This window comes from Lonchura striata, chromosome 5 (assembly GCF_046129695.1).
Source record: "Lonchura striata isolate bLonStr1 chromosome 5, bLonStr1.mat, whole genome shotgun sequence".
In the NCBI taxonomy this organism is placed as follows: domain Eukaryota; kingdom Metazoa; phylum Chordata; class Aves; order Passeriformes; family Estrildidae; genus Lonchura; species Lonchura striata.
In genome coordinates this window covers 19,755,849-19,993,618 of record NC_134607.1, presented here as the reverse complement: position 1 = coordinate 19,993,618, position 237,770 = coordinate 19,755,849, and the positions used below count along the sequence as shown (strand labels likewise).

Here is a 237,770-nt window from a genome sequence, read left to right as displayed (position 1 = left end):
TGTAAGAGGGTTCATGGGTTGAGATAGAGTCTGGGAGAGATCATTCACCAAATGCCATCATAAGCAAAACAGACTTTAATTGGGAATGTTAACTGAATGTATTACTAAAAAAAACCCAGCAGGATAATGAAAAGTAAAATGAATCTTAAAAAACCTTTCCCCAGTCCTCCCTCTTTCCCAGTTCCACCTCCTCTCCCCCAGCAGCACAAGTAGACAGAGAATGGAGGTTATGATCGGTTCATCCCAGGGAGAAGAGTATCCTGTACCAGCATGGGGTCCCTCCCATGGGAGACAGTTCTCCATGAACTGCTGCAATGCGAGTCACTCTTCCACAGGGTGCAGTCCTTCAGGCACAGCCCGCTGCAGCCTGGGTCCCTCACAGGACCACAACTGCTACCCACAACTGCTACCAGAATCCTGTTCCAGTATGGAGCCCTCTCCCCACAGATTTGCAGGTCCTGCCTGGAGCCTGATCCAGCAGAGGTTTTCCAAGTGTTCACAGCCCTGTCTGGGGCACCTGCTCCAGTGTGAGTCTCTGTCATGGCCTGCAGGTGGATCTTTGCATCCCCATGGACCTCCATGTGTTGCAGGGGGACAGCCTGTTTCACCATGGGCTGCATCACAGCCTGCAGGGAATCTCAGCTCCTGCCCCGGCAGCACCTCCTCCCCCTCCTTCTCTACTGACCTTACAGTCTCCATATTCTTACTCCTCTTTCCTCTGTCTGCAATTACATCTGTACAATAATTTTTTTCCCCTTCTTAGAGGGAAAGCTCCTGGCATTTTCTCACAGAGGCCATCCTTGTAACCTCCCACTGCCAAAATTCAGCCACACAAACCCAACAAAACACTTCATGTGGAAAGAGACGTGTAACATTACATTAAACAAGACAATTTATCTGGTCAGTATTCTTGCTTACTGCAAACACTTGCATTTGCCTGAAAGGTTTTAAAATTATGCAAACCCAACCATTGATGGTTTTGTTGGTGGGTCTTCTTTTCAATTGAACTGATTGACTGCTGAGTTCTGTGGCTGAGTGAGCGTGAAGGATGCTGTGGCACCAACAAACGACAGTGAAATGAATGTTGTAGATCCAGGAACTCTTAGTCTTAGTGACCACTGTGTTGTTATGTTGCCCTGCATAAGTCCTAAGTGTTCCCCAGTGTACAATGTGTCATGTCTGCTTCAGTACTCTGCCACAAAAGGAATAATGAGCGGCCACAAAGGATCAAAAGAAAGGGAAGCAAGAGAATAGGATAATAACTTTGAGTCTTGATGTTTAAGAAGCATTGCCTCCCCATCCCCAGGTTTTTGCTCAGAGGACTTCAGCAGTGCCTATTTGTATTCCTGCATTACTCTTTTACTCTGCAATGATCTATCCAGTGCCAGCTGGGGTTTCAAACACAGAAAAAAATGCCTAAACTTAAGACTGTTAAGTGGAAACAAATCTCTGAACTTATGAGAATGACCACTGTGATTTTAGAAGTTATGTCTTCAATATAGCTATCTGTAACAGCAAAAATTATTATGATAATGAAGATAATAATTGTTGCAGGCATTCATGGATTATTATGGCTTCAGAAATACAGTTATTAAACTAATTTGCTGAACAAGCTTAGGGAAGCTTATTCTACCAAACCCATCTCAATATTTTCATTACATGAGGACTACCAGCTGGCAATTCAGCCAATTTGAGAAAAATTAAATTTTAAAAACCACCTTGCAGCTCTGTTATTCGTTCACAGTTTTTAATTTTGGTTATTCTTTTGCAATTATCTTTTAATCACATTTCCTTTCATTAAGAAAAAGGTCTTACATTGCTGCAGTGAAGATCCACTGAAGTAATGGAAAAAATTAAGTTCTACTCTTGAGATGTTTCATAAAACCAGTGCACATAAAAATCAGAATTACCCAGTGTCACTTATAATCAAGGAGTCTCACTGTAGAGCAATGGTGTGTTCACCACCTCTACAAATCACCAAGTTTATGTTAAATTAATACCAGTTCCTCTAACCTCCAGAAAACCTGCAATGTGTCATCTCTTACAGTCTATGACTCAGTATGGTTTACTTACAACTTTACTCAAAAAGCTTGAGAATCAAATATTTTAAGGACATTACAAACACAAGGATATGTCATTTTTAATCATATACCAATATGTGACCTGTAAAACCTAACTAAGACACGGGACATTTCCTTTGATAATTTTAAATCTGTTTGGAAAGTGGTAACTTCAAAAGCAGTTGTATACCTCACTAAACACAAAATTACTCTTACAGCTGTGGGGTGTGTTACACACTGGTATTCCCCTCATGGCACTTTAAAATATATTATTTTTAAACAGAAAGAAAGGGAAATGCCTGGTACTGTCAATACCCTAAATCACTTGGCACTATTAGAAGGATTTTATATATTTAAAGATATGAAGAGTTGAAGATTTTATCTATTTAAGGATATGGAACACAAACCTGAACTGAGACAGACGGTTTCTCCTGTTTGCTGGTTTTCCCATGGTTCTAAAGTTGAAATGTTTCCTGTTTGTAGAGTTAAGTTGTAGGTTTGTAACTTCCAAGTAATAAGCCTGCGGCATACCATTTTGAGAACTTCTATTGTTGGTAATTCTGCCTGACAGTTCCTGGGAATTAATGTGACAACTTCAACCATTTATAGGATGTATCACTGGTTGGGAGAGGCTAGGTGTGTCGAGTTGGGTGAAATCACCGGTGTCATCATGATGCCTTGTGAAGGCTGACCTAGAACAGAGGCTAGATGGGTTAAAGAATAAAGTAGGTGCTCATTAGAAGGACTCAATGGATACACCTTGGGCAGCACAAGAGCCCGGCCAGGGCTACACCCAAGATGAACCCAAAATGGTCACAAAATGGACAACCGGTCATGAGGTCTCTCATTTTTATAAGTTCTGGTTCATTAGCATATTGGAGTTAATTGTCCAGTTATAGCTTTAGCCCATGAAGTCCCATCCTTCTTGTTTTTCTCTCTTCAGTCCACCATTGTTTATGCTCTTGGGCGTGAAACTTGGATCGGTTGTCCTTGGTCCCCACCTAGAAAAGGAATTGTTTTGTCTAGCTACTCTCTGAAGAGAGCTTACCATCCCTTAATATGAAGCTCAGAACTACACACTAAAGCATCACAGAATCTGAAAAATATAGAAACTAAAACCTAAGGCATCAATCATGCTGTCTTGTCATCCTCTCTGCAAGGCGTCTGCAGAAGGATGACAAAGAACACTTTGCATTTTTTTAAAACAGCAAGGGGCAACTGTGACAGCTATTGCTGGTCTATAGCTGCCCAGATAATTTGGCATAGGGGACACCAACTCAACCAACCTGGTTCATCAGAGAGTGGAACTAAACAAGCCCCCAGGTGCAGTTCTGACAGGTCAGATTCCAGTTTGAACTGGAATCTGAACCACAAATGGAATGCATCCATATCATTGGCCAATGGAAATTTGAAGCCCCTATAAAAGGCAGCCAACAATAAAATCCAGCTATTGCTGCATGATCTCAGTGTGTTCTTGTTACATTTCTGTCTCCATCATCAGTAACTAATATTAATGTAATTGAAATACCACAGGTCATTTTTGCAAGCTTAGATTCATTTTCTTACCTCAAGATCTCACCTCAAAGTTTTGCCTCTTGTGTAAACTCTGGATCTAAGCTTCTTCTGCAGCCAACAGAGAAACACAGGTATGTCCAGGTGTTGACCCATTCTTCTGAAGAAAGGCATTTCTAAAGAGTGCCCCTATCTATAGTCCTTAGTCTGGACAAGTTCAAGAGAAAAGAATTTCAGCTTTCATGCTTAAATTGACAGAAGTAATCTATGTCTCTGCCAACACTGCAAATGCAATGGTGTCAGTCAGTATGTTAGTGACAGTTCAGGGGCATGGCTAAGATGCTCCCTGTGTCACTGAGTGTAAGAGAACAGTTTTATTTTCATCATGCTGCTGACAGAATGGTAATGTACACAAGCCTTTGAAGCAGTGCAGTTTAGGGTCCCATATCCACAAGAAGGAAACTAAACTACAAATAATGACAAATGCCATAGCCTCTGGAAATCTCTGATACTTGTAGGAAAGTCTTGAATTTCTCCATTCATGCTGAGTTTGGCTGAGAATGAGTTTGTTTTTTTCCCTACTATCTGGCACAGTGTTTGTTTTAGATTTAGTATGAGAATAATGTTGATAATGTATTGATGTTTTAGTTGTTACTAAGTTGTGTTTACTCTAAATCAAGGACTTTTTGTCTTCCCAAGCTCTGCCAGTTAGCAGGAGTACAAGAAGCTGGGGGAAGCACATAGCTGGGACAACTGCCCTGAGCTTGCCAAAGGGATAATCCATACCACAGAATGTCATGTTTAGTATATAAACTATGGGTCCAGAAGCTGCTGATGACTGCTTGGGGTCAGGCTGGGACTGGTCAGTGGGTGGTGTGCAACTCTGTTGTGCATCACTTGTTCCTCTGGAGTTTTACTCCTCTCTCTCCTTTTCTTTACTACTACTACTAGTAGGACCATAGCATTTTATTTTAATCAATAAATTGTTCTGCTCTCAATCCATGAGGTTTACTTTTTTGTTCATATTCCCCTCCCAGCTGAGGAGAGAGGGACTGAGTGAACAACTGTGTGGAACTTGCTGACTGGGGTTAAACCTTGGCACACGCCAAGAACACCAGGTGATCGAACCTGTTAAGAGTTGCACAATTCAACCACATGGACACAATTAGAAAACATCGGCTTTATGTAAGTAAATTTTCATGATCCAGAGAAAAACTTATTTCTGTAGCCCACCAGAGCTCCTGCTCTGTAAATCCACTGTCAATACTGACAGTTTCAGGGTTTTCATAACTGTAACTTTGTCATCAGAACTGGACTGGGCAAAAGTCTACATTTCCTCACTTCCTATCTTCATCTGTGCCTTCTGTACTCCCTCTGCAGTACCCAAAACAGAGCTCTAATGGAACCCAGCTTCCCCACCCCTGGGAGATGTAGGATTTCACTGCATATCCATTAAGCAGCTGCTTGTCCTCTTGCAGACTGGAATTAAATAAGATATCTTTCACTATTCTTGTACCTTCAATCCCACATGTAGCTGGTAATAGGGAGAAAATCCAAAACATAACCACAGAATGCAGCTGAATGCTAGTGATATCAAACAAATCCATGTGAATGACCTTTGCAAATGTGTAAAAAATTTAGTTATGAAAAATTAAATTGAAGTTTTACCAGAGCTACTTAGCTTTTCCATTTTATACTTTATATTACTTGTCATAAGGTTTGAAAAAGCTAAATTACTTCAACCTTTGCTATTTAAAATGAGCATTGATTTTTTCCTCTTCTGTGTTTTGAGAAGAGACAAAACCAATGCTAATGGTTTTATCCAGGAGGTTGTAATGGCACAGTTGAAAAGCAAACTCTTCTCAGATTGCATTGGAAAACGGTGTTGTTCCTTTTTTGAAAACAAAGCAGAGGAGATATTATTACAGTTTCACCTCCACCTGTTGCTGTATGACTCGTGGGCAAGTTAGAAGCTTCTGCCAAGATCTCTTCTAGTCCTTCAAGTGCTTCTGTCTTGCATGTGTACTTTGAAGTTCCTATTGCTCATGTAAAATATCTATACTAGATGTTTTAGACATGTCTTAACATATAAACTACCTGATTACAAGTCAGTTCTCTTCCAGCTACCTTTCAAAGGGATTGCTGCCAGCCACATTTAACCCCACTGAGTTGAGATTAACTAGCAAACCTAAACTTCAACCTGTATCTTTTCATCTATTTGCTTGACTACCCATTCCAGTGAAAACAGTAAGTTGTTTTTTCTTTTCTCTAAAGGAAGAAGATTTAGATATTAGGTACTGCATATCTGTCTCAGCTCCCCCAATAAATTTTGAAATGTTAGTAAATTTTAATAAAATTTACTTAGTGGAATATGTCTCAACATGCTACATTTCTGTGCCTCCTGTGAAAGAAAGGCAGTTGAGCAGTAGTGAGGAAAAGGCTCAAAAACGAGTCCAGCTCTCCTTAGGGATTGGCATACAGCAGCTTGGTCTCAAGAAGCCTTCAAAAAATAGTTTCACTTGTCATTCCTTACCTCTGGTACTCCTATCTCTCCTGCTTTCCCAGTATCTGAGCCATTCACAGTTCAGCTCAAGATAGGAAATGACACTGCTACTGATTTAGCAGATGGGGAATTTAGGCACAATATGATTAAAATTGACTTTCACAGGCATTTATGCATGTCTCAATTGAAATCTGATGGCTTGGATTTACAGTAATTTGCCCAAAGTCATACAAGAAGCATACAATAGGCCTGGGAATTATATCCAAGCTTGCACTTTGCTCTTTGGACCATATTTCCTAAATGGGATGTAGTAATTTCAGAATTGCACCTTCCCAGTCCCCTCTTTGTGGGGGGATACCAGTCTACTGTGAATAAACAAATCCTTTGGCCCTCACAGCACGAGCAACAAAGCTAGCTACTCTTCTAGATCTGCCTCTCAGGTGCAGTGGCAGTGCAGATGCTTTACATGTCTCCCCTTCAGAACTGTGGGATGACATAGCACAAAGGCCACCTGAGCACACAGCTACTTCCAAGTGTAGCAGAAATTTTACTGTTAAAGGGGGAATACTATCTAAAAGGAAGGCATGCCTAATTAGCTGAAGATTTTTTCAACACAGCAGTGAGCTACTGATCCTTAGAAAAATAAAAATGCCTTGAACTTTGTTTAATTCCACTTGGTCTCATCCCACTCTGATTTGGTTAATTACCTGTAGATAATTTCTTCGGGATTTCCACATTTCATCTTTTTCAGATAGCATTGCTTAGCTCTGTAGCTTCAAGTATCTTTTATTTAGGATTGTCGAATACAAATAAGAATGCTCTGACCTACAAAAATAAATAAGATAATGAAAATTTTTAGAAAAAATTACTATAAAGAATGAATACCAGTTCCTGATGCCCCATGGAGTTCACTGTTTGATGATAAATCTATTTCCAGTCTATTACACTAAGAACTTCACAGTTTTGAGAACTCTGGAGATAGTTAGATTAACAACTCACCCACCCTACATCCAGTGCTATTTCTACAAAAATCAGAATTTCTTATTTCAAGCACTTATTTTTCCAGATGACAGAGTCCACAGCAGAAGTAAGGCACATTCTGGAAAAAGCTGAATATATCTGTTCTGGTATAAAGATATATACATGCTCACCGTAGCTAACACTTACTAAATAGAACAGAAGATATCTGAAGATTTTGATTTCCTCACTGAAAATTTTAGGCACAAAATGAAAATTTCAGGAAGTAGATTACAGCCTTACAAAATATGGAGCTTGAGAATATACTTAGCATAGGAATAAAATAACGAACCAATTGAAGACTGAGTTACAAGTGTGTGATAGAAATTGTTACTAATGGAAGAACACAAAATAAAATGTGTGCAAATGGGAATGCTGGCTTGAAATCCCTGGCTCCAGCTGACTGACAAGTTTAAGCACTGAGAGCTGTTCTGTCACCAGTAACAGTGAACACTTGTTCCCACTATGTTGTCCTAAAGAAAAGTGCTGAGTAGAAGTGGATAAGTAGTTTTTCCATCAACACAAAATTGATAAGTATCAGAACAAAAACCACAAGAGAAACAACATTTTCATTTCAAGTTTGAAAAAAAATGCAGTAGAAAAATTTGAGGGCTGTGTTTTCAAGAAGATTCAAAACTAGCTACTATCAGCTCAAAAAAGGCCACTATCTGCTCTGTGTCCTGAAAAACCTGCAGACTGGTCAGCGTTCATCTTTCTAATAACTTGTGAAATTCTGGGCTGACATAACAAAATCTACCCAAAGATCTTAAGAGTGCAGATTAATAGTTTATTGTCACAGCATTGTACTTAGTGAATACAAGTTATAAAATAGATAAAGGGAAAAATGCATCCCCTAAGGTCCCAAACTTAGTGAGTATTCTTGCCTTAACATCCTCTGGGCACTAAAAAAAAATATTACTAATTACTGCTCATAGTGCCCATGAGGCAGCATTTAGCTGCATATAGCATTTACAGTAAAAACCCATGGCCACACAAAATTCTTCTTGCTTGAGTTTCACTTTAAACTCAAAACAATCCAAATACATGCACATTTTGAATTAATCTAAATCTTTATGATATAACAAAGAACATGAAACTAATGGTGTTACGTGAAACCATGTGGAAATGTGTAGGGTTTATTGAGGTTTGCTTTATGTAGATCACAGTACTAGAAGAGAGTTAGGAGAGGAGATATTAACCAGAAGAGAATGCTAGCAAAAGCTATTGTGAAATGTGAGCTTCATACTAGTTTAGTTAAAATAGTTAAGACCCTCAAATAATGAAGAATTACTACAGGTTATTCGGAATTAAGAACAAACCAAAAATATTCTTATTACCTCTGTTGAGAGATTGCATGCATACACATGTTGGTGGCAGATGTGTAGAATGTCTTTGGCTGCTCTCTGGCCCTTTCTGATTCTAATTAATGAAGGGACTCGTGGATTATGAAGTGTTTCATATAAATGCTTCATAAGAGAGGTTTATAAATCTCAGCAGAGAAGTCAGTCCAACTAATATCTTCACTCAGCAGCCCGTATTTCTTCAGAACAAAGCCTAAAAATGGAAGAAAAATGTTCTCTTTAAGTCCTGTTTCACCACGGGGAAATGATCCTTTCTGGTTTGTAGTGAAATTTGACTTTTTTCGGGGAAAGGTGAAAGTAATGCAGACCCACAGATCCCCTCACCCAAGGTTCTATTCCACCAAATGGTTGGTTGGACCTGGGTTCCATGAGCCATCCTGCTTTTTCTCAGGCTGTGCAAAATGTAGGAAGTGGCTGGGGATATAACCTGCTCTTCTCTCAGCCGATGAATCTTGATGCAGGTGTTGGATAGATTGGAATAGATCTAAGGAACCTTCACAATAAAAATGGTGCCTGCCTTGCTGACAACAGGCACCAGCTGGTAAGGCAACAGGGTGTGTGGCCAGGGACAAGGCCAGTGGGACACAGCTGGCCACTCTTCCTCCCAGGATAATGAGGACAATTGGGGGATTGGAGCATCTCTCTGATGAGGAAAGGCTGGAGGAGCTGGGCCTGTTCAGCCTAAAGAAGAGATGATTGAGAGGGGACCTCATCAATGTCCATCAGTATCTGGAGGGATGGCATCACAGGAAGAAGCTGGGCATTTTTGGTGGTGCCAAGCAATAGGACAAGAGACAACGGGCAGAAACTGATGCGCAGAACACCTGAACATGAGGAAGACGCCCTTTACTGTCTGGTGACCACGCACTGGAACAGGTAGCCCAGAGGCCGGAGTCTCCCTCACCGGAGATATTCCAGAACGGCCTGGATGCAATCCTGTGCTTGTGCTCTAGGATGGCCCTGCCTGAGCAGGGAGGCTGGACCAGATGTCACCCTGTGGTGCCTTTCAACCTGACCCATTTGTGATTCTGTGAGACCGAGGCCGCAGGGAAGGGCTGGTCAGAGGCCTCGCTACACGATCGGCGGCGGCAGCCCTGCGGGACGGAGCCGTGCGGCAGGGACAGCGGTGCTGCAGGGACAGCAGCGGCAGGGACAGCAGCGGCAGGGACAGACGTGTGGCAGGGACAGCAGCGGCAGGGACAGCAGCGGCAGGGACAGCAGCGGCAGGGACAGACGTGTGGCAGGGACAGCCGTGTGGCAGGGAGAGCAGCAGCAGGGACAGCGGTGCTGCAGGGACAGCAGCGGCAGGGACAGACGTGTGGCAGGGACAGCGGTGCTGCAGGGACAGCAGCGGCAGGGACAGCCGTGTGGCAGGGACAGCCGTGTGGCAGGGAGAGCAGCAGCAGGGACAGCCGTGTGGCAGGGACAGCAGCGGCAGGGACAGCCGTGTGGCAGGGACAGCCGTGTGGCAGGGACAGCAGCGGCAGGGACAGCAGCGGCAGGGACAGCCGTGTGGCAGGGACAGCCCTCGGCCGCAGCCCCGGGCGGGGGGGGCGGGCCCGGCGCCCCCGGCCCGGCCGCTCCATAAAGGAGGCGGGCAGGGCCGGTCCGGCGGGAGGGCGCGCGCTGAGGGAAGAGCCGACACGAGTGGCGGGGAGGCGGCGCGGAGGGAGGGCAGCCCGGCTGCGGGAAGCGGGGCTCCGCGCTGGGACTGGTTCCTTCGCAGCCATTTTCCGTCCAACCAAACAGCCGATTTGCGGAGGGAGCCAACCAGGGCCGCACTGGAGGTTTGTGCCTGGCTCCGGCCAATGATTGGTAACCGGTTCCACTGCAGGCTCGAATGAAATGTCCGTCTCCCTCCCCGGGCCCCGGCGCTGCCGCCGCGCCGCCGCCGCGGGCACCAGGAAGTGCGGGGCTGCCGCCCCGGGCCCCGCACCGGCCGCGCGTCGCTTTGTGCGGCCGGAGCCGCGGGGGCCGCGCGGCCCGGGAGCCGAGCGGGGCGGGCGGGTGGGGAGAGGAGCGGAGCGGGCGGGCAGGCAGGGAGGGAGGGAGGCGGCAGCGAGGGGGGTGTCGGCAGGGGCGGCGGGGCGGCTGCCCCCGCCGCTGTCCCGCTCTCTCCGCGGGGCCCTCCCCGCTCCGGCTCCATTTTGCGGCCTAGGCAGGGGTGGGGGCAGCAGGCGGGGCTGCCCCGCGGCCGGCCGGCACCCCTCACCCCGGCCGAGGAGCGGCGGGCGCTCGCACGGCCTCCCGCCATCGCTCCGTCCCCGCGCCGGCCGCGCTCGGCGCGTCCCGGGGCCGCGGCTCTGCGGCGGCCGCGCCGGGCGGAGGGGCTCCGCGCTCTTTGTGTCCGCGGCAGCGAGCGGCCGGGACCCCCACCACGCCCACGGCCCCTGCCGCGCCGCAGCCGGGTAGCGGCGCCGCGGAGGCCCGGGCTCTCCTCCCGGAGCTCCCCACGCCGTTGTCGGGACCTTTCCTGGGAGGTTTGGCGGTATTTTGCAGGGATGAGGAGCGTAGGGCGAGTCCCCGGGATGCGGTGCCAGCACCCGGCTGGCCATGCGGGCGGGAGTGCGAGGCCTTGGTGGCTGCGCGGGGGCCGGGCAGAGCGGCCCCCGGCCCCGGGCAGGTGCGGGCAGCGCGGGAGTCACAGCCAGGGTGACCAACAATAAAGTTGCTGATTAACCGAGGACTCGTCGTCTTGTGCCATTTGTAAACAAGGGGTCACGATAGACGAGCTAAGCTCTCGAACAGATGTGAGCTGAGTGCCAGGAAGGCTCGGAGGCTGTTGGTGTAAGTAGGAAGGTGTCCCCTGCCCCAGCTAGCTGCGTTTGCATCATTGAAGGGCATGGAATCGGGAGATGGGATCGATCGGCTCGCAGTGGCACAGAGGCAGCTGGGAGGCATCAGCACTTGTCCTGTCACACACATGACAGATGGGAGAGAGACAGGACCCTGCCATTATCGATGTCTGCACAACTTTTCGGTCTGTGGCAGGTGTTCTTGGGCAGGCCTCGGTGTACTAGCCACTGTTCTGCCTCCAGAAATTATGTAGTTGGTGATCCTGAAGAGTACTGTTGAGGTTATTCACAGGTAATACTATTGGAAAATGACAAAAAAATTCATGTGTTTTAGTAACGTTTCTGTGGCTATGTTATATATTCTGCAGTACAGCAGCAGTAGAAAATCAACTTCTAGCTTTACCAATTTCTTTGAGGTTTAACCAAAAAGATTTTGTTCTGAAAGAGCTGTCAGGTAGAAGCTACCTAGTGTGCTTGGGTTGCTTTTGGGATGGAAAAATTACTGATAACAATTATCTGAACATTTTTAGGCAATGAGGAGCATAGAAATCTGGATTTCAGCCCATTCATCGACTCTGTTACATGTAGTAACCTTTCCTTGGCATCTTGGTAGGTGGCAGTTATTGTCAATTAAAAAATTCAGCTTTCTTAAAAGAAGCTCTGGCAAAATGGTTAGAAAAAGGAAGATGGCAGGCGCCACTTTGGGCACTATTCAGAGTCTGGCTTTAATTGGCTTGCAGGAATGGAGAAATGGTGTCTATATATAATTATTAGCATACTGTTCCTAAACAATAAGCTAGCGGTTACTTTCTTTGTTTCTTTGCTTATGTGGCCTGTGGCGTGACAGCTACAATATAAAGGCAAGATCCATCTGCAGTTCTTTCAGATACCCGAGATGGATCAGTCTGAACTGTTCTGAGGCCTCTGTGAATTGCCTTCTTGCTGTGCATTGAGCGGGTGGTTATACTTGGTCTTGGCTGCTGCCATTTACAGCTATGGCATTATATGGGGAGAAGTTAGGAGCTCTGGGTGTTACTCTTTAGACTTCAGGATTTGACAGTCACAGCAGTTCAAAGCTTAACTCTTATTTGTGGTAATAATTACATGAAGGGAGGCAATGTTCAGAAATGGAATTAAAAAGAATGTTTAAGATAATTTCAAGATATGAAACATTAAACCCTGAAACTTTTAAAGTCCGCTACCTTATTTTGTCAACATTTAAAAAAGGTTTACAAGGTTCTTCCTTTAGTGCTTTCAAATATAAATCTAATGTTGCTCCACCTTTAAAATTTTGCTTAGAAAGAAACTTGGCTTAGGTACTGAGTTTTGCAGTAGTGTTTTGAAGAAACTTAGTATTTGGAAATTGATGTTTTAGTGGCAGGATGCTTGTAAAAAGAGCAAAACATGACTATATACGTGCATACTAAATAATATGGGTAAATAACATTGGTAGAATAAAAGCAAGTGTCAGCAAATTCAACAGTTTTGGCCAAAAATAGTCTGTTCTGAAGCTAGTTCAGTCTGGCCTGAACTAGTTTCGTAAAACTCTTACTTACCCTGTTGCATGAGAGGAAAAAAACTGCTTGGCATACTTGAGCTACTACCTCAACAAAGGAAAAATAGCCTACTTAAAAATGTTATCAAATGTCTAAAAGGAAAGAGACAGGATTGATGGATTGCTGCTTTAATAAACAGATAAGCTTAGTTTTTTACCAAAAATGCTAGAAAAGTATCAAAAACTTACTATTGAAAGGTAATATGGGGATTTCTGTCAGGTTGCTGAAGGAACACACTGTGATGGTGCAGTGTGTTCGGCACTGCTTTTCTCTTCCAGCTTCTGGAAAAACAGCTAAACTGCCTCCATTCCTCTGCTCATCTTGCTTATTTTCCCCTCCAGCTTCTCTCTTCTACTGCCAAAAAAGAGAAAGCGTGGAAACTCGATTTCTCCTGCTTGCTCTGTATCACTGACCCACTCCTTGATGTGAAAATGCATGAGGTTTTAGTCCAGCCATATATATTGGAGTTAGCAGTGCTTGTGGATATTAGCCTGCCTGGGAAGGAGCCACCAGCTGCTGCAGCAGAGCTGGATCCACGTGGAGGGGGCCTGTGGTCAGTGGCATGTGGGCTTGTAAGATAAGACATAAAGCTGATAGACTGTTACATGGAGTGGAAAGGTGTAAAGGTGGCAATGCCCTCTTTGGATTCCATAAGGGAAAGTTTCCTCCCCGTGGGCCAGCAGAAGGATTCTGGTACAGCCCAGATGCTAATGAGCCTTGGTGACACTGTCTGGTCCTCGCAGCATCAGTCTGCTTTTCCCAGTGTTATTCTGCTGTAGGGGAAAACACTGAATGTAAGGGATTAGAGAAGCCCGAGATGGAGAGAGAGTGCAGCATCTGGTTTTGTTCTAGCTATGTGCTAAGGGGTTTAGTGTTATATTTTTGTGTGGTTGCTGGAGTAATGTCCTGTGAATGCATTCACCAGTTGGTATTTCTTATAAACCTGAAGATGAGAGTTCACTGGGAAATTAGGATTCCCGGAAGTCACTGAAAAATAAAAGGAAATTGAAAGTGTATTTTCAATTGAAAAATCTTTGTGCTTTACAGGAGAGGGTGCAGAAAGCTCAAATAAAATTTTGTGTCTGCTGTTATGTACTGATTCACAGCTTTACATCTCTTGTGACTGCGTATGGATTTAGTTATTATTTCTGTCCTGTTTCTTTGGCAGACATGACTGCATGGATTGTGTACCAAGTCCTTCAGTTCATTGCATATCATTTTCTACTGTCCCTTTTATAGGGTAGCAATTTTGAGAGACAGGGTGAATAAATCCTGCATGAAATACTTAGATCACAAGAGGCCTTTGGTTTCCCTTCAAGAGGGCAGTTTGTAAATCATTGCCAGATAACTTCCTTGTTCTGAAAACAAAAATCTTGTTTCTTCAATTTTTTTTTTCTTCTTTGTTTTTCCTTTTATACTGATCTAAGCTTTAGTCCCTTATTCTCAGTGCTAGCAGGCTTGGGCTTTTATTCTTCTTTAGTTATCATTTAGCTGAGCCACTGATACTGACTGCGCTCTTAAGAGGGCTTATAAGATTAAACAGGATGCAAGATTTACTTTGAGATGCTGATGTTTTATTAGTTTAGTATAGACATATTATAGGAACAGTGGGCAGGTGACAGGAGCAAATTTTTTAAGCATCCTCCAGAATACTTACACCAAATGTCATTGTAAACCTTTGTGTTCATTCATGTGCATCTTATCACTGAACCTTCTTTGATGCCTTTGAAATGTTTATCTTTTAATATATTTCTTTGGTTAATTTCCATGCATCAAGTAGTTTGTATATCCCTAGTAATATTCTTTTTTTTTTTATTAGAGATGGAAAAAGCAAACAGAAAACCACTAACAGAAAGCATTGTGCTGCTGCTCTGGATTCAAATTTTTGTTTTGCAGTGTAGTGCTGAATGTTTCTGTTGTGTACTTGTTTACTCTCCCTGGTTGCTGATAAAATCAGATAGTGGCATAGTCATTTTAGAGACTGACATGTCACTTCTGATATGCTTAGCTCTCAGTCTTGATTCAGTCCGTGTGTTAGCATGGAGGAGCTTCAGTGTCTCCTAGCCCTGGAGGCTGAGGGTAATGTACAACCTGTAGTAATTGCTTCCTGCAGTTGTACACAGCACTTGCTGCTGGAAGACTGAGGTGTTGGAAGCCCTCTTTGTGCAATTTGGCAGCCACACAGAGGCAGGAGATGCTCTTGTATTAAAAGGCATTGCAGTGTTTGCATGCTGAAACTGCCATGCAAATGTGAGGTATAATCTGCAAATGGCTACTTCTCTATGAAGCAAGTTGTAACAACTGGGCTGTCTAAAGCAAAATCTGAGAGCATTCTTGCCCACCTGAACTTTTTTGGATTAGATCTCCCAGGATTTTTTCTGTTTTAGCATTTACTTCCATCTAAACTAGTAGCTCTTCCTACTAAATGGGCCAATATAAAAACTGTTGGCCTTTTATTCTCTCCCAGTGACTGCAGTTAGTGTAGGCAAGGTGTTGTTTCTATGCTATGTTGGACTGCTGCATTTCCAGAGCAACTTCAGGGACACAGAATTTAGTTTGTGTCATGGTTTTGGAGGGGTTTTGTTGGTTGTTTGGGGTTTTTATTTGTTTGTTTAAAGGAGGGGGATTAATTAGCAACAGTGTAGTGAGAAGAGTGTTTTCTCCTTTTCTGAACATTGCTTTATGTCTTACAGATCTTGTGGTGAGCTTGACAGATAATGTGGTGATTGACTAGAGTTTTGAACCTCTGAAATGAAAACTGTAATGTGTGAGCATGTAACTGCTTGTTATGAGATGACTGGGATAGCAGTGGCCAAATTTTCCTGCAAGGTCATGTTTGTCATCTATCGGGCTCAAAGAAATACTAGTAGGGTGACTTGGATGGCATATTAATTACAGTTGCTATATTCAGATGCCTGGATCTGGATTTGAATTGAATGACAACTCTGGCTGAAGTTCTTCCATCAACTTACATGGATTGAAGTAGTGTGCTGAGATCCACTCCCTCGGTCACGGTGTGGTCAGCAGGGGTGTGGAAGAAGCTCATGGGGCAGCTGGGCCAGCTCTGTCTGTGGTGGCCTTCAAGATGTGGCTGGAGAAATTCCTGAGTGGTCTGCTCTCAGCTTGGAGCTGACCCTGCTTTTAGCAGGGGTTCAAGTAGAGACCTCCCATGGCCACTTCCAATGTGAATTATCCTGTGGGCCTGGATCAGGACCTGGTTATGCTGAGCATTATGCAGAAAGGTGTTAGCCCTATCCCTAAGCTCCTGTGCCAATGTTGTCCTGGCAGCTAAAAATCTTTCTTCAAGTGATACCCACAGAAGTAATTTCATGTTAATGAAATCTGATGTTAAGCTGTCAGTGGCTGTTTTCTTTATCCGAGTCAGATCTGTCTTTTCCTGTTGCAAGCCTTTTCCTATCAGTTTTGCTAATCACTGTTTTAGATTCACAGTGCTGATAAACGTCCACACAAATTCCCACTAATGGTGAAATAATACATCCTGTAAGTAGCTCTGGAAATGTGCACACAGAAAATAATAGAAGCAAAGGTATTACCTTGAGGATGCATTAATCTTATAGGATCAGAATGTCTGTAGATGCAGCAGAAGTTTGAAAGAGATTCAAGCAGGAATTGTCTTTTGAAGGCAAATTGAGCTAATGAAAGCAAGGTGATTTCTTAGTGTTGCTGGGTCTTGGCAATAAAGATTCAGATGGAGTAGCCTGAAGGAGAGGTGAGTGGAAACCAGGTCATTATCACATCATGGCAGAAATTGAAGAATATTGCAAGGTATTTAAAATACCTTGTACTGGGGCTGAGTAAAGATTGAGATCCTGAATTAAATTCTAGTAGGGATCAGAGAGCTGAAACTGAGAAGAAGACTATCAGAAAGCTGTAAGTTAATTTTGGAGGAATCTTTTGGGATTTACCAGACTTCATTTCTAGTTGTTTCAAAGTGCAGAAGTAAGAGAGAGGCACAATTCTCTTAATGATGTGTGATGTCAGTTTTGGTGATCATGACATGCGGGATTGTGATATCCTTGCATTGTCATTACAGTAAGCTGAGTGAGCAAACTGCAGACCCTTTGGGAGGTTGAAAAGCAAAGTTACATCTCCCAACAAAGAGCCTGCGAAATGTGGACAGAGTGAATTTATGTGAAGGTTGGCACATGGAAGGTTAATGCCTAAAACACTGCCCTTCCTTTGAGTAGAGCTGCTGTGTAAGAAGTGAAGATAGTTTACAGAAGCCCAGCAAAAGGGACCTGAAGTTCTTTATAAAAGCATGTGTGATGTTCTGTACAGTGAAGAAGGGCTGGAAGAGTCTGTTTCTCTTGAGCAGCTCCTAAGGCTCTGTCCAGCTGTTGTTGGAATGCGAGCAGCGCTCGCGTTATTTGTGCATCTGTGGCCAAGGGTAACGCCGGACATTGCTTGAAGGTTTCAAAGTCAAACAGCCCTGTGGCCACAAGCAAAGTGCAGATTAGTGAGAGGTTAAATGCTCGTATTTCTGGGTAGGTGTAAAAATAGCACAATATTGCTTTTCCTTCTTCATGGGTGTGCAAAAAAATGAGCTCTATGGTCTCACTGGCAACAGCCATGGGATCTTTCAAAGACACCAGGGTACCCACACACCCTGGGTGTGGGGTCAGTGAGTGAAATCAGCTGGGCTCTGCCTCTCCAGGGGCTGTGTGTGTAGCTTGTCAGTAAGAAGGAGGGAAGCACAGGCTCTTTTGGCATCCCTTTTTCTCCTGGCATTTAAGTTACCTGTTAAACTGTGAGTGCCCCCATCTCCAAACCCTCATGATGAAGTCTTCTTGTTGGCCCCCACATCAGAAGCTTGAGAGAAGAGCACCTAAGGATGCCCAGAGAGTGAGGCAGGGCAGGACCAGGGAATGCTAAAACATGACTCACAAGACATATAGGAGTAACTGGTGTCTTAGGGAGGATGAGGATGCAGAGCTGGTCCCACGGTCTGGCTAGAAGTTTGTCAGTGGCTTGACAAACCAACGTGGAAGGTAAAGGTGAGTGAAGGATGCACTCTGTGTAGTAGTACGCAAAACATTCAGTGAATGGGGGGCTGGTGTAGGATTTGAGGGTTGTTCAGAGACACCTTGCATGTTCTGGTCAGACTTTCATGGAAGCTGTATTATACATAAACCAAATTATTCTGTGCATGGCCTGTACCTCTGGCTGAGGTTTTTGGAAAGCCTCACAAAACACTTGAACTATTTCCCGTGTCAGTAAAACTCGTTAATGACAGTGGGGTTGCTGTTCTCCAATAGCAAAATATTTATGCTTTGTATAAATTGATCTCACAGTTTGTACTGGGTTTGGGTAGTAGGTGCACTTAGTGATGTAACAATCACACCTGAAAGGTTTCCTTTTTCTGATTGTAGATGGATGGTGACAGCTCCACAACAGATGCTTCTCAGTTAGGAATTGCTGGAGATTACATTGGTGGCAGTCACTATGTCATACAGCCTCATGATGGTAAGAAGTGAGAGAGTAAATGCTACTATCTCTCTGTATATGTGTGTATACATATATTTTATTCCAGTTCTTGTATCATTCTCTGCTATCTTCTGTCAGGCTAAGAATTTTCCATTGTTTTCATAATGCCTCACTATATAAAGCATTTTTTTCTGCAGTCTGAAGGGGGGAGGTTGGATTTTTTTATGTTGGCGCAGAAACCTTGAGGGGATGACCAAAAAATTAACATTCTAGGAAGCAGTTTGTATTTTGACATGGCATTAATAATGATTGTTGATCAGCAGCCATGTATGATTCTGTGCATAATGTGATAAAATGCTGTCTTTGTAAAGGCACCCTGATGTTGCATCTATTTTTAAAATTATGTCTATGATGTTAACACACTGTGCTTTCAAAGGTCTTCATCCTTCAGTGTAGGATTTTAAACTGAATTATTGCCTGCTGTCTATTCTATGTAATTTCTGTTAACTTTTCTTCATTTCATTAGACACAGAAGACAGCATGAATGATCATGAAGATACAAATGGCTCAAAAGAGAGTTTTAGAGAACAAGATATATATCTTCCAATTGCAAATGTGGCAAGGATAATGAAAAATGCCATACCCCAAACAGGAAAGGTAATACTGTTGTCTGGTAAAGAAAGTGTGTTAATGAGTTTTACTCCTTCCTCTCAGTGAAGTTGATCTGATTAGAACAACATATTTTTCCAAATGATGCTGGTTTATTGAAGAAAAGTGTTACAAAAGGAAAGGGAAAAAAGCCCTAGGAACAGGATGTTGAGACCAAGACCATTTTTTGTAGATTTCTGAAAGCTTTTAGTTAGAGTGTCCAGAACTGTTCTCCATAGGGCTTTCAAGAGCGTTCTTTTTCTAAGATGTGTTCTCTGAAATTGTCGTAAAGGATCAGACTTGATGACAATCACTAAGAATATTTTCTATGCAATTCTCTTGAGATATTTAGTCTGCTTTCTTTGAGGTGCATAAAATTTGGAATAAGTGAATCATTTTGGCTGAAATAGAAATCCAGTGCTCATCCTGAAGGAAAGAGAATGGCTAGCCTTGCATGACCCGAATATTCACATACCCAAATGCCAAAGTGACCTAAGAAGTCTGCTTTATATTGTGGAGCAGATAAGGCCAGATATTGAAAGCCTTATTTATTTCTTACTTCTAAGAATAGACTTTTTAATCCATTCTGCTGAGCTGGTGGTTGTATAAGTACTTCATCATTCTACTGGTTTATCTTAAACCTTTGCAGGGCTCTTATGATTTGCTGTTTCTCTATTGTATTCCAATACAATTCCAGCCACAGTAACATTTCCTCCACCTAAAACTGATCTCTCTTTTTGGAAATCATTCTAAATAGAAGGAAGACATAATTTACTTGCATCTGCTTGTATTTTTATAGTGTTCAGGGCTTGCTGGAGATCTGGATGTTACATTTATAACTTTGCTGTGAAAAACTCTACCCTAGTCCATATTGTCATAAATTTTTAGTGATCAGGATGAGATTTTTCTTGAGAATTTAGCATATGGTATGTAGAACTATCTTGAAAAGTCAGGATGTTTTTTTTGTAAAAAAACTGCAAGGGAAGCTGCTGACTGATGACTTCTGAAAATCTCACCCTATGTGTCTGAAAATACCAGAGGAGCTAGTGAAGACCCTGCACACAGTTTACTGCTTCAATTTTTTAGGTTCTTTTCATGTGAAGAATAAGAATCTTAATTATTATAATCTTCTTGTTGACTCCTGTCAGCTTCCCAAGTAATCATGAGTAATACTTAAGTTGGGTAAGTTACTTTTGTCCGGCTGAAAACTGTAATCAAATTTACTTACTTCATTCTTGCCAGGGACATATGTTGCTTCATTTGAATTCTTATTTGGTAAATTTATACTGGAATACTAAAGCATTAGAAAGGCTTGCTGCTAAGTGTATATTCTAGTCCTTGAATCTATGCAGGATAAAAATACTTGTCATTGCTGAATTTGTGGGAATATACTGCAGTGGGGTTGCAGTTACCAGCTCTCTTAAAAGAAGAGGAAGTAGGCTGTGACATTGTAATGAGCAGGTTTGAAGAGCCATAGGTAAGCGAAACAAGAAGCATCTGTGTGTAAAAGCTTGTATAGAATTTAGGACTTCAGTTGATCCTGGCAGTTGGCTGTGCTGCTTGAAATAGTAAAACATGGGTAAAATCACATTGCAGCTGGTCTTACATAGAGCAGTGAGGACATCCAGTGGTTTGCTGTGCAGGTGTTGCCTAAATGAGTATTGTCATTGGGTTTTGGAATGTTTCCTCAATTATCTGGTGTATTCTTTGTGGGGTTTGTGGTGGGTTTTTTTTAAGTCTTGTGTCTTCATTAATGATTTTATGATACCTTTCTCCTTACTAGATTGCTAAGGATGCAAAGGAATGTGTACAAGAGTGTGTAAGTGAATTCATCAGCTTTATAACATCAGAAGCAAGTGAGAGGTGTCACCAAGAGAAAAGAAAGACCATCAATGGAGAGGATATTCTTTTTGCCATGTCTACCTTGGGGTTTGATAGCTATGTTGAACCTTTGAAGTTATACCTCCAAAAATTCAGAGAGGTTGGTATATATGGGTATTTGCTCATTTATTTAACCTGGTTGTGTTTTTATCCTTAGCTCTCTGTTGTTGTAACTGTATAATGCCTAACTTGCCCAGTATCTCACCTCTTGGTCAGGGAGTAATGTAATGTTTAAAAGCATTCCAGAGGATATCAAGAGAAGGAGGAAGTAAGCATTTTGATTAGACTTGCTGATTCAGAGTAGTTAAAGCTTTCAACTGAATAAATTATCTAATATATTGGTGGTAGTAAATTGCTCTGCTCTTTAAAGGTGCCTATTAAGAATGTTTAATTGGATTTTTGGGTTCAGTCAGTATGTACTGGCTGCATCTTCTGAGGTACTGGCCTAATGCCTGTTGTTTGTCTGGACTTCAAGTCTGCAAAAGAAAAAAAACTGTTTTTCTCTTGTTGGAATAATGATTCACATGGGAAACTATCTGCTTCAGTGGGGTTTTTTAAATTATTTTTTTAGCCTGTCCCTCAGTTTGCTTTTCATACATAGTACAGCTAGATGTGATCCAAACAGTTAATTTAATTTATCCCTTCTCTAGCAGAAAGTGACTTTCTTCCTTTCAGCAATTTAGACCATTTCAAAAAAGGAAGTTGCTTCTGCTTGGGTTTTTTGTTTCTGTCTGCCTCCCCCTTTCTAAATTGGCAGAACAGTAGATAAGGATGCTCTTCTGAGTTTCTTTGTTTTGTAAACCTAAGATTTCTTTAGGTCAGACTTGCTAACGATACTTGTTTTGCTGACATCACTTGAAGCTTCCCCTTCCCAGAAGGTCATTTGCTGGATAACTGAGTAACAGGAGGTGTAATATCGAGTTGGAGTAGTGCTGTGTGCTGTCTTTTTCCAGTTCTCTATAGCAGTTGCACATACTGTGATAGTGCTGTATGTGCTTTTGAAGAGACAAGTATTGCCTGACTACCAAATAAGTATCAAGTGGGTCTGTGCTACTTTCATTCTTAATTGACCATTTTTGCAGATTATAGATGCTGTGGTAGCAGAGTAGTTGCATTGGGTTTTAATTGCATGGATGGGTTAAGTAGCTTTGCTCATCAGTTTTAAATCTCCATTTCAGCAAGGGTGTCTTCAGGGTGAAGTACTTCCGTTTTGTAACTGAGTATTTTGTCTGCAGCAAGCAGTTGCAGAGAATCTTTTTTTATGCCCATATTATTTTTCTAGATGTTCTTATGTAATAGTATAGAGTATCAAACTTGTAAAACTGCATGCAGATGACTGGGGGCCTTGGCTTTCTGTGCTGATATCATTTCTGGCTGTAGTCCTTGATGTGGGAGAAGAAATTCCACATCTTGGTTTTAAATGTCAGATTTTAGTTTATGGTGATGGTGCTTGTGTGTGGTTGGTAAGCAAATGTTGCACATTCTTGGTAGGTGAGATTTTGTGATTTCTTGTAAATACTCCTTCTGGAGTACCACAGATTTTGAACTTTCTGCAGAAGGTGAAAAGCCTTTCTTAGAACCACACAGTCCTAGTTCGCCAAGTTTTTGTTTCAGGAGCATGACTAAGATGAAAAACACTCATGTAATATGCACATTCTCAAATCCCATAGTTTTACAGGTCTTGGGATTTCAAGCTCCAGCTGTTGCACTGTGACTTTTCTGCAAGTTTCAAACCTTGGCTAGAGCTCCTGGGGCTTTGAAAAAAAATCTCAAGCTTTTTTTCTGCTGTTTTGTGCTCTCTTCTTAGGCAATGAAAGGAGAAAAGGGAATTGGGGGAACAGTTACAACTGCAGATGGTCTAAGTGAGGAGCTCACAGAAGAAGCATTTAGTGAGTAATAATTTTTAATTTAATATGTTACTGCTACAGCTTTTATAAAAATTTCATCAGGCCATCAGCATTCTTTCTTGAGGAATATATCCTGGACTAGTAATAGCTCATGTTAATTGTGGAAAATTTATAAATGCATATATTAGTGCTAGTATACACTTAAACACAGGTTGTAATGAAAGGTGCAAACATTTTTTTTCTCTTTTCCCTACAGTAGCTACATATTTAGGTCCCATTCATTCTACTTGCAAGACTGTTGGGGGAAAAGAGTAAAATGAACCCCTCTTGATTACTTGAGGAGCTCATCATTGAGAAATGAGGCAGAGAAGAAAATAATCTTTGTCTAATCTAAAGAAGTTAATATTTCTTACATTCAAAAGAAGTCACAGATTGGAAGCTAGGAGGTGTAGGGTGAGGAGTATCATGTGCATTCAGTGTAGTTTTTCTTCCATTTACTGTGGATTGAAGCCTGACAGTTTTTTGGGATTTGCACTGGTTTTGGTAGTGCTGATTCTTGCTTGTAGTCTCCACTTTGGCTTTTAAATGTTATGGGCTGGTAATGTTGAACCTGATATTAGAGGAATTAGGAAGCAGAGCTCTAGTCATATCTACTGACAAGATTTAGTTTTCTAAGTATGTGATAAAATCGCCAGTAAACTACTGAATTAGCAAAAATTCAAAGCCTGATGACTAAAATGACCTATTCAGGGTTGGAAATACACTTTGCTCTCAGTTTGACTTTGGTTGCATAAAAGAGTGCAGACTTGTTGGGTCTCTTCTAGCCTGGAAGAGTAGCTTATAAAACTGGCTGGAAATTAAGAATCTAAATCTAAATATTATAATAATTTTATATACAAAACTTGTAATACTTAGGTTTGGATTCTTAATTTCCAGACCTAGGAGACTCGGAGTGCTCTATGAAAAAGCTTCATGTTGCTGTGACTTGAAAAGAGCAATTTTAGAAATGTCCTGGCAGGATTAAGGATGCAAAGGAGATGTTGCAGTATTAGAAGAAAGTAAAAAAAATAAAATTATGTTAAATAACTGATCATGTCAATTGCTGCAGGTATTTCTTTCCACAGGGGCAGCTATAGATCTGTCTGGAGTGAATGGTGGTGTCACTGCAGCAGTAGCAGTGATAGCTGTGCTTCTGTGGCATAACCCTCAGCTCTTGGTGGTGGCCTCATGTCAGGCCTGGGTCAGGGACTCTTCAATAAGCTGTGTTGGATGTGGAATGTGCACATTGAAGGGCAGTGAATTTTGGACCTGCCAGAGCCACTCTCAGTAATCTTAATGCATCTCTTAGCCTGCAACTAAAGCAATTAAAAATTTGTTCAATGAAGGAGAAAGGAAAAACAAAAATAAAAACAACCCCAACCAACCAAAAATCTAATTAAAAAACCCTCAAGCATCAGCTTTCAAATGAAAGCTGTTAGGATTATGCTGTGCTTTCAGAATTTTGTATTGGTTATATATCTTGTTTATATTTAGTAACTACATGAACAAAGCCTCATTAGTTGTGTCCTAGGGGAAAATGTGCTACAGTGACAACCTACAGTTTGAGTTGTGTTGCTGTGCTTCCAAATAGCAGCTGTTAGGCACTTATTCTAAGTGTGAGAGCTCAACATACATGTTGTGAAGGTTACCTTGGAGCATCACTCCCTGTGTTTTCTCTATCTCTGAAGTACTTTTTACTCCTTTTGTTGGCCACCTCTTTCCTCTGTGAAATCAGAGCTCTTCTCTGTACCCTGAAGGACGTGCTGAAGTCAACCAGTGCAGTGTCAGGCTCTAGCAGTGCCTTTTAGTTTTCGCCTGTTCCTGTTCTTCTCTTCTGCCTTCCATGGGGCTTCTGTATTATGGAGTCCCTGATGGATCCCAATTTATAAAGCAGCACAATGATTTAATCTAGTTCCTCCCCTGTGGCTATGCTCAAGTGCTAACAAAGCTAACTGAATTCTCCAGGTTTCTTGGGTTACTGAACACTGGAGATGGCCTTTTCAGTGGTCAGGGTGGTGAGCTCCACTCCATTTGCCTGTGTACAGGTTTGGACATTCTGCTTACTCTCAGAGCAAAATCAAGTTGGATTTTATCTGTTTTTTCTGAATGGGAATAAACTTGTTCACTTGTAACACTTGGTAACAAGTGTGACTCTACCAGTGTAGGATTGTAACTCAGGCAATTAATGGCTCTGTAGTCCTGGAGTGGACCACAATTATGTAATGGTGACAGACACATCAAACAAGGCTCTGTATGTCAGGCAGTTCCTGCCTAACATTTTTAAAATGCTCTTTCTTTCAGCTAACCAGTTGCCAGCAGGCTTAATAACCACAGACGGCCAACAGCAGAATGTTATGGTCTACACAACATCATATCAACAGGTATGATCCTGTATCCTGTCCCCTACTCTTCCTTCTGCTGCTAAAATCCAAGCACTAGTTCAGCTGCTGTGTTCTGAAAGATGAGAATTAATTTTATTTAGTCCTTTGGTGGTGGCTGTCATGCCATTCCAACACTGAGAATTCATGCTGCTTGCTGTGAACTGCTCTGCAGCTTCAGAAAAGGTGCAGTGGAAAGTAAGCTTGCATTTTCTTTCTCTAGATCTCTGGTGTTCAGCAAATTCAGTTCTCATGATTTTGAAGAAAACTTTCCATCTGGGAACACAAGACGGAAAACCTGTGCAACTCTAACCAAGAGGCAGTTTTAATGACTGGTGAAGAGATTTATCTCTTTGTACATTAAATAGCTGTAATGTAGCTACCAGAAGCTTGACTAATTGAGGTGTGAGTTCTGACTCAAATCTTTTTCATGATGATTTTAAAGAAATAATTGGATTTTAAAGGTATTAAAGTATTTTTGTTTTGTACAAGAGTTTGTTGCTCTGTATAACTCCTGTATGCATTGTATATTGCAATTTATTACTGTCAGAGATTTGTAGACAGTTTCTTATTTTCATATTGAATCATGTTACTTTTGTAATTCAGGTAAACAGCTGGGTTAATTCATGTTTACCCTTTGAATAAAATGGTAAGGGTATAGTTCATTTTTGAATGCAAGTTGCCTTTATTATAACGATTGAGTTAGTCTTAGTTATGTAACTTGTCTTGCATGACAACCTCAACTAACTTTACATGTCAGCTTATTTATTGAGATTTTGAAAGGGACTTTTTCCTCATGAAACTAGCAGCTCAAAAGAATTGCTACAATTGTTTTTTTTCTAATGTATCTTCTGAATTAAAGGTTAATCAAAACCAATTAATGTTCTACTACATTTAGAGGTTTAGAGCTTATCAGCAGTGTTAATGAAAGCACTGACTGTGCGATGCAGGTTTTCTTTTTTAAATTTTCTTTTCAGTTGCATTAACTCTCCTTAGACTTACTTTGATACTTTTAAGGTAGACTTTCTGCTATTAAAATAACTCTTCCTTTTTATGTATGGCTTTTAGAATCCCAAACTTAGAAATTCAAAGGTGGGGGGGATTTTATAGTCCTTGTGGTAAAAGATCTCATTTTAACTTTTTACTGAAATGTTTTAACGTTTCTTGTGAGCCTGTGGGAACTCAAAAGTGGTAGTGACTTTCTGTGTCTGGGCTGTGTGTTGTGTGTGTGTGTGAGTACGTGTGTGTGAGTGGCTGACAGCTGAACAAGTGATACAAATCTGAAATGGAAGACAGACTTCAGGTTTGCTGTCTCTTTCCTGGTTTTGCAATAAACTCTACCTAGGTAATGTAGTTATGTATATTTAGTGAGCTGTTCTTGATAACATTGCTGTTTTTTTAATAATTGGGTGGGTAATTTTATTGCCATGTCTTAGCCTATTAGGGTAGGGGTGGGGTTTTAGTAGTATTTTTACTGTTTCCAGTGGACTGAAATGTAATATGTTAATTATCTTTCCACATACCTGTTACTAATTTAAGCAAACCACACCTTGACACTGTTGCCATATGATTTCTTGCTGGTTTTTGTCTTAAAAAAAAAAGGTAACAGTTCAGTATTGGGAAATGAGAATAACCTAAGATATCCCAGAAGCCTGAAATAGGCAGCTCTTTAGCTAAACAAAAACTTCATGTGCAGATTTGAGCAGTGTCTCCTACCAGTCAGCATTCTGCTGGCAGAGCCTCTGGAGGCAATCCAGTGTATTCTGGGGCAGTCTGCATGGATGTTCCGGGCTCTGTGGCAGCCTGTCGTTCTGCAGCAGCTATCAACAAATGGAGTGTCTCATTAAATGTAAAACTGAATAACACAATCCCTACACGAGCCCCTTCTATTTGTATTCCATTTATTTCAGGCCAGCATAGCATGTTCTTGCTGTTCCCAGATTTGCAATGGAAAAAAGCTGTGATACCAAGTAAGGAGAAGCTAGGGAAGATTTGGCATTTTGATGTGTAGAAAGCAGGTTGAGGTGATCCCACATGCTTGAAACAAGCAACATTTTTCAGGCTCCCCTCTCTGCTGTGAGTTTATGTTAAAGTGTGTTACGTTTGTGGTTTATACTCCATCATGTGAGCAATGAAGCTGATACTTTACTTTCTCTTTCTTCTCCCCTCACCCTCTGAGGGCCAGGGACAAAACTGCATAACTTCTCATTCTCTTCCTGAAACTACAGCAGTAAAAGTAGCAGTACAACAGTTTGTTCCATGTCTCTCTGAATCCATTCTCCTAATAAAAGTTTGCAGGGTACTGTAGCCATGGTACACCAAATAAAACAAATGTGGTCTGAAGAAATACTTGCCTAATTTTATTAGCAGCAGCACAACCAGTGCATTCTTTACATTTGTTCAACAACTCTATGTTGTCATTTTGTTCTTTTTGAGTGTTTAAAGTTTAGAAGTAGCTAAGACCCAAACCAAGAATGACCATTCTTGCTACATCTCATCTGCTTCTACAAAACACTTGTCTTTGGTCCTCTGAATGTTTTTTTTCAACTAAGATACCCCCAAACTTGAGACAGCTCGAGCTGTAGCAGAGTATGCTAAGACTTGGAGAAAGGTTGCTTGAAATAGCAGTGATGTTCAAAGATCTTTTTCTAAGAACAGTGGCTCTTAAAAGTGCCTTTTCACAACACAAGCAAGTTTTACCACAGTAATTTTTTGACAAATGCATTTTTGTGTAACTTAATCCTTCTGATATTTGTTTATAGGGTGTTTTTGTTATCTTGAAAAGCACAGAAACACTGTTATCTCTAGTCAAAGTGCAGTTATGAGAAAAGTTAATTTAGATGGTGTTCTTCTACATCTCATTTTCATTATAGTTAAAATGGAAACTGAAGCTCTGCCTTTCCCAGTCTTGTTGATGTACACTTGCATTGTTAACTATTTTATTTATTTCTCCCTTCTGATCTCTACTGAATGTTAAAATATGTGGCTAGATGGTGTAGCCAGAACACAGATGGAGTTCTAGCATGAGGTGGTATGTCCTAAATACCTACTGCCCCATGCTTATCTGCCTGTAGCTAAAAATCAGCCTGAATTATATGGGCTATTCTCTAAAGAGCTGCCTTCCTTGAACTGCACTCTGGATCACTGAATGCTGTGGGATGATTCCTATTGCAGAGTTTGAGGATGATGCTCATGAACATGTTGTAGGCATGGATAGGTGATTTCTCTCTAGCCTTTGGCAGGAGAGGAAGCATATGGGCAGCTGCACACACAGAAGAGATGGCTCAGTGCAAAGCAAGGGGCAGAGCCAAGGGATAGTTTTCCCCAGCACCTCGCTATCATGATAAGGGTTGGCAGCAGCTTTGCTTACAGCTATAATATTCCTCATTTTGCAGAGCTCTGAATGCGATTAATGTTCCAGTTAAGTCACGGAGACTTGCTGCCTCAGTTATATTTGCAGCAGTGAGACAACTTGCCTTTAAGTCACTGTATTACCAATGCTGCAGGCTTGATGGTTTTGGGGTTTGGTTTGTACCAAGTAGAAGAAAGGATGCTTTTCACTGAAACTAGTAGTGAATTTTCTTGTGTCTGTAGATGAAAAAACCTCCAAAGCTGGATGTAGATTCTAAGACAAGTAACGCTATAAACAAACTATATATGCAGTCCTATAGAAATAAGTTTGATAATGTTAACTCTAATGGTTCCTCTTATTTTCTTCCCCTGTTGCACTGGTTTGGTGAAAAGAGCAGTAGTGGGAGGATGCCTTTTGGATGTGGTACACTGTAAGACATGGACCTAGTTGAAAAGACCAACCAATTTTTCCTCTTTGAAAATTAGATATGCTGTTGTGGCAAAGTAATTCACACTTTCACCCTTTCAAAGGCTGAAAAAGACATTTAAGCAACCAAATATTGATCTGTTTACCTATTGATTTGTGAAATTGGTATGGTAATGGTCTGCAGTGTCACCTCTGACCCTCAGGATGTAAAAGTTTAATGGGAAGCTCCCTGGAAACTGCCAGTTCAGCTTGGAGTGACATTCAAGGCCACGTGCTCTTGGGAGGGAGGGTAGTTTGCTGCTATGCACAATAGTCTCCAAATCGGTGCCAGCTGCACTGAGTTTATTAAATCCAAGTCCCCAAGGATGGCTGTGGAGGCAGGGCCAGAATGATGCAGTGCACAGCAGGTCTGAGGGAGTTGGGTACCGTGCTTTAAGAAATCTTCCAGGCAAATTTCCAGGCTCATTTCCTGGAATATTTTACTGCAGCATGCCAGGCCAGAGGAGCCATTTATCAGAGCAGTGGCACCTGATTTGCTTATGTGTGAAAGAAAACTATTGAGGGTTTAAATCTGCTGGGCAGAGGAGCAGCCTTGGGGCTGCTAATTTAATGTGTGTGTGCCTGATACTTACCCAGCCTGTACAACAACATGAACAGCAAATGAAACCACCTCCAACAGCACAACCAAGACTCAGTTCATGTGCAAGGGCCATGTCACTCGAAACGTAGCTGCAGCTAGAACATTTGCAGCAGCACATTAGGAGCAGTATATACCATTTCTACTCTCTGTACCCTGGGGAAGACCGTCCAGCACAGGAGAGCCCATGTCCCAACACTGTCGGGAGCAGCGTGACACAAATAAAGGATGCTGGGATGCACAGGTTTGTTTTTGCACTGTCCAACTCCTCCTTGGCCCCAGCCAGGAAATCCAAACCCACCAGACACCTGAGCTCTCTGCGCAGTGTAACATCCTGGGAAAAGCAACCTGGTGAACAGGAGCCAGCTGACAGGAAAAGCTAAGCACTGAGGGAGAAGGATCTGACATCTCACCTCCAGCCAGCTGGAGAGCATTTCTGCTACAAGGAAGCAGGCTTCGGCACTGTGGGATGAGAATGTGGAGACTGCAGAGCCTGAGGAGGGCTGTAGCAGAGGACAAGTCTGCTCTCACTCTATCCAAAACCACAAGCAACAGCCATGTTTTACAAGCCAAGCAGCTGAAACTCATCCAAAATATTTCTGGAGTATATGCAGTGGGATCAAGTTCTGTACACACAAGAAGAAGAAATATTGACAAAAACTGGCCATTTTGTGTTGTCTGACTTGACAGCTCTCATGTTGCTTCAGATGTCTGAAATGTAAGTAGCTGAAACCTCAAGCTGTTAGATTGGTATGTCAGGTTTTCTTTTTCACAACAGTAATTTCAAAGAGTTGCTCCCAGACTCAAAACACTTTCCTTCTGGAGCAGGCAGCATTTAAAGTCAACATATAAAGTCTCTTTCCTACTCAGGCAAAATACAGTGAGGAAATAATTAGGAAACTGCTTCTAAAAAGAAAAGTTTGGGTTATTTGTTAATACTGCTCAAAGTTACAAGGTAACTGCTTGTACCTAATAACTTTTTGTTAAAAGACTTACCAGCACTGCATGCAAGAACGATGGTTACTCTAAAAGGCAGTTAAGAATCCCTGGCAATAAACATATAGATGAGTGAATGGAAACAAAAACAACAACAAAAAAGGATGCAAAGTAAACCAACATTTTGGACCTTCTAAAAGGTTTTTAACCTTCTAAAATGGCATTTAGCCAGAGTGCCTCTTTTAAGAATTGCTTTGAAATAACTGTATATGATAACTTCCATATGTGGGTAACAGTATTTTATAATTTCAACAGATACAGAAATAACTCTCTGAATGCTAGGATACACTGAAATGCTTAGTCTCTTTTTTCTTCGAAGATACCACATCCAAGCGTAAGTTTTCATTTAAAGGAGCTGCTGTACCAACTTAGCAATTACATCAGATATTAAAAGCAGATGCTAAACCCACAAAACTCAAAAAACAATGACAGCAAGCCATGCCCAGTCCCAGTGTGAGAGATATTTATTTTTGTTGTTTCTATTAGGACTGTAAACCCAACAAATACATTAAGTACTTCAGGCTTTTGAAGGTTTAGGGAACTGATCCAGTTGAAATTGATCACATTTATAGATGCCAGATTTTCACCACCTAGCATGAGGCACGTATAAGGAGGGAGTAAAAACAAGAGGCTGAGTAGCTCACACTGATCTCGTGGGCCTTCCTGCCATCCTAACTCCCTTTCCAGGGGCTGCAGGTGCTAGACATTCTCTGGCTGAGCCCCAGCACCATTCATTTATGCTGGCATCCAGCTGGGTGCCCACCCTACCCACACCTGCCCCACATCACGGGCATTTCCTCTCTGGGGGAAGTGCTGGAGGTGCAGTATCCTAAAGACTTTATGGATCAAGAGGATTTATTTTAAGCTCATCTTCCTGACACTTTTAGCTGACTTGTTGAAATTCTAATAAAAGGGATCTCCACTTCCAGACCAATGGCAAACACCTCAAAATGAAGGTTTCACTATGATTAACAGAAGGAAGAACACCTTGCCATTGCCCAGACAGTGCCAGCAGTCAGTGTTCCACCCCTGTCCTGGGAATCTCGAAATGCTTCAGTGTCAGAACTAGAAGCCACAGAATAAAAGCCCTGATGTTTAGCTCACTAGAAATATTACAAAATGCCCTAGGGACCAGATAATGCTATAAAGAAAAAAAAAATAAATCTGAGTTGTTTTTAAGATAAATTCATACAGCAAATTCAAATTTGCCTTCAAGAGAAAATAACTCCTACTCTTAAGATCTTATTAACAGAAAGAAAACAGCATGAGAGGATTCTGCACGGTTGTTTTAGGCTTTCCCATTTGTTTTCCACTAATGAAAGTATCACAAATAACAAGACAACAGCCATTATTACAATAGCTAGGAACACAAAGAAGGAATCAATCTGGGGCAGACAGCTTTTTAACATTTTGTGAAGTCTCTTAAGGAGGTCTAGAAACAATCCAGTAGACCTTTCAGTTCACTTGCTCCTCTCTGCTCCCCTGCTTCTTGCAACACATACTGCTTATTCCCACAAGTTCCCCATAGTCAGCTGCCATAAAAGATGGTGTCATTTTGAGCAGAGCTGGACGTGGACACAATTCAAATCCTTAGTAGGAGCCTTCTGAGCAGACTAAGTGCTCACACATCTTTTTAACAAACTGCAACAAAGCAACACCACACTCTTTGGCACTCATTATCAACAACAGCAACATGACCCCTGTATAGACAGGGGAAGTAATGTCAAAATTCAGTTCAGAGGCCACAGCCTGCAAGGCACAAATGCATGGAAGGAGGCGTTGTGAGTGCACAGCAACTGCAGAAGGTGGGGCAGGGATATTGGAGAACCTCAACAAGGGAAAAAGCTCATGAAGTAACTAAGAATTAACTTAGGAGACAGTATTTATGGAAGAGTAATAGTATTATGACAGTGCTTATCATTAAACCCTCTTCCCCAATTTGAGAAATTTACTCTCTGCATCAGAAATTCCAAGTTTGTACATGTATACCTCTGAAAAAACAGACACACTTCAGTATTTACAATGCATTTGATAGGACAACCACTTTATTACAAAGAACAAACAATGCTTCAAAATAAGACTAATCAACTTGTATTGTACAAAATGTCAGTTTCCTTGTAGAGGTCATAAAGTAACAGGCTGTAAGATTAAGTTCACGTCAAATTGGCTATCCTGAAATAATCAGATAACAACAGTAATACTTACTATATCTCTATATCTTCAGAGTTTATGGCATGATCATGTGCTCTACTCCAAACTACATTCAAAAGATATTGCTATAATTACTTTGAAAACACAAAGTGTAGGTTATTGTTCACTTCATTTCCACTTTCACAAGAACATTCTGAAGATGAAGCTGTAGCAGTGGCTGCCATAACTGGCACGACTGTCCTATGCTTACACAGTCACAACCTCCCTAAAGAGTTCAGTAAAACTAGACATTTCTACAATATGGATATGGTAATCTGCTAGATTTCAGCTTCTGTTACATGTCCTTTAGCAGTATCTGAAATAAATGGATAACATGGAGTTTCAAAGAGCTGGTGTCAACAGTCTTCTAAACTTTAAAATCAAACAATCAATATTTGTCTGATATCTAGTTGATAGGCAAACAGGTGGGATTTAGACATTATAAATACAGTTCTAAAAACAGACCACAAAGTGTATTTTACAGTGTGTACCACAATTTCAGTTTAAAGTAAAACTGTGAGCAACTGAAGAGTTGCATATGATCACTATTCAACGTTACCCAGCTTGGACAAAAAAGAGAAAGTGACATCTTATGTCAAGTCAGCTGAAGAAAGCACACTCACAAGGAAATTATACTTTCATTGAAAACGCCACAGTTTTACCCTTTGGTAGTTGTGACACACTCACTGAAAAAAGAAATTGTGCAAAGCATGTGAAACCAAGTGCAAAAAAACTCCACCCAGACACACCCAACAGGTTTTTTTTTAAATAACTCTACAATCACAGCTATCAACCAACAAAATCAAAGCCACAAGTGTTTTCTCTAAAGGCTTCTTTCACAGTACTAATAAGAAAAACCAAGTTCTATTCTTCTAGTTGACAGTTCATGTGTATGGTTCTTTAGTTATCAGACGGTATTGGTAGTGAGATCCTACCTGACAAAATGGACCATTAAAACACAAACATCTTAAAGCCAGTTAACTTCAGGAAAAGTCCTATACATTCATACTATAAACACTGTTTAAAGTGAAACTGGGATATCTGTCATTGTCATAAAAACATGATTCTTCTCTGGAATCAAACCACGTGTAACTCCTGTGCCACAATTAACACTATTATAGCCATTTATGGTCCCCAGCACTTTCTAGATGCTATTGGAGCATGTGATGCATTGCAACAATTAAGGCTGTACCAGCACTTTGTTATAACCCCGACTCTCAGGGTAGCCAAGACTTGGCTGTTAAATCTGCTCTGGGAGACTCGAGCTGCTAAATCTCTACTATTTTAGTGATACTTCTCCCACCAAACCAGGCACATCATTGATTTTAGTTTATATATTTACAAATGCTCTTAAGACAAATTTTACTGGAAGAGGCAAGAAATTCTACCTTGATGTATAATCTTTTGGCATTTGGGGCAAAATTAAAGTGCAAAGTATAAACTTCATTGCACAGTAAATAATTTAGATTTTATTTTAAAATAAATCTTATTTAGGTGCCTCAATCTATTTACCTAGTGACCTTGTCCAACTCAGCCATTTTCCTCTACACTTTGGCAAACATAGTTTTATATATAGGTACATAAATAGCATTTAAAATGTTTACCTTTATTTCACTACTGTGAACAATTTTTTTCTTTTCGCATAGGAATGGATCAACCTATTCCTAGAAATAATGCTTGTTGATTTTATCAGCTAGCTAGTTAATGTAAAATGATGCATAGTAAAAGGGAGATACTGAACTTGATTGGTAGAATATATTGGTAAAGCAAACAAGCACTTAAGAAGATTAACTGGAATAAATATGTTGAAAGTTGCCATATAATATGTGCAAAATTGCTTACCATGTATTCTAAACTTTGGTTAAAATTTTCAGATTGAAGTTTTACAGAAACATTATGGAAGCAACACAAGTGATTACTAACACAGGAATGAGGTAAGTTATTATTAGTGCAAAAAGCAAGCATATGCTAAAAGCAAAGCATATGGATTTAAAAAAAAAAAAAAAAGAGAATGAATCTCATGGAAGTTTTAATACAAGACCAGGAAGGTCTCTTGTAAACATTGGTATTTACAAGTTTAAGATTTGTACAACTACAAAAGGATAATTTTAAGTAATAGTAGTGCATTTACAATGAATTTACGTTTTTTGTAATAAGAGCAATGGATAAGTTTATCTTTTTCCTTTTAAATTTTCAGGGGCTATCTTTCAAGATTAAGGTATTTGTTACAAATAGTAGAAAAAATCATTTCTTTACAAAAAAAGTATATATTAAAATATTTATACATTTTAAGTTACTATATAATAACTGGAAATTTTTGCCTTGTACTCAGGCACCACAATGAGGAATGTGGCATAGAGAACCAAAACCAAACAGAATTTGCTCATATCCCAAATCTTATAAATTATCTATGCAAGATCTGTAGCAATCCCGGGGACTCTACCTCAAATACTACTACTTGTGCCAATTCTTTTATTAATTTTTGATTTGAAACTCTGTGTTCTTTACATTTTAACTCATCACTACCAAAAAGAGCTGCTGGATAGAGTGTGATCCTCCACCCCGCCATCTCTGATATATTTTCTATATGATACTCATACCTGAGCAAGGCTCTACAACATTGATGTGTCAAACGTAAAAAAAGTTATATATTTTTAAGATAAAAACAATGCAAAAATAAAATATTTGTAGCATTTACAAATAGTACAAGAGTTACATTAAACACTACATTCGAAACTTGAGATTTAAGTTGTTTCTACTTTGAGCCTGATGCTTTCATATCTGAAAAACAAAGGAGATATTGTTAAATGTTTCATAATTTCACATTTGTGCGTACACACTCAAACATTTTCAAACAAACACTGTTTCAGAGTTCTAGTTCATGGTCAAAATCCCTGCTAATTAAAGGGTTAAAACAGCATTGAAATACTTAACACCACATCACAGAAGACAATTTCTTTGTTGTAACTCCCCATCTTAGAAAACCACATGTTAGAAACCAAGCAGTGGAGCATTCAACAGGTGGGTCCCAGCCCAGCATGAGGTCAGCTACCCCCACACCACAGTTCCCTGCTGCCCAAAGTGGTTGGCACTCTGCCCTTCCCACCTTCCTCTGTGCCCACAGCACCTCTTGCTCAGCAAAGCCAGCTCCCACCAAAGCTAAGTCAGAAACGGGAAGGAGCAGGATGAGAATCTGGCAAAACTTGAGACCCTAGATTGGCTTACTTGCAAGGCAAGCCAGAACTGACCAGGTTAACACTAGTATTATTTTCAGTGGATCTATTCCCATCCCCAAATCTTCACATGTACAAATTCAAGCCCAGGGACAAGATGACAAAACCTCTTCTGGCTGTAACACAGGTTTTATAGTGTATATGCATCACAAAAATGCACCTTATATCATCTGATGGTATTTTTTTTCCATTTAGGAGGGTGAAAAGACTAAAAAATGCCCTGATTACACTGTATGTCATCTACATCAGGCACATAACTGGATCACTTATTGGACTGAAAAACTTCTGAGCTGAAGTGAATTCTAGAGAAGTCAGAAGCAACAAAACTAGAATTGCATAAAACTCCCATAAGGAACAAACCAACATTTCAAGAAGTTCCCATGCAGTGCTGCGTTGGTTCTGGAAGAAATGCACAGCTCCTGCTTTGCTCAAAGGCAGTGTGTGACAGTGACTTTACCTTGGAGCCACCGAACCTGTGTGGCTGGGCCGTAGCCTCTCTCGTTCTTGGCCGAAATCCTGAACACTATGGCAGGCCTGGAAGTGTAATCCACGTGGGCATTGGAAAGCTGGGCAGCAGTCACTATGCAGGAGGTTTTAAGACCACAGTATATCCTCATAAATACAAGCTGACTTGGATTTTCCTGTAATTGCGTGGAACGGATGGCTAAGTAGGCAGAATATTCTAAAATATTTCCAGAGGGTGAAGCAGGAGGCTCCCAAGAAAGATGAATACAGTCTACACTCTGAAGAAAGAGAGAAAAATATGATAGTATGTAGCTAACCAGAAATATATAAACAATATTAAAAACCTCCAAGTTCTAAAGATTATCTGAAAATTCTAACCTATCATCACCATTCTGGAGATAAGGATCTCTTCTGACTTTTTTTTAAGTGTGGAAAAACCCTATAGATTTAATGATGCAAGACTAGAAAATCATGGGGAAACTATCATTAACTCTTAAAATAATTCTTTTTAGCAAATTTCTTAAAGAATATTATATTGAGCAGAGTTAACCAAGTAAGCATTGGACACTATTTTATATACAATTTTAACTTAAAAATAGGGCCAACTAGAACGAAGAGTTCTGAGATTATATTGGTGACCATACTTTTACACATCAGAGCCAGGATTACCTATATTTCTCACCTTGGTAATTTTGACTGTTGAAGGAGCTCCAGGAAAACCTGGAATGCATGTCTTGAATTCACTGATTTTACTGAAAGGCCCAACGCCACAGCCATTAATTGCAGCAACTCTGAATCTGTACACTGTGCCTGGAAACAGATCCTGTTTCTTAAGTAATCTGTAGTCTGGTACATCTTCACCTTCCGTCTGAAAATAAAGCAACATTTGTGGTAATTTTTAAAATATTATAAACCCAATTAGCCAAAAAATATTATAAATACAATTAGCCTAGTTAGGCTGAGATATATTAAGTTTAATTGAAGCTGAAATCTATTTAATACTGTTGTACTTACATCAGAATTTATGAAGAGGTTCTGACTGACACAGTATCTCACCTCAAAACAGCTGATCTAAGATGCAGTGTGAGACTACATCTCTAGACCAAAAGATATCCCATTTTCTCAGTCATTTATATTAAACTGTACCTTGTGGTTATTTTTACTTGGGAAAGTTCAAACCAAGTAGCATTTACAACTACATAAGTTATGATTTAATTAACATAATCTTCTGTCCTAAAAAATATTTTTATTTCAAAAGCAGTTATTCCTAACATTAGGAGCAGCAGTTTGGCAATCAAAATGTTTTTAAGGAAAACCACAGCAAGTAAGTGACAAATAGCTTTCTGAAACATTATGTGCTATCATACTTCCACAAGTAAAATATGCATTGATGCATCACTCATCCTTTCAGTGGAACTATCTTCCTACTGAATAATGTGAAAAAATCACAATCAATGTAAACACTGTACAATGTACTGTGCTCTTTAAAACTAAGACATAGACTACTTATAGTGAAGTGCTTTCAAAGGTTTAAGAAATTGTGGAGTTTTCAGTTTTTAAGAATTTTACTGGCTTGAAGAATGATTAGTTTAAAATTGTTTTCTAAGGCAAGAAATAAGAAAATAATTAGCAATAGCAAAATAAGGTATTTTGTATTATCACACATAAACAAAAAAAGAAAATTCACCTAGTTTAGGAACTAGTAAAAAAGAGGTGAGAAAAATACATGAGGAACTACTCGTCATAAAATAGAAAACTCCTACAAGCACCAGATTCTACTGCAATATCAGAAAATCCCACATTTTGTTGTGAGCTATATAAGCAACAGACTCTGAAACAGGAATGTGCAAGTTACATCAGAGAAGCAGCAGCTACCTTGCTGTTGATGTTCAGTGTTTCCTCTGGCAGCAAGTAGAACTGGCTCACCACAGCACTGTTGTTCTTAAAAATTCCCACATCATACCACCGGCGGTCCCTGGTTTTCACCGGCGGCCTCTGGGCAGCTCTCTAGTGTTTGAAGAACACATCATGTAGATTACCCACACGTGAATGGCCACGGAAAAAAATGTCAAGGCTCTAGTATATGTAAGAGACAACCCCCTTTTACACCAGTGTTACTTTCTTATGCTTCAAAGGAATATGCATGTATTATTAAAATACTGTGCAAAACCAACTGGTTCTTATACATTTACTCAGACAGTCTGTCATTTAAAGCAACAGCTGGGATGTCACATCTGCTATTCTGAACGGGGCGGGGAAGAAGCTTAAAGCTGTAGGTGTCTGTAGCAGCATGTAGTTGTGAGTTCATTTCTCTCAGAGGTCAAGTTTCCCAAGGTGGTCCAACATCAGCAGCTCCCCCTGGGGCTCAGCTGTACCTCAGCCCCACACGTGCTCTTTGTCAGGCACTGTGGAGCTCGCCTGCAGCTAAGAACAGCCCTCTGCTATGGCATGGGCCATGGGCATGGAGGGCGTGCACACTGCTCCTGACTGACCCACAAACACACACTGGCTTTCTTGCTGGTCTCCAGGCACCAGGAGGGCACTTGCACAGTCAGGTGCCCAGCACAGACAGGCCATGATCCTGCTAGCATGGAAATGGGGCAGGAGCTGCAGCTGCTCTTGGCAAAAGCACCCAACCCTTTGGTAGCAGCTGCTTCTCCCCATCCTTAGTTGCTCGGTTTTGGTGGCAACAGTGGGTTTGTGTATTAAGTTGTAAGCAGGTGAAATAGGAAGCATTTACTTTTTCAGGCAGTATTTACAGCTTGCATAGTCAGTCCCCATCTCCTCTAGGGAAAAACATCAAGATGTCAGTTAAGTTATGTTTCAAATCTATAGAATCAGCAGCTAACACTAGTCTGATCTAATACATACTTCATTTAAAATTCAGTTGTGCATATAGAAAAACATTTTACATTTGCACATCATGCAGCAGAGACCATTCCACTGTGCCAGTTGATAAAAAGAATTAAACAGCTGAAACATGTACTTGGATCTCCTCCCAACTACGCAACTGCTACTTAGACTCACATCTAAACCACACAATGCAATTAGTTTTACAACAGAAATGTTTACACCTGTATTATTAACTCCAAGCTCAAAAAAACCCCTGCTTTTCTTTCAAAAATACAATTAAAGAAAAACAAAAGAGCCCTTACAACTAATCAACAGAACAATAGGTAAAGCAATTTGATAATACTTTTTCAGACTTACAGAAGAGTGTGAATCATTTGTCTGTCCAGTATTGACCCTTGCTGAAGGCATGACATAAGCAGTTTCAGCAGCTAAAAACAAAACATTAAATTTTAAAAATGTAAGCAAAAATGTAAGAAAAAAAATTAAGACAAAACCCACAGAGTATGAAAGTTGACCTCAATAGCCATTTACAAGTATTTGTTGCCCAAGAATGTCTCAGACTTCTTTTGCATGCAGTTCTATTTATAACACAAACTAATTTTGGCTTCTATCGAATTCACAGAACAATTCTAAGAGTCTGGCATTGGAGCCTGCTACAAATAATACAAACAGAAGGCAGGACTCAGAAAATCCTAAAATGTGACAGTATTATGAAATCAATATAAAATATTTGTGAACAAATAATCTAAATACCAGACTGAGGCACATACTGGGGACATTGAATAGTCTAAGTGTGAATTCTTAATTCGATTGCATTGTTTCTGACATCAATATAGTCTGAATTCTGAACATAAGCAGTTAAACTGTAAACAACCTTAACAAATGGGAACAGAGCATTCATTAAATTTAAAATGGAATCTTAAAAGAAAAAAAGAGATTAAGCACATGAATAACACATGGGAGTATTAGTATTCTATGCTTGTGTTCCTGGGTTTTGCTTTTAAAATACAATATTGATTGGTAAAAATCACACTATAGACACAACATCAATATGAGAATACGGTTCCTTAGTTAACACTCAAAACAATAGCAAGCACAGCCTGTTGATATTTGTTAAAAACAAAACTTGAAAAACTACCAGTTTATGTTCTGCATTGCTGCTTATTTTGGGTATTTCCAGCAGATTGTGAAGAGGCCAGCACATTAGACCAGCAGTGAGCTGGCCACATTAACTGGCCATATTTATTACAGAGGTCAGTTGTTTAAAATCCAAATCATCCAAGGTTACTATTTTAGACTTCTGCTGACTAAATAGACAAGCACCAAATGAAAGCACATGTGCAACGAGCAGCAAAACAGGCTACCACTGATATTTAAGAAAATGGACCTCTGCACAAATGAAGATTTTTCACTTCCAGGAAACATGGCGATTTAAAAATGCATAGAAGGAATAACCTGATTTTAAAATCCTAGCAGAGATCATCCAGGCTGCACAAGGTCTTCAAAGCCCAAAGCCCTATCTACAACCCAGGTACTACTCAAGAAGGGAATCCCACCACACTAGAGGAACTCTGATGGCCTTAGAAATATATGGCTCAAAATACAGTATGTGAAACACATTTCAAACCTTCAGATTTTGAATTGAATGTTGTTAGTGAAGTTTCATCTTTAACAACTGCCCCATTTGTACTTGATGATTCAGTTTTAACAGCCTGCTGGGTTACCATAGTTTGTGCGCTGGAGACAGTACTGGATACAGAAGCATCAGGATTTACACTTTGTTTGTCCAAGGCATGTAATTCACCTACATTTGCTGATGTCTGAGCACCTTAAAAAATAAGAAAATATTAGCAAGAATTCAATATTGGTAACAACCAAATCTCAACTTGGTCTAATGAATTTAGTTTCATACAAAGCCCGAGTTTAGCTCCCAATTTTGTTAGAAGGAGCTCTGATTATATTGATTGCTAATGCTTACTTCAGGTTTATAACTGAACAGGAGTCTGTCTCCACATTCATAAATAGGTGTATGTAAACAGTTATTTTAAGCTTGCTGTTTTTCACGTATTTGGTCACAAAAAAATAATTTGGGGAAAAAACCGTACTAAAAGAAGCATCCACACAAATCAGTATCACAGATTTGTAACAATATATTTAAGATTAACCCCTGTAGAAGTCTGTTTGTCACTTAGCAATAAGAACCAAAATTTCCACATCTAATTAAATTACACATGAAGAAAATAAAAATTCAACTATCTATAAAATACATTGAGATCAAATATAAACAGATCAGGTGATTAAGCCTGGATTCACTACACTGAACTTAAGGCACTTCAGTGAAATGCATAAATCAGAGCCTTGTCATCTTTTACTTCCTCTCCAGTCACAGAGAAACACGCTTGTCTCAACATTGCCTGAAATTTTACATCAGCCAATAGCTTTTCACTGCTAACAGACAGACACTGCATCAGTTTGGAGTTACTATCACCATAATGTTGTAAAATGTCATCTGTCCCTTTTTACTTCATGCTAAAAATGGCTATTTTTGTTTAAATAGACAGATTTTCCATCATAATAATGAATATATTGAGAATTTCATCTACCTTACAACACTTCAAACAAGTTAAGATTTCAATTTTCTTTGTATCTAATAAAAATACGTTCAGTAATAACTAACACAAGTTAGCTTTTTTAAACTACAAAGGACCATTAAATAATTTTAAACTACAGGACAGAACAATATTATTTTATGTCTTTGAGATGAATTTTAACTCTCACTTTTTTTTCCTCTATTTTTTTTTCTATAGTCATCTTACTTGAAGTACAAACAGGCAAAACGGAAGGGGCATTTGATTCTTTGAATCCTGTAGCATCTGAGTGGTTTTTCAGAGTCTCCTGTGTAACCTTGTTTTCAGGTGCTGCAACCTTTTCTTTTCCTTCTACTTTTGAACTGGATGAAAGGGCAACTTGGACCTAACCAAAACAACACATTTGTTAATGTTAAACAGCAAAGTTCAGAAATTTCAATTGCAAACATGGCATGAAAATGCTTGCTCAAAAACAACAATATAAACACCTCCAACAATTCCCCCTGGTACTTTAAATTAGACCAAGAAATCAATCTTTCAATCCTTTCCTTAGTCATTATAAAACAAAGACTCAAACATTGAGTTGACTTAGAAGAGTCATACTAAATTTTATCACTACATGGCATTTCATTACTGTGTATATTTAGTGTACTGGGGGGATTTTGGGTGATGGGGAAAATCATACTTACAGAGGCTTTCAGCCTTTGCTTTCCTGACATGTACTTGAGATATTTCTACTCTTAGTGAAATTTATGGTATTTCTATATGTGTTTCCTCCAGGAACACATTATGGATCCCATACAGATCTCAGACTTTACACAACAAAGAAATAGTCCAGAGTTCTAAAAATGGGATCCTTTACCCTGAGTTTGTCCTCACTACTTCTGTTAAATTGGTGAAACAGAGGAACATGTACAACTGCACACCAGAGATAATAAATGGATTTAACCTATTGTAGGAACTTACAAATAAGCAGACAAGCATAAGAATAAATTAGACTAACAAACAAGGAATACGCCTTATTCGTTTTGCTTCCCACATTAATGACACCAACATTCTGAACATGAATAGTATTCCAATTGGTGTCAGGCTCCCAGTTGGCATTGTGGAAGACAAGTTACAATTCCCTCCTGCATTAACAGGAAGAGGACTTGAAAGATTGTGTCTCCATCATAAAATGAAAAAGTACATAAGAAAACAGACAACTACTTCAGCAGGTTTCTTTTTGTTTGTGTTTTTTTTTATAAGACCTAAAAAGTATGCAGGGAGTTTTAAAACTGAGAAATGTTCTGCCAGTTCACTACCTTGACACACTGTTTTGACACTGCAGCATTTTTCAGCCTACACTTACGTTATTAGGAATGAGATTATTTGCTTGGCTGGGATGATCCACCTTCATTTCTGGATAAGGGACACTAGACAATGATTGTGGACTCTGATGGAGAGAGCAGCCACCTTGCAAGTAAACAAAAGCAAATTCCCATCAGTTATGTAATATTATGATGGTTTTAACCTATTTCAGTAAGAAAGAGGGAGGCCAAAGTTGCCTGAAGGAAAACTTCATTCTAAGTCTGAAATGAAACTGCATGGCCAAGCAGACAGATAAAATCCCTTCCCCACTGTTTCCTTTCTCAATTTGTGCCCAGCATTCTGCAAATGTCTTCATAATTCAGATAGCTGGCCAAAAACAACAGAAACAAGTGGGAGTTTTCCATAATTATAATGCAGGCATTTGGGGGTTTCTTTCTCTCACAGAATGGTTCTTTAAAAAACAAGCTCATATTTATTAGCTATGCAACCCTCCAGTCTGCCTGTGCACAAACACTGGTGTAATGTGATCTGACTGCTACCTTGTGAACTCAGCACTGCTGTCTCAGGAACGCCAGTACCAGGAATTCCAGCCACCGGTGGCACTGGTGAGTCAGCATGTAATTGAAGAAGATATCCTTCAACTGTAGGTACTTCATCCCACTTCAACTGAAAAGAGTTGGTTGTAGCTCTGATCAGCTGTACCTGTGATGGTGCTAGAGGTCTCTCTACAGGCAACCAATAAAACACAGATAGCACGTTAGAAATCGCCCTCCCTTACCAGTTTATTAAATATTGCAAGTAAAATCAGTCACTCCTTTTTCACTGATGTAGAATATACCAGATTCAACAAGAAACCACTGCCAAAGGGGGCAAGTTAAGTCAGAGAATTACAGTGTCTTTCAAAGTGTTCAAAAATGCTCCAGTTTTGATGCTTTGTTTTTAATGGTTCTTCTGCTGCCAGTAGGCCTTTGGGTGGTAGCTACATCACTGTAAGGATTACAGAGGCAGGAGATCCTTGTGCTTTCCTGAAATGCTACATGTAGCTCTTTGGCACTTAAAGATTTACATATTCCTCTAATTCACAATTATTCCTCTTCCTTTTTGCTTGCTCTGTGTAGCTGAAGTGAGCTTTTGCTCTAACTTCTGCCCAGGCTGCAGCCTGAACATGACTAATGCCAAAGGCTTGCTTTTCTCACGTGCCTCTATGCCTGACCAGGCTGCAATCTTAAGCACACCCCTCCCCTGCTACTCCTTTTCATTTTCTGAGGGAAAACTGAAACAGGGGAAAAAAGGTTATATTCTAATTCCCTCTCTCCCAATACCATCTCAGTGTCCGGCTATCAATGCAGCTACTAATGAGTGTTTAGTCTCCAGAATTCCCTTCATCCCTAGGAACAATTTGGTCCTTTCTTAGTTTGAAGAGTATCTTTTTGCAGTCCAAGAGATGAGGAAGCAGAACCAGCAGCAATGATCCCAACAGTAGAAGGGATCTGGTGCAAAAACTAAGTAGTAGCAGATAAGATCACTATAAAGAGAGGACAGGAACCCTGAGTTTAGCAAAGTAGCCTTTAGCATCTTGTATCTACTGGCTATGGCACACAGGGCACAATTTAGCACAAAGTCCTTTCAGAGGCTTTAAACAAGCCCTCCTAATTTTTTTCATTTTAAGTAATAGCATTTAAACAACCAGCAGTGAAGCATAATTCAAAAACAATTTTTAAAATGTAAATACTTTTTGAGTTCACTTCAGCTTTAATGTTCTAATCATCAATCATACAAGCTTTCCACATGTTAATGAAACACAGAACATAGTAGAAGTCTCTTATTTATTTCTGACTCACCAGTATCAAGGTACCAAAGATCTTTGCAGCAAACTTGATTGTTCCAAGCTTTTCTGTAGCCATCTCTACCACTCCAGATATACAGACGAGTGCCAACAGCTACAGCACAGTGTCCTGCTCTTGGCCCTGGTAACAAGTTACTTTTGTCTTCCTGGCAATCTGAGATCAGACCTATCCATTCTGTGGTATCTAGTAAATGAAACTCAAAGGATTTAGTTTCTAGATGTTTTCCACAACAATAAATAAAGATGTTAACACACTTAACTACTCAGAAAAAAAAAAATAAATCACCTCTCTTTTTATAGACAACTGCATTTAAAATGGAAATATTATGAAGAGAAGGTCACTTTCCAATTAGTGTGCAAGATAAAATCAAATCATACAGGCTGAATTTTCTGACCTCTGGTTCTCTCTCTCAGGTAAATAGATCAGAAGTTGAGAATTCAGGGATAGTACTACCATGCTTAGAAAAACCTCATTTCAGAATCTGTTTCCTGTGTTCTTCTACAAATGAAAAAGGAGTATTTACATTACTTAACATTAAAGTTGTATTAACAAAGATTTGAAGAAGCGAACCTGAATCTTCAAAGAAAAATAATAACTAAAAAATTACTTTTCAAGTAACATGCAAAAAAACTGGCAACTTCTTTAGTCAGCTAGGATTACAACTATGTATCCAAAACTTTACTCAAGGTCTTAAAAATAGTGTACTCTGCTCTGTTAAGAAAATACTAATTCAAAACACCCACTCCCAGAAAGGCAGAAACACTAACCCAAATTAAGGTAAGAAAAGGAACCGGTGCATTTCCATTCACCATCAGGAGCAGAGATTTCACCTCCTGCTGACTGTGGAACCCATCCACCAAAAACATACATTCTGAAATACAGGAAAAGAGGGAAGAGGGAAAAAGAAAAGAAACACCAATTTACACCTAGATGTGCTGCATGTGCTCTCTCAAACTAGGACAAAAAAGAAAATTTCAAGTGTGTTACAGTTTCGGTTCACAGCAAATTTTATTTGTATCTACTGTCTTCATGAAGTACTGTTGCAGATTTCTACTTTCTGAAATTTTTGAGTAAACTGACTGATTGAAAAGCCCAACCACAGAAAAAAGTCCCAGAAATTCCTCAACTTCCTAGAAACAGCAGTTAATACTGTAACATTTAGCAAACCATCAAACTGCTAATGCTCTCCAAAAATTGCACATGTACAACAGAATTTCTACAATCCTTTACTGCAGAGACCTCAGTAATTCATGCGAAAATAAGATGACTGGCATCTAACTCAGATATCAAATTTTAAAAATATAACACAGGCTTCAAACAACTAACATTTTAAGTAAATAATAAAAAGCTAAGCTGTTGGATCAGAAGATATAAAGCTTTCATACATACTTCTTTACTCCCTTGCCTCTTTGTCCTCATGCCAGCTTGCAAATTGATACAAAATGGACTGAAATCCATGTTTAAAAATCCATTTTATCAATGCTACCTGCCAAAACAAACCATATTGGCAAGAAGCAGTGTAATGAGGGTCAGACTGCAGAAAAAGTGAGGAATAGTTTTGCCTGGAATTAGTTTTACCCTTTGATTAGTTTCTTTGCATAGCTACCTCATCTGTGTCACACACAGAGAGGCACTGAAGCTCACTCCTGACAGAGCTCAGGCTCAGATGAGGCGGCCCCAGAATGCACTGAGGTGCTCCAAGAAGCCCAGAAAGGTGCTGGTGGCTTGGGCAGATTGTCCTGCTGGATGAAAACACTGACAGCTTGCTACCCTAGAGTTAACATGGCACTGAAATAGCAGCAGAAAACTATTCTACAGGGCTGCTGTTTATACTGAGCAGTAGTGGATAAGCATCATCATTCTCCTACTAGGTGTACCTTTCTAGAGTTGAGCTTTTAACAACAGACATACTTGTTTCCTATTACATTGGCCGTATGGAGACTGCGAGGAAGTGGTACTGTCCCTTTGGTTTCTGGTCTTGACCAGGTCATGGTTTCTAAAAGAAAGAAAATAAAGTCCTCAAACAACAAAAAATATATCTTGTTGCTATGTATTTCACTATCTGGATTTTAGGAGGGAATACACCTCTAATATTCAGGAAAGCTAAATTTCACCTTTTTAAAATGGCGACTTTTAGAAAAAGGGTGCAATAACAAGAACTTGGAAGTTCTTTAAAAAAAATCACAGGAAATACTGACAAACTAAGTGTTTGTCAAAAACATAAATTATGGTTTCATTATGGTTAGTCAGCTTTGTTTCTTTAGAGTGCTTTAATGACTATGATACCTGTCTCATAGAGTACCTATAATCAGTGAGGATAATATATGCAAACAATACTGTATCTATTTAATTCCAAATATTACAAAAGGTTAACACTATGGTGTCAGTCTCAGTAATATCTGCACTACAGCATGCCATTAACCTTTCTATATTGTAATACTTCCCCCCTCAGCCAGTAAGCACTGACTTCTGCTGGCAAACCAACTCACCTATGTCAAGTTCCCAGAGATCATTAAGCCGACAGCCACACATGCCTCCAAAAATATACATCTTCGGGCTTCCCACATCTTTTCTGCAGTACACTATGGCTGTGTGAGATTCTCGGGGAGATGGCAAGATTCCTTTGGTCACAGGAATACTCCAGCCGACCACGCCAGACCCATGTTGCAGCTCCAGTTCATAGAAATCATTTAAATATCTAGAGTATTATTGTCAAAGCATGAAAAACTCACTTATAAGCATGACGACATATGTACTTTAAACCCTGACCCCTTCCAGGTATTATAGACTTCTGTCTTGGGAGGTCTTAAAACATTTGATGTATTGTGGGCAGTACCAAATCTGGATTTAAAATGGATTTCAAACAAAAAAAAAAAATAACAGTTATAACTTGTTGCCTCTGAGAAAACATGCTCTCTTATTTGCTACAGTGTATTACATGAAAGAAACATGAAAACAACATTTCTTGCAAACATTGCTACATACAGACACACAAACTGCAAAGCTGTGGGAAATACATGATGACAAGAGGTATTAGAGAAATTTCTGCAACTCTTAAGGCAACCAAGGTGACAAGAAGCTGTTTGTTTCCTTGTGTCTTCAGGCTGGCCAATGCACAATTAGCCATTTGTTGCTGAATCTATAAGCAAGTTATTTTTAGATAATGGTCTTTGAATCTTGGCATTCACACCAGATACCTTTTGTTTACTGAGCTTGAAATTGCCAGTTTATAGTTCAGTGGCTATAAGTGCTCTGAACTGCAGGTGAATGTGGATATAAAACTTCAGCATTATAGCACAGTTTGCTGACAATAACAGCGACTTCAGCTGTTATTGTAAAAATTTCCAGATGAATTGATAACTGTTTTTCACAGCAATACAGAAAAACCATCCATCATGAATTCCCTGATGACTCATGAGACTCTGCTGATTGAAGTAATTCCAACAAACAAGCCATTCTTAAAAACACCACCCAAAATACCAGGAGAAATACAAAAGCCTACTCAGGTTTCCCTACAAAACTGTCAGAGCTGTCACTCAATGTTCCATATTGTGGGATTAGCAGAAGGAATACCTCATCTTCGTCACCATGTAACCTCTTCACTGCACAAATAATCCAACTTTGAGCACTTGGTGTGCAGGACAGCCTGCCTAGAATGTTCCTTTTCAAAGCTGTCAAATCAAGTAATTTGTTTATAAGTCATTAAAAACAAAGACAAATAAGCATACCTGGGAACATTATTATTTGAATCTTCACTTTCATTTGCCAGGCCACCAAATAAATAGCACTTGTTACCATACAAAGAAAAGCTGTGGCCAAGCCGAGGACAGGGTGGTGATCCATTTGAAGGAGCTTGAGGTTTTACTTTTTTCCAGAGCCATCGACTTGCCTTGAAGACAAGAAAAAATTATTTAGAAATAATTTCATTGATAGTCTGTCATAACAAATAGAATTCATATAATATTAACATTTGTATATTTTCTGAGTTACTTTTAAGGGAATGCTGAGCTTTTCTTAGGACATTCATTAAAAGGGATATGTAAGAGCTAACCTTAATAAAATATTAAATATATTATACTGCATTTAGACTAGGTGAAAGTCTCTATTTCAAAGTTATTTAGAATAAACTTCAGATTCTTAAGATGGAAAAAATCTTCTGAAGAAGAGCAAAGATCATCTAACTTTTCTCTGCAGTTGGTAAAATAAAATGTGTTTCTTCATAAACAGATAAATAAAGTAGTCCTGAAAATCAAAACATATTCATATATCTCCTACCTGTAATTCATATAAATCATTGCTATATCTTCCATATTCAACCATTCCTCCAAAAACTAATATTCTGGTACCATCACAAACAAATCCATGTGCTGCACAGCCTGGAGGAATATCTCCCCTTACAGCAGGAAGGAACCATTGATTCGTAACTATAGTAGGAAATAAAAAACCAAAACCCAGAAAAATAGATTAGAAAAATATTTCAAACACTGAAACATGTATTTTTAAACACCTTTGCTTTCTAAAGAATTACCTTTGCAGATAACTATGACTATTTGCTTCACACTATGTTTTAAATGAATTCTTATTTTCTTTAGTAACAAGAAAAGCAAACACTTCTATCAAACCAATATTACTCAGTATATGAATGAGCCCATGAGGTCACTGTAACTAAGTCAGTCATGAAGGGTCATCCAGCAATTTAACAGACTTGCCAAGAATAGAGGCTAATGAGGAACACAAGTGCAGTTCCACACAAAAGAGATAACCACGCTAACTCAGAGGGAGCTAGCCCTAGAAACAGAATTATTAGAGCTACAGCAGCATGGCACTGTGCCTGGACTTAATAGCCCTATTCAAAAACTAATTACACTGTTCTGGGACGCATTTTAATATCCACAGAGTGGGAGAGGAGAGGCACAGAGTCAAGAAAAAGCAACTGAGACTGTCTGATCCAGCAGCATAGTGATGCCTAAACTGTTCTGGAATTTAAGAATTACAGGGGACAACGTCTTATTTTTCCTACACTTTTGTATGAGTACAAAGAGGAGAAGTAGGAAATTAGAAGCTTCCAGTGAGAGTTGCTGCAGGGGATTAAGATGCTCTCACTGTGTGCCAGCTCCTCAAAAATCATCACATGCATAGCAAGGGCCATGGATGACATCCCACACTCAGGCAGCAAAGGTCATAACCCTGCATCTTAAACCCCAGAATAAAATAGGTCAGTTTAGGCCAAGCACTCATCCAGAAACTGGAACAACTAAGTCACGATGCTTTTTGTCACTGCTGCAAAGGGGAAACAACTTGAGCAGAAAGTCTGGGAAGAAAAGAACCAAGTCATGATAAGATTCACTCAAAAGGAACCTGTCAGAACCTCTGTTCTGATGGCATAACTATGTTAACAGTTTTCTTTGGATTACTTGTCAGAACAGAAAGGTTAAGAGATTTTTGTTTCCTTCTCCCCTCAGGAATGTGATTTAAGCAAAGTAGATCTTTAAGCTATCCAAGAAAAATCTGCCCGGAAAAACCTCAAGCAGCCAACACTGCACAGATCAGTCACTGAACTCCCTCGTCTCGGCCCAAGCCCTGAAATCACACCCAAGTTTTCCAGCCCCATCCAGCATTTCGTACAGTAACCATTTAGGCGTCTGATCCTTCACACATAAAATCGGTCTTGGGCAGCTTCCTGTTTGGAAAGGCTCCCGATGCCAACATGTTGGCTTTTCCAAACAAGCTTCCCATTGCAGCGCCTTCTCCTCTCGTGAGCGGCCGCCACCAGAGGGAAGGCGGGGATCCGGACACTCGCGGGGACTAATCCCGCCCGCCGCCATTCAGCCGCGACCTGCCGGGGGGGAGAGGCTCCGCCGGGACAGCACAGCAGCCGCGACACGCTCCGGGCGCTGCTGCCAGCACGGAGCACCGAGCCCGCAGCAGAGCGCAGACCCCATGCCCAGCCGTATTTCCCGCCCCGCCATTTCGGCTCCGGGCAGCCCCTCAGCCCGCCCGCCGCCCCTCGGCCGAGCCCCCCGCGGGCAGTGCCGGGGGAGGGCGGGAGGCCCGGGGGATCCCCGGCGGAGCCCGGTGCCAGCGGCGGTGGCGGACGGGACGGCCCCGCCGCTGTCCCCCCCGCCCCGCGGCGCGGCCCCGCCCCGCGCACCCGTGTTGTAGACGTGCAGCTCGTCGGCGATGCCCTCGTTGCCGCCGCCGAAGATGATGAGCAGCTCTCGGATGGCGACCGCGCGGTGCCCGTGGCGGGAGCGCGGCACCGGCCCCGTGAAGGAGGACACCCGCCTCCAGCTCAGCCCGGCGGCGGCCGCCGCCATCTCAGCGCCGCTCCCACAACGCACCGCGCGGCCGGGGCAGCCCGCCGGGGAAGGGGGAGCGCTGACGTGAGGGCGGCGGGTCCGTGTCCCGCCCGTGTCCCGCCCCGCGGCCGCCTCCGCCGCAGCCCCGGCTCGGCGCGGCCCCTCCGCTCCGCGGCGCCCCGGGCCCGGCCGCGCTCCGTGCCTGCAGCGCCCGCCGCCCGAGGGGCGCTCGGCACCGCGGAGGCGGCGTGGGCTCCTCTGCTGGGGGCAGCGCTCTGCCGCCGAGCCCTCAGAACGTGTAGCACATTCCCTTTTTTTTTTTTTTTTTTTAAACTGGCTATCGGTAGGCGAGGCAATGCTGCTGCCTGCGATGCGTGCGGCGAGAAAGAAATGAGTTGCTGCCGTTTAAACACTGCAGGCTGAGATTAGCGACCGAGGTTTCGGTTCTGCAGCTGGCAGCTGTAGAAACGGGGTGATCTGAGTGAATTCGAAGGTTTCGCCCTGCAGGAGAGAAGCTGCTCTTTCCTGTGTGAGGGGGGTGTTGTGTGAGAAGATAAACCCGTGAGGCTGAGGGGGAACCAGAAAAAAACTGTATCTGGTGCTAAAAGTCTCTTCTCGTTGAGTTCCACAAGGTAAATGATGATGCTGAGACGTGTAATTCAGGCTGGACGTTAGGAGGAATTCCTTCATAGTAAAAGGTGATTAGACATTGGAATGGGCTGCCCAGGGATGTGGTGGAGGTGTTTAAGGAAAAACTGGATGTGGCACCTACCGCCATGGTCTGGTTTGACAAAGTGGTGCTTGGTTACAGGTTGGACTCGATGCTTTCAGAGTGCTTTTCCAACCTGGTTCTGTGAAGGTGTTACTGCATCGCCAGTTCCCGAGGGTTCTGCCGAGTGAAGGAGCCAGTCCCAGTCCTGCAGGCTCATATGACTGCATGCTGCTTAGATCTGTTCAGATTCACATAGAAATGGAAGTGAAGGTGAAAAAAACATGGGTGGGTATGATGAACATCAGCTTAATACAACTTAAATATCATAGCACAGCAAAATACTAATAGTTGTGGCCATCTGCGCAAAGCATATAACTGTATGTATAACTCTCTTAAAAAATTTTTGTTCAAGCAAAAGATGGATTCCTCTACAAAATCAGACATACATAGTACAGTTTGGGCATGTTTGAGGCACATAGTTGAAATCCCACGTTTTTGGCTCCTGCAATGGAACAATCTTCATTTAAACAATTTAAAACAATTAAGATTTTTAAGACTGTTATTGACTAGTACTCATAAATTTGGCACTGCTTCATGATAAAAATACAAAAAATAGTTTAGAGTTTAAGATGTTTATTTTTATTTTAGTACTCATGAAAATCTTGTGACAAAACAGTGGTTTAGAAACATTTAGAGAGTTCATTCCTAGAAGAGAGGGATGGAATTCAAATAAAAGAAGTGCTTTAGAAAGAAAACTGCAAAAGCATTCCAGAAGAGCTTAGGAGGCAGGGTATCACCATGTGCTGGTTACCTTGATCCAAGATCCTTTTGAATCCAAACCAAACCTGTGGATTAAATGCTCAAAGATTAGGAAATGAGATTATTCAAGTCAAAATGCATGTTCAGAGTTGACTTTTGCAAGTTTCCCTTAGCTTTTGACTCTCGAGAGCTCTGCCAGCAGACTCTGGAAAAACTTTGGCTTTCTCTTAGACTTTGGCATGTTACAGTCTGGCTCTTGCACACTAGTTATCTGTTCACATTTACCATAAATAATGACTAAAAACATAACTTGCAGCTAGATTTTGGAAGTAACTTCTGGAAGGGTTTGTTTCCTTCTCTTTCCCCCACCCCTTTAAGACTTTTTGTCTTATGGGATTTGTTTGCACTCTGCTAGCTGAAGCTCTGAGGCAAGTTTGCCATATCTGGGGCTGCATCATCCCTCTGCACATCTGGAAGTGGTTTATGTGCTCTCATTCCTCCAGCTCAGCGTCTGGGCTCTGCACTATTCCTCAGCAGCAGAGAAAGGAAAGAAAACCAGCACAACTCCAAAGTAAACTTTGAAGAGTTCGAAAAAGGAATTGAATCATAAAACTGTTACTGTGCCCTGTAAGGCCCTTGTGTGGGTGACTTCAAAGGAGGATGGTGGTCAAGGACTCTTTGGCAAGAGTGCTTACAGCTGTGGTCTATCTAGGATCCAAGTAAATAGCTCCACAGCACTTCAGGAGAGAAGAGCCCCGAGTACTGTGCTACTTTGAAGAGGTAAAAAGACTAATTAAGCAGGAAATATCTGAGCAGTAATGTCACTGTTTTTGAGCTTTCCCTTCTGCAGCCCCTCGTTTTGTTACAGGATTTGGCAGCTGAGTTAGGAATTGCCAGGTTCCAGGAAATAATGTCTACAGTAAATGAGTAAATATTTGCAGGGGAATAAATATACTTCTTTCCTTAAAAATCAGTAGGTAATCAATTGGCGTTTAAGAGGCTTAGCAAGGCTGTAGTTGTAGAACTCGGACTTGTGTGAGAGTCTGTCTTTGGATTTTAAAGTTTAAAACATGATTCAGTTAATGTGGATTTAATAATTTCTGGAGAGAGCATGAAGCTGTGGCTGTGCAGCTTTCATCTTGCAATGATCATCAGGGCTGTTTGTGGCTATTATTACAAAGGCTAATTCAAAGATAATGGGCAGTTCTGTGGAAATCAGGGGAAGATTGTGATCAGCTAAAGTGGGGTTAGAAAATTAGTTCAAGAGTGTAGCGGGTTCTATTGTCTCTCTGCTTACCTAAATGACTAAAGTTTTTAAGTGTAAAAGAAAGTAGTAAATCTGTGTAATGTATGAGAGAAAGGCTTTCTCAGCTATGGTTTTTTCCAACAGATAAGCTTGATTTCCTCTGTGTAAATTAATGCCACATGAAGAGAATGGTCTGCTGGAATGTAAATAAGTAGTCCAGATGTGGAAGAACTTCCAGAGTACTCCTTTCTCACTGCAATTTACTCATTAGCTGGGACTTAAATACATTTGAATATAAGTGGTGTGTAAATAATGCCACATCTTAGATTTTGTATATATATTTTTGTTGTTGTTGTCATTTAACTTTTTGGTCAATGTAGAGACTAATATAGTATTCTGCCTGAACTTGAGCACTAACCAATGAGAAGTGGTCAGTTTTGTGACTCAGATTTCAAGAATTCTTGCTGTCTGTCTGATTTGTCAAGGAGCTGGAACAAACTTCATTTTTTTGTGTGCACAGATCCCATCTTATATCTTTATCTGTGCTGTAACGTGTCCATATCTATAGATGCAGAAGTAGGAACAATTGTTTTCTACGTAGTATAAAGGTTAGATCACACAGTTGGATTTTTCTCTCCCCTCCAACTTCTGGTGCTGTTTTTTATTGTTGGTTGTTGTTGTTTTGGTTATGTGGTTTGTGTTTTCTTTCATAGACAGTTGTTTTGGATCTAGAATTCAAATGAATGTTGTATTTCTCATAATCCTGTACATGTCCTCTCAGACATGGCTCCTCTCTAGTCCAGGTCTAGAAGCACAGTTTTAGGGAAAGCTACCTCCTTTTCTTCAGCATCACAAAAAATGTTCATTAATACAAGCCACACTACACCCATTGGAAGAAAATGGGTGTAAGAAAGTATTTTAACTATTGCTTTGAAATTTTTTGAAGGTCTAGAGTACACTGTCCTGGTATAAGATTCCCATATATTTGGGAATGCATATTCCAGCAAGACATTAGTATTTGCTATGGTTACTATGTTTGAGGTGAAATCAGAGATAATTATATTTATAAATTGCATTTGTGGATGTTTTAATACTTCTTTGCACTGTATCTTCAAATGTACTAAAAATCTCCTACTCATGTAAATGATCAGATAGGATTTATGAAAATGTTTTTCACAACCTATTAGTTGCTTAAATTATTAATAAAAATATTTCAAACCCATAATATTAGTATTTGTTCAAAAACGAAAAGGTATTTACAGAGATTAATTGCATTTTTACCAGTTCAGCAGTAAAATTTGATAATCCAAAACCTAGACCTTTATATAACTAACTAAATTCACTTCAGGCATTAACGATATTTCTCTTTTATTTATTTTTCTTTTAATTATTTTTTATTTTAGTTTACAGATTGCAGTTACAGATTACATTTCTCATCCAACAGGACACATGGCTCTTTTAAAGAAAAGTAAGAGAGATTAAAAACATTTGAAAGATGTATTTTCTAAAAGAGGACAGAAATGTCAAATCCAATTTCTTATGCAACTGTTGTCACACTTGTGCACAAATTTATAGTTCTAGTGTTGCTAAATTATGCTTAACTTTAAGTATGCAAATTAGTATTTTCCTGTTAACCGTATCAGATAAGTACCACATTAATTTAAAATTACTCACTACTTTACTTCATGAGACTGGAGATTGTGAAATTTCTCACCAATACTGCAAGTAGCTGCTCTTTTCATATGAATGGTGCCCAGGGCACTGAAGCTGAATTTTACAGATGTCTGCACATTAATGCTTTCATACTCAATATTGAGGTGTAGCCCCAGGAATTTAGGGGCTCTTATCAGCTATAAGGGTCAATGACTGAAAATGGGCTTATTTACTTATGTAAATGTAAAAGCCCAAAATGTCTAAGAATTCAATAGGTGTTTTCCTCAGCTGTTTTAAATTAGTGCAGGTTTGGTTTACCAATTTCAATCTAGTCTCATGTCCAGTTGTGGCCAGTTGGCCATTTTGATTAAAGTAGATCAAAACTCTGTTCACTTTGCTCTTTTGAACTCTTAAGTACATTTTATGGTGGTGCAAAAGTAACAAAATAGTCTGAAATAAAGAACACCCATGTTGATGAGGGCAATATATTCCTTCCCTCTTGTGCTTGGTGAACTATCCCAACACCTGCACATGCTTGGTTTGTGTTGAATGACTTCAATTTGTACAAGACAGTCTTCTAGGAATTATGCATCAGAATATACAGTCAGGTCTTTGCCTTGCTTTGATTTTACGGATTTAAGTTACCCTGTTGAAATAAGTATTTTCAAATATTTTGAAACATTCCTGGTTTCAGTAGCATGGTGGGTTTGGTTTTTTAGAATTTTTAGGGTCTTGCTCAGATCCTTCAGGATCTGAACACTGAAATAGATTTAAAAATTCTCCTGTGTCTGAAGTTTCATCAGGGAAGCATAACAGAATGGAAGAGCTATATAAAAATAATTAAGTGAGTGTAAACAGAAAACAGACTAGCCAGGAAAAAACCCACCAAACTTTCCAAGCTCCTGGTAAAAATCAGAAATATGTGAATTTTCTAGGGAATCTTACGATATAGTGAGAAAATCAACAATGAAAATCAAATAGTCGGGGATTACTTTAATAAGGAAGAGTTATAGATGCGTTTCTAATGGAAGATGTTTTGCTTGATCAAATAACATGAGAAAAGCACAACAGATACAGGTTATCAAATTCTTCTATCACCTGTACTGGTTGCAAATTGGAGTTTTTTTCTTAATCAGATACTTGGGAATTAGCTGTTATATTGATTGTTAACACATTCTCCCTCTTGTTTCAGTTAACCAGATCTTACTGTTACTACTTGTCTTAACTGTGTGTGCTATTCTGTATAACAAAGTTCACCAAGTGCCCTTGGCATTGAGAAATGAAACAGGTAAGTGACTCTCACTTCAGTTTCATTTATGTTCCTGTTTTGTATTCCTCGTGTCTTAACTTGAACAGCACTTTTCACCTTACTGAATGTCCTGCAGTAGATGAGCTACTCTCACTGGTGCATATAGTCTGGGATGAAAAGCATTTTGCTTCTGAATTACTTGAATAAAATTATAGGAGATTGATAGTGATGACTAAGAGTTGTAATTCTGATTAAGTTTTTATCCAGATGTCACTGATGTAGATGGATGCTAGAATATATCCTTACTTGAGCTGAATAGATTGGAGTTGTCAAGTGGTAATAAACTTTGATCACGACCTGCCTCCTTGGGAATGTTCTTGGCTTGATCATTCATTTCAGATAGATCATCAAATCTTCATATTTACAGCAGAAGTTTTAGCTGGAATTTTTGTAGTGATAGAAACCTGCTATGGTTAATAAGGTTGAACTAGTATTAAATGTCTATATAAATAGCCTACTCACTGCTACCAAGGTAAACAAACTCTGCCTTGATATAAATAATTTATTTTCAGTGTATTTTTGTTGGGGTTGTTATGACTGTAATTGTTATGTTTTAACCATATAGTTATATCTGTTTAAGTTATGTAAGTTAATCTGTACTAATCAGGGATAAAAATCTTTAGCAGGAGTGTGACCTGATTCAGTGTAGTTTAGGATTTTTTTTCCCTTCAATCATAGGAACTTCCTGCTGATATAAAATTTTGCACTTTTCTTTTCAAGCCAGCTTACCAAAGAAGTAGAGCTCATGCAATTGCACTGTCTCTTTCACTTACCTCCTTCCTTTGATAATTTTGGAATATATTGTGCAATTTGTACTAAATATAACTGAGAAGTAGAAGTCTCAAAGGTGTTCAAGCCTCTCCAGATTTCATATGAATAAGCAGCTTCATGAAGGACAGGCTGAATTGTGCCCCTGCAGAATAGAAGATATTGAGAACTCTCTTATTTATGCTGTTTGGAGGCATCCAACAGTCCAGTCAATCTGCAAGTGGTTCTGGATTAGCAACAGCTCAAATTGTGTGCCTTGCGATATGGGGATGTGTGTAGGACGTAGTAAGGAAAAATGGAGTGCTGATAAAATGATTCCACTGCTTATGGTAGTTCTTACTCGTTTTCGTGACCCCAGGTCTGATGTAAAATGGGTTTGTTCCTTGTAGTGGATTTGGAGAGCCCTGAGGAAGTGGAGGAAGAAATCCCAGTGGTGATCTGTGCTGCTGCAGGCAGGATGGGCGCAGCTGTGGCAGCGATCAGCAGCATCTACAGCAATACAGAGGCCAGTGTTTTGTTCTACATCATCGGGCTGAAGACAACCATCCCACACATTCGGTACACGCCAGCCTTGCTTTGTTCTGGGCTGTAGTTAGAGCCACGTTGTTGTTTCCCCTAGCACAGGCATAACCACTTCTGGACTTCAGATGACTTCTCAGGGAAATGTAGTGGTGTTGGGAACAAACCCATGGCTTCTGTACATGATGTCGTCCACAAGGCACTGACTCCTGCAAAGGGGTGTGAGATAGCCAGGCCATGCCATACCCGTTCTTAGGTTTTTGTAGATAGGCTGCAGAAGAGTCTGTAGTAAGGTGAGAATACACTGCCTGCTTGTCACAATCCTACTTTGTGGCACTGCACTTACCTCTCTTCTGTGCTGGGTCTTCAGCTTCAGAGTAGAAAAATCTTACTGTTTAAAGCTAATTGCAGTTGATGATGTATTAAGTTTATAAAGAGAGGCCCAAAAGATATTGTGATGACTTTCCTTTCTTTCCATTTCACTTTGTTCCCTAATTTCTTATTTCCTATTATGAAATGAGAATCCTTTGTTTCATGACAGGAAATGAAATCTCATGATTTCAATGAATATTCATCTCATTACATTTCAGTTCCTTTCACAGCACTTCATTCTATTCAATTTAATTGTTTTCACTTCATTTCAGAAGTTTTTTCTTCTCAATTTCACTGCATTGTATTTTCCTTTCTTTTCTATCCTTTTTGCTTTAATCCTTCATTTCTCATTTTATTTCTGTTCCTGAAACGAAAATTCCTCATTCATGAAAAGGAAATGAAATCTCAAGATTTCAATGAATATAATTTCTTGAGGTTTCATCTCAGTTCAATGCACTTAATTTCATTCTGTTCCCTTTCTCTTGTTTCACTTCATTACATAGTTTTATCTTTTTTTTATTTCATTTTATTTCATGTCTCTTCATTTCACTTCATTCCTTCATTTGTTATTTAATTTCCTTTCATGAAATGAGAATTCTTAATTTAATTAAAGGAAATTATATCCTGATATTTCAATGAATGTAATTTCATGACTATTCAATTCATTATAGTTCAGTGTTCAAATTTGCAAACATTGTCTTGAAGAGGACCAAATTGTGAATGCAAACTAAAACATTTCTTAGCTGTTCTCACCTCTGGCCACTTCACTTCTCTAGCCTTTGTACCTGCAATTTGTGTCAGGAGAGAAAATAAACAGCAGTGATAAGAAATCTGACAAAAGTATGAAAAGAAGATCAGCTTAGTCTAAAGAAAACATAATTAGGAGGGGATGTAGAAGTCATCTGGAAGAATATAAAGCTTTGAAAGGGAGAAGACTAACCTCAGATTTAAAAGTACTGTAGATAGAGTAAGAAATAATAATACTTGGTTATAGCAGAAAACTTAGAATATAGTTTATTGGAAGTAATGGTGAAATATTAGTTGTTTGGGCTGCACACGGAGTCTCTGGTTTTGTGAGTGGTGCGGTGTGTTTGTTTTACTGAGGTTTTGTGGGGGAATTTTTGTATTTTAGGAATAAGTTTAACAAAGGTCTGTGTACAATAGCTATAGACATAAGTGGTTCTGTCTTGGGATAGCATAGATCAACTGAGCTTTCAAGGTCTCTTATTATTCTCCTAAGTGTCTGTGAATTTCATGCTGGAAGTACTTGCCACACACTTGATATTTCTTTTATCACTTCTTTTCTTTGCATCACAGAAAATGGATTGAAAATTCTAAACTGAAAGAAATAAAGTTTAAGACTGTGGAATTCAATCCTATGGTACTAAAAGGAAAAATCAGACAAGATGCATCACGTCCTGAGCTACTGCAGCCTGTGAGTCAATTAAGACCACATAACAAATTATTGAAGTTTTTAATACTTATTATGGGCTTTAAAATGTCCTAGATCTGTTCCATTTCATGCAGGGTATGTGTGTATATGTCTCTTCCAATGCATGAGCCAATGACCATGAGATGAAGTTAGTCAGAGTGACAGCAAAAAAAAGAGATGTTGTACACTTTTCATACAATGAGTACTGCACCTCTAGAATTCCTTGCTGAAAGGTTTTGTGGATGAAAAAATGTACAGGGGTTCAGTTAGGATCAAAGTTCATATTTAGATCCCTCTAGATCAGAAAATCCCTTGAGCTGAAAATAGCTGAAAGCTAGGAGAATACATGGAGCAACTGTTCTGGATGCTTGCTCTATTTTTATTTTTCACTGAGCATCTGGTTAGGACCACTCTGAAGGCAGGGGCTGGGTAAAATAGTCTGAATTCTTCCAGTTGTTTTTACATTGTCAGTCCCTCTTTTCTCTGCTCTGTTCTTCATTGCTGTTGTAGAAATTGTCCGATGTCATCAGTCAAATAATTCCTTTAGAGTGGATTGATGATACTATTGCATATTGAAATGTTTAGTGTGATGTATGCTGGAAGAGCATTGGCAGCAGGTCCAGAAAGGTGCTCCTTCTTCTCAGATCTGCTCTGCACCTGAAGTGCTGTGCCCAGTTCTCAGCCCACCAGTAAAAGAAAGATAAGGGCTTACTGGGGCAAGTCCAACATGGGCTGCAAAAATTATGAAGAGGCTGAACCATCTTTTATATGAGAGGCTGAAGCATCTTTCTTGAGAGGCTGTTGAGGCTGTTTCAGTCTGGAGAAGACAAGATTCAGGAGGATCTTATCAATGTATGTAAATGCTTGAGGGGATCAACAAGAGACAAGGGGAACAAATAACATGAAATTCCCTCTGAGCTAAAGAAAAGGCTTTTTAAAGCACGAGTTTAAAAGTCTTAGGTTGCCCAGAGAGACTGTTGGGTCTCCATCTGTGGATGTATTCAGAACACAACTGGGCATGGTCCCTGTCAGTCTGCTCAAGTGGACTCTGCTACACCTGGGGGATTGAACAAGAGGATCTCAAAAGGCCCCTTACACCCTAAAGGATTCTGTGAGGAAGCAGCAGATTTGGGCTGCATGGTTAGGGTCATAGTGGATAAATAAGAACAGCAATATTAGTAATAATACTGGATTTGAGATAGTAGTAAAGCTGTGGGGGAGAAAGTGAATGGTCACTGATTAGTGCTCAATAAAGAGAGCAATTCTGACTGACAAAATTGAGACAGAAGCCTGAGACTGCTGCATTAAACAGTCTTTGCCTTTTCTTTCTCTTTAATAGCTGAACTTCGTTCGATTTTATCTTCCTTTGCTTATCCAGAAACATGAGAAAGTAATATATTTGGATGATGATGTCATTGTTCAAGGTAAGCTGTTGTCTAAAAAGCAGTTTCTAACAGATTTACAGTCCAAGTTATTGCAGCTTTTAGAGCCATTTGGAAATAAGAGATAGAAATTGAGGCAGCTGCTAAGTGTTGAATTTAGGGAAACTACAAATAATCTGTTTAAATGAAAGTTTGAGGAAGAACTTACCTGCATTTATTTTGAATAATTGTGATCATAATTTTATGTAGGTTAATTTAAATTGATTCTGGTCAATTTCTGAAAGATACCATGGATTTCACTCATATACTGCAATGTTTATCAAGTGTGTGATACACATTTCCTGCTAGTATTTGAATTCCCACAAGTGCTACCAATTCCTTATCCAAAATTGCTGTTCTTGAGAGCAAAAGGAATTTACTCAAATAATAGGATGGAAGCTCCAAACACTCAAAATAAGGTTTTGAGCACCTCCAACTCAGAATGCAAAGCAATTTGCAGAATCATGAAGATTTTGGAGTTCCTAGTCAAGTGGGAGCTCTTAGAAGACATTCAAATCCTGAAAAAATTTTTTTTTTCTTATCATCCAAGTGATCTCTTTTGAAGATCAATTATTTTTTAATGATCAATTTCTTGTGAATTTTTTCTGTTCTGTTTCCAAGTTGTTGGGGTTCTTTTCTCTGTAGAGCTGTTGTCTTCATATTTGTTTTATCATATTTTCTTGTTACTTTAAAGCACTTTTTAGGAAGAGTGTTGTGCTTTAACCCTAGTGGGCAACTAAGAAAAATTTCCTTTGGAAAGACTGAGTATAACTACAATAAATTTTTTTGCCTAAATTAGTCTTTGTTATAAGAACATTAAGACCAGTAAATTTGCACATGACAAAAGCACAATTCTCCACTGCTTTTCTGCTCCTTTTTTCAGTTTTGTCTCTACAGAGGCAGATTTCAGACCAGCTGCACTTAAAGGGGTCACTATTTGCTGCTTTGTAAAAGACAACTAATCTGTTCTGTCTCACTTTAATTTGCCATAGACTTCCTATCACAGTTCTCCAACATGGGTGTTTCTAATGGCAATCGCTGCTTTTTGTTTTTGTTGTTCTGTCATCAATGTGCAGCAGCAATGTTTAACTCTTTGGAAAGTTCTAGGTCTTCATTTAGACTCCAATTTTGCGAGCAGCTCAAGCTGAGCCGTCCCCCGTCACCCCTCCCTGCACCTGTGTTCACCAGCACTCTTCGCCTGGGGGTGTTGGCTGATGGTGATTGTGGAGCTGCAGGATAAAGGTGCAGTTTCACATCGCCCCTCATGGTGGGCTGCTGCTGATCAAGTGGCCTCTCCTGTCCCCAGGCAGCTCCTCTTACGTGTGTAAGCTGCAGCTGTGCAGCTGCAGAAGCAGCTGGTTCAGCAGTCTGACCTGGCAGAAGACCGGCAGTACACGAAGTAAAAGAGACTAAAGCAAAAGAAAAACTGGAAGCTGTAAGGGGTTGGGATGCAGGCTCACTTAATTGCTGTGGAAGTGCTCTGTTTCCCACTGTTCTGAAATTGTTCTGGCATATCTTGGGTACCTGATAGTCAGGTGATGAGTGAGGTGACAGGCATTGCAATGTTTCTCTCCACCAAGAAGGAGCTGAGTGGGCTGTGAAGCCAGCAGGGATGGTGAAATGACAGGCAAATTTCAATCAGCCATTGCTGAGAATCCAGGTATCTTCCTAGGAGATAAACATGCCATAACAACAGAAAAAACCTCATCTGTGCAAGACATTGAAGTGGGACTTCTGTGGGACTTGAAGAGGCTCAGAAAAATAACCTGTGCCTTCCCTCTCCATAGACAAGCTCTATGACTGCACAAGTTTGTAACCAGGGTTTTTAAAAGTCCTATCGACTTCTGCTGTGGTTGATTTTGGACAACCAATGAATATGAATGTATTGAATACCAGTGATAATATCTAAATATAGGTCTTAGGCATCCAGGTGCAAATTTGAAAATGGTTCCATATTACAAAATTCAATAGGAGCTATCCTCCAAAACTGGTATGTTTATAAGTAAGACATGAGAGCTGACATCATCCTGTCAGCTCTGTAGCAGTGCAGTAGGCGTTGTCTGATGCTTGTGACCTTTTCTGTAATCAGGTGACATCCAGGAACTCTATGACACTAAGTTAGCTCCTGGACATGCAGCAGCTTTTTCAGATGATTGTGATCTGCCTTCTACACATGAAATGGTTAGAAGTGTAGGGATGCAGGTAAGATGCCATTCTGGAATTCTAATAATGAATGTGTTTGCACATAAGTGTAAGATGATTTTATGTGTTTTCCACAAGGTGAAAGTTTTATGTATGTGTGTGTATATATATGGCTTTGTAATAGTTGTACAGGTAATTAAGGACTTTTTGTGGCAGTACAATTGTGGTGCTACCAAAAGACAAACATAGTGAAGGAAAAGCCTTATCAAACTTCCATGGTACAATATTGTGGAAAAAGTAATTTAATATCTGGAGGTATCCTGCCTTACAGCTTTGTCATACAGAACTCATGACAGGTAACCACCATCTAGAAACTCATCTTTGGGAGAGCATATTTAGTCTCCTTCTCAGTGACAGTGACATGCATTTACATATATCTTTACAGAGATTCATAGGGGATGAACATATTTTTTTTTATTTCTTAGAACACATACATGGGATTCCTGGACTACAGAAAGCAAGCCATTAGAGATCTTGGCATCAGCCCCAGCACCTGCTCCTTTAATCCTGGAGTAATTGTTGCTAACATGACTGAATGGAAACATCAGCGGATTACAAAGCAGTTGGAAAAGTGGATGCAAAGAAATGTAGAGTATGTGTAGAAATCTAACTTTGCACTTTACTTTTAATACTTGTTTTACAGTTTTACTTTCTGTTTAAAAGCTCTTACGGGTTTTTTCTTTTTTTAACTCCAAGCTGTCTCTCTTTTGTGATCTTGTCAGGTAATATAACTCATATTCTAGTATTTCCATCTGTTTAAATCTGACCAATTCTGAATCAGGAAATGGCCACTTGGAATTTTAGTCTTGTGCTCAATCACAAACCACACTTAATCCTGTGGGACATTGAGAACATGTGGTTCTCATTTTGGGTGACCAACTTAGCCTAGGATGAAGCCACTGAATGATCTTCCCTTCCTGAGGCTAGCTTAAAGAAGGAGGAGTATTTCTTTCTTGCCAGATACTTATTACAAAAGGCAGAAGATTAAAAATAAAGATCCCTTGGGTTTTGAACATATCCTTTTATTTTTCCTTTTGCAGGGAAAACCTCTATAGCAGCACCCTTGGGGGAGGTGTGGCAACCTCCCCAATGCTGATTGTATTTCATGGAAAATATTCCTCTATTAATCCTATGTGGCACATAAGGCATCTTGGTAAGTTTAATTTCTCACAGTTTGTGAGTTGGAATTAAGGTGAGCTTGTGAGATTCCACTGCAAGATCTTAGATGACTTTACCTCATGTACCACTTACATGGAAAGAATATATGAAATATCTGAATATAGTGAGAGTCTGAAAAAAAATCAGTCTCTTTCTAGGTGCAGTGGAATAAAAGGGAAGGTCTGGCAGTGTTTCTTGTCAACATTTTGGAGGATGTAGTTACTTTCACCTGGGAGTGATGAATTATCCTAGGAAAAACATAAAGAGATTGTCAAGATGTTAAAGTGTTGAGAGAGGAAACTTGCCGAGATTTTTTGCCGATGCAGCATAAGAGGCATCAAGCTGAAAAAATCTACTGTATCATACAACTAGTTGTAGATTAGCATGAAAGCATACAAATCAGATTTCTGAAAAAAGTCACCTGAATTTAACTCACTCTACAGTGTCTTCCATTATCAAAACCTGCATTTTTCAGATTATTTTTTAAATCTACCCACGCAGGTTGGAGTCCTGATGCCCGTTACTCAGAGCAATTTCTTCAAGAAGCTAAATTACTTCACTGGAATGGGAGATACAAACCTTGGGACTACCCCAGTGTCCACACTGATCTGTGGGAAAACTGGTTTATTCCTGACCCTTCAGGGAAGTTCAAATTAACCCGTCCTGACAGCTGATACTGAAATACTGCATAATGTAGTGTATGGGATGCATTTATAGTTTGAGATGCAACATGCTGTATGATTAACTGATTTTAGAAAACAAAGTATTTGTTAAAAATGTGAATAACTGACCATCAGTTTTGTGTGTATAATGGCAGGTGAGGGAGGCTGGAGTGACCAGTACACAGTTCAGATTATACTGACTTTCATGTAAGGTGAGGAAACAAGTTTACTTGACAGTGAAGTATTTTCATTACACACTTACAGCGGTGAAATTCAGTGCCAGACAGAGTGCTTTAAGTTAGGGTGTCTCTACGTAAGATTCCAATGTCTTCTGGTAGGGAAAAATCTTCACAGGAGATAGATGCAGTGCTATGTACAAGAAGTGTTTAGTTATCTAACCCACATTAAACATCCTGAATTGAAAACCTGGGCCCATGTTACTGAGTTCTGTTGTGTGGTGAGTATTTTGTGGCATCTCTGTGTATAACACATCTGGTAGTGCACTTAGCAAGATGCAAAATACATTCCAATACACTGCAATACAATTCCTGATTTTATTGTGAAACATTGATAGATTTAAGACAGATTAAGAACTTCTGTATCACTGTAACAAAAAGAGCACCAGTTTTGAGGGAGGACACAGAATTGCAGTATTTAGTGGAATGGTCATTGTACAGTCCACTGTATTTTATATTCAGATAACCAAGGGAGTGATTCCATTAAGGAAGAGACCTTTCCCTTCCAATCAAACAGGATAGCCTTTCAGGAGTAACATCCTACTGTGCTACATACTCAGCAGTGCTAATTTCATGCTTCTAATTTTGTTGAAAATAAAACTGAATTGTAACAAATCCCTGATGCAAGATACTTTGAGCACCTGCAGAAAAAACATACATGTAAACAGCAATACATGATACAGTACACTTTAAATAACAGACAAGTCCTATACCTTTCTGACAATATGTGGAACAGCTTTATGCTGCAGCTAATAAACACAATCAGAATCATAATGCACACTCACTCAGTTAAGCCACAAAATTTGGGAAGAAACTGTAAACATCACACCTGCCTCACAACAGGTTGACAGTGTGTGATCATTGTAAGAGGTGTTACAGCAGGATTAGAACCTACACTGACCAGTTACACACAACTGACAACTGTCACTAGCTGTGAAGAGGATAAATCACACTGGTACAGGAATCTCTGAACAGCATAGAGCGTGGAGATACTGTTTGTGTCTGTTTTCAAGTATGTGAAGCACCAAATGTCATAAGATCATCAAATTTTTAGTGTTTTGATCAGCTTATTGCTTTTACTTCATCTTTTCCTCACATGATGAAAGAGGGAAAGATTAGGCACCAGGATGAAATTATTTTTTTTACTCAGTCACTAATATTGGCCAGAAATGCGTATCATTTAGGCAAGTTCCTCAGAAGAGAGTACTAGTTTCTACAGACAACTTCTTATTAATAAAACAGCTGTCCCTGTATTCAACTCAGTGTTTTTAACTTTTAAGTGGAATAAAGGGAACACCCTCTAAGGTACTACAGATTAAAAAGAGTTTAATGTTAAAAACTACTAAACTGCAAATCTACTTCACCCTGTGCTAACTGTACATGATATAAATAAGATTGCTGTATGTGACTTTTAAAGAGAATGCAGTCTTTCAATTCTCTGTCTCATTCAAAGGGGTTATCTCCTGCTAAAGGTCAGGTGAAGGGACTAACTTCATTTAAATTATGAAGTTTAAATACCACAGCATTCAAGAACTACCACTGCTGTTTGTTTTTGCTTTTTTTAAAAGCAATTCCAGTTCCTTATGTTGGAATTTAAGGGGTAAAGAGATTAAGTGGGAGAGAAACCTTATCCTAAGAGAGCTCAGCTAGAATATTTAGGCCCTGTCCTGTGTGACACAAGTTTTCCTCCCATGTTGATGTGAGATGATGTCTTCACTCTCTTTATGCTCAATTATGTTACACTCACTGAACAGACAGCTTTCTCGTCCCACCCAGAAGACAGCACTCACAGCTGCAGAACACAACTTTCTAGACTTTTTAAGACAGTGAAAGGCAGATTTAAAAAGCACCATTTTCCTAACTGTGCATGATTAAAAACACCGCTTCACACAAGGTAAGGGTACATTTTCCTTTTTCCCCTCTGGATATAAAAGTATTAAGAGATATCCAAATATTGAGGCATCAGTAAAAAGTATACTGCTGCTGTTCCAACCACATTGCCATTTATGGAATAAAATTAACATCCCAAAGAAATCTTCACGAATGAGAAAGCAATTTGTCAAAAACTGCAAGAAATGGTATACATTAAATATAAAACTCATATACAAAAAAGGGCTAACTTTTTTTTAAAAAGTTTGGACAGTTCCTTAAAATTACCTAGTTCATTGATTTCAGCCTACCACACACTTATTTTGGACTATAATAAAATAACTAGGGGAGATAAAATACTATTCAGATGCTTCAGTTGGAGAACTGAGGTACCAATCTTGATCACTGCATTAAAACTGCAGCATGTGTGCATAGCCGAGAAGGAGCAGCTCCTACATGCTGCTCCCCTCCTCTTCCCGTGTCATGCCAGCATTGAACTCTGGAATCTGGTCTGCAAAGGACTGTGTCATCCACTGTCCGTTAGGAACCTCACCAAAGGACGAGCCTTCGCAGTGCTGAGGATTGCTTCCTGCCGAACAAACAGAAATCACACTGTTTTTAAAGGCACTTGACACCCCGGGCTCTTTGTCCCCCAGCCCTGGCTGCAGAATGAATGCCCCAAGCACTTTACCAGTTCCATTTGAAGACAAGCTGCACTGGTCAGTGTCATATGATGCGCGGTCACAGTAAGCTCCTCCATATGCTGCTTCATAGCCTGGGTCATACTTTTCTTCTTTGACAGCCATCTTTTTAGCATCCTCTGCAGAAACAGAACAGCTCAAGCATTAGTATTTAGAATAAAAATTATCAAAGAGCACTTTTATCAGAAAAAATTTGAAAAATGGCCACAAATTCTAGAAGATAATCCCTGCTCCCCTTTAAAAATTCAGGCTGTACTTAAGAGAATGGAATCTGTAATTCTATACCACACAGTTTAGAGAATCACATCTCCTCCTCTCCCATTAAAAAATTCTTTATTTCCTTCTGCTTGGGAAACTGCTAGTATTGTACACGACATTACATTTTAATGAAGTGTTAACAAAATAACAATACCTTGTGCAAGTTGCAAGTCAAACGTGTACTGCACCTCCTGGACCTCTGTGTTGGGTGCAATGCCTTTCAGTTGATCCCTTAAGTCTTTCAGCTTAATGTAATAATGAACTTTATCTTGTGCCCGAGGAAACTGAGCACATCTTGCACTGGATGATGGCATAACATAGCAGAGCTTGAGATAAAGAACAAGAGAAATTGCATTACTGATCTCCGAGCTATGAGTTAATACTCAGGGCATTCAGAACAACTTAACAGTTAAGCTCACTGTTTTAACTGTTTGTACAAACTTCAACTAATGCCACAGGTGGTTGTGGAATGGGTTAAAACGAGTTTTCATTTTTCTTGGCCAGCCATCTGTCTTGCCCTGAAGAGAGGAGCTGATTGCCAGCTGCTAAGTGAGCACAATTTTCACCAGTTATTTATGTGCTGCAGAAGAAGCAGTACCCATGTGTGTTACAAGAGAGCAGAGCGCACTCCAGAGCTCCCTGAACAAGCAGAGCTCTGAGCCAGGGCATAGAGTACGTGACAGCATGCAAATAGCCCAAACCAGTGAGGGAGGCAGCACAGGTTAATTAGCCTGGCTTATTGGCCAAGTGCATCTGCATGACGCATGCCAGGCTCTGAAACTGTTGTTAGTGTAGCTGCAGCCAGCTTCAATGTTTCTATATTTGTTAACAGCCCTAACTAAACATATCAAGTTAGTTCAGGAAAAACAAACTGTATTCAATACTTCTATTAGCATGCAGTCTTTATGAACAAGTAACAGTAAAGAGAATTATTTTTCTTATAAACACATTTACTATAGAAGTCCTTAAGAGCTACCTAAGGAGCAAATACTTTATCCAATGATTCTTCAGGCTCTAATGGCAACACTTCCACCTTTAGAGAAAGGCAACTGAAACTTGCAACACTAGTAATTGAGGATAGAAATAAGAAGAAAAACAATCCAAACTTTTGAACTGACAAGGTAATGAAGCTTTAGAATAAGCTACCTTGGAAAGTAGCGTAATTGTCTTTGCTTTAACTTGTTTATAAGAACACATTAAACAAATCAATTTCTAATGATACATAGCTGGTCTCTTGAGATATTTTCCAGCACTAGAGTTCTATGACTAATGCACTCTTCATCAAATTGCTTGTTTTATCTTAAGCATCCAATTTAACTTCAAATTGCAGATCAGCTTAAGGAGACTCAGTCTGACGGAAGTACTGGGGCAAGCCCAGATCCAGCAATGCTGAAGGGTCGTGTGCACTGGCACAAGGATGGACTTGCTGTTCTTTCTCCCCCACTGTGGCATTGCATGGTCATGGTCAGTATCAAATTCCAGTAATACAAATACCCAGGGAATTGGACACAGGGGATCAGATGAAAATTATCACAAAAGTAGGCATGTGTTACTTCTATTTTATGTAGTCCTCAGAGAATGCACCAACCTGCTAACCATAACATACCATTTCTCAAAAGAGGTCTGCAAGTCTGAAGAAGCTGCATTAAAGATGTGCCCAAAAACTGTGCTAATCCCCTTTCTCTATCTAAGTAGAAACCTTTCACACCTCTTGTACTCCAGTCAAACTGGTGTTATCCTACATGTGTGTAAGGCCTGAGATTTCATTAGTTTTTAAATAATCAAAATGGACTGCCCTAGTTTTGTTTCTCCATCTCAATACTTACAGTTTCTGTATCCGGTACTTTGTGTGGCTGCAGCCCAAATTCCAAGTTCTTAACTTTAATTCCAAAAACTTCTTTACTGAAAATTTCATAAATACCTAAAATGAAGATATAGGGTAAGTGGAAAAAAAAAGCTACTGGCAGAAAAAAATTCATTTTAAAGTAAAAGTTCTCACATTTTCCATTAAAAGCTGCTATACGAGGTTTATACTTTTGTAGCTTCTGCATCAGAATTCGCCCTCCTTCCCGAAACTCTTTGCTAGAAGATAAAGCACTTACAATTATAATCACAACTATTAATTCATTAACAAGCCTGATATTTCCCTTTATTGTCCTACCTGGAGAGGTCTTTGCTTCCAGGTGTTGTCCTTTCAACCATGTTTGTAAATCCAATCCCATATTTATGTGGCAAGGTGTGGTCATCCATGTGGTTCAGCTGTTCATTACTTAGACCAGACATGAACAGACATTTCCCTGTGAAGTTGGAAGACAGATATGCATTTGCCTTTTTCCAAGGGAAAGAAAACAGAACCAAAAAATTCCACTCAACTACTGGAGTACTGGAATGCTAAAGGAAGAATCTATTTTAACAAAGTATCAGTCAGTTTGGGAAGACTCCTGCCCTATCCAGAAAGTTTAAAAATATCCAATATTACTTTACCTCCTCCAAGAGGGCACAAAGGCCATAGTGAACAGGAATTCCTTATCATAATCCTGCAAACTAGTCTTTTATTCTAAAAGTTCAGTACAGACCTTTAGATTTTGTGATTAATTTAAGTAGTGATCAATATGGATTTGGGAGGAAAGACTGTGGCAAATACAATGTGTCAGCTTTTTTTGACAATCTTGCCATTGCATCTCCTTACACTGGGCCTCTCTGACAGAACCTGCTATCTTGAACTCATATTTAGCATATAAAAATCCCTCTCTGAAAAAAAACTGTAAATGCTAAAGAAGAAAGGAAAACAAAAACGTACAAAAATGGTTTCCAGGTCCCGGGTAATGATGTCCTTTGTAAGCTGCCATCAGGCCAGGGTTTATGCCAATCTACAAAGATACCAGTCCATTTTAACAATGACAACACGGCTTGCTAGTCAAGAATTTAATCAAGTTATAGTAAGAATGCTTATTCAATTCTCTCTAAGTTACTGTTAATAAACAAAAATGTATTAACGGCACCTTCCATCATTATATTAAAAAAAACTGACAATTTTGCAGCAGTGCCTCATTTAGATGTGCGAAATCAAAAGAGCAGCTCAGAGGGTGCAGAGCTTCCAGGAAATAAAGCACTGAGTCATGGGCTCTCATGAATCTGTACTAAACATGAGCCTTAGCTTTCTCAGAAATTAGGACTAAATTACTATGGCTTTAACAGAAAATGCAAAGCAGCTCTACACACAGGAAAGAGTTGATGTACTTTATCTTGCAAGATCTTGCCATATAAGCAATATAGGTGAGTAAGCAGAAAGAATCATAACAAGTAATACAAGACTTTTCTACCTAATCTTGTAACTTGAATTACTCACTATCACAATGTCCAGATCAAAGGTCAAAATATCAGGCAAAGTCTTGGTCAGAAGTTCAGCTTCAGATACACCATTAAAACGGTCCACTTTTCTTTTGACTTTAAAAGTATCTGTGATCTTTTCTTGTTTGCCTTTTGACTTGGCTGGTTTTTCTTTTTTAGCAGCAGGCTTTTTGGGTTGCTTTGGCTCAGTTGCTTTGGCTTTTCTTTTCCTTCCCCCTTTTTTAACTTCTGAAACACACAACAAATACTATTTTCGTACATTTCCAATGTTGCAGTGTGAATATTCAAATACATTCAGCTAAATGTGTGGACATAGAGAGAAATCAAAGAGGTAAATTTACCTTTAAAATTCATTAATTTAAGCAACACACCTGAAGCTTCCTCATCTTCTGGCTCTTAAAAGTTTAGAGATTCAAGCAGCACAGGCACTGGCCATGAAATGACCACCCAGAGATTGCTCTCTCTCTCTCTCTATGTTCATTAGTAACGTTGAGCTGTAGAACAGTGTCACTTTCCAACCGTTAGTATTTGTTTAAATAAGCCACACTAAACAAAATAATTTTTAGTAACCAGTTCCCTAATTGCGAGTACTATAAAAACTAGGAAACCATTCAAACAAAAATATTCCAAATAAATTATATTGTACTTCTCTTGCAGAAAGTTAAAACAATTAGGTATTTTGAAGCCAGAATCTTAAAAAAAACTTTCTCTAACACAATATTAAAACCCATGACTTCAACTAAAATATTGTATTTACTTATTGAAAAAAAAATCTGCTTTTCTTGGAACAAGATAATCGTATGAGACTGAACAATGTGCATACATTCACATGAGTTTACTTCTTGTCTTTTTGTCTGTTAGAATACGTTTCTTAAAGAATACAATTAATCGATACTCCTGCAGTGAGCATCAAGAAAAGGAAATCCAATAGGTCCAAGGAAGCAGTTTAAGAGCAGTATTTTTTCCCCAGTTAATCACTCTCACTTCAGCTCACTAGCACAGCCCAGTCGAGCTACCTTTTGGAGGCTCCTGAGCAATGTTTGGCTCTGGAATGCCCTCTAGAGTCGGCTGCTCAGTCATCATTTCCATGCTGGGCACCGCAGTCATCATCTGATGGAATGGAAATGAGTAAAACGCTTGAGCTTGCTGAAGATATGCGTAGTATCTTAGAGACAGAAAAAGAGAGAAGTAATTTATCAACAGTTTAGAAATTTACCGATGTACCAAACAGAATGTCAACATCAAATTTTATCAAGGCTGGCATGTACTGCACTTACATTCTCTGATGACTCTGTTAACAAGACACTAAATTATCCGCACCTTTGAAGCAGTCTGGCTGCTTAGCTGGTATCATTTAACCCCAACATTAACAGCACAGTTCTCTTGTGATGGCCATGATGCAAAATTAACACAGTATTTGTAAGGGAAGAGTAGAGTTTTTATATACATATATATATATATTTTTTTTGTAAAATCAGTGTAGCACACTTTTCCAAAGCAAACTGTCTATCAGACCAACAATTTACAATGCATGTTGAGCTAAAGCTCTCTGTCTCTGGACTTCCACAAGTTTCCTAAATTTTAGATCTTTTTTATGTGGTGTCAGTTGCTTGATCTGGTAAGATACAGAAAGGATCAATCATTCAGGGCTATAAAGCATTAAGAATACACATAGCATTTGCTACTGTGCAGACTATTAAATAGCTTTAACGAACTGTGCAGCAGATGTTGTCCTGCTATCACACACCGGATCCCAACACAAGTATTGCGCTTATTCTACATGGAAGTGTACCCACACACAGAGATCCTATGCATAAAGACATTTTTCCATAGACAGCTCTCTCTCTCCACACATTAATTAGTCATATACAGCCCTCACACCCATTTCTGCTTCATTCTGTCACTCCCTTCTACCTACCCAGCCACCTTCTTGCCCATAGCTTCTACTGCCTCACAAATACATAGCAAGGACTTGGTGAACAGCAGATTTTCAGGAAATAATTTTATCATCTCAGAGCTATAATTAAAAACACAATAGAGATATTTGTCCAAGAAGGCCAATGGCATCCTGTATTAGCAATAGTGTGGCCAGCAGGTCCAGGGCAGGGATTGTCCCCTGGACTTTGCACTGCTGAGGCCACATCTTGAGCCCTGTGTTCAGTTTTGGGCCTTTTACTACAGGAAGGTGCTGGAGCATGTCCAGAGAAGGGCAACAGATCTGGGGAAAGCTCTGGAGCAGCTGAGGGAGCTGGGGGTGTTTACCCTGGAAAAAAGGAAGCTCAGGGGTAACTTTATCACTCTACAACCACCTGAAAAGAGGTTGAAGCTGATCTTGTCACTCAAGCAACAAGTGACAACACAAGGGGAAATGACCTCATGTTGTGCCAAAGGAGGTTTATATTGGATATTAGGACAAATTTTTTCATGGATAGGGCTTTTAACTATTGGAATAAATTGCCCAGGGAACTGCCGAAATCACCACACTGGAGATATTTAAAAGATGTTATATATGTGTAAATTTATAGGCAGGGTTTAGTGGTGGGCTGGGCAGTGCTGGGTTAATAGCTGGATTCGATGACCTTAGAGGTCTTATGCAACCTAAATGATTCAAAAGAAGAGAGCATTCTCTACTACAACTGGGTTTTTAAGAAACCCACTGTAAATCAGTCTTATGCAAGAAGAACCCACAGTCTTGTAATCAAGACACTATTTTTAACCCAAATATCTATCCTGAAACAAGGAGAATAAATATGAACATAGGTCTGTCAGGTTCCCAGGGAAGTTGCCTAGGAAAGCTATAGGAGATTTTCTGAGTACAGGGAATACCTTAAACCCTCTACTGGAAGAGTTCCACTTATATAAAATACTTGTGTAGTTAATGAACCAAAAAAAACTGATTTTCAGATTTGTATTGAGAAACTGAGACATGCAGAATCTAGTTCATAGTGTAATAAAAGCTTAATCATACAGACCAGAACAGAGTGAGTAAGAAAAATGTGAAAGCATCTAAGACCAAATATCTTTTTGTAATACAGACCTTCTTATTTTATGTGTACATAAAGTCTCCTTCTAGCAAAAGGAATAAAATTCCTCTTGAACAGAGAAAAAAAATTGCACCATACCACAAACAAGTTCTCTAACCACTTGCTAATGAGATGAAAGTGAAGTTTTACCTCTACCTCTATTTTAGGCCAGATTTCTTGCGTGGGTTCAGAAATACTTCTTTTTTATTTTTGTTATTGATGTATATATATTATAGAACATTAAATAAGTACTTTCAGTATCACAAGGAAAAGGTAGCGATTTGTTCCTCTCCCCTCCCTTCAGTTCATTATTTTTTCCTCTCCCCACCCCCTCTCCCCATCCGTTCATGCTAAAAACAAAGGGGGAAAAAAAAGAAAAAGGTAAATAAAAATACATGTTCACTGGAACAAAAGCAGGTATTACGTAATTTTCAAATCCCCTCTGCAGTGACAGAGACGCCATCGCGCCGACGCTGCCCAGGGCAGCCGCGGGCCCGGGAGCCCCGGGAGCGCCTTCCCTCCCTCTTTGTGCCCGGGGGAAGGGGACGGAGGCGGCCGCCACAGCGCGGCCCCGGCTTCCCGCGGGATGCGGGGAAGGAGGAGAAGGACAAGGGGCGATCCCGGGGCGATCCCGGGGCGATCCGCAGCGCGGCCGCGGGCGGTACCTGCCCAGCTCCGGGCCGTCCATGCCGGCGCCGCCGCTCCCGCACCGCCGGCCCCGCGCCCCCACCGCCCCCGCTCACGTGACCGCGCCGGCCAATGGGGGCGCAGGGCGGGGCCGCGGCCGCCCCGGGCGGGTCCGTGAGGGGCGGCCGGGCCGGGCCGCGGCCGCCGCGGCGCGACTCACCGCCTGGCGCGACGCTCCCCGCTGCGGCCGGGCCTCCGCTCCGCTGCCCGCTTCCCTCTTCCCTGTTCCCTTCCCCCTCCCCCTGCCGGCGGCGGCGGGGATGACGCACGTCCGGCGCGGGGTCCGCCCCCAGCCATGCCCGCCGGCGTGTCGTGGCCCACCTACCTGCGGGCGCTGGCGGCCAGCATGCTGGCCATGCTCGCGGGGGCCGAGGTCGTGCACAGGTACTACAGGCCTGACCTTGTAAGTGCTCGGGGGTCCCGTCGCTGGTAGCGTGTGTGCGGGTTGGAGGGTCTGTGCCTCGGAAAGGTCTCTGGCCTGGCGGCGGACGCAGATCAGCCTCTACAGAGGCATTGGCCAGGACTTCACTGTGGCCAGTGCTCGGCTCCTCAGCGCAAGAAAGTCAAGGAGCTGCTGGAGCGGCTCCAGGGAAGGGTCATGAAGACCCTGCGTCTCTTGGGAGAGAAGACTGAGACTGGATCTCATTAATGCTTATAAATACCTTAGAGGTGGGTGCAAAGAGAATGGCGCCAGACTATTTTCAGTGGCGCCCCCCGACAGGATGAGGAGCAAAGGCCATGAACTAAACCACAAGAAGTTTCACCTTAATATGAGGAAGAACTTCTTTCCACTGAGGACGGCAGAGCACTGGAACAGTCTGCCCGGGGAGGTCATGGAGTCTCCCTCTCTGGACACATTCCAACCCACCTGTGTGATCTGCTCTAGGTGACCCTGCTTAAACGGGGGCTTGGGCTGGAGGTCCCCTCCAGCTCTTACAATTCTGTGATTCCTCTGGGGAGTCACCTGCACTCTGGACATAGTACCATGTGTCGAGAAGGGTTGTCTGCTGTGGGAAGCTGGGTTTTGGAAAGAGTGTCCAAAAGTGGCAAGAAGGGGCTATACTAGATTTAAATAGACTATTTCCTCCAGTGATGGAAATGAAGGTGACCAAAAGTTGACATTAGAAATTATGACAGACAAGGCTGTCAAGATTACAGTCACAGAACTAAACTCTAAATGAGACTATCCACTAGGGATAATAATGGTTTGGTTTAGCCTCTTGGAGGTCTGACTTGGAAGCTTTCTCTCAACCTCCTGCTTGTGTATAGTTCTTGGGTTTTTTAATTTTCTGGGATACAAGTTTTAAAAAATTACCATTGCTTTAGCTGTCAGCTCAAAATTTAAGCAATGATGCTTCAATCATTGATAAATACATTAGAATTTATGTGTTTTAGTAGTCTTGACTGTAGTCTTCATTACAGGTAAATTGACATATTTATTCAGAGTGCTCAAATGCTATATATCTCTTAAGTAGCATGAATTTTGAGGAGGTGCAGTTCTTGAAATGTCATGTTATCTGGTACCTTTTAAAAATTTTATCTCCAGTTTCAATGCCTTATTTCTACATCAGAGCAGTAGAAGCATTGAAACATTTTCTTCTATCACCAAGAGTATGTGTGGAAACTTCAGCTGTGCTAGAACATCTCCACAAAACTCACTTTAATGGCAAAAAGAAGCTTTACTCCTTGAAAACAAACTGTTCTTCCTTTCATCTTGAGGTTTTTTTTTTTTTTTGCAAATTGTATTTTGCTACTTTAAAATTAGTCAAATTACAAAAAGGTAATAATTCTTAAGGTGTTTTGCATGTAGGAATTATATTCTGCTCAGAAAAGAGGGTGGTAAAATCACAGTTTAGCCCTCATGCTCTTCCAGAGTAAGCTCATTTACTGTTTTGGGGGTTTAGTTTTTCCTCTGTCACAACACTGATGTCTTTCTCTGTTTTTAATAGAGCATACCTGAAATACCTCCTAAGCCTGGAGAACTGAGAACAGAGCTGTTGGGTCTAAAAGAAAGATCAAGCGAAGTTCAGACTTCACAACAGTGACCAGAGTTTATTTTCATTGTGAAAATTAAAACTGATAAAATATTTGTCCAACTGTTTAAGTTGCAGAAATACATATGTGAAATACTGTGCTCCTGTAATGTGTCTTTGCTTTCCTTTGAGCAGAGTTGCAGGCAGCATTAAAAACAAATATACAGTGAATGCTGTTGGTAAAACTCCCATCAGTTCTGTGCCAAAATGCTTGTGAATTTTTAAATCTGGATTACATTTTAAGTATCCTTCAGAATAAGGCATCAAACCATGACACGGATTTATCACTGACAGGAAATCTGCTTCGGTCCACTGTAAGGCTGGAATCTTACAGCTTTCTCATTTCAGTAAAAATGGGACAAATATGTACAGATTACACTGAAATCAGATTTGTTTGTGGTCCATTTGGGCATCTGCATCTGTCTATGGTTGCTTTTGATAGCTGTAAATAGTCAAAACTCTGAAATAAGAAGTGTAGGTTTACCTTTCAGTCTGCAAATAGAATCAGCACAACACTCTTGCACCAGGAACTTGAAGATTCAGTCACCATCCTATGAAGGTGGCTCAACAACCCAGTTTTGAATGGTACAGTATAGAGCTTGGGAAGGTTGGGATTGTTTTACTTGAGAAAGATGCCAGGACAAAGCACAGGCTTCATCCTCAGTTGTCACTTGATTGAACTTGTAAAAACACTCTAACACATTACCCAGTAAGGAAACAAAAAGCTCCCCAATTCCTACTGCCAAAGTACTTGGAAGCCTTTTAAGAGCAGAGGTATCCAGAAATGATCACAGTAAGTGCTACATTTACATCAGTTCTGGCTATGAAGCTATTATTTTATTTATGCCTACCTATGCTGGAGTGGTTTTCCTAGGAAGAAAGGTTTATAGTTCTTAGGCATGTGTATGTGTGTTCTCTCACCAAGTTTTACAGCTGTTGGTGGGATGAACTCCTCTCCTGCTCTTGTTTGCCCATGTGTGCACGTTTTATATAACTAGATCACATCCTCTCTCTCAGGCACCTTTGTTAATGACAGCAAGCAGGCAGTGAGAGAGAGGCCCTGGTAAAACACAGATGTTAAGCCCAAACAAAATCTATCAATGAAAAAGTCTTAATAGATTGACTTCCGGTGAAAAGACTTTTTCCTTTACTGCACCTAAACAAAGCTGAGATTGGCAATCTTCTACTTCAGCAGAAGATAAAGTTTATTGAGGCAAAAATGGGACAGTTCAGCAGTATTTTGTTTCTGTTGTAACTGGGGCATAAACAGCAGTTTTTTGATGATCCCTTTAACAAGCCAGCATTCACCAGCCCTGGCACTGTTACTCACACTTTGTCAGATTATCACCTCTTATGTTGTTGATTTCTGACATGAAAGATGCATTTCTCTCTATTTTCTAAAGGCTGCAGAGGGAAGTTTCTACTAATTAGGCTTAGATTTCTAAGTGTATCCTGCTGCTACTGGAAACCGAGCGACAGGGAGCTCTGCCTTTTCTAGCCCTGAGGGAAATACACTCATTAGTGCCCATCCAGGAATAGCAAAGCTGACAATGCACCGAGTTTTAACAGCAGAGGTGACAGCCCCAGAGTCAGCATCACTGAAAGAAACAGTGCTGACTGAGGGACACTTCCACTACTGACACCATTTTGCTTCAGAGCTGACAAAAAAAAGTTAACTTAAAAGTGCATTTTGTGCTAATAGCAAACATTTGTTACAGCAGTGTAGAGAAAGCAGCTGGACCACAGCCGTGTTGCACATGATACTCTCAGCTGAAGTGTATGAAGAAGCACAAAGCATAACTCTCAAGTATGTTCTTTATTATTTCTGAAATTTAATCAGTTTTGTCACCCTCAAAGCAACCTAAGCAACGAGAACTTCACCTATACAACAGAACTAAGTTTGCTTAAATCCACAAGTAACTTTCAGATTAAGAATACTGGAGGAGGGCACCCTTCCCCTTTAGTTAGGCAAACAAATTTTGCTTCCAAACCATACAGGGGTGGGAGCAACCTTCGCTACTCAGAGGTCAAAGAGAGAGGTGTGGATAGTAATGATACATTTCTGAGTGTATCACTGAAAAAATGTGATACTTCAGGAGGTTGATTGCTACAGAGCACCGAGTCTCACTGCTATAGTAAGGGTACACCCTTTCTGCTCTGTTCAGTAACTTAGTGCCAAAGGCTGCTGCTTCTAAAGCTGACAGTGCTGGCTGCTGAGACTCGTGTTAGACCACTCGGCCTGGGCCAATAACAAAAGGCTCTTCTCTAGGCTACCACTGCAGTGAGCAGAAATCAGAGCCCCCCACCAGACTCCCTCGAGAACCCCCCACACTAAGCTTCCTTTCCTTGACATCTCAGACTTCAAACTCTAAACCCCTAACACAACAACCACACTCGTACATGGCAAAGTTTGGGCAATATAGAAGCCTGGTAAATGAAAAGCAAGTTCTTCTGGTCGGTGTTAAGTGCTCTCACCTAATAAAGCTTATTTTGCTTCAGACTGCAGAAACTTGTAACTTCACAGAAGTTTTGTTAATAAAATAGAAAATATTGGTTCTACTTCCTATGTCCTTCCTCCACAGGGGAAGGCAAAAAAAAAAAATCCCCCAAGTCCTCACTGTAAATATTTCCTACCAAGTCTGTGAAGATGTTTTCAAGTGGAGACACTAGTGAGAAAATGTAGTGCTTCATCCAATTACTACATAAAGCTAACATAATGAATGGAAGCTCAACATGTCTAAAACTAACCAGGTTTAACTTCAGTCACATTAACTAGCCACAGCGCTTTGCCATAAGGGACCTAAAACAAGAGTGAAAACATTTAGGAGTAACAGCATTAAGTACATATGAAAAGAACTTCCACCTTTAAAAAAGGTGTAGAAAACAGAACTGCTGTAGGTACACAAGTCAAAGGCAGGGTTTCCAAGCACCATGGAAGATGGTAATAAAGACAGTTCTGGTGGTAGTTGTCCACATAGTGAAAGGAAATGTTTTTTTCCCCCTCATCTATGAAGCTTCTGCTGCCTGTCCTATAGAGTGAAATCACAGGGTCTAGAGCACAAGCTGTTGGATTCACTTCCAATGCCATTTTTAAATGCCCCATATCTCCTCTTAGGCTTGCAGAAGATACCTAACTCAGTCTTATTTCAATTAGCAAGTTCAGTATGCCTCTCAGCTACCAGGTGCATTTGGCTAAGCAGGACAGCAGGTTTTTAAATGTAAATCCCAGCCACAGGTAGATGCTGCAAGGAGGTGTGGGCTGCGCCAGCATGGGAAGGCACAAGGATTGCCAACAAAGAGCCTGTTGCACAGTGCACCTGAATACCCAGAACCATACCTTCCGTTTCTTTCTGCCAGCCCACAAGATGAACTTGCTGTGTATAAATTTAGAGTTGGTGGTGTTTGGGAACATTTTATTTTGTACATGACAAGATTTTACACCAAGTCAGTTAAATAATACAAATTTACATTCATGAGGAATGTTTTTAGAAAAGTGAACTTAAAAAAAAAACTCCTTTACCCTTAAAACCCCAAACCAACCCTCAACATTTTACAGTGGAAAAAAACAAAACAATCTAATTCACATTCCCTCTTAACCCCCCAATGCAGGACAGTAGTTGAGTGCAGTTTACAGTTCATCTTTCACATCTGTGGATTCCTGTGAAGGCAAAAAGAGAATCAGAATATTACTTTTGGGAAGTGGAAAAAGGTTACAAGAACTGTCCCAGAAGAACAGAAATTTGTATTACTGTCATTGCATGTTATATTAGACTGCTGTGCAAACATAATAGCAGTGGCATCAAAATTAAGTAGGTATAGTATAATAAATACCATTTATCAAATCTATTCTTACCTAATCTGACATTTAACAGTAGGAAATTACATTGCTATAAGCTATGTATCTGCACTAGTCACAGGATATCATCTTGCAGGTCTCTTCCAAAAGCAACCTAAAAAAGCAGGCCCAGCTGGGACCTCACAACAACTTTACAAGTTAGTATTATAAAGAAGTTATGCTATTACAAGAGTTCAGCATATCCATCAAGACACAAACTGCAGACATGAGCTAAGTGAAGGCTGACAGCAAATGGCAGGTGAACTGTTCAGAAGCAATGGTGTTGTCTGGAGTGTTATTCCAAACATGTATCGTAAGCATTTAAAATTAGACAATTACAAGTAATTGCTCATGTTTTTGTCCACAAGCTGTGGAAATACCATGAATAATTCTCTTCACTAGAGGATTTGCTGCCATTTTCTTGCCACAGGGCACTATTACAATCTCTAAAGCTTAACTCAGCTCCAGCTTTCAATGTACCTCAGTGTCATCTTTTCACAATACAGTTTAATAAATTTGTACTGCAGTTCTTCCCCCCCTCCAAGAAAATCCTGGAACACCTGACACTAAAATCTAGTGTCATGAAAGGCAAAGTGAACTTTATTGCCAGGTAGCACCCACAGATGACGTTGCACAAAGGACAAGAAAGCATCAAACTTGAGACCTTACCTTCTGTGTTTCACTATCCTCTGCATCAGCATCCACTTCCTCTTCATCCTGTTCTGCCTCCTCAGCTGCATCTTCAGGCTCTTCAGGTTCCTCATCCACCTGTACACAGAGGTCACAAGCAATTTGCTTTACTTGCCAAGGTTGTTTAACTAGTTGTGCACTAGCACAATACAGGCTATAGAAGTATTCACTGTTATTTCCTAACATTTGCCACCAGTTACCTGAAGGAAGAAAGCAAAATCTGTCTATCACTAACACATTCCAGCACGACAGCCAGCAGTTCTTGCACAGCATTATGAGAACCTCTATTACTTGTACCCACTTAGGAATTTTTCCATTAGAGACAGGGGCCAAAGGCCTGTGTGCCCAGTTTACTCCTGTAGAGCCAGCACTTTGTTAAGGACAGGAATAGACTTCAGAAGCATAATGAAATAGAATCTCAAGCAACTATAAAGAAGAGCAAGGAAGAGGGAACGTGAGTATTAAGTACAGACTCATGGCTGGACTTTAGGTAGCTCACTTAAGTGCAGAAAGTTGGATACACTTCATTTTATGCAAGTGAATGAAGCAGCTGTGCTTTTTAAGATTGAGCAATAGTACATCAATTATCAGCCCAAGTGGAAGACAAACTAACCTTTGCATCCAGGTCAATGTTTAAACTCAAACGAAGCATCCTTTCTATTCTGTCTCCGTATTCCTTAGTGTCTGGCAACATATATCCTGATCTCAGAGTTGCAGTTTCAAACAATACCACTGCAAGATCTGAAACAGTTTTGTCGTCTTCATTCTCCTAACATGAAAGAACACCAGAAAATGAAGAGAGACCTGTTAAAGCAGGTTGTATGCAGCCAAGTCAGTCAATGTTTCACTACCGTTATTTATTTACCTTGACTCTCCTCAGCATGTCCTTGATCAGTGGATGCCTGGGGTTAATTTCAAATGTCTTCTTTTGGCTGGCATAGTAACTGAGAAGAGAAATTACAGCACTAAGTTTCGAAGTACAGGACCCTTTAAATCTATACACTGGTTACAGTCACAGTAGCAAGTGTAATTCCCCTCCTTTAATACTGGTGCAACTATAAAAAGCACTCAAGTTACTAAGCTCATCTTCTTTTGCCAACAAACAACAGATACTAAAAGCCATTGACGAGTCTTGCTCACCAGGCAGTTTTACATATTGGGCTTGAAATAATAAATTATTTAAGGCTATATTGGAGACTAACTTGGTTGTAAAATGACCTTAAAATACCCAGGATCATCTGAACCAGGTGGAAGCTTGTTATGGGGCACACCAAGCAAGGGAGGCTGTCAACTGCTTTTTATGTCTGCTGCTACAGAACTGGAAGCTTACTTTGTAGATATATCCTTCCCAGTCTGGTAAGCTTGAGCCTTCATGATTCTTTCCATGTTACCAGACCATCCATACTGACTAGCCACAAGAGCACATGGAGATTGGGTTAAACGCTGAGATAGCACAGCTTTCTCAATCTGTAGGAAAAAAAACACAAACGCAAACACCCTAATGTTAGTTCAGAGAGCTAACAGCTTAATAAAGTAAATAACTCTGCACTTCCCTGTCAATACAAGAATCTCTGAAAAATGTCTAAGATGACATTCTAACTCATTATCTTCCTGAATAAAGATGTTATCCATAAAAGTTCACCCATGAGGACACAGAAGCTACTGTCAAGCCTGTGCTCAAATAATCTGCAAGGTATGCTGTAGCAAGTATGACAAATAAAAATAATCACTACATATAACACAGTATTTTACCTTGTCTTTGAGAGCTTTGTCTTTCATCCAGTTTAAGAGGGGCTCAAATTCTTTTTCCAAGGCTTCCCGACTCTCTTTAGACTTTTCACTTTCTTCAAACTTAACTCCTTCTTTTGCTACATTTTGAAACCTCTTGCCATCGAACTCTGGCAAAGCCTGAATGCAGTATTCATCTACAGGTTCAGTCAGGTAGATCACTTCATAGCCCTTTTTCAGCAAACGCTCAACAAATGGTGAGGACTCAGCCTAGGATGAAAACATTTAAGATGTCAGTTTAATTGCATTTGTAGCAGCAGCTACCAAAACCTGTACACCTATGTGGCAAATACTGGTACCAGAAAAACTGAACTGCAGTAGTAACATAAGCATGGAGTCTCCACGTTTACAGTAAATATGCAATTCACAACATCTATGACACTAAACCTACAAGCTATAACATACTGTACACTCCTTCCCCCTTTCTTGCACTCTTAACACACCTCCTTTCTGCTGGCACCAGCCATGAAATAGATTTTATCTTGCTTCTCTTTCATTCTTTCCACATACTGATCAAGGCTTGTGAGGTTACTTTCATGATGAGAAGACTGGAAGCGCAGAAGTTTAGCGAGCCGGGTACGATTGGAGTGATCCTCAATGACACCAAGCTTCACATTAGTACCAAACTCTTTCCAGAATGTGTCATTGTATTTTTCCTCTGCAATTTTCTTGATCATATCAAGAGTTTTGCGGACAAGTTTCTTTCTGATCACCTAAAAAACAGCAGCAATACTGAGTTACAACAATAAATATTTTGAATAACCCTCAATGCAACCTCACCTCAAGACAAATTCCACTTTGTATCCCTGATCTGAAGTAGACAAGTAATCTAGAAACAGCAATAACTGAGTTTCCTTTACATTAATTTCAGAGTCATGTAACAAAATTCATCATGCTATTAAGTCTCTTAAACCTTGTTGCTGTTGTGTGCTTACAATGAAGGAATTTAAAACCAATTAGCTTACCTTTAACAATTTGTGCTGCTGAAGTGTTTCACGGGATACATTCAAAGGAAGATCATCAGAATCCACCTAATTGGGAAAAAAAGTTTTAAGTCTATCTGGCAGTATTTGAAGCTCAAAAATAAATTAAAGTAATATTTATAATACTCACAACACCCTTAACGAAGTTAAGATACTTGGGCATCATGTCATGGAAGTCATCAGTGATGAACACTCTTCGAACGTACAGCTGAATTTCAAGAGCAGAGAGCACCCAAGTTACTTTAGGGTATTTTTTCTTTTCCACAAAACCATACCCACACACTTTTCTGTCCTACCTTAATGAAGTCACTTTTTTTGGATCCATATTCATCAAACAGTCCACGTGGAGCAGAATTAGGAACAAACAAGATGGATTTGAAAGTTACTTCCCCTTCAGCAGTGAAGTGGATGTATGCCATCGGGTCATCGTGTTCCTGTGAAGAGAGAACACTTTCAATTGACATGGGGAAAATACCAACGAGTTTGGCAAGTAAGTGCGATTATTTTACAACTAATCCACGTAGCCATGCTTTGCTAGAGTCTATCCTGGAGACGAAACTTAAACTTTCACCAGCAGAGTTACTCATATAAAAATAACTTTCCTAAGTAACCTTCCTGGAGACCTCCCAAGTTTTTCTGGATTTTTACAAGCCAGTCACTAAACAGTTACCAACAGGACAATAACCAATAGAGTTATCATCACACCACAGTTAAGATACTTTTGAGTAACACATTACACTGTACTGATACAAAGAACACTTCTAGGAAACTGTCTCCCTCTTCCTTCCACCATGTGCAACAAACACCACAGCCCTGACTAAATACAAATTTCCCTTTATCATTTAAACACATCAGTAAGTTTCACATGAGCTGCAACATAGTACTTTCCAAATCTAGAGTAATTAACACTTGGGATGGCACTACCCTCTCTCTGGAAAAAATATTAATTTCTGACTGAGATTTTCTACCTTCCAGGCTCTCTGCAGTTCCATCTACTGACAACAATTAATTAATTCTTCTGAAATAGCCCATCCTATAAGCATTCAGTTTTATTTACATAGCAAGAGATACTACAGCAAGTCTCTTGCTTTGGAATTACCTTGAGGCCCAGAGCTTACCTTGGAAAAGGTTTTGTAAAAAGCTTTGTATTCATCTTCTTCAACTTCTTTAGATGGTCTCTGCCAGATTGGTTTTATATCATTCATGAGCTCCCAGTCCCAGACAGTCTTTTCAACCTAAGTAAATAAACAAAATAGTATAGAAAAGACTCATTCTTTACTTCAGGTTAGGCTAATTAAAGGCCCTCCACTGAAGCCAAAACATAAAATACCACGTCAAAATCCCAAACATGCTCTCATTTACAAAATTATACAATGACCTGGATGTTCTCATTTTAAGTATACACACTAGTGGAACACAAGGGAATAAAACTTTCGTCTACTACAATGTAGTGTGTTCCATGTACATTTAACGCATCCACTAAGCACCAGTATTTCTGTTCTAATCCCACTTTGGAAAAATCTTCCCAGCAGAGTATATTAAATTTAAACTCATCAACAGGGTCAGATTACAGAATTCCGCTACCATTTCAAGTGGTTCATGCAAGTACTTATAATTAGCTGTGACCACAGCTTCACGAGGCTACTGCCAATCATCTGCCTGACTTCTACCTAGTCTGTTTGATTTAAAATCTCTCCTACCATCTTCTTTAAATGAATTTGCTTCTTGAAAGCACACACTACTGAAATGCACCTCTGCAAGACTACCTAGGAAAATTGTTATCTGACACAAGTTACAGGACCCCAAGACTAACAAAGCTCACCTTCTTAGTTTTGGGTTTCTTTTCTTCCTCCTCTTCTTCAACTGCTGCTTCATCATCTGTTTCTTCTTCTTTCTCCTTTGCTTCCTCCTCTTCAATGGGTTCTTCAACAGTCTCTGTCTAAACAGACAGCCACAGGTGGGGATTTGAACACCTACACTTTCTACCAGGTATGTGTAGTATTCTCTCAAACAGTTAAATCTTTCACAGCACTGACTTCTGCTATTTGTCCGTTGCAAACATCTCTATGGATGGTATTTTTCAGTTACTTTTTCATTAATAAATACTTTCCTTCCTACACTGGCAGATCACCACACTAAAGTTTAAGTTTTTCAATTTTTTACACATAATGCTTATTAGAGACTTGATGGATTTTAAGTTAGTGCTACACCAAGAAAATATCACAAACAGACCTAAAATCTAAGACACTGCCCTGTTTCTTTTAGAAGGGTATCTAGCCACAGCTCTGCTTGAACACTTAACAGAGCTTTCATCTAGCAAAGCCAGCAAAACAAAGATCCTTATTAGTAATTAGCAGTGTTTTTCTTTGGTAAAGTTCTTTGAATCAGAATAAAACCAAGATCCTTTAAAGTTTGGGATTTTAGCAACAGACCAGCATTCAGGAAAAAAAAACCAAACCAAAACAAAACAAAAAAACCACTACTAAAATAGCAGCCAAAAGAGCCAGGAAAGAAGAATTTTAGAAATTAGACAAGAAGGAGCTCTATGGCAGGCCCTCAGTCTTCATGAAAGGCCAGACAGCCATCATAACCAAAGCTTATACTGGACAACACTCAGTTAAATACACTTACCTTGCTGCTCCATACATATATGGGGAAGTTTATGAACTGGGAGTATTTCTTCACTAGATTTTTAACAGTGTCCAGCTCAAGGTAATCAGATGCTTCCTCCTTCAAGACAAGGCTAAAGAAAAAAAAAAAATCCCAAACCAAACTTTTTTATGTGCTGGACAAGTATTTGGCAGTTTAATAGCAGAATATATATTTCTTATGCCTCTGAGACCAACTGAGCCAGAGCATGGTGCTAATAACCAAGAGTGAGCGTTGATCCACATATGGGATCATTCACTTAAGAGCTGGCTTGATGATCTTTGTGGGTCCCAACTCAGAACAACCTGTAATTTTTGCTTCAGCCATAGCAATTCAGATTTATGCAAGTGAGCTTTTTTATTAGTTCAGCTCCAAGTATCTCTGAAAAAATAAAATTCTTACTCAACCAGCAATTGTTTTCACTGGCTGAGGGAGAACACAACATTCAAAAGTTTAAATGAAAACATCGAATCGTACTGGTACTTAGCAGGATCTTGATGAACCCTCATGGGCTTCACTTCAAACTAAAACATCAAGATCAACTTTTTTACACTGAGTCCTTCCTCCAGAAAGACCTCCTCTAAATCCAGACCAAATAAATTTACCTTCTCATTAAAGCAATGAGAATAGGACTAGCAAATTACCTCCAGTCTGAAATTTGCACCAGACCAGCCTCACTGATATATGAACAGCAGCCAGATTCCAAGCAAAGCTCTACAGCCCCTGTATAGGTTTTGACAGGCCAGAATTGCGTTGAGTGACTGAATGAGCCTGAAGGCAGCTGAACTGTCTGGAATTACTTGCTGACAGTTGTCAAGACATTCATAGTTTTGTTAGCTCATCTAACAGAACATGAACTACATTTCTTTTTGGATGCAGTTTGTGTTTTGCATGTTTCTATTAAACTGAATAATGCTGTATTAAAAGTAGTAAATTGGTCACGAAGCTAAAGTCACTCACATATTCCAATAAGCAAGGCGTACCCATCCAACCTTTTTCATTTTAAGACTAAAGAAACTTCATACTTACGTTATGGTTGTGCCACGTCCTAAGGTGTTCCCTCTTGGGTCACTGATCACAGAAAATTCATTTGAATCTGACTCCCAAATATGCTGAGTATCATTGTTGTGTTTTGATGTGACAATAACTCTGTCTGCTACTAAGAAAGCAGAATAAAAGCCAACACCAAACTGGCCAATTAACTCAGATGTTGACTGGCTATCATCCTGCATTTCAGTCATCTTGTTTAAAAATTCACTTGTACCAGACTTTGCAATGGTACCCAAGTTTTTAACTAACTCCTCCTTTGTCATGCCAATACCCGTGTCTGTAACATGAAGCATGTTCTTCTCTTTATCACACTGAAAAAAAATAAAGACAAAAATGCAGTCTGACTTCACCGTGAATCTTCATACACGAAGAAAAGTGGTACATAGTAGCTATTCAAATTCAAACATGCTTAGCAACAATAAACTGAAGACCTTCCTTCAAAGTAGTCCAACACTTTAGTTGCTCTTTATAAAAACAGAAATATATTCTTACCATTAAAAGAGAAAGTCTTTGATAGAAATCATTGCAAGGGTCCTCATGTGGTCCTAACTTGTATTTACATCAGCATTAAGCCAAAAATAGAAATTTAATGATGGAGTGTATTTTTACATTCCTCCACCACTTCTTCGAAAGATACGCATCTAATCCTTCTTACCTTGATTTTGACTGTAAGTTCCTCGTTGCCAGCAAGAGCATTTTCATCAGTTAATGATATCAACCGTATCTTATCTAAAGCATCTGACGCATTTGAAATAAGTTCCCGCAGGAAAATCTGAAACCAGCAGTAGAAAATAGAAACCAGTAGTCAGGAATGCCAGGAGAGAAACAGACACACCTCCCAAAATTCTAACATGATATGCAGATGAAGGCACTAACCTCTTTATTTTTATATAAAGAATTGATAATTAGCTTCATCATTCTGTTCACTTCTGCTTGAAATGCAAACTTCTCAGATTTTTCTCTGATTTCTTTGATCTGGGATGCATTTAGGCCATCTAGTTGGATAGCTTCTTCCTCTCTATTAGGACAGTGAAAACCCATCAAGGAGTCTCATCCACAAACAGCAAGACTAATTAAATTTTATCACAAAGCAGCAGCAATAACACTAAAACAGTGATGCAGCACAAAATGATCACGAGTCAAGTGCAAGAGCAGCAATCCTCAACTACGTTACCATAATCCAAAAACTCGAGTGAAAAGTCATGCTTGCAAGCAAGAGTTTTTAAATAAAAAATTCAGGCAATAATACAGGTAGTCTTAAAGGTACTGCAATTCTCAGCATGTGGTGCATCTCACAGGGGTGAGGCATTTCATAGGCATAGAGCTATTTCACCCACAAGCACTAAACTGACAACATTTATGCACGAGAAAACCCAAATCAATAGTCATCGATACTCGATAAACACAAGTTTGACTTTTCTGAATCCAAGTTCTCAAGCTCATTTTTATTTAGAAGGAATCAGTCTTCTACAGGAATGTTTTATTTCCCCCAGCTGACTGGACCTCTCTTTTGAGCAGCATTCCCCCCTTACTTCTGAGGCGCTACTGATGCTCAAATTAACCCTTCCAAAAGCAGAGCGCCGCAGGTACCAACCTCTGAACAACTTCATCATCCGTCCGAGACCCTTCTCTGCTTTTGCCCAAGTCATCTTCCACGGTCCCATCTACATCCACCTCATCGGCTCTGACCGACACTGGGAAAACAAGGAAAGCAGCGCTCTGAGCCCGATCCCCGCACTACGCGCTGCCCAACTTCTTCCCTTAGCCCTCCCCACGCCCTGAGGCCCAGCGCGGCCCCTCGAGCCCCCCAGCCCAGGGGAGCTCAGCCCAAGCGGGGACGCGGGGGCCGGGCAGGGGAGGCCCCTCCCGCCCTCCGCCCAGCGGCGACGGCGCAGGAGCCGCGCTCCCCGCCCCCATCCCCGGAGAGGGCCAGGCCCGGGCAGGGCAGCCGAGGGCCCCGGCACCGCTTCCCCTCCCCGCGGGGCAGACTGGGGGGTCCCGCCGCAGACCGCACCTCCCCGGGGCGGCCTCCGTTCCCCCCACCCCGGCACACGGCGGGGGAAGGCGGGTGGGCGGGGGCCTGCTGACCGGGACCCTGACACCCCTCCGCCAGAACCTTCCAGAAACCCGCAGGCACTCACCGGCCAGAAGCAGCACACACGCTAGAGCGAGCCCCCAGGCCGACTTCATGGCGGCCGCAGAGACAAGAGAAGAGCCCCCGGCGCCGCCGCCCCGCGCTCCCGAGCCCGTCCCGCGCCGCCGCCGACCCCACTGGAGCGGCCGCGGCCCTCCCCCTCCGGCTTATCAACCCCAGGGTGGGGGGGCCCGCGCCGCTCGGCCCAATAGCAGCGCACCACGCCAAACACGCAGCCAATAGAGAGCTCGGGAAGGCGGGGCGTGCAGCCGTCGCCGCCAATCGTGACTTTCCATGTGCGGTTTCCTGCGGTCGGAGCGTGGCCGGCGCCCATTGGCGGGCGGAGCGGCGCTCGGCCAATGGCGTGCGCGGGGGGGCGTGGCCAGCGCGGCCCCGCGCGGCGCTGCAATGAATGATGCGCGGTGTTTAACGGCGGCACCACGTGGGGCGCGGCCGCGGGAGCGATGGGGACCATCTCCGCACGGAACACCGGCTCCGTCCGCTTCCGGGGACACCCGGGATGCTCATCGGGGAGACGAGGTGCTACGGCAACGTGCACTTCCGGCTCGGCGGCACTCCCGAGTTCTGAGAAGAGCGAAAAGTCATGATTAGAGCCATGTCCAGCTGGGCCGAGCGGCGGGAGCAGCACCGAGCCTGGGCCGCCGTAGCTGCCGGCAGGGGCAGCGCGGCGCTGGCGGTTCCGCTGTCCGCCCCAGCGAGTGGGGGCCGAAACGCAGGGGCTGCGTGCGCCGTTCTGCGCGTTGCATGCCGGGAGCTGTAGTTCGCGCCGTCGGTGCCCGTGGCGCCTCCGCCATGGCTGGGCGGACATGGCAGGGCGACCATTCTCCCGGGAGCTCGTTAGCGCTCCTCAGCCTGCCTGGGGCCTTTGTTATCCACCCGCAGCCCTCCCTGCCCCGGGGAGGGCGGCTCCAGCGGCTGCCGCCGGCGGGAGGGGACACGGGCACGGGCACGGACCTGCCGCCGCGGTGCCGCCCTGGCGGGCAGCGGCAGCGTGAGGCAGCTGCGGTCCGCGGCACTGCTGCTCCCGAAACGAGACCTTTTCCGTGCATTTCCAGTGTCCCTGGCAGGGCACCGCTGTTAACAGCGTATGCTAATAAGCTACTTGAAATAACTTATAACCCCATGCTGAAAAAGTCTGCCCAGGCTCGCATGTGCCAGTCACCTGTTTCATATTACACCTTTAACTCTAGACTTCATGGGGAAGTGGGGAAAAAACGCACCGAATAAAAAACAAACAAACAAAAACCCCAAACCAAAAAACCCCAAACTTGCAAACAATAATTTAGTGGACTTTGTACTTGGAGAGCAATATATTTGAAAGAAATTAATCGTCGATGTTCAACACAAAAATAAAAGCCCTCACTGTGTTTGCAATTTCACAAACACAGAGCTTAGTCTGTCAGTAGCTGAAAGTCTTGGCAAAAATATGTTTATCATCTTTAGCTATACATTGGGCCGGATAGATTTTTTTTTTAAAACTTTTAAACTCTGTGTTGTATCTTTCTGTCCTTCTGATAACTAATATTTATGGAACTGAAGGAGCCTTTGTATTGGAGTAAAGAATGGTTATCTTTGGGTTCTTCTTAATGAAGTGTTGTGCTTTAACCCCACCTGGCAAGAAAGCCCTATGCAGCCGCTTCCTAACTCCTCCCCTTGGGCTGGGGGAGAGAATCAGGAGAGTAAAAGTGGGAAAACTCGTGGGCTGAGAGAAAGACAATTTAATAGGAAAGCAAAAGCCATGCACACAAGCAAAGCAGAACAGAGCGTTAATTCACCCTTTCCCATGGGCCCGCAGGTGTTCACCATCCCCAGGACAGCAGGGCCCCAGCACACAGCAGTGCCTTGGGAAGACAAACACCATCACTGCCAACACTCTCCCCTTCCTCCTCCTTCCCCAGCTCTGTACACGGAGCATGGCACCCTGTGCCATGGAATGTTCTTGGGTCAGCTGGGCTCAGCTGTCCTGGCTGTGCCCCCTCCCAGCTTCTTGTGCACCTCCAGCCTCCCTGATGCTGGGCTGGTGTGAGGGGCAGAAAAGGCCTTGACTCTGTGCAAGCACTGCTCAGCAATAACCAAAACATCCCTGAGTTATCAACACGGTTTCCATCCCAAATCCACAACAGAGCTCTGTGCCAGCTACTGTGAAGAAAATTAACTCTAGCCCAGCCAATACCAGTACAAGAAGGCAAAATTCAATTGTGATGTCTTTAAAGGACTCATGAAGCTTTTCTGTATGATTAGCAGTTTTAATAGATGTTCCTCACAGGTCACAAATTATGCAAGAAATGAAAAGAATGGTTACTCTTCTAACACATATGTGAGAATGGCTATGAAAAATAAATATGAGAGGTCAGTGTCAGGGTTGTAAGTAAAAAAAAAATCTGTCAGTTTTTTGTGAAGATTTGTGTGAAGAATTATTTTCTGAAGAATAGTCTTCCTTATTTGAAAACACATTTTCATTATTCAGGAGTCTAAGCACAGAAAGTTTATCTTTTTCTAAGACTCACCTATAAGCAGTTCAGGATTTGATTTCCTAATTGTGCCTCTATGATTCCCAGAGTGAGATATGTTGCTTTATGACTGTGAATAGGCATTTGAAGGACACACAGATAAACAGAGTAGTTATCTCTGTCTTGTAGAATTCTTGCATTAGGAGATTTTTCTGGCATTTCTGCTTTAGCAGTCATTTTGGTGGCAGCAGGAACATGTAATGCTTTGTGACAATAATTTTGAATGTTGGTAGCAGGAGTAGTAAGAATGCAAACCCATTCTGTTATTGATTGTGCTAAACCAACACAGATTTTAGATTCAGTTTCGTGGAATTCAAATTTTATTGGTTACTTTGCCCTTATGATTATACAGTGTAGAATGTTGCTTTTGAAGGAAATAAAAAACCAGATAAATCTGTGTTTGTCTGTTGAATTGAAAGGTTAGACTAGTAGGAACTGTAATGAGTTTACCAGCATTGATTGCTTGATGTAGATTATGCTGTTTGCTTTCATGAATGCCAATTTGGATTACCCAGGACAAATCTGATAGGCAAGAATGAGGAAGCTGAGTATTTATGCTCTCAGAAATAAAGTTTATTCTCTCTACAAGGAGGCTGTAAATTGGATAAAGTTTCAGCTTTATTCCTGCTTAAAAAACTTAAGGGAACTTTAAGCTCTTAGTTGCACTGACTACTGCTGCCATTCAAAAGAAGCGTGAGTATCACCCTTTATCAATTAATACCAAGGGGGAGATGTAACTTTCAAGTGGTGGTAGTTCTTCAGCAATTTAGCTGCATTACAGAGGTCTATAAAGCAATTAGATACGTTTTGATAATTGTGTGCATAACAATTTAAATAGTCTATTTTAGCATTGTGCTTTTCTGTTAAGTAAAAATTCAGGGTCATGTGGTGATAAGAGGAATGGAATACAGGCAGCGTCTCCTCCCATGCAAACAGCAGAGCCAGCCCCTTGCCAGTCTGCTGAGTGCAACTTTATCAGGTCATCCCCATGTCAATGTGGAAGTCACCTCTCTGAAGCAGGCCACGGGATTCCAACTCGATGTTGGAACTAGCAAGAAGCATAACCTTGACAGAAATAGCTATGGAGGTAAACTGAGAGGAATTCATAAGACCTGACTGTGGGTACTGGACTTAACCAGCTAAATTAGCCAGCTAATCTTCCTGGGCTCCATCTGTAACAGTGAGCCAGTCCTTTCACTGCCCTGCTTTGGCTCTGTCAGATTTTTCCTGAGTTGATTTAGCTCTCTAGCCCAGCAAAATACTGGTAGTTAAATCATCTTATATCAGGTGCAGGTTGAACCAGACACAGTAAAGAGCAGGACTTTGTGGCTAAGAGAAGGTGATAGTCTAGTTTTCATGGTGGTGAGCTGAACCTGGGTTGTGAATTACATGGAACAAAGATATTGTACATAGGTGCAAACATAAGGAAGCCAAAAACTAAACAATGAGTTTGCAATGTCAGAATATCACCTCTGTTAGTACACAGATAAATTTAAATCTGCAGCTAATGCAAGTTACATTTTTGTTAATGGGTAATTAAAATTCTTTAATTCGTGTCACTGCTAACCAGCCGTTTATGACCATACTGTATTTAAAAAATATATGTAAGTGATTTTATGTGAGAATAATTAATACAGTCTGAAGTTTGTACCACCAAATTGAGCCCTGTCTTTCTTACATGATAATGCATTGGAAATGTGAAGAACTACTTATCTGCGTTCTCTGTGATTAAAACTTCAGTAGTATCTTTTAAAATAATACATTGAGAGTTTATATTCCCTCCCTCTGCAGTGTCTGCATCAGGGACTAAATATTGTGTGTACAGCATGAACTGAAGACATAGCCACTTACATAAGATCTTCTGCAACATCTGGGACTGTGTGAATATGAAACAAAACAAAACAAAAAAAAACCCCAACAACAACAAGAAAAAGCCACCAGTAGCCGATTATCCAAATATTAGAAAATTTTAACAGTGACTACATACAAGCAGGATTAAAATACTAATGTTTGAAGTTTGGAGGAAAGTGTTTGTTCTTCAGGTATAATATGGCTTTTGGTTGTCTTTATCCCATTTCTCTGGAGGCTATGGTTACACTGTTGAAAAGACTGTAATCGGTGGTGTGTCTACCTCATCAAATATTTTTGAAATTTCCAAGGTGTTTGAAGTTGAATTTTAATACTCTGTATCTTTATAGTAGAAGAATTCACAGAAGAAGAGAATGGATTTTAAGGAGCCTACCATTAAAGGAAAAATTAGTTAAGGTGAATATTTGTATCTAGAAGAATCTTTGTACAGATAAAACAACCAATTTTCGATCATTATAAAACCCTCTTTGAGTCTTCAAATACTGAAACCTCTGTAAGTTTCAGTATCACTAGAACAGTGATCCCTAGAACTGCATCTGCAGCAACATATTTCTGTGGCTAATACCATTTCTGCCCACTGGCACTGGTTTTGCTCAAGAACAGAGGCATGAAGGCATGAAAGGTTTCGAAGAGAAGACGTTAAGCTTTAAAAAGCGTGTTTTCTTTTTTGCCCTCCCCTGCCTGACAGCCGGGAGGAGGGACGAACCAGAGCGGTGGAGCTGCAGGGCTGGGGCTGGATTTGCTGGGCGAGAGCTCGCCCTGGTGGCCTGTCGAAAGATCAGCCTTGCCAGGGCGCACGGCTGCGTTGGATTTGTTCTTCCTCCTCCTTATAGGAAATATTTCATCATCGTATTCTCCTTTTGGCACTGCCTTTATATGTTTATCCCCTTATAGAGACATTACGCCCGGAAATAAGCATTTCTCAAATACTTCAGCTATTCTTTGCACATATGTATGTACGCATGTATTTAAAATATTTCTCTTTTTAATAGGGAGAATATTTTTTTTGTGGTTACACAAACTGCCATCTTCTTGAAAATCATGATTTCTCTCTTCTTGTGTCCCAGAAAGGCTCTTTGCAGTACTTCTAGAGAAAGTTAATAGACAACCTTTCAGCAGCACCCATTTATGTCAGGAAAAAACAGCCTTTATTCCTCTATTCAGAGGAGTTAACTGCAGTAGCCTGGGAACTCTAGACCTGTTAACTGTACAGAAAGGGGTGCCAGGATCTCTGTGAATAGCTGGAGGTGTTCTTTAGTTATGTCTGGGTTTTGTTGCTTATATATTAGGTCAAATGTAATGTACCTGGAAAACCTAATCAACTAAAAGATTGTTGATTAGGGAAAAAAAATCTAAATAATTTTGTGAAATACATTTTTATATCAATGAAAAACCTGAGTGCTTGTTTTATGTCCAAACTTACTTAAAAAGAAGGTTGAACTTAATTTTGGGATTGTGAAATGAATATTAAGAATAACGCCACCATTTTTTTCCGTACTAGACTAGTCTATATTGACCAGGTGCAGATGAGTCTAGCCAGGACATCACCTTGACCAAGCCAGGTATACCTAGAGCAGAGTCCAGAAACAAACTAAGGCCCAATCCTGAGCTTAACTGCAGCTTGGGAAGCAAAGCGCAGGAGGTGAGTGGGTGAAGCACAAACAAGGCACTCCCAGCTGTTCTCACAGGACCCTGCTCCAGGTGACACAGCTGTGCTGCATCAGAGCATGGATTGAACACTGCCAGCTGAAGCCTCAGGGGAGGGAGGGAGGATGATGATGACTACAAAAGTTTTGTAGGGAAGAAGGGTTTCAGGCTCCTCAAAGTAGTTGCAGCTATTTTGTTGGCCTGGGATTTTGGTTCTAAAATATTTTCTTTTTTTTAGTTAAGGGATAGGGTGATACATTGGCTGAGGTGCTCCAGCTCTGCAGGCAAGTATGAAATATCTCTTCTTACTGCTACCCTGGGGTGAGTTTAGGAAACTCCAGTGACCCCATGCACTTTCATCACTGTAAAAGCACCAGGTAGCATGAGCAGCTTGGTAAGTGAGCTACTGGATAATACATTGAAAAAGAAATTAAATATTTATTGATCAGGACAAAACTATTTTTTCTCTAGGATATGTTACTCTTTTCCACTGGACTTGGTTTCCTGGTTCTGGAATATACTAGTTGCAAAACTCCTTTTTAGGTCTTCTCTGTTGTCATTAGACCATCCTTTCTGTTCCTGGACCAAGTGATTTAATTATTTCATGTGAAGTGGAGCAGCTTTAACAAGGATGAGTGACAATATCTGTTTTAGAATACTCAGGATTTCCTGTCTAGCTACTTTTCTCATGTGCTTTTAGCTTGGTATTTCTTAATCATTGTAAGAGCTGATTGATTTGACTCTGTTCTGTCTCTTGGTGTAGAAGTGTTTAATCCACAGTTGCCTTGCTACCCTCTTGTATTGGGTGTTTCCTCACCTATGTTGTGTATTCTGAATTATAATATGGATTTGGAGGGCTGAATATAAAGAAGCAATTTTGCGGATTTTTTTGAGAATTCATTCTGTTTGTAGCCAAAAGGTTTTAAAAAAAATGCCTATAAGAATGATTATATAACAAAAGCAGACAATAATAAAATTTAAGCTAGAGAAACAGACTTTGGCTCTGACAAGATGCTGTGTCAGATGAAATGATGTCATGGCTCATTAAATCTACAGGGAAAGAAGGGGGAGTGAATCTTCTGTATTTTCCCAAAAGACAGAAACAAGCAAAAAATAGTCATGCTGAAATCTGCTCTAATAGCTTTGTAACAAGTGATTCACCAGTTAGTTCTCTTGCTACAAGATATAGATACTTATGAGGAATAAATGCTTCTTGCTGTGAGTTTTTATTAATACTATGTTAATGTGCATTCTTTTAAAGAAGAAGCAGAATGCAGTGGATGGTGTGGTGAAAATATCAATCTGAGTAAACTAATGAAGCATTTCAAAGGATTTGCAGTAGATTTTTAAGAACAAAAGCATCTATGGTTTCAGATTTTCTGGTTAAATTGTATTTTAAGAATGTGTTACTGGATTTTAATAGATTTAGTTGTATTTCTTGAAACAGAATTTCAAAGACCTCCATTATCTAAATTTAGATCTATCACTAGGTATCCAGATTTTAAAAAGATATAAGGCTCAACAGGACATGAGAATCAAATCTTAATCAAGACTTCAAACTCGGTCTGTACTCAACAATTCTGTATTATTAATGCTATTAAGTGAGAGCTGATTAGCATTTAACAGCTCTGGAAACATTGCCTATAGTAATTAACTCTTGGTTCAGTCCCAAGGAAACAGAGGCAAAACTTCTGTTGGTTTCAGATGTGCATGATCAAGTCTTATAATACAGCCATTTAACCATGTGTGTTGCACTGCAATGAGAGATCTGTCATAATTTAATGTGTTGTTCTGTGTTATCATGTTGATACTGAGTTTTTCTGAGCTCTCAAGTGCATGAGAAGTTTTGTTTGTCTTCCAATTTTTATAAGGTTGAGCTAGAGAAGACACAAAGATACCTTCAGTTATTTGCCAAATATGGATTTCTGTAAGAACTCCTTGAATTGTATGCACTATAAACTAAGGGTAGATTAGAAAGTAAGGTTCTTCATGTGGGATGAATTGTCATTGATTTAAGAGTGATGCTGTTTCCTGAGAGGCTCATTAAAAATGTTTGTAGCGTTTAATTCATGCAAGATAGACACCAGGACCTTGCCAGGTGGCACAGTGCCACACCGGATGGCTATAATGTTACTTTTCTTCTGTGTACAATTCTTATCAGTAGAAAGTTGCCAGAATAAACAGGATGATTAACTTTATGGTACTCAGTTCTTTAGAATATTGAGACTTACTGGATGGGCATCTGCTGCTTAAAATATCAAAAATAAAGGACAAAAGCAAAAATGGATTTAATTTTGTATCAAAATGTAGAGAACATGAAAACTGCTATAAATTAACTATTTACTCTATATGAAATGAAATAGTTTGAGCCTTTCTTCTGATAAAACTAATTACAGGGTTCAGAAATTACTCAAGACTGAAGACTGAAGCAGTACCAAATTTATCAGAGACCTCACTGTAATTGCAGTAGTGAAGTGCCTGCAAATTTGTGTTGCTTAGTAACATTATGGACAAAGTTATGGGGATGGAGCCATCCTTTTACAGGCTTCTCTGTTGGAATGTCATTCACAACTTGCACATCACTATTTTAGCATTATGCCCTGGCAAGACACAGTTTGTGAGTCCTGTGTTCTTGGAGCTTGTGCCTATGAAGACCCACCTCAGAGAATGACTGTGCAGTGAGGAGCCAAAACTTAAAGGAGATTCCTAAGTCACATGTATTCATAAATCTTTGCAGGCTTCAGACATGGTGTAATTATGCTAAACTTAGTTACAACCATGGTAGAATGGAATGGGTTTTTAGTAATTTTCTAGTTATTAATTTCTTGTCATATTTTTATTTTTTAAAATTACATTATTTTATCTTCACATTTTTTGGGGTGAAGGATATTCCCCTTTTTGCTTCTATTCAAGCTAAATTTTGCATAGCAGGATGAATCCTTTATTTGGAGGTCGAGTACAGCTGGCAGAGTTCTCAAGTCATCCCAAGAAAAGTCAGGGCTATATATAAAGTATTGAGTAATAAGTGACATATTATATTATCACATCACCTAAATTTGTTTGTAAAGAAAATGATGGGTTTTGATACATTTGAAACCTTAATCTGTGACCTAGTATAAATGCTGAATTCCATAAGTTGGTTTTTTTTTCCATTTTGCCTTGCAGGGGATGAATTGTTGGACACATACTGAACCTGTGGCTAGAAAACTCTCTGTTCTGGAGTAGGCATGATGAAATTGTGTCGTGACTCCTATGAATGTGATACCTACATTTTGGGACTGCCTTGGCCAAGTCAGGGGTATATCTACATTTGGCCTGGTGCTTGATGTGCTAACAAAAAATTTGAATTTCATGCAGTTAACAGTGCCTGGTGGACTTGGTTTAGTCCAGGACATTTTTTATGATGGTTGAATAAGCTTGTACAAAAGCTAATAGGAATGGTTGAGGGTGCTGACAGATGTTTAGGATGTGCTCCATCTTCCAGACAGTGTGATGGTCTCTGTAATGTCTTTGCATTTCCTGTCCACTGTGAATCTAAGTAAAGACACACATGACTGTGCCTGCTTTGCCAGCATTTTTGTTTTGAGATTTGGTGTAACATAATTCAGGGTTGCTTATTTTTCACCTTGCAGACTCAGACTCTCCTTTGGACCAGATGCTAACTAAGTGCTCACCTGTCACGTAACAGGTAGCCTGTTCTGTACTGGATGGTATTAACAGAGAATAATGATGGGCTTCTAACTCTTCTGCTAAATTTGCTTCTAAGTGAATCTATAGTTTAAAGCATCTCTCATGAAAAGAAAGGTGGTGTGTTTTGTTTGGTTTTTAATTGCCATTTAATCTTCTCAATACACTCTTAGGCTGCAAAGTTAGGAAGTTGGGCAAAAGCAGTTACAAAACTTGCATCCCTATTTAGGACTCTTTGATATTGGTCCCTTCATGGTCCCTTCACTTAAGAGCTGGATTTGATGATCCTTTTTGAGTACCCTTCAACACCGATTATTCTGTGTTATTACTGGATCTGTCTATTGGTTGTGGTTTGTTTTTTGGGTGGTTTGTGTTTTGGTTTTTTTTTTTTTTTTTTTTTAAGTCTGTACAAGCTGTGTGCTATTTGAAATATATTGAGTGTTTTGACAAATTTTTAGGAATTCTGGTGTAGTGCATGGAATAATGTACAAGAATTCACGATCCAGGGTGCCTGGGCAGAAAAATTGTGCCACTTCAGTTACCAGGAAATCTCATAACTTGTTTGGATTACTCATTTTCTTCTGGGAGGAGGGACAGCTGACAAATGTTCACTGGGCAGGACTAAATAGCTGGAATTCTCTCTACCCAGCTGTGTTGTGGAAGTATAACACTGCAAGTATTCAGATCTGCTTTATACTGAAGTTTTTGAAGAACAGTGCAGGCATTAATGTTTCTGATTTCAGTTGCTTTATTTCTCTGCTCTCATTTAAACCATGTATTAATATGCTTGGCTAGTGTGCACTTACAGTCTCTCTTCCACATCAGATGCAGCAAATTAATTTCAAATGGTGTCTTATTACTGAAATAGAAGCAAGTAACTAGCTCAGCCAAAAAAGGTTTTTTCTCTAAAGAGCTAGATGCTTTTGCCAAATAGGTGCACATAAACATTATTCCACTTATTTTTAAGTATCGATAGCAAAATAAAAAGTATATCAGGATAAAAACACAGGCAAAAATTTCCATATGAAAACATTTGTTAGTGGGAGAGGTACTCTGGCTAAAGGGACTATAAAAGGGTATGGTTTCCAAAAAGACTTGGGTCAATAGCATCTGATGATTCTGTAAAAAAACAAAATAATTTTTGCAAACACATTTAGGGAAACTTACATAAGCAGGAAATATAATAAAATAAGGAAATAACATTCCTCAGAATCTTTTAAGGTGGTAAGAGTCTGTTCTTTCTTTCTTCTTTCACAGGAGGTTGTTTCTGTGCTGCCTTTGCCCATTCTCTGTCAGTCCAAGGTCATTCACCTCTGTGATAAACAACTTGTCTGACAGAATCTGTCAAGTGGTTTTATTGCTTACGAAGCCATTCTATTTGGAACGCTGCTCCACTGAAGCTGCAGTAAGACATTGTCAGCCTTCCTAGCACTGCATTTTAATTTCATTTAATGGTGCTTTAATGAATTGCAGTATCTCTTAGCCTGGTTAGAGGCTTTAGGTGGAAGCTGATTAGAAACACATCCCTCGGTGACTTAAGCACAGGAGTGTCTTTATTGGCCACAGGGTTTCTGAGGTGTTGAGTGCTCTCAGTGATCTCGGATGTCGGAAGGAGATGACAGGGCTGAGCAGGCTGCAAGGAGGTTTGTGTTTTCCCTGTGTCGACAAAACTTTCAAACCTGAGAAATTAGATGTGGTGGTTGACCTGTCGCCTGTAATATACACAAAACACTTGACAGGTTCTCAGGGTGTTTTATGTGTGCACATGGAGAGATCACATGCCCTGAGCCTCAGCAGTGCTAAAAGAGCTGGTGTTTGTGAATGAGGATACTGTGTAGCCTCTCTCTGAATTACTCCTGGTCACAAATCAGTCAAAAGTGAAACAGTCCCTAAGTATTCTCTTTAGCTTGAAAGAACCAAGTCCTGGTTAATTCCACAGGCCAAAAATAATAGTGGGATGCCAGATATAATTCAGCTTACGTGGTATGTACATAATAAAACTCATGCAGTTTTCATTTTAGGCCTATGTTCTTGTTCTGTAAGACAGCCCTCTGAGGTTCTTCTTTGGAGGATAATTCTTCTGTGAAAATCTTTAAGCTAGGTATGGGGTTTTCTTTCTTTCTTTTTTTTTTAATTGTCAGCGATACCTAAATGCCTTTCAGTTTGCATCAAGTATCACAGGTGTGGTCAATGCTGGTAATAAAATGAAGGAAAGTCTGAGTTCTTTTGTGCATTGTCATCACAGTCATCTCTAGGATCACTTAGACTGATCTGATTAAGAGGTATTTAATGTAACATTAGCCTGGAGGATCATATTTCATGTTAAGTGACATTTTAGAAAAAATTCTTGAAGTTGACATCCTCTACTTCTGCAGGTTCTCTACTGCTTAAATAAAAGCTAATTTAAATATTGGAAGAAGGGATGTGGACTCCAAATAAAGACAAATTAATTTCCATGCGTGCTTCTTCATACCAGTTTATATTATCACATATTTTCCAATATCTGAGTCATTACTTGGAGACCAGCAGACACAGGAAAGAACAGAGTTGTCTGAAGTTGAGTTGTTTAACAACTTATTTTTAAACACCATTACCTCATGTTTTAGTTGTGTCTCTAGTCTCACTGCTAACACTTAGGGATTAGTTTGATTTGTGAGAATAATTTGCTGGCCAAACACCCCATGGATGTTGTCTTATGTAACAGAACAACATATAGAAAACAACTTTTTTCTCTATTTGTATTGTATACATCAAGCATTAGAAAACCATGTTGTCTGATATGTAGGGAGAATGATCTTTTTATTGGCTAGTCCTAGTTATCTGGGGGACCTAAACTGTCTGCAGCAAAGATGGGATTTCTACCACCAATAATAGTTTGCAGATCCAAGGTTCTGTCTTGCAGGTGCTTGCAGAAGAAATAGAAGTATTAACATCCTATTTTGATAATATAAAAAAAAAATTTATGTGAATATTTAAAACCTTGAGGTTTTGAAGAATGACTGAGTGCTACAGAACACTGTACTATATTTTTCCAGATTTCTATTGGACTTTTCCAACCTTAATGCTGGTGTCACAGTGAGAGAACATAAATCCCTGTCTCTCCAGTATTCTCTTACTGCTTATGGCACAACAAACAACACCTGTGTCAACACACTGACTGCTGGAAATATCTTCTTCATTACTGCTACTACTTGTATTATTCAGAGGAGTTATTGTAATTCTTCCTTGAGAATGCCTCACCTACCAAAGTGGTTATTGTTCACAATGTTTGTAGTTTTGGGACTTGAAGCACAGGCTAAGCTGTGCTCAGGAGAACAATGAGACTTTTTCTATTAATTTTAACTGAATTCCTTGTGAGATTAATTAGCACATAGGCTGGATTAAAAAAGATGTGCAGTTGTTATACATTTTTGTTTTGTTGAAGGTAATGAAGAGTTGGGCTGACAAGAAAACCTACAATACTCTAGAACTATGTCATAAATTCAAAATTACTTTTACCAAGTCTTGTAATTTCATAGATGACTTAATTTTTTTGTAGTTGTACATGGAAAATCTGATGCTGAAAGTTACATGGAAGTTTTTATTTTGTCTATTGCAGGGTTCTGTAAAAATATTCTCAGACTAGGAACATCAAAGAAGGCAAGTACCAGATTAGTAATTCTCTAGAATATTGTTTTTCATCTCACCTTCTCTGTTTTCTAAATATTGACGGTCTTGTTCTCTCCTTATTCCCAGAATTTATTGTGATGGATTTGTAGTGATGTTTGCCAGAATCACATACTGAAATGACAACGCAATTAACATAAAGGATAATGTAGGAACTTTGAAAGCTGTGTCTGGTCTCCACCCATAACTGAGTCTGGGAAATCCTTAGCATATCAGACTTCTGGCAGTCTCAATTGTAATAATTGTACTGTCAGTCAAGAACTCAGCCTTGGCTGAAAGAACAGAACACATAGCTACTGACAGACACTTTGAAATCCAAAGTTGATTATTTTTCTTTCAGTTTGTTGTGGTTTTGCCTGTAAAAACAAGGTGAGAGTAATTATTATTTTTTTTTTTTTAAGAGTAGCTTTTTGTCTGAAATCCTTCAGTTTTGTATATTGTATAGGATTGCTTTTTTTTTTTTTTTTTTTTTTTTTTTGAGATGGATGGGGATAACGGCTGAGTAACTTCCAGACATAAGTAAGTGATGGTGTGTAATGTAGATCTCCTTGAAATAAGAACAAGTTGTATTCCATGTTTACTGTACTGGAAAAAGGGTATGTTCCTTTTGTTATAAAAAGTTTCTAAGCACATCAGGACTGCTGTGTGTGGAGTTGTAACCAGTTCTCTGTGGCAGTGGTCTGCTACAGAGATCCAAGCATCGTTTTCTTTTTCTCCAAGTACAATAGATATGGCTCAGATTCTTAGACTGACAGGGTCTAAAGCTATCAGTGGCTAGCGCTTCACAGGGACATGAGGGCCTCAAAACAGAAGTAGAACGTCTGTATATTTTACTTGCAGCTTGTGTTTTGAGCTTGTTCTGTTACAGACGTAAGCAGGTGCATATAGAACTTCGGAAGTGCAAGCGGGCTGGAGAAGCAAACACTTGTTTATGGTGAAAGAATCCCAGGCAGCTGCGAGCACAGGAGAGCCCTGCGGAGCAGCAGAGGCACGATGTCGGGGTGTGTTCCCCGGGTGACCCGGCGGTGGGCGGCGGGCGCCGCTTTCCCCGCTCGGGAAGGCGGACGGGCGAGCCGGGGCCCGGCCGCACGGGCTGAGCCGCGCCCGCCCAGCCCAGGGCCCGGCCCCGCGCTGCTCCCCGCCGCTACCTGCGGGGCCGGGCCCGCCTCCGGGCCGGGGCGGGGCCCGAGGAAGTGACTTCAGGCGGCGAGCGGCGCGGAGCGGAGCGGAGCATGGCAGCGGCGGCGGCGCGGGCGCTGCTGGCGGCGGGCAGGGCGGGCAGGGCGGGCGGGCGGCGGGGCCGCGTCCTGCCCGCCGCGGGCGCCGCTCCGCTCTGCACCGTGGCCCCGCAGCAGCAGCAGCGGCCGCCGCCCGACATGAAGAGCTACCTGTGGTCGCGCTACAAGGAGGCCAAGAGGGTGACCAAGGGTGAGCGGCTCCCCTCGGCGGGCCGGGGCGCTGCCGCTCCGCGGGGAGCGGAGCGAGGGCGAAGGGGCGGGTGCGTCCCGCTGCCGTGTCCGTGTGCTCCGCGGGGTGCCGGGGACACCGGCGGTGGGGCGGCCGTGCCCTCATCCGCCCCTCGCAGCGGGGCTGAGCCCCTCGCAGCATCGCCCTCCGCGGCCGGCCGGAGCGCCTCTGCTGCAGCGCAGCTTGGGCCGGGCACAGCGGCAGCTCTGGGGGGAGTGTTGCGTGTAGAAAAGCCAAGTGTAGAAAGAAAATCCAGAAGTTGGTCATGTCATCTCATTGATGGCTGTTGTATATATGCATACAACTATTCTGAAATAGGCTGCTCTTCCAAAAAGTTAAGATGCGGTGAAGTTTTGGTTGGCTGTTTTTATTTTGCGTACGGTTCCATCATGCCATACTGTGTGAGGCATTATAAAATGCTCTCGGTACATACGTGACCCTGGGAAGCTCTGTTCTTTAGCCCAGCCAGGCAAAAAGCTAAGAGAGAAATGCATGCTTCTGCCCTTGCTCTGATGGGAAGAGAATTACCAAGATAATAATTGTTTGAAAGCGTGGTCTTTTCTGAGAGCTGGAAGAAAAAGAGGCAGAGTGTGTTCTATAATGCTGTGGGGAAGAGCATGTCCTGTGGTGGCAATGGATAATGCTTTAGCTTGCATGTTCTGCCTATAAATAAAGAAATTGTGTTTTCCTGCACTTGGGAGTCTTGAATGTGAACTGGGACTTCACAGCACTAGGTGCAAGCAAAGCATTTGTGAATGTAAAATGCATCAGCATTTCAGAAGTGAAATTAAAACCCATATTATGTGCATTTCAGAAGTGATCTCAAGAGGGGTCTGTGGGCTTTGGAGGGTGAGATAAGGGATAGGAAGTGCATTTAATTTTGAATCTATTTTTTCTTTTCCTGTTTTTGGAATTGGCTTTCTCTTGTTCTAAACCACAGCCATATAATACTTAAGAGCTGAGGTAGGGTAATGTTGTGAGAAAATAAGTTGGTCAGTGGGTGTGAGTTGGCGAAATATGAGGCAACTGCTTCTAGAATATTTCAGGCTATTATATTTCAACTAAGTCACCCAATGGCTTCAAGTATATGATATTTCAATTAATTATGATGCTGAGATGACAAGGCTACAAGGCTCTCCTGTTTTTTGACCCAAGGTTTGTAGCACTTGTGATGCTGTCTGCTGGCCAGATTGTCTAATAGCTGCCAACTGTTTATACTGTCTCTTTTCAGACAGCCACCAGTCAAGCTAGTTTTCAGCTGAACTATCTTTTTATCTATATATAGCTACATAAATATCTTTATTTTTAAAACAAGTGTTGACTCACTAAGCTGCATAATTGGCATTTGAAAAAAAATACTTGATAATACAGAAATGAGTGTTGTAACATGATTTTGGAAGTTGATTAAAAACTCTGCTTATGACTTCAAGTTAATTGAATGCTCCATGGCCCTTTCTGTAGAGTAGGAATATTTGCCTTAATTGTAGCATGTCAAATTGCATTTGATTTGATTGCTGGGCTTTATTTGAAGTTTGGAATTAAACCCAGTGGATTTGCTTTTTTCCCCCTCTCTTAAAAAATTAGAAGACTTGGAAGTCTGCATCTGAAGTCCCTACACCTACCTGCCTTGAGATGTCTTCAGTGGTGGAGCATGTAGGGGTCTGTCCCCAGAGCTGAAGGTTTTGCAAGAAGCTTGGTTAATTCCTTTTAAACCTATATGGAGAATAACCAAGCAAAGCACATTCCCTTTAAACTCACCTTTACAAGCAGCAATTTGAGATGAATGTTCCCTGTTTTAGTCCACTGCTAGGGAAGTCTGGAGTATAAAGGCAGTGTGTGAGGAAGGAAGGAAAACATGCTCAGTTTTTATGCTGTCGGGAGAGTAGCGTTTAACCTACTAATGTTGCTCTTTCAAGTTTTGTAAACAAGAAATATAAACACCCTCAATGTTTAATACTGACATTGATGTTGGTCCTAAAGTTATTTATTATATCACGGTTTTAGTTTCTCAGTTGGTGTAATTTTTCCATCAAATATCAACAGAAACATACCCTTAAAAATGGAAGTGATTTGCACACTCTGTGTGTGTAGAATATAAGCAGAATATTTTTGGTTTTCTGATTCTCTAGGAGGTTAATAAGCATAACAATGTCTATGTAATAGTTTTTATTTACACAGTCCCATATAATTTATTAGTGTGAGCTGAAATTGATGTGATAATCTTGAAATGATGAAACAAAAATTAAAGCAATATCAAATTAGAACAATGTCAGTTCTGCTTCAGGGGCAGGAGCTGGACCAAGTAATGGGAGGAGAAGACAAGGCTCTTAGACTAGCAGTAATAATAATATAATAATATTCTTCAACTCTAAATTAATTTTCAAAAACATTAATAAATGTGTTAATGGAGTTAGCAAAAAATTGTCTGGTGTTCTCTGATAAGCAAGATGCCAAAATACATTTTTTTCTTCAAACTTGGACTGCAGAGTACTTGGAATGCACATGTACTTGGAATAAAAACTACAGATCACCAAGACAAATTGGGGACAGCATATTCAATAGCATCATATTGTTAATGATTAGCTGGTTAGTGTGAATTAGTTTGATAATTTCTATCATCATTTATCTATATTTAGCCATTGCTAATAGAATTCTATGTCTTTATTTAAATAAAGCTACAAGGCTTTTATAACTTTTTTTCCTCTCCCCTGTTCACAGAGTTGGTTCCTTCAATTATGAGTAACATGCTGAATCCAGATGCTATTTTTTCAAACAATGAAATGAGCCTGTCAGACATTGAAATTTATGGGTTTGATTATGACTACACCTTGGTCTTTTATTCAAAACATCTGCACACGCTCATATTCAATGCTGCTCGAGATCTTCTTATTAATGAGCATCGGGTAAGTAAAATTAATGGAATAACAATACGCTTATGAATAAAGGGTATAATAAATAATTTTTGACTGAGAGGCATAAATCATCTTTTCATGCCTCAGTCCTAGCTTGGCTTCCTTATAGCACATTTTGTACAGCAGCTACATATGCACAACAGAAGCCCTGTTTTATTCTCAGCTGCAGTTTTGAGCAGAGAACAGTCTGTTAAGGAATACAGTTATATTTGTCGTATCTTTTAATGTGGGCATGTGGTTTGTTGTTTGTTCCCGATTGTCCTTTATTGGAGTCACATTAATAAATAAGAAGCTTAAAAGTTACCATTACTGTGTTTCATCCCTTGCTGTGAGTGCAGTGATTAATTTCCTTACGAAATATTTTTAGCTGGACTGCACAGCAGGGCTCTGATGGCACTGAGCACTTGCGAGGTGCTCTGTGTGTACCTGGCATTTCGGCTGCTTTGGCTGAAGGGGCAGTGTGTGCAGTGATCAGAGCCTGGGTACAGGGAAGTGTTCAGCTCAGAGTTCTGCCCTCCTGCTTCTCCAAGCAGTGTTCTCCCATCGGTGACCACTTGACCTCCAGGCAGTTTGGAGCTGCTTGTTGTCTAGCTTGGGGATGGGAAAAGTGTGTCAGGAAGTGGAGGGGGAGATGGGTGGTTTGAGAAACTGAAGGTACTTTTGGGATAAAGGCTGAAAAAACTGTGGACTAAAAGAAGCAAAATCAATTGAACTGTTGGACTTGTAGGAAAGGAAAAGACAAAAAGTCCATGGAGTATGTTAAAAAAGCTGCTTGTGTATTTTTATACAACTGAAATCTGAATGCGTGGTGTTATTCTACTTTCGTATTTGAATCTAAAGGTTAGGAGCTATTTATAAACACCTATAAATATCCTGGGAAGAGCAAACAAAACTTCATGGGTGCTACAAGCATACACAGCTTTATCCCTCTGCAATTTTAGCATGTCTTGATAGCAATTTCTGTGGGATGTGTAAATATACTTTACTAAAGCTACTTGGTTCTTGGGAAAAACCCATGTTACCGTAGGAGTCAAAATTAATTATTGTAGACAAAATTCTGCCTTCTGTTCTGCCTTTACCATTTGAATGGATTTGGGTAGCAATATCTTTACAGTTTGTCTTACTTAAAATCTCCTAAGTTCTACTAAACAAAGCTTTAATTACTTTTTCAGACAGCTTATTGAAATTGTCTCCTTTTGGAATTTATCTGCTTATACTGTTAGTATGTTTTTGCCTTTACCATTAGAAAAAGACCTTCTAGATTGTGTCCATTATGACTGTCACAGTCAACCCAAAAGATGATGAATTTTGCTTATGGCAGTGAGAGGTAATACATAAAAGATTTCAAAATGCAGTGTAGGAAGCAAGGAATTGTCCAAGAGAATAAACATCAATTTAATGCTGATCATGGAGGTGGCAGCAGTTGTTCCATGAAAGGTCTTGTTCCTGGGTTCATTTATTTCCTGATGCACAGGTCTTGTGCTTTTTTATCAGGACTGCTGTTTTAGTCCAGTTCTATTTGTCCCTACCAAAAGTGGGGTCAGCAGACAATACCATTTTTATGATTTCTTTCTTTGGTTTGCTAGGAAGCTTTCAATTATATGCCTGGGTAAGCTCATACATATTGGCATGTATCTGAAAAGACAACTTTCTAGTAGAATAAATTAAAACAGTAAGTCAAGTATGTGGAAATTTGATAAAATCAGAAATAAATGATTGTACATTTATTGTACATTGTACATGCTTGATTTGGGGCATGTGCAGTGCATGGTAGTTTTTAGTTGATCACATTCTGTATTGTCCCCTGATGATTTCCCTTGTGTCTCTCCTTTGTGTTCCCTGACCAAACCTACACCTTTTCCAAGCTGTCTGTAGGCTTTTGATGCTTTCTTCATTCAGATCAGTATCCTGCCCCACATTTGCTGGAAGTGCTAGTGTAGGGATGATAGGACTGTTTTCTTAAACTGTAGATCCTTGTATTCAGTAAAAATGCGATCTATAGCAGTTGCAGAGCAAGTCCTCTTCAGCAAGGTAAGAGCTTTGTGGGGAAAGGACTATTTCTTATAAAGTAGCTAAAGGCTCTGTTGAAGCTGCATAATACACTTTTCCCCCTGAAGGCTTGTAAATTAGCCATATATGTATGGAGATTGTTGTAGAGAAATAATGTCAGGTTCTAAGGCTGCTGTAACCTGTGGGAGGAAAGTGAAAGATTGCCTTTCAGTGTTTTAATCAAATAAATTAGTTTTCTCATGCCTTGTTGAAACTACTGAAGTATTTCAGCCTTTTAAAACAAGTGAACAAAACCCTTAGCCCAACACGTGCACCTAATATTTCTTTTCATGGCAACCTGTGTTTAAAGCAGGACAAAATTACGGTTGACTGATAATGGGCTTGTACTGAAAAATGTTAGATTACACTATATATGAAGAACCTGGGGGAAGAGTACATGATAGACATTCAGTTCATGTGCATCTCTAAATGAAAATTTTTTAATGTATGAAGAATGTATTAATAATACATTAAATTAACTTTTTTGAACGAGAGGCTAATGTTCAAAGGTAATCACTACAAACTACCTGGATGTCCAACTTCAGGTACCAGGATGCCCTTAGATTTAAAGCAATGACCTTGGATTTTGAAAAATATTTGACTTATCTTGCAGACATGTTCGTGCAAATCTCACCAGCCTGTGAAAAATTCTCCTAAATTATTACAGCAAATGAGAAGCACAGAAAATGTAGACTTTTAAAATTCTGCAGAAACAATTTTTATTGTTTTGATTATGTTTTTAAAATAAAATCATTGCTCTCTTTTCTTAGTATCCTGCAGAAATAAGAAAATATGATTATGATCCCAATTTTGCCATCAGAGGTCTTCATTATGATGTGCACCGGGTATGTATAAATAACTTTGTGATGAGTTATATAGTGCTGAGAACATAGCCAAAGAAAGTAAAGAGAGTTTTTAAACGTCTCAACTTTTCACTCTTAATTGCTGTGCAAGGATTTTGTTTCATGTTTTTCTCTATTACTATTATGGTTATTATTACCATCATCAATAAGAATAATAATATTTTTAAAAATGGCTCTTAATTAGAACGTGTTATGGGCATTTTGTCCTTATGGTGGGTGGGGCAAGCCAATTTAAGGTGCAACAGGATAAAACTAGGTAAAAGTCATTGATAAAAGTATTTTGGAAGCTGTGAAATAAGTTTCAAGGAGAGTGCTTAGGTATTCTTGAGGCAGAAATGTTGTAGATAAAATTGCTTTGACTTTTGTAATTTCATGTCAAATAGTTGAAGTGATAAAAACTGTTCTTTTTTTTTGACTTGCAAGGCATTATTAATGAAGATCGATGCTTTTCATTACATTCAGCTGGGAACAGTTTACAGGTAGGTAAAATTATTTTTTTTCTTTATAATAACAATGCATCCTTTTACTTTTTGTGTCTTTCAATAGCATTTATTAGTGTACAGCTTGGATTCTTACCAGGACCTGTGCCCTGGTGACCAGAAACACGAATGAGCATTGCAGCCTTGCTGGAAGGGATTTTCTTTGCATCTTTGTGTGTACAAACAGATGTGTACATGTCCATTGCCTGATCCAGCACAGCTGATTCCCCACATCAGCCCTGGGAGAATTGGCAAGCTGGTTGATCACATAGTGCTGACTCACTTTGTTTCCGGCTGTTAAATTGTGCTGAAAGACATCTAAAAATACCCTGATGACTTCTCTGCTGCTGCTTTCTATGTAAATAATTGTCACAGGGTACCTGATAGCATGACTTTGGTGTGGTTATGGAGACACTTCAGAGGTCCTGCTGTGTTTGCATAGAGCTTTTAAGTTTGGACACATCAACCAAATCAAATTTGCACCACACTAGGTACCAGACTTTGAATTAGACAAAAAGCCAGGCTACCTTTCCTAAAGTCATTGGAGAAAAAGACTTTTGCCCAGGTTTATTCTGTTGCACTCTTAGTTGTGTTCCCCCAACCACCATGAGGACAAAACACCCAGATTTGGGTCCAAAAGAGGATGTGACCTGGAAATGATGGTTTGCATCAGACCTTCATGCTGTTTCCTCAAACACCTGTACAGGGATGAGGAGGGGAAAAGAGAGGCTGAAGGCTGTGAGAGCTGATGTCAAGATGATGTATGGTTATACACCTGCACTGTGAACTGTGTCAGGACTGTGAGGCTTGTAGTAAAAGTAATGTACAGCTTTGCCCAGGCAGTCATCTCCCCACTGTGGTTTTCACATTGTCCTCTGTTGATCTGTACTTAAGGAGCTGCTGATGCACAAGTGTTTTCTCTGGTAGTATTCAAATAGCACCTGGTATAGCTGTCTGCAGACCAGAAGCTACCTCCTCAATTCTGATGGTGTTACTTGGTATCTGGTTTATATTTTGGTTGCATTTCTTTGTGCTTGTTGCTGTGGAGGGGGTGATGCTGAATTCTGTATGTTACAAACCCCAAGTATTATCTGCACTGTTGGTGCACAAGACTGACTTGAATGCTGGAGGAGTTCTGCCAGCAACAGCTCAGAGTTGTGTCCCAATTGGAGTGTGGACAGAAGTGCAGTAAAGGAGCTGGTTAATGTAGGATTCTGCCACCACAGAAACCCTGAGGAAGTTAATGTATCATGTCTTTCCACTGCAAAGCTGGTTTGGACTCTAAGCATTAGGCATGTGAATTAATTTATTTTTATTTTAATGCCTGGCAATTCTTCTTGGTCAGACCAAGGAAGGGAGGCACTGAAAAGGAGACCAGCTGATCTGTTTTGCATTAGTGTTTTTTTAAATCCTGAGTAAAATATCAATACTTCTGTGGCGTCTGGTGAGGATGTTTGCATACCTGCAGTCTTTTAGATGCTTTAGTGCAAGATGCTGGATGCTGTAAACATTCAAAACCAAACTAAAGCCTGTGCTCTCTTAATAGCTGATAAAACATTCAAATAAAACAACAAGGAGATAACATTTCCCCAGAGTTTAATTATCAACCGTCCTTCAAGTAGTTTTAAATTTTGGGAAACTGAACTGTTCATAGAGTTAAAAAGAAATTCTGATTTAGTTTGTGTATATTTTTCACTCTCTTAAATGTCAAGGTCATGCTACAGAATAATCTGATTTAGCACTATCATATAATCAGTGCTGTATAAAAGAAAAGGCAGCATGAGGAGTTACTTTGTGTTAAGAAACTGGAAGTTCTAACCACTTCTTAAAAAAAACCCTTGAGGCATAACTTTAATGGACACTAATTAGCTCTTTTCCCATAAGAAAGTAGAAAGGACTTAAAATTGGAATGCGTTTTATGTGCATGAGCTTGTTAAAATGTTACTTGTTTGGTAAGGAAAGATGCTGTTATAACTTAAAAATGTTCCTGTGACATTATTAGGGTTTTAATAAGATTCAGATCTAAGTGTTAATCTGTCAGGGTTTGGTGATTACTTGAAAATTTTAATCTGACTTTGGAACTAAAGCTAGTATTTTTTTCCAGAGGCCTCAGTGTTGTCCCAGATGAAGAAGTCATTGCAATGTATGATGGTTCCCATGTCCCTTTAGAACAGATGAGTGACTTTTATGGAAAGGTAAAATCACAAATCAGTCTTTAAAATTGGATGAGGTTTTTTTGGCATGAGGGTAGTAGTTAAATTTTGTTCTCATTATATAACTAGCAGTTTTATTTCCTCAATATATGATTGACTTTAGTTTAATGCTATATGTGAAGTTTGCCATCTAAAGTGACAAATTACTTTTCTCTCTCCTGCTCGATGTGGTTTATTCTCTGACTGTTCCCTTACCAAGGCATACAGAGTGGTGGAACACAGAAAATCAAATTACTTGCTCAGTGTTACACACAGAATCTGATAAAGGCTGGCAAATGAACCATATCTAGTTCATGTACTTTACTTTTTCTTGGTGGTCTGATGGCTTAGCTGGTATAGCAGCAAGTAAATGTATGGTGGCAACTCCTGCATGCCAACTAGCAGAGTCAAAGTAAGAGGATTGACAAAAGATGAGTGGTAAAAGATGAAACGTCTGTTAAATCCTAAACTTTGCCAATAAAGTTGATTTTTCCCTCTGGTGGGTTGTTTCCACCTTCCCAAATGAAGGATGAAGCTGACTGCTAAAAAGCCAAGTTTATTTCACCCCTTTTAATGTACAGGTGTTAATTTCATGTTGACATGTAAAGCCCTTCTTTGTGATATGGAACATTTTATTGTTCCTGTACTAGTTCTTATTTTAAGGAGCTGAATTTAGAATTCCTGAATCTAGTCTCTGCAGCAGTTGTGAATATCACTCTGGCATTCCCAGTGGGATGCCTTGATCTGTTTAGGTTTAGACTTTGTTTGCTCTTGCAAAGGACAGTAGCAGGACAAGAGGCAAGGGACACAGCTTGAAACGCAGGAGGTTTCCTCTGACCATGAGGAAATGCTTCCTTTGCTGTGAGGCTGACCTAGCAGTGGCACAGGCCCAGGGGCTGTGGAGTGTCTGTTGTTGGATATTCAGGAGCCATCTGGACAAGGTCCTGGGCAGCTGGCTCCAAGTGGCCCTGCTTCAGCAGGGGGCTTGGACAAGATGATTTCCAGCAGTCCTCTGCAACCTCTGCTCTTTGTTACTCTGATCCTGAGATTCCTGCTTTACCTCCCTTCTTATATACTGAGAGGTATTTGGGCTGTATTTGCTGTTGTATAATGAGGTTCTCTACATCTGTGAAACATGATTATTGTTATAGCTTTTGCAGACTAGAAATCTCTTCCTCTGTTACTGTGCTAGTTATTGTAGATCCTTACATCTTTTTATGATCTCATTTCAAGGAGGTAAATTGTTTTGCAATCCTATTTAGTATTCCACTTACTAAAAAACTCACTAAACTAAGAAAACTTCCATCCCTCATCCATCAGTGCCTCTTGTTTGCAGAAGTGCATACTTCTAGTGAGGCCTTCTCTTGACTTTTAACTGAGTACTGTCTTGTTTTTATGAGTTAAAATACCACTCTTAAGACTAATGATTTGGATTTATTTGAATAATTAATCACAACACTTTTGTTGGAGATAACTTTATTGAAGGTCTTAGTTGAAAAACAATCTTTAGCCATGCGAAGAGGGATGGTAAAAGCTGAATATCTGCAACTAAACTGAAGTGTTTATACTGAACAAATGAAAGTGTTCTAATCCGGGAAATGCCTTTGTTTTTTCTTTCCTTTTCATCACTGTAGAGCTCACAAGGAAATACAATGAAGCAATTCATGGATATATTTTCCTTGCCAGAAATGACACTCCTTTCTTGTGTGAATGAATATTTTCTGAAAAACAACATAGACTATGAACCTGTTCATCTGTACAAAGATGTCAAGGTAGATGTCAAGCTTTGAAGATTTAGATAAACTTGTATATTTGTGTGTGTCTTCTCTGTGAGCACTTCAGGAAGCTTTCATCTGTTGTGCTAGCCTCAGTCAAATACCTCACTTTAGGATTTTTATGGAGTAATTATGGGTATACAACTGTAAAAACATAAATAAAATTAAGGTAGAGCTTGGAAAAGAATAAACTGAAATTGGTTGGAAGCTGACATTCTAGGACTTTAGCTTTTTTCTAGGTTTGAGGGGTGAGTAGGGGGAAAGTGAAAATCATCTTGTAAGGTGATAAAAGTTCTTCTGATTGTTGTTGAATGTATCTTTTTTTCTCACTATCAGGTGTTTGCTATGTTATGGGGAATGTAAGAGGCTATAGGGAATTCCACTTTAGAGCTTTCATTTTGGCTAGTGTACAATCATTTGCTATCTCATACTTTTGAACTATCTATTTGCCCTGTTTACCTCTCTTCCTCCTTCGGATTAGCTCTAGTACTAGCCTAGAGTAATTTGACCCTCTTGATTCCTCAGCATGTGCCCTGCAGAAGAGATAATTATATGTCATGGTTATGTAACATAGAGAAGACCAGTTCTTGTGGTTTCTCTAAGGCACGTAGAGAAATTTCTGTACTATTCAGCATTACAAGCATTTTGGAAATGCTGTAGTGGTAGTTTTTGAGGATTTTGAAGACATACCCTGTGTAAGCATCAAAATGGCACTACCACTGTTCTAAACAAAGTTCTCTGGTGTAGAGCTGGCTCAGGAGAGCAGTTAAATGCCTCCAGAGTGCCTTATAAGTACTTTGTTCAAACATTTAACTTCTTTCATCTGTTCATAAATTTCTTATGTAAATACTCAGGGCATTTGTGAGTGATTGTAATCTAAAATCTGTCAGATGTACAACTTTTTTGGTTTTTTGTAAGGGGAAAGGAATGTGCTCTGCTCCAAAGGTCACTGGAAATCTGTGATGTCTCTGCTTCTGCAGAGGGCTTTCACCCCACTTCACCCTCCTGAGCAACCTTTCACAGTTATGTAAAAGAGCCTCTCTGCTATGTAGTTTTGTACTTGCCAAAATTATGAAGTTAATTTTTCAGAATACAAGCTTAGTCTTTATCTAGTGATGGCATCATATATATACACATACATATATATAATTATATTGAACATTACAGGCATTTCTGTAAAATTGGAAGTGTTAAGAAAGGAGCTATTTTAGAAACAAATTACTACTGTTATTTGGTGAATACTTGAAAGGATGAAGTTCTTTACTGCTCATTGCTTTCCTCACAGGATTCAATCAGGGATGTTCATATCAAAGGAATAATGTACAGAGCAATTGAAGCAGATATTGGTAAGTACTAATGGTGTAATCTATCAACGCTTTTCTTACTGATAGTATATGATTTTTCTGGCTTCCATATTTAAAGATTACAAATTCAAATTTTTTAAAGTTTGAAAGACATTCCCACTTGTCAAAGTAGAATTTAAGTATAACCTTGTGTTCTGAACTCTTGGTTGAATACATACAAAGTTTTTCATGAGAGTTTTCTCAATTAATACTGTGTTTTCCCCAATCCTCACAGAGAAATACATCTGCTATGCTGAACAAACTCGTGCAGTGTTAGCAAAGCTGGCTGATCATGGCAAGAAGATGTTTCTTATCACAAACAGTCCCAGCAGCTTTGTGTAAGTGAGCAGTTGTTTGCTGTTCAACTGTGCATACTTAAAGGATGGGGAAGATGAGGTTCTCTAGTACAATACATTTTATTGCAGAGGCAACTGCACTTTGCTACACTTCATTATTAATAACCCTCTGTCCTTTTTAGGGACAAAGGCATGAAGTTCATCGTTGGCAAGGACTGGAGGGATCTCTTTGATGTGGTCATTGTCCAGGCTGAAAAACCAAACTTTTTCAATGATAAGCGAAGGTGAGTGTTTAGTCAGTAAAGAATGATTCAAGCAGCTCTTCCATATAAGGCTATAGAGTGTGTTAGGAAATGTTTTAGTTTGGCTGCAATGTTAAATGAAATAATATTTGATGAAATCCTGGGTAAGGCCATTACAAAATACAGCAACACCCAATGCTGAAGTCTAAATATTTACCCTTTCTTGCCTAAAAGTTCTAGGAGCTGTCACAGGTGTACTGGAGCAACTTTGGGACACAGAAACTGTTTTTAACTTCTTATTTGCACATTGGTGAAGTGTGCTTCTTTCTTAATAAACCTGTGAAATCTTGATGCCTTTCAAATCAGACCCTTATCTGGAAATGTCTTCCATTCCTTCTGGGTTTGTTTTTTTTCATCACACATGGTATTTAAAAGACATCTGGTTGTCTGACAGACTGGAACATTTGGACTAGTTGTGATTGAGTAAACACATCTCTAATGTGTATGTCCTACTTTTACCCTTGAAAAAGACCTGTTCCTGTATGTGTGCTTGTGATTTGAAAGTGCAATAGAAGGAGGTGGGATTCTTTTCCCTTTATTTTTTGCATTTAATTTTAAAAAGATCTTTGGTGTGTCTTGGCCCCAGTCTTATGTTCTCTCATCTTCAGTTGACCAGATGTGCAAACTGAGGGATTGAGCAAGATTCTTACACATCTGTTTTTTTCTGTTCTCTCCTCCTTAGTGGCAGACAACTCATACTGTTTCTTCCCTTCTGCCTGGAGTTCCTGCCTTACTTCTCAGCAGTTGTTCTCAAATTGTGTTTATAAATGTCATAGGTATACTGGAGAGTTACATTTCTTTTCATTGGTTAAAGTAGAAATTTTGGAGTTTTGCTTTTTCTCTTACAAAATTCAGAAGCTAGAGATATTTTTGTTTCCTTTTGAGAGATTAATATTTTTAATGATAATACTTTAATTTCCTAAGGAGTGTCAGGATTCCTACAGCAACATAACAATTGCATGTCTATTCTAGACCATTTCGGAAGGTGAATGAAAGGGGAGTCTTGCTCTGGGACAAGATTCACAAGCTGCAGAAAGGCCAGATTTACAAACAGGTATGCTTTCAATAGACTTTTCTGTTGAAATTTTGTACCTATTTCCTAGAATTCCAAGCTTCTTTGGATATAAAGGTTTCTAAAATGGAGATGCATTCTTTAAGAGAGTTATTTTAATGTCTGAAGTTGTACAAATTCATTGTTGATATTGTATGTTCTTGTCTCTTGAAGTGCTACTATCATTGAAATCACCTGTAAAATTTGGGATTCATAGTGTATAAACTGAGGACAAGATTCATTATATAAAGTATCTTTAGTGGTGTACTAAGTTCCTTTCTTGTGCCTGTGAAGGTGCAAGTCACATGCTGCTAGAATGTCCATGTCTTTATTTCTGCAGGGTAACTTGTATGAATTTTTGAAGCTTACTGGCTGGAGGGGCTCTAAGGTTCTCTACTTTGGTGACCACATATACAGCGACTTGGCAGTAAGTAGTTTGCTTTCCCAAAATCAGAGAGAAAGATGAGGATTTCTGTTAGCTTTCATCTCTTCCTCCCCAATTAGTCAGTGTAACACACTTTCATTTGAGATTTTAAAGTACAACAAGATTTGTAGTTAAGCCATATTGCGCTATTTTTTTTTTTTTTCAGCAAAGAGCCTTGGTGCTGTAAAATGACGACCATATTTTCCACTGGACTTGTAGCATTTAAGTTGTTTACTAACTGTGGTCAGGAATGTGTGAGGTTATATTCCTGATCCAGATACTGATTGTGTCAGATGTACTAGAGAGTAAACACAGATACCCAAATGTACAGGATATGCCTAACTTGGATGACAGCTGAATGAACTTCTGTTTTGAATGCAGGAGGCAATCTTCCTGTCACGAATTGTGAATGCTCTTCCCAAGATCTTGCTCTGATTTGTATCCCCACTCTCCAGGCATTTTTTTTGCCACCTTATGAACAAATGCTCTGTTAATTGTTACTTTAGGGTAGGTGACCACCAGTTGGCTCTTTTATAATTGATTCCTTATGAATGCCTGGATATGACTTTTCCACTACAGATTTTTGTAACTTGTTTCAGCAGCACCAGATGTTAACATTTTTCCTTCAGTCTGCTTTTAAAAAGACCAGTAACATAGAGTGCTTCAGAAGACTGAGGGCCAAGAGGAGGATGGAGCTCTGTTCCACTGTGGCACAATGGAAAGGAGAGCACAGGTGGCAGCTGCCTTGTGTTGTACCTGTCAGGAGCAGCTTGAATAGCTGGGGCTCCTGGTTGTAGCCTTCTGTCAGCTGGGCCTGTGGATAAACAGTACAAACCTCAAATGCCTCTACAGAGGCATTTCCTGCTGTTGGTTTAAACCAAATGAATTAGTGTTTATTTGCAAGTGCTTCTGTGTTCTTTGTCTCTCTTCAAAAATGTAGGATTTGATGCTTAATCTAAATTCTGTTGTCCATTGGCACAGTATGTCCCACTGTTTCATTGGTACATACACCAATTAAATTAGTGCCACTTTGGGATAAACAATAGTCAGATTCTTTTCTTTCAAGTAGTTCTTTTTAAGACTAATATCTGTATTTTGTAATTCTTGGTAAATAGGACTTGACCCTGAAGCATGGCTGGCGCACTGGTGCGATTATTCCAGAGTTACGATCGGAGATTAGAATCATGAACACAGAGAAGTACATTCAAACCATGACCTGGCTGCAAACCTTGACAGGATTATTGGAACACATGCAGGTTTGTGCTCTGTGTGTGTAATCAGCTCTGGAGAGCCAGAGGGATCCAGCCAAGTTTCCAAAGGCTGGACATTGATTTTGTAAGTGCTTTCAGTCTTGCTGAGGTGTTGGACTGCAGATAAATGCAATTATGTGTGTGGTTTGTTAACAGGAGTTTTCTCATCTTGTCCTCTGTCTCTATTGGTCAGCTTGGATCAATTCCTGCTTTTGGTTGTTTAAAATACACGTGAATAAGTTCTATATACTGATCTCTGAATTATTGTTCATGTCCTGTTAGCTGATAAGGGTTTATTAATAGAAAGGTTTATTTACAGAGTTATCCTTAGTTAAAAGTTATCCATACTTTGTTTCAGGTTCACCGTGATCCTGATTCCCAAATGATTTTAGAAGAATGGAAGAAAGAAAGAAAGGAAATGAGGTAAGACACAGGGGATGAAGAATTTGCAGTATGTTTTGCTAGCCAAGGGTTCTAAGCAATATATTCCACAGATTTCTTCGCAATTTCTTTGCATCTCTGGTTTATATTCCCTAGTAGTTACAGATATTATAAAATATTTTGGAGCAATATTCTACCTGTCTCTTGTGCAGCTCTTCTCCCCTGTGACACTTTGTACATAAGGACCCTTTTGCCTGTTCCCTGTCTTTAGAACAGATGTAACTTTTCTGTGTGGAAAAGTAACATTACATCAAATCTATTTCCCTCTCATTTTGATTCTTCTGTCCCTCTGTGTTCAGCTGTCACTGTTGATTACACAGCTTCTGCATGAATAAAAACTGTATTTCTTAGTGACCTAAGGCTTAGGTTTCCAGGTTTTTTATGTGATTTCTGCAGATTGTGTGTAATACATCTTAGAGTACATAGAAACTGAGCTCTGTGCTAGGTTGGATTTAGCATGGATTTATCACAAAGTTAGGTAATAGGGCTAGAAGTCCTAATAATCTGTTATCATGAAGGAGAAATCCCTGAATGTGTGGGGTGTGAAGTGCACAGTTTTCAAGGCCAGTAGCTGTACCATCAGCAGCCTTCTCCAGAAATGTGGGAATAAATGAAATGGGAATGATCATGGGCAGTGACTATTTCCCAGAACTTCATTCCAAGATGTGTTTAAGCTTTTTGTGTGCATTAAGCCAAATCTTTGCCTTTTCTTAAGAAGTATTTTATCTTTGTAACATTTGATGTCATTAATATTTAGATAAAGGCAAAAATCTTCTTTCACAATTCCTAGAAAAGAAGGCTTGAGATGTCATGTTACTCTGATGTCAGAAGCAACTTATCTCTAGTGAGAGATGTGTGAAGCTCTTCAGAGCTGTGATTTCTAGACTTGGGTTTTATATGTGCAAGAGGTGAAAAACTTCTGTGGCACATTTTAGTGCTTTGGAGAACAATGGCAAGAGAATAATGCAAAGAACAGGTTTTAGGATCTGCTTGCTTCACTTTATGGATGCCAGCTGGTGAAGAGATGTGTACAGGTCTGTTCACTTTGTTGTCTTTGTTTTCTCTTTTTGGGGGACAGGGAGATGAACAGGAATTTCTTCAATGCACAGTTTGGAAGCATATTCAGAACTGATGAGAATCCAACTTACTTCCTGAGACGTCTCTCTAGATTTGCAGATATCTACATGGCATCACTGAGCTGTCTCTTGAACTACGAACTTGATTACACATTTTATCCAAGAAGGACTCCTTTGCAGCATGAACTTCCTGGCTGGTCAGACCAGCTGTGCACTGGTACATTCAGAATACCTTTCCTACAAGAGACAGTACAGATCAAATAAACACTTGGTGGTTCCTCTCTAATATGGACAAATATCTGTTGGTTTTCTTGAATGTACCTGTATTTTATTTAAGTCACTTAAATCTGTTATCTTGGTTTATATGTATTTCATACTTTATTCTCATAAACTTGGTATCTGTTTTTCTCCTCTCCTGCTCAGACATGTGAAAACTCCTTTTACACACAGAAGAGACTGTCAAACTAGTAGTAGGCCAGGAGGGAGGGCACATCCGAGGGGGAGGACTGCTGCTGTTCTAGGGTGGTTGTTTTATCTTGTTAATTGAAAACTTTGATCTGCAGCCTTGTGGTTTACAAAGAAAAATACCAGGACTCTCTCTTCTGGCCCTTTTCAGCACTCCAGCTGAAGCCTGTAATGGATTCTTGGCATGGAATACCTTATATCCAGTATTAGTAATTCAGTGATAGAAGTTAGTAACCAGCTTAGGGTGAGATTGAGAGGGATGGTCACACTTTTTACCCTTGCTTGCTGCTACAGACGGAGCCTTACCTGTGAGGGGCCAAGGGCTGGAGTGTCCTGGCTCTGCTGCACTGGGCTCAGGCTCCCAGGCTCTTTCTCCTGTCTGTGCAGTTTCTGTTCTTGTCATGTCTGTGCTTAGCTGCAGGTGGACCTGAACCTAAAACTGAAACTTGCAGTACCTTGGGCTGCTCCAGCTTCCTTCTCTTAATTTTAGGTACCTTTTTTTTGAGTTTCAGAACATTTCAAGTATCCACTCTCCAATAATAGTAGTTTCAAGGGGTTTTGCATTTCAAAGTGCAGACAGACGTCTATCAAGCTTTAGTTTGATCCTAAATGCTGCTTTTAAAGATTTTAAGTGTCTTATTCCAGTGGTATGCAACGTGGCTTTGCTGTTCCCTAGGAGTGAATGTATTTCATATAGCCTTCAGCAATGGACTTCTAGAGTCAAAGTAAACACGCACAATGGGAAAAGGACTTCGAGGAAGAATTAAGAAATGAGAAGCCCAGAGTTTTCTGATTATGTGTTTTTAGCTCAAGCCCTGAAACTAAATTAGGAGTGGTACACATTTTAAATGAAGAAAAATAGTTTTTGTATAGATTAGAAGTTTTATTGAATTACTGATATTGAAGGTAATGCATGAACACAAACTCTGGGTAGCATATGTGTTTCAAAGATTTGAGCTGAAAAATGTCTATTTTGCACAAGGAAAACATCTCTTGATGTATTTCCTCAAAGAGGCACTTTATAGGACTGCTATATAGTTGTTTTTAAATAAGAATTGTTTCCTTTCTCTGAATCCAAAGGAAATATTTGTTTTTTAATGTGGTGCTTCCCACCCCAGCCATTTTAGAAACATAATATAATTAATAATTTCAAATTTTAGTTATTAAAGGCTTAGTTTTTAAAAGCATGTGATTAACAAAACATGGCATTTGATATTCATTTTGGGATATCACTTGCTTTCTATTATGATTGCAGGCAAACAAACTTTTGTTGACCAAAAGTTTTCTGGTTTGGTTGGTTTGTTTGTTTGTTTTTTAACCTGTCTGTATGTGCAAATACCTGGATTGAATTTCATATACAGTATATTTCATGTTTTTAAAAGCATGTTTGCAAAGTAAAGAATGTACTGTAATTTAGCCTGCACAATTTTCTAAGTAGTTTTCCTGTATGCTTGAAATCAGTACGAAGTTCTCAGAGGTGGTTTAGATTTTATGATTTTCCTATACTCCTATTTCAAACTTGACTGAAGTGTGTGATTTAAACACCCTTGTGTTTAAACAGATGAATATACTTGAAATGAGTAAGTTCATCTAACTGTCCTGATGGTTTTGCTGGAATTAAAAGATAACATGTTGCAGGAAGTTAGTTTGACTGCATCAGGAGTTGAGTTTGTGGGGCTGTGCAAGAAATATTTAGCATAAATTGTTAATGAAATATGAAGATGGAAATACCCTGATTTGCCTTCAGTTCTTTATCCTGATGCTCAGCTTGAACTGAACTTGGTGTTGTGTGTGTGTAGCAACTCTCATGCTCCAGAGATTTCAATGTGCTCTTTATCAAAAAAAAGACTCACCCAAACCACTGTACTTTCATCCTCTGTGAAGCAGGAACAGTTTAATTGGCTTGCATGGTTATATTATGCACATTATGCATGTTTTGTTTCAAAATTTTCTACTCTCACCCTTCCTTTCTCTTAAGTTAGAAATCAAACTTCCCTACCAAGCTATGTTGCAACAGCCAGCAGAAGTAAAATATTGTTTATGTTGCATGACTTGTTGAAATAAACAATGTTGCATGGAAAAAGTTAGTTATTGAAGGATTGTATTTCTTTAAAATATCTCAACTATATATAATATAAATTTAAGTGAGAATATTCAAATGTATTATTTATTTTTCAGTGCTAAAGTGCTGCTTTGTGACTTTTAAAAATGTCTTGCATTTTTGAAATTATTTCACCTTGACACTCTCTGCATTGCTCATTTTAACCTTATGCTACTGATTTCAAAGAGAATTTTAGGCATGTTTAATGGGCAGTGTCTCTGTACTAATTTTGGGAGTATGGTTCATTTGAACACCAAAGCAAAAAAAGGTTTTTGTTCTGGTCTATCAAAAACATGCTCAAATAGCCTGTCAATAAAAAAATGAGATTAATGAATTATGGAGCTTTTTTTTTTTTGTGAAAAAAATATTTGATGATTATTACAAAAAATAAATGCTTGGACTTTATCTTCTGGTCTCTATGAGCCTTAATATTTTGATTGACTGGGGAGAAGGAAAGAACATGAGTTGTATGGATTGGAAAATTTTGTGGGGAAAACTCCTAAATGTGTGTGTTTAAGTGTCTTAGTGTTCTAAATTTTCTGAAGTCTGTGAAAATAGCAGGCTTGTGTAGGGGGACAGGGGAAGCAGTTGGGGAAATTGACTGTCTGTTTCACCCACATGAAAAATAGACATCCAGATGTGTATTAACATGTTATATTCCCTTCATTGTTCTTGATAACTTCATCAACAACACTGAATCTTCCCCCTGCCTTATTTTGAGGGAATGCCTCTTGGAGTAATTCACAGAGGTAACTAAAGCTTTTCTGGGCTTCCCTCCTGCCACTATAGGCTGGGGAGATGTTACTGCTGCCAGAAAGAAAACCTTTCTTTTCTTGCTGTTTAGTGGTTTCTTTCATGTTCTCATATTGTCATTATGATATTTTAATATTTTGATGGAAGGAGGTGACACAATCAAACTCAAGTTTGATCCATCTCTAATGGTGTGTGGTGACGGTGGCAGCTGTTGCTGCTGTGCTTGGTAAAAACACAGTGTGTCAAGGGGTAGCTGCTGCTGCTCCTCCCAGACCTGAAGAACTGAATGTAGAGATTGCATGGCAGGGGGATGTTCACAGTCCACTTTTCCCCAAAATGGTTCATTTGGATGCTTTCATGTCACCTGCATTTCTTACTAAAGCTGCCTCAGTTACTGCTTCCCCTTGCAGAGTGAGGTGAGATGTAAAACAAACACCAAGCCAAGGTTGAGGAAAGACAGAGAAGCTAGAGGAGGCAAGGGGGACAGTCAGGATGGCTGTTTCCTGCTGCTGACTATCTAACAGGAAAGTATACCAGCCAAAAAATCCCCTCAGTTTAAAAATAGAAGTTTATCACATGTTCTGTTTCACACTTGCCTGTTCTAATTGTAACTGAGCCAAAATGAAAGCAAAGGCCTGGAGTAGTAGAAAATTTAGGATATTTGCCAAGTTAGCAGTTGTGTGTGTTTGTAGCCATTTTAGTCTGTGAAGAAAAAGAAAAGCAGTTAAATAGCAGGTGAGTGAAAATCAGCTGCTTTTTATAGAGAGGTGTCTGCTTCTGGGTAGGTTAGTCGAGACTCAATTTTGATTTTAGCACTCATAGTTGGTACTGCTCAGATTCAGCCAACACTTCTGAAGCTGGTATCTCTGTGAGCTATATGGAAAGCATCTTAAATAAAGCTGTGCTCTTTTAGTTTTTAATTGGCAACAAGATTTTATTCCCTGTAATGTAGGTGGTCTTCTTTTCACAGTAAGTGTAAATAAAAATGTGTTTATTAGATGACTAATACCAAATTCAGTTTTTAATTCTGATCATAAGGACCACTCATCACAAGCTGCTGGTCATCTGAATCCTATAAAATAGAACAAAAAGAAAATCAGGCTTGAACACTGCATTAAGAAACACAAGTAACGTTTTGGCAAATTTGTCCATACAGATGGCAGAGTTGACATCTGACATTTTTGCACCAAACAAGTCCTTTTACTGGATGCAAAATGGTGCATTTTGATTTTAGACTCTGCACGCACATAAGGGTGCAATCTTTCCTTCCCTGGATTCCCAGCCCCATCCCTGCTGAGTTTCAGATTCTTTGGAGTGCTAGCGTAGCTCTCAGCTTTGTTTGTAGCAAGGAGACATGAAAACAAAATTAGAAGGCTTTTAAAGTTTTTATGGGTGTGTCACTGTCATCCAGTGTCAATTGAAGTCCAGTTTAATTCAGCTGTTTTTGAAGATGGCCTTGAGATGCAGCTTTTGACCACAGCTTCAATTTTACTGCAGGTGAGGCAAACCAATTTAGAGCAGAGGGGAGACAGGGAAGCCAGGAACTTAAATGCTGGTTTCTTGAATTCATTTTTCTTTTCCAACTTGAAATTTTTCTTTTATAAAGTAATTCCCTTTTACAATTATATTAGTAGTGTCTCAATCTCAAATCAAAATTAACACTTACTGAGAAAAGATCATAAGCAGGTTCTGGTGAAGGCAGTGTTGAAGAACTTTCATATGAGGGGTTGGTGATATTTGAAGGCTGTGACTTGTCCAGTGACGTTGTGTCAGTGTCATCTTTTGACTGCACAAAAGCATACAAACTTGCTTAAATTTCATCCTCTTCCCCCAGTGCATTAAGTGGGACACTTGAGCCTCTCTACCAGCTGGTGCAGTGTTGTGATTCAACTGGCTTTATTGTCTAAATCTATCTCTGGGCATGAACTCTGGTTTTGGTTGTTGTTTTATCTCTGGTTATTTAGCACTGGTATCTCTTTTCCTCTCCGTTTTTATTTTTAAGCCTCAGCAAAGAATGGGAGAGGAAGAGTGGCCCTGAAATAGTGCTTACCCCTGATATAGGGGTAAAAAGTACTTGGTTAGTCCTGAGGGCTCTCTTTGAAACTGTTTGAAAATACAAGTGTTTCCTCTGGCTCTTGGCTACTGTGTTTTGTTTCTACAAGATTATTGGTATTATATAGAAGGACTAGAACAGGAAGGGACTTCGCTTCTAGGTAGACTTTCTTTCGGGTATGTTTTTGTGTATCTTGTAACATTTTTTTCATCATCCCTCATCTCTGTAGCTTAGCTGTTGCTGACTGGTTTTGCATCTATGTGTTGCTAGCAATATTAGTTAAAAGAAGTCAAGCATGAAAGTGCATCAGTATAAAAACCTGCACTTTTCAATCCTACAGGCATTTCAGTTTGTTTGTCTGTTGGATCTGGCCTTTTTCCTATGAAATGTTTCAACCTCCAGAACAACAAAATTGATAGGAATGGAAGAGAACAGGTGCCCTTTCAGTGGTTGTAATTCCTTGCTTCCCTAAGGGTGAGCTTCCTGGGGAGGCAAGGACTTCTGCACTGCTGTGGTGCAATTAAATCAGCTTTGGGCCAGTCCTCAGCGTTGGAAGTGTCTGTGTGAGCAGCCACTCAGGTGGAGAGGTCTGGGGCAAATGTAAACTCGTGTCCAAGGCAAGCATGTGAGCCTTCCCCACTTTGTCTGTGTCTCAGTGTGAACAGCTCAAGTGTGAAGTGATCAGGAATGTTTCTAGCTTAACCAAATGTATGGAGAAACTGAAAGTTATGAATTTGGAAAGTGCAGTTGTCCCCCCCTGCTTCGTGTTCCCACCTGCAACCTACCTTGAAGTGCTGGAAGCCGATGTTTTTCTTCCTGAACCTGAGGTAAGAATATCCAACAAGAGCCACAATTCCAGTAACTAGACAGATGCCAAAGAATATTCCTGTCCCAGCACTGGCATGGAGAGGAGCCTGGAAGCAAGGGAGAGGGTGAGTGAGCTATGGGTGGGCACTGGTCAGCTTACAGCACCTAAGCACATGCATTGTCCCTTTGAGATGTGCTCTGGTCCTGAGCTGTTCTTGTGCTTGGGTTTCCTGGTAAGTGTTCCCTAGAGACATTTGAATGTGGCCTTTTGATATGATCATTGAACAGTTTATGTTGAAATAGATGATTGAGTCCTGCTGTTCACCCAGCACTGCCAAGCCCACTACCAAACCTTGTGGACCAAGGAGACAGCTGGATAACTGGGAAATTTGCAGGAATTTGTGCAGGCAAATGGTATCTGTTTTCAAAACATTGTTTTGGATAGGAATGAATGCCAAGGCAAGAGTAAACAAGGTTCCTTAAAAGCTTGAAAATGGAAGAACTAAAATGGAGCTTTAAAAAATCTCTGTTATGTACATGAGCTCTGTTATTTTATATAAAGAAAACACATATATAACTGTGGGAAGAAATCACTCAGACAAATTTTTGGTATCACTGGTATCTTGTTTTCAACTTATAATTCTCTTTGAAAGTAACCTTTTAAGCTGAAAGCTGTATATATGTCAGGGAAACTGGGAATATACGAACATCAGCAATGAGTTTAGGGTAAAATAGGAGAATTACCTCTCACCACCCCAAAAACCTGAATCACTATGCACTTACAGGTTCCGATGGAGCCTTTAAAGGCTCTGAAATGATGTGGATTATTCCGTTGGAAGCAATTATATCCCACTCAACAATAGCACTTCTGTCCACATACCGGATCTCACTCTGCCAGGAAAAGAAGCAACGAGAGCTGAGCTTTGACCCTTCTCCCTTTGGTACTGAAATTGGCAATAAGATTATTTCCCCACCTCACTTGCTGACACCCAGAGAGAAAAAACACATGGCAAAACACATGGAAAGTTACGCTGCTGCCTCCCTGGACATCAGTCTGGGATGGCCCCTGGCTGGTCATGGTTCTCCTGTGCATGGAGAAGCCACCATCATTACCTGCATGTTGCCTTCATGTTGCTCTGTCCTTCTTTTTTTTTTTTTTTTCCTTTCTTTCTAACTGAAGGGTTTTGTGATCTTTGTGAAGTTTCAAAGCTCTGCCTAGAAGTACAGTCATTCCTGAGTGCCAGGCAGCCACTTTCTCTGTAGAGGATGCCACTTGCCACTTGGGTTTGCTGGCTGGACTTTGCTTACTGTGAGCAAGGCTCTGTTGGTGGCTCCTGCCTCTCACAGAAAGTAACCCTTAAAAATGCCAACAATCTTTTATTAATTATAAGCTGCTGCTTTCATCTCTTCACCTATCATACAGGCATCTCCCATAATCCTACCAAGCAGAGAGGAGAGCAAAATGAAGCCCATATCCCCATTTTTCCATTCCTGAAAGCCACTTCAACAGCTTCCTTTGAGTTTTGCTTGTAAGAGATGTCCATTTGCAAGCTGGTAAATTTGCAGTTTGCCAGCTGCTGTCCTGCAGTCTCTGGACAGGAAAGAGCCTTCTGAACTCAGTCTCTCATTGCTGCCCACTCTAACCTTATCAAAATGCTCTCCAGATCAGTGTGGCACTTGATTGCAGGGTATAGCATAAGAAGAGGAAAAGCACGAAGATGGGAAATTTATTAGAGAGGTACCTGGTCAGCAGTGGGGATTTGATGTTCCTGGCCCCCAGTGTTTGTAATGAGGAGTTTTTTCCCTAGACGAGTGAGAAGGGTGGTTCCATTGGTCAAGTCCTCATAAAACATTATATTGGCATTAGATAAATGGTACTCGATGTCTCTCCCAGAAAGTGTCTGCAAATGAGGGCAAAACACAAGGACTGGTTATGGATCTCATTAATCATTTGCATTTACTAGTAAGCTATGTGCCTGTGACCTTTTTTCTCTGCTATTAAGGTTAGTAGAGGTTATTGGGAAATCTGCATGGGAACAGTGGGACATTCTGTCCCTGCTGGCCTCTGATGGCAGGACCTTAATTCCAGCGGGACAAAGGATTTTCCTCCTCTGTAGGATGGCCTGAAATGATGAAACTCAGAGATATTCCAAACAGCTTGAAGATGTGAGCCAATGTATAAACCCTTGTGAATTGTTTGAAACAGTGTTTGATTGAAGGAAGGAAAGAAATAATAAAAAGGGGAAAGCATAGAAATGGAGTTAGAAATGGATGCTTTTAATCTATTTGCGGGAAATAGCAAAGCTGTATGCTGCTTTCTTCAAATAACTGTGCTCCATGCTAATGAATCAGAACAGACTTCATTTCAGGCAGATTTCTTCATACCAGAGTAACTAAAATCCCTGATGGAAAAGTCTCTGTAGTGACTTGAACACTCAATCACCTTACACCCCTAACCATGGAAGGGAAATGGAAGCAATGAATTCATGTATTTTATGAGCACAGTTTAAATTCTATAGGGTTAAGCAGAAGTCCCATCATACTGAGATTATTTTTCTAAGCTTAAGTTTCAATGGGATGTAGAAACACATAATAGCTGCTTAAGAAGTGTTATTAGAACAAGGAAGGGAAAAAAGAAAAAAATCCCGACCTCATTTTCCTTTAACCCACTATCGTTGGGAGCAAAGAGGGTGGCATGCACTGACAGGTCTGTGAGGTACTGCAGGAACTCTCTCCCCTTCCTGGAGGTGTTTGAGTAAGCCATGATGTCCTAGGCAGAAACAAAATCCAGCTTTACTAGACAGCAATTGTAATGTGGAGAGCAGAAAAGATGACACTGTACAAATGGCAACAAAGGAACTCTGTTTTTAGCCATGAAGCAGCTCTGGAGTGTCTTTCCAAAGGAAGTTTGTATTCAAAACCCAGCTCCAGCTGCTAATTTGATGAGTACTTATTAAACTGATTTACAGATGTTGAGCCTCTGTTGTCTTTGGGGCCATTGATCCATATAGTGCCTTTCTGAGTAGTGACAAGAAAAGAACTCTTAACATTTTGTCTTTTCCCAGTAGCAGCTCAATGAAATTCCAAAGCACAGTGCTCTTGAAGTTGTGCAGAGAGTCTCCTTTAAGCTAAAGCTGCACCAACTGAATTTTAGAACCCAGAAATCTCTTTGGAGCAAGTAATTAAAAAAGTAGTTACTAAGTTCTGGTTTGGATTTAGATCAGAGAGGTGCAGATTTAGACTACTCTGACTTGCTTCACTGGTGTGTTTGCTGGGTACAACACTGGATACAACACTTAGGGCCTGCTTTGCTCCACTCCCACCCCAGCCTTTGTTCCTACCGAGAGGAAGTTCGTCAGCGTTGGGAAGGACATCAGCACTTGCAGCAAGTTTCCACTACAGGAGATGCCATCCCCCACGTAGCCTGGCTTGCAGGTGCAGTTCACCTCTGAAAGGTACAAACAGGGAGAGCTGTATGGGCAAACACCCTTTCCAAGAAAGCTTTAGGCTGCTCTGTGCCTGAAAAGCAACAGGTTAGGGCTTTTAAGTTAAAAAAGTGGCAGAGTCTCTTGCAGTGTTATCTACCACCCTGTGGCTGATGGAAGGAACCAAAATCTGGGCTGCTGCTCTCATTTTCACAGAGGGATGAGGCAAAGGCCTCTTACCTTTCTCCCTGTAGCAGAAAGCATCCCAGGTTTCGCTCAGGTTGACTCTTCTCCCGTAGTCCACGATGCCGACGTGTCCGGAGCCGCAGTTTGGGGAGGAGAAGGCGGTGGGGTAGCCCACCCTGCCACCATCCAGCCAGCCAGCAGAGCACAGGTGGTACCTTGCCTGCAGTCAGCACAGCCAGAAGGGAAAAACTCAGGGGAAAAGCCAGGTGGTAGGGCTGGGGAACTGCACATGGAATGAACAGAGTCCCCGGGGCACCCAGGCAGCACCTGCCCTGCCAGCACAAGTCCAACCTCACATTTTGCTAAAGGTGCCTCTAAACAGTGAGTGGCTTTCTTCCTTCCAGAGATGGAAGGAGCCAGAAAGAGACAGTCAGTCTGACCCACTCTTCTAAAACAAGTTTTGCAAACTCAAGTTGAGATGCTCATCACACTGACATCAGATATGTGCTATCAGCTATGTGTCTACAATGTGCTCAAGGGAGGCAAAATGGAAATGGGTTTGTTAACAGCATTTACAGAAAAAGATTCCTGGAGACTTACTTTAAAGAAATAAATTAAGCATAACTCTGAAGTGCACATTTCTTTAAGGAGTGTTAATAATTAAAATCCCCTTGAAAATACTCTGAAAGTCTGACTATCTCTCACCCCAGCATCACTAGAAACAAGAACTTGGCAAATTATTTCAATGCTATGTGAGCAGGGGTGAAACTAATAAAAAGTCTGAAAACTGCTCACAGCCAAACATACCCTGGGGCATGGGCATAGGAAAGGAGGGAAAATGATGCTTATTAGCACAGAGCAGCCCCTTTGCTCCTCCCTCTCCATTTACTCTGTGTCTTGGTCCTATTTGGGAATCTCTTCCCTCCGAGAGGCCTCCTCAGTAGGAGTCTGAATAACATTACAGCAGTCCAGGGTTGTGGGTGACAGAGCCTGCGCCTACAGCTGACAGCTCCAGCTCCAGACAAATCTGAAGACCCTTTAATTTTGGTCACAATGCATTGTGTACTTTTCTTTGCTGAGCATCTTAATACAGAAGAACCAATCTATACCTTTACTTTTACCTATAGCCTATCATAACTACTATAATTACCTTATTCATGTTATTATTCTCCATTCACAAAAAGTTAGTATGTTATAGTTTAAGCTAGAAGTTATTTTTCAGTTTTCTTGCAGTGGAAAATTCTGAGACATTTTTCTACTTGCAATATCAGCAATCTTGTTTGCCAGTGGTATCTTTCTGCTTGGTAAAAACATCTTCCTGTTTGAGGTGAGTTTATTGTTTGCTCTAAGCCATAAAAACCCCTTCTAACCAACATACCCTTTGCCTTCTTAGTTATCCAGTAAGACTGCTCAGAATTATTTTCTTCTATATCAAAACTTGCTTTGATTTATATTCCTTCTTCAGATTCCACAGTCAAAAATCTTTCTGCCAAGCATACATATCTGTGAGACTTTCTGGTCAAACTTTCTTCCTTCCCAACCCTCCTCACCTTCTGTGCATACAGCAGCTGGTCGTAGGTAGCGATGGTGGCCGACTCATTGGCACAGGCCTCCTTGGCCTGCTGGTAACTCATTCTGTACTGGCCCACGGGGGACTGCAGGTGGAACACCCCGACCGTGGTGTCTGCAAAGAGAGACAAGGACCAGCTCCTCCTGAAGGGGCTTCCATGGTAAAGAGTCAGCTGTGCCATACGAATACCCGTGGATTTTGTGAATTAGAGCAGATTGATTCCTTGGGGTAGCGTTCCTACCTGGACTGTCCCCACACATTGCTTCATGATAAATTCACTGTAATTCTAACTGTAATCTCACTGTTTGATGGGGCCATTAAGTAGAGGTGTGAGTGAGTTTACAGCTCCTGGTCACTGGCCCCAGGGCACGGGGCTGGTGGTGTGCAGGTGTGCTCTCCTCACCTTGGAAATGCAGGTCGGCGCAGTCGGCATCGGGGTGGCACTGCCCGTTGTCCTGCAGGCAGCGGTCGAGGGGCTGCTGCATCACGGAGCAGTTCAGCCCATCGCCAATGAAGCTGTTTTTGCATTCGCACTTACGTCTGCCCTGCTCAGCGAGAGAAGCAAAAAGGCCAAGACAAGCATTTAGCTGACATGACACTGGTGCTTCAGGCAGCATTCTGAACTGTTGGGGAAATTTCACTTGATATAAGCAGGAATGGACAAACAGAAAAGTTGCTACTAACAAGTAAGCCAAATATTTACACATGTACTTGGGTGCTTTGCTGAATTAACACCAAAGCATAATTTCATCAGCAAAATTAATAACATGCACTGGAGGATTATATGACATGTAATTCACAAAAACGGATGGCAAACAAATAAAAATGATATTTAAATGACTGGGCATGGAAGCAAGCATTGAATTTAACAGCCCACTGCTAGTAATAAATGAGAACTATAAACCGAGCAGGAATTGGTGACATCCAGGAATTGCGATGGTTGACAGCTGGAATGGATTATCAGCAAGAATTTTCTAGATCAGTCCAGGAAGGCAGCTCAGGCAAGACACCAAAATGGAATGGAGAAGTGATCCCGCAAGCACCAGGATCAAGTCACCTGCACAAGTTTTCCCTAACCACATTGACTATGTGGGTCATGGAATGTGTATCATGTGGCTGCAGAGTTTTTTAAGCTGAGTTCAAGCAATCAACAAATGACACTATTCTTCCAGCTGTCCCTTTGTTTATCTTCTAAAATGTAATTAATTTTAGTCCAAGAAATTTGTGTTGCAAATAAGGGCAGACAGGTAGAGAGAGCTAAGATTGGGACAGAAAGACTACATATGCAAAATTTCCCAGCTTCTGTGTTACCCCATTCCCCAGAGCAAAGATGTCAAAATGTTTCTCAGCCTTCAGCTGAGGCATACCAAACTGATGTGTCAAGTAGGTTGGAGCTAAGTAAAGGCTGTTTTGGAAAATGTAGATTTATAGAGGTACAGGGCATGATCCAGCCAGAGGAGACTTCTGCTGGCACCAGGAAGAAACTCCTCAGGCTTCCCTTCTGGGAACTGAAATAATTCTACTTACAGGTCCTGTGACAATGCAGATGGCATGCTCGTGGCAGCCTCCGTTGAACCCATCAGCACAAGGGTTTATTGGAAGGCAGGTGAACCCATCTCCCTTGTAGCCCTTCTGGCAGCTACAGAAGACTTTCACCCCATGCTGTGTGCAGTCAGCTGCCTTGTGGCACCCACCATTGTTCTGTTTGCAAAGTTCTGCAGCTGCAGGGGAAAAAACCCAAATGAATAAAGTCTACTTTTAAAGAGGATGTTCTTGTTCCTCATAAAGACAAACCATCACCAGTCCTTTCACACTAAAAATACTAGAATACTTGTTGGACGGAAAAAAAGCTGTTTCCATTTCCTGAGGCATTACTGAATTTCTGTAAGTCTATCCCTTAGGGCTCTGACAGCCTTGTCAGGATGTTCTTGATTCAGGAGACATGCTAACAACCTTCAGATTTCCGGCCAGGTTGACTTTGGAAGATGTAAGGCACCTGTCTGAGAAAGAACAACTGTTTCTGTAGCAATGTTACCAGGGAAGTGCCTTGCCTATGGGCATAAAAAAAATCATAATATCCTTCTTTTTGGAAAAGCCCTTAGATATCTTTACGTCTGAGAGAAACCTTGCTGTCTTCAAAACTTGACTGAAGTGCACTTGCTGCCCATGCTCCTGCTTGGTAAAGTCTGGAGAAGTCTTATTTAGAAAAACCTGAATTTCACCCATTGCAGAGTGGAAGTTTTTAGATTGGCCAGGCACCAATTCATGGTGGGCAGTAACTGCATTGCTGTGTGTGTGTGCAAGAGGGAAGAGCCTGCCTTCTGGCCCTGAGTGGGGGTGGGAGCTCACCTGTGCACGTGATCCCGTCCCCATCGTACAGGGGCTTGCACTGGCACGTGTTGTTCTCCGTGCAGATGGCGTTGGCCGAGCAGCTCGGGGAGCACACTGGTGGCAGAGCTGCAGGGAAGGCAGAACAGCTGGAATCAAACAGTTCTGGCACCACAATGCCCTCATTTCATGCAGAAGAACAACCCTTAGTACCAGTCTGGCTAGCTGGAAAATAGGTAATAGTTTTATTTTTTGATTGCCAAGGCCCAAAGCCTCTCCACAGGGAGGTAATAACTCATATTGTCACATCTCAAAAGAGGAAACAGTGTGGTCCTCAGTCCAGAGCAGGGTCCCTAAGTGCTCTTACAGAGCTCCTGACATTTATTAACCCTTTCTGTCTTATCTATGGAAACCTGTTGAACTGCAAGTAGTTTCAACCCATAGCTCCATGGACACACTGGTGAGAGCAGGCAGAGACCTAGCTTGGTTTCACACAGCCGGCCAGTCCATCCTGTTTCACAGAAACATCGTCCTGTCCCTGAGTAGCCTTCATCACACTGCCCGTTGTTCTTGCATTCACAAGCTGGAAAAGAAACACAGAGGCCACTTGAAGAGTATGAAAGTCTTCCTCTAGAGAAACATAATCATGTCAGTTCAGATACAGATGAGTCTAACTTCATGGTATTTCACTATGAGGCCAGTCAAGCAGAGGACCAGACTTTCCAGAGTGCTTGAGCAATTGTCATCCTTGGAGGTTTTCAAGTGCTGACAGGATAAGTCCTGAACAACATGAGCTCAGAACTGACTCTGTTTTGAGAAGGAGTTGGGCTAGAGACCTTCTGAAACCTCTTCTAATCTGAGTTAACCTGTGGTCCTGTGATTTTATAATTGGCATTAGTTCAGTGTGCCTCTGAAAATGAAAATTACTATTGATCTGCACATTGCAGTGGAGTAGGAAACTGCACAGAGAGGTGTGGTAGGAAAGAGTTAAGGGCTGATCTGAAGACCTGGCCAAATCAGCCCTAATAAGCAGCAGCTGTTAATTGTGGGGAGGCCAGAGAAAAACAAGGTGTGTAGAGGGACAGTTCTTAGTTGCTGTGTGGGTGAAGATCCAGCTGAGTAAGGAAGCCAGACATGAGGTTAGTGAGCTTTGCTGTAAAATGTAGACAAGTTACCTCTATTTTACTTTTTTAGGTTTTCAGATATTTTCATGACTAAAAGCTTTTGGATTCTTTCAGCTCTTTCTATAGATGAGGCTTTGGTGCTTCTGCCTTCTAACCTGAGGTGTGATGGTTTTTCCTCTCTTCTTTGGGCCCTGCAACAACTTACGTGCTAAATCCTTCCTAAAAAATGATTCATGGCTCTCTGTTTTATAATGTCATGCTGCAGCATATTTTATGGCCTTATCCTTCTTCTTGAAGTATTGTTGTTTAGAGAAGTTAGTTATATGGGATTTGTGGAACTGATTTTTTGCATACCTGTCCTACTGAAAAGGAGCTTCACTTGCTGGCTTTTTTAAATTTAGTCTATTAATTTTTGTCTGACTTAAATAAAAAGGAAGGGGTTATAAACCTTTTTTTCTTAAATTTCATGGTCTGGTTTCAAGCTAATAGCTCATACATTTTATGCTCTGGTGTGCTATTAAAGTGGATGAACTGTAGGTAGGCATAATGCTGAGAATCTGTGTCCAAGCCTGTTGTCTTGACTATACCCCCATCCTACGTGCCTGAGGAGCAGTACAGGTGCACAGGTTTAGGATGGAGACATTAATGTTGTAACTTCTTATCTGAAAGGCTTTTATGTCAGGAAAATATTTAAGTTTAAAGGGAGCTATTGATCCTGCTTCCACCTAGTTAACATTTAAAGCCACACAGAGAGGTGGAGTTTGTGAGCAGTTGCTTGGCTGTCCCTCTTCACAAACAGCCCTCACCCTGGTCCTTTTTCTTCTCTGTGGAAGCAGCACATAGCCTGAGCCTCCTGCATTCCTTGGGGAGCCATATTGCTAAAATCCTATCTTAAGCTATATGGGGATGGAGAAGAAAGCTGTGCTGTAGCTAAAACCACTTGTTGCTGGAGGCCCTGTTTCTGTTCTGTTACTGACGTGCTGTGTAAGAGTAAGAGGTTCTGTGCAGACACAGCCATGCAGCCTCTGCACGCCCTCTTCTCCTCCTCCCTTCTGCGACCTTTGTGCCATCCCCTGGTGTGAGGAGGCACTCAAGAAAAATGTTGCTCTTAAGAGGGAAGATTTCCTTGGCCTACTCAGAAACTCCTTGCTGACAGAACAGTTTAGGCATGGATATGACAAGGGCACTCATACGTACGCCTGCAGGTGAAGCCATATCTGCCTGGCAAGCACAGCTCACATGAGGTCCCGTTGAAGCCGCCGGTGCAGCGGCACTCTCCTGTCCCCGTGTACCCGTCATCGCAGGAGCCGTGGCCATTGCATGGGGTCTCTGGGCCCCCTGGGCAAGCTGAAAGTTTGGAAAAGAAAAGTGGCTCTTTAGGTGCGTGTTTATTCATTGTCACTGTTGGTTCTCTAGTGTTCTGTAAAAATCATCGAGGAGGAATGCCTGTAAATGCATCTCCCCTGAGGTGTGTAGAAGTGGCTGTGACACTTATGACTATGTGAGCCTTGTGCTCTAAATTCCTTGATGTGCTTCCACAGCTCCTACCACTAAGGTGTTGGAGATCCTTCCAGCTCTGACTTGGGGATGCTGTTGTCTGGCTGCTTGCTCATTCAGACCAGTCTGTGAATGGCACTGCCCAAATTGAGCCTTTCTTGTGTCTCTCTCTGGGTCTATGTACTGTCAGAGCGACGCCAAAGGGCAGCTCAGGGTGAGCTGGCCAAAATTGAATGGGATCTGCATGTGTCTGCCTGTTAAAGTGGGACAGAGCAAGCTGGCAGGGCTATGTGTGGCTGGGCCTATCTGCCAGCAGAGATCGTGACCCTGTGTACCCTGGTGGAGGTCCCAGTACTGGGACCTGCAGGGCTGGCAGGTGAAGGAGAACAGTTTGGAAGTGTCTGCTAAGATATTACTGAGATGGAGCCTCCCAAATTGTCTCCACCTGTTCAGAACTACAACTTCTGAGCTTGCTCTGATGATAAGTGCACTTGCCTGTGGCTGAGCAATTATGCACTGGTTCTCAGGTGTGTGCTGGTGGTGTTGTGTGAACCTGAGCCTGTGTTGCAAGGACTTTCAGCTGGTGACCCGCTCAGCAGGACAGCCTTTACTCTCTGTAGCACTCACCTGCTACTACTATGGAGTTTAAAGCTTGCTCCAAATGTGAGGAGATAATCTGAATTGAAGAAGCAGTTAACACTTTGTGCTCTTCAGCTTTTGCAACCAAGTTCCCTCATCTTGCAACTGGTCTCTCCTTGTGCCCCTTATTCCAGCTCTCCCAGTTTTGCCTGCTGGGCACTACACAGCTGTACTGGGGAAGGGGAGGGCACAGGATGGCCATGTGGGTGGGAATCCTACCTTGGCAGTCTGGCCCGAAGTAGCCCTTGCAGCACTTGGCTATGTGGATGACCATGGAGCAGTTCCTGCGGCACCCATCCCTCCGCAGCCCATAGGACTCGTAGGTGCACCACTGCATTCCTTCCTGTGTGTCAGCACAGAGAGAGGAGGGGAGAACACAGGCAGATGAGTTTTTTCCCTCTTTAAATTGTAATTTATGATGTACATTGAAATCAAAATGTGATGTGTGAAGAGTATGAGTGTGAGGCCCCCACCCTCTCCGATTCCTGATATGCTAGGCACTGTTCCTGAGAGTGCAGGGGCTGCTCTGGAGTCAGCTGAAGCACTTTTACAGTGGATGCTGTGTGAGACCAACAAGCATCCCCCACCACCACCAGATGTTTGCCCAGGGACAGCTTTGTCACTTAACAGTGTGGTAGCACTGTCAAAGGTTCTCTTTTTATTTATTCTAAGAAACCTTTTCTGGTTTGTTGTTCTGAAGTACAGAGAAAAGCATGTTAGTCTGCTTACATGTGAGAGTTGAATATTTTACCTTTGGTTTTGTCCCTGGAGGGCATTTATAGTTATTGAAACAGCTAGCACAATGTCCCTGGAAAAGGGAAAACAAAAAGTGTGTTAAAATAATGGCTACAAAAGGCCATTTGATTTGGACAAAAAGTGTTTTATGAGACCAGAAAAAGTAAAGCTTACTGCACTTAAAAAAATAATAGAAAACTGTGGAGGAGCAAGAGAGGAGAGTGACAACAAAATAGTTGCAATAATTTAGTGCCATAAAAATACAAGGAAATAGTTTTGTACTGGAATATAAGTTCTGGAAGAGGAAACTGGTCTGGGTTTAAAGAAGGAGGGAAGAGATGAGAAATGTTCTTTGAACAAGTATTGATGTGATCTGTATTAGATCTGGATGTCTAATTTAGAGTACAGAAAAATGTTTGCTTCTCAGGAACTGCTTATGAAATTTGAAGAAATGATATGTGTTTAATTTCATTTAATAGTATAATAAACGGCAACTTAAGCAGATGGGATATACACAATTGTTGGTTTTATAATTGAAATACATGTTCCAAGAAGTGTTTTTGAAGACTGACTACCTGGAAGTTCTTTCACTTCTAGGAATTTTTTTCATACTTCCAAATTAAACTGAAGTAAACTTGGTCTTGAAACTGTTTGAAGATGACTTTCAAAATTTCCCATTTGTGGGACTCATCAAAATTCACGGAGGAAACTTCCTCCACACTAACAGTGCCTGTTCAGGTGTGTTAAAAACAAGAAATGTCAGAGCCTGAGACAGAGTAGGCAGTTCTCTATCTTGTGTCCTTCATACCCTGTACCGCTGGAGTAGCAGTGCTGTTCTTTTTTAATAGGGAACTTTGGAAACGTGACCTCTACAGACAAAACTGTAGTGTGAACTTCCACTGATTAAAAAGCAAGACAGAAAGATTTGTCCTTGCTCAAGTTTTTGCTTGCATGTGTATAAAGTGTTTTTTTTTTTTTTTTTTTTTTTTATGGTCTTCAGTGGAACCACTTGTCCTGTGTGCTGCTTTGTGTGGATACAGGGTGTGTGCTGTGTGCCTGCGAGGCATCGTGCTGCACTTGTGAATCTCTGTCTAACACTGGGCCTGGGCTGTGTTGCTGTCAGGGTGGGGACCCGAAGGGGCACAAACCATGAACTCCATGGTGAGGAAGCTGTCACAGCGTCCCCCCAGGCTGGGCTCTGTCAGCAGGCAGTTGATCCCGTAGGCAATGCCCCCGTCGAACTCCAGCTGCCGCTGCACTACCTTGCACTGTCCGTCGTTCAGGAAAAGGGCGCCCTGGGAGATGGGATGGGGAGAGGGGACATGGCAAGTCATGAGCTGCTCCTCCTTGGGTTCCTGCTCTCTGTAGGAATGCTCTTGGGGCAAGGTGGTATGTCAAACTATCCTGTAAGTAAAATTGGGGTTATAGGGGCTCAAACCCAATTTTGGGGCCTCTCTTCCTATGGGCAGATGTGTGTCTGGAGTACTGTGTTCAGCTTTGGGGTTCCCAGCACAGGAAGGATGTGGACCTGTTGGAGTAACTCCAGAGGAGGGCCATGAAGATACTCCAAGGGCTGGAGCATTTCTCCTGTGAAGACAGGGTGAGAGAGTTGGGTCTTTTCAGCTGGGAGAAGAGAAGGCTTCAGGGAGACCCTAGAGCACCTTCCAGTCCCTAAATGGGGATATGTGAGAATTGGAGAAGGATTTTTAGCAAGGGCATGTAATGATAAGACAAGGGATGATGGCTTTAAACTGAAAAAAGGTGGGTTTAGACTGGATTTTGGGAAGAAATTCTTTACTGTGAGGTTGGTGAGACACTGGAAGAAGATGCCCAGAGAGCTGTGGATGCTCCATCCCTGGAAGTGTTCATGGCCAGGTTGAATGGGAGTTTGAGCAACCTGGTCTAGTGTAAGGTGTCATTGTTCATAACAGGGGGGTTGGAACAAAATGATCTTCAGGAGTCCTTCCAACCCAAACCATTCCATAATGTCTTTCTTTTCTTTAGAGGAGAGAATATGCCAATCCTATGTTCACAGGTTTATCTTATGTGCATTTAGACTTAGATGTTTGCCAGGTATGATCTGATACATTTGTAAAGAAAAATGTGACATTGTTCTGGTTTATCAGGCTATGTATGTGCCTGCAACCTTAGCTTGGAAGTGCTTATGCACCAGAGTTTGCATGCAGATGCTGCATTCATGGGGTTCAAAACCAGGCTGATCTTAATGGTTTTGCACTGGTATTGTACAAGTTAGTGTGCTGGTATTTCAGTTCCAAGGTGACTGAGGGCTGTTTTGAACAAATTGCATCTTGCAACAGAGAAAATGACTGCTCCAAAAAGTCAAACCATACAGTTTGCTGAATCTGTTGGTGTGGCTCTTGACATGTAGCAGTGATGGCCAACAAAATTTTGGTGCAACTGACCCTCCCTGGGTGCTGTGCAAAGGCTAATTTGGGCTGCAGGAGTGGATCCTGCAGCAGGAGTGAGGAATAAACGTGCCAGCAGAGCGAACACTTACGATCTCCCCGTTATCCCCACAGCTCACGCTGAGGTTGGAGCCCTGCAGGGTCTTCAGTGAGGTGGAGCTTTGGAGCTGGTAGGCCAGCACCTGGGAAAGAAAAGGGGAGATGCATGTGTCTGGGCTTGCGTGTTTTGCCTGTGGCAACACTCCCAAAGTGCAAGGGCTTACCGCAGCATCACGGACAATGTGGAATTTGAGGTACTGCACCAGTTTGTTGGTGTTGGACTTCTTGAAGAGGAAGTCCTGCTGCTCCTGTGGCAGCCCACGGATGGCTGTGTCTGTGGGCCAGAAGAGCGTGACGGGTTTGTGAATGGGGTCATTGATCAGCCCAAGCAGGTTGTTTTTCTGCAACACAGCAACAATTGGGGCAGAAGATTAATGCTCTGTCCGAAAGTGACACTGACCTGTGGGGTGAATGTCAGGTATAACTGGGTTTGGTGCTCTGTGGGCTGCCTGGTCGCCAGCCTGCAAATACCTTGACTTTCAAAAGCAGATGCAAGTTGAACTTGATGTACAGTAGGACAGAGCTGAGTGGGGAAGGGAAAGGTGGCTCTGGGTCTGCTGAACATCCCCAACCTCTGAGGGAGTGTGGCTGGTGGTGAGCCCTTTGGTTCTCCTCAATAAAATCCTGTCAGTGATGCCATGTGCAGTGTGTGTGTGTTTTTCTCTTTAAATAATTTACAACCTTTCCCCAATGGCTTCTGTGTCTTGTGTCCTTACCTCTAGCAAAGTGTTGAACAGAATGTATCCATGCTTGGCTGCAACCATTTTAAGACTTTCCTACAAAGAAAGAAAAGTGAGTAATTTACCTAAGGAATACATTATTTGGATATTAAAAAAAGCAGGTAAGAGCTTGCTTTTCCCTGTAAGTCACTTTTTGTTACAAAATCAAAGCTGCCGTAAAAACCCTCTGCAGAAATCCTCTTATACTGTCCTTACTTTATCTGTAATTCTGGTGAATTTGAAATATAATATTTAATTTATTTTTTTCTATAAGGTCTTTTTAGTGTCACCTTTTTGTTGACTGATGTGATTTATGTCTCTGACAGTAACTGTGGAAAAGCCCCTGGGTTGGCAATAGTGATAAGCTGCACATACCTTCTTGAGGGGGAAATCCTGCATTTGTGAAGGGACCAGGATTTGGTTTATGACATGGATCACACCATTTGTGCCAACAGCATCACTGAGTACAATTTCAGCTTTGTTGTTCAAAACCAGTGAGTTCTGGAAAGGCAACAAAAAACATTTTTTCTGTGAAACCTTGTAGGAAAATGAGGCTGATGCTGAATTTCTTTGGTATAATGAGTCCAGACCACATTTTCTTTGCAGCAAAAAGTACTTTCAGCTTTAATAAATTGCCTTTGCTTTTTCAAACTCTCCTCATGCTTATAAAGCCAGAGTCTGAGGCTAAAATAGCTTGTGTCAAAGCAAGGGTTGTAGAACTCCACTCCTGGAATACCAAATAAGTGCTGAACTCTTCAGCTGAACAGGCAATCTTATTTGAAAGTCATTTATTTATTTTTGTGCATGAGAGGATGAAAGGGAGCCATTGAAGTTTCTGAAAAGGTGAATGAGAGCGGACTGTTTTGCTGTTCTGTTCCCTGCGTCTCCATGTTTGGTTACCTGGGAGTAGCTGATGTGTATGAGGTCACCTTGGAGAGAGGTGATGTTGGTGATCGCTGTCAGGTCCTTGTACAGCAGACTGGCACAACCCACCACGTGGTACCGGAGCACTTGAGCCATCACTCCTTTGGCAACCCAGTCCTTGACCTGCCGTGCGGAGTGGAGGGCGTGAGAAGCAGCTGAGCAAAGCGTCTGAAGCAGGAAGCTCATTTGTACTGAGCCCTTTTACTTACTCGTGGGTCACTGTTCAGTACGTCTGTGTGAGGGACTAACAGGGTGAAAGGGCCCGGCCCTGAGATATCTCTGATGGACAAGGCCTGCCAAATTGAAGAGGAAAAAGCAGCAATGAGTTAGTGCATGGGATGACACACAGTGACCTGTGGAGGGGAAGGTAGTGCCTGCAGCTCCATTGCTGCCACATGTTGTGTTCCCTTCCTTGCAACACAAGGGTGAGAGAAATTCCTCATGTGGACTTTGACTCCTAGCCTCCTCTGTCACCTTTGTTCACAGGTATTAAATAGAAGATTTTTATCTTACAGCCATGTCTTTATCTCCTCTGCAAAAACAAACAGGAGATGAGGGAATTAAATTAATTATTCTTAGAAGTACAAATGGACCTCTGCTATTGCAGGAACTTTGCAGTGACCACTGATAAGCTAAATTGAGAGCTCTCTTAAAGCAAGAGGAAGCCACTTGTCTACCATGGTAGCCAAACTGAAACTGGATTATAGGTCTTTAGGTTAGCAGGCCAGCATACAGGTTTGTACCGCCCTGAGGCTTCTGGTAAACAGAGAATTGCTGTTGCCAGTCTCCAAAAATCAGTGAGAGCTGGCTGTACATTGGCTGTCTTGCAAGACACGGAGCACTCTGTGATGTTTCAGGGAGGCAAGTGAAATTGTTGCCATTTGGAGATGCAGAAGGGGTAGTAAACAATTGGTATATTCTTGTTTCAGTATTCACAAGAGATGTGCTGGCAGATCTCAGACTTGGAATGGGTGAAAGCTTCAGTTTCATGCCCAGACTGGAGGCCTTATCTTTCTCTGGGACTTTGGTCTTGATCATTAATACTCTAGTTATTAATTGATCATTAACATTCTAATTATTACTGCTTTAGTGACAGTTAATAGCTTACATTACATTAGATCATCTCAAGTATTAGTGACTGATAATCCAGATCCAGTCCCAGTTACATTGAAGGAAGTTGATGCACACCTGATTCTTACCTACTTCTCTCTGCTCTACACTCTTGGAGAAAAAAAGGGACAAGAACACCTCCCCCTGCCCCCAAGAAAGCCCCCAAAACCCCAACCACTTCTCTTACCTCTAAGTGAAAATAAAACCTGGATGTGTTTGAGTTCCTGAGAAGTTCCTGCAATTAAGAACAAGACTCTGTAACAATGCTGCAAATGTGAGGCAATATCTATGGAGTGTAAACAAATGCAGCACTCAGACAAGAAAGGTAACTTCAGGTTTGGAGAAGTGCTACATATCTGTATTGCTTCTGTTCTGTTCTTACCTTACTTTGCCAAACAGTAGGCTTCTCTGAAACCAAAAACTCCCTAATACTACAGTTATAATGATTATCCATTAGGGTTTTTGTTTGTTTTGGCAGTTAAGGTTATCTTGCAGCGTCCTGTTCCTATTCCTGGTTTCTTGGACTGGGATAACTTCAAATTCTGGGATACAACTTTGTCCAAGAAAAATGTGGCATGTCTCAACCATTGTATTAAGTAACTATGGGAAGAAAAATAGGGGACAGCAAACCTGTGAAGCACTTTACCTGGAAGATGTTGCCTCGGCACTTAAATCCATCCCCAATGTAGTTAGGTTTGCAGGTGCAGGTCCTTTCTGTCAGCTCAGTGTCATTACAGATGGCAAATTCACTGCAGCCTCCATTATTCTTGTAAGGACAAAGTTTAAAATATATAATTCTTTCATTGCCAGGTGTATAAAACAATTCTAGTTCACCCTTCCCCCCCATTTATATAATTTAGGAAGGTTTAGTCACAAGATCTTTTTGAAACCACATCTTGCTGGAACATCTGATGGCATATAGTTTCTTTCAAACACTAAAGAGAATTTAGAGTTTATAAGAAATAAGTCTCCTTTTATGCAGAGGATTTAGTTTTCATTCCCTCCTTATTGTATTTAGTTTATGATGCTGTAAGGATGTAAAATATTTGCATGCAAGTCTCACTCTGCACCCTAGGGATGAGCCTTAGCTTCTCTACCAATGCAGGGTTGATTTACCCTAAGGGGAGCAATTTACACACTGTAAATTACTGGGATGGTGCCAGGAGCCTGAATTTATGGAGGAGCAAACCACAGGACTGTCTGATGGCCCAGGCCAGCTGTAACAGGGATTTGTCTTGTCCTTGTCTCTAAAGCATCTCCTGTCTGCACCCGAGTCCAACACTGGGCTTGGAGCAGTGGGTGCATCTTGCCCGGCATCTGCCTCCAGTACTAAACCAATATGTTCCTCACTCAGGAGCAGCATGCTGGGGCTCAGAGCTCTGCTCAGTCACAACTAGGTGCTCCTCTGTTACCACCTCAGCTTGCAAATAAGTTTTTATCCTGGGTTTGAGATCAAATTGGAGAAAATTGAGAAGCTTTCTTGTTTTTTGCTTCTTGCCTTTGTCTTCTTGTACTTGTTTCATGGTGTCCTTTCTGTTGCTGATCATCTCAGGGATCCTTTCCCATGGGCCATGAGAAGGATCAGAAACTCTTTTGAGAGCTACCAGTGGGGCCTGACTTGACAGGTCAGAGAGACAGCTGGCTGTAAGGAGTGGGTACGGGTGGATTTGCTGTGGATTTGGCTTGGCTTAGGCAGGCTGTTGGCAGCCTTGGCTACCTGTGAAGCTTTGCTGCACAGAGGCTTGGTCATCGTGGAGCCAGGTTAGCCTCTGGTATGACACGTATGCTCCTCAAGATGATCTTTATATTTAACACATAGTTAGCTTGGCATAATTAGTCAAGTGGAAGCAAAGCTGCTGGAACACAGCATAGGAAAAAGCAGGAAAATTCAAAATCATAGGGAGCAATGGCTCATAACTTTAAACACCCCTTCCTCCAAGTTGTGTTTTTGCCCTTGCTCTTTCATCTCTGCAACCTTTCAAGGACAGAGAAAGCCAGTTGAGAGGCCAGGCTGGGAGAGTGAGAATTGTTCTTGATGTGCTCAGAGCACAGAGGATTAATATACACGAGAGAGTGGATATGTCCCTGCTGCAGCTTGCCAGGAGGCAGAGTAGCGCAGAGAACCACACTGATTGCCAATATGTGGCTTGCAGTGTGTGAGCCAGCTTGTGCCAAACAAATATGGCTAATTCTCAGCCTGCAGTGACAAGTGAGGGACAGAATAGGTAGTGCCATGGCATGTCCAGGGTTGGGTGTTGTGGAAGGAATGGTTTTGTTAGCTTTTTGTAAGAACTCTATATGACAAATGATTTGCTGACCAAGGTTTTGGCACTACAGACCAGGGTCTGTTTCTCTGCATTGGATTTGAAGTGAGTTATTTAGATTCAACACATCCAGGCCCTTACTTGTGTTATGTCCATGTTGTGGTTGAGGAAAAGCCTTTCCTGCATGTTGAGTTTCTCTCGTAGTGAAATCACTCAATCATGTATTGAACCAAGAATACTTAAAAATTAGCCAAGTTAATGTACATAGATTCTTAGATTCGCACCTTAGTTTCAAATGCATACAACCCCCAAAAGTGTAATGTTTATAATGAGACATGAAATTGTCTCCTTAAATGGATACTCACTTGTGAACACAGGCTGATATATGTGCAGGTTTTGCCATCTCCAGAATATCCCTTGAGGCAATTACATACTGCCTACAAAGCAAAGTCAGAAAACAAGCATGCATTGAAAAATGCTTTAATTTTTTTTCATCACTCAAATATACAGTTTACTTTTTTCTGAGATAATTTCATTATGATAGAATGTGCAATTTATTAAGCTAAAAGTACATTATGTCTCTCAGAGCAGTTTCTTGGCCAGTATGAGTAAGCATAGACCGAGATTGGGAACTAATAATTTTGATTAGTCTCTATCTGCTTTTTCTTTGCCTATCCATCTCTTGTCTCCTCTCTGCTCTCCTGTTCATTTGAAATGACCCCTCTGACATTTGCACATTATTGTCTTGCTGACGAAACAGGCTAAACACTTAATTTGTTTCCCTCATGTTTTTTTGCATAGGTTGGTATTCCCCTCTCATCCCTTTCCTTCCCCTGTTCTTTTTTAAGTGATGAAAAGTAGCTTCAAAACACACCTGGAATTGTGTGTTACTGGCAGCTTCCCATGCAGTGGAAATGTAGCTGACACTTTGTCTTGGTTACTGATATTTTATATTTGTGGTTATCGTGAAGATGAAAAATAGTTGCAAAGAAATTAATTATATTCTCCAATACACTGCTTAATGGCTCTCAAATTAGAGTTTACATTTAATATGTGGGAATTTGAAAATTCAGTGAGATTTCTGCAGCAGAAATAAAACTGGGAGATAGTCCAATAGTAGTGTTTATGTACCTCCTGGATGAGTAAGAGGCCTAGAGGAAGGGCATTTCTGTCCTATAAATTTGCCTTTGCAGTGCTGGGTCTTGTAGTGGAAGTTGTTATTACTCTGATGTTGATTACATTCTCACAGGTAAGGAAGAATAAATAAACAGGTTGTAGCTACTACTCTAGGGAGCAGCAGAGTAGTGAGTGGATGTTGTAACCCTTTGCAAGAGCTATGGTTTAGGCTATTTTGTTTCCTTGTGGATACATTTCAAATGTGCAGGAAGAAGGGCTAGTCTAAAATGGATTTTTTAAATCATGGACAAGTTTCTATAACAATAAGAGAAACATCATCTGGCAATACTTTCAAACTTACAGCTTTTCACATGAAAACCTCCCAAACGAGAAAAACAACCACTTAAAATAGCAAAACACTGCTTTCCTCTGAAGTTTTGAATTTCTTTCACTGAAATAGATGTTTTTTCATGTTTATCTGCACTCCCCCTCAAATGCCTTTTTGAGGGAAGCACATACTTTTCAGAATTGTTATGAAATTCAGTTTTCTACTTAAAAACAAAATTGACATGGGGAAATCTTTCTTTACCCTACAATAAACACTTGATGAGGCCTATTTTTTTCACTAACAAAGTACTCACTTGATTGGGTCCAGTTTGTGTGCATTCTGCATTTCTATCACATCCACCATTGTTCATCAGACAAGGGTTGATTTCTTTATAAAACAGAAACAGTGTAATAAAAAGAGAGAAATTCTGAAAACCCAAGGAGAATAAATTTTAAGTAAAGCATACTAGGAATGCAGATTTATGACAAAATTCGTTCCCTCAGTTACTTAGTGCCTCAGTCTAGGTCTTCAGTTATCTTGGTAGGGGCTAAAGCCCTGCCAGCAGCATTTCTGAAACCAGACCTGGGGAGGTGTTGTACAGTATCTAAAAGTCTGTTTGTGGTGATCAGAGGACTGTGTGTGTATCAAGCTGCTGGAGATGGGGTTATCCTTGCTAGGGGTAGATGTTGTTTGATAAGATTTGGTGTCACACCACGCTGCTGCAGGTGCATGGTTTGCCAAGTAGTACCAGCCATGTGGCAGGAAAAGATGCCTTTGGCATCAGAGGCTATAGTGTCAGCAAGCTGCTCTTCTGGGCCAGGGTGGAAGGAAACTTCTCTCCTGTGATTTTCCTCTGAGTGGTGCATGAGCCAGGGCACGTGCTTACCGATGCAGACGATCCCGTCTCCGGTGTACCCGGCGCTGCAGACACAGGCTCTGTTTCCTGGTGTTGTTCTCCTGCACTCTGCCTTGGAGGAACAGCCCCCATTGCTGCTCTCACAAGCATCAATAGCTGAACAGGGACAACAGCAGAGATTAAACCAATGGGCTGGACTGGCTTCTTGCTTCTCATTATTATCTGTCTCCATTTTTAAAGGGACTTACTAACACTGTTGGAATAAGTCTCTCTGAATTAGGAGGCCACAAACTTCATTAGTGCCAGTTATTTAATACCTATTATTGTTTCCAAAGGGAAAGCTGAAATAGTGTTTCGACTCTGGAATGTTAGAATTCATCCAGGACTGACTTTCAGAACTTTCTGTCTTCCAATTCTGCCCATTTCAACAAAACACCAAAGAAAGGGATGTCTGTGTTCATCTCTAGTTTAATTAGCCATTTAAGTGTTCCTTGAGCTTGACATTTTCTGCACACAGACCATGTAATTCTTTTGCAGGTTAGAGTGTAATACCACCTAGCCCTCCTGTGACAGAAGGTCTTGGCTCTTATTCAGATGGATACTCATACTGTTTCTCCAACCCTGGATGAGCTGAATGCTCACAGCTTGAGAGCAGGAAGGGAACCTTGTCTGATCTTCAGTGTGATTCACATCAGCCTGAAAATGGCTTTAATTTTTGCTTCAAATAACCCTAAATTACTCTTTAATCAATTTCAGACCAGGGAGTTGATTTTTTTTTTCTGCTACTAGTTTTGCCCAGGTATCCTGTATATGGGAGCAAGGAGAGTACAGAGTCACTATGGGTGACCTGTGTCACCCAGCTCTTCCTGCACATGTGGAATTGCCCCCCAGCAGATTAAAATGGATTTGTCTGTCTTGTGCCAGAAGAGAAAATGAAAACAGGCAGAGTAAGAGTGGCAAAATCTGGGATTAGGATGCTGACATTGTGAGTAAGTAGAAAAATGAGCTTCTGTCTGAAAAGCATTAGCATTTTAATCAGTTAAGAATTAAGAAAAATTATAAGTAATTATGATTATTGTGGCTGGAAGCAGTCTGTTTTGGATAACCCAGATTTTTGGGAGAACATCTAGCATAAAGTGCTATTATCCCTTTCTGAGGGTCTCTTAAATATCTCTAGTTTAAATAAATGGATTTTGCCACACCAGAAATCTGAATAAGTTCAGAAAGCTGAGGAAATGGTAGAGCTACACAGCTTCCAATAGCTGGAAGTGTTATTGTGCCCTGAATTGGCCTTTCTTTGCTGGGCTTTGTTGGGAAAGGGAGTAAAAGTCACAAACCAGGTTTCATTACTCTGCAAACAATGGGGCTGGGGTTGTGCACAGCATGTTCCCTTTTCTCTGCTCTCCCTCAGCACAATGCCTCACAACTTGGAGATTTGGAGCCCTTTGTTTGCTATGAATCTGCACCTGTTGGGCTGCTGTTTGTTTTGAGGGAACTGGCAGCAATTCCTGCTTTTTAACTGGTGCATAGGGAACTGCTCATCTCTCACCAGCTCTACTGTGACCAGAGAGTGCTTCAAGCATTCTTCTTCTGTTTTTTTTTTTTTTAAATTATTTTTCAAAGGGAAGAAACAAAGTTCACTTGCCTGTGCAGAATGTCCCGTTCCCCTCAAAGCCACCTGCACACTTGCAATAGGCAGTGCCATTTGATAGGAGAAGGCAGCTAATGAAATAAAAGGAGGGAGGCATCATTCAACAGAGGAAAAAAAAATTGGTCAGGTCTTTTGTACAGCCCTTGTTTTTGTGAGTGTTTCTGAAGGTAATGTTGCATAGAAATAGCAAGGCATTTAACCATATAGTAAGAGGTAGCTAAAACCATAAAAATTAACCTAGCTGGACCAAGTTTTTCAAATGTATTTTGGTTGCATTATTTTAGGTATTAGAATTCCTTGCTTTGGTGTTTGAATAATCTATATTTTTTGGTGCAGAACTCCAGATTTTGCCTGTCTAGTCACCCTAAAAGCCCTGCACAATTTTTGTCTGTGTGCACCCAGTTTATGGAGGGATGAAGCCAGCACAATTCATCACTGCCCTCTACTCCTGCTATGCCTGCACCTATCCTCAGACCCACAGGTGTCTTTCATGAAAGATACACAAGAGAAGAACAAAGTGCTTCTGTCAAACACAGTCTTGATTCCAGAATGTGTTGGGTCCCCATGAGCAAATCTGAGTGTGTAGTTTTGTTAAAAAAGCCTGGTAAAATATTGCTGCTGTAAACTGAAGGGTAAACTGAAGGGTCACGAACATACAGGGGAGAGAATTACCTAAAATCTGGGAAAAAGGGGGTTTGCCCCTCTGGTTTCTCAGCTCCTACAGAAGAGCTGTGGCTGAAAATGAGAAGTCTCTCCAGCCAGCTTTCCTTGTTTTTTTTTTTTAAGATGTCTTGACTAGTGTAAATCTTGCTGCCTGGTCAGTGGTGAGAGAACAGATGCCTCTCAGTAAATGGCTCAGTGGGGCTCACTTGCTCCTCTGAAAACTAATTAGTGTCCCTGTATTGGTGCTGGACTGGTGAGAACATTGTTTTTTGTTATTATTTGTATATTTTGAGGTGAAGAAGAGAGATTTGAACTTTCTGGCCTCATCTGTTTATACATTAGATTTACATTGCTCCTTATCTCTGTGAGATATGCTGCTGAGAAGTCATGAGCAAGGTGGACTTGCTTTTTGCCTTGCAAGAGGTCCCCTTTTTATCCCCTCTCCTCTAAATAACTGCATTTCATACATACTTGGCGCTGGTGTGGCAAGAGGCATTACATGCATCATCTTTGATTTCTGCAAGTGGAAAAAAAGATGAAATAGGGATCAGAACCTTTTGGGCCAACATCCTTCTAGATTCAGTCTTTTGTTCCCACCCTGTGGAGCTGGAGCCTGAGCTCTGTGCCAGACAACTATGCTCTCAGTTTTGATAGCAGCTCCACCTGTAGATTCTGTATAGATCAGTGGATACCATTTAAACTAATTTCCAAGGAAGAGTTGGGTCGTATTGTCAGGAAAACATTTCACTTATTGTTATTTATCTGTATTTAGTCTGGTGAATCTTGTATAATATTAGAATTATATTAGGGTCCATTTTCTAAAGGAGCTGAAATTTTTCTCAGAATGTATATAGCAACCCTCTTACAAAACTGTACTTAATTTTTTTCCTGGGAAAATTTAAAACTGATCTTGAAGGCTGTTATAAACATGCTTGTAACATTTTTAGATTTCATACCATTATAGCTAGAGTTTTGAAACAGTTACTGAGTACATTTTAGTTATGTCTAAATAGAACATAATTTGATTGGATTTAGAAACTGTACTAAACCAGCACAAAATTATTTATTTGCTAATTATTTTTTATGGTATTAACAAGAACATAATTTAGTATCTGATGTTATATAGCTAAATCAACTTTTCAAAGCACTTGAGAGGCTTTTGATCTGAGGGTCAAAATGTGCTGGGTAATCCTGCTCTGGAAAACATATAGCTTTAATAAATGGGATATTCTTTTGGGACAGAAAGAGGGTGACACAGGTAGAGAATTACCTAAATCAGCATTTCAGTATCATGAGCAGACTATCAACCAGCTCTCTAATAGTGCAGTAATTAATTGTCATGGCACAGAAATGTGACCCATATCTCCCTGCATGTGGGAAGCTGCACTGGGATCTGATTGTGGCTGTAGTTCTGTGACAGAACTACAAGTGACAGAACACATGTAGTTCTGTCATTTCTGTCACTTTTTACCTCAGAAGAAGAGAGGCAGGGCACTCACCGGTGTCGCATGTCACTCCTCTCCAGCCAATGTCGCATTCACAGGAGCCATCCCCGTCAACCCCGCTGCTGCATTTCCCATGGACACAAGTGCACGCTGTGGGAGAGATGGGGGCAAGCCACTGTCCCTAGCAGTGTGGGCAGGAAGGACAGCAGGGCATCACCTGATGACGGAACCTTCTGCTCTAGGATATTTGAAGAAAGGCGTTGCCTTGTGCCTTTGGGTTTCTAATTACGCAATAACTCTAACTTCAAAATATGCTCCTATTTCCTCTAGTCCCAAATGCAGGGTCTGAAACTGTATTTTAACAGGAAAGAACTGGTGAAAAATAGCAGTGCTACAGAAGATGGTTCTTGTTGGATTCTTTTTAAGTCTGTGATGTGCCAGAGTAGAAGGCACTGTCTCCAGCCTAGGTATTAGAAAGAAAACACCACAATGGGGACAGGAATGTTTTTAATACTGGCCTGTTAGGAAGTGCTGTACCTTTCTAGAACGTGGACTGAGCAGGGTTAGAAGATAAAAGGGGAAGGTTTGGACACTGAGGGGCCGGTGAAGCTCCTGTGTGTCTTGGGGACGCTCGGTACCTTGGTCACAGCTGCGGCCGTATCTGCCCTGGCTGCAGCTCTCGCAGGCCGTGCCCTCGAAGCCCGGGTCGCACTGGCAGCTGCCGGTGCCGTTGATGCCGTCCAGGCACACGCCGTTCCCGGAGCAGGCGCTCCCAGCCCGGCCCGGGCACGCCTGGCACTGCGGGCCGAAGAAACCCGCGCAGCACTCCCTGCTCTGCAAACCCAGAAATGCTGCGCTGAGGCTCGGCACAGCCAGGGTCAATGGGAGACGTGGATTTTTACAAGGGTTTTTAGTGATAGGAAAAGGGGGATGGCTTCAAAGTGAAAGAGGGTGGGTTTATGTTGGATGTTAAGAAGAAATTATTTACTGTGGTGAGGCGCTGGAACGGGTTTCCCGCAGAAGTTATGGGTAGACCCATGCCTGGAAGTGGGGGGCTGTGAGAAACCTGGTCAAGGGGAGGGATGTTTCTGCCCAAGGCAGGGTGATTGGAACTAGATAAACTTTGATTCTGTGATTTTTAGCAGCACATCAGCTCTGCTGGTCTGTGACCACACTCCTCAATGCGCCAGGACAAGTCCTTGGTGGAACCCATGTACCATTCACCACTTCAGGGAGAGGTGGAGAATTGCTAAATTCAAGCATAGGTTTACCCTTTCCAACCTGTGCTCCCTCTGCTCTGTGTGGGCATGCAGCACTTCATTTGCTGCAGCTATCACTAGTCTTTGCCCTCCCAATCTCTGTTGTGTCCAGAATAAGGGTCAATAAATATACTGTCAGGAGCTGCCTTGATGTGCTGTGTGTGCTTAGTGGGGATGATGAGGAGGATGAAGCTCGGGGAAGGGGGTTCCTGGTTTTTACCACAATAGAAGCAGTGAACTCACAATGATGGTTTTAGCACACTTGGGCTTGCACCCGATCTGGATGGTGTACTGTCTCATGTGGTTTTCTGTGAGGACACAGTATTTCTTCACCCCTGCCTGAGCAAATATTGGAGAAACAGATTCACTTCTGAATAATACTGATCAGATAATTTCAAATGTGTTAAAAAATGGGACATTAACTTTATGCATGCTGTGCACTGACTCACACATTCACAATTAAAATGAAGGAAATACTTTTAGAAATAAAAATAAACACATGATCAGTTTAACTCTGTCTTGTGGTGTTTTAAAGATGTATAAAATTTCTTTTGCTCAGAATGGAACAGATTCTATTCAGAGGTTTTACAAGCAGGTTTTAATTTTCATTTTTCACATTTTCTGATCTTTCTAATTCTTCTTGGAAAACCGAATTATGAAGTTGTGCAAAAACAGCTGTTGAAAAATTGTCTTCTAGGTCTAAACACAACTGGGGAAAAGAGTGTTTGCTGGTGAAAGCTTTTGATCTCAGTATAAACTTGTGAGGAGATTGAGACAAGAATCCATCCTGCTCTTCATTGTAAAGGAAATGTTAATGAGTTTGATTTTTTTTCCCATGAGGAATTAAATTTGGTCTTGCCAGTCAAGTACTTTGATGAGGTGGCTGGGACTAGAGCTGCTTTGGAATATTATCACTGGAATAATTCATTAAAAAAATAATAAAGGATTATATGCTTATGTAATACCAATGAAGAGGCTTTCACAGCTAAGTTAGATACCAAGAAACTCTAAATATCTGCAGTTCTCATGTGTTGGACCTGGGCATCCAAAGTCTCTCTAATCTCCAAGTCCTCCTTAGTTTAGACCATAGTTTACAGCATATTGCTGGGGATGGATTGACTTTGTCCGTCTGTACATCTCTGGCTTGAAGGGCTCAAGGCTGGTCCTGTAATTCCTTCTGGGGCAGGCATAGTCCAGACCACATTTAACTCCCATAATTTTGCATGGTAGAGGTAAGCTTGGCAGTTTGAGGAGTCTTAGTTGTCTCAGTGCCTATGAGAAACTGGCCTTGAAAGATAAAATTGTCTTTAAGCTGCTCTTCTGCTACCTTGGTCCCAGGGAGATTTTTCAAAAAACCTCTGAGGTCAGGGTGGACTGAATTTCTCAAGTGTAAGCAGTGTGTGTAGCAAGCTGAGGTAACTACTACATATTTTGGTGAAACTGAGGCAATTATATTAAAAATAGGATTGAATGCCTATATAGTCAGTTTTGACATGAAGAAAAAAATGCATTAATGAAAAAAATACTTACAATCTCTTTTGTTCCTGGGGGACAGCTTGATGGTTGTGAACAAATTCTGCACTTCTCCTTATGCAACACAAATGAGAGGTAGTTAACAGACTGAACAGAGCTGCAAGCAGGTTTTTTCACAGAAAAAGAATGCTTTCCAGCCACATTTCTAAATCTAGTGCTTGAGGTACACTATCAGGATAACCCCTGTGGTAAAGAGGGCGAGGGAAGCTGTCCTGCTCTGCAAGGAAGAATATCCCTACGAAGGGCTCTGTGGGAACACCCTTCCCCCAGGGGGAAGAAGGAAAGATCATTTGGTTATTTTTTAATTTGCTCTTCTAAAGTGATGCTTCCCACTTTAAAAACAAGTGGTCTGGTTATGAAGATGTATTAGAATAATGCATTGCTAATATTATCTCAATATTAAGCTCAGAAATTTCTTATTATTGAGCTACTCTGATTATATTTTATCTAGGCTTTCAGAACACTGATTTCAGGACCCAAGTTGTCTTAAGAGATGTTAATCTCTGGTAGGAATGTCCTTTGTGGAAAATGTGTGCATTCCTTGCTGAGAAGTAGTATCACATATCCTATACGTTTGAGCTTTGTTTAGCTATAGGTCTCTCTGAAGGGCTTTAATGTTCTGTATCAACTTCCATCACTTACAATGATCACGGTGCTATTGGTATCACATCTGTTCTTCTGGATTTCCAGGACCTTTCCCAGTCCATGAATAATTCCTCTGTCTGTGGCAACATTTGCATAGCTTATAGGAGCATCATTTATGTACAGCTGCAAGAGACATGCAATGAGTTAGAGAGCAGCAGAGGTGTTCCATGGATCTGTGGTAACCTGAGCAGTCGGAGGTGGAAGAAAGAGACAAATGCTCAGGGAGCATGTAAGGAAAGCCAACAAAGATAGTTAGCAGTAGGCACTTGCTCATATTCCAGCTGCTGCATTTAACTGCTTCACTGCCCTGGAGGGCATGGGATGACTTGCAGCCTGTTGAAACTTCTGAGCAACAAGATTTAGCAGAGCAGCTTTTTCCAAGGGGTGTAAAGGCTATGAAGAAGGAGCCTAAGGTGTGCCAAAAGGTGGGTTTTCTATGTCTGGGGGATGTGGGGCTTCAAGGAAACCATCCCAGTGGCTGCTCTTTCAAGGAGGATTTCCATCATCTCAGTGCTACCCTGCACTCCCATCGTGCCCTCACCAGCAATAATCTCACTGCAGCTGCTTTTTCAAGGCTCAGCTGGGCAGAGCAAAGAGCAGGGCTGAAAATCTGTGTGTGAAAAGCTTTCTGTCTTCCTTTGCCTATGCCCATAGGGAGTTCTGAGACAGAGAAGGAGGACCAAGCTCCCTTCCTGGCCCTGTCTCTTAATCTTGCCGTACTTGATATTTCCATGAGTGGTATTAAAAGGCAATTCATATTTGTTGCCCAGTGCTTTGAGTTCTTAGGATTGAAAGTTGAGTGAATCCACAGAAAATAGAATTAATGTTTTATAATTGAGGGCAGGTTTCTAATAGACCTTGGAAGTCAAATTAATGACTGCTCTGTAATTCAGGCTTGAAGTTGCTAGACACAGATACGTAAAATTTAATTCTAAGTGTGAACAGCACAACTGAAATAAAATTCAGCCAAAGATAGCTTCAAGGGTGACTTTGAATTAGGCAGGTCTGAAACAGGCCTTGCATTTGGGTGACAGCTTTTGTTCTGTTGAGTCACAGAAGCTAATGAGGGATTCACTGTTCCTTTTGACTGCTTGTCAGTTTAAAGCTGAAGCTGCATTTGTAAAAAGCAAGAAACCTGTTTCTCCCAGCAAGTGCAGACAGCAGTACCTGGCTGTTGTGGAGGAAGAACCCAACCTGGTAGGAGAACCCTAGCATGGTCTCCCTGTGCATGCCATTGTGCAGGTTGTTCTTCAGGAGCTTCTCATCCAGCACAACGTGATAGCGGATTTGTCCTTCGTCCTGCCAACACACAATTACATTAGAGTTACGTAATAAAGAATGAAAACTTCCTAGAGATAGCATTTTCCAAAGGGTTTAAGCCAAACATAGGTTGCTTGGCTCTAAAGAGAAACTTCTCCAGTGGGTAGGTTATTTCATATTTCCTCCTGTAGAGAGCCTGCATTCTTGCCACAATGAAAAGGTTATTGACCAAGGAGGGTGAAAGGCTATTGAGCTGGGAGGACCAAGGTTTCTTGAGTCTGTAGTGTGTTCCTGTGCATAGGGCTGGCTGCTGAATTCGGGGAAAAATCAGATGGCTTTTTAGGACTCTGAACTTCATTTCATTTGACATGAAGGGTAGCATATTCATGAGTGTTTTTATGATCTTTCCATACTTACTTCTTATTCCTTTGGGAATCCCTGAATAGCCTATAGGGGAATAATCTGTGGTGAGTGTTTAGAGTACTTTTTGTATCTATCTATATTTTTAAAGCTATCTATATGTAATCTTTAAGGCCACCTTCAGTTGAGAAAGATTGCTTTAAATTGCCTTCAATTGGATTTTTTTTATGCCTGGTTGATAGAGTGTATTCATATTTCACTGTAAAGTGATGAAGGTACTCTCTATACATCAAAATTTTGTGTGGGTTTCCCAAGGCTTCTACATTTTGTTCTGAAACAGGAGGCTCCCAGAACCCTCCCTGACTAGGAGGAGAAAGCAGAAGCAGGATGTGTTGGTGAGAGATTGACCAATGTGAGAGAAGCTGGGGTGTATGGGGAGTTTAGGAGCTGCCTAGCCAACAGACAGTGCTGCTGCAACTTTGTTTTTGCAATTAAGTGTGTTTGTGGGAAATCCTGTTGCTCACTGTCCCCTTATTCTGAATGTTCATGCTGCTCCTGCTCTTGTGCTCCTTCAAAGTATGTGAAAGCATGAAGCAGCTCCAGGATGTGAGATTTGTGATGTTGCCTGGCTGTGCCCACGGAGTAAAAGAGTGGCCTTGACATCTCTGAGGGCTCGCTTGATCCACAGAATGCAAAAAATATTTGCAGATGAGAAAGTGGGAATTAAGATAGAGATAATCTCCATCAGTGTCCAGCCCTGTTTAATCTCCTGACTTCGATGAATTGGAGGAAAAGCTAACTCTGATCCATTTTGATTTCTGTCTTTAATCACCAGCAGAGTTAAGACCTCTTGCCTCATCAGGGCCAAGAAATGCAATCTTCTCCCTGTGCCAAACTCTTCCCTCTGCAGCAGAGTTCTCCCAAGTGTTTCACAAAGAGGTTAAGCCTCAGGCAGACTTAACATTATGGTTGTTTTTTGATTTTTTTTCTTTTCTCAGGTTGCCACATCGGGCAAGTTTGGGAGGATGAAAGAAAGACTGAAGAAACATTGGTGAGGGTGAGTAGTGAAAATGAAAATGATTTCTCTGTGTTCATGTGTAATCCAGATCTACTGTGACTGATGTCCTATGTGTCTCTCAAAGTTCATTATAAATTATTCTTGTAGTGATGTGGAAATGATGATGTTGTGTCAAGAAACAACTAAAATAGTGTTCAAAAGCCATTTGAGCAGACGGAACTTGATCACTTGTGAACATGGGATTTTGCCTTGGGTCTGCTGTTGTTAAATGGTTTGGGACAAGTAATTTAAACCCTGTGTTCCTCAGCTTCTGGGCTGTAAATGGAGGCCATGCAAGTAGGGATAGAGTGTGGATAAATATTTCTGAAAGAGATAGGGAAGAATTAAAGCCACTGGGCAAATCATGGGTGAAGCTTCCTCTGCAAGGTGTGTGGCTCTTGGTATGTGCAATCTATAAAGCTGTTTCAAATTGGAGAAAATATGAAGAAAGCTTCTGGGATGATGCAGAAAAAAGATAGATTATCTTGGGAGGAAACCAACAAGACTGAGAAGGGGGTTTGAACTTGTAAATATGTCAGTGTACAAATGTCCAGAGGGAGAGTGTTGCTGCAGCATTCTTGTAGGAGTGACGAGGCCAACATCTGGATAGTTTTAAGAAAGAGTCAGAATATTTCAGAGCATTATTAATGATGGGGTATTAGTGATGTCAGGGGACTGGAGTTTGTTCACCTAAAGAACTCATTTCAGTGTTTTTTTCTTGTCACTTCTATACTGATCTTCTTTACAAAAAAAAACCTCTCAAAATCCCAAACCAAAAAAAGGTCTACTGACAAGATGTCTTGGAAATTATCACCATGTTTTAAATTTAGAGAAGGCCAAAACACAGAACAAATAGCTAGGTTCTTCCAGAAAGTCAGGAAAATATAGGTAGGTCCATCCCATTTCACCGTCTTTGGTGTTACAGACAAAACTTAACTTGATTTCTGGGAAACAAATCTTGTCCTATATCTGTTTCCTCATAACCCATCCACTTGAAACAAAGAGGAAATATTGAGCTGTTAGGACAAGCCTTGTAAGTAATACGTACCAGAGTAGCAGATTTCTTATCCTTTAGATAATTTTCTATGGCATCATTACTTGGGGCAAAAACTGTGTATGTGTTTGCCGCTTCTATTTCGTTAGCCAGGCTGTATTGCTGATGTGAAACACATAAAAAAAAAATCAGAATGACCACTGATAGTCTGAAATGCAGACAAAGCAGGGAGCTTCCTCTGTTTTGAAACACTGTGAACATGGTGTGAAAGCTTACAATAATGTAGCCCCTGAAAATGGAGTAGTCAGGCATTTGCTCCAGGCGGGCCAGCAGCCTCGGCATGACAGCGCTGCGGAGTGGGGTCAGCACCTGCAAAGGAGCAGATACCCCACATCAGCTGCAGGTGAAGGATCACATGCAGGATAAAATGCTGTTCTGTCACAGGGTTTTCCACAGGAGATTAATAGTTTTGCACTGCTTGTGGTGCAGATGAGCAAATCCTTATCAGTATGTTGTATACCTTGTCGATGACGTGAATGACCCCGTTTGTGGATGCGATGTCACTGGCCACAAAGTGAGCACCCTCGAGGGTCAGGTTCTGGAAAAGGGAGAGGAGAGAAGGTTTGTGTTTGCCTTGTTGGGGTGGTGCTTCCCAGCAGCCCATCCTGTGCATTTCCACACCTTCCCAAATGCTTGCCTAGGGTTGCACCATGGCACCATGAATTCCCACCAGAGGCTGGGTTGCCTCAGGGAATCACGCACAGGAAAGGGGGCTCGAGGACTCTTGGCTGTTCCCTGTGTGCAGACTTGGGCTGGCTTGGCTTGCACTGGAGAGGTTTGCTGGGCTTGGTGCACTTGCCTCCAGCACAGGGTAGGCTGAGCTCTGAGCTGATTCACACCCTCCCAGCCCTGTGCAGCTTTGAAGGACCCTGTTCATAACTTTTCCTTTGGAGCATGGAGGTGGAGAGAACTTCTCTCTCTCTCCCTTAATGGGGATGAACTGCTTAAAAGTAACTTGTGTATTTCCAGGAAATCTTCCTCAGAATATGGAATTTTCCTGATAAAAAGGCTAAAGGGGAAGGGCTGTAACTTGATATTTACCATTAAAAATACCCTCAGGTGCTTTAGGGCTATCAAATTGCATATGTGGAGATGTGTATTATCACTGCTTCCTCCTACCTTCCCTGTTCCCCAAATTAAGTTATTTGGTTTCCTTGATGCTCTTTGTCTTAATGTAGCTCACACAGGCTGCTCTAGGCAAGGACTGCTCTTCTGCTTGTTACAACTGTCCAGCGTTTGCAGCAGCTACTGGGACATTAGAAATAAATAATATTGTGGACAAATTTCAGTGATCTAAAGTGGTGGAGAAAAACAAGCTAATGTTTCTCCTAGAGGGCTCAATATAATTGAACTATTCCTTTAATTTTATGACATGTATTTTAAAAAAGTACATAATGTCTGTGTGGTTTTATTATACATGAAAGAGGCAGTGATGATGAGGGTTTGGTGTATGATACCGCAGTGGTTTGCAGGTCATCTCACCCCATTTTCTTTAGACAAGTGTAGGAATTTGCTCTGTAGAGATGTTGGCAGCATGTCAGAGGACGATAAATTCTGGAAATCAGCAAAGCTGTAAGCTCCTGTCAGTACATGATACCTAAAGGAAATTAACTGGATTTGAAGGTTTTGTGTTTTCTCTTTTTTTTTTGTCTTATTTCACATAAACATGTTTAGTATGTCTCAAACTGTAGTTTTAAGCAGGAATTGCTTCTACAAGACCTTGTTCAGGTGTTATTTATGTTTTCATCTTAGTTCAACATTTAAACATTTCTGACAGAACATAAAGAATGCCTTTTTTCCCAGTGGCCTTGCTATAGAGATTTATACCACTGGACCTAGAAGGGGAATCCTATGCCCTTCTGTTAAATCAAAATACCTGTCTTGCTCTAGTGGCTTCAAACCAAAAGCTTGTTTAGCATAAAAACAGTGAATTAAAAAAGCCAAACTCCCGAACCATTGACGTACTTAAGGAGAGTTGGAATGTTATTTTTTGACATCCAAAAGGCTTTCTCATCTTCATCCATGTTCTCAATTGCTTGCAGAGAAGGCACAAGGACAGTTAGGTTTGAGGTGGTGGACAACACCGAGTTTATCTTGGCCTCCTGCATGAGAATAAAGAGGGTAAAATAATTCATTCTAAGGATGGTCTATAAATAGTTGCTGGTGACATTTTAAGCAAGGTGACGTGCTTTGTGACCAGCCTGGAAAGGGAAAAACTATTATACTGAGCAATGACTTGAACAATAGCAGTTAGAGCTGTACAAAAATGGTAAATGAGGGTCTATTTTTTTACAGAATAGATTGCCAGCATTTAAAGGGCAGAAATAATGTCCAGGTCAGAATTGTTTCTTATTATGACATACATAACTTGACTCCCCCTCCCCCCCCAAAAAAAAAAAAAAAAAAAAAACCCAACCAAAAAACTAGCCTGTCTCATAGGTTTTGTGTTATGCACTTGAATGTTAAAAAAAAAAAAAATAGTGGTGATAAATGGAGGTGATAAATGCTAGTGGTTACTGATAAATTCAAGTAACTGGCTCTTACAGAGCACTTCATGCTTTGTAACAGATAGAAGGACTATGAACCATGATATAAGAAACTCCCATGACATAGTGTTGCTGTTTGGAAGAAGACTATTTAACATGGCTGGGATTTTTTTAAGAGGCCCAAGAGTTATCTGTGCCCACTAGCATTGCAGTGGAGCTTGCTGCTGACAGCTCTAATTTTAGATGGGGATTGTGAGATTGTAACATGCATGAATTAATTAGTCTTCCATGGTTTTATCTGCCTTAAGGATGGAAAGAGTTTCCATTAGAGAGGATTTTTCCAGTTAGGTGGATTTTTTTTTTTTTTGAGTGAGAAATGGAAAGCTAAATGTTTACATGTGATCTTACTGAAGATGGGGTTCTCCAAGCTTTTCACAGGCTCCACAAGCTGCCATTTTTGATACAGCAAAACTTGAGGGAGCAATATGAGCTTGGGTTCTTGCTGCTGGTATGCTGCCTGGAAGCTGGCTTATTTTGGATAGTCCTTCATTACCCATATTGGGTTTTGAATCAAGAAGGGAATCAGCTCCCTTAAATAGCTGGGAATTTTGTCTCTGTTAAGATTGTTGCTTTTTCTATATTTAAATATTTGGAAGGTGATAGGGATGATGTCTAGGAAAAAAAGACAAACTTCCCCTTCTCATCCTTCCTGAGCAGCAAGAAAAATATTTGGTTTTGAAAAGTGGTAAACATCACATTCCTGCTCAAGTACAAAGTAAAGAACCCACAGATGGGTATGCCTCCCTATTTTGCTCATGTTTGTAGTTACCAATGTTTATTTTAAGTGATAGCATTTTTCTGAAGTGTAGCATAAATTTCCACGTCTCTTTCGGTAGATTGTACAGAATTTTCCCTCTGATTTGTTCTCTCATTATCTAAAGAGCACATTAGCAGGAGGACAGCATTTCTGATTGTGCCCATTTCTTTAAATTCTTTACTTTCTTTATACAGTGTCCAGTGCCACAATGTGAGCTCAGGGCCAGGCAGACAACTGACCTGAATTAGCCACGTGGAGCTCTCTTAAGAAGCTCCCTGAGGTGTTCCTTGCAATTATGTACTTTAATGATCTCAAAGCCATCTAACTTTGAAAAGCCTTAAAACAACTAAAGTGTTGTGACTTCCGCTTCTGATGCTATTCATTAACAGATCATTGTCCTTTCTTGTCACCATGTATTTGCTGAACACTTCTTACATTTAGGTTTTAAGTTCTTGTGGGAGCAACCAGTTTTGATCTTTGTTCATACAGTTCCAATCACAGTGGGGTATGGCCTTAGTGTTACTGGTGCTCCAATATTAAATGATAGCATGTGAAAATAGAAAGTAGATTTTGACAACCAGTGTATCCAGAACTTTGGGGTTGAAACCTACTTTGGTGTTTCCTCCATAATCTGGAGCCAAACAAATTAATCTCTTCCCTCACTGAGGTTGTTTCAGCTTGGAGAAAAGAAGACTCCAGGGAGACCTTTTGTGGCCTTTCAGTAGATACAGGGAGGTTGTAAGAAAGGTGGGGCAGACTTTTTAGTGGGACCTTTTGCAAAAGAATAAGGGATAATGGTTCTAAACTGAAAAAGGGTGGATTTAGTTTTGATATAAGCTAGATTTTTTTGTTTTTGCTTTTGTACAATGAGGGTGATGAAACACTGGAAGAGGTTGCTGAGGGGGGTGGTGGATGACCCATTCTTGGAGACATTCAAGATCAGGCTGGGCAGGACTCTGAGCAGCCTGACCTAGTTGAAGATATCCCTGCTTAAGGCAGGGAGATTGGACTAAATGAACTTTAAAGGTTCTTTTCTATTCAAACCATTCTATGATTCTATTTCCTGCTCCTCAGCCAGGCCTGCACAGACTGAGTTTTTTCCTGCTCTCTTGCTGTGGCAGCAGCACACTGTCCAGCCATACACTCGTGTTTTCCTGCCATGGGGTTTGTGAAAATGGGGGTGTAGGGCATTGCCTTCCCTTCCCACTTGTCATTTTATTGAATGAGAGAAGTTGAAAGGAGACAGCTGGGTCATATCCAGTCTCTGCTCATACCCTGCTGCTGCTCATCTGGGCTGCAGTGTGCTTTCATGCAAAACTAGTCATGGCTTATGTAGCCCCTGCCTCAGAGAGCAGGCTTGGAGCTAGCTCTGCTGCTTGTGGAGCTTCCTTACTCACTGAATTTGGGTTCAGAAGTTGGTTTTCAGGTGGAAATAGGGGACCAGATGGTCAAAGCCTGCACAACAGGTGGGAAAGGCACCCTGATGTCTCCAGATTTTCAGCTTCCTCTCTCTGATGGAAATATTGCTGTGAGGCTCCCATTTCTAAACTCTACAAGGCTCATGTATTTCTGCAAACTTGAACATAATACAGAAATGAACCACAAAATGTACTTACATTAACCCATTGGTTAAAAGCAGCTGCTTCTGACAGAGTGGATAGCTCCTGATGAGAAAGAAGAGAGATCAATGAATTTGTAGGCTATAATTAGCTGTACCAAAGTGCGTTGTGGTGCAACCCACCAAGTCTGGCCTGGCTGATGTGACATGGAGGAGGGAGGAGGTTTTTGGTGTGTGTGAAAAGGGATTCCATTAATGTGTTTTTTAATACTTATAATTTCTGGTAATGGGAAAGGTGAATTACCAATTCTTGAAAATCAGGCAATGGATTGCTTAGGTGTGTACCCGACCTTGGTATGTATTGTGTGCTGACACCAGGCTAAGCATTAATTTCCTGTGATTTTAAACTTAATTGTTCTCTTAACTCCATGTAAAATTGATTGAAATATATGTTGTTTTAGCTGATAATTGTACAGCATCTTATATGTCACCCAGCCCTTATTCTGCCACAGCCCTCAGAACAGAGATAGATGATAGAATAAGCAGGGGTGGCATAGTGCTGAGAGCCATGTAAGATTATTGCCATGAGCTGAGACTGAGGACACTGTTATTTTTCCTGTGCTGTTAAATGCCTATTTATTTCACCAATAGACTTGCTTTGTCTTATCTGCCTGTGGGTCAGCACAGTTTGTTTCAACATCATAAATTGATCATTTCCACTGAGACAGACTGCAGGGCAGAACTTCAGAAGAGTTGACTGCTTGGTGCTCCCAGCTGGGAGGTGAGTGCTCAGCACTTCTGTAGGTCTGGATTCTGGGATTGGCATTTTTCAATTCATTTTCAGTTTCAAATTTTCAATTTGTTTGAAGCCAGAAATATGCTTTGCTCCCTTAGGCCCCTTTCCGAGCCATGCTTTTAAGCACAACAAATAATTTATGAATCAGGCAAGCATTCCCACTGGAACGTTCTTTGCAGAGATCACTGGTGAGCATCATATTTTTCTGGCTGTTTGTAAAGGCTTTGCTATTCTCTCTGGTTAAGATGCAGGGTGAGCAGGTTCTGTGCCCAGAGGAAGTGATGCCAGTACTTACATCTGCAGCATTTCCGTAGCATGTCCTACCGTCCCCCTCGTAGCCCTCTGGGCACACACACTCCCAGCCACGAGAAGACACAAACTGACAAGTTGCCTTTAAACCAGAAAGAGAGAGAGTTTGTCAAATACTCAGGAGACCACTCCAGCATGGATGGCCTGTGAAATCTCTTAACTAGGACCTGTTTATATATAAGCATAAGCTTACAAAGGAGCTTTTTACCATCTTCCATGGGTGTTCTCACCTTCCTGTAGGACACACTCCGTCATCCCAGGGTACTAACTCACTCCCCTACCAACCATGCATTAAGTCTATAGGAATTCAAACCCTTGCTCCACATTTTCTTGTTTCCTCCCTACCCATTTGAGGCCAAATTCTTTCACCTGTCTATGGCAGATCCATCCTCTGCTCCCCAGTGCTCCTCACCTCAGCTCTGTGCCCCAACTGAGGATGGAACTACAGGGCACAGCAAAGCTGTGATAAAGCTTATAGATGCCTGGGTAGAGATGCTTGACTTGGGTAAATATCCCAACAGGATAGTGAATCCAAGTTGTAATTGCTGGTAGAAAACAGCATTTGTTTATTCCAGGCTTGAGATAATTCTTCTGTACTGCCAGATTTGTGAGCAGCCCTTGCAGTCTATCCTCAGCTCACGTATCATACTGAGGTGGTTCACACAGTTTTTGGTGCCTGTAGAACTGCTTGGAAAGTTCTTTCTCAAAAGGAAATTGCAGGCTTGAAATGGCAAATAAATTCTATGGTGTGCGCAGGAGGTGAGGTGTGATATATATCTGAACACTTTGTTCAAGGAATGATTAATTACTCACCAGATGATGGCATTTTCCATTTTGTTCCAGGCACGAGTTTATGGGTGTGCATTCAATTCCATTCCCCTGAAATCCATCCTTACACTTACAGTCATTCTGTTGTTTCAATAAAACATGGCAATTCATTAAAATGATTAAAATAGTGTACATATTCTAGACACAGTGAATTAATGTCTGTGTGTTTCTGTAGCTTGGCATTGACTTCAGTGGAATGATACTGACTAATATCTGCAGAACACATTCATACCTGACACCTACTAATGTACTTTCTAAAAACATGTTTGCTGCCAGAGCACCACCACATAGAAAGGAGGGAACACTGGGACTGGAATTTAAGGAGACTGTTTTGGATAGAGAGCACCATGTGGAAATAACATCACGGCTGTGAGGGAGAGGAGGATTTGGGGAAGAAAACAGAGTAGGAAGCCCAAGCTCTGGCAGAGCAAAATGAAGGTGACGTTGAATGTGAGGACTGACCTGAGCTGGCCCGATGTATATGCAGGTGGCATTCTCGTGGCAGCGTGCCGTGGTGGGCAGCAGGCAGTTGTTGATGGCTGAGCAGTCCCTTCCATCGCCTGTCCATCCTGCCTGGCAAACACACCTGTGCTCCCCTGGGCCTGTCTGAACACACTCAGCCTAGGGGAAGAGGCAGAGGCAGCCATTCAGGACTCTTAGGGGACATCTGCCTTTAGCCAGAAGGCTTGTCAAAGCCCTGTAGTGGTATCTGGGGAAAGAGACTGGAACTCAAATGAAAACTGTGACTCTTGTGCGGAAGTTTCTTGCCAAACCTTCCTATTTTTTTGCCTTTCTGTGGGAAAACCACGTACTTACATTGATATTGCAGCCACCAGGGTTTAAAACAGCACAAGGATCAACTTTGCTGCAGCTCAAGCCATCTCCCTCGTAGCCAGGTTTGCAAACACAGCTACAGAGACAAGAGGAGGAAGGAGGTGTTACACGTGACAGGACAGCTCTAAAGTAAAGTGATTGTTTTCCACTGCAACATGCTATTTATAGGCAGCTTAAAATTGGTAACCTTGGATTTGTGATGCAAATAGCTCAAGTGTGTACATTACGGGTTTTTTTCCAAAATGTTGACCGGGTTAATTGAGTCAAATTAGGGATCCATTCTCTGCATATGAGACAGGGAGCGAAATTAATTCTGAGCTGATGTTATCATTGCAAAGGTCTGCTAACAGCTCTAAAATATTTATGGGCTGGCTGGCTATGCTCTCTCTCAGTTACACAGAAGCTGGCTCTCTGTCTGAAATGTGTGCAAGACAATGAGCTCTCCTGTTTCCCTGGGTCCCTCCCCAGGATTAACCTATATTGGAGGGAATTAAGCCCTCAGGTTCTGCAGCATCCCCATTGTGCTTGTCGTGACTCATTATGGATGCACTGCGGCAAGAGGCAAACTTGCTGCATGTGAAGGTGAGCTTGAGTCAAGTGCAGGCAGCTGAAGCAGTAACAGTTTTGTGGCCAGTCCTGGCAGGACTGGGACACCTGTGCTGAAGTCTGTGGTGAGCAAAACTTACCTGAGCTGACCAGAGTGAGATGTCCATCCTCAAATTGTTGAATTTCATTCTTTTTCAGCAAGGCTTAAGCTCCTAAATCACTAAGGTGTGGTTAGAAATAAGAGCTTCCTAAAAGCCTCTGTAGGAAGGGAGGCTTTTAATCAAGGATCAGATCTGTATGCAACTATCAGTGTTAAATACATAAGCTACAGGGTATTGAGAACTCGTAATTATCTTGATCTCAAGGCTGATGTGGTGCATGGTTATGCTTGTTTGCTGCATAGCAGGGTTGCAGTGGCTGCTGTCTGTGCACTGCTGCCAGGGACCTTTTTGGTCAGGCAAAGGGGAAAGAGCTGCAGCACCGTGAATGTTAATTGGAGGCAGGCTACTGACTTACCTCACTGTGCCATCGCTGAGCTGACAGTCTGCATCTGCATGGCAGAGCTGCAGGGAGGCCTCACAGGGAACAATCTGCTGCTCACAGAGGCTCCCTGTGTATCCAGCTCTGCAGGATCCAGGCAGACAGGTCCCATCGCTGTCTATTCGGTTATCACACTTCCCATAAATGCAGAGGCACTCTACCAATGAGAAACTACAATGTGCAATTCCGCAGAAGAAAAAGGCATTTATACTTACATAGCATTTCTTATGGATCAGCTCTTCCTATTTTTTTTTTTTTCAAGAATCTGAACTTTTGTAGTTTTCAATGTCACTTTGATAGGGGACTTATTTGTTAATCATAGCCATGTCTTTTCAGGTGTTTTTTATGGGTAACTACTTAAAACCTGTTGTATTTTTACACTGCTCTTATCAATGAATTTCAAAGTGCTTCAGAGAAGTAGGATCAAAATTCTGTGTCCTAGACTATTAAAGTTATTCATTGCATGACTTTTGCTGTGCTTTCAGTGACAGGGTAAGCTTTTAAACATTGAGCCCACAGATCCTCCAGGTTGCACAGTGCTGGGTACACAGAGCATCAGCACAGACCTACCAGTACATTGCTAGGACTGGGTGCATTACTGCTGCTGGAGGCACAGCAATGTGTCCAAGGGACACAGCAGGAAAGATTTGTACATTCCAAAGAAGTGTCAGTGACTAGTCAAGCAAACACTTCTTACTTTGGTGGGACTGGAGTTTAGGCACTACCACAGTTCCTTACAGAATTTGTGTCTCAGCTTTTGTCCATGTACCTCTGAACCTTCAAGGGAGCTTTGTGTCATGAGTGGCAGGCTGTTTCATAACAAAAAAATTAAAAATAGTTTTGTAGATGAGGAATGTGTGTATGCTTGGTGTATATGCTGTAGACTCACAAATGTATTGTGGTTTGGCTCAGTAGGATTAAATCTGTCAATGCAGAACTGCAAGCTATAAAATAGATCAGAAATTATTCAGTAAGGGTAGTTAAGTGGCCTAAACACAACCTGTTTTTTGATCTAGTTGTTCTTAGGTTACATATGTTTGTCATGGCAGGCAGAATCTGTTCTGTTATGAGCAATAGCAGATGGGAACAGAATAACAAAGATTTTCTTTTCAATTACTTTTGTGAGGGAGACAGAAATCAAAAGAACAATGAATTAGTATGAAACAAGCTATGCCCCCGCAAAAAGTCATTTAGAGTATTTACACTGACCCTGACCTTATGATGTGTCCTTTTGAAGTAGGAAATATGAATTCCCCAGGAACATCTTGCTCATCTTCCACAGGGACTGTTTAGCAAGCAGTTAATTCCTGCCTGACACCACTAGGGTCCAAAAGAAATAGCCCACACTCTTGTGCTGAGGCTGTAGAGCTGCACTTACCTTTGTCACACTGAGGTCCATATTTGCCAGGGTCTGAGCAGAGCTGGCAGCTCAAGCCTTGAAATGCCTCAGAGCAAACACAAGTGCCATTTCCATCCAGGCCATCCATACACTGTGATATGGAAGGGAGGTAATTGCTATGTATGAATTCAAACAAGCCTTTACCCTAGAAAAGAGACTACATGCCTGCCCACATTTTGTGATTCAGATAGATTCTCGGGAAGAACTCTAGCTTTGCTGAGACAGGTGTTTCAAAGAAAAACTTTCTTTATGCTTTTTCTTTGCTGCTATATACTCTACCTTTCTTTGCAGTTTTTATGTGAGAATAGTGAGCTGGGTCATTACACTGTGCTGTGCAAATTAAAAGCATAAGAATGGGCCACTCAGCCTTGCCTGTGTGCTGTGTGTTGGAACCCTAGAAATCCACAATTTGGACATCTGAGAGATGACAGATTCTCTTTCCCTTCTACCTATAGCTGAACCTGAAATCCACAGCCATCACTGGACACAGATGAAGGGGGGCACCCCTCGTGAAGCCCAGCATTCCTGTTGTGCAGAAATGCTCCAGAGACTTTTGGGACAGCTCATCCTTCCCCCCACAGAGTGCAGGGTGCTGCTGGATGTTTTGCTTACCTGCCCATTCCCTGAGCAGGGTTTGGAGAAGCCTCCCGGACATGGTCTGCAGTTAGGGCCAAAGAAGCCTTTGCAACACTTTGGTTCCTACAAAATAAAGAAAATATAATCTTTTTCAGTGCTTTAGAGAAGAGGCAGTGCATCAAGATCAAATCTTTGTTTTGGCTTTCTGGGAAATGCCTGCATGGATCACTGTCTCTGAAAAGCCTTGTGTTGAACCAGAACCAGCTCTGCCATGGCCTTGTTATAAACCGGGAGGGGTGCTGACAGTTCAGTAAGGGGATGCACAGACCACCAGTTATTGTCCTTATTCTTATCAGACTCTGTGTTAGAAATCCCCATCCTGTCCCCACTTATGAGCATTCCAGTGGGTATCTGCTCATATTGTGTGCAGTCTCATATTTGCCACTAGGAGTGGAGTGGAATTAGGATGTGGCCAGTTTCCTTGGAATCTGAGATCAGGAACCTCAGGATGTTTCACCCCAGAGAGATGCTGTGACAGCCAGACATGCTGCTTTCATCTTCCTCCTTCTCCTCCCCAGGGTGGGATTTAGCCACCATGCAGTTCTGAATGGCTTTTTCAGTTGTATGTTGTTTTATTTGTGCAATGGCTTCTTGATCCATGTATGTAAAAAGAAAAATTGTATTAGAAAAGACTGATTTGCATGTGTGATTCAAGAGAATTAGGAATTACAAAAGGTTTATAAAGCTTACAGTTTTTAGACCTATCTGCCTGTCACTAAGTGGTGCTCATGAAGTGCAGAAGCCTATTTAGGACCCCTAGAAGAACATAAGGATCTCATAGGGTTAATAACTTCTGCAGGTACTGGACTTCCCAAGCAGTAATTGGGATGTGGTTCTTGGGAGTGCTCCCCACTCACTGTTATCCAATATCATGGGAAGTCTTGGGACAGGGACCAGGAGAGGATGAGTTGTGTTCTTCATGGGTGAAGCTGTATGAGAAAATGAATACACCTGGGCTTGGAGTCTTATGTGTAAACTCCTGCTTGGCAGAGTATGAGCATGCTGTTGTCACTAACATAGGACAGCTAATCTGGATTTTCCCTGATATTCATGTACACTAGCTCCTCTCAGCCTGGTGTTGAAGTGCATGGAAACTACATGGACATGTCCAAATATCTCTCAACTCCAAAAGGAAAGTTCACCATATATAAGACAATATTTTGGAAAACTTTTACATACATTTCACCATAAGGAGCTGTAATTCTATAGCTTTGCTCTTATATTGCAGGCTCTAGCAGAGCCAATTTTTTGAAAGGTTGGGCATTCAGTAACACACCTCTGTTTTGAGAAAGGCTGGAACATGCACAAGAGGGAAGCATTAGTATTTCTAAGCCACGTAGAATTCTGTGATAGAGTCTTAATATCACAACATAATTTACTTGGAGAACAGAAAGCACCTTGCTGGTATTGCATTTAAAATTTTTATTAAATTATGTGTTTTTCACTATATGAACTTTCTTTTCATTGTTTCTGACTACTGATTTACAGGACTACTATCAGTGGATTTTTATAAAATGGGGAATAACATTCCCATGGTAGTTAGACTTGAATTTTGTATGTGGAGAAATATGCAGATAAATTTGCATCTCTTAGATGCAAAGCAGATGGGAGATCTTCAATCCTTCCTGAACCTGTGTCTGCAGACTGTTACTTCAGGGAGGATGCTTAATCAAAAGGAAACTTTTAACAGATGTGAGGTCTATTTTAAACGTATTCAGTTTATTCACTCTCAAAGCATTGTCATAGAGAGTCTCATTCCTCTTATCTCTCCTCTGCTGAAATAGGACTTGCTTCACCTGAGAAATGAGTAAGAGATTCTATGAAGTATACAGGGAATTTTGAAACAGCAAACAAAATAATGGTGAAATTATCAGATGATTCAGTCATTGCCAAAAAGAGATTAAAGTACCATCTATATTTGTGTTTTTATGCAGTCTCCTGTATTCATATGTGGTTCTTTTGCTCTCTATATTGGCAGAGCAATAAGCAAACTAGCATGCCTTCCCCCATGGGCTGCACATCCTGGGGACAGGGAGCCAGTGCATGCTGTAAATAACCTGCACACACACCCTAGATGGAAACAATAGGGATAGGGGTTTGAAAAGGTGTTATACCCACTGCTGGGATGCATACTTATGGATGGTGTACCCTGTACATTTTAACTAGCTCAGTTTTGTGACTTCTAAGGGTTACAGCACAAATCTGGAACCAAAGGGCAGCACCAGGGCTATATCTACTGGCTCTGATTTTTGAAGAATTGTCGTTAATTTCCAACTTCTCCTTTCTTTCCCCATTTTCCCTTCCCTCGCTCTCTTCTTTTAATGAACATGAAGCTTCCTCAACAGAAGAAAACAAGGACATTAATGCACTAGTGTCCTTAACTCAGTATGAGTTAACTAATGTTGTCTGAAAGTCTAGTGAAGTCTTCACATTTAACTTCTATGAGAATATTTTATTTTTTCCTGGAAAAACACAGATTAGTTGAGTCTAGAATGCAAGTAGTGTGAACAGACATTTGTCTTGTGTATAGGTGGCAAAGAGAAAAATATTATTTGCTTCCACATGATAAATCCTGTACTCAATTATGATCCAGTGGTACATATATATTTTTTTGTCTTCACCTTTGGTTGCTTTTCCTGACTAGCTAATTTATCACCATATGGTGGTGACAGAGGCTGGCAATTACATTACTGAGGAGATAAAAACTCCACTGGCAGTTTTAAAGGTGAATTCTGTAGAAGATCTTAATGCAATAACTTCAGAGAGGCTGAACCTTTCAGAGTGTGGATATGGAGTTTGTCAAAGCTATTGTCCTTGTGACTATCAATATCTTGTTTTTCAATCAAGTTAGCATAAATCCTAGACCCAGCGTCCATTATGTTATGTGACTCTGTTTTGTAGCCATTGAACAGGAGACCATAAACCTGAATTATGGCACTTCTCCCACAGATTTATCACTGGAGCTGTGGGGAAAGAATCAGGTACTGTTTTGGATTTAGTAGTCCCTTTTGTTGTACAGGACTTAAAGGAATAAAGCATCAGAGTTACAAAAGCATTTGTGCAGCAAATAGCTGAGGTACCAATACCAATACTATGCTTTAAAGGTCTGTGGGTCAGATATACATATTTTGGCAAATACGTTTCAATATTATAAAAGCTCTTTTACAAGCTGCATAGCCATGTCTGAAGCTGACATAGGGTCTTCCCTTTGTGTTTCTGAAAATGCCTGTAATGCACCTTCACCCCTTTAGAACCTAAATATCTGGCTGATTGTTGTGGGCAATGTTTCCCTCTGTTGATGTTGCTGTTCTTGATGCTCAGTGCCACTTGGTGTCACCTACTCAGTCCCTTTCTCCCTCTGGAATGGTCCCAGCCATGTGTACTCTCCTCTTCCTGTGGGTGGGAGTCTGGTCTCTCTCTTCTGCCATGCCCCGCAGAGGACAGAGGAAAGTGCTCTCCAGGCAAGGTCAGCTCTGCCTGTTCTCAGTGGTAGATTGATTCACTGCCTTCCCACCGAAGTCATTGGAGCCCAGAGATCTAATCCCATCAAATCTGCCACTGGGGTGATGATCTCAGGGGGAAGGTGGAGCAGGGAGCTGGGGTCAGCTGCTCCCTCAGTGCTCTGAGCACCACTTGTCAGACATCATAAAAACTGGCCGTGGTCCACACATCAGGCAGTACAGAGGACCTGTTGTCCTTGCTCTGCTCTTTGTGACATTAAGAATAAGCTCTGCTGGCCTTCAGTTAGGCTCAGGTGCAGCTTTCAGCATTTGGGTACAGTTACATGGATAAGTATGCATTAGCCCAAAGGTTTCATCTTTAGGGATGTGAAGTTCTCGTAAGTGTGTGGATGTACCAGTTCCTACGAGGTTTGTGTCTTTTATCTCTTTAAATACAAATAGTGTTTATTAGGTTCTTATTAGATTTTTCTGAGAGTGATGGGAATGCTTGGTGCAGAGTAAAAACTGCAAAAGCCATTCCTCCTTTGTGTTTTCCTGGCTAGTAGTGCTCTGCTTAAATCTTAGAATATATAACTATATTTTTAACTATGCATGAAGCTTTCAAGGCTGACAGAAGTTCCTAACTTAAATTTGGGGAATAATTTCTGTAACTAACAGCGCTTGTTCTGTCTTTAAATAATTTTTTGTCTGTTACTTTAGGCTAGATTGATGTTGGACATAACTTTTAGGTAGGTTTTTGGTAAGGAATTCATATTACTGGAGTGTTCTGCGTGTGGATTGCTTTTTGCATCAGAGGTTGATGCTTGGAGTTCTGCCTGGTTTATCATTGTATTGCACATACAGCACTTTATAGTTACTGCCAGATCTTCACTGCCAGTGTTTTCTTCATTACATTTTGAGGCTGTCCAGCTCTGCTGGGAACCTCTTTGCAGGCCATGGTTCTGGACTGTTGTAAGCTTAGACATTAAATGTTTTCCTTTTGTACCGGAACTGTTACTGGCCCAGAAATGGGCTTGAACATGGTCCAGAGGCAGCTCACTGGAACTTACTCCAAGGGAAAAGTCTGGGCTGACATTCAGCCCTCTTACCAGAAATAGCATCTGAATCTTACCAAGTAAAGGCCTGTACTGTGTTACCTAAGTGAGCAAGGTTTGTCAGAATCCACCCTTTTAAATAGGAACAGTTTTGTTCCTGGAGGAAAGCAGAGCTAGGGGAAATTGTGGCTTCTGAAAATAATAAAATATAACTAAATATGTAATTTATAATTATATATATATGTATATATAATTATATATAAAATTATTATGTCAATACTTTAACTTGCTTTTTCTTTTCCCTGCATATCTAGTAGAAATCAAAATATTGACCTGGAGTCATTTCCCTGAGAAACAGGGAGTAGTTTTCCCTGAGAACATAATGCTTGTAAATTCCCTGTACTTGTATACACAGATGGGATTCAGGAACTGGAGGAAAGAGTTGGACTGGAGAGACAAAGGGAATTTTAGAGGGTTAATGCACTAACTAGATTTTTTAAAATGGTATAGGATGCGTTCATATGAGTTCCCTGTTTTCAGTACTGCTAGGCTGGTGGCCATTGATTTATTTATTTCCAAAAATAACTTTCAAATGGATTATATCAGAGAAAGTTAGTAAAGTGAAGAGGAGGCTGGGATGCCTTGTATGGAAGAGTTGGAGATTCACTGTGATTCTCTTACCTTTGTGACCTGGCTTGTCTCATCACACCAATGTGGTAGGATTGGAACAATTGTGGGTGGGATGAGAACACCCTCAAGGATATAAATGCGACCATTTTTTGCAACAATATCTGTTTCTTCCATTTTTTCTCCACTCACCAAGATTTGTCCCTATGAAACAATAAATTGTTATTAATAATGAAGTGGTTTTAGCTCATCAAGTTCCAGTGATTGAATTTTAAATGTTTAAAATTACTTCTACTCATACTTCTGAATTTGCGATCTAATTTTTATTATGCTCGAAACATACATATATTGTGTATTTTCTTGAATACTGGTTTTCAACAGAGGTGTCTAAAGTTTTTATATGAATTTGCCCTGTCAGCCTGTGGAACTGGTGAATAACAGACTGGCCAAAACAAGAAGACTACTGATGACTTCAGGCACTGATTTCAGTGGGTTTAAGCATGACTTAGTGACAAAGGAGGGAGAAAGTAGAAGAGAATCTGTGATCTATTCAAATTCACAGGAGAGAGGAATAAAAAGTATTTTTTTATGTATTTACTCCTGAAGCTGCTCTGCCCTTACAAGAATTCAAGAATTTTTATAGGTGCATCTCTACTCCAGAAGAGAAAGAAGCTAACATAACAGACCAGTTTGGTTTTGCACAAGTACTGACAAATTAACACTTTGAAAAATATGTTCTCTAGGTACATCAGAATCAGAGACACTAATATTACAGAGAGAAAAAGAATATTTTTGTGTGCACTGATAGGTGTTTAAAATTACTAAAATATGTAACAGAATTATTTTAAATAGATTTTTAAAAATAAGGCAGAGCATGAATGAGGATCATTCGTGGATTGTGAATAATCATAAGGAAAAAAACCCTGATATTTTCCCTGATATTTAGCTCTGAGGTGTACATGGCTGTCCTTGTATACCAATCTCTGCATCCTTTATAATATTAGTGCTAACAGTAGGTGGGAATGAGAAATTGAAAATTTCTCCCTCATAACAACAAATTCCTCTGCTTATGCTTCCTCTTGTCCCTTTTTTATTCCCTCTGCATGCAAATTTGCCTCAATCAGAGTGAGCTGCTCACAGGTGAGGGCTGTGACTTACAGTGCTGCTCCTGTTAAAGTGAATGAACTGCTTTGCCATGGTCCTGATGTGCTCTATTGAGACAAGGCTCGCAACCTCTAGCTGAAATGAATGTAAATTGGTTGAGACAAGTGTAATATCATTACTCTTTTCAAATCCAGACAGATTTGACAAGAAAGACTTTGGGATGAGAAAATGATTATCAATGTGGTCAGCCTTGCACTGACGAACCAGCTTGTGTAACCAAGCTCAGTCATTAAATCATGACTGAGCTTGCTGGTTCTTGCAGGTGAGGACCTTATTGCTCAAAAGAACATTAATTTTTCATCCAGTCATCACGATCAGTCTAATTAAAGTTAATACTTTTCTGTAAAGATAGCCCTGTTTGCATCCATAGACCATTGTGATAGTGCTGGTGCCATGAAGGTTCACGTGGTTTTCATATTCCCTCTGTTCCCACACTCTGTGCTGGACTGACCACGTCAGATTATATAAACTGAGCCTTTCATTGAGGGTGCAGCCACTTCTTTCCTTCCCCACAACAGATACAGGGGTAGGGATGAACTTCCCCCCAGGAAAATCAGGGGGCTTGTTCAGAGGATGAAAAAAGCAGCTCTTTCTGAAAAACAGAAGACTGATTTTAGCAGAATAGGCTCAGAAATAGCTTGATTTCAGTAAGTGTTTTCCCTGCTACCTGTGCCTGCAGTCCTGACAATACCCCTTCACACAGTGGTTCTTGCTCCTGCACTCTGGGCTGGCAAAGCAGCTGTGCTCACCTCAGTGTTGGAGACAATGTGATATCGGACCAGCTCCAGCAGCTTCCAGGAGCCCTGCCAGTGCAGAAAAGAGGCTGTTTTAGCCCAAAATGAGCTTCAGAAAGCCAGTCTGGTTCATTGAGTGGATGTGGGAGTGAGAGCAGTATCGCTGGCTGGGGAACCTCTGTGTCATTGGTGGTGCTCAGCTTGTGGCAGGGCACCCTGCATTCCATGCCCTCACCCCTACACCACATTTTATTTTGATGTGAGCCTTCCATGACATGTTTCTGTTTTGGGAGAGGCAGGAAGTGCCCAGGGGACAATATCCACCTCCTGGGACCCCACCAGCAGTGACTCCCATCCAGTGAGGCCCTTGTGGCAACTGCTTCCCCTGACTGTTCCCACCAAGGGTGATGCATTCCAAGAGAGGTTTTGGGGCTGTGCCGTGTGTCTGTCCAGGCTGTGATGTCTGGGCAAAAGCAGAGGACTGAGGGCCTGCTGTGGAGGAACACCATCCCTATATGTGATGGGAGACTCCAGATCCTCTCTAGGTGATGTATTGATCTTTAATTGTTAGGGATGGCTTTCAACCTTGATCATAGGAGCTAATTTAGATGAACACTGGACAATGTATGCATGGATCTCCTATTTATCTGCTGTCTGAGAAAGATTTGCTTTATAGAAGGACTGTACCTCTGCAGAAAGCAGGTAATCCAGAACCTCAGCTTTCATATTACTCAGAGCCTTGTTACTTGGAACAAAAACTGTGTAAGGCTGGTTGTCCTGCTGTAAATCCATTCCTAGGCCAGTTTTCTGTTTTGGTTTAAAAATAAAAGTGAATTTACATATTAATGTTGAAGAACATCTGAAAGCAACTGATGTAATTGCTTTTCTGGATCCTTACCTCTATCAAAGATGTAAATTGGCTATATCTTCTGTTAGCCTGAAGCACTGACATGATAGTTTTCTGGAATAGGATAAAAGTAAGATTTGTTTTAGTTGGGAATATGAAATAAGTGCCAGTTCTTACGAGATATTTCTTGACTTACTGTGTGAATTTTAGTTTTTACAGATTGAATACAGATTTCATTTGGGGGACTGGTGGTACTTGGAAATGGCTGAGATGGCAGCACTAATTTCCTGGTGCTATGCTGGTTTACAGTTGGATTTGGTTATTGTGCTGAAATACTGGGTGGTCACAGGAAACAAAGCTCTCTGTGCGTGGGGATCTCTTCATCCCCAGTAAAAAAGGCAGAGAAATAAAATATTTGAAAAATGCAACAAAAGGAAGAGAACTTTTAAGCAAGCATGGTAAGCTGGGCACCAAAAACCCAAAGCATTTAAAATCACTTTTTTTTTTTTTTTTTTTAATATTAGCCTTTTGTGGGGAGGAATTGAAACTTTGAATACAAGTCTTGTCTGGTATCTGTACAGATGTCTCTCCTTTTAGTGTGTGATTTTGACATTTTGTGAAATTCACTGATCATGACTGCCAATTTTCCAAGGAACCCCTCAGATGCAGTGAGAACATCCAAACCCTCCATGGTCCAGCTTGGCAGAAGGGTGAATGTCTGTTTTCTGTGGAAACTGTGTCATTACCTTTCACTTTGAATATTGTTTCTGTGAGCTGATGTGCAACGGTTCAGTAGAGTTTGTTTAGTTTCTGTCAGTCATCCTCCTTCACGTTCACCTCATGTGAAACTATTTTAAAAGAAAATTTGACATTGCAAGTCTATAACTTATGGCTCACCTCATTGCTGCTATCAAATGTTGGCTCCATGTTGTCCATGGCTTTGTCAATAATGTGCAAAATTCCATTGGAAGCAATAATATCTCCCTGCAAAATTTTTCCTTTCCCCCTTCCTCCTTGGATTCTAATCCTTAATTGATTATCCTGAAAGAAGCCAGGCAAAGGATAGTGAATTCTTTATTATGAAATGACAGCAGAGTGTGTACACAGGTTGAATGTACTCTAAGACCCCTTCCTGTTGCCAACAGCAAAACAATTTAAATCTGGGGAGGCTAAAGATTGCTTCCACTGCTTATCAAGGAAATGGAAAAAATTCCTTTGGATCAGGACCATGTTCTTTTGCATCAAGACAGCAAAATTCAGAAGTGAAACAGAGACAGGCCCTGAGAGCAATTCAATGTATCTGAAAGTGTTGTGGTGGCTGCTATTAATAAAAATCTGCAAGGAAATTATTTAAAATATTGCTGTAATGGAAAGGTCAGCTCCTATAATCTTATGGGACTCTAGCCCATTTCCTTATATTCGATGTATATTTAAAACAACAAAATGTTGCTGATTCTGCACTGTACTGAAGGCTTCAGGAAACAAACAGGGCTCAGACAGCAAGGATATTTTCCTGTTACAAATGCAGGGTGTACTCACTGAACATACAAAATAGATATCTCTGCTCAGATGCTTTGATATCTCTGCTCTACTGCAAACATGGGAAGTACTTGATTTCAGCCTTCACATAGGCCCAATACATCAAGAGACACATGATGGACCAAGAACAATAAATTCAATTTAAAAACAATTCCAGACTATAAAATCTAGTGTATCATCCACAGAGAACAAGTTTTTTAAACTGTGGGACCAGACTTGCCTGCTGTTTACTGACATTGGACAATCTGGGCTAATGCTGGACTTTGCTATGTATTTCCCATGGTTAATTGCCCCGTGCTCTCTCTCTGCCGAGACTTCCATCTGCTGGTTCCAAGGCTGCTGATGCTCAGGTGGGATCTGCAGCTCAGCCATGTAAGCAGTGTTCACAGGTTTCCAGCATAAACCCTGTGTTTCTTTCTCCCTTTGCCACCTCTTATTTCACCTGGGCTCTCTTAACACCCCTCTCCTGCCCCCCCCAGCTCTGTCCGTCATACTTGCAGATTTAGGATAACTTCATTTTAGCAAACATTTCAGGCCTGTCAGTGTTAGTCTGCCGAGTCTCTCAGTGCTGATACATGAAAAAGGTAATTTATTTTTTGTTTTTTTGCTGGCCTTAGTGGGAAATTTGATGCCAGTGAGGTTTCAAGTTTGACTTGAACTCCTTGTAGTACATAGCCATGGCTGTGGTTTTTCCTAATCCAACAGTTGTCTTCACCCTGATCTCTCCCTGCAGAAAGAGCTTTCCTGCTTCTAGTGGAGGGAACAGAGAGCACTATTCTTGCTGTGGGAGGCTGAAAGGCCACTTACCTTTTCTCCCTTTGATATCTCTCCTGACTTGCCAGTCAAAGTATATATTACATCAGCATTATTCAAGCTACTGGTGTTCAGTTGACCTGCAATAATATGGAGTTTAACAAAGTACTGGGCTTTCTGTTTATTTTTCAGAAGATCCTTTACCTAGAAAAGCAGAGGAACAGAGATTAATCTCAATGCAGGCTTTATCTAAAAAAAAAAAGAAAAAGAAAATTAATGATGAATGATTTTTTGCTCTCTTCAGTTATTACACACTAAAATTACATATTTTACCCTGAAGTGAGGTGGTGGAGTCTGAAAAATGAGGAGACCTCTCTTGGCTTTGGTTCAGCTCACACTGTACTCTTATGTCCCTGCATGAGCAGCAGGTGCCTCCAGAATTGTCCTGATGTCAGTGGAAGGTGCTACTTACAAGTCAGTGTCTATTTTTTTGTTTTTTTCACTAAAGCAATTATTTTTTTATCCCCCTTATGTAAAAGGTGTCCTGCAGGCCTCGTTACTGACAGTTCAGCTCTTAGTTCAACCCCTGGCTCAACTGAGTAAAAAGACTTTGAGCATAGTCATGTAAGACAATCCAAATCTTAGCTTGAGGTGTGACAGTGTTCTACCCTAATTCACCAAATTATTTTATTTTTCTTTCAAGTGGGAAAAATGCAGTTTGTGGCCCCTGATTTATGTGACTGGAAGTGTACTAGAGCAAATTATTTGTATCTGCTGAGTCAAAACACAGCACAGATGAGATTTCTGCAGAAGCCAAATCCCCTAGATGTGAAACCTTTTCTCTTGTTTACTTACATTTGTACCTTTGAGTCCCTTGTTTGTTGGTACAAGCAGAGTAAATGGTCCCAGAGTGCTCAGCTGCCATTCATAGGTATTTTCTTATGAGAAGAGGGAACAAAAAAAGTTTAAATGCCTATTGAAAAACCTCAGTTGCGAAAGGAACTGTGCAAAGCTGTGAAGGGAAAATAAGCAATAATAGTATCTGATTATTAAATATTAATTTGAGATTCTAAAGTACAAGCCATTAAAAGATGAGAGAGAGATGGGATGTGAAATCGAGGTGCTGCTGCATATTTGACACAAGATGAGGCAAAACATTCCGAATGCTTTTGGCAGCCTGGGTTTTGTGGCATGCAGGCCAGAGTAAGGACACAAACCCAGCAGTTTCTTTGGAGATGTGTCCTTACAGGAAGACAGCCTTCTGATTTAAATCAATTCAGTCTCTATGGAGTGTGAAATATGCTGCTGATAACCTGCTGGTACTGCAAATATCAGCAAACACATGACTGGTAATCAAAACTAGATGCACTGAAAGTTAATTAGAATTCATTTACTACCCAGAGGCTACTTCTGTATCCAAGACAGCAGCGTGAGAGACCACTGGTTCTGCAGCTGAAGGCATTAAATATTTCTGATATTCAGCTCTTTTTCTAGAGGCATAAAATCAGAACTGAAAAAATCTTTGCAGTTGTTACAGATGTATTGTAAAGAGAATGTATCTCAAAATTAATATGCTGTCCTACAAAACATCTATAAATTCTTAGCTTTTGAAGGACATTAATGTGGAGTGAACATATTGTAAGTTAACCTGTGTGGTTAATGTGTCTTTGTGGCTTCTGGAAAAAAGTAGATCATATTTATGTCCAAAACTTAACCAAAGAACATGAAATCCGGGTTGTTGTTAACTCAGCATGCTGGGCACTTTTCAGACATGTGAGGAGAAATTCATAGAGAAACTGCAACTGAAGTCCCAGTGCTGAGGCAATGGATATTGATCTTCAGTGCTGAGTATGAAAGTCAGCTTAGGTTTTTGACCTTGGCTTTGCCAAGGTTTTGACCTTGGCAGCTGTGGGGGATTCTTATTCCTTCTGTTGAGAAATTCATGGTCTTTATTTTAATTTCTGGGCTCAGTGGGACTGAGCAAATTATATTAAACAGAAGAACCTTTTTCCCCACATTTACAAGTTTAAGTCAAAGATCCAGCTCAATTCTAGCAGTGTTTGTTCATAGCTCAATTTTTTGGCCTTAGAGAAGACGATGAAGGCTGTTAGGTTGCTCAGTTCACTCGGTAACTGGCAATGCCAATGTTTTTGATGGACTAATGTGTCTCATTCCAGACCAAATCTCATTTGTCCAAAACAGTGGGGGCAGGGAGAAGAAGTGAGGCAATCCCACTTGTTACAATGTAGGGTGAAATCCACAGGTGATGTTAAATGATGTGTGAGGGGTTGTGGAATGTTTAGCACTTCTGCCTGGAAGTTCTTGCAGTCTGCATTCATGGTGTGAGGAACAGAGCAGCTTTAGATGTTCTGAGGGACTTTGCAGTGGGTAGCACGTGTGCTGTGTCATGCTGTGGGTGGCGTGTGGGGGGAAGACAGGGCAGGGTCAGCCCCCTGGGCTCTGCTTGTGTGCATTACTCACCCATGAGCAAGAGGCTGGATGTCAGCTTGCCCTGCCACTGTCCTCCCACTTCAGCATTCAGCTCTTGGAGGCGCTCCATGATGTTCCCATAGCACACAAACCCGTTCCCCACAGAGCCCTCCTGGCATGTGCACCTGTGAAGGGATTGGGATTTTACCTGTGGCTCTCAAACTGGCACCTATTGCTCCTCTGAAGGTGTTTTCAGGAAACACCGTAGTTAATTCTCTGCTTCTGCATGCTGTGAGGTGTCAGTGTGGGGTAGCCTGATGGCTACTTGCCTCATGTGGTGGGCTCTTGTTAGCTGGGCCAGGAGACAGCACTGCCTGTCTTGCAGGACCTTTTAATAGAGGCTATGTGCAGCCTCTGGTCCCAAGATGTTGTGGCTGCTGGAGCCCAGAAATCCACTGAACCTACCCTGTCTGTGGGTGAGGAGAGAGCAGAGCATAAATGTGTCAGGTGTGACTTGCAGCAGGGAGCCTGTTTTGTGAAGAGCTCACTCAGGACATGGGATTTGGCAGGATTGGTGGGAGTTAAGGGAGGTGATAACAGCTCATTAGTCCTTGGAATAGCTGCATTGGTTTTGTAGAAAATGTTTTTTTTGTTTCAACAAATCAAAAGCATGGTTTGTTACACTGCACTTTAAGTAATGCCACCATTTGGACATTAATACTTTTAACATTATTTTCTGCTGCAGCACAAAATCTCATGCTTTTTTAGATGCATGCGTTGCTACTGTCCCTCTTCTGGAAATAGCATCTCATATGTAACACCCTGTCTGTCTCCTGGGGACTCCAGGCTGTGGCAGGTGCCAGTGATGCATGCCTGACCCCGTACTCTGGTTGTCTAAAGCAGGTCACAGTGCCCATGAGATGGACAGACAGACATTGGACTTACTAGTAACCTTCCCAATGAAGTCTACAGCATGTTCAATATTTATATAAGCTCTATCCACAATGGTTCATCTATCTGGATGTTTTTTCTTAATGGCATCACTAGAGAAGGAACATTATTTCCCATCAGCAAAAGATGCCCTTTCTATAAATACTCATTTGCATGTGCTGGTTTTTAAAAACAAACACCTGCCACTAACACCCCACAGTAGTATCAGCCAGATGCCAGACCCTCTCCTTTTCCCCACATATGGTCTCTGCTGAAGCTGTTTCTCTACTGAGAGCAACATTATTGGAAAGTCCCCCCAAGTCCCTGCAATCTGGGGAGCTGCATACAGGCTCAGAGGATTGGAGAGATTTTGGCCAAGAGTCTCAAGCTTTGACTCTGATCCTGGGTAAAAATGGCAGTCTGAAAGCAACCTAAGTTTTTAGGATGCTATTCTGAGAGTGAATCCACTTCTTTCTGAGGGGACCTCTTGAGCAGAGAGAGCATGACTGTGGAGGCTTGATGAAGGATTTACAGCTGGGAAAGAGGAACAGCTGCTGCTTGGGAGGTGATCCATTTTTTATGGTGGAGTAAATGTTGCTGAACTGCTGTAGGTAGCTCCCTTCCACTTCTGAACAGAGAAGAAAACAACTGAGGCTTCAAAGAAGCTGAGGAATAGCAAAGTAGATAAAAGGAACTACCCTTGAAATATGGCACAAATCAGACCCAGGTTTCAAAATAAAGCTCTCCTCTATTTTTCACCCAATATTCAATAAAGAAGCAGGTATTTAAACATAGCAACTTTTTTGGCTATAATTTCTGGGGGCACAGTGAACTGCAGAAATGCTTGCATAGTTTGAAACTTCTGTCCTGATGAAAACATTGCTCATAACTGAGTGAGCTTCCAAGTAACATAGTTTGGATTTGCGTGCCAAAGGAAAGCACTGAGCAATTACAGATTAGCACCTTTTGCATGGGATTGAACCCTTCAACCCGTGTGCTTCCTCACTCCTGCTGAAGGAATTGTCTTTCTGTGGCTGGGCATGGGGAGGACCAGCAGGATTGGAAAAGATGGGGACTGTCACCACTTCAGCTTACTCAGGGAAGAAAAACTCTCTCTTACTGGAAGAGAAAAGCTCAGCTTTCTGTCTCTGTTTTACCAAAACCCTCTATAATATAGTTTTGGTTTATGAAGCTACTAATTTCTACATTGAAGACCTAGAGGAAAAATAAGAGTGGCATTAAGATGAAATAATAGAGTTTAACTGACAGCAGGGCAGCTCTCCTTGGAAACCAGAGAGGTTATGATCTAATATGCAGTGTAATTCTGCACTGGTTGGAGCTTCATAGCTCCTGGGCAAGGCTGAACATGATTACTGTGCTGAAGCAACACCAGAGAAAGTGTCAGCACTCATTCAGGAGAAATCTACATGGGAGCATAAGACAAAGGAAATTGTGATTTTTTGAGGAGGTTGCTGTGTTATATTCACAAATAAAATGCTTGAATTTTTTATATCTTTGCCTGTATGAGAGATTTATTCCTGTACAAATAATTTGGTTCTGGAGAAAGTAGAATTGACTGTATGAGGAAAGCTAATAGCACAACTGTATCCTTAAAAAAACCAAACCAAACCAAAAATAGAAAAGAAACAATGCAGTTTTGTGGCCTCTGTTATAGCTCTGTGTTTTAGAAAAAAAACAAACAAAAACAACCAAAAAAGCCCTCCCAAAATACATTTAAAATCTGAGATGCAGCCAAAATACTGTCTGTTACTTACCAGAACCTATTTTTTGTGCCCACATTTACAAATGAATGCTTTTCTTTTTAAAGTTTCTTTTTCATAAATGGATTTTCTTAGCTCAAGTTTTATTTCAATCCCACTCTGTTCTTCTGCACTTTTTTTGCCATTAAATGATGTGCAGAGAATTTTTATTGTTCTTTTTCATCCCCAGTAATAAATTTAAAATTTTCTCATTCTAAGATTCTCAACTTTCTCAGCTTTCAGAAATTGTTTTACAGTGGTGAAACTGTGGCTAATTAGGGAAAAAATAAAATCTCCTGATTTGGAATTTTATTTTAAAATTTCAGCTGCTATTGTGCAGTATGGTAGTACTCTGTACTAAGTGTTGTGTGAGTCTGTAGTAAACAGTTGGAGTAGCAAACTGTGCTGTAGAAGAGAGCCAGGGGATATTTTAGATAAATTTGTTTGGAATGCACAGTAGCTGATGCAGAAGTGATGCTGGTATGACCCTGCCAGGGAAAGCTGCATGGTGGCACAAGGACTGGCCATGAGAATACTCTCCTGAGTGAATGCTTTCTCTTTATGGATCTAGGTGATAATTTGTTCCTAACTTACAATGAATGGCCTGTGTTGTCCTTCATGGTCAAGCTCTCAGCTCCCAAAACTGATATTTCAGGCATAGCTCTTTAACCCAGTACCTGTCATCACTGGGCTATAAAAACACATAAGCCAAATTCTGTGGTTTAAGAGAGCTTTGTAGAGTTTAGGGATGTCTGTGCCTTTTTACTAATATCTATGTAGCATATTTCTGTACAGGAAAAGCCAAGTCTGCCAGAAGTTTTGCAGTTTCCCACCTGCTTGACTTGAGGTTTTAAGGAATCTGCTGGGGTTGGTGTTGCTTTCACAGCTTGGGGGGCAGATTCCCTGGTTGAATCTGTATTTGTATACTCAGAAGAGGCAGGGCTCCAGTGCTATCCCATAATTAATGCTGATTAATTTTCAGCATGCTGCCTGGCCCACACCAAGGTGCCTTTTCCCTTGCAGTGCCCAGGCACAGTTGAAGGGAGAGTTTGTGCCAGGGATTGCTGCCAAGAGGCAGTTACTCTGTTTTGGAAGAGACTTTAGCTGTGAGACAGACAATGCTGCTTGCCCTGAGGAAAAGAGGTTTTGGTCCCTTTTATTTACTGGTTTAGAAATGACCTCTGAGTGCTTTAAAAATAAAACTTAATAGGTATTAGCAAATGACCTGATGAAATCTATCACTGTGTTAATTGGCTGACCCTAACCCTATTAAATCTTGTGATTTGTCCTTGAGAAGCCATTAAAGATAACTTCAGGAGGTGTCCATCCACAGGATTTGTTTTAGCAGCCCATTTACTGGGGAAAGAGGGAGAAACTGTGGGAAAGTTTTGTAAGCAAAAAGACTCACGCAATCTGTCCTGGTGCAACTGTTAAGCATTTGGCTTTTTTGTGGCAGGTGTTGTTTGTTTCACAGCTGTCCATCATGCTGCAGCCTTTCCCAGGTACAAAGTTGGTATAATGTTCCTTGCATTCACAGTGGGACTAAATCAGAAGAATGTGAGAGGGGAGAGAAAATTAGCTGTGCACAAATTGTGGATTTCAGCATAATTTCTGGAACTAGGGCTTGAACGCAGTGTCTTAGTTAATCACCTGGTGAGTTCAGACACAAATATAAAGCAAATATTTGTACACAGCAGCCTGTGTTTCAGTCATGTGCATGAAGGAAGGACACCTTCACTGAGACATGACCATGAACTGCAAAACAACCCTGAATGACCAAGTGTTGGAACCCTGGATACTGAGAATTTTAAACCAAGGATTTTAGGCCAAGAACCAGCAGTCAAATCTCTTTTTGGCTCTTTAGGGTGTCCAAGCAAACCAGGCCTTTTGAAGTATTGCTTTTTTGATGGTGCAAGTTTTACACATCATCAGTATGTAAAATTGGAGACAGTTCCCAACATGATGAATAATATGCAGACTTTGTAAAGTGCTGTTCATTGATTGTTTTCAAAGACTCAGATTGCTTCTTTCCTAAATAAACTAAATTTAAACATGTATATGTGGTACCAGTATAAGGACCCTGCTGGTCATAAAATTTCCCTGTGTCACAGAGACAAAATTTAACTGGGAGAGATTTATTTCAATGCCTCCATTTTGGGGAGGCAAATCAGAGCCAAGATAGTCCCAGAAAAAACAACACTATTGTCATTCCTGTTTTCAGAGGGGCTAAAAGGACTCCCTCCTGGTCAACAGCAGGGCTTATGGTAAAGTTAGGAATAGCATTTGATTTCCTTGGGAGCTGTTTCCATACCCTCATGGGTTCTTTTTGGAGATAAAGCATTATTTCTTCTTGGGCAGTCACACTGACCTTTCCTGGACCATCATAGATGCAAATGCTGGACTGTGCAGGGCAGCTCCCGTGTGCTGCCTGGCAAGGGTCTATGGGCAGGCAGATTTCACCATCCCCTGTGTACCCTTCTTCACAGGTGCATTTGTGCTGGTTTGGCCCAAGATAAATGCAGTCAGCATTAGGATCACAGACCTTTCTGGAGCATGGGTTGATAGCTTGTGAAAAAAGAAGTGAAGTAAATAAATCATTGCCCACAGATCTAAAATTAAAGACGGGGATTCACCATAGCACCTCCATGCCAAACAAAGCCTGGGCAGACTAAACTTTTCATAACAGCCAAGTCTGAAGTGTTGTGGCCATGTGGAGATGGAAGGGAGGAATGTGTTTATGCTAACATAGCAACCAACTATTTGCTGTTGAGCAGAAATGGTCTCTTAACTTGGCAAATTGAGTTATAAACAGATTAAAGCATGTAACGTGCTCATTAAAATATCACAACTATTTCCTTGTTCTCTGGTGGATTTTAACTAGGGAAGGTCAGGTGGGAGGTATGAGGTCTGTGCAAGCTTCAAGAACATATTAGATCAGTTGGAAAATATTTCTCAATACAATAGGCCTTTGCTGTTTTCTTTCCGGTAGTTAAACAATATAATGTCATCGGTTCAGCTGTATGGAAAACTGTCCAGCAACTGCTTTAGTCTCCCACACTCTTCTGCTTTCAGGATGGCACTAGAAGCTCACTAGTTATTTCCATGAACCATTTTTTTGAGGCAATAGCATTGCTTGTTCTTTCTCAAAATCAAGCAATGCTTGTAGAGCGTCTTCTCACACCTTTGTGTCCAGGTTATGTTATGGTTAAGCACACATGGTACCTAGAAGGTGGCATGCCCTGGACACACCTGAAAAATGGTGCTTTTCACTATTTTCTCCTCTTTTCCTCCCTTCATTTCCCCCCTAGCTGGGACTGATCTGAGCCAACCTCTTCTAAATTGTGCTTCCAGTATCAGATTAAACAATAATCTTTGTTGCAATTTGTCTAGAAAGAAGGACTGGTACCATAAGACATAAAGCGAGTAGGGAAAAGAAAATCTGGACTCTTATGCAGTTGATTTGGGCATTCAGTGGCAAGTTGAATTTATATAAAGGCACCTCTAAGGTAGAGTTTTCCTCTAGCTGAGATGCTATTAGCTTTGTTTCATGAAAAACAGGAAAGCTAAAATGAACTTTACTTGCCTGTAGAGTTTGTGCTTGCTGATGGACCGAGCTGATGGAACTAGGGGCTTATATTTATTCAGCATCCATCATAAATATAAGCCCCTGGGTGCTGTTGTTATGGAAGCAAGCTATGAGGCTGAACAAGCAGAGGGATATGACAGCAGTGGGTTTGTAAGCACAGACCACCCAGTACCCTCCTTATGGGTTTCAAGGGAGTTTGCTAACTTTAGTCTGATTGCATGGACTGTAATTTTTTAGCATTCTGAAGCACATTTTAGGATTTTGTTTCATCCTGAAGGAATCTAGTTTGTGCATTGGGATAGAAATCCAAGAAAAATCAGATGGTGAGATGTGGCTCAAAAGCACCTTCCATATCTGAGCTAGAACACTAATGGTGGTGCATTTAAGGGGCTGGGGCAGACAGGGAAATGACTCACGTTCACATCGTGTGCTGTCCCCGTGGAAGCTGGGCAGACACGTGCATTGCAGCTGTGTTCCATCCTCACCCGAGGCAGCACACCTGGAGTTTGCAGGGCACCGCAGCGCCGCGCACTCGGCTATGGCTGAGGGACAGAGGGGGGCAGGTTAAGCTGTGCCTGCACGCTTTCCAGCTTTGAGGTCCAGCCTATGTTTGGTTGTTCTTGCATGACTAACCTGAGACCAATTCATCCTCACCAATTCCACCTGAATCCCAGCTGTGGAATACATCTCCTGTGGAAAATGCTACTTACGCTCATCACAGCGGAGCCCTTTGTAGCCAGACAAGCAAGTGCAGCTTCCATTCCCTGCAATTCCACTGTTGCACACTCCATGAACGCAGTCACAAACTACAGGGAGAAATGGATTTGCTTTGCTGAACAAGGATGGTGTTTGGAAAACCATTGTTAGTGGCTCATAGCAAGGTGTGTCCTAGCCAGCAGCTTTGGCCAAAGCAAGCTCTGACCTGAGTGCCTGAATTTAGAGGCTTCCCTGAATCATAGAGGCAGTTGCACATGTCAGTAAATAATACCTGAATTTTTGAAGGCTGCTAAGAGCCCAGAGTGTGAACATCTGCAGAACACACATGATAAACATCAAGCTGACTTGTTGTTAATGCCATAAAAATTGCAAAATTTGACAAAAAATATGAAGCCACAATTGTATATAATGTATAACATAGACCTCTTTAATTGTTATGTTAATGTAACATTAACATAAGCGGTTAACCTATTTTTTGTTTTTCTTCAACTCTGTATCTCTCAAGAACCTCAAGAAAAGATGAATTTTATTACTTTTTTCCCCTCCCTAAACAGAATTTGTTTAGTTGAAAGGATAATTAATCACTGTAGAGGTCTCAGATTTCTCTTTTCCTATAGTTTTTCATTTCTGGTTAAATTCTGTTTATAAACCCAGTGACAATATGCACACAAGATGATGCATTCACAATCCAGGTGACTTAGAGACCCTTTAAAAGTAATTTTTGAAGACTTAAGTATTCTGTAAAAGCTTTATAGTTATAACTATATAGTTATAACTGTCTGACACAATCATCTCTTCCTGTTTGGTTTGCCTGCATTTACAACAAATTAAAGCAATGATGATTTCTTAGAAGGCCATTTAGAATTACACATGGAAAAGTCCAAAAAGATGTACAGAATACTATTGCTGACTTCATGTTTAAGCTCCAGTGATGTAGCATATCCTCTTCCCCATAAAAACATAGCTTGTACTCATGCAAATTACCTGCACTAATTAATTAATTAATAACTCCCTACCTATGTTAATAGTCATAATATAAAACCCAGCAATGTTGAAAGTATTACTGAAAAGCAGCCACAAATGAACATTGCTTATATTTTATTTATTTTAGAACACTTGGAGGAGCTCAAATATCTGACAGCTGAAGTGTAAAATATTGCCTGAATTAATATGTAATTGAATCCTCCAGTAACTTCTTGCAAAATAATTACATTTATGATATTAAATTCGCTCAAGTACCATATTTTCATGAAAATGCTGGCTCAATTACATTTCTATGTATCAACACTGGCATCCAGTGGACAGCTGGTAGAAAAAGGGTCTTTGAGCCAGCAGCGGTGTAGGATTAGTGCAGAAAGGCTGACACATTATTTAAATTGGAGACTCCTCAAAAGTAATGTTATGTAGATCTTGAGGGAAGAAAAAGAGCTTTACTTTGAGATAAGCAACTACTACTGCTTAAGAGTAAGACTGTTAGAAAATCTTTTTCCAGGCAGTTTTCTGGTTTTTCAGTATAATTTGCAGCAAGGGTCAGGAAGGTAAAATAGTAGAGATCAAGAAGAAGCTGGCAAAAGTGGAAAATGTTATATGCATATATACATTTGTGATACATAAATGTTTTAAAAGGTGTACATGGCTTTAATTGCTCTTTTGATTTCCTCTTTTGATTTCCACTTCTGATAGATGTATGGATAATCAGTGAATTCATCAATCACCCAAGCCCCAAAACTAAAGTAAACTCACCCTTTTTCACACTTTTGAGAGAACTGCCTATCTCCCTGGCACAGAACAGAGCAAAGAACTCTCTTTCCTTTCCCCACTGTGTTCTCTGAGGCAGACAGCATCTCTTACTGGGAACTCTTTGGGCCCTCTCCCCATTTCACTGTGATTTCTTAGAGTCTGAATTACAAGCAAGTTCAAATTTACCTGATGTGCAGTCAGGACCAAATAAATTGTCTTCAGCACATTTTTCACAGGCTGTCCCACCAAATCCTTTCTGTGAATTACACAATGGAAAGCAAAACTTAGGTTTTTTGTCTATCTCTATACAGATATATGCTTAGCAGGCTGGAAACAGCATCTTTTGCTGCCAAAAGAAAATAACATGACAGTTTCAATCAATAGATACCACAACATTGTTGTTGGTACCTATTGAAGCCCATTGGTAGAAAACATTATCTTTTGAACAATCTTGCCCCCACGTATTTCTAAAAAATAATTTCTAGATCTTAAAATCAGATGTTTTAAATATCAAGGTAACAATAAAGTACAATAATCAAGCCTAATGCCCAAATTAGGCTTACAATTGTTGGGTTGTGTTTTCTGGCTGCTTCTACCTCTGTCTCTTTTTCATATGGCCTCAGAAGAGTATTTTTGATGTAAAATAAGGATGAACCAGTAGAGGGGGAGGTAAAGAAAGATTAATCTGATTAATTGTTCATTAAAAATCTATTTGCCTGAGGTTAAGTGCTATGAGTTGCACTCTCAGCAAAGGAACAATGTATGGACAGTATAACCCCATGTAAAAGTACTTTCTATTTAGGTCAAAAACGTCACAAGTAATAGCACAATTTAAAAAACAGAGGATCTCAAAACACTTGTCTCAGGAAGGCAAGGTGAAAGAACTTCTTAATAATTCCACCTGAACATGCTTAAGTCTGGAGAAATAATAGTGTGAAGATTAATGCAATCCAAGCAAAAAGTGAACTCCAAGCTGATCAACACTGCTGTTTCTGGAATATTTTCCTTTAATGTATTTACAGAGTAGAACATACAAGACTCCTTAGGTCAGCTTACATGCTATTGTTGTATTTGTTTTTCACGTAAAAGAAAGGCTTTACCTGACAAGTGCATGTTCCATTGCCAGCTATGCCCTGTGAGCAGCGTCCTCTCCCGTTGCATGGTGATGCAGCTCCTCCTGGACACGCTGGAAATGACAGTATTTGGGCCATCACTCACCTTGCTGTGACCCTTGTGCTCCCCTGCACTGCAGGTGACCACCTTGCCAGCTGCAGGGTTTTGGGCTAACCAGGCACTCTGGGGCACAGCTGCTCTTTTGCAGCTGCTTGAATCTCTTCACTGGAATCTTTAGCATCAGACACCATCACCCTCTCTTGTTTGGGAACTTAGGCTAGTGACTGTAGTCAAAGGATTGAACAAAAATGAATTATCTTATTCTAAAGTACCATATGGTTTTGTTCCTGTGATCCACCTCTGTCTGCCACACTCTAAGCTGTTGGCTTTTCTGGTACAAGGGGAGCTTTCTGAGCAGTCCTGTGTGTTGATATAACTCTCAGTGTGTTGATAATTTGCTCTCAGGATTTTATTTGATGCTAAGTTAGGGTTTAATTAGCCTCCCTCCCCCCCAAAAAAAATTACATTTTCTTTATGTGGGAAATTTTCCCTTTTCCCTGCTACCTTCATAAGTCTGTGATAATTGATTCAAATAATATGTGGGAAATTTTCCCTTTTCCCTGCTACCTTCATAAGTCTGTGATAACTGATTCAAATAATTTTGGAAACTGAAATATCTAGATATCTCACAACCAAATCCTGTCCAAGGGGCTGTGGTGACTAATCAAACTTGTGTACCAAAGATGTGTTAAGCTCTTCAGTGCCTCTACTGCTAAAACCATGGTTACAGGCAACAGTATAGAAGGTGAGACAGTCTGAACAAAAACCCCAGACATCAAGATGAGATTAAAAAAAATTACCATATTTATGATAAAAATAGTCTAATTCTTTTGCCTGAAAGGTTTCAAGATTCAAATCTTTACTGAAAGATTGGTTTTTAGTCAGATCATCCTGTCAGGTTTTCTCGCCTATAGGGATACTCTTATTTTTCACAGTTGTCCTGCCCCTCCATGGAAATGATGTATTAACTCTCTTCCATAAACCTTTCCTTCCTGTAATTACAACTCCCATTAGGTACCATAATTTTGATGCAGGTGGTATTTAAATGTATCAAACTCCTACTGGCATCACAGGTACTCTGCTGTACCTTACTAGTAGATTTATTACTTAAAAAGAGTTTCAGAGTTTGTTCTGTGTGGGTGGAGATGGGCAGCACTGGATTTATGCTCCCCCTGCCTAAGTTAAGAGTATTTAGGTAATGTGGAAGTTTTAGTAAAAATGAATTTGATTTGGACAGAGTGATGAGCAAGTAAGTGGATGTGCATATGTGTACACTTAATTCCACTGAAAGCTATGGCTTTATATCAGTTATTAAGATTTCTTAATTTATTCCTTAATGTAGTTTGAGGTCCATTCCCTCTGTGTAAGCTTTTTTTGAAAAACCAATAAATGTAAAGATGAAAATTTAAGTGCTGTTTATTTCATACATGCTGAAATAATAAGATGTGTTAAGAATTTTGGTTAAATAACTACAAATGAGAGAAAGTAATAAATACATATCCTTTAATATTTAAAGTGGCTTTTAGTGAATCTTGTTTTCTGGCTACTGTATGACACCTAAATCTTAAAGATTCATGACAACTGTTTAATATTTGCACAGAATGGAAAAAAAATTATTTGCACTTTTTTTATTGAATGTGGAAGGATAGAGAAAACTCAGAGTTTATGGTATAATTCCTATGAAAAGTTACTTTAAAATTGTTGGCAAAGCAGGTTTTATTTTTTGCTGTTGGCATTCATTACACTCCTTGTCTTCACCATATCTTATCGCTTGTTTTGATACCAGCACCAAGAGACAGCTTTATCAGAAATGAGGCAAATTACCATATTGTTGAACAAGTTTGGCCAGGCAGATAAAGGACTTCCTGCAACCAGCAGGGCCACAGGACACAGTGCTGGGACACTGGAGCAGTGCTGGCACAGTCACCTGCTGCCACCCTGGGGTGATGCCAGACCTTTGCTTTTATTGAGGATGCTTTTTGAAAAGCAGGAAGAAAGAGATGCTCTTCCTTATCTCTTAACAACTGTCAGTGTGTGAAGGCCAAATCTTTGAATCTAGGCCAAAAGAAATTAATCTATCAGCATTTTTTCCTTTCATGGACTTAAATTCAGCACTTTCCAAGTGTTATCAAATAGAGCCTCTTAAAATACCTCTCTTCACCTGACTCCCTGTGAGGCTGAAGCAGTGAGTAGTACTCGAAAAGAAGTATTTTGAACCATATAATTTGATAGCATTAAATTTAGCATCTTTCCTCTTGGTCTTTATTTTTTCTTTTAACATTTCCCCCACATTATTCTTAAAGTCCTTTCTACTCTGTTGGTCATGCCATACACCTTTCAGATGGTACCCAGGGTTTTCTTAGGAGCCATGGAAACATTTGCCCAGAATGGGAACCTGTGCTGGGGTAGGGAGCAGCCCCTGCTGCACATGAGTTCCCCCAGCTGTAGAACCTGTGGCTGCATGATACTGGCAGTATTGAAAAGCTCTGCTCTTCCTCCCTGGACTTTTTCTGATCCTGTGCTTTTCTCTTTTGATTTTGTGACTTTTTACAGAGGGATTGGTGTGCAGTTGGATGGCTTGGTGTGCTTCATGGGGAGGGAAGGGGACAAAAGATCTTTCATTCACACTGTGTGTTTCAGCATGTGCTATCATTTAAGGAAGTCAGAGTGCAATTTAAGATCTAATTTTGTCCTTGCTATGAGATGATAAATGTAAAGCAAATCCCTAGTCAGGGATTTTTGTCCAGACTCAGGAAGGACTGTCCTCCAAATATTTCAACTTGTGCCATATTCTATTACAGAGGTTGTGATAACGTAGAGAAAACTAATTTTTTTTCCCTCCAAACGAAAGCAGAAACAATGCTGAGACCTTGATTCTTTGCTTTTTGGGGTCAGGAAGTTTGTCCAAAGGAAGAGAGAACTTCCTTGCCTTGGCAGCCTCCTTCACACAGTGGTGTAGGCAGGGCTCTGACTCTGCCCCTCTCCAAAAATCCAGATGCCCCTTGTGAGGCTGCCTAGAGCACCCTGATAATGGGAGGATGAGCTCTGGGGCTGCATTTGGAGGTGGGGAGGTTAAACCACCACACAAATCACTTTAGAAATCACAAATCTCTACAGAAGACATGACCACACACTGTGCCCTCAGCTCTTTGCCTCACTTTTTTCTTGAAGTTGCTGCGAGCTGCAGTTTGACTGCTTTCCTCTAGCAGATAAATGACTGGTGTTTAAACTATTTGCCTTTAGTAGATAAATGACTGATGTTTAAATAATAGCTTGGGCTAAAATGATATTTTTTAAAAAATCTGGTTGGTGGACAAAGGACTTCATGGGCATTGAAACAGACCCTGAGGCCATTAACTAAAGGAGGAAATGTTCTGGCTGGGCAGGGAAACTTCCTCTGTGGGTCTGGATACCCATCTTGGTAGTCTGAGATTTGATGCATTTGTGGAGATGCTGAAAAGCTTTTCCTGAGGGAAGGGGCAGCAGGAGGGGAGGCACTCCTGATTCCCTTGCTTCAGTAATGGCCTTCAGCATTCACAGGCAGTTAAAGAAACAGTTTCAAGTTGAGCTAAAAGAAAATATCCTCCCTGCATCAGAAAATCAAGACTTACAGAGATTTGGAAATATTTCAGATGCAGATAAAGGTGGTTTTTACCTACCAGGAAACATTTAATTTTTGGTTTGAAAATCTTAATTTTTAAAATCCATTTTGGTGGTCCTCATAAACAAAATAATTTTGCAGGCATTGACTGCAATGATTTGTTTTTAAAATGTCATAATCTGGGAGATTTTATGAGGTTCTTTACATTTTTCTATGAATTTTTCTTTGTAAATGAAAATTCAAATACCTGTTTTCGTCAAATCTCATAAATGTTAGCTGAAAACTGCTATTTATTGCTACTTGTATAACAAGCTCTGAGAAGCAAACTACGCACAGCAATAGTTTCTGAAAAGAAGAAAAGTTGCTGCTTTATTTCTGTTCAAATTCTATATGAAAATAAAACTCCAAAGCCCAGAACAACTTACCCATGCAGTCTGGGCCCCAGTGTCCCTGGCAACACTCAGGTTGTTCAAATTCCTTTACACAACGGTGCCGACAGCCCGGAAAAGAAAGTGTGTGAGTTTTAATTTCCAGGTAATACCTGTGGGGAAAAAAAAAAAAATTAGAGCTGCTTTAAAGTACTTAAAAGCCTCCTGTGGGGGAAAATGAGATTCTTAAGTTGTTCTTCCTTCAGCATCAGATGAGAACTTTAAGCTTGGTTGCATTGATCTACTTTTTTTTCCTTCTTCATTAAAACATACATTGAACGTCAAGGTCTAAAAAGATCCTTGGAGCTATTTCTTTTGAACAGGGTATTTATCTTCCCAGCCTAAATGCAGCACATTTCTCTAAGTTTTGATTTGAAACAGTATTTTAAAAATTGTTTAATATCAAGGTTCTTTAAATTGAGCTAAGTAAGCTCAAAATAGTAACATTTTCCCTGAAGTAGTTATATTTTCTCTAAAATACTGTGCTTTTTTTTTTCCCAATTGGAATGGCAAGATGTCAAATTGGTTTTGATGTTACTCTTCCCGCCCTTCACCCCATCTCCCTGATCTAGAAGTGTGAAAAATACTTTATTTATATGATACAGAAGATCAACACCTAAATATAATATAATAATATATATTTATCATATATTTTTGTATCATTCATATCAAGTATGCAGAATAAATATAGAAGAGATTCTATTATACTATTCAACAGAAAATCTTTTAGACCCTCAATAGCAATGTTTATTTTTCTCTTATATCACTTGCTGTTTAATTTCAAGCATCAAACACCCTGAATGCAGCTTGAGTTCTGGAGTTGGTCAAGTCAATGGTAAATGTTCCATAAGAAAATTGCATAGATAAAACAATTTGTGATGTGTGTTAAAGTTTTCTAATTACTGGAGAACAATATTCATGAGAAAAGCTCTGACAGAGGAGATACCTGCAGTCTGGTGTCCCAGTCCCATTGGTAATTTTGGTATAACCAGCAGGGCACTGAGTGTCAAGGTTTAAAGAGCAAGGTACACATTTGGTTTTCATTCTAATAAGCAGCTTTTGATCACATTGATTCTTCACCTGCAATAGGAGCAGAATAATTAACAAGAAGGGAAAACACTACCTCAGAAGACGTTGCTGAAAAATGACAATTTTAACTCAGCTTTGTTCTCGCTCACAGCTTTTTTCTGTTCAGCAGGAGCTCCTTGTTTTGGGGCTAAACTAGGTAATAGACCACATATTAGTGCTGTGCAGGAGCTTTCTCTGCACAAAATATGTCCAACCACTGCAGGATAAATCCTTCTAAGCATAATATTTTTCCTAAGAGCACTTTATCAACAAAAGCTAAGTCTGTCAGAGTTAAAAGCCAGGTTACAGAAACAGCATCAGCCTATGGAGTGCTCATTCCAAAGTTGCTGACAAGTGCTTTTCCCACTCAAAGGCAAAATTAAACAAGGTGTGGAGGAGGCAAAATGAAATCAGCATCACCATGCTGTTCTAATGGGCTTTGGCTGGAGTTTTCAAATTGGTGTCAAAGAATGACATCTTGTTTTGCATTCAGATCTGATGGAAGTTTTGGGCCTGACCCTGCCAGAGAGCACCCTGAGAAGAGCAGCCCAGGGTTTTTTTTTTTTTTTTTTTTTTTTTTTTTTTTTTGTTTGTTTTGTTTTGTTTTGTTTTTTGTGTGTCTATTTTAAAGCAGTAAGTCTTTGCTGAACTGCATCTAATGTTGGCTTTACCTTCTTATTGGTATTTGTAGAAGTTATTCCTCATTCACAAATGGTGAGAAATGACCTAATTCAGAGTATGGTTTTTAAAAATGAGCAACATAACCCTGTGCAGTCCAGAGTCCTGGACCTTCTGGGCACTCATGGGATGCTGCAGCCCCTGCAGAAGCTCACAGCTGGTCTGGGTGGGTGCCTGGCACCTTGGGCAGGATTTCTATATGTTCCATGGTGGTCCTGGATGAAGCCGTCACTCAGCAGTTTCTCCCCTTGACAGCTGGACATTTCAGCAGCAAAGTTGGTGAGGATATATCACAGACGCTGATAAGGAGATTTGGCTTCATAACCTCTGGGCCATTTTATGTGATTGCCGCCACCCACATGCAAGCACATTTCAACATCTATTTAGTTGTCAAATTTTAGCCTTCATAAGTGCACTGTTGAAATCTGGTCTGGGTAACATTGAAATATTTGGGTAGTGAAACTCATCTATTGTGTAGATGCTTTTCAGATGTCTTTGAAGTAAAAATGTAACCTTTTCCCAGATGTGGGTATAATGTGGATACAGCTTGAGAAGAAATTTGGTTGTCATCAAAAAGGCACTCCACAAAATTTCGTTTTTGGAACAATAAAATTTACGGAGTGTTTTGAAAAGGAAAAATTTAAATAAAAATAACTTATGCTCTTTCTCTACAACCAGCTGTAAAACACTATTTGATTTGGAATGGTAACATTATTTCTACTTTCTCCCAGTTCCTCATTTTCCCTTTTTGTTTCTAAAGAAAATGGAAGAAAGTTGACATTGTGTCTCTTCTTTTAGTCTTTTTTTTTAAAAAAGAAAAAACATATTTCCCAGTACTTTTTGTACATTTCAGTGTATGTTTCTATTTAAAAACTGCAACCAACCAACAACAATAGCAACCTGAGTGTCTTTCTTTTCCCCCTTCTAATTCCTCTCTGCCTTTTTTTTTCCTTCTTCTAAATCTGTTCTGCCTCTCTACAAGGGTGGTGAAAACAGATGTTGTGAAATTCCACAGATTCACAGTATTTGTACATGACAAATGCACTATTCCCCAAAGGTCTACAAATCCTTTAATTATGTTTATAACTTTGTGTTATTACTTTACGTAGCTCAATTCCTTTGATTTTTATCCCTTGCATGTCTAAAATAGCTTTTCCTCCTTTTAGTTAGTAGGAACCGATAATTTTCACTATAGAAAAATTTCTGCTCTCATCTTCTGACTTAGCAGAAATCCCAATCAGTTTATTTTGATAAATGCATCATTTACAGTCTTGCCACATGTGCCAGTTTTGGAGACTTTTTCAGTGTACTCATGCTATATCATTTGAGCCAAATTCTCATACAGAATAAACAGATGCATTTCTATTATTTCAGAGGACTGAATTACAGAACTTTCAGGTTATAATTCATGGTCATCTGCACCAGTGACTGTTAAAGTTTTTTTTATTCTGCCATAAGATACAGTAACTGATAACTGTTCTCTCTATAACACAGAGTAATACAGACAAATAATAATAATCCATTATGTAAAAAGCTGCTTCTTACCTCATCTTGAACTTGTGATGTCAAACATAGTTTCATTGCAGCCAAAAAGGCAAAAAAGAATAAAAACCCTGGAATTCTTTCCATTGTGAATTGGACTTCTTTTCTTTCAGAGCTGTCCAAGCCTGAAAATTAAAATTTTTACATAAAATGATTGTTAGAGGTGCTGTTTCTTCTGCATTCTCAGAAAATACTTTTAGTAGGACTCTTGTCTTCCCCAAGGTAAATGAGTGAAGGATAAGGCATGCAGAGTTGCCTAGGCAGGAGAGATTCCAAAATGCAGGGTATTTGCTGAAAGCTTGCACTAGAAAGCTGAATAAAGCCTCCCTCACTGAATGACAGGATATCCTGTCAGGGATCCCATCATTTATTCCTCTCTCTGGAGCTGTTGACAGTACAAAACCAAGGACACTAAACTGTTAGGACAGAAGATGCTTTCTTCTTTTAGGTGAGCATGGATAAGGGGCTGGAATAGCTACTGGGCTTCTTATTATTACAGTTATTTAACAGATCTAAGGGAGATTAAAGGATCTCTGGGAGTTGGCTTATCAGCCCTAATAACATAAGGATAGGTCACCCCAATGTGGTTCTGGGAGGAATGCTATGGATTTTATCTCAAGAGGCCAAAAGAACCTCTTCCAGATTTGGTTACCTAGATAAAAAAAGGGTCATATTTTTCTCCCCTTTTGCTATTTTTGTTAAATAATTTTGACTGATTTTCTGGAGCTAAGCAGAGGAAAATTTACTCAGTTGTTTACTTGAGTATGGTTGGGAGAGATGAATATTCAGATTTGCCAAAAGCAAGACTTATTCTTTCTTCTCAGAGTTTTTCAGCTCATTTCTAGTGCTGCTCTTTGCCACTGCTCTGGTCAGTCTTGTGCAGGTTCTCTCATGTCTCAAATACCCAATAATGTGTCTCCCTCCAGTTTGTTAGCTTTGCCTGGTTCCCCAACCTTAGAATTTTTTTTTCTGTCATTAGAAGGTGCTACTTAAGGGTGCCTTAATACAAAGCTGTGCTTCATAACACCCTATCTTTAAATCTGTGTGGTTTTCCTAAAGAATGGAGTGGTGATAAACATACAACATAATTTACAAATCCATCTACTTTTGTTTTATGCTCTGAAATAACTCTTCAAAATCGCTGGGATGGCAGGGCAAGGTGTTTCCTGTGCACTCATCAGATCCTGTTCCTTTCTCTATATGATGAGGGAAGTAAATCATTGCTTGTTTATGCAGACATGGTAGCAGCCTGGGCTGTGATGGACATGCTGACAGTATGTATGTTCCTAAGAAGGGCTGTTTCTTCTTTCTGAGGTCAAGGCTTCACATTACTTGGGCTTTGCACACAATGTACAATCTGGCCTGGTGGAAGGGATGGCTCAAAAAGCAGAATCCTGGAGCATCTCCTCTTCTGAGTGGTGATAGCCCATGGCTGCGTCCCATTCCTTGTGGCATGTTTGGGAGTAAAATTCACCCTCCCACTTCTGCAGGAGCGCCTTGTGGGAGTGTGGGCAGAGTGGGTGCCTGGGCAGGGTCTGTGCCCCCTGCCCTGCCTGGTCCCTGTGTGGCTGCTGGCAGGAGCTGACAGCTCCGTCAGCAGCTTGAGGTCCGCTGGGTCTCTTGCCTGTTACCACTTCAGGCAGCGCGGTGGTGAAAGGAGCTGTAAACCAAGCATGTCCCTTTCCTGTCCTGTAGGCTGAGATAAAAAGTAACAGCATCAGCTCTCTTGTTATCTGCTCTTGCCTCTTGTATAGGCATTTGTGTGAAGTAAACTCTTTTCCCCTTTCCTTCCTCTCCCTTCTCATCAGAGCATGGCCTCCTCACTAGCTGCTGTGGTGACTGCTTTCCTTGTTCCAGAGGCACCAGCCACCCTTTCCTCCTGTTGCTGATGGACATTTCCTTCTTCATGGAGCTTGCAGACTGTGCCAGGCTCTGAGTGCAGCACTACCTGGCTGGTTCCTGCCCCACTTTGGGCAGCAATTCGGGCTAAAAGATCACCTAGCACACAGGGCGGGGCCCTGGGGTGGGAAGGTGTCACCTCAGAGCTTGAAGCAGCCCATGCAGAGTGGCAGGATGCCTGCCAGCCAGCCTGGGAGTGGCTTCCTGAAAGCTGGCATCAGTTTGGCAAGGGGAGCCCAGCCAAGCCTCCCTCCCCAGACTGCCCTGTGCCTCAGCTGCTTGTCACCCTTGCACCTCTGAAAGCTTTCAGGTTGCAAGCAGCTTGGTGAAAAAGATTGAGTCACTGTGTGTGCTTTAATACTGCAAATACCATGTGCTGGGGCATTCCCTTCTGCGTGTCACAGTTTTGCTCTGCTTTGCTATTGCATTCCTGGACTGGATGCTCCTACTTCAGGTATTAATGAACTAGTTGTCCTTTTACTTTCTTCTTTCACCTATGGTCCCTCCCCAAGCTACTGCTTCTATTTCTGTGCTGTAAATAGCAACCAACCAGAGAAAATGTGATGGGTCATTTATTAGATGTTTTTGAAAACAATGCTTGTGCTTATTTCAGCATCACCATGAGGTAGTTGTTCTTTTTCAGAGCCAGGTTTCTAAGGTCAGTTCAAAAGTAAATCAAAATCACCAGAAATACAGACATGATGGTTGTGGCACTCACTTTGCTCTGCACAGTTTGATGACTACAAAATTTACTGCATTTAAAAAAATTGTAATATTGACCACATAGCTTGCATTGCATTTTCTTCTCCTTAATTTTCAGAATGTGAAGCTCACTCAACCAGATGTGACTGAAATTCACTCATACAAAGCTCAGCCATTTCACAATCATATTGCCAAAGCATCACTTCAGAGGAAGAAATAAGAAAGAAATAAGACTACTTTGAAAGAAAGCACTCATTGCAGCCTGAGCATTCATGGACTCTGAATGATACAAGCTGGTACTGCTTTCCTGGTATGTTCTACCCTACTTGCAGTTCAGCTCCTTCCCCAGGGGTGCAGCCTGTTTAGTGAGATCTTAGTGTCAAGGGTGAGGGCAGTATTGAGCTAAATATGATATTCTTACTTGATAATTTGGAAGCAAGCAGAAGAAAATCAATGAAATATTGCTTTTTTTTTTTTTTTTTTTTTTTTTTACTGTATGTGGATTCTGTTTTAGAGCCAGTCACAGCAGGAAAACTGTCACAGGGGTGTTTGAATACACTTGGAGGCTCCACATGTCTGAGGGAAGTCACTTTGCTCTTTGTTTGGAAGCTGGCTAAAGCACCTTGCAGAGGGGCAGGGAAATATAAAATGTGTTCATAAGAAGAAAGCTTCCTAGGGGGAGAGAGGCTTTGGCTCTGCTGAGAGAAACGTCTGAATGCTAATTGTAGGTGGGAGAAAGGGGGTTACAAACCATCAAGCTGCCTAGGGGGAGGCTTGGGGAGAGGAGGGGGGAATATTTGGGAAATACTGCCTTTGATTAACACAGACTTAATTGGAACATAACAAAGAGATATAAAAAAAGGGCTTGGCAAGTTAAATCTTTCCAGTGCCATACATCTGAGGAAGCCAACGGTGGCCTACGGAGAGCCTGAATGGGCAATGTGGAAAATGCCAGGGGTGTGTAATTTTATCTGTGGGGTTATGACAGCCATCATTCTGCAGCACGGTGGCTGTCAGAAGGAATGAATTCTCCGAGCCCGGAGGATGCACAGGGATGGAGCTGCAGCTGCCATGCTGAGGAATGCCGCGCACCCGGCCAGGCCAGCGCTTTTATCCATGCTAATGAGGGACAAGGCACCGACAGCTGATCTAAACCCCAGTGTACTCACGGTGCATACAGCTGATGGCACTGCAGACTGCCAGGCAAGGGGTGGTCTGAGCCATAGATTAGATCCTCATAGTGGCCTCTTCAGCTTTCTTTCTTTCTCTTCTGGGTTTTTTTTTTTTTTTTGTGTTCTCAAAAGAGTCTTTCAGCTGGTGAAATTGTAAACAAAAGGCATTCTAGCTGAAGCCGTGGTGAGAGGGCTTTGCTAGGGATCCATGAGGAAAGCAGTGTGTATGGTGCTAACTTGGACTTTGATATCTACCACAAATTTTCAGGGCTGGTTTGGGGTGGGAGCTGTAATACTGAGCTTACTATCAGTATCACGCTCTAAAATTGAGCTACCACAAAATCAGGGGCTGCTCACAGGTACATCTTCTACACATTCATGTTATTTGTTAAACAGTGTTTAAAACAGTGGAAGTAATTCTCAAGGAATGGCTGAAATCCCAGGTTGTGTAAGTTCTGTAGGATACAGCAGTTATTTATAAGTCCCCAATTTCTTGGAAGTGTTCTCCACGTACAGCTGTGAGACAGATGTACCAGGGGATGAATCTACAGGGTTTCTGGACAGCAATGCCATGGGGCAGGAAAAAGGACTTAGCTGGATCTGGAAGTGCAGGTGGCTTACAGGAATATTAAAGTCATCTTTGTGTCCCTGTCTCTACTTTCCATCTACTGCCTTGTCATTCCTGATAGACCATAACCAAACTCTGATCCCATGTTGCTGCCAGCCAATGGCGTGATAAATGGAGGAGGTACAAAAATCTTGATTTTCTTTGAACACTGTGGCTTTTCCTGGTGGTGTTACACACTTTAGAATGATTACATTTCATGTTTAATGGAGTTTACATACATGGAGTTTAGCGTGTATTCCTTGAAGAGATTTGAAATAAAATTAATGGCAGTTCTGAACTGCTAGGTAAATACACTAAAATAAATTTGTAGTTTGAGCTGACATCTGGCTGTATAATGCCATGTTAGGGGCTTCAGCTTTAAGATGTGATCAAAGGATATTAGAAGCTAGGAACCGATAATGGGCTTTCAAAGTTGGCTCAGATGGATCTTTTTGGGGTTTCTCAAGCAAGCCTATTTTGCAGTTATAAATTTGTAGGATGGATGGTGGGGGTTTTTTTGTATGTGTCTTCCACTGCAGTTCTGCTAAGGTTGCAGTATGTAAAGGAAACATATTAGGAATACCCTGAGATGTACAGGGTAGAGGGATGTACAGCATGGATTTCTGGTGCTCTAAATGTTACATTGATTTTTCTATGGTAGAGAAGCAGGAAAGAGAGTGGCATATACATTTCAGATTTTAGCAGGTAGCTGTGGTAGGACTGGGGATGTTTGGGAAATCCAGACACCACAAGTTAAAGGATTTTGTGGAGCTGAGGGAGAAGCAGAAGCTGTGTTGTTACTGCAATGTCATTACCTGATGACTTCCTCACACTAGATAATACAGAAACCTTGCTGAATTTTGGCCTCTGTAGAACTTGTATGCTCTCACAGTAGTATTTCTGTTTTGTCTAGTCAGGCTTAGACAAAGCTAGATTAATATAGTTAATAATTCACTACAAATGGAACTGAATTGGAGATACTGATGTGGAACAATCAACCCTTGCTCAGATTTTTTTTTTTTTTATCTTTCTTCCTTTTAAAGGCAGCCTTTGTAGCATTATCCAAATGTGTGTGTTTGTGGCTATAGTGGATTGATTTTAGCCAATTATCTTGTCTAGGAAAAACCATCCCCAAATTTGAATAAGAAAATTGGGCAGAAAACAATGCGGCATGATTCCCACAAATAGAATAATAACACAATGTTATTTTTCGTTGTCTTTCTCCTCATGATGTGTAAACTTGCCATGGCTTACATGGAGTTACAGGGCTGTGTGATGTGCTGTGCTAGTTGGGTAACCGAGTGTGGGAATGCAGAATGGAAATCCCTAAGCCAAGGCTGACCACAGGGACATCTGGCATTGCTGGGAAGAGCCAAGTGTGGTGTTGCTGGGGGCTGCAGACCAGCAGAGATTGTGAACTGCTGCCGTCGGAAACACAGCTGGGCTGGGGAGAAGGAAGCTCAGGCTCTGTTTTGGCTCTGTTATTTAAAGATGTGAGCAAGCCACTCTCCCTTCTGCTTTGGCTGTGTCTTCTCTTCTTTCTGCCCCTCGATAGTTTGTCTGTGTCACTGGTGACCCCCGAAGCCAGGATGGTTCCTGGCGAGCAAAACTCAAATGTCTGTCCAGCAGTGTTATAAATGAAAATTTGTCCAGCCAAATTAAAGAGAAAAAATAAAACATTTTTTTGGCAATCAAATTCTATCTAGCCAACCTCAAGGAAAGAATAGTGCCGAGCCCGGGGTTGGCCCTGGGTGTGCCACAAGGAGTCAGCCTCAGCAGAGGTTTTCCTCCATGTCCACACACCTCCATCCTGGCACAAGCGGTTTTTATAGGGAAAATTCCGCCTGAGGTCAAGATTTCGGCAGTCAGTCTTTTCTTCTATTCAGAGTCCATAGGTTAATAAGATTTTCTTTTTTTGGTGATGAAGAGGAACAATTCAGTGTCTGGAGTTGTTGAATCCCTTGATGAAGTTTATGGGAATGCTGCATTCACATGTATCTACCTGAGGATTTCCATGACATCCATCTCGGGTCGTTTATGCGATGATCAGCGCCTGGGGTCCCCGGTATCTCTCCAGACATGGCCCATCTCCCGGCCCAGCCACGTCCTTTTACGTGTAAATCGGGTTCCAATATACACCAGGTTTTGCCTGCGAGGGTGGGGGCGACTCCCAATACAAACGTGTATACTCCAACAAATATTCAATATCACATATATCATACTAGAAATGTCACGAATGGTATCTACTACTCATAACAATAGCATCCTCCGTCCCTCCTCAGATCCGTGCGCGGGACCGTGGGATGCTGTGTTGGAAGGGGCAGGAGCAAGACCCGGTGCCGGCCCGGCGCGGGGCCACCGGAGGGCAGCAGAGCCCCGGCCACGGCTCCGAGCCCCGGAGCGCCACTGGGAGCGGCTCCAGAGCCCCTCGGGTCCCTGGGGACGGGGAGGGAGGGATGGAGGGAGGGAGGTGCCCTGCCTGGGTGATCCCACCGCAACCCAGCCGCGGGGCGACAGTAGGGACGCGCTTGCAAGACTGGGGTTGTTTCCCAAAACTGGTCTGAGAGCACGCAGGGGTAAAGAAACATAAGAAAGAAACAAAGATTAAAATATATGATGCATAGTAAGCATATAGAAAATAAATCCATAAAAGAAAAAAATAAAATATAAAAATATTTAAAACAATGATATTATTATTAAAAACAAATACATAAAATATATGAAATAAATATTTAAAGGTATAAACTTAAGTAAGTATATAATAATCTATAAAATAAATAGAAATCATATAGAATAAAGATACAGAAATGCGATTATGCCAATATCAAAAAGACGCATGTTTTATAGCTATATATTTGGAAACAGTCATTTGTTGCAAAAAAGTAAAAAGTACATGAGGTAAAAGAGAGAGGGTATAGTCAGATACCTGCACAAACATCTGCTGCATCTCAGAAAATGAGCAGCCAGGGAGCTGTTCACATTCCCCTGACTCGCACAAAGTTGTATATACACTATGAGTAAAAATTTGAATAACTTCAAATACATGGGAGCATCTGCTGAAGATTCATCCAAAAGACTCTGCTTTGTTGAAGACTAAACTTTGTTACAGTGTTTACCATTTGGTGTGGTATTTATTTGTTGTTGTTTTATTTTTTTCCTAATGGTGACAAAGTAAACATACATGGATTCTTTCCAGTTGTGCAAAAGCTATGGTAAAAAGACTCTACTTTGTGTTAAACACACTGGAAAGTCTAAATAAACAGAAAAAAAATGTAAAGGCAGTGTTACTGGCAATGAGATTAGGCTGAGAACATGCAGAAAAATCTCTTCAAAGGCTCACCTATGAGAAGCAAGGCTCTTTACAGGAGGCACTTTTAAAGGACTGCACAAAGTCCTCACCTACAAGCAGATAAGTTTTGGATAGTCTAGTGTAAAATAAAAGAGTTATGGTTTTGAAAGTTTTGATGGAGAAGTCAAGCATTTAGAGCTATGAACTAAGATCCAGAATTAAATGTGTTTCCAAGGCTATTATTCCCTTTAGCAGTTAGACAGTTTCATGAAGTAGTCCTCTGAAGGGAAGAAAAAAGTAGAAAAGTAAAAGGTTGTATAGGGGCTATAAAATAGAAACTTTCTTTTTTTTTTTTTTTTTGAGTGCTTGTCTCATTTTCAAAATTAAAAACTAATTTGATTTTTTTTTCTTGCTGTGGCTTTTATATGGTTCTTGCTTGTTTGGTTGGGTTTTAAAAAAGTTTTTGGAAGTGTTATCAACTAAAATATTTTAAAAAAGAGAAAAAACCAAACCCACCTGTAACGTAACTTTCAATGCAGTTATTTCAAATCCATCTAAGTTATTAGCTACAGAAATAAGAGTGATAATGTGAAGCTCTAAGGAGGGTTAATTTATACCTTTGGGCCCAATACCAACACTAGTATTTTCAAATGCATCTCTTCCTGGTCCTGCCAGATACTCTTCCAAGACTCTCATCCAGCAGTATCTCTCTCTTTCAGTGATTGCAGTGTGTATTCTAGTATAATTTAACATGAGCAATGTTAAAGCAGTGTAAAGGCATATTATTTCACATTCACAACTTTTTAGTACCCTCTTTTTGCCCATCATCATCAATGACACTGAACTAACCAGAACCTCAAAGTCCCTGTAAGTATCCATTCATGACAAATGCTGGCTGGCTGTCCACAGGTTTTTAGGGATAAGGAATGGCACTGTGGGACAATGCAATTTAAATTTCAAGTTATTGTTGATTAATTTTTTTTTACAATTTTGACCCACATCTGTGAAGTTATATAAAACCTTCAGGAATCATTTGGGAAAATTACATTATTGATCTCTTGGAGGGAAGCAACCTCTCCTTTCTAGAAAAAAACCCAAAGAAATCATTAAAAATACGGCCTGAATATTTTAATGACAGAGATTCTCTTCATTCTTCTTCTGATTCTAGTTTCCATGAAAAATATAGAAAGATTTGGAAGGATCTGGAGCATGAAAATGGCAGATATTAGGACATTAGGAAGTAATAAAAGTCTGTGTGGAGTAGGTAGAAAACTAAAAAGGGATAAAATGAATAGAAGTATTATGATGTATGTAGAAATCATAAAGGATTTTCTTGTTTTTTTTCTTGTAATTCTACAGTAAGAGGGTTTTTGAAAGACTTGCCTTTAAAAAAAGACCAAAAAAAAGTTGTTTCTTTGTAAATAAGAGGTGAAAGAGCTTGCAGCCACTTCTGCTAAGGCAACTTCTTACTTTCTTATTGCGTAATTGTAGGTAGGTAACTCTTCACATTTTAGAAGTTTGTGGTTGAGAAGTACACATCAGAAAATTGTTTCACAGACTTCCTATGCAGCGCTTAGCTAGAATGAGTAAGAAGTAAATGCTTCTTTCTTGTAGAAAGTATTTGAAATAACTTTTTGGTTGAAAAAAAAAAATTAATGAAGAAAAAACATGAATGTTCACCTTTTTTGCCTCAGTTGCTGGACAAAGCATCTGCCTGGCCCACTGGACTCCTCAGAGATGTAGCAGCCTGTCTCAAGCTTCGTTGAGGAGCAATTCAAGTGCCTAAACACTGGCATCTATTGCTGCTTTAGATGTCTTTGGTACTAGTGAGTGCTGTGACTTCATGGAGTAGCAGCTGGCAGCCACAGCCAGGAGGCCTCTAAAACAGTCTAAACCAACTCTAAACCAACTAGAACACACCCTGTGGGTATAAGGACTCTAAGGATCTAGAAACCTGAAGTCATCAAGAGCTACAGAGTTAGTGTGGCTATTGAGGGCTGAGTATAGGATGAACACAGATATGTCCTTTCCAAGTCCTATCAAGCAAATATCTATAGAATCACTATTTTTAAGATGCAGATTTCTCTCTTTCTTACTTGTGAATCCACAATTCAGGAACCAGTGGCTGCCTGGAAGTCCCGAAAACTGCAGTGCATGGAACCAGTGTTCTGAGGGGAAATAAAACTCATTCCTTGAACCTATACCTTCCTTCATAAAAGGTTTTTTGAGTCTGGGTTTTTTTTTTTGGAAATCAATATAATAGAGAAGTCACAACTTGTTTATCTGACATAGGCTACAATCAGAGAGGGTAGAGTAGATTCTCACCTGCTCCCATCAACCGCTGCTGAGTATTTCAAGAAGTGCTATGAAGCAAATTTTCTGTCTGAGATCCAGCTCTCACTGGCTTGGCAGTCTCAGCTGCTGACTAATTTTCCAAAAGAACTCAATTCTCATTGTGACTATTAAGACCAGGTTTTCAAAAGATTTCAACAGATTGAGTGCTGAGCTCCCTTAAAAATATCCTAATAATTATTTAGGTGAGTAAATAGCGTCTGAGTCTGGTTCTAAAAGCTGATCCTTTCTGGAAAGTCTAACCACTCAGTGGCTTGTATTATACATGTTTACATTATACATTTTCATGTTCCCTGTATATGATTTGCCTTTGTATATTTTCAGCATTTGAGCTGTTGTAGATGCAGAATTTCTGAAAAATTAGAATAGTAGAGCAGCCATATATTGCACTAGGGTGCAAAAATTCAGGATCAGTGAAATGCAGCCTTCCTATTGATGGGTTGATCACAGTAAAACTTGAATGTTGTTATTGAACAAAGTTTCCTGAGTTGCTGATAAGTAGCAAGAGAAGATATGTTAGAAGAGTGAGGGTGAATTCTTCACTTGGTGTTAATACTGCAAGACCAAATCCTAGGGCGAGAAGAGACTGTTGATGACAGCACTAGGGACAGCGAAACTTTTAACCACTGTGTCCATTACAAAGTTGGATTTAACTAATTCCTGTCACAGTGCTTAAGAGGCAAAATGCCCAAATTTGTGTTCTTGGCAAAATTCCTGAATGAACCTGTTATTCTGAATTTAACCCTTGAGATATGTCAGAGTACAAGAACATAGCAACACACCGTGTAAAATCAAAGGCTCATTTGATGTTCTCTTCTTGAGAGTACTCGGTACTGGAGGTTAAGCAAAAGAGTGTAAGAAAAAGGTCAAATGCAGAATAATGCTCTTAAAGTATTTTTTCAGGATTCTGCCTCTAACAAGTTATTTTTTTCTGGTTTATATCCTTTCCTTTGCCTCCATGGCATCTTGTGGCTGTGACTTTCACAGTGTAGTTGCACTCTATGGGAAAAAGCTCATCTCTTTTATTTCAAACCTTTTGTCAGGTGCTGGGGTGTGACAAATATCTGATACTCTATGACTTTGCGAAATTTTATCATATCCCTCCAAACTCTGCCCCTATTAGTTTTTTTTCCCCAGATACAAGTGCTATAGTTGATGTAGTTTCCCCCATACATGAGTCTCCCTGGATCTCTGACCTGAGTTTTGTCCTCTCTGAGTTAAAACCTCTTCTGGTTCATCTCTGTAAATTTGGAAATGGGAAGATCTAAGCTGCCTACAGCAGTCAAGGTGTTTGTGCCTCATAGATTTCTCTTGCTATATAACAGTATATTTTCTTATTCATTCTCAATTCACCTTAAAAATCTTAGCATTGTGTATGCTTTTCTGTCTACTCTTAAAAATGGAACTGCTGGTACAGGGAGGGAGGCACAAGGGTGCCATATTTTATTTATGGAGTGTGAATACTGGTTTAAGGACAGTTCTTGGGTCATGGTTATTTTTTCTGTGCATGTGTGGATTAATGTAGGATTTCATTTGCTGCTCATCGCCTTGGTTTCTTGTGAAATGTTCTTGCATCTCCCCAATCAGTTAGTCTTACAATCAACCTGTGAGCATTTTCATAGCTCAGTGCTATGTTTTTTTGCCTCATTAACAACTCCATTTTCACCATGATTTGAGCATAGTAATGCATCTCACTTCCTGGCCAGTATTTCCCCTCCAGTGTGAAATCACCTTTCCCTCGTTTCCTATATTTCAGTTAGCTGCTAAACCACTTGAGGAGCTTCTTTCCATAACCACTTGGTTCCTTTCAGAGGAACCTTATGTAAAGGGCTGTTTTGCTGGGGAGTCTGAATGGCTGGGTCATACACAAGGGTATAGCTCTGATGGAGTTGGGGATCTACACTCCTTGGAAGAGCAGGCTATCTGTCAAAGAATCCACATACATCTAACCATATACTTTTATTCTTGCAAGTACTGCATAAGAAAATCTATTGTCTCAGTTTCTTGAGCAAGGTGCTCTGCTGTATTATCAAATTGCCATAAAAAAAACTTGTATTTCATCTATAGTTTCTTTATCCAAAAGCAAAATGTTGGTGCAGACATATACTCCCATTTTCTTTTAATCTTTGAGACAGAGAAATGAGAATAGTTTGGTCATTTGGGACTCATGAAGAAGCATGGCAGCGATATTGTAAAGTGAAATATTTATTATTTTTGTTTCCAATTGGGTAAGAATATCTAAACTGTATAATATTGGTTTCGTGAAAACTGTCCAGGGAACATTGTATTGCTCTATCCTTTGAAAGCAAAGGTGGTACAAGAGATAGAATTACAGGATTATTCTGAACAGTCTTTGAATAACTTGTTTTCTGACTGGCTTGTTGCTATAACCTCATGCTGCCCCCAGTGTATTGTCTTTGGCTGGAAATTAGATACCTACACAGAGCTGCAAACATCATCTGCAGAACATGAAATAGAAAATCTCAAATGTATTTGGAGTGAGACTGCCCTATATATTAGATACAAAGAAGTGTACTTTGAGACATGATGTTGTGGAAGTTGTATTTTCTTTTTTCAATTATTTAAACCACTTGAGCTTGTCTCTCAAACTTAATAACACTGAAAATCCCCTGGTGAAGCTGCAGTTTTATGATACCAGGTAGGGTATATTTTATTTTCTATTTCCTAAATTATTATTTGTCAGTAAGCACTCTAGATTGCTTTTCTATAATTGCCTTCCATGTGATAGGTGCTCCAAGATGTTTTGTGTCTTAGACTCTTGGTCATGGAGAGCCCTTCATACAAGAAATCTCTCATTCTGGTCGTTGCTGACTTTGGAAGGGGTTTGGGTTTTTTCTCTTTGCTGTATCAATGTTTAGAATGTGCCTGGATGTATGTAAAGTACTTCATTACCTAAATTCCGTGTAAAATTTATGGGAATCAGAATAATTTTAGTAAAATACTTTTTTATTTTAGGAATATAAAGTATAATTAAGTTTTTTTAATGAAAAATTTCATATTGATGTTGTTGGTCTAAAATGATCAGTCCAAATATTTTGCTTGCTTCTAATATGAGTATTGGCAACTATGAATTCTGGAACTAACACATAGAAAATAACATAGGTTTGACTTCTATTGATACTAGAAAATAACTGCCACATCCAACTAATGAAAATGTCCTAATGTTTAAATGTAGCTCTTGGAAAATTTGTCCTTATTCCAGAGATTAAAAAGGTTGAGTCTGTTTAATTAAACAAAGCCAAGAAGTAACTGGTGTCAAAAGCACTAGGTAGTACCTCTAGTAAAGGCAGTAATAAAGGAGGAAAACAAAGCTTAATAATTTCAGAAGAGAAAAATATTTTTTATAGTCAAGGCAATTAATCCAGATAACAATCTGCTGGAGTGAGCTGCATTCTCCAAGCACTGAAGGAAGATTTTTAGGTATCTTTCAAAAGCAGATGCTACAGTTGTATGAGTAATTATGAGTGGGACTTATTGCTGTGCCAGAGGGGTAAGTCTAGCCTAAACTGGTGAGGACTGGTCTGTAACTTCTGCCCTAGTTGTGCTTTGGAGTTTTAGCCTTTTTGTAAATTTTGGCTGAGGTGTGTGTTTGAATTCTGACTGGACAGGATGGCACCTTTCACTTAAACCACCTGATTTTGGGCTGTTATGAGAGAGATGCTAATGGTGCCAAAGCTGAATTTATTAGGTAGTTTGAACACTGTATTCATTGCAGCCCCAAAACATGGCAGCAGAGTAGAGAAATCATCTCTGCTTGCAACTGAAATGTTTTCAGAACAAGGGGGGAAAAACTGCTTTGTGATTTAAGGAGGTATTTCCAAAATTCATTCAAGAACAGCTAGAAGAGAGACAGCTAGTTGTAAAAAAAGGAGCAGTTTAAAAAGGGGGAGTAAATTGCTCACTCTAGTCAGTTGGCCTAAACGTGTCATAGGTAAGACCCCAACAATAATTAATATTGTGTCCATTGCTCTGAAAAATCAACAGCAAAATACAGAAAACACACACAAGCTACACAGTAGTGTGATGCAGCTTGGGATGGATCTGGGAAGAAATCCTGTTGCAAACATACACTTTTATCCATATATGGTCCATCTTCCAGCAAGACTCTTGTGAAACGTCGAAATTCCTCAGCCAGACCAAACCTACAGGAAAACTGGAATGTGCTACTGTCTAATTTCAGTCTTGGCTAAATCTTCCTTATTAAAGTCATGGTTTTCCTGTGTGGAGGTAACAAAACATGTTAACAATACAATTCATGAAAATGTGAAAACTCTTAGAGAGTTACTGGTTTGGAAGTCAGACTTGGCAGGAAGAATGCATAAAATGGTTTAGACCCTGCTGAATGGGAGGTCCAGCAGCACTGTTGCTTCCTCTCAGTGACAGAGGTATGTATTTTGGTTTCAAGGACATGAAATTCATCCTTTGGCATCCTGTGTGGTATGGACCACTGTAAATCCCTCTCTAAACTTTCATTTAGAAAGAAGTGCTGGTGTCTGTCCACAAAGCTAACATTCTGTTTTCCCCAGTGATAAATTACCATAACATTTGATAAACACAGTATGCCATAAGAGGGTATATCAGCTGCTGTTATCAAAAGTTAATTTTCTAGACTAAATATTCATTTGGATCATTAAAGCTATTAAATCCTGTGTCAGGTTTTAAGGAGCTGGCTGTGCCTGAGTGCTAGAAGGAGCCTGAAAAGAATCATATCCTGTCAAGATAAATGATTGAACTGTTCAATGAACTCTTTGACTGGCATTGGTTCCAGTCATGCCAGCTGAAGCTCAATTCCTCTTTGTCTGTGTGGTCTTGTTTTCACCTTGCCTGTGGGGTGAAAGCAGTTTGATGTGACCCCCTCGCAGACAGAGGCATGAGCCTAACCTCTATTTACACCCTGTCATAATGGGGAGCTGGCAAACACTGCTGCTTGCTGCTGTTCTCCTCCTTTTCCCTGTTTTTTTTTTTTTTTTGTTTTTTTTTTTTTTTTTTTTTTTTTTGTCAAATAGTTAGAAGTTGTGCATTCTAATAATAACCTAATTAGCATAGTAGGCTTATAACATCTTGTTTATGTTGTCTATTTTATTTTGAACAGAAAGAAGCAAAGAAAATATGCTCTTTTGTATAGCTCAAGTACTGCCTTAGGGACTGCATATGATGTGGAGCAATAAGGTAATTGGATAACGTATGTAGAATTTGTCCTTTTGAAATTAAAATTTGAGACGTGAGCTAATTCAGTGGTGTACAAAGCCTGAGGCTCATATTCTGAATTGAAAGTTGGTGTATGACACTTGATACCTGATTTATTTTTTGGCCTTCAGCAAACCTCCTAACAAGTTGAGTTTGTTGATAGTGCTGTATGTTTGCACTGACTCTAAACTCATTTATTTTCTATAACAGTAAAACTATTGTTGAGTACTTTTTCTTTATGGCCAGGCTTTCTGTGTCACCTACTGCCTCCTGCTTCCTCCTTCCTCCTTCCCTTTCCCTCTGGTTCACTAATTGTTTCTTGGGCCAGATTTGGAATGTCAGCACAGCCAAGCACCCCAAGATCTCCCTGCCCCATCCTCTCACAGTGACTGACCTGGAGCACTGGGGATCCCACAGAACTCAAAGGAAATGTGCATGTACCCTGGGAAATAAAAGGGAGGAAAAACTTGCTGGGGAATCTTCTGGAAAATAACTGTGTGGATTTCAGGATTTTCAGGTGAAGTGAGACACTGCAGGTTCACTTGAAAGTATTGTTGCATTTTTGTGGGGCAGGGCCCTGTTTTACTCTACAGTGACTACCACCTGACAGTGATTTATCACCATAATATGTAAAAAGTTTGTGACCTACAGCAGTGACTGATAGCTCCCCTAGAATTCACAAAAGGGAAGAAAAGAAGTCTTATTTAAAATTACAAAGGAAAGAGATGATTCTAAAAAGAAAGGGAGGAAGGAAGGAAAAATGTGCTGATGAATCTCCTTTGCATTTTGAGGGATCGTTTCTATCTCTACAAGGAGATAAGTTACAAATAGAACAACAAATATATACCATTCTTTTTATGATAACATTAAAGGGAAACAAGATGCAAATGAGATGGAACAACTTGTGGAGACAGCTAGAAACCTATCACATAATGTATGCAAATATAATGTTAGGAAATAAAAAGTCCTTTTGTAAATAATGGAAAAATAAAATAGAAGATATTTTTAATCTATGCAATCTATAATTCAGATTGTTAAATTGTTTTGAATGTAAATCCTGATCTGAGGAAAGAGAGCAGGGACAAGTTATGTTTGTCCTCTTAAGCAATTATGCATGTGTCCCTACCAGAGGGCAGATCTAATGGCAGTCGAGTCACAGCACTGCTGCTAGTATGCAGCAGGTTGAAGAAAACCCCTAAATTTGAGGTGGTGGTGAAGACACTAAATGAAATTGTCTGAAAGGTTAAAAAACATTGTCCTCTCAGGGTGCTGATGGAAATGGAGATGTGTGGGAGGAATCTTTGGTAATGCTCAGAGAGAGCCATAGCAACTCCTTCCCCACATGCCCAATCTTGGCCCTCCAGGTCCAGGAGACTGGGAGTGATTTAAATGATCATGTGTCTGACCACTGAGATCAGCAGAAGGTCTCTCTTTGTAACTCTTCTTACACTGGAACACCTCAGAGTGGAAAACTCTCCCTTGTCTTCCTTCATCCTGTTTGTATTAATCCTGGAAGGTAAAAATATGCAAAACAGGCTATTAATCCTCTTTCAGACCTGTTGTTATGTAAGGTAGTAAGGCTATAACACTTCACTTTGTGGGTCCAAAGATTGCCTGTGCTACCATGGGTCATTAGAGAGAGTGAGCTGTGGGAAAGTTGCACTTCTGCTGTGCCAAAGCTGCCCTGTACCACTAGTCCTGAGCGACTCAAACATGCAATGAGGGACACCTGGAGTCAGCCAGGGATGGCTGTATGTGTAACAGAGCTAGATAGACACCTCCAAAAATGTTCTCTTCTCCTGTGAGGTGATACCTAGTTACAGAAAAGACTGTTTTCAGGAAAGAGCAAATTAATGAAACCGCATATTTCAGCATTTTCTAGATGAAATGTTTTTTTTTCTGCTTTGTCACACTCAAAATTATCAAAAGAAAACATTCCAGATGGACTTCCCCTTCTTTCTCCCTGCACAGCTATTGATTTGCAAACCTTTTCAGGATTTTAGCTTTTTGTTCCATTGAGAAGAGGAAGGGTTTGGATCCTCAGATCAGGCTGCCCAGTGTGGCTCTCACACGCCATGGTGTGGCTGTAAGGATAAAGATTCACACACATCAGCAAGGCAAAGCCTTGCAGTGTGATACCCTGGCTGCCTTCTGGTCCCCGAGTGGGGCTCCAGCAGCTCATGGCAGACAAGTTCCATGCTAAAGCCCTTTCTTAGAGCAGCTTTGCATCTACAGCAAAGCCTTTTTACTTGTGCTTTCCTCAGTGGCTCGGGGTTTGTCCCCTACATTGTGATGAGCTTCGTGCTTCCAGGGGCTGCTTGGTTTTGGAGTAAGCCATGAACTTAGAGCACCAATTGCATTAATTGCTTTCACGCCAGCATATTTCCATTGTGGCTGCCATTATAGTTGTGTAATGTTTCTTCTCTCTCTTCTTTCATGGCTTTCTTTGCCTTGACAGGCTCAGTCAGATTCCTTCATTCACATCTGCTAATGTGAGGGCTGAATAGAATAAATCTATGCAACGATGGCTTCAGAAAAGATGGGAGGAGGATGGTGGAAAGAGAGCTGTAATAATCTCAAAAAATAATTTCTACTTAATAAGTGCAATTTCAGAAAACTGTTTCAGTTAGTTTGTCCCAAGCAAGATTCCTGTGGTACGAGTAGTAACAGGGCCCCCAATCCAAAAGTCTTATCACCCCCCTGTTCCTTTTTTCCTCAGTTTAAAAGTCACCCAAGCGAAGGAATAGACAATGCACAGATTACTTTATTTGGCTTCGTCAGGTTTGCCAGGAGAGGAGAATGCTGCCAAGCTCCCCAAGACAAGCTATGCTGGGTGCTTGCCCTTGTGCCAGTGTGAAGACAAAAAAAAATCAGGAGCCTTGAAAAGAAGCTGGTGCAGCACATGGCTCTTTCCCACTCCTCACAAATGATGGCTGTTGTGCTCGTTAACCTCTTCTGGGGCTCAGTCAGTTCATGCTGTGCCGCAGCGGAGAGCTGAATGAAATGAAAGGCTCACAGGACCCATAGAAACGCCATAACTCCTTCATTCCCAACACGCAGGCGAGGGCCACCTTCCCTGTGGAATACCAAGTGCCTCTCGTCAAACCCTTAATAAGTCAATCCTGGCTCCATGTGGCAGTGACAGCTCAGATTCCTGCACAGGCGCGTGGGGCCAAGCCCGGCTCCCAATTTACCCCACTGGCTTTGGCAAGACACCTCATGCTCGTGCTTGGCTTTGCTCTGCCGGCACACTCAGACGAGTCTGAGTCTTCTGCAGACACGGGTTCAGCTCGGTTAAACCAGCCCTGTTTCTGTGCAAAGCCTAGGCCCGCTCAGATCCTTAGCAAAGATCTAAAAGGAGACATGTAATGAGCTTTTAGCTTATAAGATCGTTAAATAACTCCATAACATCCTTCATAAAAAAATGTCTTTTTTATCCAAGTGGCTGCAGTTCTGATAAATAAAAGAGAATCTCTTCTTTGTGCTTATAAATGAACAAAGGAGACTGTACAGGCTGATCCAAGGCCCACAGAAATGAAAGGAAAACCAAAGACTTCAAGGCACTTCAAATGTAGGCTCTTCTAACTCGTAGCCTTTGATTTTAAGGATTTTTATCTCAAACTGAAGAGGACAAAGCTACTGTTTAAAAGGAACTATGAGCAGTTGAAGGGCATGATAAACTCCCATCCGAGTCTGTGTGATGCAAACAGACTAAGGTATGAACTCTGATATTTAAAACAAAAGGGAAGAAAATTTGAAACAAAGCCTAGACCTGATTAGGAAAACCTCAGAAAACATATCAAGAAAAAATTAAAAGCTCAGGCAATTTGAATGATACAGGGAAAACACATTGAATTCAGCACAACTGACTTTTTTTTCCTTTAACATCTTTCACCTGAGTTTATATATCAAAGGGCAAAGTATGCAGAAAAAAAGAAAAAGGAAGAAAATGGCATTGTAGCAAAACCTATGTTAAAATGTGAAATACATTTAATGATGTAATATTAATGTATTGCCTTAGACCTCAGTTTATTATCCCATGTTTCTTAGATGTCAGTGAGTGCAGGATGAAGAGCTGGGTTCCATGTCTTGTGATTCTCTTGCCTTTCTGGATGAGGAACTATTGCTGTAATCATCCTTTTCGTTTTTTACCCACCCCACATCCAAATGACCATTGATTCACTGAATTTTTGGATGGTGAGTTTTTGGATGGTGCCCCTTCTGTTGAGTCAGTGGATACCTCATTTTTTTGTCAGACCCTGAAGGATCTGTTCCCCTGATTCCTTGGTCAAGCTGAGAAAGCTTTCTAGGCTCACCATGCAGTTAAAAATAACCAGATCAGGAGCTTATATAATAGAAGTTTTCAATTTGAAAACTATGTGAAAAGTGTTTGGTTTTTTTTTTTTTTTTTATAATCCTGTATATCTGTAAAGGAAATAGCATCAGAAAGTTTATAGCTTGTCTGACTTAACCTTGAGGAGAAGCATGTAATCGAATTTACTTTTGTTTCATTTGAATTTAAATCCATGAATGTCTGTGTGCTGGTCTTATGCTTGGTATGTAAAAACCAGAAAGCAAAGCCTAGTTAAGAGAAGCAACAGCCAAATGGTATAAGTGTTTCCAAGGGATGAAAAGTGTGTGGTCTTCATTCAGATTTCAAACTGGTTTGACCCCATGTCATCCTATTGGCTTTAGTTATTGTCCTGATTTATGTTAGCACAGACAAGAGCAGGATTAGATATAAATGTGGTAGTCCATTGTTTAGATGAAACATGTTTGTTTTTCACAGCAGCATTCAGAGAAGTTGACTAGAACTAAATAATTTTTTAAATACATATTTTTTAAGAAAAAAACATGTCTAAACCCATCTGTATGCTCATATTATGCAAAATTAGAATTAGATATAGAAACATTTAAAAATTCCATAGTCCTAGATCATTAACAAAGCACTCTTAGACATATTTCTATCCTGTTTTTCAGTAATTAATACACATGAAAAGATGAAGTTTTTAAATGAGCTACAAATTTTATCACCTGCTGATGCTGAGATTATACTTTCAGAGAGATGCACCAAGTTAGCTTAAAAATTATTTTTAAAGTGCTGTTTGCCTTTTCACGTGTACCTCACTTACCGGAACATTGCACTTACTAAGGTTCACCTGAGTGTGCATATTCTTATAATGAGCAGCTCTTCAGAAAAGAGAGTAATTGCTTGTGAGCTGAACATAAGATAAGGCTGGCTTAACTTGGCTGACTTTTTGAGTTTTAATATAGTTAGGGAAACGATGTCTTCACTTGTGTATCAACCCATGGCCACTGGGACAAGGTAGAGCCTGCTGAGTGTAGAGTATGGCCCTTATTTAAAAGTCTAATATGGCTTAAAGTTAGAAAGCAATAAGAATAATAAATATAATGTATTTTTAACCTGGGATGGTGAAACTTGGTGAGCTAGCAGCAGGGAATGGAGAGCACTCAGGTATGTGGGGCACTGGATAACAAGAGAAGCCCAATGGAGCATGGCAGCATGTCAGGAATATGGTGGAGCATGAAGACAGGCATAAAATCAACGGAAAAGGCAGGTGGGGGTAGATAAGTATCAGGTTTAGATTGGATACCGGAAAAAATTTCTTCACTGAAAAGCTTATCTTCTTTGGAACAGGCTGCCCAGGGAAGTGGAGGAGCCACCATCCCTGGAGGTATGTTAAAGATGTGTAGATGGTGGAGCTTAGAGACATGGTTTAGTGGTGAACTTGGCAGTGCTTGGCATTTTTGGACTTGGCATACTTGGTAGTTTATAGTTTGAATTGATGATCCTAAGGTCTCTTCCAACTTCAATGATTCTGTGACTGTATATTGGCTTGAGGCTATATTTTGTGACCTTCAACTTTTGATGTGATCCCAGTACACAAAGCTTTGTGGAGCTTTTCTCTCAGAATGATGTGAGACAGTGATGAAAGGAAGTTATCTGCTTTATGCTGTCTCTTTTCCCATAAAATATAATTGGATAAATTGAACATAATACTGTGTTGAAGATACAGCTTGTCAGATAATTGTGCCTCTGGGATTTATACTTCTGTTCCTAATTTAGTGTAAGCTGTTTTAAAATGCTACATCAAATTATGTTGAGAACATAAACATGGTGAAAAAGATGTTTAAGAGTTAAGAAACACTGCAATTGAATCACCTTCAGCATTCTCCTGCAGGATATATGTTATTATATAGCTTTTAATTGAAGAATGACACTTGGATTTGCAAAAGAGTGCAACTGAAAGGTGAACAGGCCATTTTAGAAAACCTTTTTAAGAACACTTGTATCCTTGTTTGGTTTTGCTTTTTTTTTTTTTTTTAATAATTGAACTAGAAACCTTGCTTCTATGATATTCAGTGTGGCTAAACTGTGGTGCAGCAGTGTGAATGCTCCTCTGGACACACAGTGGAGCTGCCTCTCAACCTGCTGCACTGTTACTATTGCCATGTAGCTGTAGCAGTGTGCTCTCAGCATGACAGAAGAAATGATCATTTATCCAGATTCTTTGTGAACTTTGGAGCTTGTATTGTGCTTTGTGCTGCTGAAGCCTGGGTGGTTTTAGTGCCTGAAGTAGCACGTTAGCATCAAACTCTGTGGTGACCTGCAAGCACTGCCTGCAGGGTAAAGGCAGCCTCACTGTCAATCACTGAACTTGAACTTCATGTTCATAATGAAGTTTCCAAGAGATGATTCCCTCTCTGGCTTAAGAATTGCATGTACAGAAGGATAGTCTCTAGCTGAGAGTGCCCATTACTGTAGGAGGAAAATATATGGGTGTTCTGGTATTTTGGAATCCCTTGAGGATGCAGTTTCTTGGGGAAAAAAAATAAAAGTAGGTGTTACAAAGATTGTGTCCCCCAAAGTATGTGAAGCCTTAAATGGGGCACCATTTTGTGCTTGTGAGCAGTGTGGGCTTGTAAAAGAGTGCTGCACAAAAAATCTCATTATTTCTGTAGGTGATAGTTAGCTTTATATTCTGGCATGTTTCAGTTAAATCTGGCAGGGCAGACTTGGTGTGAAACTGTGCTGAGGAATGTCACACTAAATCTGTATCAGAAACCAAAGTGAAAGATGAAGCATTTTTGAGTGAGCTGAGGTGATACCTTTCATCATTGTAAGCGGCAACTAATTTTTTGAGGGTTAGTTCATGGCTGCATCTCAGAGCTGAACACCTCACAAAGTTGAGCAATTCAGAAATAATGCCACACAGCATAGCTGGACTTTGTCAATCCAAGAATTACCCTTTTCAGGATTAAATTTTTAATAAAGGATCAACAGTTCCTTGAAACATGGTTGTGTTGGATCTGCAGTCAGAACATCAAGAGAGCTGAGACTAGAGCCATTCGGAAAGGTAGAGGTTTAATCAGAGCTCCCTCTGATTGAAAGAAGATTGAAGATACCTATTGTCTCCTTCCTTGCTGCATGATTCCCAAAACAATGTGGTGAGCAGTGTCTCTTACAAAGAGAATTACTGGGTTATATGTGCTAATTGGGGTTCTGATAGACATTGTCTACTGATTTGTCCATCAACCTCCTGATTAACATTCATATTTCTCTGTGAAGAAAAGCACTGAAAGATAGCTTTAGTCTTGTTTTCCTGCTGTCAGCTGGCTGAGCAAAGAGAGGAAACCATTGCCATGGGTGCCTGCCTGGCTCCTGGGTGTTTCCATGTTTGAATTTCCTGCTTGTGACAACATAATGTGATTTGTCTTTTCTCTGCCATGTTTACAAACTTTTCCATTATCTGAGGGATCAAGCACGATACTCATCTATGGCTGCTTGTGATGAGTTATTAATCTCAGGGCACTCTGACATAAGGTTGCTTAAGGCATTGTCATGGACAGTAAAAAAAGAAATCCAGCCTACAGATTTTAGAAAATGATGAATTTAAATACAAAGCAATTGTTTATGAAGACAAATATTAGTGTAGGGTTGCCTGTCACCAGTTTTGTATTGATCATTGATGCCAAAGTGCTAAGATGCACTCCTCACCCTCTTTGGTAACAGAGATTATGAAAGTTTATTTTTCTGTAGTAAAAAGAAAAGAAGATGTATAGAAAAATATGGCCATTCCTTTTTTTTTTGGTATTTGTTTTTGGCAGTGCTACTTTAGAAGAACTCTTCCCCTTTAAATAAAAATTTCCCTTGCTGTCAGCTTATTTCTCTATAAGACTTTAAATCTATCTTATAATAAAGAAAAAATAAATGTGGTTTTGTTACTTCTATGGCATTTGTAGCAATGCAGGGAAGAAAAATAACACATGCAGTGAGCAAATGCAGGATAGGTGGAGGAAGTTTGGAGCAAAATGATGCACAAATGAAGAGTAAAGTAATAAGAAAAGCAAGTTAATGGAAGAGACAAAGACTGAAATTAAATGCTAGATAAACTATGCTAAAAAAATACCCCTGCAAGTTCAAATATCTCAATTATCTTATATTTGTGAAAGATGCAGTGAGCAGTCAGTCATGTTTTCCATTTTCATTTTGTCTTTCTCAAAAAGGTTACTGTTATTTTTCCCACTAGCATTGATCAATGCAGTGGAAATCCTGTTTTCAAATAAGATAATTTATCAGAGCATTAAAAAAAAATGGAGGTTAGTTAAGGAAGCATGGACACTGTTATTGAATCTGTGACCATGGGAGGTAGGAAAACATGATAAAAAGAGGCCATGTTAATAGATTGCAGTTAAAAAAAACCCAAAAAACTCTTCTGTATTTAGCTGTCTCCAAGATGCTTTTAACAAGACAAACCGTAAAGGTGGGAAAGCTGTTTATTGGTAAAGGTCAGTGCTGTATTTGCTATCCTGGTTTTGCTCTGGACCCAGGATGAAATGACTATTCAGACAAATAACTACAACCCATGCCAGGCTGTGGAACTGAAGTGCTGCAATTCAAGAGACTTAGAAAAAGAGCTCCTGGTTTCCCTTCAGAACTAATGTGTCAACATTAGACCTCTGTTTGCAACTTCTCCCATGCTCTCGCCTGATTTATATTTCTTCTCTGCAAGTGGAGGCCAGGTGGTACTTGATCTTTGCTTAAAAGGAGGCAGACATCATCCCCTTCTCACTGGGTATCCATAACCTCTCTTTAGTTCCTGCTCCTGTACTCTGAGCGGTGACTGTGATTTTTCAAGCCACTGAGAAATGTGGAAGCCCTAAATCTCAGAGAAATATCTGAAATTTGCATTTGCTAAAAATGCTTTTGTGGTTTTGAAAAGCTACATAGGCCATATGACATGTTTGTACCAGCTCTATCCTTACATCTCCCGTGATTATGTTCACAGGCATTGTAGACCAGCTGGGCTCCATTTACACCTCCTAGAGAAAGACACGAGATGATGTCAAGTGAATCTGCAGAGTTCTGGGGCACACTGAGTGTTACGATTGGATACATTAAAACATTGATATTGCAGTCTCATCCATTCTCTCTCACACATGCATACAAGAAATACTGGAAATACTGAATTGGGATTGCATGTTCTCACCCAAAACAATGAGTTAAGACACGTGTATTGAAGAAATCGAGGGGCTGGCTGACAATATGAAACATCAGACCCACATAGCAAATACAGTGTATTTGTCAGTTCACAAGAATTCATCTCATTGTCATGTAACAGACAGCATGGAGCATGTTAGTCTGCATGAACATCCAATTTGCCTACTTGTAATGAAAATGCTGTTTTCTGGGAATACTGCTGCAGTGTTTTACATGCTCTCGTGCTCACATGCACATGTTATATGAAATGATGCTCTTTTCATAACTGAAAAATGTCACTGGAGAATAGGCAGTTTTATTAAAAGTGTGTCTCCTGCTGAAAGTTTACATATTTTGACAACCTCTTGGAGAGCAGCAATAATCAGCTTGAGGCCATGCTGTGTATGGCCTCAGTGATGCATGGCAGGAGCACAGAGACCCAGCTTTGCATCTCGCCCGTACTCACCCCCTGTGTGCTGGAGTGGAATTCCAAGGGCAGCTCTGCATTCATTATCACTTAATTATCTGCATCACATTTTTCAAAGTCATTTTTCCTCATGACTAAACTCAGGCAAAATATTTTTATTTACCTGTGCTGGCAGATTTTCATATGTGAAGGAGTTTCATATCGTCTCAGTTTGCATTGCCTCAGTTGGAGCTCGTGGCTCCAGTTAGAGCAGAGGTGGCACTGCTGTATCACATTAAAGTCACTCGGGGACACAAGGTTGCTCTGCTTTCTGCTTGCCAGCTATAGGTAAATTTGCAAAAAGGGGAATAAATTCCAGTCTCCCCTCTCCATATCCTAGTACAATTTGAACCATCACTTGCATAAAATTAATTATCTTTTTTTTCTCCTCCCCACCAAAAATTAATTATAGCAAATCCTTGACCATAGGGTAAAGGTAGTACAGCACAAATCTATCACAAGGAATAATGGGTTGGCTTCTACATGGACAAGTTGTTATCTTTCCAGTGCTTGATTTTTAGAAACTAAAAGAAGGTCTTTGTTATTACATGCTTTATCTATTACTTAGAGGTGGATCCTTTGAGTGTAAATGAGAATAAACACCACAGTGGTTTTTTGTTGTGGTGGTGGGAAAAAAAGTTGCATTCTATGCATTTATTAGTGATTTTATAGATAATTGTATGGAACTTTTAAGCAACAAACTTCCAAGACATGGTAGTGGAGGGGATGGAATCAGATTTGAGAATAAGGATAGCCTATCCCACACAGAGTTGAAAAGACTGTAGCTTTGATCAATGGGATTAAAAAAAAGACAAAGAAAATTATTGTGACCTGTAGTTTCAGAACCGCTGCCTGTACCATAGTGGCGTATTTTGGCTTTTAGATGTTGCTCAGTTTTCATCTATGTGTGAACACAATGGACCATTCTGGTAAATTCCACAGTAGAGCAAACAAGGGTCTAACCTACATATCATGGATATCTGCTGGAAACCAGCTAAAGATGTAAAATGGCCAAATATATCCCTGAAACATGTTGTTCAGAGGGTTTGCTTGGAAACCCTAAATAACTATAATGGGTGGTAGATGCCAATACTGGAGAGTATTGAATATGGATGGGAGAAAAATTTCTCCTCTCTAGATACTGACCAATGCAACATGGTATATAGTATCCGTGATCCTAATGTATTTTAAGGACTTTTTGACATTTATGCTCCTTCAGGCTCCAGTCAATAGAGGAATGAAGGAGATACTGTTACTAGTCCCTGATTATCTCTAGTTTCTCACTAAGATTTGCTACCTTGCATTGCATGCATAGAATATGGCTTTTGGATGATGGGAGTCAGAAAAGAATGATTACATGAAACGGTGATTTCTATAGGCAATCCCAACTGAAAGGACTTCTTGCAAACCTGTGTGACCACATGACCTCCACAAGAAAGGTTTTGTTTTCCTCTGATGAAAAAGAACCCAAATTTAGAGATAAACTTTCCTCCTATGGCTTTAGCACAGTCAGGTTGCTTCTGGTCAGATCCAGTGCTCAGCATAATTACTTAAATGGAAAAGTCTTACACTCCAGGGCTAGTGAGGTTTGACAAAATACCCTGCCAAAATCTCCCTTCAGGCTTTACTCTTTTTTTCATTTGTCCTTCCCCTTGGTACTATATCTAAATCTGTCTGGGGTGGCTCTCTGCTGTGTCTCAGGGAGACAGGCCACATCCAGGCCTTCACTTGCAGATTAACTTCTGTAACTTCCCAAATGCCTGGCCATCCAGTGTACCTGCTTAGGTGTTCCTTTTGCATCACATAAATAACAGCACCATCATGATGGAGTAATTTCTCCAAATTTCTCCATATTTAATATCCTGATTTTATTTTGTATTTTTACTTTGTTTTCTGCAACATCCCTATTTTCATGTGTTTTCACTACTTTTCAAAAACACCTTATGTCCCCTTCATTTTATTCAATGAAGACAAATGGTTTATCCATCCCCAGCTACAATTTATCTACTCCTGCTGCTGTTGATTGTTCTAGGTCAGAACCCAATTTTTTCTTTGTTGAAAATACTATCTGGGAGCAAATGATCATTAATTCAAATGGGTGACAACTTGTGCATATCTGGCTGCAGAAACTAAGAAATCTTACTGATGTTACCTGCATCTGTTTCTGTTGACCATGCCAGTATTTGTTCCTTTTTTTAAGGTATACTGCTTTAGGTAATATAAACTTTTTTGGATCAGTTGTCCTCCTTTTCAGAAATTGTCTGATAATAGCATCCGAGGCATAACATGGGCCCTTGAATTCTAATTTAGTATAAACAATGAGACTCCTGATAAAGGTGGATAAATCTCTGCTTTTTCAGAAGGAAATATGGGATAATTCCTGTTTTGTAGTTGGTGCTATCAGCAGGATGTCCTGCTGAGCCTGGTGATGGGACAAGAGACAATGTGTACAAACTGAAATATGTGAAATTCCATCTGAACATAAGGAGGTACTTCTTGTTGTTTTTGGGGAGAGGTTGTGCAGTTTCTGTCTGTGAAGATACTCGGTGCCATCTGAACACATTGCTGAGCTACCTGCTTAAGCAGGAGGTTGAACCAGGTGATCTAAGATGGTTCCTTCCAGCTTTGATTTGGGAATTTTGTGATGACTTATGATTTAAACAGTGAATCTTTGTTTATACTATCTAATGCATGTCACTTTCATTCAATACAATGCTGGTTTTCCTCAAGGTGCCAGGGCCTGCTAATTTATTCACAGAAACATCCATAGAAATGTTCACTTTGTTCCTCTTGTGCAGGCTAGGTCTTGATTATCTTAATTCCAAGGTTCAGACTGGAAAAGATGTTCAGGATATCACATCCTACTAGATGGAGTCGTTTAAATGCCTTACTGAATCTGTGCATAAGGCAGGCAAAGGAATAACAGAAACCCTTTATTCATATAAACCACATCATTCCTCTAGTTTTCGTGTTCTGATGCTTTGCATAATGAATTGTAAGCAATTAATTAATTTAAATACTCTTCTGGGAAAAAAATGGGAAAACAAGCTAGCACTGGATATACAAACACTTTCCTCAATAGTTTGGCTAAGGAGACCGCAAAAGTTTTACTTTAGACAACATCATGAGACATGTGCTTGACTTTTGTTTCTCAGTATTAGTTATCTATATATTGATTTTAACTTTCCTGGAAGTGATTATTTCAATTTCTTCCCCATTTATTTATAATTGAAGCGGCAACCTTTTGTTGGAAATATACACTTTCAAGCTAAATCCGGAATTCAAATGTCCATACTCTCCCTGGGAGGATTGCTCTGAACTATATGGTAGTTAAAAGAATAATAATATTCTGAGAAAAAAATACCCCATTTTTAGAAGTCTGGTTTCTTCTTATTGATTCATGCAAGCAGTGGTCTAATTGTTGCTTTTATCTGCTTGGTTATAGCTTTGGAAAGCATGACATCATCCAAATTAGGTTTTTTGCTATGAATCTTGCTTCTAGGTTTTCATCTGAGAAATCTGCTCCCTGAGGAGTGATTTGTAGAGAGGAAAACTCTGCAGGGCTGAGAGTTTAACTTGGCTTCTCTTGCACTCCTGTTTATAAACCCATCACTGTCTGGACCTTGTATTTGGGGCTAGGAAATTTTAAAGAATGGCTAATGAGAAACTCAGCAGACTGACAAGATTTGTCAAGGATTTTGTCCATTTGTTTATGAGACAGTAGAATGTGACATTGTCCTAAAATACTGTTGTTGACTTAGAAGTGTAACTCCATGTGGATCTTCAGTGATTCCAATGAGAGAACCTCAGCCTGCTCTTGGGAGCAGCTGCTTCACAGGTGAGGTTTGAAACCAAATGCCTGAACACAGTGAGCATTGAGGCTGGCTGTGATGCAGCTGTAAAACACAGAGAGCAGGCAGTGCTTTGCCAATGGTGCCAAAAAAAAAGCAGACGCAAGGTCTTGTGAGAGGATGATGAGCGTGTAGGTGCAAACACGCACATATATATGTAGATGAATCTCTGTGTATGGATATATAACCTGCCCCAGTCGGTGCAGTTGTACAGAGCATGGAACAGCTGCTCATGCAGCTGCAGCAGAGGTGTCCCCATGGTAGCCCCACCCTCACACACCTGCCAAAGCCAAGGGCACCACACCTGCAGCATTTTGTCTCTGCCAGTTTCGGAGGGGTTGGTTAAGTGCTTTGATACTGCCCAGTCTGGGGTCCAGGGAGCTGTAATTTATCTGCTTATTGAGTGGCCGGTGTTTAACATCAAACATGTCCAAAATGATCAAAAAATCAAATAATTTTGGGTCTGATGCACAGACTCAACACGTTATTTGCATTCGTTACTGTACAACATCCAAGGGTTTTTTTTTCTTTTTGTCCCTTACATTAAACCTATGTGAATGCACTGAATTTGTGGGGGTATTAAAATAACAAAATATTAGCACTATTTCAGTGTCTTCCAGAAAATTTTCTTCTGGGGTTAAGGGAATTTGAGAGCGCTGTGCGTTGTTTCCCTTCTGTGGCTGTGGCCATGAAGTGCCTGGCTTTGTGGGGACCCCTCGGCTGCCCTTTCTTCCCTGGGTGTCCATTGTGGCGGGCTCATTCATGCATCCCTAAATCCAGCGTGTGCAGCAAAATGCCGACTTCCAGGGGCAGGAAGGGTCTTCCTGAAACCGCCCCGCTGGCTCGAAATGCTGCATTTGTTTTATGTCCTCCTGTGGAAACAGCGGAGCCCGCTCGGCTTCCCACCTACCCTGGGCCAGCCTCCCCCGGTGCCTGCCCCAACATGGGGGAGCAGCCCCTGGCTGGGCCCCCGGCCCCCCTGCCCCCTTAATCCCCCCGCCCGCGTTGCCCGGCCAACAGGCCAGACAAGCAGGTGATGCATTGACAGGGAGCAGATGGTCTCCCGCCGAGGTAAGCGGGGCTCAACAATGAAACCATATTGATCATATTGCTCCTTTTATCTTCTTCGGCTTCAACTTGGGTCTTGAGGTTTCTCCGCTAATAACACGCACCCTCCCCCCAGCCCCCCAGCTCGCCCCCTGCCCCAGCAGCATCTCTGCCTTCCACGGCTTCTGGGGAGAGAGTGAGCCTTCATCCTGCTCACCCAGCTCCAGCTCTGTTTCCTCTCCTGCTGGATTTCAGGGAGGGAGGGCCAAAGGGTGCCCACCACTTCCCTACTCCTCATGACCCTTCAACCTTGTCTCCCTTGTACTCCTCTCCCTCCTGCCCTCTTTCCCATTTAGAGGAGGGAGGAGGAGACTGTGAGACCTCTCTGCCTCAGCCTGACCACTGAGGCACAGCATCCCTCACTGCCTCATTGGGCATCTCTCTCTTCCTCTTCCTTTGGCACCCTTAACCTTGTTTGTGTTTGTGTGTGTATAAAATAGACTGGGGAGATGGCTAATTTGCTCCCACCTGCCCTGTGTGGGAGAGTGCCAGCGGCCTCCTCTTCATTTGCTGTAGTCACAACTCCTTCAGTCTGCTCAAGCTTGTTTAGATGGAAGCAAAAACTGATGCCTTTCAACCCCTGTCACTTCCTCCCCTTGACTGCACACCCTTCTTCAACAGACAAGCAGCCAGAAGCATCTCCAGTTTCTCTTGGTGCTCACGTCGTGCCCTTTCTCCCTCAGCATGCAGGGCCATCAGCACGGAAGGAGCCCTGGAGCTCGTATCCTGCTCCTTCCATCATGTGCCCCCCCTCAGACGCTGGTGCACAGATAAACAAGAGAGAACCCAGGCGCTCCACCTGCCTCCCCCCTTGCTCCCCTCCCTTTCAGCAGCCCCAGCCTGCATTCACTGCTGTGTGAAGATGCTAAACACTGAGGGCTCGAGCACTGTTAGCCACTATTCACAATTTTAATACTTGCTTCATAGCTGTCACATAAATTCATTGCCAACTGCAGGCTTAGAATAGCAAGACAGAACTTGAAAATAAAGAAAAAGAAGGAGCATGTAAGGAAAAAGAAAAAAGAAATCCTAAGGGTACTTTGCTATGGTATCTGCACTTGTTTGCAGGTGGTTTTGGGAACTATAACTACTGTAACTCCACACACAGTGTTCTCTAAAGTAGCTGTCACATTGTGTTGTTTTTTTTTATCTATTACACCAGCACACATGAACTTTTTTTTTTTTTTACAGTAGATAAAAATGCCTATAAAGGCTTCACCCCTCTCTTTTTTTATAAGGAAAGAAAAAGAAAAAAGGAAAAGCAAAGAAAGAAGCTTGTGAATGAATGCAAAACAATGCAGGGTCACAAAGCTGTCGCAAGCAATGTCATAGTGGTGCTGCTGGGCAGGCTTACAGAGGACTTCTTGTCCCTTGATTTTTATGGTGGTCGGTAGAACGCATGCAGCACTTTGCGAACAGGTTCAGGACAAGTGGCAAAGAAAAGGCTCCCCACAATAAACTCTTTTCTACAGCACTGGGAGCTTTATGCTTGCAAACACCTGTAGTTTTCAAAGAAGGAGCTGTAAAAGACACAAACAAACACAAAAAACAAAGCAAGGCAAGAGGCAAGACAAGTTGCACTGCTGTTACAATTGGTTGGCACAGTGCTGTTTTTTTAAACTTACATGAGACTGTGGAGTTTAAAAAAGCCACAGAAATATTATTGAATACCAGTGCCAGAATTCAGAATGCTGAGCTTGGGAAACAGAGAAATGAGATGAAAAGAGAAATGGAAGGTTCAGCCTGGTGATCTGGCAGGTTATCAGTACTGCTCTGTGATGGTCCTGCAGGAACCAAGAGCCTGCTGTTCCTTCTGAAGCATGTCCCTGAAATGGCCACCAAGTCCCCGTGACCTGTGAAGCCAGGGTCTGCCCTGAAGTCCAAGGGGCATCCTTACATATGCCACTCAGCCCAAAGGCTCAGTAGTACAGTCCAGCCTTTTTTGTCTAGGTATAGACACTAGACACTAGTTAAATATGACTGCTTTAGACTGTAAAAAGACATTTATCTTCCTCTTCAGGGTTGGGATAAACTAACAAAATATCATTAAGAGGACGTATAAAAAGGGTCCCTGGCTTAAGTGACTCTCAGGTTGATGAAAAGAACATCTCCCGACCCCAAGATTCCTCATTCCAGTAGAGGAGGAGCCAGGTCCCCAGTACTTCTTGTGTGAACAGCCCAGTCCATGTCAGAGTAGGCAACTATGTCTTTTAAAACCTGTAACAGAGGTCCTTATTAGCATCCAGGAGAGCTCTGCCCAGAGAGAAACCTCTTCTTGCTTCATAACAGCCAAAGTGGTTCAGTATTTCACAAAATTAAAATTTTATATGAAGCAGAATTTTCTTCATTTGAAAAAAATAATATAACTTATTATGATTCTCGATGTCCTTTGCTGGGCCCCTTTTCTGTACCCAGTTTTTCCTTTGGGATTCAATTCATTAGGACTCCTGCAGTCTTAAATTTACCAAAACCTTTTATTTTGATAAAGTTATAAAAACCCAACATTCATCATCTTGATTCCTTCTGTTGCTAACAACTTTGTTTAAAAAAGGAAAGAGAGAAAGCTCCTCAGTTTCCCCCAGACTTCATCTTACCTCTTTCTACCCTTTTTCAATTGTAAATGTAACTGCATGCAACTTAGTAGATTGAAATATGTTATGTTTGAAGCAGAGAAGATTGCTGCATGCTTTATTTGGAAATTGATCTGATGTTTTGTTGGGGGTATTAATCAAAGGTTGGGAGGGGAGAGCATGGTCACCAATTCGTAAAATGACACTCCTCAGTGCCTTGAACTATCACCTCTTGTTTCATAGGGAAGTCTGTGGACTGAAGCATAACTGGTACACATTATTGAACTGGTACACATGTACCAGGTTTTGGTATTATTTGATAGAGGGTTGCATTTCTGAGTGACCCACAGGAATAAAATAATGCTTGGCATCTTTGGATCAACAGTGTGATATCTGCAACTCCTCTGTACAACTTTCCTGCAAATTGGAATAAGATGCAAGCCACTGTGGTAAGGACTGAACTGAAAAATATAACCTATTTTATCTTAATAAATGAAATAATCTTTTCTGTTCCCTAAACAATTTACATCTGCCTTAGTAAAAAAGGAGAACTTTTTTTAAAAAAAAATCCCCCTCTCTTTTTTTTTTTTTTTTTAAAAGATGGTTTGAAGATTTTTGGCTATATCTAAGAACCCTGAAGATACTTGCACAGAAATAATGTAGTATGAAAATTTTAGAGCTGCAATGTAGGGTTCTGGCATATAGTAAAGTAGCTCAAAATATTGTTTCCTAGTGCAGAACTCCTTTTCTAGTAGTTATCTATTGTATTAAAATGACAGGCATAAATGGTTTTTTGCTCCTTAGATAGACCTTAACTGTAGCATTGACTCAAAGGACAATTAATTTTTCTGTTGTCCTCGGGCAGCTTTGGCTCATTTAAAACTTCATTGAAATGGCTGTGCAGGGACATATTACACTGAATCTGTGAGCTTTTACCCCTTTCAACGAGTCTAAGCAGAGCAGTAAGTGTATTGCATCTGGGAGTTTCAAATCAAATGTACATCCATGTGTTCCTGTCCTGGCGAGAGTTAAGTGTGCTTATCTTAGAATTAATTATTCTGTGTTAAACAGCAATCTGCTGTCTTTGGCTAAAGCATAACCAATTTTTTTTCTTTAGGAGAAAGTTTGGGATATTTTGTGAAAACTTTATTCTGTCTTGATGTGCTGGTGATAACATCATCACTGCTAGGCCTTAGCACATAGCAGCAGATGGGAGAGAGGAGCTATTGCTGTTCCCAGTTTATATGGGCTTTGCCACAGCAGTTTTGTGAATAATTGGCATTTTCCTTGCAAGTTGAAGGATACTCCAGTGCTGTGTGGAATCCGGGATTTTAGCACCTTAATTGTGTTAATAGCAGAACTGTGGTTCCCTAATTCCTCCTGAAATGCTGATGTGCTTACCTGTCCTTTGTTATAATGGGGTTAAGTAAATTCAGTGTGGCTAGCAGTGATTTACTAGAAGGGTCATATTTTGCCTGTAAGAACTTGAGACTGAGAGCTTGATTGTGTGAGGTAGATCTGCTTTCTGTATGCTTTGTTAGTTGTTGCTTGAGCATGGAGTGAGATTAAGATATTTTCTTTGCCTTTGGATCTGTTCCAGACACTTTTTTGGACATCTCTGGATTGTTCATCTTTCAGAGGTCCAAAGAGATGTATACTATGGCCTATTTTGGTCAACTTGAAGCTGATCAGACAATGAACCTCATATTAAAATGGGTATTGGCTAGGACAATTACAGCATAATTAATTATTACAATTTATCACTTTGTAAATCACTAGTCAGCAGCCTTATCCAGGAATTCTTTACAGCTTTGTATAGTTCTGTTATTAGCAATGAAGAGTGAAACCATGAGGGCAAGACCTTTTGGGATTATCCATGTGAATACCTTCATATATAAATAATTACTGAAGTTGATGGGACTAGCTAGAAGTATAAAACTATGGAAATGGTTGCAGTGGTGAATCTGAAATATGCCTTTGTTCATTATAAATTGCTTGGTTTAATTTGTTATCTCTACAAATACTTTCAGACATGTATATTTTTATATGTGCTTATGCTTGTAAGCAAAGTTTATCTTCTCTTCCAGCAGTGCCAAAGTAGAACTTTCTTGACCATAAAGCAAAGAATGAGTCAAGGTTTTTGAAAATAGCTCAGTACTGTTATTTGTACTGTCATTTAGTTTTGCAGTGTCTGTAGTCATGCTTTTTTGCTGCTTTGTTTTGCTCTTGGGAGTTTGCTGACTGTGGAAAGACTATTCTCTTTGAGATAAAGTCTTACTGACACTCATAATATACTGTTTGACCTATAGCCTGTATTTCTGCTTTCTCATATGCACACTCTTCCTTTTGTTCATGGCTAGGAAACAGATTAAAGAGATAGCAGGCAGTGTGAATTTTCAGCTCTAACAGGGCCTTGAAGTACCATCAAATAAGATTATTATTTGAGAAGGGCAAGGAGGGTACTTGGCTCAGCAGCCTGACAGCTTTTATTGACTTGTTCTTACAGGTGCTCTCCTGGGCAAGAGCTGGTACCTGTGCTCTGAGTATATCCGAGTGAGGAGTGCTGGAGTGGATGCCACGGTGTTTTTCCAGTACACAGCTTTTCAATTCAATAGAGTTTCTCTAATAGGGTTTGTACTTTAACAGTATTTTAACTTTCAAATGCTTCAAAATCTAGCCCTGCCACGTCCCTGGTAACTGCACTTGTTGGTTTCTGCACTGTGGCAGCAGTCTGATTGTGTGAAGTAAACTGAGGGACAGGATCCCAAGTTTCCTAATTGTTTCCTGAGTGCACAGAGCAGGGAGCCTATGAAAGAGTTGGGATTAAATGTGCATCTGAGCAAAACAAACAGGTCCCATTTATTGTAAAATGAAAGAGGCAGACTGGCTATAGTTTCTGGCTTGTGCATTATTGTCACCATGCTACGAACACCATGGCTGCTTCCTTCGTGCTGACAATTGAAAACTCCAATATTCCATACCTTAAAAATCTAGTGTTATAGTTTGTTGCATGGTTTTCCACTCATTCATGTTGCTCCTCAGTAACTTAGCAATGACCAGTCAAGATATGCACACACCATATTGTTTTACGTGTTTGACTAGAACACTGACAGATTAATAGGAAGGGTAAATAGCTCTGCACTCTGTGGTGGCTCAGTGTGGGCTGGCAGGATTGACTGCTGCCAGACTTTGTTGTATTTGCACAGAGGAAGCCTCAGCAAAAGCCTGCTGGGGCAAGGTGATGTGGGTCATGGGTATTTGTTTCTCATCTCTATAGAAAACAATTGTCCTCTCAATGGAAGACAGCTTTTGGAAACTATGTGGTTCCACTAGTGGGCAAGCATTTGTACTTCCAGAGCGCTAAGTAAAATGCAGCTATAGAGTGGCAGATGTGTTAAGTGTCTGCAATACCCTGCATACCAGGCAGGAGAGTTTGGGTTCATACACTGATAAATTATTTGCCTCTATTTCTTTGGTTTGCTCTGTTTAGAAGAGAGTATTGCTCAGATTTTCATGGGTATTTTCCTGGAAATTTCTTCTATACTGAATGTTTTTCTAAGATGTCTTCTTATGGAGAGCACAAGGACTCCATTTATCCATGATATAGCTACTTTGGTTATTGCTAAAGATCATTATTTTAACAATTGCTAGAGCAACACCTTGGAAGGCCATCTGAGACTTTGTCTTTACAGAAGAAGATACCATAAAAATTTGCAGTGACACTGAGCTTTTAAAGTGATCGTACACTTATCAAGCATCTAAAGTAGTGTTTTTTTCCTCCATTTTCCACTGTGAAGTGCATCACAAAACCAGTTTTTGTCAGGTTGGCGTACAGGTCTGAGGTCCAGTCTGAGGTCCAGAGTCAGGATCACAACTTCTTTAGCTGTGCAAGTTCTGGGATGGCAAACTGAGACACCTAGGTTCCCTGGGTAGATGGCCTTGGTTTCCTCTCAGAGAGCTGAAAGTCCTTGTG

General features: G+C 40.7%; 8 protein-coding genes across 14 annotated transcripts; 4 read left to right on the top strand and 4 right to left on the bottom strand.

The window, feature by feature from the left end:
* The first annotated feature begins 10,062 nt into the window (after window positions 1-10,062).
* NFYB (nuclear transcription factor Y subunit beta) lies at window positions 10,063-26,395 on the top strand. Its single transcript, XM_021536208.3, has 7 exons — window positions 10,063-10,240; window positions 18,195-18,288; window positions 18,776-18,906; window positions 20,681-20,878; window positions 22,586-22,667; window positions 24,966-25,045; window positions 25,266-26,395. The coding sequence occupies exons 2-7, from the start codon at window positions 18,195-18,197 to the stop codon at window positions 25,296-25,298; spliced, it is 618 nt and encodes a 205-aa protein (XP_021391883.1). The 5' UTR covers window positions 10,063-10,240; the 3' UTR covers window positions 25,299-26,395.
* A 6,074-nt stretch (window positions 26,396-32,469) lies between these two features.
* Window positions 32,470-51,282, bottom strand: HCFC2 (host cell factor C2). Of its 3 annotated transcripts, none has more exons than XM_021536230.2 (16): window positions 51,092-51,282; window positions 49,216-49,364; window positions 48,669-48,829; window positions 47,430-47,638; window positions 46,852-46,936; window positions 45,708-45,811; window positions 44,935-45,123; window positions 43,633-43,818; window positions 43,134-43,237; window positions 42,011-42,167; window positions 40,822-41,022; window positions 39,552-39,622; window positions 38,217-38,348; window positions 37,024-37,209; window positions 36,334-36,619; window positions 32,470-35,424 (listed from the first exon to the last, which is right to left on the bottom strand). In XM_021536230.2, exons 1-16 carry the CDS (start codon window positions 51,255-51,257, stop codon window positions 35,399-35,401), a joined length of 2,412 nt encoding a protein of 803 aa, XP_021391905.1. In that variant the 5' UTR covers window positions 51,258-51,282; the 3' UTR covers window positions 32,470-35,398. The 3 variants fall into 3 exon arrangements, with proteins under 3 accessions (XP_021391905.1, XP_021391897.1, XP_021391912.1); XM_021536237.2 differs by having other exon boundaries at window positions 35,410-35,424; window positions 36,350-36,619; XM_021536222.2 differs by having other exon boundaries at window positions 32,470-36,619.
* Window positions 51,283-53,446: 2,164 nt separating this feature from the next.
* On the top strand, window positions 53,447-65,913 carry GLT8D2 (glycosyltransferase 8 domain containing 2). Its single transcript, XM_021536249.3, has 10 exons — window positions 53,447-53,490; window positions 55,360-55,424; window positions 56,802-56,897; window positions 58,076-58,244; window positions 59,895-60,012; window positions 61,349-61,433; window positions 63,520-63,632; window positions 64,058-64,224; window positions 64,673-64,785; window positions 65,292-65,913. Exons 2-10 carry the CDS (start codon window positions 55,406-55,408, stop codon window positions 65,462-65,464), a joined length of 1,053 nt encoding a protein of 350 aa, XP_021391924.2. The 5' UTR covers window positions 53,447-53,490; window positions 55,360-55,405; the 3' UTR covers window positions 65,465-65,913.
* A 74-nt stretch (window positions 65,914-65,987) lies between these two features.
* TDG (thymine DNA glycosylase) lies at window positions 65,988-75,843 on the bottom strand. Of its 5 annotated transcripts, none has more exons than XM_021536261.3 (10): window positions 75,738-75,843; window positions 72,884-73,032; window positions 71,866-72,095; window positions 71,317-71,386; window positions 70,678-70,813; window positions 70,516-70,598; window positions 70,343-70,437; window positions 68,671-68,842; window positions 68,249-68,377; window positions 65,988-68,146 (listed from the first exon to the last, which is right to left on the bottom strand). In XM_021536261.3, exons 2-10 carry the CDS (start codon window positions 72,975-72,977, stop codon window positions 68,010-68,012), a joined length of 1,146 nt encoding a protein of 381 aa, XP_021391936.2. In that variant the 5' UTR covers window positions 72,978-73,032; window positions 75,738-75,843; the 3' UTR covers window positions 65,988-68,009. The 5 variants fall into 5 exon arrangements, with proteins under 5 accessions (XP_021391936.2, XP_021391960.1, XP_021391943.1 ...); XM_021536285.3 differs by having other exon boundaries at window positions 72,884-72,977; window positions 75,738-75,818; XM_021536268.3 differs by lacking the exon at window positions 75,738-75,843 and adding an exon at window positions 75,556-75,660.
* UQCC6 (ubiquinol-cytochrome c reductase complex assembly factor 6) lies at window positions 75,815-77,709 on the top strand. Its single transcript, XM_021536307.3, has 2 exons — window positions 75,815-75,980; window positions 77,527-77,709. Exons 1-2 carry the CDS (start codon window positions 75,873-75,875, stop codon window positions 77,620-77,622), a joined length of 204 nt encoding a protein of 67 aa, XP_021391982.1. The 5' UTR covers window positions 75,815-75,872; the 3' UTR covers window positions 77,623-77,709.
* Window positions 77,710-81,006: 3,297 nt separating this feature from the next.
* Window positions 81,007-91,088, bottom strand: HSP90B1 (heat shock protein 90 beta family member 1). The gene is given in 21 exon segments (XM_021536320.3): window positions 81,007-81,268; window positions 82,115-82,213; window positions 82,749-82,904; window positions 83,001-83,079; window positions 83,466-83,602; window positions 83,888-84,133; window positions 84,367-84,636; window positions 84,889-84,954; window positions 85,037-85,114; window positions 85,203-85,340; window positions 86,025-86,141; window positions 86,729-86,845; window positions 87,538-87,649; window positions 88,585-88,916; window positions 89,261-89,377; window positions 89,482-89,623; window positions 90,200-90,299; window positions 90,747-90,860; window positions 90,863-90,941; window positions 90,944-91,013; window positions 91,015-91,088. Coding segments are annotated over 21 exon segments (2,658 nt in total). The 5' UTR covers window positions 91,074-91,088; the 3' UTR covers window positions 81,007-81,238.
* Window positions 91,089-105,437: 14,349 nt separating this feature from the next.
* On the top strand, window positions 105,438-124,959 carry NT5DC3 (5'-nucleotidase domain containing 3). Its single transcript, XM_031507965.2, has 14 exons — window positions 105,438-105,567; window positions 108,325-108,509; window positions 111,338-111,412; window positions 111,854-111,909; window positions 114,014-114,104; window positions 115,736-115,873; window positions 117,162-117,222; window positions 117,455-117,557; window positions 117,698-117,799; window positions 118,790-118,871; window positions 119,209-119,295; window positions 120,408-120,548; window positions 120,901-120,965; window positions 122,062-124,959. Exons 1-14 carry the CDS (start codon window positions 105,516-105,518, stop codon window positions 122,321-122,323), a joined length of 1,500 nt encoding a protein of 499 aa, XP_031363825.2. The 5' UTR covers window positions 105,438-105,515; the 3' UTR covers window positions 122,324-124,959.
* A 1,332-nt stretch (window positions 124,960-126,291) lies between these two features.
* On the bottom strand, window positions 126,292-201,389 carry STAB2 (stabilin 2). The gene is made up of 67 exons (XM_021536625.3): window positions 201,076-201,389; window positions 198,731-198,864; window positions 197,782-197,897; window positions 193,683-193,768; window positions 192,769-192,838; window positions 190,836-190,931; window positions 190,542-190,667; window positions 188,908-189,104; window positions 187,948-188,081; window positions 183,901-184,034; window positions 182,275-182,357; window positions 181,474-181,623; window positions 180,025-180,168; window positions 179,179-179,241; window positions 178,968-179,087; window positions 178,296-178,349; window positions 177,541-177,621; window positions 176,437-176,586; window positions 171,237-171,323; window positions 170,604-170,715; window positions 169,202-169,382; window positions 168,122-168,215; window positions 167,768-167,926; window positions 167,291-167,386; window positions 166,464-166,559; window positions 165,431-165,478; window positions 162,477-162,613; window positions 161,994-162,108; window positions 160,972-161,049; window positions 160,728-160,820; window positions 160,506-160,613; window positions 157,948-158,079; window positions 156,778-156,903; window positions 156,133-156,189; window positions 154,846-154,941; window positions 153,982-154,177; window positions 153,398-153,493; window positions 152,370-152,415; window positions 151,230-151,306; window positions 149,615-149,740; window positions 149,042-149,115; window positions 147,650-147,721; window positions 145,667-145,786; window positions 145,208-145,255; window positions 144,120-144,203; window positions 143,887-144,033; window positions 143,362-143,487; window positions 142,984-143,043; window positions 142,432-142,608; window positions 142,261-142,350; window positions 140,891-141,037; window positions 139,759-139,815; window positions 139,227-139,350; window positions 138,069-138,218; window positions 136,226-136,330; window positions 135,769-135,876; window positions 134,947-135,140; window positions 133,823-133,964; window positions 133,400-133,533; window positions 131,904-132,069; window positions 131,580-131,686; window positions 130,889-131,008; window positions 129,981-130,139; window positions 129,022-129,129; window positions 128,217-128,345; window positions 127,045-127,164; window positions 126,292-126,450 (listed from the first exon to the last, which is right to left on the bottom strand). The coding sequence occupies exons 1-67, from the start codon at window positions 201,157-201,159 to the stop codon at window positions 126,400-126,402; spliced, it is 7,497 nt and encodes a 2,498-aa protein (XP_021392300.2). The 5' UTR covers window positions 201,160-201,389; the 3' UTR covers window positions 126,292-126,399.
* Window positions 201,390-237,770: the final 36,381 nt, after the last annotated feature.

What these genes read in the sequence shown, in the direction of transcription:
- UQCC6 (XM_021536307.3), top strand. Translation starts at nt 75,873, where the DNA reads ATGCCCGCCGGCGTGTCGTGGCCCACCTACCTGCGGGCGCTGGCGGCC. An exon ending in GGTACTACAGGCCTGACCTT is followed by an intron (nt 75,981 to 77,526) that starts GTAAGTGCTCGG and finishes TGTTTTTAATAG; the next exon opens with AGCATACCTGAAATACCTCC.
- TDG (XM_021536268.3), bottom strand. Translation starts at nt 75,578, where the DNA reads ATGGACGGCCCGGAGCTGGGCAG. An exon ending in GGAAGCAAAGACCTCTCCAG is followed by an intron (nt 70,599 to 70,677) that starts GTAGGACAATAA and finishes TTTATCTTCTAG; the next exon opens with CAAAGAGTTTCGGGAAGGAG. An exon ending in AGCAGCTTTTAATGGAAAAT is followed by an intron (nt 70,438 to 70,515) that starts GTGAGAACTTTT and finishes TCTTCATTTTAG; the next exon opens with GTATTTATGAAATTTTCAGT.
- NT5DC3 (XM_031507965.2), top strand. Translation starts at nt 105,516, where the DNA reads ATGAAGAGCTACCTGTGGTCGCGCTACAAGGAGGCCAAGAGGGTGACC. An exon ending in ATCTGTACAAAGATGTCAAG is followed by an intron (nt 115,874 to 117,161) that starts GTAGATGTCAAG and finishes CTTTCCTCACAG; the next exon opens with GATTCAATCAGGGATGTTCA. An exon ending in TTTTTCAATGATAAGCGAAG is followed by an intron (nt 117,800 to 118,789) that starts GTGAGTGTTTAG and finishes TGTCTATTCTAG; the next exon opens with ACCATTTCGGAAGGTGAATG.
- GLT8D2 (XM_021536249.3), top strand. An exon ending in GGCATTGAGAAATGAAACAG is followed by an intron (nt 56,898 to 58,075) that starts GTAAGTGACTCT and finishes TGTTCCTTGTAG; the next exon opens with TGGATTTGGAGAGCCCTGAG. An exon ending in TGGATGCAAAGAAATGTAGA is followed by an intron (nt 64,225 to 64,672) that starts GTATGTGTAGAA and finishes TTCCTTTTGCAG; the next exon opens with GGAAAACCTCTATAGCAGCA.
- STAB2 (XM_021536625.3), bottom strand. Translation starts at nt 201,159, where the DNA reads ATGGAAAGAATTCCAGGGTTTTTATTCTTTTTTGCCTTTTTGGCTGCA. An exon ending in AGGAGTGACATGCGACACCG is followed by an intron (nt 152,416 to 153,397) that starts GTGAGTGCCCTG and finishes TTCCACTTGCAG; the next exon opens with AAATCAAAGATGATGCATGT. An exon ending in TCGGCTTCCAGCACTTCAAG is followed by an intron (nt 127,165 to 128,216) that starts GTAGGTTGCAGG and finishes GCTTTTGTGCAG; the next exon opens with TCAAAAGATGACACTGACAC.
- HCFC2 (XM_021536222.2), bottom strand. Translation starts at nt 51,257, where the DNA reads ATGGCGGCGGCCGCCGCCGGGCTGAGCTGGAGGCGGGTGTCCTCCTTC. An exon ending in TTTGCCTGTTTGTACTTCAA is followed by an intron (nt 41,023 to 42,010) that starts GTAAGATGACTA and finishes TTATTTTTTAAG; the next exon opens with GTGCTCAGACATCAGCAAAT. An exon ending in ATTCAATTCAAAATCTGAAG is followed by an intron (nt 39,623 to 40,821) that starts GTTTGAAATGTG and finishes TTTTGTTTTTAG; the next exon opens with CTGCTGAAACTGCTTATGTC.
- NFYB (XM_021536208.3), top strand. Translation starts at nt 18,195, where the DNA reads ATGGATGGTGACAGCTCCACAACAGATGCTTCTCAGTTAGGAATTGCT. An exon ending in ACCTCCAAAAATTCAGAGAG is followed by an intron (nt 20,879 to 22,585) that starts GTTGGTATATAT and finishes CTCTCTTCTTAG; the next exon opens with GCAATGAAAGGAGAAAAGGG. An exon ending in ACACAACATCATATCAACAG is followed by an intron (nt 25,046 to 25,265) that starts GTATGATCCTGT and finishes TTCTTTCTCTAG; the next exon opens with ATCTCTGGTGTTCAGCAAAT.